At 44.1% G+C, this 288358-nt stretch overlaps 3 protein-coding genes, 1 non-coding gene and 1 pseudogene across 13 annotated transcripts; all 5 read right to left on the bottom strand.

Moving 5' to 3' along the window:
* Nucleotides 1-71239: 71239 nt before the first annotated feature.
* LOC111763357 (U6 spliceosomal RNA) lies at nucleotides 71240-71346 on the bottom strand. Its single transcript, XR_002796239.1, has one exon. It is a non-coding gene; the product is annotated as a U6 spliceosomal RNA (small nuclear RNA).
* Nucleotides 71347-84152: 12806 nt separating this feature from the next.
* FGFBP1 (fibroblast growth factor binding protein 1) lies at nucleotides 84153-87342 on the bottom strand. The gene is made up of 2 exons (XM_004455235.4): nucleotides 87221-87342; nucleotides 84153-85205 (listed from the first exon to the last, which is right to left on the bottom strand). Exon 2 carries the CDS (start codon nucleotides 85184-85186, stop codon nucleotides 84512-84514), a length of 675 nt encoding a protein of 224 aa, XP_004455292.1. The 5' UTR covers nucleotides 85187-85205; nucleotides 87221-87342; the 3' UTR covers nucleotides 84153-84511.
* An 11932-nt stretch (nucleotides 87343-99274) lies between these two features.
* Nucleotides 99275-102490, bottom strand: FGFBP2 (fibroblast growth factor binding protein 2). Its single transcript, XM_058299605.2, has 2 exons — nucleotides 101848-102490; nucleotides 99275-99913 (listed from the first exon to the last, which is right to left on the bottom strand). Exon 1 carries the CDS (start codon nucleotides 102465-102467, stop codon nucleotides 101868-101870), a length of 600 nt encoding a protein of 199 aa, XP_058155588.1. The 5' UTR covers nucleotides 102468-102490; the 3' UTR covers nucleotides 99275-99913; nucleotides 101848-101867.
* Nucleotides 102491-109484: 6994 nt separating this feature from the next.
* Nucleotides 109485-240325, bottom strand: PROM1 (prominin 1). Of its 10 annotated transcripts, none has more exons than XM_058300656.2 (27): nucleotides 240244-240325; nucleotides 232064-232497; nucleotides 176939-176994; nucleotides 167827-168032; nucleotides 159140-159260; nucleotides 156937-157000; nucleotides 155999-156088; nucleotides 146362-146582; nucleotides 144450-144524; nucleotides 142448-142511; nucleotides 139303-139462; nucleotides 136875-137027; nucleotides 133058-133181; nucleotides 131683-131786; nucleotides 128617-128701; nucleotides 126607-126753; nucleotides 126330-126401; nucleotides 125350-125442; nucleotides 123540-123593; nucleotides 121978-122058; nucleotides 121802-121870; nucleotides 119966-120058; nucleotides 117326-117441; nucleotides 116790-116813; nucleotides 116303-116371; nucleotides 111252-111291; nucleotides 109485-110624 (listed from the first exon to the last, which is right to left on the bottom strand). In XM_058300656.2, the coding sequence occupies exons 2-26, from the start codon at nucleotides 232284-232286 to the stop codon at nucleotides 111276-111278; spliced, it is 2580 nt and encodes an 859-aa protein (XP_058156639.1). In that variant the 5' UTR covers nucleotides 232287-232497; nucleotides 240244-240325; the 3' UTR covers nucleotides 109485-110624; nucleotides 111252-111275. The 10 variants fall into 10 exon arrangements, with proteins under 10 accessions (XP_058156639.1, XP_004455293.1, XP_004455294.1 ...); XM_004455236.5 differs by lacking the exon at nucleotides 240244-240325 and adding an exon at nucleotides 239728-240086; XM_004455237.5 differs by lacking the exon at nucleotides 240244-240325 and adding an exon at nucleotides 239406-239517.
* Nucleotides 197077-198097, bottom strand: LOC101431065 (ribose-phosphate pyrophosphokinase 1 pseudogene; annotated as a pseudogene).
* Nucleotides 240326-288358: the final 48033 nt, after the last annotated feature.

Below are 288358 nucleotides of genomic sequence, written 5' to 3'. Positions count from 1 at the left end.
CAATGTTAAATAGAAGGGGAGACAGTGGGCATCCTTGTCTTGTTCCTGACTTTAGAGGGAAGTATTTTAGGATTTCTCCATTGTAAACTATGTTGGCTGTGGGTTTTTCATATATACTCTTTATCATGTTCAAAAAATTTCCTTGTATTCCGAACTTTTGGAATGTTTTTATCAAGAAAGGGTGCTGTTTTTCATCAAATGCTTTTTCTGCATCTATAGATATAATCATGTGATTTTTTTCCCTTCAATCTGTTTATATGGTGTATTACATTGATTGATTTTCTTATGTTGAACCATCCTTGCATACCTGGAATGAATCCCACTTGGTCGTGGTGTATAATTCATTTAATATGTTGTTGAATACGATTAGCAAGTATTTTGTTAAGTATTTTTGTGTCTAGGTTCATTAGAGAAATTGGTCTGTAATTTTCCTTTCTTGTGGTGTTTTTGTTTGGCTTTGGTACTAGGGTAATGTTGGCATCATAGAATGAGTTAGGCAATGTTCCTTCTGTTTTGTTATTTTAGAAGAGTTTCAGGAGGATTGGTGTTAGTTCTTTCTGGAATGTTTTGTAGAATTCACCTGTGAAGCCGTCTGGCCCTGGGCTCTTCTTAGTTGGGAGGTTTTTAATGACTGATTCTATCTCTTTACTTGTGATTGGTTTGTTGAGATCATCAATTTCTTCTTTCATCAATATAGGCTGCTTATGTGTTTCTAGGAATTTGTCCATTTCCTCTGAATTGTAATTTTATTGGAATATAGTTTTTCAAAGTATCCTCTTATGATAGTCTTTATTTCTGTGGGGTCAGTGGTGATATCTCCTTTCTCATTTATTTTGTGTATTTGCATCTTCTCTCTTTTTTTCTTTGTTAGTCTTGCTAAAGGTTTGTCAACTTTATTGATCTCAAAAAACCAGCTCTTGGTCTTGTTTATCTTTTCAAGTGCTTTCTTATTTTCTATTTCATTTAGTTCTGCTCTTATCTTTGTTATTTCCTTTCTTCTTCTTCCTGTGGGATTACTTTGTTGTTTTTTTACTAATTCCTCCAAATGTGCAGTTAGTTCTTCAATTTTTGCTCTTTCTTCTTTTTTGATGTATGAATTTATGGCTATAAATTTCCCTCTCAGTACTGCTTTTGTTGCATTCCATAAATTTTGGTATGTTGTGTTATCATTATCATTTGTTTCAAGGTAGTCATTGATTACTTTTGAGATTTCCTCTTTGACCCACTGTTTTTCTAAGAGTGTCCTGTTTAATTTCCATATCTTAGTGTGAAATCTTGGCCTCTGGCCCTTGCAGATTTCCAGCTTCACTCCACTGTGGTCAGAGATATTATTTTTTATGATTTCGATCTTTCTGAATTCATTAAGCCTTTCTTTGTGGCCTAGCATATGGTTTATCTTGGAGAATGATCCATGTGCACTTGAGAAAAATGTATATCCTGCTGTGTTTGGGTGTAATGATCTGTATATGTCTATTAGATCCAGCTCCTCTAATATACTGTTCAAATATTTTGTTTCTTTAGTGATTCTCTTTTGTGATGTTCTGTCCAGAGTTGATAGTGGTGTATTAAAATCTCCCACTATAATTGTAGATGCATCTATTCTTTCACTTAGTTTTTCCAGCATTTGCCTCATGTGTTTAGAGGCACCCTTGTTAGGAGCAAAAATATTTATAATTGTTCGTTCTTCTTGAGAGAGTGTCCCTTTCACTAATATGTAGTATCCTTCTTGTTTCTCACAATTGTTTCACATTTAAAGTCTATTTTTTCTGATATTAATATAGCTACTCCTGCCTTTTTTTGGTTATTGTTTGCTTGTAAGATAGTTTTCCAACCATTCACGTTCAGCCTCCATGAATCTCTGGGTCTAAGATGTGTCTCTTGTAGACAGCATATAGATGGGTCATATTTCCTTATCCAATGTCTCAGTCTGAATCTTTTGATAGGTGAGTTTAATCCATTGACATTCAGTGTTATTACTGTCAAGGAATTATTTATGTTAGTCATATTTTGATTGGACTTGTGTTTGTCATATTTTGTTTGTTTGTTTTTCTTCTCTTTTTGTCTTTTTTGTTGCTCTTACACTCTCCTCCAACTCTGCCTGTCCTGTTTTTTTCCTTTCTTCCTGCAGAACTCCCTTTAGAATTTCTTGAAGGGGAGGTTTCTTGTTGGCATACTCTTTCAATTTCTGTTTATCTGTGAATATTTTGAAGTCTCCATCATTTTTGAATGCTAGTTTAGCTGGATAGAGTATTCTTGGTTGGAAATTTTTTCTTTTAGTACCTTGACTATATCATACCACTGCCTTCTTGCCTCCATAGTTTCAGTTGAGAATTCAGCACTTAATCTTATGGAGCTTCCCTTGTATGTGTTGGTTTTCTTTTCTCTTGCTGCTTTTAGAATTTTCTCTTTGTCTTGAGCGTTGGATAATTTGACAAGTATATGTCTTGGGGTGGGCCTGCTGGGGTTTATGATGTTTGGGGTGCATTGTGCTTCTTGGATATGTACGTATGTCTCTTTCAGTAGATTTGGGAAGTTTTCAGCCATTATTTCCTGCAACACTCCTTCTGACCCCTTTCCCTTCTCTTCTCCTTCTGAGATGCCTATAATATGTATGTTTGTGTGTTTTGCATTGTCATTCAGGTCCCTAAGTCCTAGCAGGATTTTTTCTATCTTTTTAATCGATCAATTCTACTATCTGTTTGATTTCTGATGTACTGTCTTCCATATCGCTAATTCTCTCCTCTCCCTCTTCTAATCTGCTGCTATTTGCTGCGAGTGTATTTTTGATTTCTTGAACTGTGTTGTTCATTCCCATCATATCTGTTATCTTTTTGCGTATGTCTGCAATTTCCTCTCCAAGTGTTTTCTTCATATTTTTAAACTCTTCTTTTACTTCATTAAGTTTGTCTGTGATATATGTTCTGAGATCTTTAATTACTTGTGCAAAGTTCTGCTCCCCTTCCTGGTTTTCAGTTTGTTCATTGGATTCAGCCATGTTTTCCTGATTACTGGTTTGGTCTGTAGTTTTTTGTTGCTGTCTGGTCATCATTTTATCTTGACGGGTTTAATCAGTTCCTTAGCTTCTTTGTCTAGTCTTAGGGATTAATTAGCTGTTGTTTTGGTGTAAGTGTTATATCTTCTCTTTGTCACTTTGTTCTTCTTATTCTAATTTCTTATTGCTGGCTGAGTTCACTTTGAAGGAAAATATTAGGGCCAGGGAAAGGCAATTATGTAAGAAAGGAAAATGTGTAAAGCAGTATTGGTAATAAATGTTAACAGAGCAACAATATGAGAACTGGGAGGATGGATATTAGATTCATGTAAGTTGTGTAGAGTTATAGTAGTAAGTAGAGTACCTATAATGAGGTAGTAGACTGAATATGGGAGGAATATGGTATGAATTAAAAAGCTAGTGTTTTCGTGAGTGAGGAAAAGAGAAAAGACAATAGTTTCAAGAGTGGAAAAAAGACAGAAAACAAAACAAAGGTATTAGAAATTAAAAGTTAGACAATTTGGGGATCAAAGAAAGGGAGGTGGAGTATAGGAGAGACAGTAGATGATGGAGGATATCAAGATGTGGGGGAAAGGGGATAGTGTAGGTAGCCAAAATCAATTCACACAGAAATGAGGCAATGGAGGATGAGGAAACCCAGCAAATGTGAGGTGTTCCCTGCAGCATCTATTGTATAATTAAGATAAAATAAAATAAGAAGAAAATGAGGGACAAAAGAAAAAAAAGAGAAGAAAGAAAGAAAGAAAAAGGGGGGGTGGGTAAAGAAAAGGGAGGGGAACAAGTAAGGAAAAGAAAAGAAGATAGTGAACAACAATAGCAACAACAAAAAAACCTAAATAAATGGGGAAAAAAAGACCTTGGGGGATACAATGGGAGAAAAGACTAGGAGATAATGCAATATTAGCAACCAGGACAATAAGAAAGAAAAAAGAAAAAAGAAAAAGAAAACGAAAAAGAAAAAAGAGAAAAAGGAAAGGGAAAAAAAAAACACAAACGTTGAGGGCTAGGACAATCCAGGACCTCAGATGGACCTCAGGGCATGGTGGATTCAGGGATGGAAAGTCTGTGATATTGCAGACTCAAGAGGTGTGAGTCTCTGGGGTGTGGGCCACCAGGGTTTAGGGGACACAGACCTGGCAACTTCAAATCCGGTTAACAGGGAGCCTGGGAGCACCGCAGTGCAACACAGCCTTCAGGGATCCCCGCAGCTGGGTGCCAGCCCTATGGGAGAGGTCACATCTGCAAACTCTGACCTATGTGTCAGAAACCCGCAATTCCCCCTCTCACTAGTGTCTCTTCTGTGGCTGTATCACCAATTTGACTTCAGGACACCTCCCTCCCTGCAAGCCCCCAAAACAGCCAGTTGGGGGTGCCTCTATATTGCAGCCAATTTAAGGACGCTGCAGATCAGCAGCCAGGCCTAGGGGGCGAGGCTCTAGCCGGAAGCTCTGATATCAGTGTCAGAAACCGAAAATCCCATGCCTCACAGAAGATTCACCTAATCGGCTTCCAGACACCTCCCACCCTGCGAGCCCCCGAAACAGCCTCCTGGTGATGCCTGTTTATTGCGAGTGATTTAAGGATGCTGCAGATTGGCAGCCAGGCCTAGGGGGCAGGGCTCTAGAGGGAAGCACTATTATTCAGGTCAGAAATCCAAAATTCCCCGCCTAGCAAAAAACTCCATCGTCTCACCAAATCGGTTTCTGAAGGCCTCCTGCCCTGCAAGCCCCTGAATAGCCCACTCAGGGCTTCTGAATTCCCCAGCACCGCAGAGCCTCCAGGAATCGCTGCCGTGGTGCCAGTGCCATGGTGCCACCCGCCCCAGGGGGGAGCGTCCTGCGTGCAGCCCCTAACTCCGTGTAAGAGAGCCTCAAAATACCTTTTACATGAATCTTTGTTACTGGCCCACCAAATCGATGTCCAGACACCTCCTGCTCTGCAAAATCCCAAAACAGCCTGGTCTTGAAGAATTGCTAACGCTGCCCAGCCCCTTCTTTGCAGGAGAGACTATAAGGTGCGCTCACTCAGCCACCATCTTGCCCCGCCTTGGCTCAAAAGTATTGATGGATAGAACTGTCATCCAGATTTTAAAAAAACCTATTCTGAAGGAGTTCCCAATGTGTGCCAGTGATATAAAGCTCTAAAATTGGGAGAGGAAAACTTGAATCCATAAACGGGACTGAGTTGCCAGCTCTAGTTCTCAAATGCAGGATTGGCTGAGAGAAAATCACTTATATTCATTCATTATAGTTATTTTAAGAACACAATGAAATTTTCAAATTCTTTCCTTACTCTAAAAATGAACAGGATGGTAATAACAAAATGCTTTGGTATTATGGGAGAACCGCCTTCACCCCATGTCCCTCCTGCTAGTATGAGCTGTACAGTGTCCTGTCAACTCTACGGTCCCCATGTTTGAAACCACACCTGGATCTAACAGGTGTGTTGTAGTTGTCTGCTGAATAAAATGGCATTTTAATTTGTATGTTGGTGGTATCTGACTGAAGATTTTGTTATTGTCACTTAGCAACTCAGAAATTTTTTACCTCCATGAAGAACTCATTACATTGGCATACGACATATATTTGACTGAGGCCTTTTTAGGGAAAACAGAAAAAAGGGTTTACCTTGTAAAGAATGCAGAATTTGCAGTGCTGATGCACGCAAGGAGTGTGTGCAGGGGAGCCCCATGCGCAAGGAGTGCACCCCGTAAGGAGAGTCGCCCAGCGCAAAAGAAAGTGCAGCCTGCCCAGGAATGGCACCACACACATGGAGAGCTGACACAACAAGATGAGGCAACAAAAAGAAACACAGATTCCTGTGCCGCCGACAACAGAAGCGAACAAAGAAGACGACGCAGCAAATAGACACAGAGAACAGACAACCGGAGTGGGGGGGGGTGGAAGGGGAGAGAAATAAATAAACAAAGAAAATCTTAAAAAAAAAAAAAGAATGCAGCATTTCTCTCCCATATCCTCACTTGAAGTGTACTTCCAGTTTCTCTCTTACTTTTTTTAAGCTTAGACACCAAATTCCCTCTCTTTAAAAGCTGAGCTCTCCTCCCAGCTTTTGTTCCCTGCAAAGTAGAATATGTATCAATGACAGCTGATTTTTTTGTTGTACACATAATGTACAACAAATGTAGACCACTCACTGAAATAGCGTAAAACAATACCAAATTTCATGGTAAGATAAACTTTTCTCCTTAAATATTTTTCCAAACCTTTTGATGTCATTACAGAAAATGATTTCCATTTGCTGCTAATATGTCTCCTGTTTTTTTCCCCTATTCCCATCTTGTTTTCTTTTTCCTTTAAAAATTTTTTAACAAAAAGAAAGTAGGACTCAGACTCAGAGCCTAGGCAAGGCAGCAGTTTCTAGCTAGACTTAAAAACTTGGTATTTTTCATATTATATTTATTTTTATAATTACCTTTTGTACATATAAAATTATACTGGCTTTTATTTTACAGTAGTGAATCTTCCTTTTAGTGGGCAGACTGGGGGAGAGTATGGACTACAATGTGGACCACTGTCCATGTGGTGCAGCAGTGCTCCAGAATGTATTCACCATGTGCAGTGAATGTACTGCGATGATGGAATAGGTTGTTGATGTGGGAGGGGTGGGGTGAGTGGGATGGGGGGTATATGGGGACCTCATATTTTTTGAATGTAACATTTAAAAGAAAATAAAGAAGAAAAAAAAGTAATCAAGAAAAAAATAAATATAAATTTAAAATTGAGTCAATTTAAAGAAAAATATTAAATAAGTAGGTACTGGAATATTGAAAAGTTTAAGGACTATTGCATAACCAATCAACTTTAGAAAAGTAGAACATGATATTTGGAGTTGAGAAAAATCACATAAGATCAGGTTGGGTTTTTGTTATTGTTATTAAAAACAGAAAGTCTGGTGTGTTACCTATACTGTAAAGATGAGGCTCAAAAATGAAGTAATATTCCCCAAGGGCCCCCAAAATATAAGCCATTATATTTACTAAGGGACAGGGTTATGATTCAACCTTGCTCCCAAGTCTGTTCACTATACCATTGGCCATTGCAATTAGACAAGTCGTTATAGGAGAAAAAGATGAACACATTTTCAAATTTCAGAGATGGCTCAAAAAATGGATGGCAGTACAGGTGAAACCCAAGTAAAAAGGATGTGAAGCCCATCGGGTCAAAGAAAGACTCCACTTGGATGTCACTTTCTTTAGGAAGTCTCTGTCATCCACCCATCCCCCACCCCCAGGTATACTCTAAACATACTCTCCCAATGTGCAGGTCAGGGTTAGGCACTTGTTTTATTCTCAGGGTTTGCTTTGAAGGTATCACTGAACAAGCCTGTGGATCAGGCAAACTGGTTTACTGCCAGCCTCCGGTCTTTTTTTTTTTTTGTCTTTATTTATTTTTTTAATATTACATTAAAAAAATATGAGGTCCCCATTTACCCCTCACCCCACTCCTCCCCCCATAGCAACAATCTCCTCCATCATCATGAGACATTCATTGCATTTGGTGATTACATCTCTGAGCACAGCTGCACCTCATGGTCAGTGGTCCACATCATAGCCCACACTCTCCCACAGTCCACCCAGTGGGCCATGGGAGGACATACAATGTCTGGTAACTGTCCCTGCAGCACCACCCAGGACAACTCCAAGTCCCGAAAACGCCTCCACATCTCATCTCTTCCTCCCATTGCCCACACCCAGCAGCCACCATGTCCACTTTCTCCACACCAATGCCACTTTTTCTTTGATTACTAATCACAATAGTTCATGAAGTTCACAATACTTCAGTAAGTCCACTCTAATCCATATTCTTTTCCTCCATCCTGTGGACCTTGGATTGGTTGTATCCACTCCACATCTATATCAAGAGGGCAACCTCCAGTCTTAACAGCGTCTCAGGAAGGCTATGGCAAAGTTGGAGTATTTAGATACTTATGAGCTCGGGGGTCCATTGTAAGGAAGGTCTTTCAGTGAGGAGGCCTGATTTGGATTGGGTGAAGATCATGATGCAATCATGTAAGGATTAGTGGTCTTAGCAGGGTGAGGTTTCCAGGAGAAGGTTTGGAAGAACCTTGGGGATATAAACAGTCATTTGATACTATCAATTAAAATCTGGAAGAGGCTGGTGTTTATTTCCAGTTTCTAAGGAAGTTGCTGACATGAACAATAAAGTCATTTGCATTTTTATCTTCTGGGGCAAGAGTTTCCTGGACTAAAGTTAAATTCATGAATATGGTGAAATAATGAAGTCATGCCAAGGTAGGCATCGAGGAGGTATGAATAGGTTTGGTTCTATTTGTTAAAACTCTTTTCGTTACAAATAGCAGAAAGCACAACTCAAACTGGACTTTCAGAAAAAAAGGGCTTCTATTGGCTCCTGATACTGCAAAGGATCCAAGGCCAGGCATGGCTAGAATGAGGTGCTCCCACTATTACTTCATATATTATGGCTAATGGAGAGAGAGAGGTGTTACTATATGGAGAGGTTACTATATGGAGAGGTTACTATATGGAGAGGTGTTACCTAATGGAGAGAGAGAGGTGTTACTATATATCTCTCTCCATTTCTCCCCTCTGCTGTCCTCTGCATTAGCCACATTCTCAGGCTGACTCTCCCCACTTATGAAGAAGATGGGAAATGATGGAGGGGTGCTATTTTAGGTAGAAGGATCCAGAATGTCTTCTTTGGGAGAGATGAGTTAATTCAGTCATGCATTCTCGGTGCTGGGGAAAGCAGGTGGCAAAGACCCCAAGTCAGAACAAGTTTGGGGTGTATGAAAACTACAAGCAGACTAGTGTGACTGCATAGGGAAACTGAGGCAGATAGGAGTTAGAAATAAGACCAGAGAGAGAAGCAGGGGCAGAGCAGGAGAGGAGTTTGGGCTGTGGAGAGGAGTTTGGATTTTATTCCAAGTGTGACAGGAAACCTTTGGATATTGAGCAGGGCAGGGAAACAGCTTTGTTTTATGTTTTAAAAAGCTCCCTCTGACCACTCTGTGAACTGCCTGTCGGAAGAGGAATGAGGAAGCCCGATTAGGAGACAAGGGGAAAGATGATGGTATTTCCAACAAAGGGAGTAGAAGTGGAGTTGGTGGGCAGAGGCTGGGTTCTCAGGTGTTTCTGTGGTAGAGCCAGCAAGACTTGCTAATAGTCCGGATGTGAGGCACAAAGGAAACAAAGAAGTCAAGGATAGGCCTACGTTTATGGCTGGAGTAAGGGGACCATTGAGTGCTACTTGCAGAGATGTGGCCACGTGGGAGAAAGCAGGGTTGGGGAGGGGCAGGTGGGGGCAGAAGAGTTCTGGACATGCTTAATTTGAAATGCCTCCTGGCATCCACTTGATATGACAAGTAGACAGTTGGCTAGTGAGTCTTAACCTACAGGAGAGGTTGGTCTTGGGGTATTTTGGGAGGCATCAATGCAGATGTAGGAGCAGGTTTCTAAGAGGTTAGAAAGAGGAGATGAAGCTGGCAAAGGAGACTGAGAAGAAGCCACCAACAACAGAGAAGAAAACCAGGTGGGTGAGATGCCCTGCAGCCATGGAAAGGGAGTAGTTCCAGAAAGACTCAGAGACCTACAGGTCTGAGGGTTCTGAGAGTTTGAGCACATGGACAAGCGGAAACTAGTGCATTATAGCTTGGATCTGCAACAAATCAAATCAAACCAGGCATTTATTTTCTGTAAATTGCTCTCCTTTATGCTCTGTGCCCTGAAAGTCTCCAAAGAAATCTTATTCTGGAAGAAAATAAGGCTCACCTGATTGTGGAGAAGAAAAGAATTTATTCTCAACCTTGCAAGAAGGGGCACACAACCAGAAAATGTGGCTGGCACCCCGAACAAAGAAAAATTTATACCCCTAAGCCTAGCATGTAAGCCCTTCCTCTGTTTCTCCATAGATGGGATACTTCAGAGGTTACAGCCTATTCCAGAAGATCTAACTTTCCCATGCAAAAGTTTGTGATTAACTGCTTCCCCCATCACATTCCAACCATTATAGTTTTTTTTACCTGCTCACCTTTGCCAAACAAGGAATGGAATTTAGTGCTGAATTGGTATTGACTTAGCTCTTTCTTGGGCATCTTTTTTATTGCCTATAGGACTGGCTTTAGCTGGTTTCCTTTGTTCCTGTTTAACCCGGGAGTGGGAGACTAAGGCAGTAGGCTGCTAGGTTACATTAATTAATATTTTCTTCCTTTATATGAAAACTAAACTAATCTTTGTTTCTTACAGGCAGAGGTAGGAGAAGGAGGTGGAAGGTTAGTATGGCAATTAAAGGTTGCTTCATCTCTTTGGCTTTTAAACATTCTCTTTAGGACTAACTCTCTCTTACTCTTAGTCAGTTCAAAGACAAAATTGCTCATCAAGGTGATATCCTCCCTCCTCCCAAAGGGGTTTTCCCTCCATGCCTTGTTCTCAAGAAGGCATGTGGGAGCAAGAGGAAGGGTATGGGGTGCTGGCTCTGCACTGGTGCCCCTGAGGTGTGGCTCTTGCTCGCTGGTTCTGTGCTCCTGGTCCTGCCTGACAGCTCTTGGCTCTGGGATTTTCCTCCTAATGGGTATCCCAGGCCTCTTCTGCTCCACGGTTCTCTAGGTTCCCTTGTGGTCCCCTCTCATGGGGTAGGGAGCACAGGAACTCTGGGCTACTGTGGTTGCCGCCATGAAATCCTCTCAGCCTTGGCCATCCTCATGTGGACACTGCTGCCACTGGCCCAAGTTCCATGCCCGGGGAAGCAGCTGTGGCTCAATCAGTTGGGCTCCTGTCTACCATATGGGAGGCCCTGGGTTCATGTCCCGGGGCCTCCTTGTGAAGGCAGGCTCGCCCGCACGTCATGGAGTACCGCCTGGCCTGCAAGAGCCACAGAGTGCCACCCGGCCCGCAAGCACCACGGAGAGCTGAATCAGCAAGTGGATGCAACGAAAAGGGAGACAAGAAAAAAAACACACAAAAGAGCGTGCAGTGAAAGGACATGGAGAGCAGACAACAAGCAAGCCACAAGGGGGTGGGAATAAGTAAAAGTAAGTACAGACACACAGAAGAACACATTGTGAATGGACACAGAGAGCAGATAGCAAGCAAGCTGCAAAGGGGAGGGGCAATAAAAAAAAGTTCCATGCCCAATGAAGGCATTTTTGCAATTTGTCTGAGCGTTGGAGGAAGAAGCAAGAACAAAGCTGCCCTCATATTCCTCCCTAACCTACATAGGTGTTTCTACTCTCCTTCACTCCCCCCACACTCAGGGAATTGGCATCTGGAGGACAGGCTAGGACATGTGCTGCTGACTTCTTTGCCTGATCCTTCTTGTACTTCCTCTCCCCACCTGGAGGGTACGAAACTTACATTTCATCCTGGGTCTTCCTTTTGGCCTGTAGTGAAACTTGCTAAGCCAAGTCAGCCAGTCTTTGTTTTTGATAAGCAAACGGCACTTTTGGAATGTAGAGGAGAACATGGTCTACTGTCACCCTAGGGACTCTAGAAAATCAATTTTGAGACTCAAGGCTAAGAAGTGACTTCTAATGAGCCCTTCTTCCAAAGCAGAGATGAATTGGCCAGTAGGTGTATAGCCATAGGACAATAGGCTCTAAAGGAAATGAAAAAATGCAACAATTTAATCAGGCACACTATTTTAATAATACTCTCCTCTTTTTGTCTCTTTCCTTCACAATGCACCCTTGGGCTACTCTCATGAATTTACTTCTTATGTCCCTCTCAGGCATCCAGGTTTATGTGGGCAGTTGCCTCTCATTCTAAATTTCTCTGGGTGCACCCTGTGATTGCTGTCACCCCAAAAATCCATGTGCTGCCTAGGGAGACCTAACCCCTCAACACCTCTGCTGCTGTTGTCAGATAGGATATTGGCAGGCAGCCCTGAATTCAAATTTTGCTTCACCTATTCCAATATTTGTGACTACTGATAAGTTACTTATCAGGCCTGAGGCTTAGTTATAAAAGGGCATAATAAAACTGATCTTAAACAGTTATTAACAGTGACCCTTGAAAAGAAAGGAATTAGCATATGTAAAGAGCTGGATATGAATTTGGCCCTCCAAAAGTGCAAATTATTACCCTGTGATGGTTAGGTTCGTGTGTCAACCTGGCCAGGTAATGGTGCCCAGTTGTTTGGTCAAGGAAGCACTGGCCTATTTGTACTCTCAGGACATCTCGTGGACTTAAATCGTCAGTGAGTTAATGGCATCCATGGCTGATTACATCTACATTCAACTGAAAAGATTGCCTTCAGCAATGTGTGATGTTTTATCCAATCAGTTGAAGGCCTTAAAAGAAGTGAGTCCAGCATTCAGAGAGAATTCCCATCTCTACTTTGGACAGCCAGTGTCTCCTGGGGAACTCATCAAGGACCTTCACTGGAGTCCCTGGCTGACAGCCTGCCCTATGGAATTTGGACTTGTGCATTCTCACTGTTGTGAGACAATTTTGTAAAATCTCATTCTATTTACATCGCCTTTTGGTTCTGTTTCCCTAGAGTACCCTGCCTAATACATACCTCAAAGAGCAATTACTTAGAATAGTATTCAAAGCTGTTGTCTTTTTTCATGCTCTGGTCCAGGGGTGCTCTCTGCCTTTTCCCCTACCCTCTCCTCTTCCCTCTTCCACTCCAGCCACACTGGCTCCATAGCTCTTCCTTGACCCCACTAAGAACATTCTCCACCAGGGACCTTGCTTGTGCTGTTCTCTCTTCCCCAGATGTCCCCTTACACCACTCCTGTCTCTGCTCAAGGTCACCTTTTCAAGACACCATTCCTTACCATCCTATCCAAAAGAGCACCCAGGCCTCGCCACCACCTAATTTTGATATAAAGCACTTATTACAATCTGACATTATTATATTAAATATTTTTATTTGTCATTTCCCATCTCTATCCTCAAAAAGGCTATAAATCCCACAAAAGCAGGAACTTTGTTTTGCCTACTGTGACCCCACAGCATCTAGATTGACACCTGACCTGGTTGGAGTTCCACAAATATTTCTTGAATGAAAGAATGGATGATGCTTCCTGACTCTGAAACATGGATGGCCTTTGAGTCAAGTGACCTACTGGATGAGTACTGTGATTGAGGCAAAGGGCAACTGTGGCAGTTTGAAATTATTTTTATGAATCCCAAAAGGAAACTAAGCCATTCCTGTGGGTGTGAGACATTTTTGACTGGACTACATCCGTGAGGTGGGACCCAGGCTCAGTCTCCACCCTCTTTCTGGGTCTGATCAAAACACAAACACAGGAAAAGTGAGCCACCATATTTAATCCTGCAATAAGAAGAGAAAGTACTCCAGTTTCTCCCACAGCTGAGCTACAAGGAGAGAAGCCCCTGAGAGGCTCAAAGAGTTGAAGCCCTGATAGAGATGAGCCATATCCCTGAAAACTTGCAGCTGAACTCAGGAAGAAAGTAGAGCAGACAAGACTGATAGAGGAGGCAACCCTCTGCCTGGTTGCCCTCAGCGGAGCTCCAGGATACAGCAGATTCTGGAGGGAAAGGCAGGGACCTTGGCAGGGATTGGCAACCATTTTGCTTTATCACGTGGCAGCTGACTTTGGTGAGAATGCATCTCTGCTGATGCCTTGTTTGGACGTTTCACGGCCTCAGAACTGTAAACTTTTACCCCAAATAAATCCCCATTTAAAAAGGCAACCCATTTTTGGTACTTTGCATTGGCAGCCCTTTGGTAAACTAAGTCAGCAACTTTCCAACCTTGAATTTCAAGGTCATAGGGGTGAAGGTAAGAAGGTCTTTCCATGCCTTTCTTTCCCCTTTTGCCACTCAGTGGTGCCCAAGGGCGGCAGAGGGCAAAAGCTTCTTCTGGCCCCACCTGCTCGTACCTAGCAATGAGCCTTCCCATCTCCTGACTAGTCAACTGTGCAGCTCTGAGGAGGAAAATTCAACCTAAGCACATCCTCCTGGGAGGGGTTCTCTCCCTGGGCTCTCTTGGAACTTAAATCAGGACCTGGCAAAGAGGACACACTTAGTGCATGTTTGATAAGAATGTGAACGAAAGAATAAATAATTGAATCATGACGTGAAGAAGGAATACTGCCAAACCCAATATGCAAGGATGCACTTATCACCATCTACAGTATTTGCCAGAACAGGTGATTCACTCTCCAATCTATCTAAATTTTCCATCAACTCAGACTTCTTCTCACTCAAATTTTTATTATGAACATTTTCAAATATAAGAAAATTGAAAGAATGTAAAAGGAACTCTCATCAACCCTCCACCTGGACTGAGCAGTAGTAAACAGTTTGCCATATTTGTTTTATCTCTTTGAATTTCCTCATGCTCTTTATTTCTAATTTCCTCTCCCCCTTTCTTCTTCCCTCCCTCCCTCCCCCTTCTCTCCATCACTCCCACCCCTTCTTTCTTTTTTCAGAGGTATTTGAAAATAGGTGACAGGTATCAGGATACTTTATAAAAAATAAGTATTCCAACAAGCATTTTCCAAGAATAATAATATTCTCCTTCTAACTACAGTTCCATGAGCACATCTAGGAATATTAACAATAATTCTACAACATAATGTAGAATCCAGTCCATATTCAAATTTCCCCATTTGTCTCAAGAATATTTTTTATAGGTTTTGTTTTTTGTAAATCAGGATCCAGTCAAGTTTCACACAAAGCATCTAAATATTTCTTTGTATAAACATCTACTTTAATCCAAAACAGCCACTCTGGGACTTTTTAATCCTTAGCATTCCTTTTGGAAAAATCTAGACTAGTTGTCTTCAAGAACCAGCCACATTCTGAGTTTGTCTGATTGTTTCCTCCCAGTATCATTTAACTGGGCCCTTTAGCCCCTAGATTTCCTGCAATCTGGAAACAGGTTAAACACTTTTGCTCAGAACACTTGTCTATTAGATTTATATTGCTGCCATAACAAATTATTACAAATTTAGTGACTTTTAACAAAACAAATTGATTATGTTATAGTTTGGGAGGATAGACATCCACCATGGGTCTCAATGGCTAAAACCAAGGTGTGGACAGGGAAGCAGACATGGCTCCACTGATAGAGCATCCTCCTACAATATGGGAGATCCAGGGTTCAAACCCAAGGCCTCCTGGTCCGTGTGGTGAGCTGGCCCACACGTAGCACTCCTGCACTCAAGGAGTGCTATGCCCCCCCTGTATAGGGGTGTCCCCCATGTAGGGGAGCTCCACATGCCAAGAGTGCACCCTGCAAAGAGAGCCGCCCCATGTGAAAAGAGTGCAGCCTGCCCAGGAGCGGCACCACAACACAGAGAGCTGATGAAGCAAGATGATGCAACAAAGAGAGACACAGATTCCTGGTGCCGCTGGGAATGTAAGCAGACACAGAAGAACACACAGCGAATGGACAGAGAGCAGACAACAGAGGTAAGGGGTGGGAGGAAGGGGAGAGAAATAATTAAAATAAATCTTAAAAAAAAAAAAAAAGGTGTAGACAGGGCTTAGTTCCTTTCTGGGGGCCCTACGGAGAATCCAAGGCCTTGTATTAATATTTTTTATCTTTTAGAGGTTGCCTATATTCCTTTACCCCTCCACCTCCTTTACACCTCTCTTGCAGCTCAACTGGCCCATGTGGCAGATCAGCAACTGCAGTGAGGACTTGGAGGGGAGGCAGGGAGCACTGGTGTAGCATGGAACATGCAACTCAAAAATGGACAATTAGACATCACTATTCACCAAGTCCCTGAGATACCCTCCACCAGTGAATTACTCTCTGACCATCTTAATCCTTAGCTCTCCATCCTGCTTGTTGAGGCCTGAAATCTCATGAGATGCTCTTCTTTCTGCCCTTTTCCCCGGTCCCAGGGTCCCTGCCATCTCTCTAGGGGGCAGCCTCTCCAAAACTTGAGGACTGCGAGGATTTATGACTCCCTCAATTGCTTCACACTAGTACTACGATTTAAACATTTAAGGGGCTTGGGGAAGTGGACAGAGGCCCCCACTGGGTCTCATTCTATCTTTCTATCCCAAGATGCTCTATAAAAACTCATTGATGATATCACAGCTATGTAGGGAGAAGTAACATCCCAAACCAAAGTTGTGCATTTTTATGAATGATCTTTCTAGCAATGTTAAGGCAATTATAAATGCTGTTGATATTCTTAAATATGAAAGTAAACAAAACAATAGTGCATGAATGACAAATCATACTAATGAACAATGCCAAATTGCCAAAGTCCTGAAAAGAATATGAAACTGTTTGCTGTTAGGATGCGCTTCACGCTGCCTGGCCCAGATGCAGAACTGCTGGCGGGCTCTGCCTCCCCCACCACCGCCCAGGAGTAGGGCGGAACGTCTTACCCATTGTTCTAGGGCAGCTGTCCTCACCTCAGGCTGGCATCTAAAGCTTCCGCAGGCCCTGGAGAGGGACTCTGACAGCGTCCTTCCCATCAGAGGGGCCGGTCTAGCCAAGGGCCCATCTGCCCCACTTAGCCCCACACGGGTCAGAGTCTGTGCTTCATGTACGGAACCAGCCAGGTTTGGACTCGGGCTCTCAGGTGAGAAGGGGTGGACAGAACAGGACCAGCAGACAGCACAGGTGACAACCCCTCCTCTTAGGGAGTGAACGGAACGAACAAACCAGGACCACGAGCAGATCCTCCAACCTGGGAAAGTGTGGCCCTTTCCTAGGAAAAAAAAAAAAAAGGTAAGGAGGAAGTTTCGAGAAACTCTATTGCCTGCAGAATTTCTTACACAAAGCCTCCTTGTTCCCAGAGTGCTGGCTGATTGCTACCATTCTATGAGAGACCTGGGAGTAAACCTCCACCCTGCTGCTCTGGGCTGCCAATGAAATAAGAAGGTCATGTCTCGGGTCCAGAGAGGACATCAGGAGCCAGTATATCTCCCACTTTCGAGTAGTCACCTGCTCAAGGCCACAGAGCTGGGCTGGGGACTGCAGATCAACTGCGCCATGTCCATCCGGAAAACCAAGACTGCTGCTCTGACCTTGGCAGAGGCTAAGATGGCTTGTGAGCAGTATTGGGTGTTGGCTAGCCTTGTTTGGATGAGCACTAAGAGGAGAGTAAAAAGTTTTAAGACCCAGTCTCTCGATGTCCTGAAACATGCCCAGGGCAGAATAGTGAGTAACTGGTAATTTTGACAGATCCTAAAACAGGGAGAATTAACATCAGTAAGGGTTTCCCAGTGCCCTGGTTTGTCTGTGAAGTTTGTGAAATTCCAAAGCCTTGGGATACTCTGCAGAACATCCTAAGGCCTCCTTAACATGAAGTAATTAGAACACAGGTGGAAGAGCAGAAACACCTCGTCTAGGAAACTTGGAACCTTCTGAAAAAATGTGTTTGAATATAAATAACACATGACCCTGCTTTCTTAGGTAAGGCTAGTCCAAAGGGAGTGGACAATAGTTAATGAACAAGCAACTGCAATAAGAATATTTAAGTTCTGAGTGAAGGGCTAAAGAACATACTTTCCTGTTAGTAGAACACATGAGCATTAGTGTTGTAATAGTATCTTTTTTGATGGTTTAAAGGACATAGGTTTTATCTCTTTTTGGAATTTTGGAATGTGGTAGTAATACCAATTGTATCACTATACTAAAGAGTCAGATGTCTTTACTGATTCTACAAATGAGCTTAGCAATTATGTGAAGCATATTATATGTATCACCTTAATTAATCCTGCAAAGAAACAATTATGCTCCCCATTTACAGATGGGGGAAGCAAGACAGAGAAGGACGGATTTTTTGTCCAAGGATTTATGGCTAGAAAATAGAAAACCTGGGGTTTGAACACAGATCCATCAGGCTCTGAGCCTCATCTCCTAACCTCATCTCACTACTGAACAACTCATGCTGTGAGCTTAGCATCTGCTGGATGATGGGGTGTTCTTGAGTTTTACCTAAAGCAAGGCTCATCAGTAATGCTATTTGAATGCCCTGAAATGTCACTAAATCATATTCAGTAGCCAAGAGTCCAGCCCCAGCTGGTCAATTCTGGGATGTACTTCCTGATACCATCTGATGCACCTTGATACCCATTTAGGTAGACCTACCTCCGTCAGGACAGTCCCTGCAGAAGTGTTTCCAAATCTGGGCTGGATCTTCCCTTTTTAAATTTTGCTTTGAATTTCTTGTTTGTTTTCATTGTCCCAAATAGCGAGTAGGTTTTTCACCACAGTTGCCTAATTATAAGCTTAACTCAGTAAGAGTCAAGTGCCTGTCTCATTGGAATTCTAGTACCTAGAGCCCTGCAAATTCTGCCTCCAACAAAGTGTCTTTGAGTGATTGTTCTTGGACTCTGCGTTACTTCTCTGAATGGAAATTTGGTCATATGTTCTCAGAACTAGCACCATGCCCCACCCCATCCCCAACCTTCCTAATATACTGAACCCTGGTGATGGAGCCAGAAGGCTGGAATCTATTCCCAGCTCTGAACTGACTACTTATGTGAGCATAGTAGGTCATCTGTCTACTCTGCATTTCAGTCAATTCATTAGAAAACATTCTCTCAGGTTTAGAGCACCAGGATCCAAGGTCCATCACACAGAGTAGTCATGGAGAACATGGGTTTTAGTGACAGAAGACCACTTCAAATCCAAGGCCATTACATTGCTACCTGTGACCTGAGCCAATCCCTTCCTTCTCAGTGCCCCATAACCAGATCTTGCCCAATTCATTTTGTAACAACATTTACTAGGATGTTTTTTAAAAATAGATATATTTTTAAAAACCCTTCACTGATTTATGTTGAGATATACTGACAAAATTTTTAAGTAATACATTTAGGTGCTTAGAAAGTTCTGGCAGAGCAAAAAGATACAAAATAAAAATGAAGCTGGTTGACCAAGATGGCAGCATAAGATGCTCCAAGGTGACATTCTTCCACAGAATCTCTGAACAACTAGCAAAAATTAGTGGCGTCATCTTCATTGAAACTCTAAAAAAATAGTTAGAAGGTTGCAGTAACTGGGCAAGGGCCAAATCAAGAAAATGCAGCTTGTGTCAGTGGGTGGAAGCACATACAATGCATGGGAAAATGTTGTACCCCCATCCTGGGGCAGACTGATGTTCTCAAACAGAGAGAGTGTCTCTCAAGAGCATGGGTGGCTCTCAATGGGGGAGGACAGAGTAGAGGGTCAAGCCCACGGCATTGTTGAAAATGTCTATGAATCTTGTCCTTCAAGCAGTGAAGCTTGCTTGTCACTGTGGGCCCTTAGGGGAGAAAGAGAGAGGAAAAGAATAGATGGAAGTGGGGGTCACTGGGGGGCAATGGAAATGTTCTACAAGGTTGTGCAATGATGGATATAAGCCCTGTTAAATTTCACCAAAAATGTATGAAAGTGTACAGTCTAAAATATAAACCATATGGGAAGCGGATTTGGCTCAACTGATAGAGCATCTGCCTACCACATGGGAGGTCCAGGGTTCAAACCCAGGGTCTCCTGACCCATGTGATGAGCTGGCCCATACACAGTGCTGATGCGCGCAAGGAGTGCCGTGCCATGCAGGGTGCCCCCCATGTATGAGAGCCCCACACTCAAGGAGTGTGCCCCATAAGGAGAGCCACCCAGAACAAAAAAAGTGCAGCCTGCCCAGTAGTGGCTCTGCACACAAAGAGAGCTAATGCAGCAAGATGATGCAACAAAAAAAGACACAGATTCCCAGTGCAACTGACAAGAATACAAGCAGGCACAGAACACATAGCAAACGGATGCAGAGAACAGACAACGGGGGGGGAGGAGGAAAGGGAGAGAAATAAATAAAAAATAAATCTTTAAAAAAATAAAATAAATACAATATAAACCATAAGGTAAGCCATAATGGAACCATGGTTGGTAGCTATGTTTCAATATCTGTACATCAGCTTTGGCAAATATAACATCCACATGTAAAAAGATTATTGCTGGAGAAGGAGGAAAAGGGTTTGATATTGGGTATATAGGAATCCCCTATATTGTATGTTACTTTACTGTGATCTAAAACTTTTTAGAAGACAAAATTAAAAATAAAATTTAAGAAAGGATGTAGACACTGAGGAAGGAATGGATGAGATTGCCTTGCCTGTGATGAAAGGCAAAACATCAAAAACAAAGTTTTATGATATTTTTCATTTTTTAATATCCAAATTTGTTTTTTACTTTATTTTAGTTTTTCTGAATTATTATGTACTCTATTTCCAGTCTTTAAACCTGTCAATACTATTTCATTTTCCTACTAATCGAATTTGGCTTCATTTTTGAAGAAGTTTTGGATCACAGAGGGGTTCAACTATGGCAGAGGAGGAGCACTGGTGTGGGATGTCATTGATGGGGGATGCATGGGTGGGAGGGAGTTCTCCAGGGCATGCATATAGGGTTTATAGATATGTTCAGATGTTAATTGGGTATTGTTGTAATGGATATAGTTACACATGACAACTGAGGGAGTGCTGAGTTCCCATCCTGGGGAGCTCTGTCACACTCCCCAGTGGAAGAGCAACAATCCCCCAAGTGCAAAGACAAAGACCAGTGAAGAAGGATGGTCCAATAAGGGGCCCTTGATACTGATGACTAAGCTTATGAACCTGTATGCTTGAAATTTCAACTAGGCCTAGAACTGCACGGTGCTTAAGAGTTACCTCCTGGGAGCCTCCATGTTGCAAAGATGTGGCCACTCTCTAAGCCAAACTCAGCATGTAAATGCATTACCTTCCCCCCAGCATCAGACATGACTCCCGGAGATGAGCCTCCCTGGCACCAAGGGTTTACTACCATCACCAGTTGGTAATACAACTAGAAAAAGACCTTGAATAAAAGGGGGAAATGGTAAAGACAAATAAGTTTATATGGCTAAGGGACTTCAAAATTAGTTGGGAGTTCATCAGAGGGGCCATGCTTATGCATATCTTAGCAGGATCCCAGAGACAGCCAAAGTAGATGTAACCCCAGGTACTGGTGCTCCCGAGGGTTATGGAGACACACAGGTTCTATGGTCATGACAGATGGCTATGGAGTTCATTGCCTTGCCAGTGGGCCCTAATTTGGAATTTGTGCTCCTGATTGTGATGGAGTTGGACTCAGATGTGTCTTCTCTACACATGCCTCTTCTGTCACTTTTACTGAACCTGTGATTGGCGCTGGGGTTTTTGTATGCTCAGGAGACTTGAATCTCTGGACTGTCCATGTGCCAGCTGGGCCCTGAGCCTCAGCAGAGTTGCAACACCTACTCTCTGATTCATTGGACATACCCAGGTCAGCTGATGGGGAGGTGAGAATGGTCAACCACCACATCAGGGAACCTAGTGTATCTACAACTGCAAGCAGGAGAATGCCATCCATCAGTCATGTGGGATCTAAGCCCCCCTCTTAATTTAGAGGTGGAGTGGACATCACCATCCCAGGGTCCACAGGATGGAGGAATATAATATGGATTGGAGTGGACTTGCTGGTATTCTACTATAGAACTGTTGTGACTCCAGCAATGGAAGAAATTGTGTCATTGATATGGAGACAGTGGCTGTGGGAGTTGCTGAGCCCTGGGAGAGGGAGAAAGAGGTGTGATATGAGACATTTTTGGGACTTGGAGTTGTCTTAAATGATATTGCAGGGACAGATGCAGAACATTTTTTATCCTGCCATTACCCACTGGATGGACTGGCAAGAAGTGTGAATTACAATGTAAACTATGATCCATGCTGTGTGGCATTGTGCCAGGGTTTATTCACCAAATGCAATAAATATGCCTCACTGATGAAAGGGGATGTTGACTCTGGACTGTCCATGTGATAGCCAGGCCCTGAGCCTCAACAGACTTGCAACTCCTACCCTCTGTTTTATTGGACTTATCCCAGCCAGCTAACAGGGAGGTGAAGAAGGTCAACCACCACACCAGGGAGCCAAGAGTGCCTACAACTGCAAACAGGAGAATTGCATCCATCGTCCTAAGTGGAGTCGAGGCACCCTCTCAATAGAGGGGTGGAGTGGACATAGCCATCCCAGGGTCCACAGAATGGAGGAATAGAGTATGGATTAGAGTGGACTTACTGATACTCTATTCTGGAACTAATGTGATTAGTAGTGGAAGTAAATGTAATACTGAGATGGAGAAAGTGGACATGGTAGCAGCTGAAGGTGGGAATGGGAAGAAGAGATGTGATGTGGGGCATTTTCAGGACTTGGAGTTGTCCTAGGTGGTGCTGCAGGGACAGTTACTGGACATTGTATGTCCTCCCATGGCCCACTGTGTGGACTGGGGGACAGTGTAAATTGTAATGTGGACCATTGACCATGAGGTGCAGTGGTGCTCAGAGATGTATTCACCAAATGCAATGAACGTCTCATGATGATGGAGGAGATTGTTGTTATGGGGGGAGGAGTGGGGTGAGGGGGGTGGGGGGTATATGGGGACCTCATATTTTTTAAATGTAACATTAAAAATTAATTAATTAAAAAAAAAAGAAAGGGGATGCTGATGTGGGAGAATTGGAGGGGTGGTGGTGGAAAGTGGGGTATATGGGAACCTCTGATGTTTTTTAACGTAACTAAATTTTGTTAAAAATATAAAAAATAGTTAGAGGGTTGCAGTAACTGGACAAGGGCCAAATCAAGAATACGCAGCTTGCAAAATGGCAAGCGATGTTTGTGGTGTCCCTGCTATCCCTTCCCCACCCCCTCCCAGGTGCGGTGTGTAGGCAGCCTGCATCCCTATTGTGGGTCCCTGGCTCTATTCCTGAGGGAGCAGAGTAACTCCTATGTGCATACTGGGGTGCCTGTATGCCAGTGCCAATCTATTCGTGGAAGCCCCAAAGACTGAACCAGGACACTTGTCTCAGGCTTGTCCTTCCAGAACATATCCTGCAGGAAGAAGCAGCTTGCAGGCAACTAAAGCAGTATAAGAAATGATTAATTCAAAGTAGCCTGGGGCAGAAAATTACCTGCATTAAGTCATACAATAGAGCGCCCAGGAGGGGGTGAAAGTCTATTTTATAAGAAGTAGAGGGGAGCTTCTTCTTCATTACAGATTACGAATGCCCAGGTTTTACCTACATGCTAATACAGATGGGAGCGGGGGTGGGGGGAAGAAGAAGGTAAGAAAGGGAGGCAGAAGTCAAGAACAGGGTTTTTGCTTTTGTGCTTGCTTCTTTTTTTTTTTTTTTTTATTTCTCTCCCCTTCCCACCCACCCCCCGCCCCAGTTGTCTGTTCTCTGTCCATTTGCTGTGTGTGTGTGTTTTGTCCACTTCTGTTGTTGTCAGCGGCACGGGAATCTGTGTCTCTTTGTTGTTGCATTATTTTGCTGTGTCAGCTCTCCATATGTGCGGTGTCATTCTGGGGCAGGCTGCACTTTCGCTCTGGATGGCTCTCCTTACTGGGCGCACTCCTTGCACGTGGGGCTCCCCTACGCGGGGGACACCCCTGCGTGGCACGGCACTCCTTGCACGCATCAGCACTGAGCGTGGGCCAGCTCCACACTGGTCAAGGAGGCCCAGGGTTTGAACCGCGGACCTCCCATGTGGTAGGCAGACGCCCTATCCCCTGGGCCAATTCCGCTTCCCTGTGCTTGCTTTTAAAATTATTAATTATTCCACCTCTCTGCTCATCACTGAGGATGAGTCCCAGCTGTTTGCTGTTTTGATTGATTACTCCACCCGTCAATCCCCCCTAGCGGGGGCCAATGCTAAGACCTCTGCAGAATATCGGGGGCTTCTCCTGGCTTTTGGTGGAAATCTCATTCCAAATGGTGTTTCTCACAAGGTTCTTCCAGCGTCATCTTGGGGGTACCAATGTCCACATGGGCTTCTTACCAGGTACCAGATCCCTATTTTACTAACCTGCCTCATCTCCAAATTCCTGTCAGCATGGAAATCCTTAAGGTCACTAGCAAGCACAAGCACAGAACAAAAATCAGGCTCCAAGCAGGCTCCAATAAGACAGAAAGGACTCTGCACTGAGCATTCGACTCAGGCTGATCTTGATAGGAAGTGTTTTAGTTTACCAAAGGGCTGCCAACACAAAGTACCAGAAATGGGTTGGCTTTTATAAAGGGAATTTTTTTTTGGGTAAATGCTTACATTTCCCAGGCTTTAAAATATCCGAATTAAGGCACCATCAGAGGTGCTTTCTCACCAAAGTCAGCTACCACATGTTTGTCTTATGTGACTGAGGGGATGTGCAAGTCCAAGTTCCATAGGGCAGGCTGCAAGCCAGGGACTCAGAAGAAGGTCCTCAGTGAATTCCCCAGGAGATACTGGCTATCTGAAGTAGAGAGGGGAATTCTCTCTTTGAATGCTGAAATCGCTTCTCCTTTTAAGTCTTTTAACTGATTTGATGTGATGTCTCTCATTGCTGATGGCAGTCTCCTCAGTTGATTGTAGATATAACCAGCCATCTATGCAACCAATTCATTGATGGCTGAAGTCCATAAAATGTCCTTGCATTATAATTAGCCCAGTGTTTTCTTGACCAAACAACTGGGCACTCTTACCTGGCCTAGTTGACACATTAACCTAACTATCACAGTCCTCCCCTTGTCAATTTGGCAGTCAAACACATCACCTTAAACCATACTTAATTTCAAAATAAAAACAATAACAGACACACACACATACATATATTTCCACCCAACAATACTCAAATGTATAACCAGAAATGTATAACCAGAAATGTACTAAATCCCTCCAGAGTGCCAATCTTGAGTAATAGTCACTCTTAAACTTGACATCCTTAAATACTAAGACATGAAACTAGGACAACTTATGCCATATGATAAGCAGAAAGGATAGAGAAGAAAACAAAGACATTCATTTTATGTGCAAACATATTCATAACAAAATAAGGAAGAAATATTCAGGACCATTTCAGTCCTCGTTTCTGCAACTGTCACACGGTCAAAGTAGCTGGGGTGGCCATACACTCCCTGAATAATGGGCTGGAAGAGTCATCCTTTCAAATTCCAGGGTAAACTCACCCTTTCCATACACAAGGGTGGCATTCCTCTGTTGGACCTAGGAGATGTCTAGGTCTATCTAGACCTCAGCTTCCATGGTTTTCTTTTTGAAGCTGTTTTTACTTTAATCTCTTCCCTTCTTGCCCTTTTTAGTCCAGGCCAACAGTGTATAGATCTCCCAGAAAGCTTGCTGGTTTAGCATGCAGGAAACAGGGGTCCAAGCCATCAGACAGTAGAACTTTCCACAAGCCCTTCCTGGATAGCTGCATTTCCAATCCTGTTTTACAAGTTCCATGTTTAGTGAGATCCTCACATGGTACACTACCCTCTGGGGGCTTGTTGTTTGGAAGCTTGGGATTTCCCAGATCATCAGTCTCTGGTTTTTTGGGCCCAGCAGTTTAGTTCTCATCTTATCTCTTTCCTCTCACATTTTGCTATAAGCTGCAAGGAGAAGCCAGGCTACATGTCCAACATTTACTTTGGAAATCTCCTCAACTAAATGTCCAAGCTCATCATTTTCAAATTCTGCCTTCCATCTAACATCAGGAGTCAATTTTTCCAAGTTCTCTGTAATTTTAAAACACGGATCACCTTTCCTCCTGTTTCCAATAGTAATTTCATCATTTCCTTCTAAGTTCTCACTGGAAATAACTTTAGGGCCAATATTCCTATCAACAGTCTCTTCAAAGCAATCTAAGCCCTTTCTATCAAGAATCTCATAAATCCTCCAAAAAATACCCCTTACCCATTTATAAAATGGTTCCAGCATTTTTGGTAAGTGCAAGCAGCATTACCTCACTCTCCTGGTACCAAATTCTATTGCAGTTTGCCAAAGGGATGCCAATGCAAAACCCAGAAATGTGTTGGCTTTTATAAAAGGGATTTATTTGAGCCAAAAGCTTACAGTTCTAAGACTATATGCTAATAAGAGAGGGAACTTTCAGCCCCCTGCTTCCCACACCCCAAACTCTTCCTAGGCAATGGACAGTTATGTTATAGCAGCTTTGTAGTTGAATGTGACATATGCCGAATGCCATACATAAACACTTAACTATAAAAACTAACCCCCTATTTTCTCAGTAAGTGCATTATTTCCTGTATGTGCAAATGACAGATGGCCATAATAATGAATGAGCAGTTAGAAACACATGCTTGAGATGGCTTAACGTATTCCTGAATGCCTTCTATTTTCCAAAGGACTGGTCAAACCCTTGCCCAGAGCACTCTATCCTGGCAGAACTGGAACAGGCAAGACTGGGCATTTGCCACTCTATCATGCCAGGATGCACTTTTCTACTAGAGTCCACTTTAAATTGCCTCCATGCAATAAAACCAAGTGCTTATAAAAAGAAAAAAATTGCTTAAGCAATTCTCTAGTCCTCTCTCTCACATGTCAGAATCAAACATGGTGACTTCCTTTTCCTGTATCTGTCTGTCTCTCTCTGTGTCTGAGGATTTACATTAGACCCAGCATTGGGGCAGACACTCAACTTGAGTCATGCCTCAACACAGTCCAATCAAAAGCCCTAAAGCGATCTTATAAAGTCATATAATCAAAGAACCTCCAACTAAATATAATGCAATCAAAAGGTATCATGCCCACAGGAATAAACTAGTTCAGAAACAATCTTTCTCTTTTTGGCATTCATAAAACAATTTCAAACTGCTGCAATACCTAACTGGTGTCAGGAAAGGCTTCATGGAGAAGTCACATTGAAGCTGAGACCTGAAGACATCTGTGAAGGCTCCAAGGCAGAAAGAGCTGGGCTTGCCTGGAGACAGAGAGAAGGTCAGTAGGACCTGAGCATCATGGCAATTGGGGAGACGCATGCTATGGAGACTGGAGAGGGAGAGAGGGGTTCACATGCCTATTAGCTGGATCTGGGGGCAATGCAAAGTCATTGTAAGAGGGTTGGTGATATAATCAGAGATTATCCTGGCTATGGTGAAGAAAACGAGATCAAGGAGGATGGTTTTAGGGAAACTGGTTGGATATTCTTCCAAGGAGAGAAAAAGGGAGTTTGGACTAGGGTGGTGATAGTGACGATGAAGAAAATAGATAACGTATAATCTGCAGGTTGTAGAAATAACCAGCTTCAGTGGATGGGAGGGAAAAGGAAGAGGGAAGTATCAAATAAGCTTTGAAAGTTCTTGGCTTGAGCAATGGGGAGATTTTGGTATCTTTTACTGAAATGCAGAAAACCAGAAAAGGAGCTGGTTTGAAGGAGAAAGATGAGCAACTCAGCTAGACAGAGTGAGTTTGCAAAACCAATGAAACCACTCAAGTGGAAACATCCTCCTCTTCTTAACAATTCTTCAGTCCATTAGGACCACCTTCCAGTCCAGAGGTTCTCTTGTCCTCTCACTGCCTCTCATCCTACTTTTGTCCTCCTTTTCTCTCTATGGATTTTTTTTTCAGTAGGTACTGGGGATTGAACACAGGACCTTGTATGTGGGAAGCAGGTGCTCAACCACTGAGCTACATCCACTCTCCTCTCTATAGATTTAGATTCCATGATCTATTAGTCATATCCCATCCTTGCTCACATTTTCAACTTCCTTGTCTTTCTTTCTCTCCATTGTGTTTACCTGGCAAACCTCAACCTCATGCAGTCCAGCTCTCTACCTTCTTCATTCTTGCATCACAGTAGTGGGGAGGGGCTGGACAAAAGGACCCAATCTCACTGACTGGCCTCTTTTAAATTCCTGACACCCTGGGAATGCTGCCCTATTCCCCCATCCACTGGCTTTTCCAGTGTCCTTCCGGCCCTGCCGCAGTCTCAGTGGATGTCCTTCTTATTTTACTGAGAGGCAAGTGGATGAGAACATTTACATCTCACCATCACTAAATCCACTAACCTCCCAACACTTCAAGCCATCTTCTTCATCTTATGTCTTAGTTTCCTAGAACTGCCATAATAAAGTCTCAGAAACCAAGTGGCTTAAAACAACAGAAATTTATTGTTTAATGCATGTGAAGGCTTAAAAACCAAAATCAAGTCCCTAATTTTTCAAATCAGGCCCTTTGAATAAATGCTACGGTTGTTTCCACTAGCTGTACTGCCAGAAGCACGGCTGCAGTGGACACCACTGCATCGATATCTGGGTAAAACTTTGTAAGTCCACAGGATCAGTTCCCACCAGGTGGGTGGCTGGCTCAGGGGATACTTGTAGGCTGCATTTCAGTGGGTTGTACCAAATCTCCACCTTTGAAAACTGCACTCATTTATGTGCCTAACAGTGATAGATTAGAGCCCATTGCTGATACTAACATCAACTTGTGTATAATCTTCCTCCCAAACCAGCACCCCATCCTCCTAGTGGGTGCTAACTCATCTTAAGGACATAGTTTCAGTCTCTGGGAAAAGGCTGCTGACTCCTGGCTGCTCCAGCTGAACTGAAAATCTCCCTCTGGGGCCTCTGAAAGATCTCCGTCTTTGTTACGGTTGCCATGACAATTCCCAGCACCAATTTATTCAGCTGTGAGTTCCTTCAGAGCAGAAGAGAGGTTTCAGCTCTACAGGTCCAGTGCCTGGCCCTACAGGCACTCATTAAAGTTTCCTGAATTGCTGGTTGACATCTGGGGTCCTTCCTTACCTTAGGACCCTGTGAGTCTAGGTTAGGGGCCGTGTTTATCCACCTTCATTGCCCTAAACCTGCATACAGTGCCTGGCTCAGACCTGGTGCTAAAGAGGGTTCTGGATGGGGCATGTCCCCAGAAAGCCAGGGCGGCTGAGGCGCTAGCTCTGCTCATTTCTGCAGCTGTGCCTCTGACCCTTCTGAGAGAGGGCTGAAGGCGCAGGGAGACAGGGGAGGGGTGAGGATGGGGCCTGAGGGCAGAGGCACTTCCTGCTCAGGAGAAGCTGCCCCCAGAGGGCCAGGACCCCAAATCTGAGGAGCAGAGGTCAGGGTGCTGCAGGGGGAGGCTTCCAGGCAAGTCCCAAGGCATGAGGGAGAGGTCAGAGCCGTGGGTCAGAGGAGGTCATGAGGTGCAGGTGGCCTCACGGGGACCAGCTGGCCAGGGACCTGGGGTATCTGGGCCATCGTGGTGACCAGGTGGGAAGCGGTGTCTCTCTCTGCTGCAGCATCCACCAAAAGGCAAGAGTGGAGGCAGCCTTGCCTCTCTTGGCAAGCCAGCACTTTTGTTCCTTTATTCTAAAATGTCAGAAATTTCTGGACACCTCTATAGAGACCTAAGGATTCCATGTCATCCTATTTCCCATCAAATACACTTTAAGCAGTATTCAGCTCTCACCTGCATGGCTCCCAATCTCTTGCTGATAGGGGAGTTCTTGGAAATTTGGAAGATTCCTGGGATCCAAGTTTTGAGATACCCAAGTCCAAGTCTGTGGGACCCAATAAGTGACCAATCCATAGGGACAGTAAGGGAGGAAACAGACTGCCCTGTTGTTACTTTCCTCAGTCAAAGTTGTCTGTGGGGAAGTTCCATCATTAGTTTCATTTATTTGAGACTTTGAGGGGAAATTTTCAAGTTCTTTTCTAAAACCTTGGAAGAAAGCATGCCAGCATTCTCCAAACAGTTCTTGAGCAAGGGATGAAGGGGTCAACATGTATTTTCCTCTTCCCAGATGTGGTGGTTTGAAACTGTAATGTACCCCAGGAAAAAAATGTGTTCTTCAATTGAATCCATTCCCATGGGTGTGAACCCCTTGTAAGTCAGACCTTTCGATGAGGTTATTTCCATTAAATGTGACCCAGCCCAATCAGGATGGATTTTAATCCTATTACTGGAGTCCTTTATAAGCAGAGAGAGAGAGAAAACCACAGAGGGAGCAGCCAGAAGCTGAGACCAATGTAAGTCGGAGAAGAAGGGAGAGCACAGAAGGCGCCACCATGTGCCTCCACCTGTGACAAACTAAGGGCCAAGGATTGCCAGCAGCCAGCCCGAGAGTGCCACAGTCTTCAGGAGGACAGCACCACCCTGATGAAGTCCTGATTTGGTCTTGTTCCCAGCCTCAAACTGTGAGTGAATCAATTCCCATTGTTTCACGTGACCCATTCCATGGTATTTTCTTGAGCAGCCAAAGTAACTAAAATACTAAGTATAATGTATTTCTGGGTCACACAGACCTTGGTGTAACTTTGCTGTGTGTCACTAGACAGGGGTCCCAGCTCTATAACTTAACTCCCCTTCTTCATTCACACCCCCCCTCCCTGGACTTCTCCCTCACCCTGGAGCACCCATAATTCTGGCAGAGGAACAAGCAGAGAAGACACCAGCAGCACTGGTGCTGGCTCCAAGGTTTGTTACAAACAATTTAGTTGAAAACTGGTTGCCTGACAAGGCCACTAGGCTCAGGTAAAGACACATCAGAAATGAGGACACCAGGTCCTGGATTTTAGAGTAAATACTGGTGATTTGGATGCTCTGTGTAGTTTTGAAATCTTTTAAATCTGCCTTTAAGTGTTTGTGTCTGTATTTTGGAATTTCTCAGGTTTGAAGAAAATGGATTCTAAAGTTATGCTCTTCTTTTCTAATTCAATTTTAGACTATTATGAAAATCTGTTTGGACAATAAGCCCAAAAGTGTAACAATGGAAATGTCTTACAATAGGAATTAGTTAAAACAGTCTAAAAATACCTTAACAGGGTATTAACTGGAAACCATCTAAATGCCCTGTAATTGGTGGCATGTGTAAGTAAATTGCAATAGGTGACAATGCAGAGTTTATTGTATGATGACGTTTTTACCAAAAACCAATAATGTTTACCCATATGCATGGCTGCACAGATGCATAGAAAGTGCTCCGGAAGGATAAACCAGGTTGATCCCGATATTTTCAGGCCCCAGCAAGAGTAGAGGTGAGGTCCCCATACCATATATGGAAATATTTAAACATTATAGAAAAGACCATACTACCAAACTGTTAAATAATATATGCTCTCACCCCCTTGACAAGTACACTTTTCTGATGGCCTGGAAGTTTGGACTGAAATGCAGCATTTTTGGTCTCGTCGGAGCTTGGGGCTGGAGTGGGGCGGTCAGGGAGGGTTGGCCCGGCCTGGCGCTTGGCCTCCAGTGTCCTGCCCTTGGCCGCCAGGCCACAGCTGTCCCCTTCTCTTCTCACCCACAGCCCCAGCTCCCAGCACAAGGGGCCTCGGGTGCAGGTTTGTGAACCTCCCTCTTGGCCACCTGAGCTGTCCCCTCTGAAAGTCACCCCTGGGTGCCTGACCGTTCTGGGGAAGTCTGACAGGACTGGGCTCAGGGCCCTGCTCCTTTCTGGATGGGCAAGGGGAGAACTTGTTTCCCGCCTTTTCAATTCCCAGAGACCGCTTGCATCTCTTTGCTCGAGGACCTCTTCCTCCACCTCCAAAGCTGGCAACGTGGCCTCTGACCATTCTCCTGTAGTCACCTTTCCCTGTGGCCACAGCTGGGACAGATTCTCCCCAGGTTCGTGTGAGTCACGTGGTTTTTAAAGGTTTATGTGATTAGATTGGGCCCTTCTGGATAATTCCAGCTCATGTCCCCATTTCGAGGCCCTTAACCCTCATTGCGCGTGTCAAGGCCCTTTGTCCATGGAAGGTCACCTTGTCAGAGGTTCTGGAGATTAGGTTGAGGACCCTTCTGCGTGGTCACTGTTCTTCAAAGCTGCTGCACCCTATCAAGAGGCCCCTTCAGAAATGATTGCTATATTTGCAAAATGAGTTTCAGGGGGTTACATATGAATGGGGTGGGATGGGGGATTACATTAAAAGTGCCACTGCCGCTGCCGGAGCCTCACCCCAGAGATGCTGATTCACTAGCTGGGGGCTGTGCTGGCCACCTTCGTTCCCTTTTCCCAGGCAAAGTGGGTGAATCACCCGGCCCAGCCTGGGGCACAGCTGCAGAGGAACCAGGAGAGAGCAGGTGGAAGCTGGCTTTCCGCATCCCCCTCTGACGTCTGCCCCCGAGGGACCCCGAGGGGGTGGCCTCGCTTTCCAGTTGGTCAACAGTCACCAGCAAGAATGAACACGGGGTGCCAGTCAGCACTGACGAGCGTCCTCAAGGAAGGGGTGGCCGACAGTTCCTTCCTCAGGGGCGCAGCCACTTTAGCCCATCCAGGTCATTTGCGAAGAAAAAGGGACGTCAGGCCTCCTTGCTTTCTTTTTTTTTCTTTTCTTTATTTTCTTTTAAATGTTATATTAAAAAAATATGAGGTCCCCATATACACGCCACCCCTTCCCCATCAACAAACTCTTCCATCTTTGTGGCACATCCACTGCACCTGGCGAATACATTCTAGAGAACCGCTCCTCCTTGCTTTCTTGACAAGGAATTCAGGTCCTGGTGATTTTACCTTCTAAACTCCTGGTGCCGAGGAGATTTTTGCCAAGTCTCTGTTGCAACTGACATTCAACAGGCCAAGATATGGAATCTCTGGCTCTGAAAATAGATTCTGGAAAGGTTTATAACTAAATTCTTCCATCAAAGCTTGCTCAAGTTAAGCAAGTTCCCTGGACATGCTGGAGCAGTAATCCCATCTGGAAACAGCAGACAGAAAAGTCAGGGTGGGGAGTGAAACGCATTGATGAAATCCTTCAGTTGAGGCACAAGTGGGAGAGGTGTCTGTCAATCACCCAAAGAGGGTGGGGTGCCTCCCATGTGAGCTGGAGGTACAGAGCCCATAAGTCCTGCATAGCCTTGCCCTGGCGAGTTCACTTAGGGAAGAGGGCCTGGAAGCTCAGGATTTGCAGCATTCACTGACTTGACCTTCACTGAGTACCAGGTTGTATTAGTTCCTACAGCTGCCATAACAGAGGAGCACAAACCAGGTGCCTTAAAACAAACGGAAACATCTTGTCTTAGTTCTGAAGTCCAAAATCAATGTGTCGGCAGATCCTCCCCTGCCTCTTCTAGCCTCTGTGCTGGCTGGCAATCCTTGGCTTTCCTTGGCTCACAGGTACATCACTCCGGTCTCTGCCTCTGTCATCACATGGCCGTCTTCCCTCCGGGTGTGTTGTTCCTTCTTCCCTCCTTTAAGGACACAGGTCATGTTGGATTAGAGCCCAGCCCAGGGCAGTTTGTTCTTATCTCAACTAATCTCAGCTTCAGAAACCTGAGAGCCACATAAATCACATTTATGGACCTAAACACATGTCTTTGGGGGGCGTGGTTCAACCCATAACACAAGTATCAGGCATCAGAGGAGGAGACAATGGGATCTATTGGTTTTACCATATCCACATTTAGGCTATTTGCTGTTCAGTTATATTGTTGAAAAAATCATTTGCTCATTCATCTGCACTCAATGGAAATGCCTTGGTTGCTAAAGGTTTGGTCAGGGAGAATGAACAGATTTAGAACAGAAGAGAATGTGCTTACAGAGATGTGTACAAGGCACTACAGCATAGACAAAAACCTCTGTGGCTCATTTATATGGCTCTACCTCCAGGCTTCTTTCTGCCTCTCTCCACTTGCCTTTTTGAAAAGGATGGTGGGTAGCCATTGCTTTTGAGCACACAAAGAGTTTGCCATCCCTTTCTTCCAGGACTGCTCCTCTAGCCACAGTGGAGGGCACATTTCTCAGGAATCAACAGTGATTGGTTGAAGGATGCGGTCATGTGATGTAATCAAGTTCAATTTGGAAATACAGAAATGGGGGAGAGAAGCTCTTTTTTACCTAGGAATGTTAACCCGGAAAACTACAAATCTGGGATGGTCTGCTGGGAAATTTTAGTTAAAAATTGCTTTTAAAGGCCCCTCCCATTAATGGCAGCATTAAGGGATTTGTATTTTATCGCATAAGGTGGTAGGCAGTCTTGGCAGTTGTTGGCATGACAGCTGCATGTCATACATAATGTATGGCTTACATCCTCAAGCTTGCTTCATGGTCACGAGATGGCTGTTGGAGTTCCAGCCATCACATTGTAGTTGCAAGCAAGACAGAGGGGAAGGGTAACAGGTAAAATGGATATAACCCCATTTTTTCTTTCCAATCATTTTTTTATAGCTTTATTGAGATATAATTGATGCATATAAATTGTATATGTTTCAAAGGTACAATTTGATTAGTTTGATCTATGTATACATGTGTAAAACCATCACTGCAATTAATAAAATGGACATGTATATCAGTCCCCAAAACTTTTGCATGCCCCTTTCTTATCCCTTTTCTTCCTGACCCTATTCCCAGACAACAACTGATCTACTTTTGGTCACAGCAAATTCGTTAGCATTTTTTAGAATTTTATATGAATGGACATACAGTACCATTACCTATTTGAATGGTTAAATTTTTTTTTAAAAAGAAAAAGAAAATACCTATGGAAATGATTGAAATAAAAAAACAACAACTTGACAATAACAATTGCTGGCAAGAATGCAGAGTAACTGGATCTTGTATTCACTGCTGGTGAAAATGTAGTATGGTACAAACCTGTGGAAAACAGCTTCCTAGTTTCTTATTTTTATTGAGTTTATGGGGTTTTTATTTTTTGCAGTCTCTAAGTATTTCACTCATATGAATATATTTTACTAATTTTTCATTTAAAAAGGTAATACATGTACAAGAAAACTTTTGAAAAAATACAACTGTGTATAAAGTAAAAAAAAAAAAAAAAAGTAACTTTCCTCCCAAGTTCTGAGAAACAATTGCTACTATCAATTTCTTGGTATTCTTCCAGAAGTATATTATGTATATGCAAACATTTTTTTATGTAGATACATCCACATTTTTTCTCACACAAATGAAGCCATTTTGCACACACACTACCCTGTATCTTGTCTTTTTCTTTTGGGCCTAACTTATTATCTGCATAAGATCTACTGCATTCCTTTTCAGAGCTGCACACCTTGTATAGACTATGATTTATTTAGCCATATCCTTATTCATGTTCATTTAGCTTGTTTCCAGATTTTGCTATTACAATCAGAGCTGTAATAACAAATAATCCATATATGTCATTTTCCCACATGTATGAGTCTATTTTGGGGGAAATATCTGGAAGTGAATTTTCTGGGTTAAAGGGTTTGTTCATTTAAAATTTTTATCAGATATTGCCAAATTGCTTTCCAAAGAGGTTGTGGCAATTATACTATCACCAAAAGAGTGTGAGAGTGCCTGTTTCTAAACAGCCTGTCTTTTTTTTCCTAAAGCAAATCAATTTTATTGGTACATATTAATAAGGCATACAATTGACCCAAAGTGTACAATCAATTGTATTTGGTATAATCACATAATTGTGCTTTCATCTCTTAATCATTATTAGAGCATTTTCATTATTCAATAATAATAACAAACAAAAAAAGACAGAAAAGAAAATTCTTCACCACTCAATCTCTCTCCACTTTCCCTGCTGTACATAGCTGCAATTTCTGGCTATTCTTTGACTATTCTTAGACAATTATTTTACTGAGATATATCACATACTACACGATCTATCCAAAGTGTATAATCAACGACTTTTATTATAATCATGATGCTTGCACCCACTCAAGTCACTAGAGTCTCAAGTTGGAGTGTGTTATAGGAAGTGCCAGTTGTCTAAGGCTCAAGCCTCATGTGCAGGGAGGAAAGCATCAGATTAAAAATCAGAGTACCCTTGTACTAGTCCTAATTCCCTGAAGACCTTGGACAAGTTGCTTCCCCTCTCTGGACCTGAAGTTTCTCATCTGATGGCAAGACCTTTGAGTTAAAGAAGGGCTGACTCAATTCAGTGATTCTGATGGGATGTGGCAATGGGTTATTGCCACAATTTGTAAAATCAGCTCAATAAATAAGCTCAGATTAAGTCCCATCAGGATCCAAGCTGTGTGTTTTAGGTGCCCCATGAAACGCAAAAGAGGAGTGAGCAATGGCCGTTTTAGAGAGAGAGCCAGCAAACCTTAAAGAATTAGTGAACCACAAATGACAGCATAAAATCAAGTGTCATACTGGCTGTATTGACCAGAGGGACTGAAATCGTTCAGGGGAGAGAACGCTTGAGACCTAGTATCATGAAAGAATTCATAGAAAGATGCAATGTGCCTGTGATTTTAAGGATGAGTAGAAATTGCTGGACAGCCACGGTGGGAAGGATGCTGGAAGCAGACCAAACAGCAGAAGCAAGGCCCTGGTGGGGTGAAAGAAAGGAAACAGTGAGGTGGGGTGTGGGAAAGCACTCACATCAAATATGTTGTGCCTTATCACTTGCTTGCACAATTGTTGAACATATTAGTCAGGGTTCTCCAGAGAAACAGAACCAGCCAAGTGTGTGTATGTGTGTTGTGAAATTAGAGAGAAGTTCAATTATTTGAGTATAGAGAGGCCAGGACTCAGGAATGATTTTGAGAAGGAAAAATGGTTTATTGACGGCCGGCTGGACTTGGGAGCTTTTTGTTTGAATTTTGAGCCCTGAACAAGATTTTTAAATGTCTTTTATACTACGAGGAAAGGCTAAATGGTCGCTTTGTTTTAGTTTTTAATAGGCTTTAATTAGTATATCTATTTTTTACATCTTAGGTAAGCGTTTAGCATGGACTATAGACATTTTAGATAAGCTTTTAGCATATTTACTTTTTGCATTTTCTTTAAATATTTAAAGTTTATAGCTCTTGCATTGTTAAACTGTTACTTGGGACTAGAGCCTGTTGCCATTGTCTTTAAGGGCAGGACTGCAGCCTCTTACTGTTTTACACCCATAGCCTTAGGCTTAGGTTATCTCTGAAGAGACAAAGAGCTTTTTACTCATAGCCCACATTATTCTTTTCTTTTTGCCAAAGTTTAACTTGTTAAGCTTTGGCATAATTATTGTTGGAGTTATGAGGTGGATGGCTGTTTGTTGTTTTGATGGATTATTTATCAGTCTTTAGTATAGCATCTAGGACTGTTTTTAGAAGTTTAGAACTTTTTATTTTGGACAGCAGAATCTTGGGCAGGGGCCTCCTACAGTTATTCTGCTGCTACTGGCACTCACGTGGATTTTTAGTCAGGTTTTAGATCTATCTATTATTTTTATTTTACTTTTTAAGAGTTTACACCTTTAATTTAAAAGGGGTGCTGAAGGGAGACGATTTTTTTTCTGTAACTGCTTCTTGCTGGCTATGGGTTGTAGTCATTGTCTAATAAGGTGTAAAACTCTTATTAATTTATTTTAACTGGAGGAAGATGGATCTGGCATTTTGTACGAAGTTGGATGAAGTTTTCATATGGTTAATAAGATGTTCACTCTGAAAGAAACAAACTTAATTAAAAATGTGGAATACCCGTTTTTAAAAGAGGACACATTGGATTACAGAGGTAGACAAGGTTAGGTGCTTATAAAGATGGCACTCTTTTTTAAAAGCTGGTGGGAACAGTATATATATATATTTTTAAGTTATCCATCTTTAGAGAGAAATTGCAACAGACACTTAGCTTTGTCTGAAGACACATTCTAAGCTGTTTAATGATTGACACTCATTTGCTCTGTCAGATGCTCCTGGTGAACTGACACTCTTTGGGTAACTGGCTTTACTCAGGATTAGAACACTAATTTGGAAATACTCTTAGTTTTTATCTGTGGGAGTGATCAGAACTACAGAATAAAGATTTTTACACCTTGGTTTTTATTGTACAATTTCTAGCAATTTTGACTTGTTCAATAGGTGACTCACTGTCAGCAAGCAAGCTTCACTTTTGCTACACAGCAGAGTAGAGCAGAATATAGAAGTTGACTGAGACTGGCTGAGACTGCTACTTTATTTTATAGACATGTTATTAATTGTTTAGAAAATGATTTTACCAGTAATTTAACATGTCTAATATACTTCTGCACTTGATTTAAAATAGAAAAGATAACATTACAATTATTAGGCATATATTTAGTACAGGATAAAAGTACAGCACTTAATATTAACTAATGTATTACCTAATGCATAAGGATTTAAAGTTGTAATTATTAGTTTTGAGTTTTAGGTCTGTAATACTTTACATGTTATCTCTCTATGAGAGCAGGCCATAATGCTAATTGTGTTTAAGTTTTACTTACAGTATTCTGGTATCATGGCTCTACTTAGCATGTTTTTTAATGCAGTGAGCAAGTTGCAGCATTTTTTATTTTAGAGAGATTTTTTTAGTATTCCACTAGCCTGGTGCATAGTGCTCTCTGGCACTATGGAACAGTGCTAGTCTGGAGGTGATATTTATTGTACACTTGGCTGTACCGAGTTATTATTGGCTGCTGTAGGAGCTTGAAACTGCAATATAGTTTCTATCGACTTCAGGAGCAGAACTAGAGACTGATATAGCACATATTTTAATTGAGGGGTCCAGTGACTAGCCTAGCTAATAACTCACATGGAGGGGCCACTTGTAATGTATTCAAGGCCTGGTTTGAATGCACAAGAGTTTGACAATGTTAAAGTTTATTCTTTGTTTTTATATATATTTTAAACAACTTAACGCAACACATATATTAAATGACTGTTTATTTACACAATTTTACTATGAAGATAACAGTAGGTACTTTACTTTAGTAATAGAGGAAAAAATATTTTTCATTGTTAAAATGAAAACAGAAGGCTTCCAATATAATCAAGATAACTTTTTATTACTATTTACTTAAATATGTACTTTGCGGTGGCTTTCAGACAGGTTTTATTATCATTAAGTTATTTCTGCTACTAATACTAATTTAAGTTTTAGTTAACAATGACTTCTCTAGAACTAGAACTATTTAAACATTTTCAGTTTGGCAGATGTTTTACAAACTCTTTATAATTGACTATAACCACGTTGACTAGAAACTTTATGTTTAAATAAACTTATTAAATTACAATTACTAAAGAAATTTACTCTTTATTTAAGAGAGCATATCTATAATCTCTTTTATTTTTAACTTAATTTCACTAATGTGAACTTACAATTTTTATTACTCTAAAGATTTCGTACATAATGTTAATTTAGTTTATAAATTAACTATGGGAGATTACACTCAAGTTAAATAAAATTGAAACTATAATAGTTTATGCAAGGAATGTTCTCTTTTTCTCTTACAGGAAGTTAAAGACCTTTTTTTTTAAGTTATGAAAATTATTAATTTAAAAGTATACTGACTACTAGGTTTTAAAACACATGCATACTGACTACCAGGTTTTAAAACACATTACACAATTACTTAATTTTTTAAAAAATCATAACTCAGGAAAGATCTCTCCATAGTTTTTATGGACTTTCCTTTACTTACTGAAATTTGTTAATAGAGCTACTAATTACCTTTATTTTGTTGGAAAGAAATTTTCTGGAAGAAAATAAGGCTCACCAGATTGTGGAGAAGAAAATAATTTATTCTCAATCTTGCAAGAAGGGGCGCAGAGCCAGATATGGCTGGTGCCACGAACAAAGGAAAATGACACAATTTATACCTCTAAGCCTAGCATGCAAGCTCTTCCTTTGTTTTTTTATAGATTGGATGCTTCAGAAGTTACAGCTTATCTGAGATTTAACTTTCCCACACAAAAGTTTGATTTAACTGCTTCTTCTATCACATTCTAACTATTTTAGTTTTTACCTGCTCCCCCCTTTGTTAAATAAGGAATAGAATTTAGTGCTGAAATGGCACTGACTTAGCTCTTTCTTGGGCATCTTTTTACTGTCCATAGGACTGGCTTAAACTGGTCTCCTCTACTGCTGTTCAACCCGGGAGTGGGAGACTGAGGCAGCAGGCTGCCAGGTTACGTCAACATTTTCTTATGTGAAAATTAACTTAATCTTTGTTTTTTTGCATTTTATGGCTGACAAAAGGTTTAAACTGGGAAATTACCAGGCAAACTGATTCTTAATTCCCTAGGTTAGTAGATAGATTTGATCTGCTACACTTAGTTTTGCCTTTAAAGCTCTTGCAAAGAGGAGGCCCTTTCCCAATTGTTTCTATAATCAGATTTTTATGACTTTTTCATCTTGCTTAGTTTAATTTGGGCTTTAAGAATATTTATTTATATATATAACTGCATATTCAGTTAACAATTTGAATAGAGCTCTTTTAAGAATTTTCATTTGTTAATTTGATATTATTATCCTGATGTATGAAGACATACACTGAGCAAATGGGCAGACACAAAGAGTTAAGACACAGAAACAAAACTTATTGATATTATTTATAATTTGCATTGTTTTATATACTGTTTAGCTTAATTTGGGGTCCCGAAATATATATTACTTATAACTGCATATTTAACCTCAACAATTTGAGCAAATAGGCAGACATGAATAGTTTGACACAACAACATGACTTTAGTTACTTTAAACTTCTAATTTTTACAAAACAAGTGTGACTGCAAAACATTTCAAAGACTTTTGAAACTCTTTTTAATTTGCACTATGACTATGCAGTTTACCACAAGAATTTTCTTTCTTACTTAATGGATTGTAATAACTAAAATGTTCTCAATGCTTTAGCACCATTTTGTTTTAGAACTTTATATTTTACTTTGAAATTAGCAGAATTTTGGATAAGCAACAAGATTAATTTTATATATATATACTGAGGCTTTTTGAAGCCTCAGGGAGACAGACTGCTTTCTCTCATGAATTGCCACTCTTAGGAACATTGACTGTCAAGGCAGGAGACTTTTCCCTTTCTACTCCTTTTTTTGATTTTGGAGATAATAAAACTCTAGTGGTCATTTAACCTTATTCCATTAGGCAGCCATTTATTTAGTTTACACTTGAATTCATGAGAGAAAGGGTTACTAATACTAGGAGAGGAGACAGTGATGTCCCAGCTCTTTTCAATTATGAAATAACCATAGGCAAAGGCAAAGGGTGAGGTTAGGCTTGAAGTAACCATAAACAAAGGAAAGGTTAGTTTAGAATTTACACTTAAATAATAGTTTCAGGCTAAATTTACCCAGCTATAATTTCAGTTATTGTCTTTTTACTGTTTTATAATATAAATGCATTTATAAATGATTTTAACTCTTAGTTACAGTTTTTATTAATTTTTTTTAAAAAACTTATTAATTTTATAACACCTTTAAATACTTTTCATTCGACTTATAACATATTAAATGAACTTAACTATTACTTTAATTTTTCTTTTAAAGTAAAAGAATAAATCTCTTGCAGTTAGTTTGAAATAAAAGGCTACTTTTCAGGATTTGATTTTTAGAACATAAAATGTTCTTTTAAAAGAGGTAAGACTCTTCTTCAAACACTGAGGAAATGATGAGGTTAAAGCACAAGAAGCTATTGATAAAAGATTTTCTTTGTATATTGATCTTACTCAATTTTAATCATAAAAATTTTCTTTCTATAAACTTTCTACACTTTCAGTATTCATTTAGGTTCTGTCCCACACTCTACTCTTTCTAATAATCAATCATTTTATCTTAGGACAAAATCATCTTCTGTTTTTTTAACAATAAAAACACACTCCATATATCCCACATACTAAGTTACTAGGCAAACTTCTTACAACATATAATTGCCATTAATACTAAACAAGTTTGTTAAAATAATGAACTTTTCTTCACTTTAAATACTTAGTAGCATGTAATACCAGAAACAGTTTTTTTGGAAGCAAGTTGGCAGGGGAGACTGGCTGCCGAATAAGTTTGTTATAAAATTGCTTTTTATTATTATTATTATTAATTCAGTTTTTGTTAAATAATGACCTTCTGCAATTAGCTATTTAAATACCTTAATTTAAACAATGCTTTGTAAAACTTTTATAATTATTTATACTCTTAAGACAAATTTTACTTTCACAGAACACATTCTCTTACTTAAAGTTACTACAATACTTTCTAAGAACCTGGGCAGAATGCAAAGGTATTTTGGCTTTGACACCCTAAGGAGGGAACTTTACTGCATTTATTCTGATTCTGCTTTTTACCCCCTTCACTTCTCCCCCCCTTCCAGGCAGTCAGGTGCACAACAAACAGGAATGCGGCTTATGAATAGAAGGGTGGACTCACTGGAAAGGGGCAAGTCCTCCCCCCTTTCCAGCTTTCAGCCAAAATGGGTAGACAGAACCTACTCAAATTTGGCAACTCTCTCAGGGACCCAGCCGCCCTGACTGGGACATCCTAACAAACTTGGGTGCGTGGCGCAGACACAGATGGCCTCCAAGCCCCGGCAAAGGGCCAGACCAGAGACAAGACAGCAGAGCATGCACAAACATCTAGACTCCGCAAACATCCAGACTCCTCAGCTTTTGCTCCAGAATCATTTCACTCCCTTGCCAATGGCAAGGGAGGGCTCCAGCTCAGCTGTAATTCTACTTCACATAAGGACACAACTCCAACACTAGCATTGAGCTGACACAGACAGAAGCACAAAGGTCACTAATCTGACTCATAAGTTTATATATTTATTTTCACCATGGCTGCCCCCACAGCCATCACAAACCTCAGAACACTTAACATTTGGTATAAAGTGAATTCATTCACAAATTAGCACCATAACAAAAGATTTCAGCTAGACTTTTCTACTGTTTAAACTTTACACCCAGACCAAGCTCCACCAGAAAAGCCGATCCATTTTCTTGTAACCAAGTTTTGTTTTCCTTAATCTAGACTAATTTCCAGGACATTAGGACTTGAACCTATAAATAGCCTTTCCTATTAAAATTGAGACTCCACTCCTTTAGTGGATATAAGACCAGTACCAGATTTTAACATGCAGTTAGACAAACCCAAAACACCAGGGCTTTTCTCCGGTTTTTCTCCTTTTCCCAAGCCTAGAGAGAACGGCTTCCCCCCAGCCTTCTGGGGCTACTAGGGTTCTCTCGGGAGGTGATCAGCCTCCCCTTCCTAACAATTAAAGCTAGGGCCTTCCAGACTGTGCTCACCCGGGGAGTCTTACCTTCTTCCATGTTCGGAGTTCTTTTTTGTTCCCGGAATCTTTCTCTTCAGACCTTCCATTGCCCTCGATTTTTGTCGGGAAGATTCTGGTGGAGCCCACATCTTTTCTGGATTAAATTTAATCCAGGGGCGCCCAGGTTTGGGGTTCACCTGAGTCCTCCTGGCTTCCTCGGGGATTTGGAAGGGGCAGCAAAATGCTACCGTCTCTGGCCTTCATTTGTTGTCCCACCAGAGTCGCCAAAAATGTTGTGGAATTAGAGAGAAGTTCAATTATTTGAGTATAGAGAGGCCAGGACTCAGGAATGATTTTGAGAAGGAAAAATGGTTTATTGACGGCCGGCTGGACTTGGGAGCTTTTTGTTTGAATTTTGAGCCCTGAACAAGATTTTTAAATGTCTTTTATACTACGAGGAAAGGCTAAATGGTCGCTTTGTTTTAGTTTTTAATAGGCTTTAATTAGTATATCTATTTTTTACATCTTAGGTAAGCTTTTAGCATGGACTCCAGACATTTTAGATAAGCTTTTAGCATATTTACTTTTTGCATTTTCTTTAAATACTTAAAGTTTATAGCCCTTGCATTGTTAAACTGTTACCTGGGACTGGAGCCTGTAGTCATTGTCCCTAAGGGCAGAACTGCAGCCTCTTACTGTTTTACACCCATAGCCTTCAGTTTAGGTTATCTCTGAAGAGACAAAGAGCTTTTTACTCATAGCCCACATCATGTGCATACACATCCCTTAGGAACTGAAAGATTTATTATAAGGAATTGGCTCATGTGACCACAGGGCTTGGCAATTCCAAACTTGGTAGGGCAGGCCATAGATTGGAAACTCCAGTAATGGTAAAGTTGAAGTCCTTTGTCCACATTCCCCAGGGGAAGATGGCTGGATCAAAATTCTGGCAAGAGCCCGTGTTGAGGGAGATATTTTTCTTCTGACTCTGAAACCCTCAATCCTGGATTTTAATACCTCCAACTGATGGGAGGAGGCGATTACCCACATTGCTGAAGGCGGTCTCCTTTGTTGATTACAGATGCAATTAACTGATTGTACATGCAATGAGCCAATTATAGGCACAAAGCCCATCTAAGAAATATCTTCCCAGTAATATGTAAGTCAGAGTTTGTCCAAACAACTGGACCCCATCACCCAGCCAAGCTGACACATGAAATGAACTATCCCACTGAGAAACAAAAATGACCTCATAATTCCCCACCACCAACATTCCTTCCATAACCTTTCCTATCTCAGGTGATGGCAACTCCATTCTTTCAGAGGTTCATGCCTTCAGATCATCCTTGGCCCCTCTTGTTCATACCTATGGTCCAGTCCATCGCCATATCCTATTGACTCCATCTTCAAACTATATCCAAAACCCAGGTCCCCTTTACTACCTTCCCTGTTCTCACCTTGGTCCATGTCCCCAACATCTCTCAACTGAATTGGTTTAAATACCTCTTACCTGGCCTTACTGTTTTCACTTATGTGGTAGAACGATCCTTTACAGTGAAAGTTCCACCACGTGGCTCCTCCAATGGTGTCCTATGGCACCCAGAGTGAAAGTCAGTCTTTACAATGACCTTTAAGATCTTCCAGGATGCACTTGCCACCCCCCCACACACACCACACCCACTCTGACTTCAATAACCTATCATTCTTTCCCTTTGCTCATTCTCTCCCTACAACCCTCTAAGTTGCTCCAGGTACACTCCAGCTCAGAACCCTTGCACTGGCCATTTTCTCTGCCTGGAAAACACTCTCCTAAAACAGCAGCAAGCCCATTCCCTCACTGTTTTTCCCAATGAATCCTACACTGAAAACCCTATTTAGAATTATGGCTGCCTCACCTCCCCTACATTTGCACTTCTCCTTATCATGCTTTACTTTTCTCATAGCACTTATTTTACTACAAAGTTATAAGTTTATAAATTTCCTTCCATTGATTGTTTATTGCTTATCTTCCCCACCCCCATGACAACTCATGTGGGTAGCATTTTTGTCTGATTCTTGCACTCCTGTAGAACAGTGTCTGATTCAGTACATATTTGTCAAATGAATGGATAAAGCATGCAATTTTCTGATGGGTTACTATGGAGACAAACTAGGTTTTACAACACTGCCAGTTGGACTGTCAGCAGGAAAATGAGTATTTTTCCTTGCCCTGTTTTTAAAGAATAAACTTATTTTGAAATAATTTCAAACTTAGTTGTAAAAGTAATACAAAACCCATACTGAGAACTCCAACCAAATACGCAAATTCACCAGCTTTCAACATTTTGCCACATTTGCCATGTCATTCTGCCTGTCGTTTATCCATTTTCTAAACATCTGAGAGTAGGTTGTATATATCATGCTCCTTGAACACTTAATACTTCCATTATATTTCCTAAGAACAAAGATATTCACCTACATACAACCACAAGTACAGTTATCAGGTTCAAGAGAGTTCACCATAAAAAGCTTACCGTCGATATTCTAATTTTTTTTCTTAGGTCCTAATGATGTGCTTTGGGCCATTTCTTCTCTATCATTAGATCCAGTCCAGAATCATGTATTGCATTTCATTGTCATTGTCTCTTTAGTGGCTCTTTAACTTGTTTAAATTATAGGCTTCACCTATTCCCTTAAGCCCTCTGCTCAGGAAACCAGTGTGCCCCAGTCTGCTCTCAGCGGGAGGTCAATAGGTCTGACTTGGTTTAAGAGAGGCGGGAAAGTAGAATGATTACACCAAAGGGCTTCTCCCTGGCTCTTTCACTCACCAGTGTGTAAACCTCCCTCCCTGTGCGTCAATCTCCTCAATCGTGAAACAGTGGCCCAGGAAACAAACCTCCCAGGGGAGAAGATTAAATAAGATAACATTGTAAAAGCACTTTAGCAGGGTGCCTGCCCTTCCGTAAGCTCTCAGTAGACCTTAACTAATCTCCAACAGCAGCAGGAAGTCTTTTTCCAGAACGTGTGCGGGAAGGACTCAGTCAGTTCAAGCTCTAAGGAAACTCTTGGTGGACCGGCGGCTGGGAGTGGTCTGGCAATCCCCCTCCTGTGCCCCAGTACCCCCTGTTTTACGGCTTCCACAAGAACCAGCCCCCCTTTCCCAAGCCTGCATTTCAATTCAGCGAAGTCGCCTCCCTGTGACAACCTTTGTCAGCGGAGTGAAAGAGCCAGTTTGGGCCTTAGGGAGAAAAACAGTAATAAAAAGCCTGCTCAAAGGCCAAGCCATTTTCTTTTCTGTTGTTGTCTTCCCACAGGTGGCTCCCTTCTCCCTTCCCCAAACCCCTTAGGAATGAGGGTACCAGCCTTTTAAGGGGAGGGAGCCCCCGAAAGGATGGTCAGTGGAGGCCACGAGGGGCCGAGAGGCTTGGCGAGGCCGCCGGGCGGGGCAGGTGGGGCGAGGAGCGCTCCCGGGCCCGCCCCGCCCCGCCCCGCAGGTGCAGCCAGGTACCAGGCGAGCGCGGCGGCCCGGCTGATTGGCCCGGCGCGCGTGGGGCGACATCAGGCGGGGGGGCGGGGCCGGGGCGGCGGGCGGGGCCGGGGCCAGGGCGGCGGGCGGGGCGGCAGGCGGGGCCGGGGCGGCGGGCGGGGCCGGGGCGGGGCCACCGGGCTCGGCCGGGCGGCCAGTCCCTGCCCGCGTTGCCGCCTTCCTAAGGTGCGATTAGGCTAAGTGTGAGCGCTCAACCCCGAGCCGAGCCGCTGCTAAGGGTGACTAAGACAGCCCCCGGGCGGGAGAAAGAAAGCGAATTTGGAAAGAATGATAAAGGTTGGCTGCCTCAAAAGGGGAATCCCCACCACCACATATACACACACCCCAAACGTATTTGTCACTAAGTGCTAGGCTCTGAGTTTAGAACTTGCTCCTGCTCATTGGATTCTCACATCAACTCCAAGAAGTGAAGATTCTATTACTTTTTTTTTTTAATTAAAGAAGTCGGTAGGTTTACAGGAAAAAACCATGCAGGAACTACAAAGTTTCCATATAACCTCCCGCACACACCCAGTTTCCCCTATTATTAACACTTTGCGTAACTGTGGTACCTTTGCTACAATTGATGGAAAGTATTATTATAATTGCACTATTAACTATAGTCCATTGTTTAATTAGGGTTCACTGTGTTGTCCAGTCCCGTGATTTTAAAAAACAATTATTCTGGTTACATACTTACAACCTAAGATTTCCCTCTTTTAGCCACATTCAAATTTAAAATTCAGCGGTGTTTGCTACCTCACCATGTTGTGCTACCAGCAGCACCATTTGTTGGCAACATTTCCCCATCATTCTAAAATCACAGACTCTTTACCATTTAAGCAGTAATTCGGTGGGGACTACTCTTACCCCATTTTATTGAGAAAGAAACCGTTTCTTTAAGAACAGCCCACCCACCGCAGTCAGTAAGTGGCAAAGCCAGGCTTCCCACCGGCATCCCTTTGTCTTGAAAGGGACTGAACTTAAGAAAGAAGAAAGGAAGGAAGGGGGAGAAGAAAGAAAAAAGAGAAAGAGAGAAAGGAAGAGGAATATAACTTTCTGTTAATAAAGCATTTTCTTAATTCACCCAGGTGTTCTTAGGAACTTGAAAGCGTAGATGCAGTGTAGGTGGTGACAAAAAGTGCCCCCTCCCCTCGAGGACAGGCAGGGTCCACTTGCCCACCCTTTTTTGCTTACCATGTCAGAAACTGGAGCAGGGTCCCCTCTGCCCACACACGCTGCAGACTGTTCTCCTGCAGCCAGAGTGGTCATTTGCCTGCCCTTCTTCGGGCTTTCTGGGGTTTTCCTTGGCATAATTTAGAAACCCTTCTGCCTCCTCTGCTCCCCTCTCACGACCTCAAACCCCCTCCCCCAGCCCCTAGCTGGGGTTCTGCCCCGCCAACCCCCTGGGCACTGAACAAGCCAGATGGGGCCAGTCCTCACCGAGCCTGCTCCACGTGCATCCTCTGAGCGCCATGTCCTCCTTGCCATCTAGATGCTGACATTTTGGCCTCAGCACCCCTTTCCACTCTCAAAAAGTATTGAAAACCCCAAACTGTATTGATTTGTGTGTTACATCTATGAACAATGACTGTATCAAAAATTCAAACTGTGAACGTTTAAAAACATTATTTTAAACAATGAAGAATCCGTTACACATTAGCATAAAATACAATTTTTTATGAAAAAGAAAAACCCTCAGTTTTCCAGAATAAAGAATAATTCAAGAGAGCGCAGAACATTGTTTACGTCTTTGCTAATCTCTTTAACAGGCAAATAACACCTTAGTGTATTAGGGCAATTGTTTGTTCTTTGTGAACCCCAGAAAGGATCTTGAGGACCCTCCCCCACACACTCACCCAGCTCCCAGATGACAGAGAAAACTGCTGGCTTTAAAAAAATAATAATTTTGCCCTTCTTTTGCTTTGTTTTTACTGGCATCATTTGCTTTTGGTTTCTAATTGATCCTCTGCCGACTTGATCTGCTGTTTGCAGATGTTACAGATGAAGGTGGCAAGTCACCGAGATGTCCAGCAATTCCTCAAACCAAGCAAAACTGAGCCATTTGCATTTCCCCCCCTTTTCAAGTCAGTAAACCCTACCAACTACAATTAAATCAGAAAACAGTGAATATACCTAATCCCATATGGCCCAGACACTTGTTAACACCTGTGTGTGTTCCACACTGGCTTGAGGCCACACCACGGCAGGTGCCGTCCATATCTGCGGGAGCAGGACGATGCTCCCCCACCAAAGAAGAGCTGGCTCTCATCCCCAGAAACGATGATCGCAGGGCCGCTCAGGGCAGCAGGCACTTGGCAGACGGGATTGAGATTAAGGGCCTTGGAAAGGGGGATCATTCTGGGTTATCTGCATGGATCCAGTGGAATCACAGGAATCCTTCAAAGGGGAGACCCTTTCCCCTCTATGGTCAGAAGGGAATGCGAAGGTGGAAGAATGGTTGAAGACGCAACATTGTGGACTTTAAAGATGGAATAGGAGGCCACATCCAGGAATCGGGTGGCCTCTGGAGATGGACAAGGCAAAGGAGCAGATTCCCCCAGAGAGCCTCCAGAAGGGGGCACAGTGCAGTGCCCCCATTCTAGTGCAGTGCCCCCGTGTCACAGCCCTGACCCCCAGAGCTGGGGCATGAGGAATCTGAGGTATTTTAAGCCCCAACGTTTGTGATCATCTGTTCCAGCAGCAAGAGGAAACTAATGCACTGCCCGAAGCCCCCTGAGGCCAGGCTCCCTCTCTGGGTGAGGATTCAGAGAGCCCACCCCACTTCTACTTCCCTCAGGCCACCTCATTGCTGATGGCCAAGCTCTTTTCTCAGCCACACGTGCCCACGAGGGTCCTCGTGCTGTGGGATGGGGCTCTGGGTGGGAAGAGAAGGGCACAGCTGTGGCCTGGGGGCCAAAGTTTCAGCACCAGGGACAGAGATGCAGGGCCAGCCCTCCCACCTACCACACTCCAAGCATTCAGGAGACCAAGAATTTTACATTCAATCCAACCTTGCAGACCATTAGAAAATCGTACTAGTCAAGGGAAGGGTACAGCTTATTTTCTTTAATGGTTGGTGTGGTCTATGTAATTTAAAAATATTTCTGTAGATAGTATGATGGAGCCCACTTGTAATTTTGCCTGGGCCTGAAAATATTGGTATCAAACTGGTGTTTCCTTCCAGATAATATTCCATGCATCCCCACACCAGGTGAACGGGTAAACTTCACCACACAGTGAACTCTGCCTTGTCACCGACCGTAATTCCCTAACACATGCCTCCATCTGTGGGCCATTTAGATGGTTTCAAGTTAATTCTCTGTTAAGGTACTCTCAGGTTGTTTTTTAACTGATCCTTATTGTTAGACATTTTGATTTTTCTAGTTTTTGCTTTTATTTGGTTTGAACAAACATATCATAATAAGAATTAGAAATAAAGAGTAAAACACTAGAATTCCTTTACTTCATACCTCGGAAAGTTTGAAATATCAACAAAAATGCTTCCAGGCAGATTGGAAAGATTACAAAACTACACAGGGCATCCAAAATACCGGTATTTGCTCTAAATCCAGGACCTGGAGTCCTCATTTCCAACCTCTCTTTACCTGGGCCAGGTGGCCTTGTCAGCTGACTGGTTTTCAACTGAATTGTTTGTGACCAAACCCTGGACCCGGCGCCAGTGCCCTGCTCCTGTCTTCTCTGCTCTCTCCTCTGCCAGAATTAGGGGTGTTCCAGGGTGAGGGAGAAGTATGGGGGCAAGAGGGGGCACAAATAGAAAAGAGGAGTTAAATTACAGAGCTGGGACCACTGTCTAAGGACCTCAAGTAAAGTTATGCCAAGGTCTGTTAGTTCCCAGAAGATAAACTATAACCAGTAAAAGGACAATACACTTTGACACCCTCAGAAGCTCTTGCTCAAAAACTGATTGGAAAATGCTGGCTTGCTTTCTTCCAAGGTCTTAGTGAATCTAACAACAGTGTCTCTTCGAAGTCTCAGATAAAATGAGAGTAATGGTGGTATTTGCCTGGGGTAGCCACGGGCAAGCCCGCTTCCCCCTCTTACCGTCACCACATGAAATGTTCACTGATTTGGTGACCTCAGGTATCTGATAGCACTTCCAAATTTCCAAGAATTCCCCTTTCAGCAGAAGGCTGGAAGCCATGCAGGTGAGGGCTGAATATTGCTTAGCAATGAACTTGATCAGAAATAAAGACGACATGGAATCCTTCGGTCTCTACGGAGGCATCCAGAAATTTCTGACGTTTTAGAATAAAGGAACAAAAGTGCTGGTTTGCCAAGAGAGGCAAGGCTGCCTCCACTCTTGCCTTTTGGTGGATGCTGCAGCAGAGAGAGACACCGCTTCCCACCTGGTCACCACGATGGCCCAGATACCCCAGGTCCCTGGCCAGCTGGTCCCCGTGAGGCCACCTGCACCTCATGACCTCCTCTGACCCACGGCTCTGACCTCTCCCTCGTGCCCTGGGACTTGCCTGGAAGCCTCCCCCTGCAGCACCCTGACCTCTGCTCCTCAGATTTGGGGTCTGGCCCCCTGGGGGCAGCTTCTCCTGAACAGGAAGTGCCTCTGCCCTCAGGTCCCGTCCTCACCCCTCCCCTGTCTCCCTGCTCCTTCAGCCCTCTCTCAGAAGGGCCAGAGGCACAGCTGCAGAAATGAGCAGAGCTAGCGCCTCAGCTGCCCTGACTTTCTGGGGACATGCCCCATCCAGAACCCTCTTCAGCACCGGGTCTGGGCTAGACACTGTATGCAGATTTAGGGCAACCAAATTGGATAAACACGGCCCCTAACCTAGGCTCACAGGGTCCTAAGATGAAGAAGGACCCCAGATGTCAACCAGCAATTCAGGAAATTTTAATGAGTGCCTGTAGGGCCAGGCACTGCACTTGTAGAGCTGAAACCTCTCTTCTGCTCTGAAGAAACTCACAGCTGAATAAATAAGTGCTGGGAATTGTCATGGTGTGGGGGTCCAGTGAGTCGCCAGCCTGGGCTCCCCCTACCTGAGGGCACCTCAGCCTGCAGTACAGCGCCACCTGCATGCCCCAGCATACAAGTTAAAACGTAACAGACCTCCTCACAGGGAAACAATGTACAGATGCTATCATAGACTGTAATTTTCTCCAGGTTGTACAATTCCTTCCTATTAGGTTGGTACAAAAGTAGCTGCAGTTTTATATTGTTGAAATTTGCCATTTGATATTGGTATACATTATAAAATAAATTATGTTATACATCATTTTAATGTGCATTTCTTGCTTTATGTTTTTTGCTAAGGAGTTATTACTTGCTGTTTCTTTTTTATTTATTTTAGGCATACTATGGAAATGATGTTAGACAAAAAGCAAATTCAAGCAATTTTCTTATATAAGTTCAAAATGGGTCATAAAACAGCAGAGACAACTCACAACATCAACAATGCATTTGGCCCAGGAACTGCTAATGAATGTATAGTGCAGTGGTGGTTCAAGAAGTTTTGCAAAGAGGAGAGAGCCTTGAAGATGAGGAGCATAATGGCCGGCCATTGGAAGCTGACAAGGACCAATTGAGAGCAATTATGGAAGCTGATCCTCTTAAGCTACACAAGAAGTTGACAAAGAACTCAACGTTAAATAATCTTCAGTATTTGGCATTTGAAGCAGATTGGAAAGCGGAAAATGCTCGATAAGTAGGGCCCTCATGAGGTGACCGAAAATCAATAAAATCATTGTTTTAAACTGTTGTCTTCTCTTATTCTATGCAACAACAATGAACCATTTCTCTATCAGATTGTGACATGCGATGATGAGTGGATTTTATATGACAACTGGCCATGACCAGCTCAGTGGTTGGACCAAGATGAAGCTCCAAAGCACTTTGCAAAACAAACTTGCACCAAACAATAGGTCATGGTCACTGTTTATTTGCTGCCAGTCTGATCCCCTACAGCTTTCTGAATCCTGTTGAAACCATTACATCTGAGAGGTACGCTTAGCAAATCGATGAGATGCACCAAAAACCGCAACGCCTGAAGCTGGTATTGGTCAACAGAAAGGGCCCAATTCTTCTCCATGACAATGTCCAACTACATGTCACACAACCAATGCTTTAAAAGTTGAACAAATTGGGCTACAGAGTTTTGCCTCATTTGCCATATTCACCTGACCTCTTGCCAACCAACTAGCACTTCTTCAAGTATCTTGACAACTTTTTGTGGGGAAAAACACTCCCACAACCAGCAGGATGCAGAAAAAGCTTTCCAAGAGTCCATCGAATCCCGAAGCATGGATTTTTACGCTACAACAAACTTATCTCTTGTTGGCAAAAATGTGTTGATTGTAATGGTTCCTATTTTGATTAATAAAAATGTGTTGGAGAGTAGTTATAATGATTTAAAATTCACAGCCCAAAACCACAATTCCTTTTGCACTAACCTAATACAATAACCTCTCCAGACCCTGTTTATGTGCTTCATGTGACCCTAGCAGAAACTCTATTATAAAGCGTCTTTGTTCTGAGACCTTATCTATTGCCCCTCATTTCCCCCCCTCTTTGCAGAGTTCTGTGTTCATTCTCTGGGCTGTTGCCACCAGAGAGACTCTTTCCTGTCCGCAAGTCTCTTGTGTCTGATTATGCGCCAAGTGTGCCCTTTAGTCTTGCCACCACCTCCACCCGGACCCTTCTGGAGCTGGGTTGTAACACATGACAACCATATCCAAGACAGAAGACCATTCAGAGGCCCAGAAGGGGAATTTCCATTCAGCTGGAGCAGCCAGGCAGCAGACTTCTCCCAGAGACTGAAACATTGTCTTTAAGATGAATTAACATGAGTGTAGGTTGGGGGCAGATTATACACAGGTTGATGTCAGTCTCAGAAATGGGCTCTAATCTATAGCTGCTGGTGCATAAATGGGGGAGATTTTCAAAAGTGGAGAATTTGGTACAACCCACCAAAACAAAGGCTGCAAGTATTCCTGACCCAGCAACCCACCTAGTGGGGATTGATCCTATGGGCTTAGGATATTTTGCCCAGGTATCTGTGCAATGGTGATCGTGATAGTAAAAATAGTGGAAACAACTAAAGTGTTTATTCACAGGACTTGATTGAAAAAATTAGGCAAGTCTGCTATGGATTGCTCAGCAGCCTCTAAAGAGGGGAGCAGATTTGTATGAGTTACTATGGAGAGATGTCCAATATCTACTAAGTGGAAAAGGCAAGATGTAAAACCGTTTAAAAAATAAAACCTATTACACAGAGAGCTTTTAATTGGGGAGCAGGATATGCTGGTCTATGCATCTAGATTAGGTGGGTGGTGGTAAAATCCCAAGACACTTGTCAATTAATAGTGCTTTCCTATGGGGAATATGATGGGAAAGAGAAAAAAATGCTTTCTGTTTTCACTTTGTACCTTTCTGTTCTGCTTTTTTTTTTTTTTTAACTTTCTAGCTACCTCAATGTATTACTTCTAAATATGTAATATGAAGTCAGTGGCATCTTTTCTTTTTAATTAAAAAAAAACAGGTCTCTATTTTTCAAAAAATCCCAGTAAATCTTTTCTTACAAAGTGAATTGGGCCTGATACGATGGAGACTGGAAGGAGGGAAGAAAGAGGAAGAAACAGAGGGAGCAGCAAAAGCCCAGGAGTCGGGGTCGTCTCCAGGGCCGGGAGCACCTAGGGGTGCGAGTGAGGGGGAGGGGGTGTCTTAATGAGATCTGGGCCAGCAGAAGATGCCAAGGGAAGACTTCAGAGCCTTGGGCTACATTAGGGGTGTCCATCGGAGAAATAACAAACTCAGCTGCAAGGCACCAAAGGTGTTTATTTGGGGTTTTAGAATTATTTGGGGTCTTAGAATTGCAATTTGGGGAGCACAGACTCGGGCAGCAACCCAAATCATGACCCATCTTGGCCCTCCCAGGCAAAGATTTGTTTTTTTTTTAAAGATGTATTTCTTTATTCGCCCCCACCGTTGTCAGCTCTCTGTGTCCATTCTCTGTGTGTTCTGTGTTCGCTTGTGTTCTCATCAGGTGGCACTGGGGATCTGCATCTCTTTTGATTGCATCATCTTTCTGCGTCAGCTCTCCGTGTGTGTGGCACCACTCCTGGGCAGGCTGTGGTTTCAGGTGGGGTGACTCTTCTTGCACAGGGGCCACTCCTTGTGTGGGGTTCACCCTTATACAGGGGCATCCCTGCGGGGGTTGGCACTTCCTGCACGCAGCAGCACTGCGCGTGGGCCAGCTCACCACACAAGCCAGGAAGCCCTGGGTATGGAACCCTTGGACCTCCCATGTGCTAGGCGGATGCTCTATCTGTTGAACCACATCCGCTTCCCCCAGGCAAAGGTTTTTAAAGAAAAGAAGTTGACAGAAGTTGTGTGTGGCTGGTGGATATTTGGGTTACTTTGAATGCCCTTCAGCTTAGACAGTTTCCGCAGCTCCTCGTCTTTGGTTTCTTGATGGCGTCCAGCTGTCCTGAGAGCTTTGAGGAATATTGTTGTTTGAGTCCTGCAGGCTTTGGCACTTTGTGATCACCAACTGAGATTGTGTAAGAGTAACCTCCAGAATGTCCTCCCCACTCCATTTTTTAAAAATTTGTTGAAGTACCTCACTCATACATAAGCAATAAGTGTATAGTAACAGCTGTGAACTTACAAAACAGAGACATATAACATTATACAGGGTTCTCATACCTCATCCTTCCACAAACATCTTGTGTTGTTGTTGAACACTTTAATTTTTAAAATTTTATTAATTTTTAATTTTTTTTTAATGAATGAGGCATTTTATTAACCCAGCATTATTTCTTCTAATGTTTCTTGTTGGCAGCTGGCCCTGTCTGGAGTTCTTTCCAGATCTGTCCCTGAGGTGTCAGTCTGCAGGCCCCATCTTGGTCCTTTTCAACCATTTTTGGCCCCTCTAGGTCTTGGATGACGTGGTGGCCACTCTTGGAGCCTCAGCTGAAGCCACTGGGCATGACGCCATTTCTGACGTCTCCTGTAGATCTTGGTCATGGAGTGGGCCCCAGCACCACCCCAGAGGTGCAGGAGCTGCACTGCTGTGTAGAACCAGTTCTCGTCGTAGGACCAGCTGGACAGTGCCTACCCACTGGGGAACTTTCAGCTTCCTGGACTTTTTGTGGAAGGCTGCCAGAGAGTCTTTTTATACAGTTACTCCAGGCACCACAGGGCTCCGTGCTGCCCGCCAGGGGAATGAGCACTGCCCCCCCTCATAGCGTGGTGATCTAGCCTGTTCTTAATCCTGGAAAGCAGGATTGGTGCCTCACGCTGGATTCCTCAGTCTGATGCTGTGGTTCAAGTTTCCCATACCCACAATTAAAACTGTTGATTTCATCTGACCAGCAGCTGGCAAATATTTTGCTGTTATAAATTCTGTTCAGTGTCTAATATATTCTGTTCAGTGTCTATTTCAACAGTCTCTCAGATTCAGTTAGCCTTCATCTCTGAAGGGATGCAACTGCTTTACCAGGCTACCCATGGGGTGCTCGAGCAGCCTGGCCATCACAATCTTTACAGTTGCAGGCAAGATTCAACTGCGTCCACCCTCCTCCAGGAACACGGGGATGGTATTATATTGATAATACCCTCCCCTGGGGAGAGTCATTTGTCACACTCATTAGGGACATGCAAATATTCACCGTTCACACTCAGAGTTTACAAAGAGGGAATGGGCCATCGCTCCACACAGAATGCAAATGATTTTTGGTTAAATTCCAAATATTTATTTGATAAACCAAGGGTCATTCCATCCCTGACCCTGTCCAGAGATAGCTTGTGACCCTCTCAAAAGCCACAACATCCTTTCTGGGTTCTGGACACAACATATTCTTCCAGTAAAGATAATTACTTGAATAAAAATAAATGCCAGGACCAATTTATATTTGATTTGTAACTCCACATTTTACTTCCTACAGGATTTGGATGCCATCTTGCCCCACCTCCTCGGACGCCATCTTGCCCCCGGTCCAAACATTTTTAATGATTAAAGAGCATTGTCAAAATATTACTACTAATGATGTGGTGAGGGTGGGGAGTGGCTTATATGGGAACCTCTCATGTTTTTTGTTTTTTTATGTTTTTTAGTGTAACATTCCTTGTGATCTATTAACTTTAATTAAAAATAAACAAAACAAAACAAAAATATTACTACTAATGAAAGTATTTTCCCCCAACCTACCCTATTATTATATTATCTTTATATCATTTATATATGAACTTCATATATATATGAAGTCCCACTCCACTTTAAATCTCTGAGCCATGGTAAGTCTAGTTTACTCTATTTCTTCTCACAGGGGTTTCCACTGGATCTGAAGCAGGGAGGGGCACTGTTGGAAGGCTATTATGTAGAAAGACTCTGAAAGGGGCAAGATTGTTGGCAGAGACGAGCCTGAATCCAATGCTGAGCTTCTGGAAGGGTGACTGAGAGCCTGAACTTGGGCAGGGGTTCTGAAGCCTGGGTGACCTTTGGAAGTTACTAAACATCTCTGTGCCTGAGTCTTCTCCATGTAGGGTGGGATAACGGGAGTTTCTACCTCCTAGACTGTTGTAGGAATAACTGGGCAATGTCTGTCAGTGATTTGTAACTGTGCCTGTCCATGATAAACACTGCCCTGGGCTGGGGTGGCCCTGCGAGTTGTTCCCTGTCCCCTGAGCTGGACGCAAGTATTTGCTTTGTCCATTCTTGGGGCATGTTGCTAGCTTGGGAGGTTTTGTAGCCAGGAGGGCCATTCAAAGAGAATGGGGAAGGCGGAGGAAGAGCAGTTTTCAGGGTTTGGATTACTCAAATCCTGCCAGTGCAGAACTTGCTCCTGTCCCGGCTCCAATCCCTGGGGCACTGGTTCTCAGTTCAGATGCTTTACCACAAAGGCCCACTGTACACCAGCTCTTGTTTCCAGGGCTGTGCACAATTTCTTATGTGAGAGGTGACAGATTGAAGGAGCAGAACTTTGAGGTTCTCGAGAGCGGGTGTCGCTCAGTGGTTGAGTGCCTGCTTCACAGGTACGAGGTCCTGGGTTTGATCCCTGGTACCTCCAAAAAACAACAACGAAAGAAACCACTGAGGTTCTCTCTGCATTTCTCTTGGAGGCTGTTGAGGTTTGTGTACGTTTCACGGGGAAAGACAACAATGGCTCATGGACACCTCGACAATCTCTCATGAAACTAAACCACCTCTTGGCCTGGAAGAAGCATCCTAATGAGTGGACACTCCGACCCTTTTAAAGGATCCTGAGGTATCTGTGAGAACAAGAAGCCGGCGGCCAGTTAAGGAGCCCATTGCAGGGGGTGCCGGAGTTGGGGAGGTGGCCCCATCTGCCCAGGGATGGCGGAACCCCCAAATCATGGATCATCCCAGTTTGCCCAGCACTTTCCTGGCGTAAGCCCTGCAAGGCATGTGTCTTGGGAACCCCTCATTCTCAAACTGGGACTACTGGTTCCTCTACCAGAAATGCTGTTTTGTAAACTCTGCCCTGTGAGTAAATTGCCGAGAGCCTCAAGGAGGAAGCGGGAGAAGGAAACTGGAACTTTCTGAGCACCTGCTTACACAGCTCCCACCCTGAAGCCTCTCAGCAGTGCTGAGATCTGCACCTGTTTTATCCCCATTTCATCCACAGTGGCACTGACAAGGATGTGACTGGCCCAGGTCACCCAGGTGACAAGGTGATGGGCCCGGGTTTGACTCCAGGCTCTTGGCTCCAAAACGTGGCTCTTAACAACAACACCATGCCATGTACCCTGGGGCTGGCGCTTAGAAGGCCACAGGGGATGTTTGCTAAGTGAGTGGCCTGAGATGAAGGGGCAGTGTGGGTCAATGACCTACCTGTGCTCACACAGGCACTCAGTTCAGAGGGCTCAGCATATAGAAAGGGTAGGGTGGGGCGTGGACCTGCTCCTTGCTCTGTGAACACATAACCAAATTTGCCACACGGGGAACGCCAAGCGCTCAAAGACACTGTTGAAAGCCAAAGAGCTGAGGCAGGGCTCAGGTCGCTAAACTTCGAGATTGAGTCCAGGGCAGGCACTTGATGCTGACGGAGACAAGTTCCTAATTAGGCAACGCTGGTGAAAAGCTCATTTATGATCTCCGGGAAAACGAAAGAAACGATCACAAAACAGAAGGAAACACCAAATACCAGCAGGAGAAGGGCCAGTCCAGAGTGGGGGAAGCTTCCGTGGGGACTGTCCTGATGGGGGTGGCGCTCCCTAAATGGGTGGTAAGGTGCACTGGACGGCATCAGGAAATGCCCCCCAGCACCCACCTGCCAGGGCTGCACTCTTGGCTACTTGGATATGGTTCAGTGTCATTTTGGGGCCTTGCTTTAGTTAAAACGTGGGACCACCCCGTCATCAGGAGTCACTAAGCTGGTTATGTGAGTTGTTCAGTAGTGAGACAAGGTCAGGAGATCGGGCTCAATGCCTGATGGTCCTGGGTTCAAGTCCCAGCTCCTCTGTTTTCTGGTTATAAATTTCTGGGAAAATTATTTACTTTCTCTGTCTTCCTTACCGCATCGGTAAACGGGGAGAGTAACATTTACTTCATGGGATTAATTAAGGTGGTACATAGTTTGTGCTTAGAGTTCATTTTAAGAATCAATAAACTGACTCTTAATTCTACTAATAAAAATTAGTGTTACTGCCACTTTACAAAAAGCCAAAAAGAAATAAAACAAATGTCCCTCAAGCCATCAGAACAGATATTATTAGGCACTAAAGCTCCTGTGTTCTCCTGACAGGTGAGTGTGTGCTTTGGACCTCCATTCAACAGTCATCCCCTCCCTTTAAATTAAATTTACCTAAGAAATCAGGAAGATATGTAATCTATTTTCAGACAAAAAAAAAAAAAAAGGTTTTCTTTCTTTTTTGTTTTAGTATTAATATTTTTTATTTTTTATGCTTTATTTTCTTTTAAATGTTACATTCAAAAAATATGAGGTCCCCATATAACCTCCCACCCCACCCACCCCACCCCCTCCCACATCAACAACCTCTTCCATCATTGTGGCACATTGAGTGCACCTGGAGAATACATTCTGGAGCACTGCTGCACCATATGGACAGTGGTCCACATTGTAGTCCACATTGTCCCCCAGTCCACCCTGTGGGCCACGACAGGACACACAATGTCCAGCATCTGTCCCTGTAGCACCACCTAGGACAATTCCAAATCCTGAAGATGCCCTCACACCTTATCTCTTCTTCCATCTCCCTACCATCAGCAGCCACCATGGCCACCCTCTCCACATTACTACTACAATTTCTTCCCTTACTAATCACAATAGTTCTCCAGCAGAACACTAATAAGTCCACTCTATTCCTCCATCCTGTGGACCCTGGGATGGTTATGTCCAATCACGCTCTACATCAAGAGGGAGCTTAGATTCCACGTGGATGATGGTTGCAATTCTCCTACTTGCAGCTGTAGGCACTCTTGGCTCCCTGGTGTGGTGGTTGACCCCCCTCACCTCCCTGTCAGCTGGCCAGGATAAGTCCAAGAAACCAGAGGGTAGGAACTGCAAGTCTACTGAGGCCCAGGACCTGGCCCTCACATGGACAGTTCAGAGATTCAGGTCTCCTGAGTATACACAAACCTAAATGCCAACCACAGGTCCAGTAAAAGAAACAGAAGAGGCATGTATAGAAAGGTCATATCTGAGTCCAACTCAATCACATTCAGGAACACAGACTCCAAAGTAGATCTAACTGACATGGCCCTGAACTCCAGAGCCATCTGCCATGACCATAGAACCTGTGAGTCTCTGCAGCCCTCAGGAGAATCAGTACCTGGGTTTCCATCTACCTTGGCTGTCTCTAGTACCCTGCTGAGACTTGCATAAGCATCATCCCTCTGATGACTGCCTGACTCTTTTGTGGAGACTCATAGCCATATAAACTCACTTGTCCTTTCCATTTCACCCTTTTATCCAAAGTCAAAAAGCAGTTTTTAACACCTGATAATACATGTAGGTTGAGATATTCTGCCGGTCTGAGTTGAACTCTTTATTCAAGTTATTTTTCTTGTTACATCATCAGCTGGTGCTTGGTAGTAATCCCTTGGTTCCAGGGAGGTTCATCCCTGGGAGTCATGTCCTATGTTGCGGGGAAGGCAATGCATTTACATGCTGAGTTTGGCTTAGAGAGTGGCCACATTTGAGCAATATGGAGGCTGTCAGGAGGTAACTCTTAGGCACCCTGCAGCTCTAGGCCTAGTTCATATTTCAGGCACACAGGCTCATAATCAGCGCCATCAGTATCAAGGGCTCATTGTTGGACCATCCATCTTTGTTGGCCTTTGCCATTGAACTTAGGGAATTATTGCTGTTCCATTGGGGAATGTAATGGTGCTTCCCTGGTCAGGAACTCAGCACTCTCTCATCTGTCATTTCCAACTGAAGCCACTATGAAAATATCCAAACCTTTCTATGTATCCTGTATACATGCCCTGGAGAACTCCCTCCCAACCATGTGCCCCCACCAATAACACCTGGCACAAGTGCTCCTCTCCTGCCTTAGTTGAACCTCTCTGTAGTCCAAAACTTCTTCAAAAAGGAAGCCCAATATACTGCCAGGTTCCATTAATAGTAAAATGGAATATAGTGATGGGTTTAAAGGTTAGATATAGAATACATACTAATTTAGAAAAATTAAATAAAGGAAAAATAGATTGGGGTATCAGGAAAATGAAAAAATGAAAAAGCTTTGTTTTTGACATTTTGCCTTTCATCACTGCTATAGGTGCTGCCCTGTATGTACAGTGGCAAGGCAATTTCTTCCATTTCTTCCTTGGTGTCTCATCCTTTTTTTTTTTTTTTTTTCTTATCATTAAGTTTGTCTTCACATAACTTTTAGATCACAGTAATTCACATATACAATATATGGTACTCCCACATATCCAACATCAAACCTTTTGTCCCTTCCCCGACAATGATCTTTTTACATGTTCCTATTATATTTGCTGTAGCTAATGTACAGATATTCCTTTCTTCTTTTTGAGGTACCAGGAGGATAGGGGATTGAACCTGGGACCGCGTATGTGGAAGGCCGATGCTCAACCACGGAGCCACAACAGCTCCCTTGAGTTCATTTTTTCATTTGTTGGTTTGTTTGTTGTTGTTGTTGTTGTTTAAGAAGCATTGGGAAACAATGGCAAGTGTTCAACTGCTTGAGTCACATCTATTCCCCAATTTTCAGACATATTTTTTCAGATGTTTCCAAGTTTCCTAGAAGAGGCCTTTCCACTCTCCCACCTGTGTTAGGTATGCTATGGATTCTGACAAACTTCACTGGAACGCCAGGACATGTTGTAAATATTTACTAGTGCTAATTCTCCTTGATCTAAGACCTGTCAAGTTTACCAGTGACTCACAGCTCTGCCCTAGGCCTTGCTTTGATTTTGTTAATCCCAGTGAAACCCAAGTTTCAGAACATAAGAAGACTGAGAATTTTTACTCTCCCCTTAGTGCCCATCCAAGACAAATCTAAACCTAAAGTGAAGCCCATCAGTAATGCTCAGTGCCCATTTTCTGCTGCTCACGTGGCTTCCTACTCTCAGCCAACAGTGGGTCAGTGGCCTTGGTTTTACAAATGGATGCAGGTGGTTGCCTTGTGTTGAGGATTGAATCGTGTCCCCCACAAAAGTTATTTTCAGGTCCCAACCCTGGGTCTTGTGGGTGTGAACACATTTGTAAACAGGACCTTGGAAGATGTTATTAGGTAAACAGGACCTTGGAAGATGTTATTAGGTAAAGCATGCCTAAACCAAAGGAGTCCTTATTAAGGAAAGGAAATTAGATACAGACAGACCCCATGAGGAGGAGGCAGAAGATGGAAGTCAACAGAACCCAGAAAAGAAAGGAAAAGAGATTCCATGTGCCAGAAAAGCCAAGAACCCCAAAGATTGCTGGTCAACCAGGAGATACCAGCCTTGGGAGGCAGCCAGCCTTCTGGTCTCTGAAACCATGAGCCAATAAACTCCCATTGCTAACCCAAACCATTGTGTGGTATTTGTTTTAGCAGCTGGGAAACTAAGACAGACTGCAAGGCACAGCCCAGCTCAGTCCTTGAGCAGGTGACTCCTTGAAAGTGGGAGATGTCTTGCTTCCTTTGATGTCCTCTTTAGACCCAAAGCACGACCTTCTTATTTCATTGGCAGCCCAGAGCAGCAGGGTTGAGGTTTACTCCCAGGTCTCTCATAGAATGGTAGCAATCAGTTAGCATTCTTGGGAACAAGAAGGCTTTGTGTAAGAAATTCTGCAGGTGGTAGAGTTTCTCCTTCCTCCTTACCTTCTTTTTTCTGGGAAAGGGCCACACAGAGGTTGGAGGACCTGCTCGTGGTCCTGGTTTGTTCGTTTTGTTCACTCCTTAAGAGGAGGGATTGTCCTGTGCCATCCGCTGGTCCTGTTCTGTCCACCCCTCCTCACCTGAGAGCCCGAGTCCAAACCTGGCTGGTTCCATACACAAAGCACAGACTCTGACCTGTGTGGGGCTAAGTGGGGCAAATGGGCCCTTGGCTAGACCGGCCTCTCTGAGGGGAAGGGCGCTGTCATAGGCCCTCTCCAAGGTCTGTGGAAGCTTTAGATGCTGCCTGAAGTGAGGACAGCTGCCCTAGAACAATGGATAAGACGTGCCGCCCTCCTCCTGGGCGGTGGTGGAGGAGGCAGAACCTGCCAGCAGTTCTGCATCTGGGCCAGGCAGCGTGAAGCACATCCTAACAGCAAGCAGTTTCATATTTTCAGTACGGTGGCCTTTTTCATTAGTATGATATGCTACTCATTAAGTATTTTTTAAGTTTTGTATTAAAAATACCAATAATACATATATATATTTTTAATGTAATATTATTACAAAGTCAATAAAAAAAATACCAATAATATTTAATAGTTACTTCAACATTACTAGAAAGAACATTTCTAAATACTCCTTTGCTAAGGAACATTAGTTCTACCTGTATGTTGCCAGGAGCTGAGCTTTTCCAGAACCTCTGTGGGGGGAGAGCTGTCAGGAAGAGAGCCAGTGAGGGCCTCTGTCTCCTGCCCCAAGGCCTTTGAGTCTGAGCACTAAGGTGTAGATGAAAGAGAGTGACAAACGCACCCCCCTCAGCTGGCCCAGCTGGCAGAGCAGGCAAACTTGCCCCTCTTCCTGCCTGACAAGGTAGAGCCTCAAGGCAGAGGGGAGATGTCCGGTGAGGCAGGAGGGAATAATCAGCGTTGGCTTCTCAGAGGCCCCTGAGAGAAGCCTAGGTAATAGACATGCTGCAGCTGCGACTGTCACCTCTGTAAATAGAGTATCCCAGAAAGCAACTGATAGAGTTGGATGAAGTGGATACTTATTCTTTCCCAACCTCTCCTTTCCCTTCTGAAGGTAGTGAGTTCTAAGGAGGGTGGGTTGTTTGCCTGATATGCACCAAATGGGCATCGGATGGCAATCCCTGAGTGGTTAAGAGAGTTCTAAATTGCTTCGTAAAAGACCAAGGAGCTCTTTAGAAAGATGGGAGTGGAGGATGAGGCAACCCATGGTCAGGTGGTGGAAACAGAGTGACGTTGATGGGGACGGCGGTAAGTGTTGCCCTGGGTGGGCCACGTAACGCTCCCCTCAGCCTCCCCACCATCTCTTCAGTCAAATGCACACCACTCATTAATGGTATGTTTTGGGTTTACTTCTTAAGGGATACAACAAAATTGGGTCTTGCGCCAATGTGAGCCCAGGGGTGAGCACAGAGGTTGGGAGACCAGACAAATTTAATTTACCTCAGTCTGACAAACCCAAAAAGACTGAAGAGGCTCCACAGTCGGGCTCTTCTTCCCCATTTCTCCATCTCTAGTGCCTAGCCCAAAGTAGGCACTCAATAAGTGCTCATAGAATAAAAGTGTCTTGTAGGATTTGCTGACACCATTTTAAGTCCAGGTTGCCCTGGATTATCCCAGTAGCTTTTCCATGGCTCCCATCTTTCTGCTTCTCCCACCTGCACTCTATCTGCAGAGTTGTTTACCTACAGCTCCCCTTGGGTGACTGCTTTCATCAAAGTATTGAACTTTAGCACTTCGATCCTTCCCTCCTCAAAAATCTCAAAGGGCTAAATTCCTAAAATTATGCCTAAATTCCTCGCCCCAAAGTTTAAAGTCTCATGGGGAACCCTAAAATGGAAAGAACGCAGGTCTGTACTAAGCTCCTGCCAAGGTTCAGGATGATCCTGTTGTAAGCTTTCATGTTTCAAGTTTCCTCTTTTCTAGATGAATGGTAAGAAGGCAAGCTTTGGGCGAAGACGCAGAAATGGGTGTTAAGTCAGGAGTTCTTAACCTTTTTTGTTCCACGGACCCCTCTGCCAGTCAGGTGAAAACCGCGGACCCCTTGCTAAGTCCACACTATACGTGTATTATTTAATAAATCTATCACACCCGCACCAACATGTCCCCACAAGAATGTCGTTTTGAATTTCAATTCAAGCTCATGGACCCCTTGTTAAGAACCCCTGCACTGTGGAAGGTTTAAAAGCCACATCTGACACACTGCACTCCTTCTGACGTGGCACCCCATCAGCCCGGGTCCTGGGGTGAGAAGCAGGCACAGGAACCCGCCCCCTGTCTGGTCTGAGGCAGGCCTATGGTCACCGTTACTTAAAAGGAGCCATCGCTCTCCACACTACAGAGAAGAAGAGGAGGGTGAGAGGCAAAATTATGTGCCCTGGGTCCCCCAGCACTTTGGGTTAGATGCAGCATCCAACACATCCAGATGGGAGCTCTCATCACCAATAAAGCCCCATTTAGCCATGCCAGGAAGCCCCACAGGGCCTTGTGAAAAGCCCAGGAGCTCTGTCTTCAATTAGAACACCTTCGAATATCTGCCTTGCCAGTTACCAAGGAACCTCAGTTTCCCCAACTAGAAAATGACACACACACACACAAAGAATCTGTGTGTCTAGTTATAGGAAGGCTGAAGTGAGGTGGGCTGGAAAGCCTGGCAGGTGTGCAATAGGGACTTGCTGCAGATACGGTCCCTTCCCTTTCCCACAGCTTGGCTCTCCTGGATAGGCCACACTCGTTCTCATCTCTGAGCTCCAGCACAGACTGTTCCCTCTGATTGCAAATCCCTCCGTGCCTCCCCTTCTCAAGCCCCGGCTCTGCCAGCCAGCCTCCTCCAGGCATTTCTGATCACGTTATACTCCCACACGTTGGGACTGTACCAGTCCGTAATCTGACTTAATCTGATTGAACTGTTTCCCCAGCCTACGGTTTATCTCACTAGTTACAGCAGAACTGCCTCCAGGGTACTGGCTGGGGTTTCCTGGGTCCCTTCCTGAGCCTGTCCCAGCTCTTTCTCTCATGGAGTGAGTGACAGTGGGCACGTCCCTTCACATTTCCCTATTTCCTTGCCTTTAAATGTGGAGGATCGCTGGATGAGCCCCGAGGCTTTCTCACTCAGGCTGTCTGAGAATCAGATCCCATGAGTTGAGAAAATTAAACCTGGCCTTAAGTCTACAAATAGGAAACTGCCCAAAGGACCTCACTGGATGTCCTGAGCAGCTGCTCTGGGCCCCATACTCCTCCCAGCACCTCACATTTCCTCCAGTTATCAGAAGGGCTCTGGGACACATGTCCTTCCAGCCAGAGAACACAAACTTGGGAGAGATGACATGACTTCATTAGGTAACAGTCGATTGAGAAGGCTTTATTATTGATGGCCAAGTATCATTGGCTGCCAGGCCCCATGCTGGAGATTTAGAGAGGCAAATAAATAAGGCAGACCTGGCCCCTGGCTTCATGGAACTCAGTGCACCCCAAGACATTCAAAATGTCCCTCTCCACGGGGCACTCTTGGATCATGCTTCATGGCATGTATGAGACGTGCCATCATCATTGTGGTTACCGAGAATGCAGCCCCTTGTGTGGATTCATCACTAGATTGTTCTATACACAGTCTTTAAATCAGCCTAAAGAAGGAGTGTCATTACTGTTCACTGCAAGTGTCTAGAACAGGGTAGAGCACACGGGGAGGACAATTAAAACATAATGGAGTAAATTACCCTTTTACAGATGAGGCTCAGGGGGCAGGGGGTTCCCCAGACTACTGGGGAATGTGGAGCTGGGACCCAGCAGGTGCATTGTGCTGCTTCATGTTACTTATCAAAATAAATACCAGCTCCTTGATTTCCCCCATTTACTTCCATCTTTCCCAAAATAGGTTTCTCAGTCTCCCGCCACGCAGAAGCCTTGACTGGCTGACCCAGCCAGCTGCAGACACAAGATATTCCTATTTCCAATAGGAGCAGTGGGAGCTGGAGACCACCGGGCTCAGAGGCCTGACCAGTGGAACAAGAGGCCCTTCCTCATCTCTCATTGCAACTGGCCAAACCCTCTGTTGCTGTAGGAGAGAAATTCAACTGAAACCCTAAATCAATGTCTTGAGAAAGAAACTGACCCGCCTCGCCAAGATGAAATGCAAGATAGTGCAACCAAGTCAGCTTCTAAAAAGCCATTTTAGGGGAGCAGATGCAGCTCAGTGGTTGAGCCCCTGCTTCTCCTGTACGAGGTCCTGGGTTCAATTTCCAGTAACTTCTTTACAAAAAATAAAGCCATTTTAAATGAGCAATTAAACACCATTCCTCTAAAAATGTCCAATTAATTGAAACATGAAGATGGTTGGTTTCCAAACTCTGATTCTACTCCACTCTCACCACAAAGGTCTCCATCCAGCCTGGTGACGCTGGGTTGTGTGTGTTAAGTAAATCTTGACTATTTCCTTGCTTCGGACCATGATGTTGCTCTAGATGTCTGTTAATAGAGCTCTATCAGATGAGATCATGTTTCAAACCTTGGCAGTCTCCGTACAAGTTGTCAAGCCTTTGCCAAAGATGCTTCTCTTCTGTTCTGATCTTTATATAGTGTTGAATATCCACCCTGCACCCAGCCATCCAGCACTCATGCATCCACACAGCAAACACTGATTAAATAAGACCATGTGGTCCAACAAATTAGGAGCTCCCAGCCTAGGCAAGTGGCAGGAATGGACAGGTGATCAGGCAATTTAAGAGTACAGAGGGTGCTCGGTGTGGACCTCCTCAGTGAGCCTTCCCAGTATCACCTGCCTTTCCTTCTCCCCCTTCTCTCCCTCTCCACCACCTCCTCCTCCTCAAAGTTCCTTTCACACCAAAACCCTGCATTGACCTGGTTGTCCTTCCACCCCCCATCCTCTTCTCTAGCCTCATCCAGACTTCTAAACAGAGTAGTCTACACTCTCAAGCATCATCTTCACTGCATTCCTCAACCCAGGGCAATCCTACCAGCAACCTCAGTCATACCTGCTCTTTCTAAAGTCACCTGTGACCCTCTAAGGTCCAGTCAGCACTCTGACCTTCTCTTATTACTGTATTTAGAGCAGTTGGCTTTAAAATTTCACTCCCTTGGCTCCCAGTCAAATTCCTTCTCCTGGTTCTCCTTGCCATCTTTGGTCTTTACTTCCTTGTCAGTCTTCATTGTGGGTTCCTCCTCCCAGTCTCACTTTTTAGTGTTGGTGTCCTCATACAACTCAGTCCACTTCTCTGGATTCTTCTGCTTGGGAGGTCTCATCTGTCTTTCACTAGAATATGCTGCTGGCTGTTTTACTATCTAAATCTCTGGACAGAGAAACTCGATATTTAGACTCATATCTGAATGCTTGCTATCCATCTACACATTGATGTCCCACAAATGGCTTAAGCTTAACTTGGCTCAAACAAAACTCATCAATCATTTTTCTCTAAATCTGTTTATTCCTCTGTCTGAACTTTTAAAATCTCAGTTGTTGGCACAAAAATTGAGTAGATCACCCAAATAGAAATCCTGGACATTCATCCTCACCAAGATCTGTCAACTTCTCTTTCTCTTTTTTTCCCTCCTTCCCTCCCCTCCCTCTCCCTCTCTCTCTCTCAAATCTACCTGGCTTTCTTTCTTTTCTGTCTATGCCCTTTTCAGCCACCACCATCTCTCACCTGGACTTTCGGTCTCCCTAGTCTTCCCTAGGCTAGTCTTCCTAGCTCAAACCTCACTGCTGCCAGAATGGTCTTTCTTAAAAGTCACAACTGACCATGTTGCCTTCCTGCATAAAACTGTTCAATGGACTCTGTCACTGATGGGATAAAACATCAATGCCTTAACCTGGAAGTACTGGGTATTCACCACCTGCCACCAGATCTACTTGTCCCTTTTCTCTACCTTTCTCTACCTGGGTTCATTTGCCCTCTGACGCAGCTGGGCTCTTTTGGCATCTGCTTCCTGTTGGGATTGGCCTTTGGGAGGCACCAGCAGTACAACAGAGGGCAGGAGGCAAAAGAAGCTTGGGTAATTATTCTCCTGCCTGCCTCCTTCCCTGCCCAGCTACGGATTCTTCTACCGATGCTCTGGAGGAGAGGATGGAGGGTGGCGCCCTAGTGTTAAAGATGCAACCACAGCCACCCTTCTCTCTTGAATTCTGGGAATGGATGCTCCTTCTCTTTCCTCTGCCAAGGTGACGTGCCCAATGAAAAGGTGTGGAAAGAAAGAAGAAAGGATGGAAGGAGGCAGGGAAGGCAGGTGTCACATGGAGGGAAGAACAGAGAGCTACAGAAGTCCAGAAAAGGAGGATTGGAAAAGGATCTTTACAGTCTGCCATGGTACTGGGGAGCAGGGGACAATTCCAGGCAGTAAAGGATCAGAGGCCATGGGCAAACCCAGGTGCTTGAGAGAGCATGGGGCACTCTGGGAAGGGAAGGTGGTTGGGTACTGCAGGACAATAGCGCCCGGTAGGGGAATGAGGGTGGAGGGCTGGGATGAGGGAGGTGGGTCCTAAGCACCTCCTATACTCTGCACCAATGAGTTTGGAATTTATTCTGCAGGCCATGGGGAGCTCCTGAAGGGTTTGGACCAGCAGAATGACTTGGACAGATGAGCTGCCTGTCCCTCCACCTCCCCTTAAGCAGCCTGTGCCCTGTCAAACAACACCTGTCCAGCACCAGTCTTTCCCAGATGGCATCATCCATCCCCAGCCATCTATGGTAAACATTGCCACACCCAGGGTGCCCATTAGGAGAGTGGGCTTAGGGGTAAAACAGTTCTGGATTCTGTGTGACCTTAGCCAGGTTATTTGACCTGAAGCCCCATTTCCCACCTGAAAGTGGGCACAAGGTATAGCACTTTCCTGATGGGGATGTTAGCAGAGTTTGGGTCAGGTATTTAGTGCTCCACCAACGTTCTCTGCAGTTACTGGTGTAATTATAGTCTCCACCTGTGGTTTGCTGGCCTGGCTGCAGCACCCATAGGCATACGAGATGTTCCTTAAATGAGATGCTCTTCGCACAAGATACTCCTCAGTCCTTGGGCATCTGAACACATCCTCAAGAGCCCTTGAAGTGCCTGACAAGCACTGGAACTTGCAAGACCTTGGGGATATTTTCATCAGAAGCTGTCAAGATTGCTTAAGTTTCTGTTTATCTCTCAAGCTGAGGAAAAATTGTTATTAAGTCCTGTGAAGAGATAACTACATAATATCCCTAAAGAGGGGCAGAGGTATAATTTTCTTCTTAGTTTGGGTTTGTTTTAGCACCTCTGGCGTCATTCAGCACTGACAGCAAAGGATACACAGCTACAAATTTCTTCCAATGTTCCCTCATTAAACAGTTCTGCAAGTTGATATTGTCTTTAGAATCAAGAAGACATCCTTAGTAAGAAGCTGAAATCAGCAAAACCCAGAAGAGAACAGAGAGGCCAGGAAAGGCCTCCATGTGCCTTGCCATGTGACAAGCTCAAGACCAAGTATCTCCAACAGCCAGCCTGAGAACACCACATCTTTGGGGAGAAAACATTGCATTAATTTGGACTTTCCTTTAGCCTCTGTTGGAGAAAAACAGCACTCACTGGGACATGGAAACTGATATGACTGCAGGCAGGAAATTAATTGAGAAGCTCTCCCAATGGAGGGAGTCTGAAGAATAGACTTCAGCCCAATCCTGGAAGGGGGGATTTGAATTTATACAATATTTTCCTAGGTGGGGAAATAAGAGTCAGTGGAAGGGGGTTGAGGGTCTGAGTGAGGTGCAGGGGCCAATAGAAAGGTATGGCTAGAAGGTAGTGGGTTAGGGAGTCATGTTTTCTTGGAATGCTGGAGGAACAGGTGTTGCTTTGATCTGCAGGAAATGAAGGTATTTATCTCACTTTACTTTCATTTCCACGTGGTTTCTTTGCTCAACCTTTGGGGAGGTGCTGTGCTTTCAGACACACAGGTTATGAGGGGGGCTTGTCTTTCCTCAGTGCATGTCAGGGGGAACTGAGTCACAGCTTGTTAATTACAGCAAATCTAATGAGAGGGAACCTCTAACAGCCTCAAAACTGTAAGTAAATAAATTCCAATTGTTCAAGCCAAAAAAAAAAAAAAGGGAAGGGAATGGAAGAAAAAAGAAAAGAAAAGAAAAGAAAAGAAAAGAAAGGCATCCTTGTATGGGTAACACCGGTGAACTCATGGGATTTCATCCTGGTTTTTCTATTTTTTTTTTTTAATATAATTTTTTTTTATTGACTTTGTAATAATATTACATTAAAAATATATATGTGAGGTCCCATTCAACCCCACACCCCCACCCCCCCTCTCCCCCCCCAACAACACTCGTTCCCATCATCATGACACATCCATTGGATTTGGTAAGTACATCTTTGGGCACCTCTGCACCTCATAGACAATGGTTCACATCATGGCCCATACTCTCTTCCATTCCATCCAGTGGGCCCTGTGAGGATTTACAATGTCCGGTGATTACCTCTGAAGCACCATCCAGGGCAGCTCCATGTCCCAAAGACGCCTCCACCTCTCATCTCTTCCTGCCTTTCCCCATACCCATCGTCCACATGTCCACTTTTCCCAATCCAATGCCACCTCTTCTATGTGGACATTGGATTGGTTGTGTCCATTGCACCTCTATGTCAAGAGGAGGCTCAGATTCCACATGGATGCTGGATGCAATCCTCCCATTTTCAGCTGTAATCACTCTAGGCTCCATGGTGTGGTGGTTGTCCTTCTTCAACTCCATCTTAGCTGAGTGTGGTAAGTCCAATAGATCAGATTGTAGGTGCTGGAGTCTGTTGAGGCTCAGGACCTGGCTAAAAATATGGAACGCTTCACGAATTTGCGTGTCATCCTTGCGCAGGGGCCATGCTAATCTTCTCTGTATCGTTCCAATTTTAGTATATGTGCTGCCGAAGCGAGCACCTGGCTTTTCTATTTTAATTCCAAGGGAACATGGACTCATCCTGCCACTCTGTGGGATGACAGATCATAGGTCTCTTTCTTGTCTTACTGAAAATGTCAGCTCCAAGTACACATTTCAATTTAATAGTTACATTCCTACTGTCCTTCTAAAAATTTAACTACTGTTTTAATTGATAAATTAAATATTATTAGTTTTAAAACTATGAAATTGCTGTTTTGGCAGGCCAAAAATGATAGAATATTGGTGGTTTCATATGATTTAGCTTACTACCCTGTATAGTGAATAATTTTTAAAAGTACAAAGGATACAATGTTACTTAGGTCTCTCTCCCCTTCCAACCTGCTGATCCTCTCCCCAAAGGCACTCACTATTGTTTGTGGTGTTCATTGAAAAAAGCTTGCACACATATCAATTTATAAACACATGGAAGTATGATGTGCACACTGTTTTGGTTTTTTACCTTTATTTATTCATTCTCTTAGAAATCATTCCATCCCACTTCATTCTTGTTCTTTTTTAATCGGCTTCTATGGATATGTCAGTTGTTTCTAGTCTTTTGCTATTATAAACAATGCTAAATTGAACACCCTGGCCCAGGCATCTTTGTTACATGGCACTATATGTAGGATAAATCTCTACAAGGGAAATTATTAGGCCAGAGGACCTGGGATTTTACATTTTAATAGTGACAAATTATCCTCAAAATGGGTTGTACTAATTTATATTCTCCCCAGCAGTCTCATCTCTGTGGTCTATGCTTTGTGGTCAATCAAAGCTTTGTGCTTCCCTCAGGACCTCAAGATACTCTTGGTCACTAACTTCTGTTGATTTGCAATGCTAAACTAAAGCAGAGAGGCCCAGGCTGTGTTACCTAGCTTGTTGGCTCTCAGGTTCCTTCTCCACTCTTTCCTTCACTGCTTCTTTGGGGTCCGGGGTCAGGCATTTCTTAGGCTCCCTTAGCCCACTTGTTTTGGGTTAGGTTTGCTGAGTGGGATGGACGGAGAGGAGAAGCCAGAACTTTTTTCTCCCTTTCCTCTCTCGACTTCCGGTGGCACTTCACTTCCGGCGGTCGCAGTGATTCCAGCACCCCTCAGCTGGCTCCTCCATACAAGGTCCCTGGACCAGCCCCATCCCCTGACCCCCGATCCCCCTCCTCTGGGGACTCCACGTTGGTCTCTGTAGCACTAGAGCTGGTAGTGCCAGGCTCCAGCTGTCGGACTGCCTCCTGATGTCATGTTTGCCCTTTCAGCTTTTCTAATATCTGTGAAATTCATTTGCCATTTTTAGTCCTCTCCTTTTAATTACTTGCCTTGTCTTTGTTTTCTGGTTTGTTTGCTTGTTTTTTCCCCTTAACTGGACATTGAATTGATACACTCCAATTGCTTGATAAGGGTGAGGAGAAAGTTTGCTGGTAGACTGTCTTACCATAATTTACAATACATCCATATACTGAACACTATTCAAACTTAAAAGATGTGCAGAAACAAACGTATTGACAAAAATGTTCGTGATATTTTAAGTGAACCAACAAGCTATAAAAGTACGTGATAGCATGATTCAATTAAATATCTAACTGTGTCTAATCTATATCTAATGTTTAAAAGGGGTTTTGAGAGGTAGCCACCCAAGTGTGACCAGCGTGGTCACTAAGTGGACAGGGTTGATTCTTTCTTCCTTGTACTGTTTGTACATTCTGGTTGGTTGTTGTTGTCATGTGCATGAATTACTTGTGCGTTATAAGAGATGACTAGCACATTCTTTCTTCCTTCCTCCCCTCTTTGAATGCCCCTTTTGAAGTGGACATTACCCTTGGGTGAAGGTGTACATGTGTAAGGGTAGGGAAGTGAGGCAGATCACACCTCAGCTTCCTTTCAGCAAATACCAGTTATCTGTCACCTTCTACCAGTCAGGGCTTAGGAGGTTGAGGAAGAAGGATAAAAGGGAAGAGGGAAGGGAAAGGGAGATGAGGGTAGCCACAGAACCTTCCCACTTAGCAGATGCTGGGCTTGTCCATCATCAGGAGAGCAGGGGGTGTGGGAGGCATTGGCAGAAGGAGGCAGTGCCTGGGGTGGGGCAGCAGCAGCTATTACTGGGGGACCAGAAGCTGGGAAGGGGTTTCCTACACTTGTCCCAGCTGGCCTGTCCCTCATCATCTCTTTGATGTTCTGTCTCTTAGACCTGGTCCTCCTTCCTGGAACCTGCCTCCATTTTGCCTTTGCATTTGACTGGTGCCTCCTCTCCTTCAGCTAACATTTCTGTCATTTCAGGTGATGCTCCTGACTCTACATCTGCCTTCCAGCTGCTGACCCATTTTTGGTTCCATGGTCTAATAAGGATGAGTCACCACACACTTGACTATGTGCTAGAAACATTCTAAAGCACTTTGTAAGTATCATCTCATCAAATCTTCCCGACACTCTGTAAAGGTGGTGAATACCACTCCTCCATTTTACGGATGAAAAGATGCAGAGAATCAAAAGTAAAATGACTTTCCCAAGGTCCAGAAGTGGGTTTCAAACCCACATCCCTGTTTTTTCTACTATCCTGTCCCATCTTTCTAGAAGTTTCCTTCACATCTGTATCTATGCTTGAGAACATGGGCTTTGGAGGCAGGTGGCTCTGCCTCCTCCTCACCCCGTGACCCCCTGGCAAGTGACAAACCTCACAGTGCCCCATGGTCCTCATTTGTAGAAGAGCCCCATCAAAAGGCTCGTTATGAGGATGAAATGGAATAATGCAGGGAAAGCACTTTGAATATTTCTGAGCAGAAAGGACCTTGGTCACACATTGTCATCAGCTGGGGAGCTTTAAAGCTCAGTGAGCTTGCCACCACTACAAGGCTGGGGCAATTGGGCTGGGCATTAGGGCCTTCTAAAGCTTCCCAGGTGATGGTAACCTGCACCAGGGTTGGGAACGACTGCCCTCAGCACAAAGGAAGCACCTAATAAGTGCGGGCTGTGATCGTTTCATCCTCTGACTTAGGTAGGGCTTCCTGACCTCACACCTGCTTCTGCTCTGGACCTGTGATCCCCTGACCCAGATCAAGTCCCCAGAGTCTGAGGGCTTCAACCTCAAGCACTCAGACCACAGTGCTGTTCTGGAAGGGCCTGCCTGGGCCATTAGATCCCTGCTCTTGGCAAATCCAACCATAGCCTGGGGCTGCTCGTTCTTGGCATTTAGCAACCCAAATGCCCAGTTCCAGGAAAGACAATTCTAGAGCACCTATTTTAGTGGGAGTGGGGGTAGAAGGAGGCAGTGCCTTTGGGCCTGAGGGGCCTAAATGCTCCTGGAACCCTCCTCGGGTTTGAGCAGCCTGGGCTGATTCCAGTGGGCCTCTGCCATTTGCCTTGGACAGCCAGTTCTGATGCTTATGGTCTCTCCACCAAGCCACACCATACCTGGGGGCTAGCTTCTAAAGTTAGTCCTACAGTTGTGAAACTGATTTTGGTAGAAATTACTTTTAATGGCCGCTCTTTGGCTGCATACCAGATGAAGTCATTGGCTTGTGTTTTAGTTTGCCAAAGGACTGCTGATGCAAAGTACCAGAAATGACTTGGCTTTTATAAAGGGTATCTAATTGGGGTAAAAGCTTACAGTTCTGAAGCTGTGAAAAGTCCAACTCAAGGCACCATAAGAGGTGCTTTCTCACCCAAGTCAGCTGCCAGATGTTGAAGCAAGAGGGTAGACAATCTCTGCCTGGTCTCTGCCATCCCTTTGGGCTGGCCTGTCTCCCTGAGCTCAGTTGAGGGCAACCAGTCACAGGACTTGTCTCTTATAGGGCCTCCTCTCTCAGTCTCGGGTGCTCCACGTCCCCCCCTGGGTTCATCAGACAAATGGCCCGTCTCTCCTAGGACCCTTGGCTGTTTGAGTCTCTCCTTTCTGTCACATTGCAAGATCAAAAATGGCAGAGCTCTCTTTTCTGGTGTGTATCCATTTATTCTTGGACCAAACAAGAGGGTGGAGACTCAACCTTGGCAGATTGCCCTTTGCAAGTGTTTTCCTTCAGGGTTTATCCATAAAATGAGTGTTTTATTATTTTTTAGACTTTTATTTGTTTTTAACTTTATTGACATATGTCATTCATAGATGAACATACATAAATGAGTGTATAATAAAAGTTGTGAACTTACAAAACAACATGCTTAACATCATACAGGAGTCATATACATCAACCCGCCACCAACACCTTGCATTGTTGTGAGACATATGTTATAAATTGTGGAAGAATATTGTCAAAATTTTACTACTAAATACAGTCCATATCTTAAATTTGGTATATTTCCCCCCCAACACACTCTATTATTTATATATATATACAAAGATACTTAGATTACACAAAATGTTACACAAAAACTATAAGGGATTCCCATATGCTCCACTCCCCACACTTCCCATCCTTCCCCACATTAACAATTTCTTTCATTAATGTGGTGTATTCATTGCAACTGATGAACACATATGGAGCATTGCCACTAGGCACTGGAGATACCCAGGTCCTATGGCCATGGCAGATATCTCTGGCATTTGGTACCATACTTTGGAGTTTGTGCTCCTGAGTGTGACAGAGTTGGACTCAGATGTGACTTATCTACATGAGCCTCTTCTGTCCCTTCTATTTGAACTTATAGTTGGTGCTGGACTTGGTAGGTGTATGTCCAAGAGACTTGAAACTTTGGACTGTTCATGTGCCAGCTGGCCCTGAGCCTCAGTGGAGTTGCAACACCTACTCTCCAGTTCATGGGACTCACCCAGGACAACTAATAACGAGGTGAGGATGGACAACCACCATATCAAGGAACTGAGAGAATCTACAACGACAAATAAGAGAGTCCCATCCTCAGCCATATGGGATCAAAGCCCCCTCTCAATTAGAGGTGGAGTGGGCATCACCTTCCCAAAATCCTCAGGATTGAGGAATAAAATATGGTGACTAGAGTGGACTTACTGGAATTCTACTATAGACTTATTGTGATTCTAGCAATGGCAGACGTTATATCATTGATGTGGAGACAGTGGCCACTGGAGGTGCTGAAGTCAGGGAGAGGGAAAAAGAGGTGTAATATGGGGGCATTTTTGGGACTTGGAATTGTCCTGGATGACATTGCAATGACAAATATAGGCAATTATATATCCTGCCATAACCTACAGAATTGAGTGAAAGAGTGTAAACTCCAATGTAAACTATAATCCATAAAATGAGTTTTGAGAATAGCTCCAGACCGAAGCATGGGGGCTTGTGTCTTTTCTTGAGAATGGTTACAAATATCCCCTCTTCTCTAGGAAACAGTGTCCTCAGGGCCGCAGCCACGGCACAACACTGTATGTCCTCAGCGAGCAATCCCCTGTCCCAGGTTGCATGACTTGAGGCTTACCCACGTACTCTGTGGGAGAGCCCCATGAACTGCCTTCTCTGCAGGGCAAGTACTGGGGCAGCGGGTCCCTCAGGCCATGGCCAGCACACGACGTGACTCTGCTCCCTCCACAACTGGGGCCAGGGATCTGAAGCAGGGGTGCCGGCCGCCTCCACGCCAAGCCAGGGAAGGTCAGCCAGGGTGCCAGGACATCAGACTGCTCTTGAGTACCCTTTATCTTGATTTGGCTGGTGCTCGTCCTGTAACTGTGCTCCTTTCATTGTTTTCTGGAGCTCTGAGAAAGATGTTTCTGCCAATTCTTGATGGTGGTTCTAAACTTCGGTGGGAACAAGGAGGCCTGAAGTATCTTACTTTGCTGTCTTGACTGGCCCTTTTGTTTTTCCCATTGAGAAATTTCCCTCCACAAAAACCTGAAGATGTTTATCATTACCACGACTCAATCTTATCTGAAAATCCTTCTTGCCTAAGATCCTTGGCCCGCTCCTTCTGCTCAGGGATAAAACCCTTAGCCAATCCGCAGGCCTGCGCAGCCCAGCTGCGGCCCCGAGCCCAACCCCGTGGCATCCATTCGCTCCACATCCCCAGGGTCCCTCTCTGGCCCTGCTGACCTTCACTCACTCACTCCTGACCACGCCGAGGGCTTTGCAAAGGCAGTCCCCCTGCCTCTGCTGTTCTCCCCGCACTGTTGTCTGGCCCAGGTAACTCCACACCTACCTCAGGCCTTAGCTCAACTATGGCCTGGGCAACCAGTGCCCGGACACCTGCTGCCCTCTTCTCCCATTACCTTTGCCACGCTGGTCTGATTACAACACATACCTCTTGTGTGTGGCACCTCTTGAAGCCCAACCGCACACTTGATATTGGAGTTTCTGGCTTCCTGAGAGTTCCATGATGGTCAAGAGTGTGGCATTGGAGCCAGAATGTCTCAACTTGGCTCCTCTGTCTCTTACTAACTTTCTTAACTTCCCACGTCTCTATTTCTTCACGGGGTTAATGATAGTTGCCTCATGGGATTGAAGTGGAAATTAAATGTGCTAACATGAAGGTGTACAACCGTGCCTGACCCGCCGTGAGTGGTCATTGCATAACCCCCAGTGCCAGGCCCTCTTAGGGGCTCAAGAGTATTTGTGAATGAATGAAAGAAACTGGGCCTCAGAAATGTCAAGGACATGCCCAGGGTGATGCAGCTCTAAGCCTGAGAGCCAGGCTCTGGGCCAGAGCTCTGCTGCCAGGGCCCGTGCTCTTACCTTCGTGCCGCCCTGCCTGCTCTCTTGTAGCTACTCTGTACCCTCTGGCTTCTGTGACTTACCTGGAGGAGATGCTGTATAGCAGGAGCTCTGAGCCTGCCAGGCAGAGCCAGCCCACCCCCTAAGAAGCTAGGCTGGAGTCCTTGGTTTCCTGCCTTCCAGAGAGAGCAGCCAGGCCTGCCCTGGGCCCTTCAGCTTCAAGGCCCAGCATGCAGTTCTTTGTCCAGATTTTCTGAGAATTCACATTCACGTTTTTCTTTGGTTCTTATCTTTTGAAAACATCTTCCTAAAACCAAAACCTCCTTTCTCATAAGGTCAAAGAGAGGGCTCATCAGTGATCCATGGATGTTCTGGGGTTAGGGGGAGGGAAAAAGAGGTGTAATAAGGGGGCGTTTTCTGGACTTGGGAATCATCCCGAATGACATTACAATGAATCATTCTGAATGACATTACAACGATAGAGCTGGCCATAAACTACAGAGTTGAATGGGAGAGAATGTAAACTATAATCCATGCTTAGTGGCAATGCTCTAAAATGTGCTTATCAGTTGCAATGAATGTACCACTCTGATGAAAGATGTTGCTAATGTGGGAAAATATGGGAGGTGTGGGGAGCAGGGCATATGGAAATCCCCTATATATTCTCTGTAACATTTATGTAATCGAGGTATTTTTTAAAAAATAAAAAAAGGGGGGGAAATGCAATATATATCAAAATTTAAATGCCCATAATTCTAATTCTAGAAATCTGTATTAGGAGCAGATGTAGTTCCAGGGATTGAGTGTCTGCTTCCCATTTATGAGGTCTTGGGTTTGATTCCTGGTAAGTCTTAAGAAACAAACAAATGAGAAAACAAAAAACAACAAAAAACTCCAACTGTCACTGGGGAGCCGATGCAGCTCAGTGGTTGAGCACCTGCTTCCCATGTACGAGGTCTTGGAGTCTGTCCCCGGTACCTCAGCAGGAGGCTGCTGGGTGAGTTCTAGAACAGCAAGGAGGCTGGTACAGCTGGAGCAGAGTAGGCCAGGTAGTATGTCATAGGTCAGAAAGTAGTTGGGGGACCTAGGACATGTAGGACTCTGCAAGTCTTGTAAGACTTTTTGGGGTTTCCTCTGTTCTAGAGGGTGAGCTGTTGAAGGGTGTCTTAGCTGAGAAATGAGGCAACCTGACCTGTGTCTTGGAATGGACCTCTCTGACTGCTGTGCTAGCTTACACTGCAGCGGGCAAGGTCAGAGGCAGGGACACTGTTTCAGACACTGTTGTGGCAATAAGCCAGATAAGAGACATTGTGACAATTGGGTAGTGGAAGTGGTGTTTTGGAATATATTTTGAAGGTGGATGTTTTCGTTTGCCAAAGGGCTGCCAATGCAAAGTACCAGAAGTGGGTTGGCTTTTATAGAAGGGGTTTATTCCAGTTCCAAGGCTGTGAGAAGTCCAAATCAGGGCATCCTTAGAGGTGCTTTCTCACCAAGTCAGCTACCACATGGCAAAGCAAGAGGGATGCTGATTACAGCTGTAGGCAAACCTGTACAGCTTGTTTCTTACCAGGCCTCCTCTCTCTCTCTGTCTCAGCTCTTGGAAATTCTTTGGGGCTTCCCTCTTTGCAGCTCTGCTGTTGGTGAAACCTCTTCCATCAGCAGTATCAGATATGGTGGCTTCCTTTTCTGTTTCTGTTTATATGAGACCTAGCAAGGGGCAGAGACTAAACCTGAGTCCCATCTCACTGATGTTGTCCAATCAAAAGCCCTAAAGTGACCTTCTCGAGTAATCTAATCAAAGGACCCTCAACCAAATTTAATGCAAAGGATATCATGCCCACAGGAATAGATTAGTTCAAAAGCATAATCTCTTTCTTTAGGATTCATAAAACAATCTGAAATTGCCACAGTGGAGATGGCAGGACTTGAAGATGCATGGGATTTAAGGTGTGAGAGGAGTCAAATATGAACCTCAGCGGTTGGCAGAATGGCACTGCTGAACTGAATCAGGGAAGAATGTGGGGGGGGGGGAGCAGGATATTTGGGGAAGGGTCAGGAGTGTGGTTTTGAATGCATGATACTTCACATACCTTTATGAAAGCCAAGTGGCAATGCTGAGTGGGCAGCTGGAGGTCAGGAGAGACCTGGCTGGACATGAAATGTGGGAGCCACTGGCCTGTAAAACAATGACACTGATGGAGATGACCTAGCCAGCAGGTGTAGGCAAAGCAGGAGACCTTGGACTGGGTTCCAGGCACTCAAGTGGTCGAGTTGATGAGGAGGACCAGCTAAAGAAGCTGGGAGGGAGGAGCCAGTGGGAGGAAGACCAGAAGTCCAGGTAAGAAAGTGACAAAGAGCCATCATTGCCTCCATCTTCCTCTCATCTCCTGGAAGGCACTTTTGTTTGAGGCATAAATGTGGGGTTCCTGAGGACCATTAGTAGAGGGTGATCTTCAGGGGTTACTAGGGGCAGCCAGGCTCCATTTGCCAAGCAGGCCCTTGGCACTGCTCATCTTGAGTCTTGGGTTCCCTTCTAGAAAATTGCCTTCTTATCGCCTCTATCAGCACATTGGTTCATTTTTCCCTCACTAAGCAAAAATCAAAATGAGAATTCAAAGGTGTAAGGACCATGCTTTGGACTTTGTTAAATTATATATAATTCTTATTGAGTAGGTATTCTCATACCCATTTTATAGATGGGGAACCTGAGGCTTAAAGAGATGAAATGACTTGTCCAAGGTCACAACTAGAAACTCAAATCTAATTTTCTTTTGCTCTGAAGTCCACTGTCCTTCTGCCACCATTCTTCCTCTCCTTCTCTTCTGCCTACTCATTAGTATGCATTGAGGGTTTAGAATGTGCCAGGCTGCACTAAGAGGTGAGAATGTGGAAACGGACAAGATGAAGGCCATCTCTGCTGTGTTATTGCCCACGTTTCCAACTACTTGATGAAAATGCCCCCTGGGATAACCCACTGCAAACCTACCAGGCGCCAAACAATCTGTCCTCTAGAGTCTCCTTTCCCTTCCCCATTCTAATCCATATCTTAGCAGGGAACCTAATCAATCATGAAACAGCTTCAAGGAAGACGTGTCAGGTGAGCATTGCATATGGTGCATTGTGAAAACCACACATCAGCGCATGGTGGGGGCCTGGCATTTGCCTGGGACTTGTCAGCCCCAAACATTTCCTTTTCTTGTTCTGCCAAAAAAACACCTGAGGAGGGAGGCTGGGAAAAGAGGTAGGAAGGTTGGTGGCCAGGGTGAGATGTGCTGGATTCCAGCGAGTCAAGTCAGCACTGGTGTGAGTATTCAGTTATCACCCCGAGCCAGGGCTGCCGGAGGGAAGAGGCCCTCCCTCTACTGAGATGGGGTTTTCCAAGGACAGACATTCCACTGCTGAGCAGCTGTGGAGGTGCCGACGTGCCATCCTTCAGCACCTCTTGCCTACCTCTCTCACCTTCAAGAGAATAACTTCTTAAGGATCACACGTGCCCCCTCACATACCCCTCCTCCACAGAGGAAAGTGGGTTCATCCCTTCATATCCCAGGAGGACCACATAGAGGAAAGATGCGGAACCAAGTCCATGGTGTCTTTATTTATTTTTTACTGTGTTTTTAAAATGTCCCCTCAGGATGTGCCTATGATGGGAGGTTGAGCACGAATGGAAGTGCTGGCTTCTGGAACTTTCTCTTTATTAGTACATGGAGGGGATGTGGATGTGGAAAGAACTGGTGGATCCTGTTCATGCTGAGGCTTTTTAAATCTAAAGACCATAAATGCCACTCTTCTCTCAAGTGAAGAAAATCCTGAGCTTCAGGGGCTGGAAGGGTTTGGAGACCTCTAGACATGACTTTCTCACTTATAGGCTCTGTGACGCAGGCAAGGCCTGAACTTCTCTGAGCCTCAGTTCCCTCACCTAGAAAAAAAGGACTGGATGATTAAGTGGGATAAGTAAATAAGAGAATGGGGATAAAGCCACTGGCACATAATAGGTGATGAGTAACGGTGGTTCCAATTGAGTTGAGAGTGTTTTCATAAGGAAAATTTTGACCTCTTTCCACAATCCTATCTTGTACTGTGGACTTTAAAAATCACTTTTGATGAACACCTACTATGTAAGTAATGGGGCACTAGGTGCCTTAGATACTTTGACCAAGGTCAGTCTGACAATATTGTCAGTCTGACAATAACCCTTAAAGCTTGGTTTCATTATCTCCATTTGCGAGATGAGCTACTTGGGGCTCAGAAAGGTTGAATAACTGGTCCAGAGACATTGGTTAGTAAGCAGCAGAGGTGAATCTCTAGCCCATGTCCACTTGCTTCCACAAGGTTGGAAAGCAACCCATACCCACCCCCCAACCCCAGTTCTGCCAGTAACCAAAGACCATGAACACAATAGAAAAACCAGCATCCTCCTGAGTTGGAAGGAATCTTCAGAAGGCTATGGATGAGTTCTCCAAAGGTTGTGCCAACCTAGACCAGGGGCTGTTGGGGTTATTATGAAATGAGCCCTGGATGACTTAATACTGTTTTTCTCTCTCAGGGCTCTGCTGAGTGGTGATGTGTGAGTGGGGGAGTGGGTATCTTGGTGGATTCTCAGGGCTGAGAATCTGTGTCAACCTTAAGAGAAAATGCCCTTCCCCTGTGGTTGGAAGGTGCTTGGGGACAGTCTGGGGTGTTGGTTCTGCTGTCCTGGAGATGGGGGTAAGATCCACAGACAGGCCTGTGACCCGATCCTCCTCTGATACCGGGGCCTTTGACATTTCTCAAACATGCCAAGTGTATCCTAGTTACTGGAGCATAAACACCGTGGGCGCAGGGCGTTTATTTGTCTTTTTTGTTTGCTACGATTTCCTATCCCTTGACCAGTGCCTGGCACATAATAGGAGCTTATGGTAGGGAATAAATACATAATTTAATTTTAGGGCATTTGCTCTGATGGTTTCACTGTTTGTTCTTATCCCACACAGTCAACCTGGTTCAATGCCTTTCTTCGTTGAGGTCTAGGCTCGAAAGTCACTTCCACAGAGGTCTCTTCTGACCACCAGACTCCATTACCTTTATTCCCTTCCCCTGATTTTATCTTCTCTATCTCCTGTTTATTTGTGGACTTATCGTCGCTTTCCCCACTGGTAAGCTCCATGAGGTAGAGCAGCCATCTCTTGTGCTGTGCTGTATGCCCAGCACCTAGAACAGGCAAGAATCAGTGCTCAATAAGTTATCTTTTGAATGAATGAATGACTGAATGAAAACATAAAGAGCTTGGCAAAGCACCTGGCACATAACAAGCATAGATAAATGCTAATTCTGATGATGATGATATCAAAATGTCACTCTGAAGCTGCGATTTTTGCCCCTGAGAACACCCAGTGCACATCCCATTAGGCTAGTGAGTGTAAGAGATGTCTTTCCACACCATCTGCCAGTCCTCCTTGCCACCTAGATAGATGCTAAGGAATAATGCTTTTGCAACTCCTGCTCTCCACGTTTCCCTCTTTTTGGAATTGTGACAAGGCATTGGAGACAGTTGATCCTCTCTCTCCAACTCTTTGATTCAAATGCTCTCGGATACTTCTCACTAAGGTGTCAATGACTAACAGCAGTCTCATCCCTGCATCCCACCCCCTTGTCCTCTCCCAGCATCCAGAACTCTGACATTTCTTTGCCCTCATACGTGTGGTCTTCTCGGCCTGAAGTGCCCTCATTCTATCCCATTTCTGACCTCAAGGACTCTGCACTCCTTTGAATCCCAGATCTTCTAAGTGTCTCTGCTCTGGCTTTCCACACTGCTTGCTGTCTTCCATTAGGGCCCTCATCACAGCCTGCGTTACTTCTCCAGACCTCCCCTTGTCCGAGGCCAGCAGTGAGCTCCTCAGGGACAGAAGCCCGCAGGTATAGGGTAGGAAACAGGCAACTCTGACTTGAGCCAGTAGGGGGCGACTGTCAAGCCTCTGTACTCTGCTGCCAGACCCCCAGGGTTCAAATCCCGGCTGAGCCTCTTAAGAGTTGTGAGACCTTGACAAGTGTCTTAATCACCCCCTGCTCCAAATTTCCCACCTTCGGAGTTGGCCTGGGAGGGTTGGGGAGGGGGGACAGGAAGAATGACACCTTCTCAGAGCATTTAAGTCATTCCTTAACCAGTTTTCCTCCTATCATGAGCCACAAGTTCATTGGGAACCAGACACAGAGAAATCAAACAATAGCTGAAAGTATGTCTGGAAAACGCCCAGAGCTTTATTATCTTTGTTAATTCAGCGGAAATGTGAACCACACTGAAAATGTCACTAGGGTAGTTCACTCAACGACCAGCCCTCACGGCTCGTCTACACAGAGCTGCAGGGATACAGAAACAGACGCCGAAGTAAACAGCCTCACATCCAAGGAAGTGGATCCAAAGCCACTTCCGAGACCTAGAACACAAACTACAAAACCTGCTTAAATATTCTGCCGCACTCTCACAGCACAGAAGTTCGTAGCCCTTGGGGGACAGGGAGCGCTCTGCAGCCCGCAGGGGTTTTTGCGGAATCCCATCTCCTAACAGGCCCCGCGGTCCTCGGACCGCATTAGCACGAGTTGTCCTGCAACATGGTGAAGATGAATTTGCAGAAGGCCAGCCAGGGCTCCCCGCAGTACTCCAGGGCTGCCCTCCTCTGAATCTCAATCTCGGGGTCTTTGACGCACTTGGGGCCTTGGGGGCTCACGGTCTGGGGGGTCCCTGGGCTGCTGGGCGTGCTCTCTTGGACCTCCTTTGTCTTCATGTCCCCCTGGCTGGGTTTCCTTTCTTTGATCAGAGTGGAGTTCAGCAGCTTGAGACCGGCTTCTGGAAACTTCTTTCTGCACACCCTGGCCGTCACGACACCCCTGGAGTCCTCACAGATGTTCTTCTGTCCCTTCAGGTGCCGGCCGATCTGTCTCCATACGGTGTTTGCTTTCTTCACTGACTGCAGGCACGAGTCCAGATGGCCGCTGAAGTGGCAGGAAAACTCCTTGTCCTTCTGGGTGCACTGGACGTGCAGGGTGGCGCTGCCCCCCTGGAGCTCAGTCACGGCCCACCTGCACTCGGCCAGGTCTGGGGTGGTAAACCTGCCCTGGGGCGGGCGCCGGTGTGCCCGGCCTCTCTGCCTCTTCTCGGGCTTGCCCGGAGCGTCCTTCTCCTTCCCGGCCTTCTCGCCCTCCACCAGGAGCACCTGAGCGGCCAGAAGGACGAGGGAGAGCAGGGCGAGGCGCTGGATCCTCATGGCTGCGCGTGGCGGGAACCTGTTTGACAAAACCAGGTGAGTCAGCACCTGGCCGCGGTCAGCTGCCCCCCCCACCCCCACCCCCCCATGGGGCTGCCAGCTTCATGCTGAGAGGAAGACGCTGCCTGGTGAGTGGTGTGCTCGGGAGGGGCGGAGGTGGGAAATTCACACTGCACGTATCTTTCCACAATTAAAAACTTAAACAAGGGTAACTAAAGAGACCATTACAATTAGGTGCAGTGTGATTCTGGACTGGGTCTAATAATGGAGGAGACAGGGCTCAAACCTGAAAAATTGGGATAGACATTGTAAGCTTTTATATCAATGTTAAATTTCTTGAACTTGAATAACTGTACTTAAGGAGGTTACAGAAGTGAGTGTCCTTGTTCTCAGGAAATGTGCATGGAAGTACTATATGTTCAAGGAGCATAATATATGTAATGTTTATATTACATTATATTATCAAATGTTTATAGAAAATCGATAGGGAAGTTGATAGATGGATAGATAAATGGAAGGGAGGGAGGAAGGAAGGAGGGAGGGAGGGAAGGAAGGAAGGAGGGAGGAAGGGAAGGAAGGAGGGAAGGGCAAATGTGGCAAAATATTAAAATTGGTGGATCTGAGTATCTGGACGGAGGTGAGGTGTTCTCTGTATGGGTATTGTATTATTTTTGCAACTGTCCTAGAAGTTTGAAGTTATTTAAAACTGAAAATTTAAAAGAATAAAAACAAAGAATGTCTCTGGCTCCTGGACTTAACTAGCCGAGCAGCCTATCTACTCCCATTTCTGCTTGACATAAGTTTGGAGTATCACAAAATTACTACGGGTCATTCACTCCTTCACTTACTCTCGCAGCTTCACTCACTCTTGCTCACTTGCTCACTCCTGCATTTGTTCATTCATTCACTCATTCATTTGCACATTCAACAAGCAGTTCCAGAGTACTTATTCTCTGCCAGGCACCCAAGGAGGTGCTGAACATACCAAGGTAAATTAGAAAGTCACGAGTCTTAAGGAGCTTAGAGGCAGCTATGGGGGAATTAAATAGCATTGGGCCAAGGAGCTTCTCCCTACTCAGTCCCCAACTGGTCTCGGTCTAGTCTCTCCCCCCCTTCGCATATCAGTTCCTTTATCTGGAAATTAAGGTGTTGGATGAAATAATTGCTGGACTTTCTCCCGGTTCCAATACTCTGGATTTCTGTCCCACAGTTCTACACAGACACACTATGAGAAAGATGTGGCGAGCGTCGTGGGAAAGCTTTCCAAGTGGCCCGGTGTGGGGAGCGTTGATTTTGACCAGAGAGCTTGGACTGCAAGTTCAAGAGCAAGGGCAATGTCTAATTGATTGCTGCAGCCCAGTGCATGGTCTGGCATCTAGAAAGCCTTCATCAAGACTAAGTCATTGAATAAATAGGATGAACTTAAATGCCAGACGAACCTGCACGTATTTTATCCGGTGTGCAATAAAAATCCCATTTCCGTTGGATACTCTGAGGTGCTAAGCATGGCCAGCACTTGAGTCCCACCCTGTTCAAGCCACACACAAGCCCCGGCAGGTGGCTTTTAACATCATCACCCCCAGCTTACGGACGTGACAATTAATGCTCCAGCAGGTGAATAAACCGCTCAAGCGCCCAGAGTGGGCAAGCGGCAAAGCTGGGACGGGAGCCAGGCGGCACCTCTCTGACTCCTTAACCATTTCTTGCCTTTCCTTTTTACTCCACCCTCTGGAAAACCTTGGCAGTGAGTAAGAAAAGCCACACCGGGTTGGGTTTGGCACCGTTTACAGTGATAAGAGAGTTCATACGACCGGTGCTCCATTTAAAAAGAAAATCCAAAATTTTGGCTGAAAGACCCACCTCGCGGGTCTGGCCCCCCTTAGCCATGAGGGAGAGGAAGACAGAGGCGAGGGGCTGAGTCCTGAGGCAGGTGCTCCCGTCAGACAGGTTCAGGGTCCAGGTGCAAGGCGCTGGCCGCCGGGGGGCATGGGCAGGGAGAGCGGGAAGCGAAGCTGCAAGACAGCGAGCTCCTACCTTGTCCAGAGCTCACAGGTGCAAGGTAGCCCCAGGTTCCAACAGCGTGCAGGCTGCTGCAGTCGGATCTGCGGCGAGGTGGGGCAGGCTACGTATTTAGGAGCTTGGGCAGGCCAGGCGGTTACGACACGCACGGCGCTGCCACACCCCTCCGGAGGGTGCCAGTGCCTCTAGGAAGTGTGTGGGTGCAACCCTGTGGCATGCGGCTCCATGCGGCATGGGGCCCTTCCCTGTTCTCCCACGTGTGGGACCAGGGCTCAGGTCAGCCCTGGAAAAGGCTGTGCTTGAAGGGGAGAGGACCCCAGCACCAGATCTGTGTGAGTGTGGGGGGGTGTGATCCGAAGAGTCATCCCCGCCAGAGCTGCCAAACACTGTGCTGCTCCCGGGACCCTACAGCTCTCCCTGGCTCCTCCTCCCAGCCACCTCATTGCACAGTGCTGTCCCTTTCCTCCTGTGGATGGCTGGGGAAGGGGGAGTTGGGAAATAGTGGACTGCTTAGGCAAGGCCACAGAGCCAGGGAGCGGGGGAGCTCAGAACCCAAGGCCAGGCTGTGCCCAGGGTCCGAGCTCATCCCCCCACCGCCACTCCCAATAAATAATTGGGAGGGAACGACCAATATCCGGGGCCGGCTCCGTCTGGGTAACCCGTTGACTGTGAGCCATCGGAGGTCACCCGCATGGGTGGAGGCGTTCATTCCCGAGAGGCTGATCCAGAGCCTGCAGGTGACTGTTCTCAGCCCAAGTCCCCAGGTGGGGACGCTGACGGCACCACCCCACAGGATTCCAAGGGTTCTGGTGGGAATTCCACAGGAGGTGGCCACGTCCCCAAATTCCAAGCCTCTTGCTATAGCGTCTGACGGCCTTGTCCTTTCCACCACCCCACTCAGGACCTGACGGCACAGAAGGTGAGATACAGCTGCCTTGTCCCACAAGGAAGCTACAGAGGCAGGTGGTCTGCTGCAAAACGAGAAATTCCACCGGCGCCTCGGGAGGCGGCCAGATTCCTTCTGGGGGAAGATTCTAGGTCAGAACACAAAGCCTGTTTATGAGGAAGCACGCGAAGAGCAGGATATTTTCTGAGAAGTGTCTCTGAGCTTTGGCAGACAGAGTGGGCACCCTTCTCCCATTGGCTTCTCAGGGACCTCGAGCCACCCACAGCTTCTGCCTGGATCTTTCTGTTCTGAAACAGGGAGGCAGAATGTTACACTGGGCTGTGCAGCCCTTTACCTGCTTGGCTCAGCTTGTTATTCCAATCTCTACACACATACACGGTCCCATCTGGCATACTAGACGGTGTGTGTGTATAGAGATTGGGATAACAATTTACCCACCATCTCCTGAATACTCTGCACATACCCACTTTTCTCCTGTTATATTCCCTTTTCCTCAAATGCCCTTCCAGCCCTGACTCATTCTCCCAGGCCCAGGCCCAGTGTCATCACCCCTCTACCTGTGCCCTTGGTCCCCCAGCCTGCCCTTTTGTCTGTGTCCGTGGAGCCCCAATGCTGTTCCACACCTTGGCACATTTAGGACATGGTGTACTTGTCTGGGGCACCAGGGCACACTGAAGAGGATGTGGAGCCCAGCCAAGGCTTTTCACAGCAGGTTCTGGCTGCCGCAGGCCCCGCTACCCTTCCCCCCAAATCCCCAGGGCTCAGCCGGTGCAGGTGCCTCGGGGGGGAGCCTGGACTCACAGCCGGGTCTCTCTGGTGATTCGCCTCCCCACGGGCACTTGAGTCTTTGCCAGATGGTTCTCAGATGTGCGTCGGCCTCTCCCCTAGACTGGGAGAAGACACAGCCCTCTGCACCCCATCCCACCCAGCTTTATTTCTAGGTTCCCATGACCCCCACCAGCGCCTGGCATTTAGGGGGTATTGTAGCTATGGTGACTTCAAGAATGAGTTGAGAAATCAACTCCAACTAGCTAAAAAAATAAATACATAAATAAAGGAAACAAACAACAAGACAAGACAAGAACACCATTTATTGGCTCATATAACTGACGAGTCCACAGAATGGGGCTGGTTCGGATCTACACGGATCCAAAGGTTCCCACACAGTTTCTCGCTCTGACTCACTCCTTCTCTCTGCCCTACACTGTCCACTGTCTTATTTCACTCTCAGACAGGCTCGTTTGACTTTCCACAGGAAAGCACGTGGCCCCTTACCCCCCCTAGCCCTCAAAAGGACTGGGACAGGAACACTGCCCATCCTGGAACACTCTGTCCACTGCTGGGAGCCCCGGTCCCACGGCTGGTGGCCCCCCCAGAAACACGTGGAGTGGAGGAGGCAAGTGCTCAACAGAGGGGGCTCTGTCTCCACGGCAGGAAAGCAGCACACCTAGACGTCAAGAGGTCCTCAGCAAGTGGGAGCTGGTTCAGCTGAGCTAGAGGAGAAGCTCGCAGCTCTTGGCTAGCTGGCGAACCTGCTGAGGCTGGGTTCAATTTAGATAATTAGGGAAGCCATTTCAAACTCATCGCCGCAGGATGATTCCTGAAAGATTTGTGAGGCTCAGTAAGAAAATCCGTTGCCCGGGAAAGAAGGTTTGTGACGGGACAAAGTGGAAAGTGAGAGGGGACACGCAGCAAGAGGCCTTGGATGCCAAGCTGAAGACTTCAGGCTTTGACCCACAGGTGAGGGATGACAAATAGGCGATGCACGCACGCTGTCACTTTGCACGCCCCACCCACGGCGGACGTTGCTAATCGACCATGCCGGACACCCCGGCTGAGCCTGGATTCAGCTCCAGAAGCCTTTCAAGCCAGTTCTCCAGAATGCCGCCAACTGTCGCTCAGGGTGCGGGGAAGGGACAACGTGTGTTTGCCGTTCCTTCTAGAGATGAGTGAAGAGGCTTTGGATATTTTTAAACAGGACAGTGAGCAAATGCACGTCTTGAAGCAGCCACAAGCTTTAAGCGAGAACCTGAAGATGTATCGGGAGTGGGGTTTACATTCGAGATTTTCTTCTTCACATTTTGTTTCAGATTTAAGTAACCCGGAGGACACTAATGGCAAGCAGCGCTTGTGGCGACAGCACTGTCTGCCTGGCAGTGGCCTGAGAAAGGCACTGTCTCTGGGCACCTAACCTCATGGGAGAGACAGGAAACCAGGAAGGCTGCAGTGACAGAGCTAACCTACCGGAGGTGCAAGGATTCTGAAATCTGAACACTGCCTACATGTCACCGAGGCTTTCTCTTTGTTGGGGACTTGAAGCAGACAAATACTAACAAAACTCATGTAGCCCTTCCAGCTAACTGGTGAGACTGGTTGTCCCCACTTTACAGCCGAAGAGCCTGAGATTTAAGAGATGGACTTTTCCCAGGACGATATTTTTCCCAGATGACGGTGATATTGATAATAATTCTCACGTACATAGGGCTTCTGCAGTCCAACACCATTCTAAGCACTTGTTTTATCTCACATCAGCTTCACAACAGCTCCGTTATCATCTTCTTTCTACAAATGCAGAAACAAAAGCACAGAAAGGTTAAGAAGCTTCCCAAGGAAACTCAGCCAGTAAGGGGCGAAGCAGGATTCAAACCCAGGATGCCAATCCTATAATACTGACTCTCCTCAGGAGAGCTGAGGCACGGCCTCAAAGTCCTGCCAATCCAGAGGGGGTGATGGGGGTCAACATGGCCTCTGGAAAACTTGGGGGAAGAGGCTGCTCAGGTCAACAAAGCAGATAATTGAAGCAATGACTTAGGACAGTGCTTTGCAAATGCTGACAGGAAGATTCCGATCCTTGAGTCAGGGATGGGACTGAGGGTCTGTTTCTAACAAACTCCCAGGAGAAGCCGGTGCTGCTGATCCACAGCCCATACTCTGAGTAGCAAAATCTTAGATGATCCGCGTTATAGAATAGGGGTGAGGTTTGGGCACCCAGTTTATCTCAATGGCTGCCACTATGGACGCTTTGCCTTCCAGGGGTCTTTACTGATGGACTGTGATCCGTGCAACCTCAAAACTCTATGCCCCAATGCCAAGTAACTGGCAGTGGGGCTGGCAAAGACTGCAAATGCTAAGGGGCCCCCGAGATCCCCGGACTGACGGTCTTGTTTTAAAGATGATGATACCGAAGGCTCGGAGATACAAAGAGATGCACCTAAGCTCACACAGAGCAGAGGCAGAGCAGGGACCAAAACTCAGGTCCTCTGAGCCATCCGCGGTCTTTGGTAGGACCTGAAGTAGGGACATGTCACCACCACTGCGTGCAGTTTCCCAAGAAGTACGTTCACCTCGTTATCCTGGCAGGACTGGCAGGAATCAAATCGGGGAGCAGTTGGGTTCTCGGTTATCAAGTGCCACCTGGTTTCAGCCCGGGCAGGAAGGGAAACACCTGCCTGTGGACCTACCTGAGCACAGTGGGCAGAAGCTGAGGGCAGCAGGAGGGGCCGGAGAGGCTCCATGCACAGTTAGTGCCGTGGAAAAAGGCGTGGGCTCTGGAGTAGAAAATTCTAGAGTTTCCGCTTCTTACCAGCTGTGTGAGTCTAGGAGAGGTACTTAAACCCCTGGAAACTCAGTTTCCTTATCTGTCAGTGAGGGAGAATTATACCTACCTCACCAGGTTGTACACAGCATGCTTAACAGAGTGCCTGGCTCACAAAGAGAGAGAAAGGAATGTTGGCGACTTCTGTTATTTTTATTAGAAATGAAGTGATTGTACCATACATTGATCAGTTCATGACAAAACTCTCCCTCTCTTTATCTTTTGCATTCCTCCCTCATCTTCTCATTCTTTTTTTTTCTCAATTTTAGAGTTGTTTTATGTTTAGCAAAGTTGCAAAGCTAATTTCCTGTATACTGTGCACCTCAGTCAGTTTCTCCTACTATTAACTCTTACCTGGCCATGGTACATTTGTCACAACTCATGAAGCAATATTGAAAGGCCATTTATCCATACTTAATTCCGACTTCCCGGGTATGGTTCAGGTCCCGCGTGACACTGAGTCACCCTGTCTCCTTAGTCTCCTCTAGGCTGGGAGAGTTTCCTCAGATTTCCCGTTTTTAATGACCTTGGCAGTTTTGGTGAGTACCGGTCAGGTATTTTGTAGAATGTCCTCCTATTAGAAGTCTGATGATTTCTTATGAGAAGCCTGGGTATTGTTCTTCTTTTTTTTTTTTTTTAGCAATTTTTTTTTTAAAAACAGATACATAGATTGTACAAAATGTTACATTAAAAAATATAAGAAGTTCCCATATACCCCACTCCCCACCCCCACCCCCCACTCCTCCCACATCAACAAGCTCTTTCATCATTGTGGCACATTCATTGCATTTGGTGAATACATTTTGGAGCACTGCTGCACCACATGGATTACAGTTTACATTGTAGTTTACACTCTCCCCCAGCCCTTTCAGTGGGTGATGGCAGGATATATAATGTCCAGCATCTGTCCCTGCAATATCATTTAGGACAACTCCAAGTCCCAAAAATGCCCCCACATCACACCTCTTCTTGCCTCTCCCTACCCTCAGCATCTCCCATGGCCACTATCACCACATCAGTGATACAGTTTCTTCCATTACAAGAATCACAATAGTTCTATAAGAGGATTAGGGTGTTGTTCTTTTGATCACATAATTTAAATAAAGGCAAGCAGGAAGCCTGCACACAATTGGTAACCATGGGTTACAGGCGGGTAATTGAATGCATATTTCACCCAGTCTGGTCTCTGGCTGATTTCAAGTTCAAAAGCTGATTCTACTCCAATTTTAAAGGGCTACTACCATCTAGTTCCTTGACTGGGAGGGCTGGTCCTCGGTGCAATCACCAGAGATAAGATCAGTGGGTGCAATTTGGTTCGGAGGTAAGCCTGGACTGTGCAAGGTTACCAGGTCCAATTTGGTAAAAAATTAATCCCTCCTTCAAGAGTCACCTCATGAAGAGACAGAAAATGCTGAGCTGTTGCATCAAAAGGATATTAACTTGGGAAGCGGATGTGGCTCAAGGGATAGAGCTTCCCCCTACCATATAGGAGGACCTGGGGCCTCCTTGTGAAAAAGAAGAAGAGAGAGCATGCCCACACGGCAAGCCTGTGCCTGCGCAAGTGCCCATGTGTCGAACCAGTGCCTGCGTGAGTGCCCATGTGGTGAGCCAGTGCCCGCATGAGTGCCCGCGAGAGTACACGTGTGGTGAGCCAGTGCCCCGTGCAAGTGAGTCACACGGCAAAATGATGACGCATCGAAAAAAAGAGACAAGGGGAAGTCAAGGTGAAGCGCAGCAGAAACCAGGAATTGAGGTGGCGCAATTGACAGGGAACCCCTCTTCCTATCAGAGGCCTCCAGGATTGAATCCCAGAGAATCCTGGAGGAAAGAAAACAAGAAGACAAAACAGGCAGCAAAAACAGCAGGGTGGGAGGAGGGGAAGGGGGGATTAAATAAATAAAGAAATCTTTTAAAAAAAACGATATTAATTTGCTGAGTCAAATAAAATGCATTAAAACATATTCTTTGATAGAAAATGGGGAAATATGACTAAATAAACATTGGCTAAAATCTAATTAGTCTGGCTCAAAGCATTCATTTTAGGCCTGCTCGATATTTGCATTCCAAATTAAGTGTTCATTAATCATAAGATTTCAGAATTCCTGTTCAGATGACACATTGTGCTACATTTTAACTTCATTAAGAAAAATAAGAGCCAGCAAAGAGTTGCTGGTACAGCTTTAGAGGTGAATGGAAATTAAAAACCTATTAATGTTTATTTACTATATTATATTAATTTACAAATATATTTAATATTTCTTATTAGGATAAGAAAGTGTTTCACACTGCATGGTATGGCACCCCATTTTGGTAGAAGCATAGTGCAATAACTGGCTCTGATTAGGAATTCATCTAAAAGATAATCCACAGTTTATGAGTTAGATTAAACCCAGTGAAATTGCAGTTTTTTAGTAGGTCCAAAGTGCGGAATATCAGTAATCTCTAACGGTTCAACCTAATAAAAAACAGGGTTTTTTTTTTCCCTCTTAAGTAATAGGGAGATTTAAATCCTTGTGTTTTCATTTAAAGAACACAAAAGGGTTTCTAGGTCTTTTATAATATGCTCTCCCACAAAGCAAGTTCATAGATCATCTCTAGGTTTTTTTTTAATATCTTTGTTTCCAAGGAATCAATCTTAAAATCTTTTTTTTTTTAAAGATTTATTTTTATTTATTTCTCTCCCCAAGTGACCGTTAAGCACGGCTCTTTCCCGTGGCAGGGCCAGCCCGGCCCAGCGCCCTAAAGGAGCAGGTGGTTGTGCGAGCACAAGCGAGGAATGGGGAATGAACTTCCCCAAATCTTTTCAAAATGAGAATGGGAGCTGTGGTTTTGGTAGGCAAAAAAGCAAAGGGGGAAGGTGAGAAGAAAAACAAGTGCTGCTCCCAGGGGTCTTGTGAGGAGGGTACGAGAGGTTTCTCAGTCCTGCCGTGTCTGGAACACGCCACGCTTGTTCTTGGTTTCAGCGGCTAATGCGTGCGCCTAGTGCAAGGCCTTCCTGGTCCTTCCTCAGCGACCGCTCAAGGAGATCAAGCCTTTTGTTTTCCTCTGAGAAAATCCTACAGGTTTCCTGGGTCCTAAGGAGCTCCTGACACCCTTCTGCCTGGTTTTGCTTTGAGACGTTATTATATTCCCATAAGCAAAACTGAGAAGGTCTGCTTAGTAGCCTTCACGGAACTAAGTAAACTTCTGAAATTAGGTGAATAGAAAAGCAGCTCAACTGGTTTTGGGGAAGGGTATTAGAAGATCCAGACCTGCCTAAATGAAGACATCTTAACAAGCAGGTTTTCTAGCTGTCACCCACAAAATGAGGCCCGCAGTGCTGATTCTGACCCACAAAGCCATTCTCTTCCTAACCCCAGCTAACTCCCTGCCCGCGTCCAGCCACCCTCCTTGCACATACGGGCCTTTGGCTCTAACTACATCTGACTGTCCACCCTTCTCTCCCAATGCCAGCCTGTTTCGGGACACTTTGCCTCTATCAAACTACTATCCTTGTCTAGAATTCCCTTCATCTCTTATCTACTTGGCAAATTCCCATCCCCACTCCCCCCGTTTCCCTGTTCCCACAGCTGAATTCAGCGCCCCTTCATCGGGGTTCCTCTAGCTTTTGAGGGACTCTGTTATTATTACAGGCACTCTGTCATCTCGTTGTGCTTTATTAACGTGCCTGCCACCTCATGATCTTGGGAAGGTACTTCACTAGGCTAGAGCTCAAGCATGAAGCCGAGCACCTAAGCAAGTAGTTACTGAATTGAAATGGATTTTGTGTTTCTCAAGGTTTGTCTGGTCATCATAAAGAAACAGAGCTCAAGTCAACATAAACAAAATTGGGAATTTATCGGAAGGCAAGAGTTGGGCTAGACCACACAGACACACAGAACTGGGGACTTGAACATCACCAGGATGCTCTCTTCTCGTATCACATCTGTCTTCCTCTGCATGTCTGCTTTGATTTTTCAGTCTGATTTCCTCCCGTGTGGTTGAAGCCGTGGATGTAGCCTTTCTGAGCTAAGGGACTTCCCTTTTCTGTAAGTTGCAGTGTGAAAAAGTCCAGGGAGAGACCCTTTGATTGGTAGAGATTGTCCTGTTCCTATCACTGGATGCATCAACTAACCAAACAGAAGGATTCTGCGGGGAACAGCCTGCCCCCCCTGAACCACCCCCTCACCCCCCCCCCCCGACCCCGGATCTGGGGAAAGGAACAGCTGTGCTCAGAGAGCTGTGCAGGGAGCTGTTCCCAGAAGGGAGAGGCTCTGCTGGTTTTGTGCGTGGACTGGAAAAAAGTTGTGAATGAGGCAGATGAAGAGGCTTGGGGCGGGCAGTTAAGAATTCACTGTAGGCTTCAGTCAGACCAGTGGCTCCCAACTTTCCCAAAGATTAAGATCCTTTTAAAACATTAAAATACCGTGCAAACCTCCCCATCCTAGGGCGCGTCCTTCCAAAAAACCCCGATTGAGAAACAACACGATGATGAAAGCGTTCACAGCTACTGCTGGAGCTGTTACCAGGTCCAGTTTGTGTGGATAAGCTCATTTAATCCTGCGCCGTGCTTGTGAGATTGATGCTATTATTATCCCCTTTGCAGAGATGAGGAAATGAAAGTTCACTCAAGACCAGGTGCCTAGGGAGCTCTGCGGCTGGGGTTCAAAAACAAATAGCTCGGGCTCCAAAAAACCCACGCCCTTCCTTTAGACGGCCGTCATAAAGTGGCAAAGAGCAAGTGGGAATTTGGCAGTGCTTTTATACAGCTTGCATTCTCTTCCCCACAGTACTTTCTACTGCCAGGTGAAAACTGTTTACCTATTTACATTATTGAGTTAATGGTCTGGTGAATCCCTGCAACAAATCCCCTTCCATCCCTACATCTGCTCTCCTAACCGCCTCCTGGCTCCTGTCCAGGGTCCTTTAAGGCCCCCAGTTAGGAAATCCCTTCCAAAGGGAGGTGCCAAAATTCCACTCTGGGGCTGGCAGGGGGCAAAGGTCGAAGCAATCCAGCCCCATCCAGTTTATAGCCTCGGACTTTACACACCTTTTTTAAATATGGGAGAGTGAAGACCTGGAGAGTGACCTCGGGTCAGCCAGTGTGACAGCGGGAGGGAAAGAGAATCCCACCCTGGCTGGTTCACTAACATGCGCCCGCCCCCCACCCCGACTTCCTTTCAACCTCAAATGAGCTAAAAGCAGATCTTTTTAGATCAGCCAACTTCTTTCAGTTTTTTCTTCAAGCCACCACCTGAATGAATTCAGTGACTTTTTAAAAATTAAAAAAAAAATGCTCAGACTGAAACTTGTACTAAACAAGTTTTACAACAAATGGGGGCTGTCTGGTTTACAATTATGCTTTTCCCAGAATAATTGGGAGACTTGTGTTTCCCGTGTTCAGAAGCATTTGTGACTCCAGAGCACCATCCCGTGGCAGCCTTGTTCTGGAAGACTAGACTGGGCTATAGAGAGGATGTTTTTCCTTCCCCTTTGAATATTTCAAACTGTTCTTCCTTATTGGTAATCCTCCTTCACAGCTATATAGCCCAATATCACAATAGCTATTTATTATTACATTAGACCTTTACAGCACCTAAGAGAGCGGCAATTATTTTCCCTGGATTAAAGATGAGGAAGGTGAGTTAAGTGTCTTCCCTAAAGCCACACAACTTGTTTGTGGCAGATCCAGGAACTGCAATCTTCTACTCCAAGTCCAGGGTTCTTTCTTGCTTGAAGATAGGAAAATAGGAAAAGTGACATCCCAAACCTAAGCCTGAGAGCAGCTGAGCGCTGGGTTCTGGGATGAATCCCACAGAGAAAGCTGCACCGAGAAAATCCCGGATAAGACGTCAGCGCACAGCCTGCCCCGGCTTAGCCTGAAGAAGCCGAGAGGGGCTGAGAAGAGGGGAGATGGAAAGGGACGGGAGCTCAGAAGGTCCCTGGGAGATGGGGGGCAAAAGGGTGAACAAGTGAACAGCTGGCAAGCGTTGGCAAATAGCCTTTCCACAAACCTCGTCTTTTCCAACTCTAATTTTTAAGGTGTCAGTAAACACATAATGACTTTGGATGAACATAAAAAATAGGTTATTAAAGGAACAGCTGCAAGACCTTCCAGCTGCTTCCAGGATGGCATCAGGCTTGAGCCTTGCAGGCAGAAAAAAGTGGGCTTTGTGCTGATTTTTGGCTGCAGTGAAGGCGGGCCTCTCACACCTGGGTATAGTAATGATGAGACACACAGGAAGGGGCTTTTCTTGCTCACATTTTGCTGAGTAATTTTATTATGGCTTGACTCCAGCCGGGATTGAGGCATCTCTCGGAGATTTCTTAAACCCTTCCCACAGACGGAGGGACGGTTGAAAAGAAGGTCAATAATTGGCCCGGTGCCTCCCCAAATGCAATAAACTTTGCGTCTCTAAATGGAAGGTCAGGGATGTGTATCAGAGTCCACGTGGGCCCATGCCGCCAGTTTAAATTCATTAATTCAGTAAATCTGACAGGTATCTACTGAGTGGGTAAGCTGAGCCTGGAGAGGTTGTGCGTCACTTGAAGTAGCGAAGTAGATTAGTCAGGTTCTGCCAGTTGTGGCAACAAATGAATCCCCAAGCCTCAGGGCCTCAACCTACGAGACGTTTACTTCTGCCTCCCGTCAAGTCCAAGGTGATGTGTCTAATCCAGGGTGACTCAGGGATCAGTCCCTTCTACCCTGTAGCTCTGCAGAGCTGCTCTGTGGAGTCTGAAGGATGGGTAGAAAGGGTCTAAGCCCAAACCTAGGCTAGGCCGAGGTTTCTATTGGACCGAAAACCACGAGGTTTTGAATGGGGTGGCCCTGGATTCCTATTTCAGCCTGAACACCCAGGTGTGGCACCTCACTCGCCTCTCTAAGTTTCAGGTCCTTATTTTAAATTCAGGAATCAAACTACTTACTGCCTAGGGGTGCGGGTGGATTAGGTAAGGGAATGACTGAAAGGCACAGGACCTTCATCCTAAGCAGACTTATTAAGTGTGCCGTAGTAGATGCTTGGTGTATATATTTTTTTAAAAACTCACCTGCAGCAAGCCTCCCCTGCCCCCCACCTCCCTATGAGGGTCCTTGTCCTCTAACTTGGCCTCTTAGCTTCCATACACTAAACTCCTGGGAATGCAGACTGAGCCCAGGGCTCAGGGCACAGTAGGTGATAAACAAATATTTGTTAAGTGGATGAAATACATGTAGAAGCTGTGTTGTTAATTCCCATCCCAGGTTACACAGGAGAATTACCTGGGACTTAAAAAAATAACGCTGCTCTCTGAGATATACCCCAGAGATTCTGCTTTAATTAATCTAGGATGGTGTTTCTGAACCCTGGCTGCACATTAGAATCACCTGGAAAATTAAAAAATCCACATGCTCAGGCCACATCCCAGACTCCCTGGGAGTGGGACCCAGGCCTCCATAGGTTTACAAAATTCCCCCAGGTGATTCTGTTAGGTAGCCAGGGCTGGGCACCCCTGAGCTAGAGGGAGAGCCAATTCATACCCCCACCAACAGTGGATTATTAAATTGTTCTTAGATACAGCCAAAAACAAAATTAGGAGTGCATGACAATTGTGCAGATGCCAAAACAATTTTATTTTCTGTCATTTCTGACTTTGTCCATTTAATTTCTGTGTGTACAGGGTTGCTCTCTGTCAAGTCCACTTCCCTTTCTGGCTATTTACTTTTTGTTATTTGGCTAAGTTGCTATTGCCAGTGGGTAATTTCATTGCTAACTATAGAACCTAGCTCTATTTTTCATTAAGAAGGCAAGAGTCATACTTCTAAAATCATTCTTTTCCTGTTCACACAAATATCTGCTCTTTGCTGAACTTTCTCCAAACTACAAGATCAAGTTCCCATGCAATAGAATGTGGCAAAATTCATAGCTTGTTCATAAGCCTAAACTGGAAATTGACGAATGTGTTACACATTTGAATTTTCATAGAAGACTCAGACAAATGAAGGAAAACTTCTTTTGAGATGGGCACGCATCTCAATCTCGGGCCCATCGCACAGGCTCTGTGTAGCATCTGTGAACTCTGTAAGCTCCTGAAGGGAAGGTTCCATTTTCCGATATTCAAAGACGCTGCAGATCAAGAATTTGTGCAGTTGGAGCTGTTCAGAAATCTCCTTGGCCAACCTGAGGATATTGCATTGAAAACATCACAACACTGAAGGGGATCTTTCTCTGTCAGGGAGAAGTCAGCTCTAAAAAAGAAAAGAAAAAGAAAGAATGATGATGGAAAACTCTTAGTCATTTGTAGCTTACCTGCAGGATCCAGATATCTTTTTAAACTTTAATTCTCTGCATGTATCTGTACATAAACTATGTATCTGTTGATATAAATATGCATGGATGGGTGTCTGGGTGGATGCTCTCCAAATGTTAATATTTCTGGATGGTGGGATTTTGGGGGGCAGCTTTCTCCTTCTTTGTACTTTTTGTTGTGCTTGAATTATTCATTGATTGATTTAGGCACCGGGGCCAGGGATTGAAATTGGGACCTCATAAGTGGGAAGCCAGTGCTCAACCAATGAGCCACATCCGCTCCCATATGTTGTTTTTTTCATTTGTTTGCTTGTTGTTTGTTTGTTTTGGTTTGGTTTTTTCAGGAGGAACCGGGAACCAAACCCAGGACCTCCCATGTGGGAGGCAGGCACTCAGCCACTGAGCCACATCTGTGACTCTGAGTTTTTTTTTCTTTTTTTGTTTGTTTGCTTATTGTTTTTGTTTGTTTTTAGGAGGCGCCAGGAACTGAATCCAGGACCTCCCATGTGGGAAGCAGGGGCTCAACCGCTTGAGCCACATCCACTCTCCAGAATTATTTATTTTTAATGATCTTCATGTAGTATTTGCACAAAGACGAAAAAAAGAATCTGCTTTCAAAAGAAGAAAGAAATGGGGGAGTCTCGCCTCCACATTAAGAGCCTTCTGGCTCAAGTGCTCTCCTTCCTCCTCTGGGACAGATCCGGATGATTCCACAGGCAGGAATCCTCCAGTCCAGAGCAGCAAACACTAACCAACTCCAGGACAGCACAGCTTTCCCTGCTGTCCTGGCGCTTTCAGCAAAAGGCAAACCCGTTTTAAGGTTATTAGTTACAAACAAACATTTATCAGGACATCTGCTTTTTCTCTTCATTTTTCTTGCACAGATAATACATGAAACCTCAGAAAGTCTCTTTTTGACTCAATGTGCAGAGACAAGACTAGAATTCCATGTAAATTAGCTCTTTCCTGGTGTCTAAAGCTAATGGAAGGTGCTGCGTTTAAAGATCTAGATAAGGAATACATTTCGTTTTCACAAAAGAAAAAAGGCTGGTCTCTTCAAAGCAATATTCAGCGGGGATTAGAAATCTATTCTTATCAAGTTATTTTTTTCTCTGACACAATGAAGAAATCGATGATGACTTTGAAGACTGAACCGAACATTCCCCAGCCCCGGGGCTCTGCGAGAGGAATCGGAGGCCAAGAGGAGGGAAGGGAGGTCTCTGAGCTGACACACAGGTCAGCAGTCCATCTGGGGGTCCACCCCCCTTCTGCAGCGCCCCAGGGGACCTGCCTCCCTGTGCAGGCTCCAGGAGGCCCCTTCCCTCCACCTTCCACTTCAGGTGAGCTCTAAGAGGGGGGGCCCACGTCCTTCCTAGCCCAACCCCTGAACTGAACACCTGGGCACGGTGAGCAAGGTATGACGCCCACACATGGGACTGTGGCAGAACCCCAGCGCCCCCCGATGACCCCTCCCTGCCTCTCACCCCGGCCCCACAAAGCTGTTGGCTCAAGAGGGAATGTCTCCACCCCGCATCCCAAAGGCCGGGTTTCCAGCTGCCACTGTCATCTTGAGTTCGTCCCATCGGTGGGATCCTCAACCCCAGCTGCACATTGAAATCACTTGGGGGGGTTAAAAAAATTACACATGCCTGGGCCCCCACCCCAGACATGCTGATTGAATGGTCTGGGGTGTGGCCTGGACATCAGTATTTTTCAAAGCTTCCCCGGGGGTTCTGGCTGGCCCCCAGGCCTAGACCCTCTACTCTGCGATGGACACGGCACCCATGGGTGCGGAGAATCCGAGGCTGGAGTGGCAGCTGGAAAAACCGCCCAGCGCCCCTGCGTGCGTCTCAGAGCGGGGCAGAAGAGGTACCTGCCAGGGAGCCCTCAGCGTCACCCCCGGAAGAAGCTGATGATGGAGGCGTAGATGGCCTGGAGGCACTGCCAGAAGAGGGCCCTGGCCGTCGTCTCCGCCTCGTTACTTCCGGGCCCCGCTGCAGCCTGGATGGCCTTGGCGGCGGGGTGGCTGCGGAGCGGGCTCCCTTTCCCGGGCCTCGCCGATGCCGTCGCGGCGGGGAGCTGGCGGGGAGCGGGGCTGCCGCCCTCGAGGCTGGAGGCCACCTGCCTCAGGTGCGCCGCGGGCCCCGCCTCCAGGCACACGGCCGGCCTCAGCGCGGGGACACCCCGGCACGCGTGGCGGAGGCGGCCCAGCGCCTGCAGGGCTTGCTCCCAGTAGGCCCGGGGGTTGGCGGCGAAGGCCGGGCAGGCGCGCGGCTGCCCCCGGTACTCGCACCAGTACGCGCCGTCCTGGCGCCGGCACTGCACGCGGAGCCGCGCCTCCCCGGGGCCGCCGGTGCGCGCGGTGCACGCGTCCTCGCCTCGCGTCCGAAAGCGGAATTCCTGCCCGCCGCCTCCCGGCTGCCGCGTCGGAGCCGGGCCCGAGGTCCCCGGGCCCGACAGCGCCACCAGCAGGAGGCAGGGGACGAGCCACATGGTGACGGCCGGGAGCCCGCCTGCCGCCTGCGGAGCGTGGGAGGGGACGAGGCCTTTAAAGGCTGCCGCACAAAGGACCCTTTCTCTCCCAGGGCCCCGGGGGCGTTCCTGAGCTAAAGACAGACACACACCCTCGGACGGATGTGCGGCGTCGGGCGAGGGCGGCCAGGCCACAGGCCCTGCCTCCGGGCGCCTCGGGAGAGCGGGGGCGTCATAGCTCTGCTTGCCTTGCCCGCACCCCGTGGGGTTTTGGGTTTTGCGTTTTCCCAAAGGTAGGGCACTCCCTGGGTAACTGATGCTTGTGAAGGGACAGTCTTCCTTGTTAAAACAGAACTGGGGATTTGCCAAGTTGCGGCAGGGCAGCTCTGGAGAGGGAGGTTTATGGTTTGCGGCCTTGGGGTACGCCAGGTAACGTTTTGGGAGATGACCTCGCAAATGGAAGAGAGGCCCCGAGGGTTTTATTTTTAAAGCGTGTGACAGCGTGTGCCAGATACACAGGCCCTTGGAAAGAACCAGCCCTCAGAGCTATGAGTCCTCTGGAGCCTCTCAGGGCTGTCTCGCCAGGGCTGTATCCAGAGCCTGGACACACAGTAGGAGCGCAAGTTAAATATGAGGGATTGACTTGTGACATGGCCACGTGGAGGCATGGTGCCGTGCTGTCATATACTTTTGTTTTTTTAATGTTGTCTTGACGCAGCTCTGAGGCCCTGGCTACAGGACTGTCCGTTCCCTTTCTTGAGCAGCCAGTGGTCAAGTCCACACACCCCCACTCCCCTCATTGGGACTGGTGGAGGGCTGAATTGTTCTTTTGAGCTGTTTGGGTGGGTATGGACCCAGTGTTGTTAAGATCTCTTCAAGATGTTACTTCAGCTAAGATGTGGCTCGTCTGAATCAATAACTGAATTTAAACTGGATTACTGGAGTCCTTGATAAACAAAGCAAAAGTCAGACGGAGAAGCCAAACACTGGGAGTCAACTGAACCTGGAAGAGAAAGGAGAATGCCACCATGTACACAGCCATGTGACGGAAGAGCCGAGGGACCCTGGAGAATGCTCACCAGCCAGGAGCTACAGACGCCGGGAGTAAGCCACCCTTCCAGTCCCCGAAACTATGATCCAATAATTCCCATTGTTTCTACCAACCCATCGCAGGGTATTTGACTCAGCAGCCTGAAAATGAATACAGACTTTCACCCTCTAGGACCCCTGTGCACCCACCTGGGGCAGGTACCAAACAGAGGGAAAGCCTTAGCCCCAGAACCAGTGAAATTATTCAAGTTAGCCCACCCGCAGAGAACGTATAAAACCTAGCGAAGTCCACCACTCCTGCCATTCTCAAGTCCCCTCCCTTGGCTCCACCATGCTCTTATCCTGTCCTCAGGTGCCACCCCATGGCACCCTTTCTCTCCTTCAGAGCTGAAACAAAGTGTTCTGCTTTCATTGATCCCAGTGTCTTGGTGTTGTGTCCCACCACCCAAAGAATCTACAGTCATACCTAATATCATGGAACTATAAAAGACTCTCATAGCCTCCCATTCCATGTGAAAGGCCTGAGCCCTGGAAACTATCCATGGAGCTAGAACTAAAACCAGGCTGAACTTAGGTAGCCACCAAGCATTCAGTGCTATGCCCAGACTCCCCAGCCTGTGAGGCAGCAAGAGTGCCCAGCAGATGGTGCCAAACCTATGCTTGGCCAGACAAGTCAGTCATTTAGTTGGGTGAGGAAGGGGTAGAGGTCAGGTTCCCGAGGCAGGTGGCAAGGCCTTCAAGGGGATGAGCTCCTGGGACATGAGTTCTTTGATTTTCGGAACAGGCCAAGCCACGAAGCTTTTGCACTATCCCCAAGTATCGCGGAGCTGGCTCCTTCCTGCCACTTTCACAGAAGCCTCCCCTGACCACCTGGTTGAAAAGAGTTCCTTGATTACTCCACTACTTCCTCCAGTTTTATGTTTCTGGAAAGTATTGATGCTGTTATTCTTGTATTGCTGGTCCATCTTTTAGGAGGACGTGATCATATTTGAATGTTGAGATTTACCTGATTTTTATGTTGAGAAAGGATTGGGGTGGTGGGTGCATGCAAGCCTGTAGGCAGGTAAATTAGTTGGCAAGATGTTGCAGTAACCGAGCTAGCTGTGCTCAGCTGAGCTGCTGTAGCAAAAGATCCAGATTACAGTGCCTTAATGAGACCGAAGTTTCTTTCTCATGAACTGGTCAAGAGGCAAGAGGTCCAGGGCTACAGGCAGTTACTCCATCTTAACGTGTGACCTTCCAAGGTTTGTCTGGTTGCCGCCATTTCCAGCCAGTGGGAAAAATCCAGGGCAAGCAGCTTAGTCTTAGTCGATACTTCATGCATTGGCCCTCACCTGCCAACCACCTAAGCCCAGACACTTGGCCATAGCTAGCTGTGAGGGAGCCTAAGGCGAGAAGCCCCCACCTAGAGAGCCAGGAGCCCAGCCCAGACTCAGGGGCCGGCAGCCTTCGAGATAGAGGGGAGAAGCCGCAGTGACCCCGAGCCAGACGAAACCTGTATGAAGGCAGTGGGGGAGGGGGATGGAGAGGAAAACCTATACAGGTAACTGGTAACCTGCTGAGACCAGCTCATCAACAGATCTGCACAAAGGGAAGGCATCGCAGAACTGAAGAAATAAAAGGACAGAAAGAAAGACGCACGAGAGAAAATAAAGATGGGATCAGGGGACTCAACAGTTTCTGGAACTGAGAGCCTCGACCCTAGTTTCCACATCGTATATATTAGAAATTACAAGGCAGTAGTTACCTATGTTTATTTTCAAGGCTGCTTGTTTCTGTAGCACGGGCAATGCTAGGGAGCAGGCCATAACAAAGTTCAAATGTCTCCACACGAAAAGTTTTCGTGCTGACCAGGCAGCGTTCGTCTCGTCAAGGCTGGTGTTCCTAAGCCCACATTTCTTATCTGCATTATGGAAACGTTTCAACTTCAAGTCAGGTTCCCACATTCAAATTCAAGCTATTTTCCCATAGTAACCAAGTGGGCAGGAAGGGACAGAGAAGCACACCTGGTGGATTCCTCTGGCTCAAGCAAGAGAGCAAAGGTTGAACAATTCAAGGAACCAGAGGATCAGGAGCCAGCACGGTGGTGGTGGTGGTAGAGGAGGTGGTGGGCAGGAAAGGGTGGTGGGTACGTTTAAGGCAGAGCTCAGTAAGGATGGCCAGGGCCAGTCTGGCCCCCTGTTTTTGTAAACGTTTATTGGCAGGTAGCCACATCCCTTTATTTATTTACATATTGTCTACGGATGCTTTTGTGCTATGATGGCAGAGAGGAGTAGCTGGCAGAGTTCAATGGTGGCAACAGAGACCGTGAAATATTTACCAGCTGTTCTTCTACAGGAAAGGTTTGCTGACCTCCAGGTGCAGTTATTTCAGAGTGTCCATGGGACATCCGGGTAGAGTGCACAGTGGGCACAAGTTTCCTAGAGCTCCACTTAAGGTAGCGAGAGATAAAAAGCAATGAGAACAACGAGGGCAGGTGAAGCTGGGAGAGTCAGCTGTCCAAGGAAAAGGGGGAAGGTGGACCAGGAGCCCTTCAAAGGAGCGCGAGGGTGGGAGCCAGACAGTGGGCTGGAGAATGAATGGAGGCGAGAAAGTAGAGACAGAGTTGTGTCGGGAATTCTTTTGAGAAAATTATTTGTGAAGGGGAGGGGATAGAGAAAAGCATGAGGCCTTTAAGACTGTATAGTGCTACCTGTGTGTTTGACACAGGAGATACTGAGAAATAAATAGATCAAAGTTGCGAGTGTTAAGCAATGGTGAAGTAAATTCAGTTGGCTTGAATAATTTGAATTTTAAAATTGTGGGATATAAAAATTGTAAGGGAAGGGATGATTTCCACAAAAAGAATTATACAAAAATATAGTTCACTTTGTCCTAATTGCAAGGCTCCTTTATGTAGTTTGAAAAAACTCAACTTGCATACATATGTTTGGGAGTACGTCAGGTAAAGAATAGTCTGACTGTAATAGATATTCAAGTGTGTTGATTATCCCAGTTACTTGGATTGCTAATATACAGTGACTTCAGATTCTAAAAATTGAGGTATGACAGGAAGCAGATGTGGCTCAAGGGATAGGGCTCCCGTCTACCATATAGGAGCCCAGGGTTCAATTCCCAGGGCCTCCTGGTGAAGGTTAGCTGCCCCGAGCGGAGAGCTGGCACATGAGGAGTGCTGGCCCACATGGAGAGCTGGTGCAAGATGACGCAACAAAAAGACACAGAGGAGAGACAATAAGAGACACAGCAGACCAGGGAGCTGAGGTCGTGCAAGTGAATGAGTGCCTCTCTCCCACTCCGAAAGGTCCCAGGATCAGTTCCTGGTGCTGCCTAAAGAGAAGACAAGCAGACACAGAACACACAGCGAATGGACACAGAGAGTGTAAAACAACAGGGGGTGAGGGGTGGGGAATAAATAAAATCTTTTCAAAAAATTGAGGGCCATCCTTCTCCCGTCTTTGCCCTTGCACTTCGGGGATTGTTGCTGCTCCATTGGGGAGTGCGACAGTTTCCTGGAATGAGAACTCAGCACTCCCTCAGTTGTCCTGTGATACTCTACCCGCTATGCCAATATCCAGCAAACATCTGAACATATCTATATACCCTATATGCATGCCCTGGAGAACTCCCTCCTACCCATGCATCCCCCATCAATGACACCCCACATCAGTGCTCCTCCCCTGCCATAGCTGAACCTCTGTGATCCAAAACTTCTTAAAAAAATAAAGCCTAATATATTGCCAAATTCAATTAATAGGAAAATGCAATAGTAATGATGTTTAAAGATTAGAAATAGAATACACAATAATTTAGAGAAACTAAAATAAAGTAAAAAATACGGTATTACAAAAATGAAAAATATTTTTTTTTGACATTTTGCCTTTCATCACGGTAATAGGTGTTGCCCTGTTTGTACAGTGACAAGGCAATCTCTTCTATTTCCTTAGTGTCTATATTCTTATTATTATGTCTTCAGAAAAGTTTTAGGTCACAGTAAATCACATATAGAATATAGGGGACTCCCATATACCCAACATTGAACCCTGTTCCCCCTTCCCCAGCAATGATCTTTTTACATGTGGATGTTACATTTGCTGCAACTGACTGATGTATAGATATTGAAACATAGCTACTCACCATGTTCCATTATGGTTTACTTTTGGTTTATATTTTAGACTGTATACTTTTATAAATTTTTGGTTACATTATGATTTACATTATGGTTTACATTTTATTTAGACTATACACCTTTATAAATTTTGATGATATTTAACATAGCCGGTATCCATCATTGCAGGATCATGCAGAACACTTCCACTGTCCCCCAGTTACTCCCTCTTCCAACTATTTTATTCCTCTCTTCCCCCCAGTGACAACAAAGCTTCACTGCTTGGAGGACCAGATTCACAGATACTTTCCACAATGCTGAGGGCTTGACACACTAGTCTGTCCTCCCCCATTGGAAACCACGCATGCTCTTGAGAGACACTTTCCCCTCTGTTTGAGAACATCAGGCCTCCCCAGGATGGGGTATAACACTTTCCCACTCATTGTATAGGTCTCCACCCACTGATATAACACACTACAAGATGAGCACTCACACACTCCCTAGAAGCCTGCCCCAGGTGCACCCTGTGCCAGTTGACCCTCGTCAAACACCAGTAACTTTTCCTTATTATATTTTCTAAAGAGTTTCCTCAACATTATAGTTTCAACCACATACCCAACAATCTCCCATGTTCACTTGCTACCCCCAAATCCTTGGCCCAACTGACCCATCCTCCCAACCTAGGCACCCTTCAAGCCTGCAAAGCCCAACCTAATAGTATCCCTACGCCCGTCTTATCCCTTCACAGTAGATACACCCCCAGGTATGGGTGTTCCCGAGGGCTGCGGTGACACCCAGGTCCTACGGTCATGACAGATGGCTCTGGAGTTCAGTGCCTTGCCAGTGGGCCCACTTTGGAATTTGTGCTCCTGAGTGTGATGGAGTTGGACTCAGATGTGACTTCTCTATGCATGACTCCTTTTATCACTTTAAACTGTGGCTGGCTTTGGGGTGGTATATGCTCAGGAGACTTGAATCTCTAGACTGTCCATGTGCCAGCTGGGCCCTGAGTCTCAGCAGAGTTGCAACATCTACTCTCCAGTTCATTGGACTTACCCAGGTCAGCTAACAAGGAGGTGAGGATGGTCAACCACCATACCAGAGAACCAAGAGATTACAGCTGCAAGCAGGAGAATTCCACCCATCAGCCATGTGGGATCGAAGGCCCCTCTTGATATAGAGGTGAGTGGACATCACTCCTCAGGACGGAGGAATAAAATATGGATTAGAGTGGACTTACTGGTATTCTACTAGAGAATTATTGTGACTCTAGCAATGGAAGAAATTGTATCACTGATGTGGAGACAGTGGCCATAGGAGTGCTGAAGGCAAGGAGAGGGAAAAAGAGGTATGATACAGGGACATTTTTGGGACTTTGGCATTGTCCTGAATGATTGCAGGGAACAGAGGCAGGACATTATATATCCTGCCATAATCCACTGAACAGACTGGGAGAGAATGTAAATTACAACATAAACTATAATCCAGGGTGTGTAGCAATGCTCCAAAATTTATTCATCAAATGCAATGAATGTACCACACTAATGAAAGAAGTGGTGGATGTGGGAAGAGTGGGGGTTGTGGGGAGTGGAGTATATGGAAACCTCTTATATTTTTTTGTAACATTTTGTGTGATTTTTGTGTCTTTAAAAAAATTTTTTTAATTGAGGTATGAGGTGTTTTTTTTTTGGACAGGATCAGGTGGGGTCAACAGCCTTCTCTGAGGAAGGAGGACACAGGCACTGATCTTTGTATTACTTCCATATTTTGGACAGTTTAATGATGGTGAGGACATGGATTAAGTGCTTAACATAAGCCTAAATGTCATCATTTAAAATTTAACATTCCCTGGTCTGCTCTGAGAAGCAAAGCACAGACTCTGGTTTACCAATTCTTTTTTATTGAAATGAATCAGGAATAATTAGCTCATGAAAAGAGCTGCTGAAAAACTTACATTTTGAATTTCATTACATAAATGCTAAATTTTGTTTGATAAGTTTTTCATTTGTGATCACTTTTGATAATGACAAATATAAAAGTCTCAAAGTAAATGAGACTTGTTTTCTGCTTTCACATATTTTTAAGGACCAAATTCAAAGGATTTATTTATGTTGGATACCAAATCTCAGACTCATGGCGAGATCCTCTCATATTTCATTTTAGAATCCTCACAGATAATCTGATGACAGCTGTTACCAAATTATCCAGCAGCACTCCAATTAATGCTTAAGTTTATTAATCAGAAAACTCCCATTAAGCATACACTGTACTTGGCATCTGTTAAGATAACTCCACTTTCTGATGAACAGCATTTTTTTTTCCCCAGTTTTCCTTCCCTCCATTTTCAATTTGCTAGATGGAATGAAGGTTTCTCTGTGATCCAAAGCGAACATGACCAATCTTTGAAAAAGTGGGCAGAAAAGCACCAGAGAGAAAGGATATGTATGTTGTAGGTCTCACATTTTTAGTGAAAATGGATTATTTTCAACAGCACAACTAAGCAACACTGACATGATGGTAAGCTCATTTCGGGCGTAAAATCATACAATACTCATTTGTTTAAAACACTCTGACTGGGGTAACAGAAGGTCTATACAAATTTCCTACACACAAAATGCATCTTTCCTGTAAACTAGCATATATTTAGCACATTCTTCATATGACACTAGGTTAAATCCAGCCATCACTTTTGAATAGCTGACACAGAAAAGCATCCAGTGGAAACAAACACACCCTATATTACAGGGTTGAAATAGAAACCTGGTGTAAAAAAATAAACAAACAAAAAAAATAAACAGGGAGAAATTATCCTGGAGTAGTGATGGAGACATGACCTATAAGTGGAATTGTGCTTGTTCCCAGCCAAGCACTACCCAGGTGAGTGGCCTCATCTCCAGAGGTGTCTCCTTGGGGCGCATACAAATCATGAGGTCGGCCACGGGGTTCTTCCTGGACTGGGAAGTGCTTGGAGACCCAGGAGTTATCAACAGTCTGTGATCCTGTCCGCTTTGAGTGTCTTGATGCTGCAACAAAGAAGGCCACACAGCATGTTAGAAACTGGCTTTGAATCACTAAAACAAACTATTAAGGAGAAAACCAGGAATGCAGAATCCTAAAATGGCCCCCACAGGAGACCAGGAGCCAACCACTGCACAACAGGTAAATTTGTTCAAGAGGCGGCTTTCTGCCTGCAGCCTCACTTGTGTCGTCTCATAATTTCAGTTTCTGAAATAGCTTCTTTCATTACAGAAATACTCGCTCATCACAAAAAGAAAATTAAGTATAGAAATGCAAAAAAACTTTCAAGTACATAATACTCAAGATACATAGTTGGTACCTAGATTTTCAGATCTTATTTTTTACTCTTTTTAAGTTAAAAAAAAGTCCTATTTTTTACTATACACATATATAGTCAATGTGTATATATATGTATATATTACACATAGTGGTTGTATATATATTAACACATAGTATTGTATATATATATATATTAAATATATACTGTATGTGTGTGTATATATATAATTATACTGTATAACCTAAAATTTCCACTTACTATGTTGGGTTTAGCTATGTCAATTGTATGGTTTTAGTGTTCTAAAAACAAAAAACTTGTTACTCCTATGGTTATACAGAAGTATTAAACTTACCTCAAACAATTTCATCAGCAGCTATCAATAGCCCATAGTGCTATTAAAAAAAAAAAAAAGAAAAGAGAAAACCACGTGAGCCTCCAAAGCAGAGCGGTGGGTGAGATCACAGACTGTGTGCCAAGCAGCAGCCCCGGGACCAACGGGAACACAGACCACAGACCACAGCTCAGCATGTTTATCAGGAGGAATACTTCAGATAAACAAAAGGCTGGGTTCTTCTAGCTTTCCTTTCTATTGCTTCAGAAAAGGACAGAGAAACCATGGAAAGTAGAACAGTGACTATTTGCAATCTGGGGTTAAAGGGACAAGAGCACGCGGACCAGGTGTAGAAGACACCAAACTAGCACCAACTGGCCAACAGCAGCGCTCTGCCCCTGACGGCTAACCCACCGGCATTTTTAAAGCTCTGCCTCTGGGACCCCAAGACAGAAGCAATGGAAGTTCTGCAGGAACCTTGTTACAACTGGATCCACAGATGCCAGAGGCAAGGGTGTGCATTTCCTCCTGAGTGCCCCGCTGGATCAGCAATCAGGTGGTGGCACTACTGTCACCTGAAATTATTTCCTGCTCAGGGCCTTGACAATGAAAAAGGTCCAGGCAAGGGCGAGGTGAGTGAACTGTCAGGAAGGTCTGCGGTGTGGACGCTGCTGAGAACCACATGAAACTGGGGTGGGGGGGGTGGAGTACTCAGAGAGCACCCTAAGCATCCACTGGGCCAAGGCGCTCCTTCCTAGGCTCCGAAGTGCTTTACGTTAAGAACTGTACACGCCTGACCGTGTGGGTCTCTTCTGTGCTCCTGTCTATGTTCTCAGTAAAGAAGCAAGCTCTTTATTGAAGGGGCTCCAGGGTTCCATGGGAAAGAGAATTCTGGGGTGCTGAGTTGGGCTAGCACTGCCTCCTGTTACCACCCACAGCGCTTGGCTCAGGGGCTGCTGACTTTTGCGGTGGTCATTTTCAAGGCGCCCATGCACTGGGGTGCCTGGTGGCTCCATAACATGTGGCCCACTGACTTGCTTTCTCAGGCAGGGGAATGCCTGGACACTGGGCATGCTCACCGGACCACTGGTGCTTCTCCTCCCACCTAGCTGCGCCTTCCCCACGGATCTCCAGGCAGGAGTCACCACCCCTTCCGGGCAAAGAGGTTGCTCAGGGGTGGGAAGGAGGTAAAATGACCCAATTTGTGCAATTAAAAATAATCCTGGGGAAGCGGACGTGGCTCAAGTAATAGAGCTTCCGCCTACCATATGGGAGGGCCTGGGTTCAATCCCTGGGGCCTCCTGGGGAAAAAGAAGAGAGTGCCTGTGCAGTGAGCCAGTGCCTGCATGAGTGCCTGCGTGGTGAGCTAGTGCCTGCATGAGTGCCCACGTGGTGACCCAGTGCCCGCACAAGTGAGTCACGCAGCAAGATGATGATGCATCAAAAGAGAGACAAGGGGAGAGTCAAGGTGAAGCGCAGCAGAACCCAGGAACTGAGGTGGCGCAACTGACAGGGAACCTCTCTCCATATCAGAGGTCTCTAGGATCAAATCCTGGTGAATCCTATAGGAGAGAAAATGAGAAGAGAAGACAACACAGACAGCAAAAAACAGCAGGGCAGGAGGTGGGGAAGGGGGGAACATAAGTAAATAAATAAATTAAAAAAAAAAAAATCCTGGATGCTACTGGTGTGAAGGTCCAAATTCCTTCAGACCATGAGGATGTGGCGGCCAACACAATAAAGTAACGGAAGCCAATCCGTGCCACGGGGGACAGCCCTCTGCCCAGAGGAGAGGTCACAGGCTCATCATGGCACTCGCAGACTGAGTTTGGATTCAGTCGCCAGATCTCTCCTAATACAGGGCTCTGGGCAGCCAGGACAAGCAGGCAGGAGGCGGCACAGGAAGTGGAAGCTCTCTGCACTGATGCACTACAGGCTGTGCTAAAAAAGAAAGGCCCTGGCTCCTAAGACCTGAAGCTGTCTTAGGAAGGGCTCCGAGGATACCTACAGACCCACGTGGCCAGATCCGAGTCTTCTTTGAGGGTCTCGTGGAATAGAAATGTGTCCTAACATCCCTAGAGCTCCTGAGACTTAGTGTCCTTGGTTTACTGGCTCTAGGAAAATTACTGAGGATATCCAGGAAATCTACCAAGGTTCCCATTGGAGAGTAAGATATTCAGGTAGGAAAATGAATCCTGATTTAACTGGTAGGATGAAAGATGCTGCAGAGGAACTTACATAGGCTCCCAGCCAGTCTTTGGTATTTTTCTCTTACTGAAGCCAAGAGTTCCTCAACGTGCTCTTGCAACTATACTATAGAATAGCAACCCAGAGATGAATGGTTTCAACAAGCAGAAGGAACTCAAATTTACTTTGGCCCATTCATACCCTAGCTCTACCTTCACAGAGGTGTGGAGTGGTATGTTCCTCAAAAGGACACAGGCTTCAAATATGTAAGGTAGAATTACTATGGCTGTACAATACAACTGGGACGTTTCATCTCTTTTTGCATTTCGACGTTAATGAGCCAGAATGAGCTGTTCATTAGCAAGGGTGAAGAGCAGCATTTATTTCTCAACAGACTGCAATTATGAATTTAATTTCCATGTTTGCCATCATTATCATTTCCTCCTCCTGTACAGAAATTACTTAAATCCAAGAGTTGCCAAATTTCATCCTGTCCAAGTTAGGTGAGTGAACTGACCAGTAACAAGAACCACAGCAAGTTTCTTAAGCCTAGAGAACTGAGTATTTTCCTCTAGAAAACAGGGCCTCCCTGAGCCTGTGTGAGTAGTCACTGCCTCTCGTCTATGCTAGCAATGGAAATTTGCTTCTCAGCGAAGGGGCTCTGGGGCTTTGTGGGAAAGGGCACGAGCAGGAGCATGGCAAGGTGGACAATGTCAGGCTTCTGCCGACTTCCACAGCACTCAGCTCCGAGGCTGAGAATTAGGGAAAGTCTAGCAGGCTTTGATGAGCATTTCTAGATAATCAAGGGTCCCTGGCGTCTCAGACACCATCTCTCAAATTGACACGTCCCTTTCACCTGCAGAGGGATTTTGTGGATGGAACACGCACTTCCAGGTCTACCAGTTGTCTCTTTCTCAGTATAGTGCTGTATTTTCTAGATTTCCCTTCTGTGTGGGATTTGTAGCCAGTAGGGAGGAAGGTGGCTAGCAGGTAGCCTCCAGCTATCAGATCCTTCAACATCTGGCTCAACTGCAGAGAGCTGCTCTGCCTGAGGTCTTGTCCTTCTTGGGAAGCCCATATTCAGTGACAGAGGAAGGCGGGGGAATAAAGATCCAGCCAGTTTGGCCCAATGTGTGATGCCCTTGAAAGGCAGGTCTTGCTTCAGAGTTCAACAGGCAGGCCTACATCAATTTCTCTCTCTGCCCAATCCTGCTTTCTTCCCCTTCCCTTCATAAGTGTGGATCCTAATAAACAGCTTGTACCCCGAACTCTACCTCGGTGCTGCTTCCAGAAAACCCAACCTTTGGCACCTGCCCAGGCTTGCCTCTCTCCCTTGAGTTCTCCATGCAGCACTCACCAACACGTCCTGGAAAGGAGTGCTTTTGAGGCTTCACAACAAAGAGGTGAGCAGCATGTACCAATTCTACAAGCACAAAAAATTCTAGAAGATCTGATGTTAGGGGAACATGTATAACTGAGAACAAATCTCATTTGACTTTGAGAATTTCTGTCCATAAATAGAAATACTTTCCAAGCATCTAATACCATAAGAAGATAAGTATGTGAAGCATTCCACAGCATGTTCTCTTCTCCCCAGTGCAAACATCCCTAACTGGTACTTGTCTTGGATGGACCTTCAAATCTTTTACAACAAAGCATTCTACAAACCAAGTCTAGCATATTGGAAGTAGCAAATTGAGTTGATTTGCCATCTCAGAACTAAACTGTCCCTGTTTTTTGTTATCATCATTTCCCTCCTCCTAAATGGCAGATAAGATCAAGAGTTCTTAAGTTTCTATAATATTCAACTTAAAATTGGGTAAACCCATCATCCTTCTCAAAGGGCAATTTTTAAAATCTTTCCAGTTCTGTTCCTCTTGAAACCTGATGAAGGTTAACTGTGTTATTAAGCAACAATGCAGGAGATGAACATGGCCCCTGCCTGGTGAAATGCATCTGGGCGGGGAGGCCCTATATAAACACCTGGTGGGAAGTTGCAGGTTTGGCTCCCCTGAATGCAGTGACTCTTTTACCGGGATGTGTCCCTGTGGGGACCCTGGAAGCTCACCTGTGGAGGCTGCTACCAGAGATACTGGCTCCCACGTGGGGCAGCGGGCTAAAACAAGGTGGAGCTCCCTACCCAACACAGTAGACTCCCTTCTTTGCACATGAGATACCACTTCGGGGAGGGGGTCAAGAACACTGCCTCCAGGACAGCAGTGGGGGCAGCTGCAGACACCAGGCCTGCTGAAGAGGGACGCCGACACGGCCCTGTGGGCAGCCCCTGCTTCCTGGGCCCACCTCTTCTTGGCAGGCAGGTAGACGGGTGGGTCTCAATTTTTAGTTGAGCCTCAGAAGAGGTTCCCAGGCAGGTAATGCTGTGACCTGATAAATATCCAGAACCACAGAAAGCTTCTTAATTCTAGGGAATATGAATTTATAAAGATTTTGGAGGAATGGTTGAGGTTCTTTTTCTGGCTGATTATAGTTAATTTATTAGAAGGAAGGAAGGAAAGAGGGAAAGAAGGAAGGAAGGAGGGAAAAGTTTTATAGACTGTAACTGTTTAGAGTTTATTTGGTGCCAAGAAATGCCAAGTGGGAGGTACGCATAAATTTAATCCTTAGTGATCTAGAGTCATATATAGCATTTTAAGATGACACCAAATTTTAGTTACTGAGCAATTCTGCTATTAAGACCGCCACTGAATACTAAATGTATGACATCATCGAATGCTACAAAGGGCACCACTGAAGACTAAACATGAAGAGAGTGTCATGCAGAGGACAGCGAGTAGCATTAACAGCATGCAGAAAATTCAGGCTGAGCCACGGAAGACCCGACGTCTAACACAGGGAAGGCATGCATGTTCAGACTTTTGCTTTACCTTGTCATAACAGGATTGTGAATACCATATAAATGATCTTTATGATAACCATTATTACCATATTCCATACTGTAACAAAAATAAATAGACCAAAAAGACTGTGTTATCTCTCAGATGAAGCATTTACATCATGGATTACAAAGACAAGGTAATGATCATGAAAAGTTTGGGACAATATATTAACTCTACACAGAAGGTAAATGGGTGTATTTTTACATTCCGCTACCCTTAAAAAGCCAAATACCCAAATAACTACTTTGTATATTAAGTAATTTAAGATATAAAATGTCCATTAATTCAATACCTATTTCCCAAGCACCTTCTATGTGCCAGAACTCTTTTTAAGAGGCTTCCAGATTGACGTTTATCCGGGCATATATATTGTTATATAATTTCAAGATACTATTGATTTAAAATGCCCATGATATAATAATAAAAACCTCCCAAGTCCCCTCTTATGAATATGGTTTAAAAAAAAAAGGCTTACTTTTTCATGGGTACAGTTTCAACACTATAAAATACAAAAAAAGGGAAATACGATTATTTTTTTATTACTATTAAAATGCAACAGCTGCATTCCCCGCCTTCTAATTCTAATATGGATGCACAATGCGGTGCAAATTCAGGAGAGACCCATGCTGAGAAGGAAATGAATGAAATAAAAATAAAGCACACAAGTTCACCAGACACAGAGTGAAGGGAAAACTAGAGAGCCAAAATGAACACTAGTAAAAACAGTTATTATAAAGTAAAACACCAAGTCTCCAATGAGATGGAGGAACTGCAAACAAGAAGCAGAAAGCGTGGTTAAGGAAACAGAATATTAAGCAAGAGGACAAAAATAACCAAACCAAGCATTACCAAGTCCATAGATACAAAATACTTGAGTAGGGATAACTTGCTAATTTTTTTTTTTTTTTAAACTCAGGTATAAATGCATCAGAGCTCATCTTTAGCAGCTCTCTCTTGGAAGGTAGCACCACTGAGCGACCATCTCCCGTTGGCTGGAAATCTCATACTTACTCATCATACACATCCTCTGAATCCATTCGACGAAAGTATTTGGCCAGTTTTACTGCAAAAATGACAGCCGGAAGTAAAAATAGCGTAGAGTTTCCTACGCCAAACCAAAACAAATTCTAGGAAAAAAAAATATTAGGACAATTAATGCTTGAGGATGGGAAATGGAACACAACAGTTACTTTGAGAAGAAAATTTTTATTGAGTTTTCATTTTGTTCTTTGAAGCCATTTCTGAACTTAATGTGGTCCGGCCTCCGTGTGAAGTGCTACCTGTTATGGTAATTCATTTCAGCTTTCTAAAACCTTGTAGGCCCCATTATCGTATTGATTTCACAAATGAGGAACAGAACCGGCGTGTGGTAGAGCCAGGACTGGAACCTAGGGTACTCCAAAGTCAACTTCTAACCGCCTCACTCTATAGCCTCCCTTTGCTGCCCTGCCTATTCACCAGTAAGAGCGTGGATGGCCAGCAGACGCAAGTTCAAATGCCTTTCAGGAGCAGTTTGACATGAAGATGAGTGATTAACCTTTTGGGCCTTGCTTCTGTATCCGAACAGTGATCAGACGGGGGTCGGGAGCCGGGGGCTGGTTGCAGGGAGACCAATTCAGAATCTAACTTAGGATTCCCATCGTGAAGACCCCCATTAAAGCCAGGGGCTGCCAAGCATCAGGACACAATGGGTACAAAGATAGAGAGGGGGGAAGCAGCCCTGAAGGGGCAAGTGGATGGGATCGTTTCCATCAGGGCATGAAAGTCCATCTAGGAGATGGAGGGGCATGTGGACCAGCGAGATGGAAGGATACAGCAATACGGACAGACTGAGAGACAGACAGCTAGGTCATTTCCTTCTTTCACTGAACAGCAATACTCTGTGCCAGGCACCAGACAACAGGGACACAACAGTGAACAGGCAGGCCCTGCATGCAGGAGCTCAGGGTCTAGTGGGGGGAGACAGGTCTTCAAGAAAAATACCATGCACGCCACGCGCTAGGCTTCAAATTGCAGAGTTCCCCAGGAATGCAGAACAGGGAGCCCAGTCTAGTTTGGAGGGTCAAAAAAGGCTGAACTTGTTTCTGAATGGAACAGCCATTCCATTCAGCGAACACTGACTTAGTGTGCCCGGAGTGGGCCCTAAGGAGTGCAATCTCCATCCGAACAACCCCATTAGGTTGATGAGGCTTAGAGAAGCTCAATCATTTGTTCAAAGCCACAGAGTTCAGAAAATGGCAGATGAGGAATTTGAATTCAGAGTTTATGTCCTCAACCATTATGATACAGGACCTAGAGGAGCTAGCAGGGAAGGTGTGGAAGGAGAGGAGAAGAGCGAAAGAGAGAAAAAGAAAAGAACACAAGTGTTCATTACCAATCCAGGCAGCAGGAATGGCACATGCAAAGGCCCTGAGGTAGGGGGATAGAGATGTATTTGAAGACCTGAAAGAAAACAATTGTGGCTGAACCATAGGAGGAAAGGTGGTAGCCAGCCTAACATGAGGTCTGGATGGGCAAGGGCGTGATGCCACGGGGCCCAATACACCGCACTGAGGGTCCAGAACTTTTTTGTAAAAGCACCAGGAATTCACTACAGGGCTTTACGAGGGGAGGGAGAGAATCAGCCTGTGGAGAGAATAAGTGTATATCAAGGAGTAAATAGGGCTGAGGAATAAACTTGATACACTGTAGTTTATCATCCCAACTATCACATCTCAAAGGGCTTTTACATCAGAAATTGAATTGTTTGATGTAGCTTTGAGATTGTATATGTCATTTGACTAAATGTCCTTCTGAATATTGGCAGTCCTCATACTTTCTAATTATTCTGGACACTTTTCTTCATGAGGGTCTCCTAATTTCTATAAATACAATTCCAGTAAGAAAAAGATATGCAAATAGGACCTTGACTCTTCTAGTCTATTGGGTATTGTAGCAGTTTGACAGTTATGAATTCCAAAAATAGATATTGGATTATGTTTGCAATCTGGTCTGTACCTGTGCGTGACTGAGTTATGAGTAGGGCTTTGACTGGGCCACGTCATTAGGGCAGTGAGTCCCTGCCCCTTGGAGGGCGGGGACTCACAGATAAAAGACATGGCAAAGGACAGAGTTGAGGGTTCTTAATGTGGAGTTTTGATGTTGGAGTTTGATGCTGAAGTTGGAGCCCCAGGGAGAGAGACAGAGCTGTTCACCTGATAGTCTACAGATGACCTGTGGAGAGAGGCAAAGCCTAGAGAGCCTCATAGTCTACAGCTGACCTTGTGGAGAAAACAGAGGTGCTGAGCCCAGAGGAACGCAGGAAGCCCGAACCCTCGCGGACATCAGCAGCAATCTTGCTCCAACCCGTGAAAATAGACTTTACTGAGGGAAGTGACTTATGCTTTATGGCCTGGTATCTGTAAGCTCCTACCCCAAATAAATACCCTTTTTAAAAACCAACCAATTTCTGGTATTTTGCTTCAGCACCCCTTTGGCTGACTAATACAGGTATCATAATACATTCACCTAAATTTTAGAGTTTGGGGTATAGATTCTAAAACCATAACAGATCCAAGTAGAAAACTACTGCACATACTGCAATATGGAGGAAAAAAAATCAAAGATGATGGATTTATTGTGTCACTTTATTTCAAAAGATAAAACTCTTACCATAGGTTCGACAAGGCTGTGACATAGAAAGATATCAAAAACAGAATCTAAAGCCATGGACACGGGTTTGCAGGAGGCAATATTCAGTGTGATCTATGGGATAAGAAACACAGGCAAACTTTAACTGAGATCCACCCACAAAAACCCACCAGATGTAGGCATGCATTACCTTTGTCCTGTTTCCCCCCAAAAGGGATTTCTAGGTCTCCTAGAGTGTGGAGCTGGCAGGTGATTTCAATGGCTAAACTCTGAGGCAGGACCCCTGTTCTTCCAAACCTGTTTCCTCATTTGCTGTTTCGAATAAGACTTGTGCTGCAGGACTGCTGGGAGAGGGATAAAGTCTCCGTGCCCGGTACAGCAGCCCAAATTTCATACCTGCCTCCTCTGTCATTTGACAAAGGAAGCAGGAAGAAAATGGAGGGTTCATGACTTTGTAAGTGGACATTTTAGAACATGAGCCAGCTCACTTTTTCTATAAAGGGCTGAAGAACTACTGTTTTAGCACTTTCAGGCCTGACTGAGACACATCTGTCATAACAACTCTGTCGTTGTACTGTGAAAGCAACCCTCAGCGATCTAAAACAAACAACTGTGGCCATGTTCCAATTTAAACCTTTATTTACAGAAAGGTTATACTTGCCAACCCTGTTTTAGAAGACAGTACACAAGGTACTCATTCACGTGGCGAGAATAAACATGTTTAATGAACCAAGAACAGATGTTCCAATCCCACTCATGACCTAAGGAAGTTCTCTTCATCCAAAATTTTTTTGTGTGCATGTACAATAAACTAGGTGCCACCTTTTATTTTTTGCAAGGGGTAATCTTAGTTCTTTTCCTTTTTTGTTGGCTCTACCTTCCTCTTTTTCCTCCATCTACCCCATGTTAAGGACTTCATGTTTCTCCAGTTCAAACAATCATATATCTTATAGGCTTTTTCACTGTGAGTATTCCCAAGAGTGTGTGTGTAGGGTTCATATGTTGTATATTTTTTCCGCATCTTGCTTTTCTCTCAGGTCACCAGGTACCACTCTGATTCACTTTTTTCAAGGGTACCTAATAATTTCTGGTAATTCGCCCATTCCTGACCAGATACACTTTGGTTCCAGGGCATTTGTCTCATATTCCGGAGGTAGCTATGCCCAAACGTGGCCCTCGGTCTAGCGACGAGACGCACAGTGATGATCGTGGAGGGATGCACCTGTTTCCCCCATCACCCTCACCTGTGTGCACCCTCCGCGCTAGCACTGGGAAGATCTGAGGGCCTCAGCTAGGGGGCGTCAGCAGACCTCAGCCAGCTGGGCCTTGCAGGATAACCAGGGGCATGGCCCAGAGGGCGGGGACCTGAGGCCGGGGCGGCGGGGGGAGGACATGATACGCAGAGGGAAACACACAGGGAGCGTTTTGGAGAGTCCGCAGCTTGGTGTGGCTGGACTACGGGTGGGGCACAAAGGATGGAGGAGCTGGCCAGGCAGTTTGGGCTCACATAGGGCCAGGGGTAGGACCAGAGAAGCTCCTGGCTGCTCGGGGGTGGCCTACATCTTCCTGTATCACTGCACTCCTCAAAGACCACTTTGGCCAGCGGGACCAGGTCAAGCAACTCAGCTGCAAGCATCCCCCCAAATGGGATGTTATTTGGAGGGGAGCCAGGCCAGAGTCCAAGCTGGGAAAAGGCATTTTCTGAGACAGCACATTCTGCTCGATACACTGGGCAATGGGTACAATGTTCTGTGTTAAAACTACTGGAAACCTCACTCTGCTCCGAAGTCTTTCTGTTCTGCCACAGTGGATCCTAAGACATGCCCCCCTTATGTTAATAAAAGATAAGCTACTTACAGAGTCTTTGACCCACTGGGTATAATGTTCAAAGTATCCTATGATTGTATTCCCATACATCATACTTTCCTGGAAAGAAATCAACCATTAGTGAAGCCAATGAAGCTACTGTAGCCTACCTGTCCAATCATGTGGTTATGATCACATACCCACTTGTTTTAAAAAAGGGAACTCACCTCGAAAATAACAGAGGAAGCATTCTCTTTGATGAACTCTTGAGCAGCGTCCAAGGAGAAAATGATCTTGGTCACTTTCACCTAGAAAATATGGCACTGTATCACATAAGGGATTAATTAGACCATTTGCATACAGATATGAGTTCTGTTAACCTGGGCCCACGCCTTCACCTTAAGAAGGCAGCAGAACAAGGCCCAGCCCTTGGAAAGGAAGGGAAAGCGATGAGCACACACCAAGCATTTACTTTGTGCCAGGCACTGAGCTAGGTCCTATAATTGACTTGCCTTGTTGAGTCCTCACAACAAGGTGTGGGAGGGTGCTATTGCGTCCCTTCACAGATGAGGTCACTGAGCCCTGCTCAAGGTCACCATGCTGGGAATCCTAAGAGCTGGGACCCGCACCTTGGTCTGCTGCTCTGTGCCAATTAGAAAAAGCAGCTCTTCCTGCCTAGACCCCTGGGCACACAGCTTGGCCAGGGGACCTATGGCTATTTCTGCCCCCATCAACCCTCGGTTGGGGCCCCCCATGAAGGGCGCTGCACAACGGCATGCTGTGGCCCCAAACATCAAGGTATGCAGGGGCGCAGAGGGTCTGTGCGCAGTCACCAGCCTGCTCCAGGTTCCCTTGGCAAGGGGCACACACTTGTGACAATGTCAACTATGATGAGAGGTGCAGGGATGGCCCTGGAGCAGGAAAAGCCTACCTGAGCTGTGAACTTATTCTCACTGAGAAAAGCAAAGCGGGGAACACTTAGTTTGCTATTGGGAGCTTTCTCGTATGGGAGGCAGCCACTCAACTGCTTGTGCTGCATCCGCTCCCCCCTTTTGTTATTTAATAAAGAAATATTTTCTGAGTTGTCTGCAGGCCTTGTGCATACAAGCCGAATACAACACAGCCTTGGAGCTCGGCTTCTGTTGGGGGGGAGTGCCGGCAGCACTGGGGGAGCCCCTGCAGTTGGCTGTATGAGTTATTCATTATTACTGAAACCCAGTAGGTGGAGGAAACTTCCCCATCCCGCTGATGAAGGGCCTAGCATGGTTCTTGCTTTGACCAGTGGAAGGAAGGGAAATGAGCAGTGGCTTCAAGGGACAAGGTGCATTTTCATTCATCCTCTGAACTCCTACCCTCAACCATGAGGACAGGAGGTGACCCAGATGGGAGCTGCTCCTTCAGCCTGGGTTGCCTCATGGGAAGGTATGTGGAGAAGCCTGGGGCCAACCCAGTAGCAAGACTGAACATTAGCGGTTGTAAGGAGCTGAGATTTGGGGGGGCTGTTTGTTGCACAGCATTATCTCAGCAAAAGTTGACTAATGTACTTCTAAGTTTGCACTCCCCACGTGAGAAAATAGATTTTGTCTATGTATCTGAGAACATGCTAAGAGGTTTGCAATATAGAAATAAATGAGAAAGGAGATGATAAGAAAACCCAGTTTGGAATTTAAAATTGGTGGATAAGTAAAGATTTTCTTCACTTAAGTACCTATAAAAACCAACATTTCAAAAATTCTGTTGTGTGGTATTTTATAACAAAATCCATGACCAAAAAAACATAAATCCTTACCACCAATCCATCACTTGTGTGTTGAAGTGCCTTGACGCTTTGGTATAAAGTGCTCTGGGGAATAAACATAGATAATAGGTTCCAAATTATTACAGAGAGTAGCAAGATCACTCACCTTGTGTCCTCCCCTCCACCCAAGTCAGTCATCATATCTGACTTTAAATGAAAAGGCTTCATTCTTGAAAAAACAACAGACCTCCAGTAACAATGTGTGCCTTGCATGCCTCTGGCATGAGAAAACTGAAAGAAATTCAGTATACATGTTCTAAAGCTTCAAAGGGTAATAAATACATCATGTACAAGGAATCCAAGAAATCCCTTTGATTTAGGTTTCATTCAAGTAGAAGGAATTATTTAAGTTTATTAAAGCCCGCCCAGCAACAGCAGTTTACCAGCATGGTTTAGATCAGAGGCTAGCAAACTAACAAACTTTATCTGTAAAGGGCCAAAGAGTAAATATGTCAGGTTTTATGAGCCATACTCCATCCCAACTGCTCAACGCTGTCTTGGCCCAAAGCAGCCATGGCCCATTTGTTTACATCCAAGGAGCCAAATGTAAACAAATGAATGTAGACATGATCCAGTAAAACTTAATTTACAAAAGCTGGCAGCAGGCTGGACTTGGTGCACCTGCTGAAATTTGTGGGGTCATAGTTCCTTGGACTGCAGGTCATAGGTAAAAGCCCACTTGCCTATTTATAGACTGGTTGCCCTATTGCTAAAAAGGCCAAGGAATCCTGTCTACCTGAAGGAGAGCATTTAAGGACAATGTGAAACCAATGTAAAATGTTAACAAATCTGTTAGGCATAAACCAGTGTAGCTTTAGTTCAGATAAGCACAGCACAAAATGACGGAAATTCGATGGCAGGAATTTGTGAATGTTCTAATGAATTAGAAAGTCAGGAGAGTAAAGAGGGAAGTGAAAACTAGTTCCTGAAGGTTCTGAAGTTGGAGTCAAGTAGACTCACATACTTCTCCAAGCCCAAGCAAGCTGATCAGTAACCCAGTTCCATCCAGGCCTGCCCTTGGCAATGGCCACCACCACCCACACATGAATATACTGACAATTCCTCCCACTTACTGAGCCCTTCTGAGAGGCCATGAAACAGGCCACCGCAAGCCAAGCATCATTCCCACCATTTTAGGTGTGGAACCAAGAAGCTACAGTTCTTTAGAAAGGCAGCAGCAGGATTTGAAAGCAGGTGTATCTGATTCCAAAGCCCATGGTCTTTCCCAGCTACAAAGAGCCTTTATTTCATTAAGGAAAGAAGCGAGAAGGCTGCAAAACAAAGAGGAAAGGGCCAGACAGAAGACAGGATGGGAGAAGAGAACGGAAGCAGTGGCCATGGAAACAATGAGCTGAGCCAAACAGAAGCATAAAGAAGAGTACTTACCCTCGCGATCACGTATTTCTTGACAAAGTTTGGAGAAAAAGAATTTGAGAGTAAGAGTGAGTCCAAAAGCAAGACACCAGCACTTTAGCTAAAGACATGCCTTAGGAGAGCTTTTTAACAGCACTGGAAATTCGAGCAAGAAGCATTAGGTAACTACGGATTTATCTGAAAGGCTCACACTCAAATGGAAAAAGAAAAAGAAATAAGTGGAAAAGGACTGGTGGAATTTCTGTTTTGTTGCCTTAATATTTTATAACTTTAAAGTACAGCTGCTGAACTCTCTTTCTAAAACAGCTCAATTTCTCAGGCTGAGGCCAATCTGATTTGATCTGTTTGAGCTGAGAACACATCAACAGGTTCAAAGAAAGCCAATTCCATGAAACAAATGGATTTTGTGCAAAAGGGAAATTGTTACCATTGATTTTTCCAAAGGGATGACTTGCTGCTGGTGGATCGTTCTAACATTCTTTGCCTGTGTTTTCAGGGACTCTTTAAAATTTCCTTCAGGCTACAAAGAGAATCAAAGAAACGGAGATCAACACCAGCTTTCCAGGCTCAGGGCATGATCTGTAACCACAGGAGCTCTGGTAAGCAGTGACACAAGCATAACTCACACTCAGTAGGTTTCAGAGGCTGCAGTCTCTCTCAACCTCACTATAATTTAGCTAGTATTTGTCCCCCCATTTCACAGATGAGAGAACCAAGGCTCCATTGAGACAGGTTTATTTAACCCACACTTAACTGTATGCTTTACAAATACTAAAGTATCCGATAAAGTGGGCACAACTATTGCCCCCATTCTACAGATGAGGAAACTAAGGCACAAAGGGGTGAACATCTTGCCAAGGTGCTAGAGTTTGGAAGAGGCTGAGTCAGGGTTTAAACCCGGGTCTTATTCCAGAGCTCAGGCTCCTTGTCCCCATGCTCTGCTGCTTCGTGCAAGGGGCCAGTTAAGGCAGTTTTTCGTCAACCAGCAGAGGAGGTGACGAAGGGGGAAGCTCATGGGACTTGATGATTTCTCTGCCATCCTTTCTCCACTCACTCCTGAAACTCAAACCACCAAATGAAATCTCTCTTCCATGCCGCCCATTTCCATTCCCTACACTGCAAGAAAAAAGACAAGTGTGCGTACGTGTGGTGGGAGGTGGGGGCGTGGAGAGGTTAACAGGGTGAGAGTAGACCCAGTGCCAAGGCACTTAGGGCCCGGCACTCGGAAACTGCCCTGGAATCACTCCTAGGTCCCCGAGTTTGGGCCCCACTCAGTGGCTGCTGGCCAGGGGCATTTCTCCACAAGGTTTGGGTGCTATAAGGAGCTATCAGTGGCCTCCCCAGGAAGGGTACTGGGTCCTGATAGCGACGATCATTACCGCATGGAACTGGACTCTTTGAACTCACCAAATCGCTTGCTGATGCTTCTAGATTATCAGCAAATGATAACAGATTCCCTTTTGTGGGAGGTTTACTTGCCTATGAAAAAGGTGAAAAATATGTGCAATGAATATCAGTGCTTTTTTAAACCTTAGGAAACATCTAATAGGTGATGGCTTGAGCGTGGGTCTGTAACCACAAGGGAAGAGCTTCGTACATCTGCACTCCCATCCTACAGGGGAAGACATACACCTCAGAGGCTCAGGTTCCTCCAAAAGCTCCAGCGTGAACACACCGGTCGTACCTCAGTCAAGTAAGCTGCGTAATCTATGCTGTCTATTCCCGAAGCACTGAAATCCTTCAGGTTTTTTTTCCCTGCTTCATCTAGCAGAACTACATTGTCAAGACTGACGTTCAGATACTCAAACTCGTGCTGTATTTCTTGGATGTGCTGCATGATAAAAAAAGAAAAGTTACAAGTAACCCCATTATCCTCTAAGACTTTCACATCCTTAAGGCTGTAAAAGAGCAATAAAAATACAGAGGACGCCCAAAAATGAAGCCCGTGCCCTAGAATGGCGTTTCTGGCCTCTTCGCTCCCCTTCCGCTCCTTCTCCCTGTCCTGGCCTCCTTCCTTAGGCCCCATGCTAGGCACCAGGCAAAGCAAAATGCTGTTCCATCTCCATCCTCAAATACCTCAAGGGGGGAAAGGCTGAGCTATAACAGAGGAGCATGGACTGGCAGTGGATGCCAAGGGGGCCAGAGAGGTGGCGGGGGCAAAGGGGTTCTGAGCCAAGCTTTTAGACAATTGAGTGGCTGAAAGGGGCAGAGGAGGCCGGCATTCCAGGGGAAGGGGACAGGAAGTGCTGGACTTGGGAGGCCCAAAGATGTGGCAGGCAGCATCTGGGGAATGGTGGCGCTCCTTGGGCTGAAGATCAGGGCTCGGATGGATGATCCTCACGGCCAGTTGTTTCAGTCAGCTTGGAGGGTGCAGGGCGGGTCTTCCCAACCTCTACTCATCAAGACACAGAGTTACCTGGAGAGCATCTATTTACGGTTTAGTTCAAAGATAGATGTTATTGGTATGCAAATACAAGGAGTATTTGGAGAAGATAATGAACAAAAACTTCGTGTACAGCTTTCAAATAAACCTCCTCACAGTAAGAAACTGGTCAGGACATCTTGGCCTCTCGGGGGCCCTGGAAGCTTTTCTTGACTCCTTGGTGGGCGAACTGTGAGGTTTGGGGAGTAACCTCCTCCCATGGTATCCGGGCACATTCTGGAAGCCCAAGAGGAAGAGAGTTCTTTAGATTCTCTCATGCACTGAGGTCCGAGAAGGTCAAAAGAGGCCTCTGGGCAGGGAGAGTGGGGTACGGTCTAGGCTGGCAGTGCCCCAGGCCTGGGCAACTGAGTATCTGGCTACTGCTCCTTCTGGCCCACGAGCTTGGCAAGGGCCTTTCTGTGGAGTCTTAGGACTAAGACTCGGGTGCAGGCTTGGGCAGAGGAGAAGAGAAGGGCCGTTCCTTCCATCTGCCTCTTGCCGAGGGCCAGCAGAGCTCCTCGGAGCCCACTGGGCTGACGCTGAAGGCATGTGGACAGGAGGACCATAGTTTGCAGTCCCAAGTCCCTCTTCAGGGACCCCTCAGCAACGGGCGGCCGGTCTTGGTGAGTGTTTGGGTGTTCTCTAGCCCCTGGCTCAAACCATATCTCATTTTCCCCCACCACCTGCTACAGGGGAGCCAAAAGGCGAAAGTGGTGGGGTTACCTGGGACTGGAACTGCAGGTGCAAGCAAATGAAGGGAGGCAAGCCCAAGACAGTTTTTCCCGAGGGCAAAATGAACCGGGTGTGCACAGCCGACTGGACTCGCACTGCATTCAGATTGGAGTGCAGGTAAGTAAGCCCCTCTGGGGCATAAGGAAGGCTTGGGACTTAATATCTCTCCCTAAGACAGACCCCACAGCCCCATCTCTTTGGGATACAAGGAGGAGGGGTTGTTCCTCTAAGAACATCTGTACTCAGAGAAATAAAACCTTTTCCTGTGAAATATTAGCTGTGAGGCATCTTGAGAAGAATCTTGCATATCTACTAGAAAAACTCAAGCTGCAAGAAAGAATTGGTTGGAGGTGATGAAAATATTTTGGAACAAGATAGTGGTAATAGGTGCACTACGCTGTACTAAATCCCACTGCCTAGTACATTTTAAAATGATTCATTTTGTTATGAGAGTTTCACCCCCCCAAAAAAAGACCCCCAAACCAAAGACAAATGAATTTAGTAAAAAAATGTCAGTTTGAGACTGTTCTAATTACTCACATCTTTAATGTTGAGATATTTACTGATGTTGAAGCGGTTCTCGAGCTGAAGTGAGGTATACATGCTTTTATTTTCATTGCAATCACTATGGGAAGAAGACAGAGCAATCAGGACCCAAAAGAGCAGTTACGGCTATCTCTGCTCACTGCTGGGGATGAAGAGAGGTTAACTGGGTTCACGATTGATTACCAATGCCTGTCGTGAGCACGGGAAGGCAGATACGTGTGCCACATATTTGCCACCTCTGCTGGAGGCAATGGGGACCCACTGAAACTTAGGCAGGAAGGGTCGAAGGTGGTATGGGGTTGCATCGCATTCCTGGATGTTTGGAAGGTGGAAGGGAGTGGAACGAGGTGGGAGGCACAGAGGCCAGTTGGAAGCTGCTGTGATAATGATGGCAACAATGAACCAGGGGGGTGGCCGCGGGGGCAGAAGAGGAGGAGACGATTTAAGAAATATTTAGAAGGTAAAACCTACACATACCATTTATAATATTGCTTTTGGATAAAAATTCATTCCAAGTCTTGTCTCAGGGCTCCAGAAAGCCAGTTTTCAATGCCACAGGTTGAAGGCTGGAAGCAAGGACTTTTCTACATCCCTTTACTTTGCACCTGGCCCGAAGGCCAGAGCAGGTTTTTTCCAAAGCTCTTGAGAACAGTCTCCTGCTTCCTTACTCCCTGCCCTTGCTGCCGCTGGTTGCTTAGTCCGGTACCTTTCTCCTCCCCTTTGCTGGTCAATCCCTACTCTGCTATTAAGGTCAGCTCAGGTACCGCTTCTTCCAGGAAGCCCTTCCTAAATCCTCCATCTCCAAGCTGCACGGGGTGCCCTCCCCAGGGCTTCTATAACAGTCTCAGCAAATTTTTATTACTTACAAGTGACATCTTATTTGATAAACACTTGTTCATGGATTGTCCTTACTAGATTTTCCATGACAGCAGGTCTAATTCAATTTTCTACACTATCTCAGGTATTAATCAGGTACTTAGTTTCCTCAAATAATAACAAAAGCAGTTATTCATAGAGTACTTATCGTGAGGGTGTTGTGAATGATAAGTGAGTTTGCACAGGTAAAGTGTTTAGTTCAATCCTGCCACATAGGATTAGTAAAAGTGATCATTATTACTATTTAGAATGGCATTTGTTGAATAATATAAACAAACAGCAATGGCATAGCTATATTTTTAAAAACTAATTTCTGTGGGTAAGCTAGAGGAATAAATTGCCATTTATTCATGAGGGCATGTGTATTTGAAAATGTTGTGGAAAATGCAAAAATAAAATGATAATGCCAGAAAGTATATTTCATGATTCCCAGGCTACTGAAGAAGTCAGAGTCAAATGTTGATGAATACTATTAATTACATAATAACATCAGTTCTATGGTTAATATTTACTTAAAACTCAATACAGCAAACTCCAGGAGGCTACTAAGAAAACCAAGAATAGTGGTTCAGTGTAGGGGACAGGAGACAGCCTATCAGGTGGGATTTGTCTCTGTTCACCTCTTGGACTTTCTGCTCTCAATGTGAGCCACTGTCACCTTCTGTATCTTAACATATTGTGCTAGGCACACATCCCCTAGCTGTCCATGGGTAGAAATAAAAGGGTGATCAGTGTTTTAAAAGCTCCTTGTGATTTCGTATCAAGTAACCTTAAAGTGACCTCTTTCCCCATAGCTCAGGGCAGACAACTGTCTGATCTCAAGAGACACCTAGACCATCGACTATCAGACCTGGAGGGCCATCTGACTATCTGGTCAAAGTACATGATGCAAAATAAGCCAAGAGTTACCTCAATTTGGGAGGAAAGAAGTGTTATACATGTTTGGGAGGCTGCTCCAAAAGCTGAACCAAAGGGCAAGGAAAAAACAAACGTTTCAGTGGGAGAAGTATAAACAATGGGGAGACAGTAAGTTTCTTCCCACCACGGAATCAGGGCCAGGTCCAAGCTCATTTCCTGTTTTGGTAAATGACTCAGAGCACGGCAGGCTCAGGAGAAAACTAACTCCCCCGGTTTACAGAGACCACGAAGCTCTTTCATACACAGAATGTGCCTGTCTGGCTGTTGAACCTCAAAACTGACCTACTTCATGGAGATGAAGAGGCTCCATAGTGGGGAGAGAAAGCGGTCTGGGCAATGGGAAGAAAGCCTCATGGGGATTGAGAGGAAAAGACTCAAGCATGTCAGCCTGTAAGGGGACGTGCTGGGAAGGAAGAGGAGAGCATGTGCTCCATGACCTCAGCAAGTTGGGGCATCACTACCAAAGAGAGGGCTTCTCCCCTCTTGGGAAGTGCAAGGAGGCAAAACATAGAAACGGGAAAAAAAGGGTTTTCGTTATATAGGAGAATAATCTGCATATCAGGAATGCAGCAGAAAGGACCTTGACATTTCAGAGAGTTTAATAAGGTTTAGAAAATCCTGCTATTAGCTAACATTTCCGGGATATTAGCGCAGGGGGGAAGTAACCTGCTGCCAATATTCTCACACATTGGAGACAGAAAACACCCATGCAAATGAACAATCGTAAGAAGAGGTATTATGTTTTCAAGTTCTTATTACGAGTCAGGCACTGTTCTCATTTTATTCTCTTACTTCACCTTCCCAACGGCCACCGAGTTAGAGCACAATGATCAACCATTCCTACTGATGAAGAGGAAGCCAAACTGCCCAGGGCCCAGGGTCCCAGCGGGGAGCAGAGCGGGAGCCCAGGCAGCCTGATGCACAGGCCATCCCTCTAACCGCATCCCTCTGGCTCTTCCATTCACTGAATTCCTGTGATCTGGCTCTTACTTGGGGTTGCTGACTCTTGAACTTTCACAGGCCTGCCCCGCTCATCTACCTTAGGGTCAACTTAGCCAGTGAGCACCAGGGATTCCCGGAGAGAGGGCCCTCTAGACGTCACCGTAACAGGGCCTGAAAGGCGCACCTTTCTGGTCAAGACCCGAGAATCTCTTAATTCTGAAACTGGAGAGTCTCATCATTAGGTTAAAAATAGGAAGGCAAAATTCTTATTGTGGGAAAAGAACATTCTCCAGTAGCACAAACACCTCATGCAATTCTTGATACCTGTAGACTTGTTCAAACGTGAGTTTAATACTCGGTTCCTCAAATATCAGGCCAGAGAGATAGTATTGCCACTTCTCATTTAGTAAATAAGGTGTGTCCAAAATCTGGAACAAATACAAAGCGTTTTTAAAAAGGACAGTTTTATACTAACATATGCATATTTTTTATTATTTTTCACATCATGATGTTTTTCACTGCTTCCCAACCTAAAAGTAAAAAACACAACTGTGGTTGGAACAATCAATCAATCTCTGGGCAGCATCAATAGGAATGGCAGATAATACTTTTTTTTTTTTTTTTTTTAAAGAATACAGCTTTTAGTAAAACAAATACAGTAGAAATGGATGGTAGAGGAATAGACAATATGATTCAGAATGGCTGATATAAAGCCATGAAACAGGTGTTCCAGCTCTTTACCAATTCACTCTGGACAAAATGAATGAAAACTCACTCTGCCCTCTGAGTTTGAGACCATATATATCTAAGAAGGTGGAATTACTGCATGACTGTCTCTGTGTCTGAGAAGTGTAAATGGTTTCAAAATATATTCTTCTTTACAAGAATTACTTTTTAAAAATTCAACATAGTACGGAAGATAATGAAGTCTGGCCTTATGTATTACAATTGTATTTTACCAAGAGGCCGAAAGGAGATAATTTGACAAACTGATGCTCTCAATTTAACTTCCCTCCACCAACTGAATAACTAAAATATCACGAGAACAACTGGTTACTTTCACAGTCATTTACCTGATTTCAGAAGACAGTTGGGTTGGGTAGATTACAAAAATACATACAATGAAACAGGAAATTAGAAATATATCGTAAAAATCAGAATCTAGAGAAAAGCATTGGAAAGTAAAGTTAGAAGAGAGACACACAAAAAACTTTCTTCTTAATGTCCACTGATCTTCTACCATGCATGGTGCTTGTTTTTAGAGGGAGAAAGTGCAGCATGAATTGAATGCCCCATCAGAAATCCACCAAGGACAACCCCTACCAGGGGGCATGAACTTTACCAGCTTCAATTTTAGGAACCCAAACCATTTGTGGGCACCTTTGTCATTTGGGAACCTCAGTGTCAGAAGCTTCCTGGGTGTGTGGGAGGACCTGGGAATATATCTTCTGATGTTCTCAACCGCATTTCCCATTGGAAAGAATTTTATCCTCCCCAAACATTACAATTCACATTGGTAAACAGGTACTTACTTCACCTGCAGTCAGAAAATAAGAACACATATCAAGAATCTGAACTTACCAAATTAAAAAGAAACTGCGAATCTGTCTTTGCACTGCTTTGAAGAAACCCACAAGATATGGTGAAATCAAAGTTTCCATTCAAGCCCTTCCACAATGGGCACAAAAATCCTATTTACCTGGAATAATTTCCTGTTTCTGTAAGGCTCACAGACCAATTTTTCAACATTTCCACCAACGACAAAAGTGAGAATCACGATGATCATCAATATCCAGCAAAAGAGGAAACTCACTCCAACGCCGCTGGGAAAAAATATAAAATGAATAGTTCTACCAGGAATGAGTCACTATTCCCTACTAGTATTTAATAATTCTACCTATTCAATGCATGAAACGAAGCTGGAGTCGGTAGCTCTCAGCAAGTCAGACAGGTGAGCTCCACCATGAGTGGGCACGGAGAGCTTGGAGCCCTTCCAGCCTGTGCCCTTCTGCCCTCATCCACCTGCAGCCCCAGGCAGCAGGGCAGAGGAAGAGCCCTAGAGACTTAGCAGAGGGAAGTGATGCTTTCCACAGAGGACAGAGCTGGTGGGAAGGTTCTCGGGCTGGGAATGGACGCTTCAGAGTCTGCAGGAGCATCATGTGGCTCCTCGTCCAGAGACAGGGTGGAGAGGGGCATCGACGGCAGCGCCAGAGGCTCCCGGGACAGGAAGCACTGCGAGTCCCTTCAAGCATAGGAGGAACACTGCCCAGTTTCTCTCTGAGCAGAACCTGTCCCGGCATAGAGTGAAGGAAGAATGGGTTGGAGGGGTGCCAGATGGGTCGGCAGGCCACTCAGGAGGTTGCCATCAGGACTGGGTGAAGAAGGGTGGCCTGGTGAGGCTGGTGGCGAAGGTGGTGGAGAAGGCAGTGGACAGAGAATATACCTCCGAAGGCAGAGCGGCAGGGTTGCATGACATGCGCAGGAGAGGAAGCAGTCCCAGCATGATGCCAGGGCTTGTCAGTAAGGACACTGAAGCTCCGGAAGGGAAAAGAAGATGGGCTCTTGTTCATTTGGGCAGCGAGACATTGCAGTGAAGATGCTCTGTAGGAGTCATATAGGTTTAGAGTTCGGATAGCTGGGCTAAAGACATCCATGAGGGAGTCAACCTCTTATAAACAGTAATTTCAAATATGGGCATAGAGCAAACTGAGGGGACAAAAGTGCTAGGATTGAGCCTGGAGGACTTCAACTTTCAAAGGACAGGAGGTAGAAGAAGGGCCAGCAAAGAGTTAGAGAAGGGGGGGGCGGGGAGTTTCCAGAAGGAGGGAGTGGTCAACCAATGCAAACACTGCGGGGAGGGCCCATTAGAGACCGACTAAAAGAAGCCCCCTATATGTAGAGATGCAGAGGGAATGGTCACCTGAAAGAAGTGGATGGGTGGGGAAGGACAGCAAGTTGGGGTGGACTGCAGAGTAAGCAGGAGAGGAGGAAATGGAGGTGGCAAACACAGATTACACTTTTGAGTTGTTTGATGTGCTGGGGAGGTTAGAGGGAAGATGTGGTATTGTGAGAGGTTTTCTGTTTTCAGTGTTAAACAAGGGAGAGCATGGAACATTTTAAATGTGGGAACAAAGTCCAGGAGAGGTAATGAGAATGAGACATGGGAGAGAGATGATGATTACAGCCTTGAAAATTGTGGGAAGGAATGGGACTGAGAACACAGCTGGTGGGAGGAATCTTTCTCCTTTAGCCTTGCAGAGAAGGGACAAACATGTGCCTAGGCAGGGGCAGTTGGAGGTTTGCTGGTGGGAAGTTGTATAGTGGCTTTTATTTTCTCTGTGAAGAAGGAGGTAAAGCCATCCACAGAGAGAAGAAGAAGTAGAGGAAGATAGGAGGGAAGAAGAGAGAAAGAGAAAGTGAGAGTGAGAGCAAGAGCAAGGAACCTGCCAGACTGTTCCTGATCCCTTCAACTTGGAGATCATGAATTTATACAGATATCAATGTGCCCTGTGATGGAACTTTTCTCTAGCCATGCTCAGCTGCCCAGGTCTCTAAACTCCCAGAAGGCATAGGATCAGAACAGAGCTGGGAATTTCTGCCTTCCCCCTTCCAGATCTTCCCATAGTGGACATTCTCAATTAGGCAGTGTCACCATTTGGAAAGAGCAGGTGGTGTTTCAGTTGCAGCAGAATTAAATCTACTCTATCTGGTTTCTACAAGCAAGTCAACAGTTTTAAAGAAGAAATTACATTCTTCTAATTATTCAGATAAGCCTGACTACACTTATATCATTTCTCCACTTTGTAATTATCCAGTGGTTTTAGCAGATGTCTCAAGATCTGGAGAATCCAGTCATGTACACCAAGGCAGGCCATGGCTGAGCAGTGTTCACCAATAAAGAAGTTATAGCCATTCAAAGTCTCCAAACCATCCGAATTCTGAGATCTTGAGTTACCAGCTTTATCCCTACTGCTGAAATAAATCTTATTGCCTCCAAGACATAGCTTTCCTTGTGATTTGCTGGAGACGTGGGTATTACAAAGAAACTGAAGCAGCTTTAGCCTTCTTAGATTTATTCAGATCTTCCTGTTGTCATTTTTTTATTTGAACCTAGATATAACATTCTTGGTTCATCCCTAAAAAAAATACGAGCAGTACTATATGAATGGTGTACCTACAGTTTCAGAGAAATTTACTCCTTTCAAGCAGTTAAAAAATAAGAATATATAAATTCACCATTAAAATACCCAGCAAAACAACCAAGTATCAAGACTGTTAAATTCTTAACCTTAAACAAATTTTCTACCTGTATCAGTGTACGTTTATACTAAAAGGTCACGCAAATATACGTTTTCTTGCTGGTTTAATTTCTTATATTCCGTTACGTGAGCAAATAAGCTTCGACACATGGGGAGTGCTCTGTCCCTTCCTGGCAGACCTAAGATCTTTAGCTGCAAGGAATTGTTTGAGACCTGTGTGCTCTGCATTAGTGCTAATGGGGCCTGAACTATTCAGGAGCCTAAAGATTTTAGAGAAAGGACTTGGAAGTCCCTGTTCATAAGAAGTCTGATTAATTATTAAAGTAACCCAATGTCTCAAAAAACAAAATGCATGCACGCTACCTGCTTCCAGCTTCTCCCAGCCCAGAACTAGAGACATAAGTAGGTCGGTAAGACAAAGCAGCACATCCTATGGGGCTCACCTTTGGCAACCTTCCTACAGAGGTATTCTCTACCTGCCCCTGCTACCCCGAGGGTAGAGAGCTGGAATAGCCCTAAGCCAAATCTTTACCATCACCCTTGAACCCCATCGCACTCCGTAAAGCTGACTAGCAGATGAGCTTCCTCTCTGCAGGCATTGAGAGCTTTTAAACCTGGGTCCCAGTTTCCATATCTGGCTCCATCTCCAGTCATACCCAGCACATGTCCCCTAGGCTTTGTCACATCCTGCTAAAGTTTGTGTGTGTGTGCTTTTCTTTTAAATATGACTTTGGATTTGAATGCCTCTGAACCAGTGGTGACTGTCCCGGTCTACCATGGACTCACCACTTCCTGGCACCTCACACCTGCTGTTAATTGAGGTCACCTGTCTGAGTGTCAAGGCTGCTGGGTTGGCAACCTCCGTTCTCAATTAAGATTTTCAAGTTTCAAAGTTGAAAAGGCTAATGATACTACTGAGCACAATATGCAGCACAAGGTAGGTCTTCAGCAAGTTCCTGGTAGATAAATGAATGAATTTAGAGAAGAAACCATGGAAATCAAGAAAGCCTGCTTGGAAAAGAATTTCCAAGACAGCTGCTTTCAAGAATAGCTTACAATATGTAGACCTTACATTTACACTTGTTGATCAAAGCGGAATCAATTTAGAATTTCTTTTTACTTTCCACACTTGACAAAAGCACCCAAATTAAGGAAAATGCATTCAGGCCAAGATGCAGACTGACCTCTGTGGAACCCGGAGTGCTGAGCCGTGAGGACACAGGTTCCACAGGACCCCTAGAGTCTGAGAGTACTCACGCCATGAGGAAGATGCCTCCGGTGTTGGAGAGACAGCCTCGGCTGGTTGGAGTGGCTCGCTTGTCAAAGCCACAGACACCACAGGATAACCCCAGGTAATAAAAGATCACAATGAAGCTCAGCAAACAGGAGACAACCAAGCCACCCAGCAACCTGGGGAGGCAAGCAAACCATGGGTGACGTCATCAGAACAGAAAAGCTGAGAATGGTGGAGCCATACCAGCCCATCGAATATCAGATTCCTCTCTTAGCTCCTCAGAGGGTGATCCTTCTGAGCCTGAGTCTCCCAATCCAACCAGTAGAGAAACCTTTATTTCCATGTGAGCTCTGAACCACTTTCTCCCTTGATGCTCATGGGTTTATTACTTCCTTCCCTTGCCCTTACTTCCAAACTATTGAGTGGGGCTCAAGAGCAGTGCCTACTCAACTTCTCCAAGGCTAATGAATGGCCTCTCAAGACTCCTAAGTTCTTTCAAGGTTCCCAAACTGTATGCGATTTTGATAAGAAAGAAATATCAGGCTCTATTTTTATTTTCCCTAAAATATTTTGGGGGTACAGTGTTCTTTATGGAACCAGACTCACTCTATGTGGCAGATGCATTTAACATTTAAAATTTTATGAGCATTCTCAATCAAATGCCCAGTAGAAAGCAAATCTCCATTTTGGAATGGTTCTGTGAGCCTGGCAAGACAAGTTTTTGGATAATGTATCCTCAGTTTGGTCTGACTGGAATTCCCAGAATGTACAAGCTTTCCCAGCAGTTGAGGTGCATTCAAGGAGAGAAATGCTTCCCAATATTTGAAAACATTGAAAAACAAAGAATTTAATTTTGCTCAGTACCTCTTGACAAAAAGTCACCACTAAAGGCTTTTATTCAATTAAAAGCAACCTTTTTACATTATAATAATGGCAACCAGCATCCATTTTGTAAAGATCTGTTCCAAATACTGGGGATACAAAATTAAATAAGACATGGAGCCTGGCCTCAGAAGGCTTTTAGAGTTAATGAAATCTTTATCCGCTCAGTTAAATTAAAAAAAAATAAGGTCATTGTCTGGGGACAGGGGGAGTAGGTGGGCTGTGGCAGACATGTAAATAATTTATCACTCTCTCTTATTTCTGAACCTCTGATCTCTATTGAGGCTGTGAGGTCGTTGAGAAAGGGTCTGTCTTTATCCAAATACCCGCTAGGGTGGTCAAGCTGTAGAAGCAATGTGGCATGACAGGAGTCCCTTGAGGTTTGCTGATTACAGGGCAGTGATTCAGAGCATGGTCAGATGGGGGCTGAAAACTCATTTCTGCCATGTTCTAGCTGAGTTTACGTCAGTCACTCAACTTCTCTAAGCTTTCATTTCCTTGGCTATGAAAGAGGGTTATAAATGGTATTCAACCCAAGGGATTTTTGTTTTGAGTATCAAATGCCATGCCACATGCAAAGCACTTGGTGGGCACTCTTAACCTGTTCCATGAATGTTAGCAAGTCATGTTGCTTTTGTGTAATAAAGTATCCAAACAGGAATGGAAGTCTCCAGATCCTCCATGGGTTTGGTAGTAAGACCATTCCAATAGTAGGCCGTGGGGCTGTGCCCTTCAGAGAGGAGCACACATCTTACTTCTCACATGACCCTCTCAGTTTCTCAAGCCCCGGGGTGCTCCCTTCACCAGCACTCTATCTGAGTCCTCTGCCTTCATCACTGCAGCTACCCCTCCTCCTCCACTCCCCATTGGCATTCCTAAAGGGGCCAAACAACAGCTGGGCACAACTGCCACTGAACTGAGCTCTTAGGGCAGGGCTTCTTAACCAGGGGTCCATGGAGGAATTTCAGGGGATCCGTGAGCTTGAACTGAAAATCCAAAAAACCATTGTTGGGTCATGTTGGTGAGGGTGTGATACATTTATTAAATAATATATGTACAGTGTGGACTTAGTAAGGGTCCATGGTTTTCACCTGAGTGGCAAAGGGGTCCATGGAAAAAAAAGGTTAAGAACCCCTGTCTTAGGGCAATTTAGTGGTTTCAAGGCATAGCTAAGAAGGGGATTTGCTTTGGGTAAGAACCAATCTCCCATGTATTTATTTTATAAATTGAAGAAAAGAATATTTTACAAAACCTCTTCTTAAGTGCTTCTAAGGTTTATTAAAATCATGTTACATGCCTGGTTTGATAATTATAAGGAAGATTCTAGAAGTCACTAATAACATCAAATGCAAATTATTGAATATTTGGCTCAGCAATTGCTAGTCTTTAGCTTGTTAAATGAATATAACTTAGGGTTAAAACATATAAAAAAACAAAAACAAGAAAATAACCAAAAAACCAAACCAAAACACAACAAAAAACCAAAATCTTTATGCAATTTGTTCTCCTAAGGTGATCCTGGTGATAACATCAAGTCTTACCCTGCTCCATCCCCAAGGCTGCACTCACCCGTACGATTCAAACTCTTGAAATATGGGTAAATAGTGGTTGACATAATTTTCAGTCTCATTAATATAACCATTGAAACTCGAGAAAGCATCCTGAATGGAGCCCTGGTCGGTCACATCTGAGATACTTGAACCAATGGAATCCAAGATTCTTTTGACATCTGAAAACAAAGAAACCTCCATTATGGGTTTTCAAACAGAGAAAAAACAAAACCACACTGAAAAGCTGGAACCACTTGTAGCTTTTCCCATGCTATGTATGTGTTCAATATGACAAAGCTCTACAATAAGCATCAATGCAGCCAAGATCATCAAAAGGCAAGTACTTTCTTGGAGTAATGTAAATGCTCTAAAATTGATTGTGGTGATGAATGCACAACTCTGTGATTATGCCAAGAGCCAATGAATGTATACTTTAGATGGACTGTATGGTGTATGAATATATCTCACTAAAATTTCTTTGAAAATAAAAAAGGCAAAGGCAGTTACTGAACAACACAGCAAGATGTAAGCACTGACTTAATGATACCCTGCTAAAGTCAAGCCAGAGTTTTCTTCCTCTACTTCACTGAAAACATGGGCCAGGTCATTAAAATGGATGCTGTGTCTCCCCCACATGTCAGGCCTTTTATGAATGTCAACCATTTATTCTGCTGAGAAAGATATACTTGTTCCCATTTACTAATAGTGACCCAAAAGCTCATAGAGGTTAAATGACTTGCCCATAAATCTTGTTTTTTAAGAAAGCACTGTTAGGTGACTTTGGCAAAATAATTTAATAATAATAATGATGATAACACCACCATCTAAGAATTGGTATTCAGGACAACTAAGGCTTTAGGATCTTTTTTTTTTTTGAAGAAGAAGAAGTGACCCCAGGTGAGATTGTTGTTAAAATGTTACTCAACTCAGGCAAATGGAGACTCACTAGAGAAGTACCACCCTGCCTCAGATGCAAAAAGTCAGTATTCCTGGTGGCCATAAGAGTTTCTATTCATATCTGCCCAATTTCCCAGGGAAGAGACATGTTCAAAGAAACACCAGCTTTGTGGAAAATGCCTGTCCGCTGTGTCAGGTTCTAGCATCACAGCTACCCAGGGCATGGGAGTGTGCCCCAGTACAGCGCTCACATGAGATGTGCAGTTGGCCTAATCCACAGCGATTCCCGGTGCAAGCCCACTGAGGACATACTCATCAGGGGAAAGGTCACTGATGCTGAATGGGAGAGATAAATTCTCAAAATACGAAACCAGGACTCCTGGTGAGCCTCAGGTAAATGGTAGCTCGGTCCAGCCATCATCACATAAAAATGGTGGGGACCTTTATAAGTGCATTTTGCACATAGATATGCAATCTGGACATCAAAGGCAATGGAGAGGAGCAACAGAGCACTGAGTGTTTGGATGTGGCCCAGAAGAACAACATTCCTCTTCCACGGCGGCTCACGGCCTCCTTGAAAGAGCTCGTGTGCCAAAATACCCGAGGATCCTTGACCAAGATGACTCAGTGGGCCTCTTTTTAAACTCCAGGATTTTGAGAGGTATGAGTGGTAGACTGCCCACCTCCTGCACAGTGCCCTAAACCCGTCACGGGGGCCCCATCCCCGTGGGCTGTCTTGCCCTTGCATACCACACAGCTCCTGGGCCGTGCCAGCTCTGGTGACTCTGCACATGGCTGGGCCCTCTCTCAGAAAACCCTGTCTTGAAGCCTCAGCTCAGATGTCACTTGCTCTGGGAAGCCTCCCGGACCCTCTCCCCACTTTGGTTCCCTTGCCAGTACCACGTCACTTTAACAGACCGCGGTAAGCTGTGTTGATGCACGCTGAGCAAAAGGGCAGGCGGGCATCGTGCCTTTGCTCAGCTCGCGTCCCCAGCGTCTACCAGGGCCAGGCATGCAGCAGGCACTCAGTCAATGTGTGCAGCATAGGGCCGATTAAGAAAACGCTGGAGCTGAGGCTTTGGCTTGGGAAGGACATGAAAATAAACAGCTGCTGTGTAGCCTGATGGAGTGGGACTCATCCTGACCTGGGAAAACTCTGGCTTGTTTTTAGGCACTGAGACCGTGCACAGCAGGCCCCGTTCACGCATGCCAGACTTACAAGGAAGGGCTGTGCATATTGGCAGAAGAGGTCCAGAGACGGGGAACAAAAATTAAACAGAGATTAGTAAGCAGGTGGTTATTATCAGACATAGAGCATGCATTAGCCTTCAGGTGTTAGCATAGGAAAGCAGAATCTTCATCTTTAAAACCTTAATGTTTTAAAATACACTCTTACATTGGAAACCCACAAAATATCAAAAGCACTATGTCATAGTGCTTTCATTTTAGGCAAAGTTTTAATGGTTTGAAAGAACACCAATCATCAAATTATCTTTGTAACTCAGTATTTTAAAAATGACTTGGTCAGGAGGTAAAAAGAAGCACTGAGATGATGATTGGGAAAAAAAGAGAAGATAGCTTTACATGGCTTCAGAAATTTCTTCTCCAAGCCAATAAACCATGTGTATTCCCATTCTTACACATAGATAAGAACTTTTTATCCTGCAGAAATTCTCTCTAGGATACCTTCCCTCTAAATACCATAACCTAATACAGCGTCGTTCAATCATTTAAGACCTGGAGAATTCTCTCAACATTGACTCTGCCTGGGTAAAATTGTAAACCACCTAATTAGCTGAAAATACCACTATATCAGCATCAAAGGATAGATGAAAAATTTCCCAAAAAGACAAAATAAAAACTTATACACATTTCTCCCTAAAAATAAACATCAAATTTAAGTTCTTTTAGAAAACACAGTGAGCTATAGGTTTCTCCCCAAGGAAAATAATCTGAAAGTGTCCTTTTCAACGATGGCACCATAAGCTCTGTAGCCACACACACCATGGGCTCAGCATCGGGCATCGCCCTCCACAACATAGCGCCTGGCTGGCAGGATGACAGCAATGGGATTAAAATAATAGAATTTCTTAAAATCTACGTCACTAGCTAAAGGTGAAACAATTGAGACACTCTCATCATTTACTTTCAAGGTTTTAGTGAGAGGATATTTTTAGGAGAAAAAGAACATTTCCAACCATACAATATTTTTGGCCATACAGTTTTTAACAAATAGATCTACAATTACTTCAAATTATGATGCTCACCTGCTATGGTGTCCTTGGTTTGGTTTTGCACTATGTCAGGTATATCGTTAACGGATCTGTAGCCCTAAAAAATATTTTTTTTAAAAAATTGATATATACAGTAAGATGACCAGTTAACTAATGCTCATTTTTCATCTTAGAAAGGAGTAGAGACAAAATAAAAATATAATGTTCATAATAAGGCTGAAATGATTATAGACTCTCGAGAGAAGATTTTTCTTAAATTACCCTAACTACTGATTATGTGTTCTTATAGGGTATCCCAATACTTTTAAGACTTTAACATAGGTACTCATACAGGTGCTAGGAATTATGATATATAGATAGACCTATACCAATGGTTCTCAGCTGGGGGAGATTTTGCCCTCACTGGACATTTAGCAATGACAGGAGACATTTTAGTTATCACAATTGTGGGAAGTAACCCTTGTCAATACTAATAAATATCCTATAACACACAGGACTGCCCCCACAATAAAGAAATACCTGGCCCAAAGTATCGAATGTGCATAATTAAGAAACTCTGATCTGTACAATAAATCATGTGCAGTGATGTTTCTGAAAATAGGATGTTATTTTCCAAAACAAGTACAAAATGAAATTGGAGACTTAGTGTCACAGAAAAAAAATTTGCACCAACACACAGCATACAGAGAAAACAAATAGTGAGGCTAAAACAAAAAGAAAAACAGCCATCCCAAACTATGTCACTTTGGGGCTAAATTCATGAGAAGGAAATACCATTACTTCCAGGTAACTAAACCACACACCCAGCCTTTGCTCCAGAAAGGGATTAGTTTATGTTTCTTAACTGCCTGCTGGTATATTTAAGTCCTCTGCTGGGGACCACTGTAGGGCTTACATCTCGGTAAGATTTTGGGTGCCACCCAGTTTCCCCTTCAGCCTAGCAGCATCAGATGCCACAAAAAGAACAGCTATGACTTCTGTTTCCTCAAAGGTGACTGAAGCTCCCCAGCACAGTGGGGACCCCTCTACGTTTACCTGTATTTGGACGTCTGAGGTCACCTGTCATAGGGAGGTTTATGGCTGGAAGGGGCCTTACAAATCTTCTGGTTCAATTTGTTCATTTAACAGATGAGGCCACACCAGAGCGCAAAGTCCAAAGGTTCCCTATAACTTGTTTAAGAGGCCATTTACTTAGTCAGTGTACACTAGTGAGTGTTTAACAGCTTTGTGACGATGTTCTTATCCCCACACCACAAGACAGAATCAAGAATAAAACTATCCCCTCTCTTTTCTACAGGCCCAACACACTCTCATTTGAATCATAACCGATGAAGAAATATTTAGAACTACTTATCATGACTCAGTATCTATCAGTAGAACCAACAGCAACCATCAGGAGGCCCTGGTGAACTGCGGTATCTTGATTGCCGTGGCCTCTGCCTTTTTGGAGTTCTTGGTACAGTAGGGAAGGAGGCCATTAAAGAACGAAGGGCTGTTAGGAGGGATTGAAAAGGAATATCCACAGAGCTAAAAGAACGTGTTTAAAAGGGGTTTGGGCCAGCTGAGGTGTTTAGGAAAGGTCTCATTCATAAAATGAGGTATGAAGCTTAAGGAACTAAGTTACATTAAGAAGAGGGAAAAAGCAGAGGGAAAAGGAAGAGGCAGAGGGCATGGCCTGTGAAACGCACGGCAGCGGGGAGAAACTATAAGAAAACCTGCACGGCGACACGCGTGTGGGATCCAGCCCCATGCTCACCACCATCCGAGCCCCAGGAAGGAAGAGCTCATGCCGTTCCTTTTATCTTCCATGGTCCTAGCGTGGTGCTTTGCACAGAGTAGGTGTTTAGAAAAATGTCTTGAATTGGAACCATGAACAAAATTACTAGAAGATAAGTGCTACCACCCTTCTTAAAAGCTCCTCTCCAGAATTTTGCCACTTTTTTGCTGTTTCCTATTTTCTTAGGTACATGCCTACTACCTTTTTAAGTGAAGCAAAATAAGCTACTGTGTTTTTTCTTTCCCCCAAAAAACATACCTCTTCAACGAGGCCGGCCAAATCTGTTTTGAGAACTTCATTAACACTTTCAAGTTGATCATTCATAGATGGGAGCTGAAAATTTATTAAACGAAATAGAAAGCAAGGTGGTTACCCTCCAAAATGACTCTTCATAAAGAAAGGAATCATCTTCTATCGAAGTCCCAAAAACTCTATATTATAGCGTACTATCTCGATTTATTTTGAAGGATAGAGTATTGTTTGGCGAAAAACCATTTATCCCCAAAGACTTCCACAAGCACTAGTTTTTAGATGTTTGATGATCTCATGAAGGAATCAGCTAAAAATGAGGCAATTGAATATGTGTGACCTCACAATTTCAAGAACTGGATATAATTGTAAACAACCTCTCTAAAGCTACTTTTAAAAGTAATACAAAATAAAGAAAAAGAAGGGGAAAAAAAGTAATACAAGTCAGATGTTATACTGGGGAGTGGTTTAAAATAAAGTTTTCATTTACAGCATTATACATGGATTTAAAGTATGCTATCTTTTACCAATATGGATAAATATCATGTGCCTCTGACACGAGGTACCAAGACAGACTCAATAACAGGTCTATGATATATCTCTGACAAATATGCATAACCTTAATCTAATAATGAGGGAACATCAGTTAAACCCAGGTTGAAGGTCATTTATAAAATAAAAGGCCTGTGGTATTCAAAAAGTGCAATGTCACAAAAATGACCAAGTAATCATTCTAGATTAAAAGGGACTTAAGAAATAAGACCACTAAGGGCAATGTGAGATCCTAGGTTGGATATTAGAAAAATTGGCTAAATTTGAATCTGAGCTGCCCAAGAGATAGTAATATTGGGTTGGTGCTATATGCCCTCACTTTGATAATTGTATAATATTATCTAAGGTTTTAGGAGGTTCACTGAAATATTTAAGGGTAGAGCATGTTGCTAGTAACTTACTCCCAAGTGGTTGAGAAAAGAACAAAGTGTATATTATTGTATGCATATAGACACAAAATAATATGGATAGATAAAATAATAAAGTAAATGGGACAAAATATTGGCAATTGGTGAATCTCAGTTTTGTTGTACTAATCTTGTAATTTTTGTCATGGTTGAAAGTGCATAATGTTACTCCTAAAAGGACTCTACCCCAAACACTTAAATGCAAGTGTAGAGCCCATGCTTTAAAATATTGTTTGATGACATAGGTGCAGACATAGGTGCTGAATGTGACATGTTTGAGTAAAATTGTTTCATGGAAGGTAAAAGTGAGGAAAAAAGGAAATCTATATTAAAGTATTATTTTACATAAAATGAAATAATATGTACATATAGCTAAATTAATAAATTATATTAATATGTAAGTAGGCGTGATTATTTTCTCTACAACTCTAGAAGTTTATGTATCTAAGTTACCCCAAATTCTTATTTATTTATTTATTTATTTATTTATTTATTTATTTTTTTAGAGATACCAGAGATCGAACCTGGAACTTTGTACATGGGAAGCAGGCACTCAACATGAGCTACATCCACTTCCCAGATTTTTCTTTCTTTTCTCAAAGAAAAGATTTTATTTTAATCTGTTCTTTGAGAAAATGGGGAATTGCCTAATACTTGGGGCATAGTTGGTTAATATACTAGGCACATCATATATTGGCTGTATTAATTTTAAAGGTCTCTATAAATGCTTTCTACTTACTTTTTCTTTCAAAGGCTGAATTCATGCTGACATTATACTTTTCACCTAATTGCAGAGAACTCCCAGGAAGGGGTTTCACCATTGCTCCTTTCTTTCCTGCCACAGCCATTCTCATGCAGATGCCAAATGACCCAGGGAGGCCGACAGGGCCGTGTTGTGACAGGTCCACCCCTACTTCGCCCTGGATCTGCCCCGAGCTGCTGCCCGCTCAGGGGCTCCTCACCTGGTCGAAGTCGGTGTTGTCATCTAGCTGGTCCAGAGATCTCCTGATGTTGTCACAAGACGCGGTCGCTGGCGGTGTGGAGCACATGGGGTCGTTGTTGAGCGAGGTCTCCAGGTCAGTCTTGACCTTACTCAGGCTGGCGCCCAGCTGTGAGGTTCCATTTTTCAGCTCCTTCAAGGAGCTGTTCACGTTCTCCAGGGCCTCTTTGGTCTCTATGATTGCTGTAGGAACACAACACAAGTCAGAACAAGTGCACCCCAGGCTGGCAATGGCAGAAAGCCCTTCTCCTCTGCGAAAGCAGCCTGCAGGAACTTGAGGTGAACCTGTGAAGGACCCTGGAAGGCAACCGGAGGGTCGCTGCCATGGCACACAGGGACGTCCCGGGCTCCTCTGCAGAAGCCCACCAACTCAGCACTCCCTCTTGGGGTCTCTTTCAAATAAGGGGGGGTTGAGTACTGACAGTAGTAGGGCAGTGATGGGGCCACCTGAGCTAGCATCGGAGCAGAAGCGGCCGGAGAAGGGGTCACTACATGGCACTGCCCCACCATGACGAGGGCAGTCTGGACAAGCTGAGGTCTTCAAGTCCAAGCAGTTTTCATCAGCATAAAAATTCATCACGCGCAGATATATTTTAGCTAAGAATATCCGAAGAGGCGGAATTAACTGTAGGGGCATGGTTAGTGCATGGTGCTGGTCCCAGTTCGGTGACTTACTGTGGAACCAGAAGCAGACTCCTGGACCTCTCTGCACCGATTTCCTCATCTTAAAATGACGACACAAAATGTGGGATGGAACTGACCAGACTGAAACTCAACGGTAGTGAGTCTGTGTGTTTTATTAGCACATAGCTTTCCCCCCACCCCACCTTTTATTTAGAAAAAAAAAGAAATGCTGTGGTAACATATACAACATGAAATTTCCCATATTAACCACTTTCAAGTATATAGTTCAGCCGTGTGAATTACCTTCATGATGTTGTACCATCCTTGACCAGAAATCTCCCATCACCTCAAACTGAAAAGCTCTAGCAAATAAGAGTTAACTCCCCATTCCCCAGGGCCCCAACCTCAGTCTCAGGTCATTCTAAATTCTAACTCCATGAAGCTGCATATTCTAATGAGTTTATATAAGCTAGCACACATTCTTGTCCTTAGAAATACCCACTTGTTTGCTCTCTGGACTTCTCCAGGAGACAAAGATCTATATTCTTCACTAGAAAGGTAGTGTACTACAACTCTTTTTTTCCCCTCTATCATCTTATCTGTAAAAAAGTCACAGCAGTAAGAGGTGTGAAATTGAAATTAGAAGGCATCTACTCCTCTTCCAAGCAAATACCTCTTCCTATCCTGACCTTTGTCCTGTGGTTCATAAAACAGCAGAGTGTCAAGCCACAACTGGGTTTGGCCAGGAAAAGGGTGAATGCTCTTAAAAACTGGTTTCTCCACCCCTCAATGGCAACCACATAAAACTTGGGCTAAAACTATATATGTATGTATACAAATACATATACATGTAGATCATATGTGCATGTATGTTTGTGTGTGTGCCTGCATTTTTGTAATGCTGCCCTGTCATGGAATCTTGACAAAAGTAGCTTGAGGGCTCATCCCATCTCCACTGTTACCTTGTTATAGCACCTTTGGTAAACTCCTTCACCCTTTGGGACCTCAGTTTCCTCATCCGTAAATTAGGAAACGTGTTGGGTCATCTCATTTCTCTGAGAGTCTAGGCTGTAGCCTAACAAGTTGGCAGGTGCCGAGGTCTTAACCCGGTCTGATGAGGTAACATACTGACTAGTTATGTTAACCAGACCAGATTAGTAAACAACAATCCATGCCATCCAAGATAATGCCAGAACCAAGCTCTAAGTGATTTACGCAGAGACCTGGGAAGGCCTTCAAGACTGGACTGGAGGACGCTTGGCCCAAAGCTCTATCACCTTATCTGAACAGAAAATCTTAAAATTTGTTTCAAACGCACTTTTACCTTGACTTTTGGTCCAGTCATATCTTAGCAATATTTAGGTGTCTCCCCTACATGCCTACCAGGATTGTGAGCCAAGCATGAGGCCTGGGGCCTGGCTCATGTCAGAGGTTCAGTAAACGTCCATGATGGCCGGTAGTGACAGCAGCACAACATGGTGACCATAATGAAAACTGCTGAGTGGTACACACTCAGGGGTTAAAACAGGAAATTGAGTTATATATATGTTACCACAATAAATTTTTTAAAAACTGAAAAATAGTATAAATACCATAGCAAAGCAAGAAACAAAGAACACGGCTGCAATTATAAACACACAACTGAATGTAAGAGGTGTGTCAGAATGGCCCTCACAGCCCACCCTGCACACCTCTCCTAACGTTGTGTGATTTAACTGTGACAGTCCTCTCTGCTTTGAACTCGAGGTAAGTTATTTTAAGGTCACACCAACAAACTAACAGCAGTAGCAGCAAAGAATGATGAATACTAAAATAAATTAGCAACCCAGGAAATGTGTGTGCATTGAGGCAGGGTCCACAGATATTTCTGGATTATGGGTAGTATCCTCTATTATGTCCCAGGACGGACTCAGAAGTGATAAATATATATCTTCTGTAGGCTTCAAAGCACTTCATGCCTATAAAATATTTACTAGGTTGCAGCTCTGGGAGTCATCCCAAGCCTACCAAGATCACATATATTATGTTTCTGAAGTAAGTGGGAAGCTATTTCTGTTTCTCAATTTTAGTTAATTAACATTTTGCCAGTCTGTGGCATATTTCCTTTATAGGTCCTGACCTGCAGCTCAATTATGATTTGAACAAAGGAATTTGTGCGTTTCTACTTTCTCCAAAGGCCATGTAAGGTGGTAAAGAATTCTTAGCAAAAAATTTGCTGAAGCAGTTTTGCAAGCAAGTTCTAAAAAGCTCTGGCAACACAAAGGGTAAGTGTTAACTTACTTAGACTGACTTAAAAAAAAAAAAAAGAACTGAAGAGAAAAATAAAATATGCTGTCTTTTATCCAAAAAGATTTATAATTCAAACATTAGAAATTGTCAGAGCTTTAGACAAAAAATAAAGGTACATGCCACCCACGTTTCATCATCCATATATTTGTGCACCTCTAGAGAACAGATACAGAATGGTGGAGCTGGAAGAGATCTCAGAAGACAATATTCCAAATACACAGACTCATGCGGGAACCACAGCACAAGGATCCCTGGGATTCCTCCATGTTCACCCAGTATTTGAACCTGTTTTCCTAATTCTGCCTCCAAAGTCACACCGTGCTTCTTTCCCAAAGACGATCCAGCAGCACCCTACATCTTAATATCCCCACGTGTACCCAAATACCATCTAGTAAGGTCCAGGTAACTCAGGCTTTACGATCAGAGCAGGGTCTGAACCCCAGCTCCACCACTTAGCAGCTACCCAGTCTTGTACAACTTACATTACCCCTGAGCCTTACTGTCTTAAAGTAGTAAATAGAGGTGACCAGGTCCACCCCACTGGGTTGTCATGAAGATGAACTAATATGAAGCTGGAAACGTACCCAGTACCTAGCACTGGCATGCAGCACATCAGCACCCAGGGGCTTTCTACAAATTACTCCGTGGACTTTGCTGGTTGACAGGTCATTTTGCCCCTCTCCCATGACTTGTGCTTGGATAACAGGATCCCTTGCCAGCTTCAGGGGTGGGCCCTGATTGTACTCAGCCAACCCATTTGCCCCCTGCCTTTGCACTGGTTCAGAGACGGGTGTGGGACCTCAGACGGTCCAATCCGAGGGAAATCCAAGGCGTGTCCTGCTGACTGAGGAGGGAGGAGACTGGCACCGACCTCTGTGACCACCATGAGAATGCTGCTGACATCAGAGAGCCTAGATGGAAGGGTCCTGCCACCAGCTCAGGCCTCACCGGAAGCTAGCCTTCAGGTACATGAGCCAATCATCAATTTAATCGTGAACACCACTTCGCAACAGGTTTTCTGTATGTAGCAGGGATGTGGCAAAAGATTTTGTTGTAAAAGTCACAAAGCCAGCCCAATCACTGTTAATCCATCGGTGAAGCAATGCAGAGATGGAGGAAGAATGAAGGCTCAGCGTATTTCCACGGCTTTCCGACACGAGTGACGCGCTCTTGAGGTGAAGGCACGAGCAGCCATCACGCCCCCTCACCCCTTTGCACAGTTCTGTTCACGCCAGCTGAGTAAACTTTCCTGCTAAGACATATGAGGGGTGGCAGGCTGGGGGAGCGGGAAGGGGGGACAGCAATGAAAGGAAGTTTCTCTGGGGGCAAAAGTCCTGGCTTCATTTTCATTACCACAGGAAAGGAATCCAAGGAGAAATGTTCCAAGAGTGAGGAACAAAATAATCACCCGAGACTATTCGACTCTAATGACAATCCAGAACTCCTCTAATTTTGGTGTCACTGGGCACCTTGAGAAACCTGACCTACTTGAGATTAAATCGGTTGATCCGCATCTGGAATCTGTGGCTAGAATTCGAGGGGATCTGTGAATGTGGAAAGGAAAATAAACAAAACCATCTATTTATTTCCATAATGTCTACTTAAAATGTAACCTTTCCTGGAGCGGATATAGTTCAAGTGGTTGAGGGCCTGCTTCCTATGTATGAGGTCCTGGGTTCAAAACCCAGTACCTCCTAAAAACAAGACAAATGAAAAAAACAACTCTTACTGGGGAGTGGATGTAGCTCAGAGGTTGAGCGCCTGCTTCCCTTCCCATGTACAAGGTCCTAGGTTCAAAGCCTAGTACCATATTAAAAAAAAAGGAAATGTAACCTTTTTCCTTCTATTGTGAAAGTAGACATTGAACCACAGCAGTCTTAGAAGTATCTCAGTCACCAAAGAAGACACAAATATGTCCTTATCATATTCAGTAGTTACCAATACCTGGAAATATCGTTTATGCTCATCACAGCTTTGAAATTTGGGTTTTATCAGGCTATCCATTAGATGCTATTAGTTAATGGGCTTAATAAAGAAACACGTTACTATATCACAATTTTTAAAAATATTTGCTTAACTATATTCCAATACAATTAGTCTCCTTTGTGACCCTATGGCTTTTATGCACTTAAAAGCATTCTGAGGAAAGGTCCCCAGAGTTCGCAAGTCTACTGTACAGAAAGGCTGAAGGCCTCTGATTTAAGTCTCCATTGGGGATTAGTCCTACGGGCAGTTTTCCTTAAGGAGTACGGAAAACATCCTTCTGCTTCTTGGCACAGATGTGGACCTCATTTGGGCCACCACACTGAGAGACATTAAAAAGCTCCGCTCTCTCCTCTCCTTGGCACAATCAGTTTCCTCCATCTCAAATGCCTGATCCCTGCTCCTCTATCTGGAAAAACTCACTTGACTTCGAGACTCACTCAAACACCATGCCCCATACGACCAGCCCTTGGGGTGGGGGGCTTGGGCCCTCATCCTGCTGGGCCACTTCCAAAGTGCATGGCCTTGGGCTGGTCTCTTTTCCTCACAGAACCCCAGTTTTCTTATCTGTGGGGATGTAGACTGTACCTACCTGAAGGGGTCGACATGAAGATTAAATGAGTTAGTACCTAGAACTCGCTTAATTAGAGTAGCTCCTTGGCCAAAAGTGAGTTCCTCAAAACCTGAGCGAACGTCCTTTCCACACCCTCCTGTCGTGGCCTGAATCAGCCGCCCCTAAAGACGCACTGCCGTACTGAGCCCCGGTCCTGTGGCTGGGATCTGATTTGAACTAGGGCCTCTGCAGATGTCATCGGCTTAAGATGGGGCCACACTTCACGACTGGGCTGGCCTCATCGCTGGTGTCCTCCTGAGGAGAGGGGGATTAGGAGAGAGACAGGACGAAGACGACCTGTGAAAGGGGAGGCAGAGGTGGAACCCCATGGCACCAGAAGCTGCAAGGGCCAAGGAAGCCTTCCCTGGAGCCTGCAGGGGTAGCGTGGCCCTGCTGGCAATTTCAGAGAGAGAACTAGCCTCTAGCACTGTGAGAGAAGGAAGTTCTGTGGCTTTAAGCCACCTGTCTGTGGTCACACGCCCGAGGAAGCTGAGACACCTCCCCAAGGACACTCAAGGTCAGCCGTTCATTCCTGTCACCTTGCCTTCTCAGCAGGGGCTCTAACTGGTCACAGTCCACGTGTCTCTGGGGCAAGGTTGGGAGCCTCAGGTGTGGACGGCTGAGACCCCAGTGGCTGGTCCGGGCCCCAGTGCTGGGCTTCAGCGTTCAAGAGAGAGTCCTTCCCCATGTGCAGCTGGCCCATGCGCAGTGCTGATGCACGCAAGGAGTGCTGTGCCACGCAGGAGTGTCCCCCGTGTAGGGGAGCCCCACGTGCAAGGAGTGCGCCCCGTAAGGAGAGCCACCCAGTGTGAAGGAAAGTGCAGCCTGTCCAAGAATGGTGCCACACACACAGAGAGCTTACACAACAAGATGATGCAACAAAAAGAAACACAGATTCACTGATAAAGATAGAAGCGGTCACAGAAGAACAGACAGTGAATGGACACAGAGAGCAGACAACTTGGCGGGGAGGGGAAGGGAGAGGAATGAATAAATAATAAATCTTTAAAAGAGAGAGAGTCCTGGGTCTGGAGTTTGCTCCACCTGAGCACCCTGACATGCCGCCCGGCTCCTGCTGCCTACACCACCGCAAGTCCTCCTTGCCCCCAGCAGATGTCCCATGAACCACTGCGGATGTCAGGAAGGAGCAGGTGGCAATTTGAGGGCATTTAACTAGGGGACTTGACCCAGTCTGGGGGCTTCTAAAGACCCACATGAGGGGAGGGCATAGGACATAAGCTTGGGTCCTTCCCAGATCATTCCAGCCAGAATACTGAGGGAGGTTACTTTTTCAAAGCTCCCCAGGTGACTCTGAAAGGCAGACAGGATTGTGAACCACTGATCTAAGGCAATGGTTCTCAGGGGTGGGCCCCGGGCCAGCAGCATCAGTACCACCTGGGAGCGTGTTAGACACATACCCTCAGGTCCACTCAGACCTCCTGAATCAGAAACTCGGGGGGTAGGGTCGGCAGTCTGTGTTGACAAGCCCTCCAGGAGTCTGAGGCATGCTCTGTGGTGGACCCCGGTCTCCCGCAGCCATCATGCAATTCCATTCCTCAACCAGAGGCTGCTTTAGTGTAGGCTGACAGGACCTCGCGAGGTCAAGTCTGCTGCCACTTCTGGGCACTGCCATACACTTGGACATAAAGAGACAATGCCCTTCCTTCAAGTGACAGGCACGCAGGTCCACACACCTGGAGCTACCACAGCCATCTGGACCACGCTGGTGTGCCAGGGACGGCAGCGGGAAGGCGAAAGCACGGGGCTCCGTGCCCATGCTGTTGAGTCCCTGCATTAGCTAAGCGTGGAAATGCCTTACCCCCAGCCACATCGTCACGTGTGAGAATACACTTTCGAGCGCTTAAGCCACTTCAAGAGTCTTGGCATTGTGATCACAGCAATGGAATCTTCAAATGGCCTCTAGTTATCTTAGGAAAATTGTCTCCAAAATTCCCAAAACAAAGGAAAACAATTTTACTCTAATTTAAATAGCTAGGTAGGTAGATGTAGATAGAAATAATCAGAGAGGACACTGAGGGCAACTAAAACAAATCATTCAGGCACATAAATTACTAAAGACATTAGAAATAAAAGATCAGGGAAGTGGATGTGGCTCAGGCAACTGGCTCCTGCCTACCACAAAGGAGGTCACTAGTTCAGATTCCACTGCCTCCTAAAGAAGACAGAGAGCTGGCGCGACAGGCAGGCATGGCAAGCTGACACAACAAGAGACACAAGAAGAAAAAACATAACAAGAGATGCAACAAAGCAGGGAATGGAAGTGGCTCAAGCGATTTGGCACCTCCTCCTAACATCAGAGGTCCTGGGTTTGGCTCCCGGTGTCTCCTAAAGAAACAAGGAAGACGAACAGAGTCAGCGAGTGCCAAACAACAAGGGGGTGGGGAGAAATAAAATAAAATAAATCTCTAAAAAAAAAAAAAAGGCAAAAGGTCAGGGAGCTTGTAGATTTGAAAGGAGTTGCCTAAAAACCAAGGACAGAATAAATATGAAAGAATACGGTCTATTTTCTCCCTTAGAGCCAGTGAAGTCATAGGGCTCTAAACGTAGAAAATGGCTCTAACTGACATAGGCAGTTTGGATGTCCACTCACTTGTTCCAGGCTGGCACGGTGCCAGGTAGAAGGAATGAAGAGTGACCAAAATCAATAGCTCCTGCCCTTCAAGAGCTGAGTAAGGGAGCCCATGCTGTAAATGCTAGACACAAGAAGTACACAGAGCAGGAATTAGGAGGTTTTCACACTTCATTTCTAGAAGGGAGGAAAACCAACGCCAACTCACCAGGTAAGAAAAGGTGGGGAAGGGTCTTCGGTATCTCAGGCAGAGGACGCACATGCAGGGGGCAGGAAAGAGAATGATGCCTTCAGGGCCTGCCATAGAAGGAAGACTCAGAGGGCCCTGGATGGAAGGTGGGGAGCTGGTGGCGGGAGGTTTGAAACAGGAAATGAGGCTGGAATGGGATGCAGGGCCAGGTCTAGAAGGCAGGGAAGGAGGGAGGAAAATGGTGTCTAGGACAGAAGTCAGGAGACATGGGGCTCTGCAGTGCCATCCCTTCTCCAGGCCTCACACGCCTCGCCTGGAAAGGAAATTGGTGATGGGAACAGATGTCCGGAGACATCTAAGCCTCAACAGTGGGGGGCACACATTTAGGCTGTAGCAGGATCCTCTGAAAGTCAAAGAGAAGGGAGGGGAAGGACCTTTCAACAGGCTAATCTTAACACCCTCACTTGTTCTGCCCATCACCCTGTTTTCGGTACATTTATCCCTGGAAGGAGGGAAAAATGATGCCAAAAGGAACAGACATGATTTTCTGACTTCCACACAATTCCCTCTCTTTGGGTCTGTTTTCTCAGGAATACTAGCTGATCAAGAAAAAGTCAAATTGGTGAAATGACAAATGCTTGATGTCCTCTCCACCAAGTACTTAGCACACACATTTTCTCAACATTTGGTAGGGTCTGGGAGATCTTTTTCATTATAGCTGAATCTGTATTTCATTAAAATCAAAATACCTGTTCATTTAGAACACTGTCTGTGATTGGCTTAAGATCTACATGGATATTCCTAGTTTCTAAAAAAGGGAAGGGGGCGGGGAAGACCTCAATAGACCTCTTTATGCTACTCATCTGCTATAGCTGGGGCCAATAAAATTTTTCTATAAAGGGCCAGATCATAAATATTTTAAGCCTTTCTGGGCCATCCAGTCTCCATTAGAACTACCCAACTTTACCATTACAGTAAGAAAGCAGCCACAGAAGATATTAAACTAATGAGTATGGCTATATCCCCATAACACTTTATTCATGAAAACAGGCTGCAGGCCCCGATGCAATTCTACTAGTATTACTCTAAGTCACTTTTTAGATGATCAGTACAATGGTGTGACAGCAGCTTTACAAAACAACAAAACTACTGTAACAGTATCTCTACCTGGCCTGTCTGCACAGCCACAGGCTACGGCTCTCGCCCCAGCAAACTCTTGGGGGAAAACAAGGAGAGGGCAGGTGAAATCACAAAGCCTGGGGACTTCCAGGCGGGAACACACTCTCAGTCATTTCTGTCACTGGGCTTACCTGCTGCCATGGCCTTGATGTCGTCCAGCACAGGAATTGCTTTAGGTTCTATTTGTTTAAGAATCCCACCTCCTAGCAATGGTTTAATATCTAAATTCAAAGACACAAAAGACACAGAGAGGGCAGGTTCCATTTATTTCTCCACCTCTTACCACACATTCATCTCACACTATACGATTTCACTGCCTGAAAATCCATTTTTAGTCTCTCCTGCCACGAAATCCCATTTATCAGTGGAGACCCAGTTTAAGTGTTGGCTCCTGTGTGGAGATATCTCCACATTCTTCCAAGTCCTCACGCCAGCCGGCTGTCTCCCAGTGAACAATTAATCACCACAGACTCGGTACTTATTTGTACTGGGAACACAGTTGTTCACCATCTTGAGCCGTAACTGCTGGGTCCCTAATCTCTTCAGTGCCACAGAGTTTCTCAGTCGTGGAACTACTGGTATTCTGGCAGGACAGTTCTTTGTTGGGGGCAGGGGCAGTTGTTATAGGATGTTTAGAGCATCCCTTCCCTCCACCCACTATATGTCAGTAACACTCTCGGTTGTGGCAACCAAAACACATCTCCAGACTTTGCCCCTTGTCCCAACACTCACTGGTTTCTCTGAGGCGTGCCATTTCTGTCTTCGACAGCGGGAGACACACATTTCCCCTCACATGGGGAATAAAGAACAAGTGCTTGGGACTCACCAGGAAGCAAAAGCATTCTTACAAAGAATGCTGGATTTTAATCCCTGAGCAACAATTGCAAATTGTCAACGATTCCATGGAATTATTTTAATCTGCTTTCTCCCCCTCGGTTTCATAAGTAAACTGTAGGAAAAGCATACTTCCTTTCTCAGTCCGTGTTTTATGGAAGATGGCTACAGCATCATTTAAGCAAAACAAGCAAATTAAGAATCACACCCAAGGAGGTAACTTTATTTTACTCACTGTTCAGGTCTGAGAATGCCTTTTCCTTAGTGGTGTTATACTGCCCCAATACATATTTGATTTGCTAAAAAATAAAAGTAAAAAGAAATGATCCAAAGTCACAATAAAAACAGATTTAACATCCCATAAGTCAGTGGACTGGCTGGACCCCTGTCTCTCTACGTGACCTCTCATCTTCCGAGCACTTGGCCAGGGTGCATTCTCATGTTGGCGCCAGGGTTCCAGGCAGCAAGAGAGGGGAGAGGAGGCATGGATGTCGCACGGCCTCCGAGGAAGTCTGAGCTCAAACTAGCACGAGGTCACCTCTGCTGCTTCTATGGGTCAAAACAAGCCACGGGGACAGCTCAGACCCAAGAGGTTAAGAACCACACCTCCCCTGGGTGGGAGGCACCACAAAGTCTCCGTGGCCATTTGCACTCTCCCACGCGGGCCCCGGTTTAGTCAGTGGCTGTTAACCGGCCTCCAAAGGGGCTGCTTACCCTCCTGGCTACTCTGAATGGCTGGCCTGTTTCCCACACTCTCTCCAACACAGGATGTTATTTTTAAATAACCACTACCACTCTTCTCAGTGAGCTGGGCATCTCTTTTTGCATTTTCATTTATCCAATCACTAGAGAAAGGTTTAACATATTTTTATGTTTTGTGGCCAGTAGTATTTCTTCTGTAAATCATATACTCACATCTCACTTTTTTAAAATTTTGCTAGAGTTCTTCGTGTATTTTGAATCAGAGAAGTTTTCCTCAAATTCAGAGCAATTTACTACCCTTCTAAGAGTACAAAATTCCAAATATCCACCAGCTGTGATTGTTATCTATTTAATTTTTGCCAATTTTTTAAAGGGAAAAATGTCTTTGGTGTCTTCAAAATGGCAGATAAACATATAAATATTTATTCACAGATTGGGAAAATGAAACATTTCTCTCAGTGAACAGGCTATAAAACTATGGTAAAATTAACTTCTTCTGTCTCAATATTAAAAGCGAGAATGCAACTATGAACTAAAGTAGACATCTTATTATTCTTGTAACAAAAGAGCCTGTAACACTGATATAAAGATAGTGATCACCAGAGGTTCTGAGGGGAGGGAGAGGGAAGAATAGATGCAACAAGGGGGCATCTTGGGAATATTGGAATTTTCCTGCATGACATCGTCATGACAGAGACAGGCCATTATATATTTTGCCAAAACCTATAAAATTGTGCAGGGCAAACCATAATGTAAACTATAGACCATGGTTAATATCAATATTCTAATATGTAACAACTGTAGCACATTTATGAAAAATGTTGTTAATGGGGAAAAGTGTGGGAGTGGAAGGTGTGGGGTATATATGGGAATCCCCTGTATTTTCAATGTAATATTTATGTAGTCTCAAGTTTCTTTAAAAACAAAATTTAAAAATTATGTATTTAAAAAAAAAAAGCCTGCATTTTTTTTCTCATTTATTCCAACCACTTTATAAAAATCTATTAGTGTAATCTTTAGTGTTTTACTATTTCTTAGAGTATAACCAACTTGGAAGGACAAAGCCCTATGGGAGGAGCCTAAGGATTCTGGCAGACTCCATGTTTGTACCATGAAATCTGCACCATGTATGTGGGATCGTCCCTGCCCAGACATTTTTTCTTTTAACGTTCTGAATAGGTGATAAGTTGACTCAGTTCCAGGATACATTAAAAGGGTGTCCTCCCATCACTGCCTTCCAGCCACCCAGTTCCCTTCCCCCAAGATAATCTCTGTATGTGTGTGTATGCATCCTTCTCAAGGAATTTTATACACATATAAACGTATTAGAATGGGTATTTATAAAGCAGAAAGGTTGTCAGAATTTTCATTACAAGAGTAACCTCATGCAAACAATGGGGAGTTAACTAGATTGTTAAAAAGAAAGGATAATGGCACAGCACCCAAAGATTTTCCTTTCAAAGAAATCATGAGACAAATCCTTAATATTAAGTAGTTTTTACAATATTTACTATTTTATTGGGTTATATCTTTAGTAAAATAAAAACACCATTTCTGATGTTCTGACGTTTGAACTCTTTTGAAAATCACATGCTGGGCCTTTATTGCTTCATCTATAAAATTAAAAGATAATACTAGTCTAGGGTGACCCACTGGGGTTCCAGAAGGTCCAAACGAGGAACTCGGAGAAGGCAGCAATGCAGAGCATCAAGGGGCACTGGGACTGTAGCTCTTACCACTGGAGTTTCACTCAGCAGAGTCCGCAGGTCTTTCAGATTGCTGTCTGCCAGTGTCGGAACCATCTTGGCCTGGGTCTTCAGGTGGTACACTGCCAGAAAACTAAAGAGGATGCCAATGCTGCAGAAGAGGAAAAGAAGAGCGTTTACTCTGCCATGCCCGCTCCTCAGTCACCCGGTGGACCTTCCTGAGCAGAGACTGCAGAGGGACCTGATCCTCTTCTCCCCACCTGCTGTCTTCTGCACCTTCCCCTAAGACCTCACCAGTGACCACAACCAAAGTGTGGGTCGTGAACCCTCTCGGAGAAGACAAATATCCACGTAGGATGAGTTGTCATATCAAATGTGAATCATACGAATGAAGTGCTCACAACAGATTGTGGATGAAACAGAAATTACCAAGGTCTTAAGGCTGTGTCCCATTCCTGTACAACTGTAAATACATGTACACAACCTTATGTGCACACACAATGACATCAAACATGCTCCCTCACCGAAGATGACTGTAAAGAAACACACCATAATGAGTGTTTGGGCTTTCCAATGTTTTAGGTTTCTCTAATTATCTTTGTTTCTATGTTGTCCAGGCTGAGAACAAACATGAGTAACTTTAGCATGAAAATGCTGAGAAGCCACACACAAAAAAGCATATATAATCTATTATTCTATTTATATAAAATACAAAACCAAGGAAAACAATGGTGTTAAAAGCCAGTGGATATACTTGGGGGAGGGGTGGCAATGGCAGAGTGTTCTGTTGCTCGATCAGTGCCTTGACATTGTAGACATTCATACATACGTGCTTATGACATGGACACTTTTCTCTAAGTACAGGATACTTCAATAAAAAAGTTTCAAAAGTGTGATCTGAAAGACACTATGCATGACAGGCTGCTTGACATAATAAAAAACAATGTTTTGAGCCATCTCAAATGTCTGTACCTAACCATTCTTCATGTTTACTATCGATTAATATCCCTTGATTTTAATTAACTTGACCAATCATCTTGGCCTTTGCATCAAAGCCTTCACAAATTAAAATGTTTAACTTAAAATTGTTACTTGCCAAGGTCCTAGTGGATTTAACCACTAGATGGCAGCAAGGAATTACGTTAAATGCCTATAACAACCCGCTGCCTATTTAACTACAGGAATTAACCAGCATCCCGGTTTAGCATTCAAAATCCCATTGTGCCCTCACTAAATCCTTCAAGTCAGGGGAAACAGGACAGACAAGTCACCCTACTTATAGAGGTGCTGTATTCCAAGAAGCATCATTGCTGATTTCACTTACAACGCATGTTCCCACAGCCATATTACATATGTGCATTAGATTTCCCCTAACAAATTCAAAAAAGCCTAGAACTACTGAGCAATAAATAGTTCTTATGGTTAACAAGTTGTGATGGAAGGAGTACTAGACTAGGAACACAAGATTTGGGCTGCAGTCCCACTACTGCCACCAACTCACACTGGGTATACTTGAGAAAGTCAATTTGTTTCTCTGTGGTTCAGTATCTGAAAACTGAAATTCAGATTAGAGTAGGGTTGCTCAAGTTGCAAAACAGAGGCATACAGGATGTTCACAAATGCTCCAAGTTTTTTTTTTCCCTCAAATTCTGGCAATGATCTTAAAAGAATGAGTATTAACTCTAGGAATGATCTCTTTATAATCCAGTATTGGCGCGCAGCATCAGCCCTAGGTCTGTGTTGGACATTAATGAGTCAGGCATTACACTACATCAATAATACTTTTTTTACCTGATGCACACATTCCTAGTATAGGCCAAACGACCCCTAAAGTATGACTTTGAAGTAGTGTGAACAGGAAAACAAAACAGGAAGTTCTAGCAATACACCAAGAACTTTACTTACCATGTCAAATTAAAAATATTCTATACCGTGAGTTGGGATCACCATTGGACTATACTTCTACAGTATGCTTAAATTATTTTAGTCATTCATCATGCACCAGATTCATTTTGTCATATAAGAAGTCAAAATGAATGTGGAAAATAAACTGTAAGTCCATGTCAATTGCTCACTCCCTTGGCCTTTGTTGACTTCCCCCTACCCGTCACCCCCCCATTCCCCAGCCCCAGATAGGAAGAAGCACCTCGATTTGAATACCCAGAGGGCCCTCCCAGAAATTCTAGTAGAGTATTTCTTGTTTCATAATCTATTTTGTCTCTAATATAGCTCTATGCTTGATTTCCCCTCCAAGACTCTAATTCTTGAGGCCACTCAAACTGCTTCCTTTTCCATTTTGTATAATGCAAGGTCTCTTGACCACAGTGCATGGACAATGAACGTGGGTTCAAGGACTGGCCTTGGATTTCACTTGGTCCACGTACAAGACTAGCCTTAGATTTGGGTTGTCCAAGTTGGAAACTATCTTTGCTTCTTTATACAATAAATGCCTTTACTTCATGCTACATTAAGATCAATCAGCAAAGTGATTTTCAAAACAACATTTCAGTACAACAATGAATTTTAATGCAATACATATATAAAAATGACATTCTGCTATTCAATAATGCATCTAATTAAAATTAAAGTGTTGATAATAGTTTGTTAAAGTGTACAAACTATTTTGGAGTAGAATTTGGTAACTTTCAAAGTGGGCTTTCAGACCCATAGTATTTTGTGAATTTTATATTTAAATTAATGATGGCTAAGTTCAAGGGGCTTCACAGGCTGTCAGAAAGCATGGGCGGACAACATGTGTGGCAGAGGGGTTATAGAACTGGAAGATCAAAGGGGTAACTGGAGGCTTCTGGGTTTCTGTCAAGTGACATCATGATGGAATGCAGCCAGTATTGCCAACTCTTCCAATTATTAATAAAAACCCAGAAATGTGGATTCTTATGTAATATCCCTAATTTTTAAATATTAACAACTTATTTTTAAAAAACTTCAAATACTATGCAGACCAATTTATGGTTTCCATTTGCAATCTTCAGTTTAAACCTTCTATTTAAAGGCATCAGAGAATAAATTAGTTTCAGTGATACTTTTGGGAAATAAAACTGTTGTGCTTGTTGATTTAGAGAGATTCTTTACTGTTTAATGTATTTTTTTTTAAGGAGAAAAAAAAATTAATGTTTTGGCTTTGTTTTTTAACAAATACCAGCCAACTGTTAGGTAAATTTCCATTAGTATCCTCATATCATAATACCAAAAGAGAATAAAATTCTACCATCAGTTTTCTGGCATTTGACATAAATGCCTTTAAGCTATCAAGCGCATGCGCTTTTATGCAGTACAACTAAATATCTTGCAATTTTTAACAGAAGATAGGGATTTTTAAAAATTTTATGGCCTACTATAGCTTTATATCATCTTTATTTTATTACGGATAAGCCCATCTCCCACATATATATTTAAAAGCAAATATATTTAAAAAGTAAAGCTAAATCCTTTAAAATTTGTAACATTCTTCCTCCTACCAAGTCTGACAATGAAATTTGCAAATGAAAGTCAAATAAAGGCTTTCAGTTCGTAAATGACCTCTTCTATTTTAAAAGATTGTTTTAAAATTTTAATTTTAAATAACTAGCCCTCTCAGTCATATAAAGTTTCATGATTTTCAGGCATGCTATAGTTCCATAGCAATAGGAACTGACCATCATATCCTAATAAAAAATGAACTTTGAAAATATCCCATCTTCTAGAAAATGACTGGGATCCATTTTGACCATGATAATCTTTAGTCAAGCTGACTTATCGTACTCAGGGACTCAGAAATACACTGGAGAACTTAAGACAGTGACTTCTTTTTGTCTATAACTTTTCTTGAAATTCTGAAATATGCAGTGATGATAAGAGTAAAGGAAAGAAAGGAGAGGAAACTTGGCTTTTTCTGGAGCAAGACACATCTGCTGAAACGGTCTACAGGGAGAGGTGGAAATTCAATCTTCTGCTGATAGTAAAACAAACTGCATAAACATATGTCAACATCTATGGAATTTTAACATTCCACAGCTGCCTTTGGAAAAGCTCAAACAGAGAAAGAACGTGATCACGCATATTCCCAAAAAGGGAGGCTGGGTGGGGGAACTTTTTCCCTAACACCTATACATTTCTCAATTTTTAAAAAATTACTTTTTAATAAAAAAGGATAGATGAAAAGTTAAGAGTACTCAAGACTAATTTAAAAACCTGCTTTAATAGTAACACTTAGGATCGGAGCTGCAAAAAAGAATAAATATCTAGTCATTGAGCCCAACAAAAGGCAAACAAACTGCTCAAGGTTTCTGAAATGGTTACTTTTTTTTTTTTTATCACCAAGATGATTTATCAATAGCATCCAGCCCATGCGAAGGTAGAGGTAAGTCAGAACAGAACTCCACTATCACCTCCTTTTTTTTTCTCTTTACTGCTTTCTGATTTTATAGAGATCCTTTCCTCTCTCTCCTGTTTATCTAACTTCTGATTTTGTTGAAATACTTCCTTTTCCCTGCTGTCGAATTTTAATAAGAGAAATCTTCCACTCTCTCCTGGTCTTTCATCTTCTTAGCTAACTTTGAATACTTGTAACCACGTATAGTTATTATTCATCTTAAGATTTCTGAGCTTCTTGCAAACCAACAGGGGTTTCAAAAGGAAAACAACAAATTTCAAGGTAAGGAAGTTTAAACTTCTAGTCTGAATTTAAAGTAATAAACAAAATAAAACTTCATATACTACTCTCATTTAGACAGATTTATAACCCATATATAAAGTCAAGGTATTTTTAAAAATCAAACTAGATTTAAATTCGTTACAGCCTCAAAACAATTGATAGACTTTGGTTTAATTTAACTGAAATCTAAAACTGTGAATTCAAATTCATAAGTTTTACTTGGGTAGGAAAAGAAAAATATCTAAGAGACCATAGAATCACAGCATGTATTTTTTTTTTTTTAAATATTCTAAATTAAAATATACTTAGAAGGAAAAACTTATCTAAATTTGTTTGATGGCTCTGAGTTTTCAAGGATAAAAAATAATTAACCCTGGCATTCTTTTTTTATAAATGGAAGTCAAGTTTATTTTTGACTTTCTAACTTTATTTATATATTTTAATATTTTAAACATAATGTAAATAATCCAATCAGTTCCGAGTGACCTATAATACATGTAACACAATTAACTACCTACATGTGGCACAAATAAAAGACCAATTTCAAAAGAGAAGCCCAATATAGAATATATGGTTCATTCAAAAAAGCAAAAGCAAAAGCCTTATACACATATGTATGAAACATTCAGGTGAGTGAATAACTACATGCTATAAAGAATTTTCCTGAAATTACATCATAAGTATTTATACCAAATGAAAACTATTTACTTATTAGGAGCCCTAAGGGCAAGTATTTACGGATACCACTTTCTCATCCGAGCCTCATCTTTGATGTCTGGTATGTATGGACAGCAAGAAGCACAGATGTCCAAGTGCTTGGATGAATAAAGTATGTAAGTCCCAGGCTTACAGGAAATGCACAGGGTTCCCTGCTGGGGCTGAAAGGTATTTGGGCTGAAACTGATATTTTTCTGGTAGCTGGGGAGGAGGTAACTACCCCACAGCGAGAGGGTCTGTACATTTCTGCGTACTTCAAACAAAGCAGAGAGAGAGGCAGGGACATCTGGAATTGCCATAGACCAGATTCTAAACTGCCTTTCAGAAGCCACTGTAAAGAAATGGTCAGATTCAAATTATTGACTAAAAGGGAGAAAGGGAGAGGGGGAGAGAAGGAGAAAGAGAGCTGCCCACAGCCTGAGCTCACAGAGAGAACCCAGAGAGACGCTCCCTGGCCCACTTGCATTGGGATCCCATTTTCACATACATTGTTAAAGTTGGTTATTCCACTTTTTTCAGTAAAAGTATGTCTTTCTTCAAACAGCCAATGATGCGGAGTAAGTGGCCATGCATTTGGCTTTTGTGCGGATTTTTTTTCAAGTTAAATTTTTATTTGATTAATTCATTAGGTAATCCATTAGCCTGGGACATAATTCAAAAGAGACAAAAAGTCTCTATCAGGAAGATGTTGAGTTCCCGGCCCTCTCACACCCCTCAACTTCCTTCTAGAGGTTACCACTGTTGCCAGTTTCTTGCCAATTCTTCCACATATGCTCTATGCAAATATAAGCATGTTTATTTCCCTCCTTTTTTGTTTTTATGGTAGTTATCGTGGTCTGCACATGGTCTGCCACCTGCCTTTTTCACTTCCTAAATCTTGAGGGCGGCTTCATAGGAGCATGCCTGAAAGCTGCCCAGCTCTTTCCAATGGGTGTATCACATTGTATGGTCACTCCAAACCACACACCTTATCAGGCCCCTACTGGTGGACATTTGAGTTTTTTCAATCTTTTGCTATGGGGCTGTACTGGAAATCCTACAAGGGGGAAGGCATTTTAGAACGCAATGGACAGTAAGGACTGATTACAACAAATTGAAGTGATGCCACCAGAAATCAAGGCACAAACTTGTTTTTGACAGTGACTGTCAAACTTCTGTTTTTTCAAATCAGTAGAACTTCTTTTTTTCAAGTATTAACATAACACAGAACCTCAATATTAAAAAAACACAGCTTCTCTGGTTTGGGAAGAGGAGTAGGCAACAGGCATTGGAGATCCAGCTTTCTCTCCCTAACCTAAGCCTTCTAAAAAGTAATTAGAAATAAGTAAGTAAATGAATAAACAAAACCCGGATCCATTGCTTTTTTAAAATTTTATCCCTCCCCCCGCCTTGCGACATTTTGCTTGCTGTCTGGTCTCTGTGTCCATTTGCTGTGTATTCCTCTGTGTCTGTATTTATTTTTATTTATTGCCCCCGTACTCCCCCGCCCCCGCTTGAGGCTTGCTTGCTCTCTGCTTTCTGTGTCCATTTGCTGCACGCTCTTCTGTGTTTTTTGCATGTGTCCCTTGCTGTTGCATCACTTTGCTGAGTCAGCCCTCCGCGGTGCTTGCGGGTTGGCGGCACTCCATGGCGCCCGGGCCCACGGCTCTCCACAATGTGCAGGTGAGCCTGCCTTCACAAGGAGGCCCCAGGACACGAACATAGGGCCTTCCATATGGTAGACGTGAGCCCGACTGATTGAGCCACAGCTCTTTCCCCCATTGCTTTTTAATTATTCTTTGCCCATGTTATAATATTTGCATCCCATACAGAGCTGTAACATATTAGAAATTGAACATGCTCTGGGGGAGGCAAGATGGTAGAAATGATGTCTTTCAAACGCCAGCACCTTTTTCACCGAGTATGTACTATGATTTACTTGTTTAGTTTTCTTTCACTCTCAGACATTATATTAAATTTACCTTAAAGAAAAGTGCATTACCACTACATAAATGGAAAAGCACTATCATTTTCCATAGGTAAAAGCTACACAGTAAAACTCGGTAACTACTAGAATTAAAACATGTTCACTGGATACCACTGAAAATCATACAAGAGTCCTTCCAGAGCTCAGTATACCATACGTTGGAAAACATGGTTTTCTGGAAGTTAAAAGCAAAAACAAAAACGTCCAACAAAACAACCAGAAATAAAAACAAACAAAAAATAAAACATGAGATTCTTGGGTTCTAGATCTCACTGGCTGGCTCTTACACAAATTCCAGACTTCTGGGTCTCTTTCTTCTGCTTTCAAATATAAGAATGGGCTTCTGGGACCTTCCATCTCTCTGAAAATGTTCACATCATTGTGCTTTATCACAGATGAGGAGATGTTAATACCCTAAGCAAATAATTAGCTGTTTAAAGACAGGTGCAGAGTTGGCCACTTCTGGACACCAAGGAAGCTCTTGTTGAGCTGAACTGAAATGGATACACTTAAAGGGCTTTCTTCTCAGGTTTGCAGCAGGATCTTCAACTGATAATCCTTACTTGTGCTTAAATTCCCAAGTATCATGTACTTAGCAAAGGGTGAAAAATCTTATTCTCACTGCTACCAAGCAAGCAAATGCGGTGCTTGGATGAAATATATGGAGGATGCTGTCAGTACCCTTGTCTGTATTTCCTTCAGGGTCAGCATGATGCACATAGTAGGTGCTTTATGCCTGTTGCTAAATAAAATGCTGGTTGAGTGAATGAGGAAATGGGCAGCAAGGACCAGGTGTTACACCAAGGGGACCAACACCACGGTACACATTCCTCAGCCAAGGAATCCGATTTGGACTCAACAAAACATCATTGTCCTAAAAGCAGTGTCTTTCTGATCTGCTGGTCAACTGGAAGAGCTGTAAGACCTGCAACAGAAACAGCTTAAACCAGGCTTCGAGAGAGGGGAGTGTCATAACAGCAAATTCAAGAAATCCAGTTTTATTATTAGAAAGTTAATTCCATTCTACATTTTTCTCAAGTTTCCAAATTCAGGGACTACACCATTCTTGAATATTCCTTTGGACCCACAAATCAAACAGCAAATACTGCTCTGCGTTCCTGCATGTCTCCCTCCTCCAAGCAGCTACGCAAGAGGATAGCTTATCAGTTAAGTTGGCGCAACTTAATTACAATGCTAACTTCTGGCTGTAGTGAAATCTGGTGAACCATCTTAGACAAGTGGTTTTGTTCTTTTGTTTTCACTTTTCTTTTGTTTTTTACTATTTGGTTTTGTGTTAAACTCATGGGCATAACAGTTAAAATGTGAGGCATTCCTCATTGACCTGAAACACAACCAGGTCTTGTCCAAGATTCTACTTGCCTTATTAATACACAAATCACCAAGAGGGAAACTGTAAAACATTTCTTCAGGAAGAGTCCATTTTTCTTCTGTCGCTGGTGCATTTCTCCGCCACAGTTGTTACAGCAACGACACAGACAAAAGCAACATCCCACCAGAGGCATCAGAATAACAAAGAGCAATCCCAGGACAGCACAAATAAGAAGCCCTAATTCATAGTAGACAACCTGCAAAGCAAACAGAGGAGACAGCAGATATTATAACAGAAAATGACAGGCAGAATGTTCCACAGTGCACATTTCCTTTTTTTACCTGCTTACCGTCATGAGTTGTATCTTAATGTGTGTGTGTGTTTGTGTGTGTATAGTTTTTATTTGCCATTTTGCAATTCCTTCTTGAAGCAGAAGGAAGCAGCAAATTGAGATATCAGAATATGGGACTAAGAGGTTACTCCCTTTCTTCAACCTAAAGAAAATGACCAAGTTACAAACGATTTCATTTCAATACAGGTACGTGCCTGTATTTTACTTGTTTTTATGTGTTTAATACCTTTTGGTACAGGTGTTTACATAATGAATAATTCACCTATAGGGTGCTTTTCACCGGAAAGAGACCAGTAGGGATTATTTTGGATTCAAAGCAGTTTAGAGCGAATCAATTAGTATGACAAAGCCATAATTACAAAAGAATCTGCAATATGCCTAAATGTAGAAAAAGGTTCAGACACAGAGTTAGACATTTAAGCACAGGTCACTCATTCAGCTCCCATCCATGAACTGGAAAAGATAACATGTACCTCATAAAGTCACTGTGAGGATTAGAGATAATGTACGACCAGTCGCATCCAAAGAAAGTACCAGGCACATAGGAGACACTTAATAAACAGCACATCTCACACCATGCCTGTGAGGTCTTATTCCCAGGAAAGTGCTGGGCTCAGCAGCCCAGGGCTGAGCCAACTCCTACATTCTTAGGAGCCAGCACAACTTCTGGATACCATCATGTGACTAAACCATCTTTTCCTATTCCCTGCTGGCTTTATTCAAGGGATAAATGCAAGTTAATGCAACTGGATGATGAAACTTGATCTCATTTCAATTCCTGCATTTCTTTAAAGTAAGGAATTTATTTTTAAAATGGCTGAAAAGTAGAGGTTGGCAGTTTGCAACTAATGGACAAGCCAGATGAGCGCTGGATTCTGAAGCCAAGCTGAGCAAAATCAGACAAAGCACACGTTTTGGTCTTAGAGGCAGGTCTGATGTCTTGGAAGAGGTAACTGAAATTGGAGTCAGAAGACCTGCTTTCAAAGCCTGCAGGGAGCTTCTTGTTCCCTAAACTGGAAAATGTTATATTAGTATTAGCCTCATAAGAATATCGTGAGGAATAGTTAATTAAATGATTTATGTGAAGAAACTAGCTAAGTAAAAGCTAGCACACAGTAAATATTCACTAAATAATAGCTAAATCTATGAGCAAATGCTTAACAGTATATTAAGTCAGGTACATGTGGTACTCAAATATTACTTTTGATATTAAGATTAAAGTGCTTAAAAAATAAAATTAAAAAACTGGCTGAGCTGCCATTCATCCAGTTCAGGTTCCTGCTTAAACTGCTTAAACTAACCCACCTCCCAAATGTCCATGAAGAATCATTTCTGGCTGGCCATTTTTAACCCTCCCTGAGGACAAACATCATTCCAGATACTCTGAACTCTTACTTAGATATTATCACTTCTCAGAAAATAATCTAAATTATTCAATATTTTAAAGAGAATTTAAATCCTTGCTGAACCCCAGGTGGCCCTGAGCCCAAAACTAGGAAAGTATACTTAAATGGTTTAACATTTAACCATTTAATATCACTTTAGCTCCTAGACAAAGATTAAAATGTACACACACTCTTTCCAATGTTAGTGACTAAATACCAGGTAAGACAGTAACAGGAAGAAGAGACATCATTTCCAGAATTCTTCTGGGCTGACATCTAGCCAAAGTCTAGCTGTCCCTAAATTATTTTCCTGGTACACAAAGAACTCTGTATTGCTTTGGAGATTATGGTGAAGATAAGATCAAAATTTAAATTTACAGAAAAGTGTGACTATTCATAGGTGAGAATTTAAAACAAAAAAGGAAGATTAAAGATGATGGCAGACAAAAATGCAATGAATAATATAAAAAACCATCACAGGGAAGACGACAGTGAAGAACAGAAAGTTCTAGCAAAACTATTGCTATTCACTAGTTTAAGACAAAGAGCAATGTGAAACAGTAAGAGACAAAGGAATTTACCTTCAGGGTCAAGACTACACTTTCTGGCTGTGGGAGGCAAGGCAGTTGAGGAGTTTGGGTAGCGCAGAGGCAGCATGCATCAAGAAAAGAGAAAAAGGCCTGTGAGTAACTACAACTGAAAATGTTCATATCCCACAAGAAGAAAGTCAAGTGATAGTAACAAGAGGAGAGATACAAGGAAGGAACAGAAAACCTGAATGTTTAATTAGAGAGAAACAGTGGTTTGGGTATGGTCTAGTTTTAGAATTTACATTTGAATTTATATTCGGATTTCTTTTCATTCTTAATCAGTACACAAACCAGTTATGGATATGGGAATTAGAAGGAACGTTACAAATACTCAACATTAACCATGTCATCCATAAAATGGAGAATCAGGCACTACCTAGAATCCCAGAGCCCAAAACAAAATCTTCCCAAGTGTCCTTTCTAACACAAAACTCTATTGGAGTCATTCTCTTCCTTAATAGTTAGTGTTCAGTGGATTCCCACCATTTTAATCCATACATCTTGATGTGGTCCTATATCATGTCCTCCAAGCTTCATTCCTCCACTCTTGTAGACCATTCTGAATGTTTTTGTGTGCCCAGAGTGCTTTATGTTCTCTCCCCACTCCCCAAAGCTGCCTCTTTGCCTAGAACATTATTCCCATCACTCTTCACCTGACTAAACTCAAGTCTAAGTTTGGACAGCACTTCTCCAGGAAGCTCGTCTTAATTTAAAAAAAAAAAAAAAAAGTGGTGTACACCCATCTCTAGGGAGCTCCAAAGAACGGAAACCCATACTTGCCCCTGCTAGCACTCAGCCCCCTTAGAGTAACTGCCTCCCCTGGGAACATTTCCTGAAACACTGTAAGTGCCAGGCAGACAAGAAACCAGGGCTGTCACCATTCACCCCCAAGAAACCAGTACGGGGCTTGGCATGCCACAGGTGCCCAGTCAGAGTCAGATAACCTAATGACCTGAACGAGTGGGAACACCTCTCTTGGACCAATGGTTCCTAAACTGTGGTCCAGAGATGGGGGCTGGTTAGTGATAAGGACAGACCAACCAGCAGTGAAGGGAGGAAAAAAAAGACGCAATGAAATTTCCCATTGAGCTAGATTTGCTCACATTAGAACATGGTCCTTTTTGGCAGGGGAGGGGAGTTAGGTCATGGGTACAAAGGGGAACAAAGCCATTTTGATGGTTGATTTTAAAGGTCCTTATATGGCAAAATAAAATTAGTGGATTCTGTATTATTCCCCAGAGTACTTTTCTGAAAATTTTCTGGTCCAGGAAATCCAAAAGTCCAGAAACTACTGCCTGAGATGGCAGACACTCTATGATGGCAAAGAACGATGTTTGCGACACTAATGACTTTTAAACTGCTGGTGAGGCAATTCTCATACACAAACTTGAATGGCCCCTGGGCTTCCTTCTTGGGCAGGGGCCCGCAGGCCTGTGGTCACCAAGGGCCCAGGTTTCCGAGCTCGCCCACCATAAGCATCTCTCAGGGTGTGTTAAAAACGCTGATTTCCAGGCCCAGGCCCTAGAGCCTGAGAGTCAGGAGATCTGGACTGTCTTTAAAGGAGGCCCGTGTGACAGGTGCGATCAGGGAAGTTTGGGCAACATGCCCTTGGTTACCCGGGCTGGTCATTCCAGCCTGTGGCCACATAGAACCTCCTGTAACTACACCGATCAGCTGATCCTTCTGTGCTTCATTCTTCCCACTCAAGCGTCAGCGGGGCTGCTACGCCTGCTGGGGCAACAACACACGCTCCAACAGCACTCGGGACATTTTTTCCTTTCCTGGCTGGTTGCCACCCAGGTACTAGAAGTTCATTATCCGTGCAGTGCGGCAGTTTGAATCCTGGCTCTGTCACCTAATGCCTGTGATTCTCCACACTTGACTGCCCCCTACGATCCCCCCACGGAGTTTTTAGAACACACCCACACCCAGCTCCACCTGAATCTCTGGGCACAGGCCACGGCCTGGAGGCCGAGGCTAGTCTGTGCCTCCTTCACCTTCCCGATGCGGCTCTCAAGGATGCCTTGTTGTGACACCAAACACGGCATATGCAGTATTCTTTTCTAAGGGCTTTGCTTGTATCATTTAATGTGTACGATGGGAGTTAATACCAATGAAGCACTGAGACTGGTGCCTGCAGAGTGATGCCCTAGGCACGTCAGTATTAACTACTCTTAGCCCTGAGCTCCCGTGAGCCAAGGCCAGGGACTCTCAGGCATGCACTCTATCACGCTGGCATTCACCTAAATGCTTTCTGCTACCCTCAGAATGTACTCTGCACGCGGCGAAAGGTGCAAACGGGCAGCGTGTTGTCTCCCTCTGCGAGAGGAGGAAATGAGCAACTAGTTCACTTACCTTGCGCAGACAGGGAGGGCGAGATCCGGCCATCGCAAAGCCCCTTGTAATGAAGAGCTGGCATTCACGGGGCAAATCGAGTTAGCATTTGTCAGGGCATTACAGGCAGCAGGGAGGGGCCCTGCAAGCCTGCACCTGCCCCCAGGGGTAGTTTCCAGGATGGGAAGGGAAGCAACTGAAAAATGAAATGAGGACCGTGGCAACCAGCTCAACTCAGAGGAGAGACAACCAGGAGGTAAGAGTGAAGCTAAACCATTAATTCAGGAAGTTATCACAAGGAAATTCCAATTCCTCCTAGCAGTGATTTGCAGAGTGAAACGAAGGCAAGGGTTGCTGGAACTCTCCCCTGGGAAGGGTTCTAGAGGTGTGGGTGACATCCACGGGTCATCTGTGGGAAGACATCCTAAGTTATCTGCCTAATTGCCCCTAACTATTCATCCTGTGGAGATAAGAAGTATGTCCTTTCATTTAACTGGGCAGCCACTACTTGACCAGCACTAAGCTGAGAGCATTTCCCTATAGAATCCCCAGATGAGCACCTGAGGTGGGTCGTGCAATGTCGTGCAAGGGTGGAGAATCTGGGAGTGGCTGGCCCAATGACTCTGGACCTTTTGCACAGGGCTTGTCCCACAGTAGCATGCAGTCAATGGTTGCTGAATGTCTCCTGTGAAGACTAAACAAGTTAATATTGGTACGATGTGGGTACATGTCATATGCTATAGAAGCACTAGAGCTCTCATTCCTCTACTAGGAAACTATGTTTACTAGAATAGTTTCCTGGATCTCTGTAAGCTTCATCTGTCAGTCCTCATGTTTTCTCATAGGTCTGTAACTCCACGTCTTAATTCTTTCCTGATGGCCCCAACCCTCACCTAAGTGCATCACTGTCCCTGTTCTAGAATCTGTCAAGTGTTCTCTGAAATCAATGGTGAAAGAGTCATGCTCAGATAGACCTATTCGCAGACCACTGCATTCAGTCCAAGTAATCTTCCTTAGCAAACTGGCAATTCGGTCACAAGGGAGAAGAGTGCAACTGGGGATGCGACCATTTCCACCCAGAGGTAATTCCCCACTGGAATATTCTGTGGCTTAATTCATGAAACGTGCAACACGGAGGCTGTCCCACTCTTTGCACACAGCTTAAGATACCTGTTTCTTCCAAATGAGCCTCCTTAGGACCACCTAGAAGGAGCCTAACTGGTTAGTGGTGCATTTGTTGGTTCAGTGCTAGACAGTCTGGGTACAAATCTCAGCTTTGTCATTTAGCCACTGGAGGACTCTAGGTTTCCCACACCTAAAATGGCAGAAATACTTCCTCCTCGGGTGGTGTCATTGTGAGGATCAGAAATAATATAAAGCTTCCAATCCACTGCCTGGCATAGGGTGGATGCTCAAGAAACAGCGGATCTTATTATTACTGAGGGCAAGGTGATACCTTAAGAACATGCTCTAAGAAGCCATGGAGAAGCTTTGTGTTTTGAGCTAAGGGTCTTCAAATGGAAGTAAGGTTTTATTTCACATTTACTCTACTGGCCCTTAAATTCTCAGCTTAAATGCCAGCCCCACCATGGCATCTTTCTTGATTTCCCCAAGTGCAAGTGTGCCTTCCTCCATGGCCCTTTTCAGATCGTACAGGACATGCATCCCCGCTCCACAGGGAGTTTCATGATCCATACTCATCTTGTCCCGTGCCCTTCCCTGCACCAACTGGGAGTTCCTGGAGAAAGAGGGTGTGTTTTGGAATGCTTGTATTTCCCATTGTGCATTGCTCCTAGCAGGGACTCAGTAGATGCGGATTAAATGAATATATTACACAAAAGAGAGAAAGTTTGTTGCTTTTTTTCTTTAATGGCAGAGAATAGAAAGGGTCCGAGGACCTTAAAGTACTACTACTTTTTACCTTTCAGCTCAGTACAAACAGAAGTTCTGTGAAAAGGTATCATATTTCCCTTCCAAAGTTGAGGCCACCCCTTGGAACAAAAGGTCTCCATGACTAAACTCCCTATGAAGAAAGACTTCAGTGAAACAGCCTCCAACCATGGCCATCAGAGAGTTCACCAGAAGATGAGTTCGCATAATAAGAGCTGGGAAGACTCCAATCCAGGGTGATTTCACCTTGTGTAACTGTTGATGCTGTTGACACCCATACCTCTCAGGCCTCACTCATTGCCTAACAACTGATATTTTATGCTCCGGTGCTCGAGGGCTTTTTTCCAGAACCATGGCAGATCAGCAGTATCTAGAGAATTAACAGTCTCCCACCCCCCAAGCAACCTTTAACAACTGCCTTTTGGATCTTGGTATACCAGCTCTCTCATCCTACCCTGGGTTAACTGAGTTAATTCTGAGCCTTGCTCAGTTTTCCAAGGCTCCTTTACCGGATAAGCTCCACTGCCCTGTGGCACACATTCCCAGGCTGTGCTCCTTATCTCTGTCAATTCTCACCCAGGCCTGGTATTCTCCTCCGCTTCTCCCAAATAAATGGCTTGCCTTTATCAAGGACTCAGGGTCTGCTTCAGGGGAAATCCAAACTAAGACACCAGCACTTATCAGACTAAAGCAGATCAGAAAACTCCACCTAAGATGGCCTGGTCTCTTTGGTGTCTTTGCTTACCTACTGTCCCTCTTCCTTAAGTCCTGCATCCAAGGTAAGATTTGTGTTCACTCAGGTGAGCTCAGCTCCATATCCTCTCTTGGGTTCACTGCCACATCAATGGTTTTTATCCATTTGGAAAGGCACTCCAAGGCAAAGAGAAAATCAGGAACCAGGGAGCCCCAAGTGTTGAGGGGCTAACTAATGCTAGCCTAACTATGAAGGACTTTTCCAACTGAAAATTCTGCCATAGATGGCAGTGGCTCAGCTCCAGCTCATACCTCCCAGGCTTTTCAGAATCACCTCATGTTCTCAAAACGTCATCCTCCGAGCCTCAGACTCAACTGAAGCATTACCCACTACCCTGCCCATTCCTTAGTGGAACTAGCCAGCATTCGGGCCAGATGGCAAATGACATGTTAATTTTAATCATTTTATTCTGCCCAAGGATGCAGGCAGATATGGGCAATTATATTTGGGAGATATAAATGAAGCCAGTAGTGTTTAAGAATGAAACTGTTTCCACAGTAAAGGAAGACCTGAAGCACTGGGGAGCAGCTAGTCCATTATCTTTGTATAGTCTTCCCTGTTGCCCAATGTCAGAGGCTTTTAGAGAAGGCTTTCCTTCTTGGCTTCTGTGTTCCTTTTCTCTAGAATATCATTTTATTGCAGATTAGGGATATGATGATGCCGTTCGTAAGCATGGCGTCAGAGGTAAATAGTTCCTGGGAGTTACCCGCTCTCCCAGCACACTGTCCTCACACCCACCAGAACACTCAAAGTCCAATGAAAGAATGACCCCCTAAAGCTGGGTTGTAACATTACCTTGATAACCATCATCACACCAGGAAAAGGAGGAACCAACCGGCCTTACCCTGCAGTACCAGGAAGCTGGCAGAGACCAAACTGGTTTTATTATCCTCCATTCAATGCCTCAAACATCTGTCTCACTGGCAACATACACTCATAATAAACCAGACTCCAAGGAACACATTCTGCTAGTTAGACAGACAGATACAGAAGCAAACTGAGTGAATCAGCAGCACTTGGGTTAATCAGCAGAGACATGCAAACTGTCTTGGTACTTTCAGAAAATACCATCCACTCACTTTAGCAAGGCGTTCAAGGCCCTCCCGTGTTCTGGCCCTAACCTCCCTTTCCTTCCTCTCCCTCATCCGCTCTCTTGGCCATGGGCTTGCTCTCTTCTTTGGGCACATGGTTCCCACAGCCTGGATGGCCCAGAAGGGCCCCTTCCCCACCTGTTCCAACCCTGCTTATCCTTTGTGACAAGCCCCAAAGTCATGTCCTCTCTGAAGAGCTTGTGGTCACAGCTACGTATTTTTCTCTACACTACTGTGCACATTACTTATAGATCTATTTCTGTTCTCCTTCTTTAAATAATTAGGCACTGTCTCTACCAGATGGCTCTTAGCTATCCAAAACCAAGGATTATCTTAATCATCTGCCTGGCCCTTCTGTATCTAGCAGGCACTCAAAAAACAGTGCTCACCTGTGAAGCTACTCTTTAATCCCTTTAAAACAAAAATATATTCTTGCCAGGGATTTCTTAAAAATTCTGATTAGTTAGGGGATTCTCCTCCCTTAAGTAAGGAAAAAAAAAAGTAGAATATTTCTTTTAGAAGATTTAGTTTTTATATAATGTATAGCCTGAAAGGTTAATGTTTCTCTAACCTCTACTTCTGAAATTTCTGTTGTAGTTCAAATGAGATTGACAGGGTGTGTCAATATTTCAAAAAAGTTCTTAGTCAAAAAAGATTATTAAAATCACAAATAAAATAAGCACTTGTTTTAAGGATTTACTTTCAAGTCAGTCAAAATTTTTCTCATACTATTATTTAAAATAATATTTATAATAATAAACATTACCTCCTTATAATCAGTTGAGGGGTCAAACTTCTTTTGTATAATTTTTCTCAAAATATCTGGAAACAAAAAAGACACAAAATAATTTTTTGGTAGAAATATAAAATGCATTATTTTTACCTCTATTTAGAGTTATTTTTTTCCTGATTTTTTAATGTAGGTAGGCAATTAAGTTAATGAGGCTCTCACCAGAAGCAAAGAATAAAGGACAAATATTTTTGATGTGAGATTTTGCCAGCAGAATTAGAGGGTTACCGTTTTTTAAGAGTTCTCCATTTATTAAAACAAACCTTAATATTTACCAGCAAGCCACATACACTTCATTAAAACATACTGATAGGGAAGCAGACTTGGCCCAATGGATGGGGTGTCCATCTACCACATGGGAGGTCCGCGGTTCAAACCCCGGGCCTCCTTGACCCGTATGGAGCTGACCCATGCTCAGTGCTGATGTGTGCAAGGAATGCCCTGCCATGCAGGGGTGTCCCCTGCGTAGGGGAGCCCCATGCGCAAGGAGTGCACCCGTAAGGAGAGCTGCCCAGTGCAAAAGAAAGTGCAGCCTGCCCAAGAATGGTGCCGCACACATGGAGAGCTGACACAGCAAGATGATGCAACGAAAAGAAACACAGATTCCTGGTGCTGCTGATAAGGATAGAAGTGGTCACAGAAGAACACACAGCGAATGGACACAGAGAGCAGACAACTGGGGGGGGGGGGGGCAGGGGAAGGGAAGAGAAATAAATAAAAAATAAAACGTTAAAAAAAACATACTGATAAAGTATTATTTTCAAATAGCTAACTCTGAATTACTTGAAACCACAAATGCAATTCATTTTTGCGTGTGTAGGAAACTTTGCATTTATTAGTTATATGTATAACATATTCTTTAAGAAATTTGAGAATGTAGATATTTTCTAATCTTTGTCTATTACATTCTTCAAAGTGTATGGTTTTACAATTTGTTAGAATTTTTAATCAGTAATTCATTTTCTAATAACTCCACCTTTACATAGCATTTTACATAATATTTTACAAAATTAGCCTAATCCAAGAGTTCTTCAATGGCAAATCCTCCCTCCCACCCTCAAGCTGTACATGAAGACCCTGACCTGCCAGCATGACTGGACTTTTCCATACATGTACACGTAGGCCATTTTCAAATTCTCGCAGAGGTTTGTGACCCAAAAAAAGTTGAAGAGGCATCTCTTATTCTGATACACCAATGCAGGAACCATATGAGGCAACTGAGGCGCAGCAGGGAAAGCAGCTTGCCCAAAATCACACAGGGATTTGAGAGGCGGCCAGACGGAGGCCCAGACCAAAGTCTCCCTCTCCTGCCTGGCTGCACACACTTTGCCTCTCATCCTAGCACAGCCATCCTGAGAGGCCACAGCTGTCGCCTGCACATCTGGAGGGTACCCCCTATGGGGTGACTCCCCTTTTAAAGCAAAGAAGTTCAGATAGATGGGCCAGGAAGCAAAGGAAGCCACTTCCTTAAAGGACTTTCTGGCAAACAACTCCCAAAGTGTACAGCGCAGATACTTGGAGCAGACCATTAAATCCTGCGCTGCAAGAGCAGGGATCTGCCAACTGGAAGGTAATCTGGGAACCCACAGGTCCTCCCAGGGACCTTGGGTGCTACCTAGGGCCTAAGCCTGCCCAACCCCACAGGTCTCCTCCCTTCTGCGGCTTCGCTTTGGCCTCCTTTAACTTCATTTAAAATAGCAGTGAGAGGATCCACTGCTGCATTGAAAAGAAAGAAACCTTGAGAGGCATCCACTTAGTAAGATATCTTTAATTACACAGGTGATGTTCATATTATGATGTACCTAGGATCTGGAGCTACTCGGGAGTTAGACTGAAGTCCAAGCTCCACCACTTACAGGGTGTGTAATCATACACGAGCAATTTACCCACAAGCATCCTTGTCTGCAAAGTGGGAGTGACAGGAGTCCCTGCTCTCAGAGGGCTGCTGTGCAGGTAGAATGAGATAGTACATGACAATCAACTAGGACAGGCCTGGCACACCGCAGGCCCTCAGTGTTTGCCTTTATCACCACAGGAAGGGATTTAGATATGTTCTAAGTGATAAGTGGAGAGGAGACACATTGTTCTTTTTGGCCACTATTTCAGGAGTATAATGTGTACAACCTGCTCTCAAATGTTCAAAAGATAGATAACAGAAAGACAGAAAAGAAAGAGAAAGAGAAAAAGAGAAAAAGAGAAAAAGAAAGAGGGAGAAGGACAGGGAGAGAGAAAGAAAGAGAAAGAAAAGAAAGGGCAAAGGTGGCAAAATGTTAAAATTAGTAGATCTGAGCGTCTGAATAGAGGGTATGTTGGAGTTCTCTGTACAGGGTTTGCATTTTTTTGCAACTGTCCTGTAAGACTGAAATTATCTCAAATTTTTCAAAATTAAAAAGAGTACATATTTTAATTTTCCTGTGTAACAAAATGGAAAGTATGCATAAAATACTTCTTCACTAAGCTTAAGTTTGACAGCTATTTTGAGAAAAAGCACCTGTACAGCTGTTTTGAGTTATGAGCTAAACTAGCTATAGTTTTTCACAGAACACCATTTTCACTTGAAAGAACAACTGAGCAACAAACCACGGTTATTCAGACTTGGTATCTAGTAGGTACTGTGTCTAAAATGAAGGAAGTGGAGCCTATAACTTCACAAGAGGAAATGACAAGATGTATTATTGCCAATGATAAAATTTAGAGCATTTAAGCAAAAATGAGAATTTTTGTCACCATGAGGTTGATAGCATCCTAATACTTGGGCTTTTCTAATGAGATCAGTGAGGATATTGAGGATTTTTTTAATGCTAGAAAATTAAATGTATCAACGCTTGGACAATCTATAAAACTCAGTGAACCAATATCTTCCAAATGATTAATTCATGATGTCACAAAATTATGCATGAGAAAAGATCCATTCAAAATGCAGGTCATTCAATGTATGAAAAGTTCATTGATGTGATTCCAGAATCCACATTGCAACTGACCGTAAAAAAACTATCACTTGACAAATTTTAGGATAGTAGCGAGGAAAAATATCCACAATTATCTGAAGAGGTAGCTAAAGTACTCCTCTCTTTAACAATTACATATCTCTGTGAAACTAGATTTTCACGTTACACTTCAACCAAAACAATATATTCCAACAGACTGAAATCAGAAATAGATATGAGAATCCAGCTGACTTTTACTAAGCCAGACTTCAAAAAGATTTACAAAAATATAAAAATCACTGCCACTCTTCTTATAATTTTATTTTTTAGAAAATATGGTTATTTTAAGTAAATTGTGTTATTTAGGTAAAGGGTGTACTCATTTCCTAGGGCTGTTAAACCAATTATCACAAGCTAGGGGCTAAACAATAGAAATTTATTCGCATAGTTCCGGGGGCTAGAAGTTCAAAATCAAGGTGTCAGCAGGCCATGCTTCCTCGTAAGGGGAGAGGTCTATTCTCTGAAGAATCAAACCGAAGATCCTTTTTTTGTCCCTTCTTAGCTTCTGGTGGCTGCCAGCAGTCCTTGGTGTTCCCTGGCTTTTAGATGTGTCACTCTAAGCTCTGCCTCGCTGTCACATGGCATTCTCCCAGTGTGTCTGTGTTCAAATCTCCCTCTTCTTCTAAGGAACAGCCATTGGACCTGGGTCCCACCCCAATGCAGTTCAACTTCATTTTAACTTGATTACTTCTGCAAAGACCTTATTTCCAAATAAAGTCACATTCACAGGTACCAGGGTTTAGGGCTTGCACCTATTTCTTTAAGAGGGACAGGATTCAACCAATCACATAAAGGGCATATTGTTATTTTTAAAACATTTAACAAGTAAGTGTTAACAATTCTTTGTTTTCATTTCAAATAAGGTAAATATTGATAGATATAACAAAAACAAAAGCTCCCAGAGGTCCTAATATTTAGAGTGAAAGGGGACCTGGGACCCACAAAGTATGGGAACTTCTGGCCTTAACCAAGTAGCACATCCCCTTCCCTGACGCGGGGCTGGTTTAGGGGTCAGCAGGCAATCCCAAATCAGCCAATCAGGGGCGGGTCCAAGCTCTCCCTCCTTCTCATTCTCTTTTCCTCGGATTTGTGGTGGAAAGGATGTCAGTCTAGAGCCACAGCCCCAATCCTCTAAGTACACGGTAAGAGAATGAAAGAAACCAACGCAGAAACAGATTCAAAATGGCCCTGGCAACACCTTTGAGGGGCTATTTTTCTACACTGAGCATGCTGAGGAAGTGCTGAGGAAGTGGCGGATGAAACTCTGAAGGCACAGAAAGCAAGGGTGGCTGTTCCTGGGGTACACGGGCCGCCCTTCTGAAGGAGCATAGCAGCCCTGCACCTCTCAACCAACCGCTCCTAAAGTCCTCCGTGCTGTCACCCCCAGGGTCTCTCTACAGTTCGTCTAAGTGTGTGCACTGGCAGGAGGCAGCTGGACACCAGGGCTAAAGAGAGACCTCCGTGCACATAAAGGTAGGAACCAGCTCCGTGAAAACCATTTCCAGAACTCAGACTCTCGCTCTCTCGTGCACACATACACACAGGCTCAAACATACACACACACACTCCCCAGCTGGAAGACTGTAGTTGCAGAAAGTCTCCCCTTTAGTTGAGTGGGATTTTACCATATTCTTCTCACTACTATGCTTTCACAAGGGTACATCAATAATGAATGTAACAGGTGTTTCTCTTAAGCAGCTCTGAGTGGAGGCGACAAGGGTCAGAGAACACGGATCATGTACTGATTGATGGAGACCTCAGTGAAATTGATGATCTCCTTTCTGTGGTTTAAAGCAGCGCTGTCTAGAGGAATTATAATGTGAGCCACATAAGTAATTTAAAATTTCCCAGTAGCTCAATTTTTTAAAAATGAAATGAAATAGGTGAAATTAATTTTGATAATATATTTTATTTAAGTTGATGTATCCAAAATATTATCATTTCAACATGGAATCAATACAAAGAATTATTAATGAAATAGTTTATAGCCTTATTTTCAGGCTAAGTCTTTGAAATCCAGTATATTTCACATGTTGGAACAACTCCAGGCTGAGGATGAGCCACACACTTCAAGTCCTCGGTGCTGAGGATGAGCCACAGTAACAGTCCTCGATGGCCACTCTCGGCCTCTGATCTAGAAAGCACAAGCTTCGGGGCTGCAACTCAGCCTGCCCACACCCAGCCCGGAGCGAGTCCACTTCCGCCAAGCGGGGAGGACTCCGCTATTCCCACCTCACTCCTGGACACCCTGTCACAGGAAGAACACATGACGACTGTCCTCCATGCTCAGGGCTATAAAATCCCCTTTTGTTTTTACTTCTCTGTGCATTTCCGATTAAGTGGGTCTTCATCATGATAAATGAACATCAGAAAATGCCTGTCATATAGAGTCCAAGCACCTTTAATTTTTGAAGTGTGACATTAAAGTTTGATTCCGCACCTCATTTGGGAACTCATGTGAACCCAACTAGGAAACTGCTTCTCAGTTCTAATATGTCTGTTGCAGGTGAAGGCTCAAAAATGGTTTCTGGTCCATCGCAGAAAGCATATGGAGGAGCTTGGGCTCCACCTCTGGGCATCTGGCAGCTGGGGACCCATGAGAGTAACTCTCATCCTGCTGCACGCTGATCCTTTGTAGGTATCTTTCCCACCAGCCCATAAAGACTCCAGGTGGAAACCTCTGCACTGCCTGGTTCCCCAGCAAGTGTCAGGGTTCCGGAATTGTCTGTGGTACCGATGCTACGTAAGAGCTTGGCTTCTGTGCCACAGATCAGATGGGTCCCTCAATTCTGAGATGAATCCCTTGTGGCACTTGGTGAGCAAGGTAACCACTTAGTATGCAGGGCATGCAGAGCACCAGCCAGCAGACACAGAGGCTAGAAACCCAGCTTCACCGGCCCGCTCACCAACCACGACCACGGCAGGACGAACGCCAGCTCTATGTTTCAAGGTGGCCAGATCTACACTCACATATCTGAACTCGCCTATTTTTTTCAAGCACTGATGAGCACGGGATGCGTAATTGGGTAAGCCATGATAGGACCTGGCCATCTGCAGGGAGGGTGCTGTTTTCTTAGTCCTGACCAGCCTATAGGGTGCTTCAGCAGCATTCAGCCATTGTCACGTGTCCACTGTGTGTCAGCAACCACAATACGGACAGACATCATTCTCAAGAAACCACAGTCTTATCTTGCCCTCCCCGAGGCTTCTAATGTGACCATAATGATGACCACTTTATCCTGAGCCTTCAGGGGGACCCCCTGAGAAAGGGCCCCTGAAGCCCTCGGCACTGGGCCAGACGACTCAAGCACTCAGAATTTTATTTAAAAGCAGAAGACAAAAAACATCACAACTATGAACAGAGGCCCTCTCGGGGTTCCACAACGGTACTGAGCATGCACACGACGGGTTCCCCCATACAATTCCTAAGACATGACTTCTGGGTTTTTTAACGTCTGAAGCCATAAGATAAAATAAGTGTCTTGTGCAGCAGACATCTTCATTTTCTTAATAAAAACTCATCTTTGACTAAAATAATTTTGTACCAAGTGACCTCTTTTAATACATGTGCAGCTTCCTACCTCAGCTGGGCAAAGTGACACACTACCCTTAGAAGGTTCTCTGGTAAAACGGATGGAGTGATTCAAAATCTTTGTTGTCTGCAGTTGACTTGTCAAACCTGCAAGGAGCGTAAGTGCTCTTGGAGAGCATTGCTGATAATGTCTGCCCTCTCAGGCATTTCAAGTGTTTACTTGGAAATGTGATTAATTAAGAGGGTAAATAGTGTTTAGTGTCTCCCTGAGGAGAGACCCACAAGGTCCCTCTTTAGCCATCAGTGGCACTGTCTTGAACACTCGCAGTGCAGGGGTTTTGTACATGGCTCCAAACAGAAATTGATTTAATCTGTAACTTCGGAGCTAAACTCTGAGGAAAGTACAAATCATTATTCACATTTTTATTGAAACTATTAGTTTTAGGAGAATAAAATGCTATTCAAATTCAATCTAGCTTAGAAAAATTAGTTTTGTAAAGTTATAACTTTATTAAAGTAAATATTAATTCAAACACAGCTCTAGTCATTCTTTCTAGGTACAAAAGACTTTGCTCAAAAATTTAAAGATAAAATGACAACTTGCCCTTGTCCAGACCAAATTCCTGAGGGGACAAGGGGCAGCAAGGCAAAGCAGGTGGAAGGCCTGACAGATCCAGTACGACACAGCTCTAGATGGTTTTAAAAGGGTTAACTTGCTGTATGTGTTGCATTTTATAAGTTAAGATCCAGAGGCACTGTGCCCTAAAAAATATGTTCAGCACAGTGCCCAGTATATAATATACTAATATTAAAAAGGTAGCATCTTTCACCTCTACTGGGGGAAAGGAAACCCCTCAGATTTCCCATCCTTCCAGTGCTCTGCCCTTTGCCCAGTCCTTCAGTCTTTGGCACTGACTGTGGGTGCTCAGCAGTTCCCAGGTGTCACCTCTTCCTCCTTGGCCACCGATTGACTGCACTCCTCACCCACCTTGGGTGAGGTGGGGCCAGATGACCTGAGTTCTGACCAATGGAATCTGAGTAAATGTGAATGCTCATCACTCCCAGACCTGGTTTCTAAAGTCTCTAACAACCTTTATGTCTGCTCTCCTCTCCCATTTCCAAGTCAAATATGGAGAATCCGATGGAGAATCTGGAAGCCCAAGAGTATGGTAGAACCATTAGGTAGAGTGGACAAGAGTACCCAGATCTCCCCATCCCTTCACCTCCACATGGGGCTGAGTCATGAGACACTTTATGAGATTTGGGCTTGTTTGTTACAGGCAAGAGTATTACATGCCCTAACTGAAAACAAGCCTTGGCCAGTTAAGACTCCCAACATATTCTTGCTACGTATCTCCTCCACCTATAACCCATCCTTCCAGCTTTGACCAAAAGTTAACTCACTTTTCTCAAGGTATAATTAAACATACATATCACATGCAGACATGCAGATAGAGGTTATTTGGAGCCAAGACACTGACATTGATATAAAATGAGATTTTAAAAGACAATTTCATTCAAAGTTCTGAAGTTCTGTATTCATAAAAGAGAATGCACAAAAAGGCATTTAAACCCATAAAATCACTATGAAATATGGTGCAGTGTAGCTCAAATAAAGCACTCTGTTTGCTTCCCACCATTGTCTTCAAAGCTTTGCCATCCATGGTCTTGACTTAAATGATCATAAGACTTTCAAAAGCTTCACTACTGACTATATTTTCCCATCTGTGATGGTTAGGCCAATATGTCAACTCGGCCAGGTAATCGTGCCCAGTTGTTTGGTCAAGTAAACACTGGGTTAATTGTAATACAAGGACATTCCATGGATTTTAATCATCAGTGAGTTGATTGCATAGGGCTGATTATATCTACAATCAACCAAGATGATGGCCATCAGAAATGAGTGACCTCTGATCCAATCAGTTGAAGGCTATAAAAGGGGAAATGATTTCAGCATTCAGAGAGAGAATTCCAGCTCCCTTCTGACAGTCAACATCTCCTGGGAACTCAAGGACCTTCATCAGAGACCCTGATTTGCCGCCTGCCCTGCGGAATTTGGACTTGTACATCCCCATAATTGCATGAGAGAATTTTTATAAAATGTTATATTATTTATAGATATCTACTGTCAGTTCTGTTTCCCTAGAGAACCCTAACACATCACCGTATTAAAAAAAACAAACAAATCTCATTTATAACCAGCTTACAGCACTGGTTTTACTGCATGTATCTAATGCCAGAATATTTAAGGAAAATGCTCTCAGGTAACAGTGCTGTTCCAGAAAATGTACATCAGCTAGAGTTTAAGGTTAAGTTGGTTTTAGATGTTGGAACCATCTTTGAGTGTTATGTGCACAAAGTAGTTGGTAAGACAGATTGTGAGCACCAGCTGCCAGGTCCAAGTCATACGGCCTGGAGGAGAATACACATTTAAATCAGAGGCAGCACATCCTGTGGAAATATAAACACGCACATGGTTTGAGTGTGGTCAACATCCTTTTCTCCAGAGCTCCCAAAAAGGAGGCTCTTAATTTACTTACAGAGCTAACTCACTGCAGTTGAGCCTCACCTAGGCTTCCTGGTTTTTGTCTTTTTAAATTAGAACTTCCCTAACAGGGAAGAGATGATGGACAAATAACACACCAAGCAACCGAGAGAGTCTACAACTGTAAGAGTCCCATCTATCAGATGTATGGGATTGAAGTCCTCAATTAATGATGGAGTGGACATCACCATCCCAGAATCCTCAGGATTGGGAAATGAACTATGGACTAAAATTAACTTACTAGTGTTCTACTACAAAAAAATAAAATAAAATAAATACATAAATTAAAACTTTCTGATTCAGGTTTCTAAAACACAAATTTGTTTCCTTTCTTGAGAGGAAAATATTTCATTAATTCATACAAATTCAGAAATTTATGGTTATTCGACTGGACTCAGTTTACCTTTATCAAGAAAGACCATGTTTAAGGAGTCAATTCATTGCATGAAAATGTTTAAATATACACTGAATCAACATAGTATATGATCAGTTCTAGTAGGTGGCAGGGTAATTGAAAAAGCAAAGTAGGGAATCAGTCCTTAGACATTTTATTTTAATTTAATAAACACACATCTATTTGGCCATCACTTGATGAGAGCCAAGGTCCTTTTCTGAGTATGGGTCCTCCACCTAGAACAGAGATGAGTTAAGAGTGCCTGTGGTAAAACAATGGGCCTCACTTATTCAAGGGTCGACTTGTGTCCAACCATCTCATTTCCAAACCAACAAGTGTAGGGTGAATGAAAATGGCCTCATCAGCTCACAAAGTTACAGCATCTACACACAGAGTGGGTTCTTCAGAGAAAACTCTGGTGATCAAAGATTCTTCCACAAGACATGGATAGGGAATGGAGAAGGGGGGAAACCTTGCTTGCTTATTTGATTTTCCAGTGACTGAATGGAGAGAGGGCTAGCTTTTCTCCAGCTACACTTCTCCCCATTCTTACCCCAAGCACTGTGAACCAATGCCCAAGGCAGCTGCTGCACCAATGGAATGGTTGTGGCCCGCAGGTGTGTTGGATCAGAACACGCTTGAGCAGCTCTGTCACAGAGGAGCTAGACTAGCCATCCACAATGACAACTGCTGTCAGCCTGACCTCCCCTTTCAAGCAAAGGGCAACCACTGGGAGCCAACTGGAGCAAAGAACAACAGCTGGTCTCAACTGACAATCCTTAACCATCCCAAAAAGTTGATTTATGTTTGGTGTGCACTGAATCAAAGGCAGGCAAGTGGCTTGTGAAAAGGTTCCCATTGAAAATGAGAGAACTAAAGTAGTCTTGAAACGATAAGTGGCACTTCTCTGAAGAACGTTCTCAGCAGCCCCATCCTCCAGCAGCCCTGTTGGGTTCGTGTGATGAGGTTGAGCAGTCTTCCCAATTTGGGGTTCACATTTTCCTGTGGCTGATATGGGTGAGGCTGAGTCCAAACAAGTGATTTCAGGGACCCAAACAACATAATTGCGTCAGGTCCTGGAGTTCAAGAAACATCTTGACTGAGCATATTTCCTCTTGGTGTGGCTGAAATGGGTCTATTGGATTTACTGAAAAGCTTTAGTGATCGCCATTTAAAAACCACTTTGTGTGGCAACTGTCCTGGACTTTCACTAGACCATTCAAGTCTACTGTCAATGTGTCTAAACTCTTGGTTTTGTTTTTAATAAAAGGACTCAGGCTACAGATATTTAGAAGCCAAGCCATATTTCTTGTAACTCATCAAATGTATTCCCCCTCCTCCAAGTATAAAATCAAGTAAGTATTCCAAGGGAAAACCACCTTTGCTTTATTTAAAGTACAAAATTCCAAAATGCATTTAAAATTCCAAGCTGCATTTCAGATAAGGGCTCAGGGCCAAGTCTCAGGGACAGGAGAGGGTTAAAATGGTACCGCTGGGCCTGGGGCAAGCCCGGGCAGCTGTCACCAGGAGCAGGAGGGCCTTAGACCAGGGGGCAGAGAACACTTGGCTGGATTCCACTGGTGTTTGCACTGTTTTCTCCCCTCAGACATTCCTGGAAAGCATTATTTCCATTCACAGCCTTTGCCAGGCAAAGTGTGAAAGGAATGTGGTTTGAATCAGTTGTTGTTTTTTTCTGGTCTGCCCTGAGAGCAATTTGATCTCACATACACTGCTGTGAGAAAGTGAATCAACCAAACCCTGTTTTGTTCCACTACCTGACAAAAGGCTCAGGTCCTGACAATGGCTTACCCCAGGGACAGAAAGTGGAATTAGGCACAGAGTGAAGAGGACTGTTTTTTCCCTGTATATACTTTGAGCTCACTTGAATTTTTCCAATGAACCAATGCTATTGACATATTCTTCTATTCCCCTCCCCACCAAGAAAACAAAATAACAGAAGCTAGATGGAGTTCTTAGCAGAAAAACAAGGGTAGGGGCCCACAAAGGAAGCACAGGCTGGTGGCTCCAAACTGCCCTGGAGAGGGGATGTAGGGGGGCCAGAACGAGAACCAGGGCTTCTTCCAAAGCTGCGCTTTCTCAGCTGGGCCCCTGCCCAGCCAATGCAGCCCTTCCACGTTCTCCACAGCTCTGAGGGAGCGAGCCGTCTTCAAGTCTCCTCGGCCTGTGTCTGAGGCGGGCCTGAACCATGGCCACCCGCAGGGCCAGACCCCAGTGATCTGAAGTTAGCTACTCAAAATCAGTGATGGGCCCACGCCCTCCCCCCAGAACTTGGGTAAGTGGATTTTTATGTCCCTCTCTGGTACCATCAAGCTACGCCAGGGGCTAGACCCCACTGCTGTCTGCCAAGAAAGTAGGGGATGTGTGACGGTAACCATGGCACAGAGAGAGGAATTTACTGGTAATTAACATAATTTACCAGCCTCTTCCTCCCTCTCTTCCTTGGATGCTGCACAGTATTCTACTGGACTCTTGAGTTTCGAAAGAATCAGATCAAAACTGTTCCTGGGGAAACGGACTTGGCCCAGTGGTTAGGGCGTCCGTCTACCACATGGGAGGTCCACAGTTCAAACCCCGGGCCTCCCTGACCCGTGTGGAGCTGGCCCATGCGCAGTGCTGATGCGCGCAAGGAGTGCCGTGCCACACAGGGGTGACCCCGCATAGGGGAGCCCCACGCGCAAGGAGTGCGCCCCATAAGGAGAGCCACCCAGGGTGAAAGAGGGTGCAGCCTGCCCAGGAATGGTGCTGCCCACACTTCCTGTGCCGCTGACGACAGCAGAAGCAGACAAAGAAACAAGACGCAGCAAATGGACACAGAGAACAGACAACCAGGGGAGGGGGGGGGGATTAAATAAATAAATAAATCTTTATTTTAAAAAAAAACTGTTCCTGACTGATAGTAGTTCTAGTGGAGGGACTGATTTCCTGGGGTTTCTGACTCCTCCAGCTTCCCAACTCCCAATTCAATGCAGTTTTATACCACAAATTCTTGATACTTGATTGATGCCCAAATGGGAAATCATTAAAGCTGCCTTGCCAGGAAGATTGCTCTTAGGAGACTCACACTCACCCTAAATTAAAGTGTTCAGGGCAGGAGTGAGGGAGGGTAATGGCTTAGGATGTGGAAGCTTGCAAAACCACATCCCTCAGACCCTAGCAAGGGGAACTAGCCCAATAAGTTATATCATAGCTTTCCTTGAGGCCACCAGGAAGTTGAAGTTGCAAGAAAACCAAGAATTCCAAAAAGTACCAAGTCCCTCCAAGAGGGAAAAGTGACAAACTTTGTCACCTTTGCAGTGAGATAGAAGAAATCACCTAAAATTTTTACTACCAGGTTTGGGGGAGGTACACTCTCAATGCCTTGCATTTGCTTGCAAGTCTGCATTGGGTGTTCCTGAGAAAGACTGAGGCAAGGCAAACCAGGAAATAGCTGCTGGAACTTTCTCTCAGACAACGCAAAAGCTTAAAGCTGCTGGGGGCGGAGGTGGGGGGGTGGGGAGCAAACCCTCTCAGCCCCATGGCCCAGACAAAACTCGATCATTTCTAGGGTGGGATAAAAGTAAAACCTGTCTGCCTATGGAGGAGAGTAAAACCCGGCAGAAAATTTTCTCCTTCCTGATGCCAAAATGGCAGATATATCTCTGTCACGGGTAAGCTTATAGGAACACAGAGAAAGGCCTAGAGGCACAGGGTCTGCCTAAGCCAGAGGCTGGATCAGTATAACGGAGAGCCCCCACTGCCTCTCACCAAGGGCCTAGCACCCAGGAACAAGCACCTCCACCACTAGAGCAGGAGCAAGAGCAAGGAGGGAGGACCCTCTGTGGCACTGGTGAGTAGGGACTGCTAAGAGCCGAGGGTGGAACAAGAACACTGAGTAAAATTCTCAGGTATCTCACACTAAAACACAAAGTAGCAGCAGTCTACTCCTGGAGGAAGGTGAAGCCTGCAATACACTGAAGATAAGGAAAGCAACCTAGCTTGGCTGCAAACTAGAAGGACTCAACCTCCCACACTAACAGCCCGAGAGAAGAAGGGGCATATCCATATCCAGGTGGAAATACATTCACTCTAGTCTCTACAGTCCTTCTGCACTGATGTCTGACATTTAATAAAAAATTACGAGACACAACAAAGAGCAAGGCGGGAAAAGAAACATCCATAGTCAAGTGGTAACATACTGAACAGAACAAGATCCCAGAGATGATCCAGATGTTGGAGAAGGGAGGAAGGGAGGAAGGGAGGGAGGGAGGGAGGGAGGAAGGGAGGAAGGGAAGAAGGAGAAAGAAAGGAAGAAAGGAAGAAAAAAGAAAAAGAAAAAATAAAGAAAGAAAGGAGAAAGAGGAAAGAAAAAAGAAAAGAAAGAGAAAAATGAAAGATTGTGGAAGGGATTAACACTTATACTTTAGGACCAAAAAAAAAAAAAGAGTGTGTGTGTGTGTGTATATATATATATATATATATATAAAGAATTCCCCTTATTTACCACCTTTAACCAACTATGATCATGTTGAACAAGAGAACTCTACTCTCCTTAAAATTGTATTTATTTATTTTTTACCATAAATCAGTCCAGGGCAATTCCTTAAGAAATATAATAATTTGTCCTGCTGTGACCAAGTCTCCAATTTATGGATTTATTTCCCCCTTTCCATTCTACCTTCCTCTGAGTGCTTTAGAGGAAAGGAAAGGAGAAGAGAATATTTATTATGCACTATAAATCTCTCCCTGAGCTAAGAGCTTTGGGCAGGGTGGCAGAGCAGGAAGAGCATGTAATTTAGAGTCAAAACTGGCTTCAAGTTCTGGCTTCAAAATATACTAGCTCTGTGACTAGGGTTTGAATATGGATCAAATGACTCTCAGGGCCTTCATTTCTTCATCTATAAAATAGAGCAACTTTTAATTCTAAGTCTATCAAAAAGAGTATAAGTGACATAGGCATATGAAGGTCATCTCGGGGAATCCTCCCAGCAAACCTGTAGGGGAAGCATTATTTTCCCATTCCCAAATAAGGAAGCTGAGGCTCCAGAAGCTCAAGTAAGCTGCACAAGATCACTCAGTTAATAAATGTGGGTGTGGTGGTTTGAACTGGACACGTGCACAATTGTCACATGTGGACAATTTGGACCCGTTTTTAGTCTGTGTTCTGATGGGCAAGGACCCACAGTAAAAAAGGTCTCTTCAAGGTGTTACTTCAGGTAAGGTATGTGTCCACTGAGCCAATTTGGGCTCTAATGGGGATTACTGGAGTCTTTTGTAAGTAGAGTGAAAGACACAGAGAGAGAGAAGCCATGCAGAACAGCCAGAAGCTGAAAGTCAGTGGAGCCCGGAAGAGAAAAGAGAAGATGCAATCATGTGCCTTGCCAAGCAATGGCAAAGCAAAGCAGCCCAGAGATCCCCAGCCAGGATAACCCCAGGAGGAAGTCAGCCTTCTGTGGCCTCTGAAACTGTGAGCCAACGAGTTCCTGTTGTTAAGCCAACCCATTACACGGTACAAGTTTTAGCAGGTAGGAAACGAAGACAGTAGGTCAGGGATTCCAACGTAGATTGCTTTAATGTTTATGCCAATGCTCTTTCCACTACTATCACCTGTGTGGATTCAGATGCCAGCTTTACCCTTATCCCCTGTAGCACATAATGACTTCAGTCATTTACTTAAATTCTTCAAATTCTTCATCTGTAAAATGGGGCCATAATACCAACCTTGCCAGATTATTCTAAGTAATGTAAATAATATATATAAAACACTTAAAACAGTACCTAACACAAAATAAATGACCTCAAATGGTGGTGTGGTAGCAGCTTTAGTTGCAGTTTATGAATAGATAGTTCTCTGGGCTTTTCAACCCAAGATAATGAGAAAAAAATACTGTTAGTGTCAGGTAGAAGGATAAGAATGAGAAATGAGAGATTTGGGGCTTCAGTCCTGGGTGTCCATTTACTGGCTCCACTGCCTTGGTTAAGTCACTTCTCTCTGGATCTAAATTTTCTCATATTTACAAAGATGAGGTTAGACACCACCATCCCATTTACAAAAATATTTATTGGCACAAATATGTCCAGGACACTGTGCTGGGTGCTGAGCATACATACAGCATTGAAAAGACAAAATCCCTATGTTAATGGACTCACAGAGTACTGGGAAAATAGATAAGTCAGTAAAATAAAGGAGGTGAGAACCAACGCAGGCATACAAGGTTCAAAGCCAGTGAACGAGGCGAGAGGATTTGTGGGGAAGAAAGGAAGACTAACCAGAGCAGGTGAGAGTCAAGCTGTGTCAAGAGGAATAGAAACGTATTCAACTATGAAGTAAAGGGAAGGAACACCAGGGGGAGGGCACAGCATGTTCAAAGTTATAGAAGAACTACAGGTAACTGGCACTGCTTAAATGAAAAGTCCAATTAGGAAGATGAGGAAAAACAGGCATTTCGCACAGTAGGTAGGAGGAGAGAATTCCAGCCCTGCCGTTTAATGGCTGTGTGGCCTTGGGCAGGTTCTTAACCACTCTGTGCCTTGGTGTGTACATCTGTAAATGCTAGCGATTCTCACTCTAAGTCTCTTTCCAGAACTGGGGACCATGGACTAATGATTAGCTCTAGATATCCATTATTCTACCAAGTAAAGGATGCCTCTACTGTGTACCCTGTTCTCGATGAACCTGATTTTATGTTGTGAACTGCCAAGTGTCAGGCTTCGGCCATCGGTCAAGTGGGATGTGTAAGGCCTCGTGGGGTGTGCTTTGTGACCAATGGCAGACTTGTGCTGGCTGCCTGGGCAGGAAGCCACTGTTCTCGCAGCCTTCAGGCGGGGACCAGACATCTGACCCTGGTTTAGAGAGCCCAGCCTTTCAACAAGCCTTCCAATCATTTCCCGTGGCAAGGCCGAGAAAAGAGAAACTCAGGAGAGCCTGGCGGGCCCCCCAAGACAACTTCCCAGAACCCAATACAGACTCGACCTCTGCTATTTGCTTTGAACCCCTCCTACATAGTTTCTTCATGTCAGGAAACCAACAAACGAAAGGGAAGGGAGCAAAATGCCCAAAGGCCACCTTTTTTTCATTTAAACACAAAATAAACCCACTTCTGCTGGATCTCTATTTATGCCTGTTCATTAGCGGGGGCACAGGACGCCCTGCAGCCAGTGTGGAGATGAAAAGGAATGTTTTATAATAGCTGAGCCTGCAGCCGGGTGCCCCACTGAGCAGACATGAGCTAAACAAAGCCGCCTCCACGGCTGAGGAAGCACGCGGCCTTCCTGCCCCATTGTTTGTACAGCTTTAGGTCTCCAGCCTCCTTCACTGCACCCCTGCGCATCACCAAGTCCTTGGTAAATAAAGGAACATATAAGTTTTCCCCATTCCTGTAACATGGTATCAGAAAGCTCCCCAAATGGCAGAAAGTCCACTGACAAGCGGAGAAGAAATAGAATATAAACTTTTTTTAAAACACTGTTTCAGTAAGTTTTTATTATTATTAGGTCATAATTCAGGATCCCAGGCTAAGGGATTACCATGTACTCAGGTCACCATCATGGAAGAAGGAAAGAGGACAGGGGAGAAGTGGGCTAGGCCAGTTCAGAACTTCCCTGGAAACTTGCCAGCTGCCCTGCAGTCATCCCAGGCAGAAACCCACGATATGGGGCAAAGGGCCTCATATGTAAGCCGGTATCGTCTGCGCGCGGAGTTGCAGCCTTCTCGCAGCAGTGGAATTCCAGGTACTTCTGCCAGCAGATCCTGGTATGGTTCTGGGTGGGGAAGTGGCTGTCAAAGAGGCAGTTCCAGTAGTTCTTGCTTTTAGCCTTGATATTTCTGCCATGGTGCTGACTCCTAAAGTTGCCCCCGAAGCCTGCTGTAGGTCTACCAGCATAACCATTTAAAAACCACTATTGTGATAGTGGTAGGTTGATAACAACATTGTGGATAGTAAGAAAATGTCCATATTCCTTAGATATGTACACTAAAGTGAAATAGGGTGTCTGGGTTTGCTTTAAATGCCTCAGCAAAGAAAAATGGAAAGAAGAAACAAGAGAGGATAGATGAAGCAACTCGTCAAAACCAGATTTTTTTTCATCTAGGAAACTGATATATAGAGATACACTGCATTATTCTTTATGCTTTCGTGTAAGTTCAAAGATTTTCATTACAAACAATAGGAAATCCTACTTTCCTCACATTCCCATTACCCAATTCAGATCTTCATCATATCCAGACTACTTTAAATGAAGCCACCTTCTAATTATTTCTTTGGCTTCTCATCTCCCTTCTACTGCATTCTATTCTTTACAGTGCTGTCAGATTCAACAGGCCATAACCCCTTCAATGTGGTCTCCATTAATTTGTCTTTAAAGCTATCTCTAATAGGATCCCGCCCTTCCCATTCAAATTAAAGTATAGGCTTTGGCATCGCATATATCTTCATTTGTCCTGACAAACCTGTTTTACACTGTTGTCCTGGCACAATCATTACCAGTGTCACCTTTACTCTTAAAACATCATCGTATAGGGAAGCGGACTTGGCCCAGTGGTTAGGGCGTCCGCCTAGCACATGGGAGGTCTGCGGTTCAAACCCCGGGCCTCCTTGACCCACGTGGAGCTGGCCCATGCGCAGTGCTGATGCGCGCAAGGAGTGCCCTGCCACGCAGGGGTGTCCCCTGCATAGGGGAGCCCCACACGCAAGGAGTGTGCCCCATAAGGAGAGCCGCCCAGCGCAAAAGAAAGTGCAGCCTGACTAGGAATGGCGCCGCACACACGGAGAGCTGACACAAGATGACACAACAAAAAGAGACACAGATTACCATGCCGCTGACAACAACAGAAGAGGACAAATAAGAACACGCAGCAAATGGACACAGAGAGCAGACAACGGGGTGGGGGGGGGGGGGGGGAGGGGAGAGAAATAAATAAATAAATCTTTAAAAAACAAACAAACGACCCTGGCAAATTATTTAACTTCCCTGGGTTTCAATTTGCTTACTTGTAAGACAGAGATAATAATCATTAAAAACAATGTATGACAAGCCCTTTGCAAGATGCCCAGCATTATTAAACAATCAACAGATAATTGACGAAAGTGAAAATGTGAGGACCCTAGTTGACTTTTCTCATCACTAAACATCTATAATTCATCACTCTCCTGTGACACTTAATGAGCCACTGGATTACATGTTCCCTTGACTATTTATTGTATTTTTTGTAAAAACGTTTTGTCTCTTCAAATGGAAAGACTGTTTCTTCCTGAAAGTAGGAAACTCCTCTCTCCCATATAATCCCTTAACACCCACCTCCTGCTCTGCACCTGTGGCAAGTGCTCAGGAAAATTTGCAAGCCCTAATCAGGATACCTAAATGGGATCTAAGTCCATTCTTCTAGGCAAGAATATTTTACTTGGGGGTGGGGGTGGGGGTGGAGGGAAGGGATCCAGAATTACAATCAGAGTACCACCCTAAAGAAGTTTTGTTTCCTTCTGATTTTTAAAGACGTTTCTGCATGTCTTTCATCCCAGTTTCTTCATTAAGCACCAAAGGAGATTGGACTGGGAAATCGGTGGCTTCCTGTACACTAAAGTACAATCCCAAATCGCCACTATCGTTGAACTTTAAAACCTCAACCATCCCAATGGTACATTAAACATCAGATAAAACGTGACTTCCCTACAGCTCTAACTCCTTACTTCAGTCCGGTTTTAAAACATGCAAGCCATTTTTTCCTTTAGACCCACAAACACACACATAAACATGCTTTATTAGTTTCCTTTACGAGACAATAAAATCAAGCTTTCTAACAGAAATCTCAGGTCATCTGAGAGGCTAAACAGATCAAAGGAAGTAAGATGAAATTAAATATATTAAATTAATCAAAAGGCACTAATTACACCACCACCTAAGGTTTACTACCATAGTGGTACAAGGCTAAGAAAGGTTAAGCTACAGCAAAATCATCTAGTGTAAATGTTAGATTATACAACTTCCCATAGGACTATGGTACACTGATCTTTTGGCCCCAAGTGGATATTTGGGGTCAAGATGGTTGAAGGTAAAGCCAAATCAAAAGAACAGGTACAAAGGAGAATTCAAGACACATAGTCCTTGAGGTGATGGAGATCAGTCTTCTTCCTCCCAAGAAGTATCTTCTCTGGCGCCTCCCCTCAGGACGCCACCCAATGGCTGCTCAAGCCGACAGCTGCTGCCCCTACCTCAGAGGACGCTCAGGAATCAGAATGAGGTTTGGGTTCCCTAGGGTCCAAGCAGTAATTTAGCAGACCTGGAGAATTTGTGACACTTTGGTGAGAGGGTGAACTGGGCTGGCAAGGTTGCTAATTGTTCTGAACAAATAAAACCCTGAATCATTTCCATGCGAAGTCATCTAAGCTTCCCTTGGCACATTCAAACACCCCTAAAGGAGGATACCCTCAAAAGTATGAAATCTTGCTGCAGCTGAGCTATAGTAAAAGCTACAAGGCTCACGAAAGGAAAGAAGCCAGAATGAGCCAACGTGGGTAGGAAATTCTAGCAATTAAGCTCAGGCTGTATTTCCTCAATTTAGGAGAAGCTCTAACCTGAAACGGGATGTAGAATGCCTCACTGGAGCAAGCTGGATCTTCTGCTGAACTTTTTAATCAAATACTGAGAGAAAACAAGGGGTGGGGTTGGTTTTATTTTTTAAAAGCCTCAGAAATTGTTCTATTATAAAGGGACATGGCTGAACAGAAGGAAACAGATTCCCCATTGTGAGTTCACCTGACAGCTTCTGCAAGGATGATGGAGAGGTTGATCACCTGGATTTTGAGCAATGCTTCACCTTATCCTCCTGAAGTATATGGTATTAGTGACTGTTACTGCTTCAAAACACACATTATTGACTCAACAAATGGCTGGTCCAGAAAAGATTCCATGCATCAAGATAGCATAAATTCTGGTGGATCCAGCTGACAGAAGTTTGTCAGCTGCAAAACAGATTGTGCCACAAGTGTCAGCCATGTCACCTACAAGGATCGCCACTCAGTCTTTCACATCTCCCACCAGCACCATGCGGTCCACTTCGTTGGCCTTCCGTCCTTTGTGAATTAAGGCAAAGTCCACATTCAGCCGGTTTGCAATGGCGGCCCCTCTCTTAGCTCCACCAACATCTGGTGAGACAATGGTGCAGTTCCTCCACTCAGAGATATTCTCCCTTATCCACTTCAGGACAGCTGGCTCTGCATACAAGTTGTCTACCAGGGTATCAAAAAGTCCTGAATTTGAGAAACATGTAGGTCCACGGTGATGAGATGATCTGCGCCTGCTACAGATAGCATATTTGCGACAACTAGGTGGAGATGGCGCCTGGCTCTTCTCCTTGTTATCCTGCCGGGCATAAGGGAAGCATGGGATGACTGCAGTTAGCCGGCTGGCTGAAGCCATCTTGCAGGCATTAATCATAATCAAAAGCTCCATGAGAGTGTCACTGATTTCACCCAACCGCCCTGAACAACGCAGGCATCCTCTCCACGTACGCTCTCTCCAATTTCCACACAGGTCTCCTGGTCGCTGAATTTCTCACTCACCACCTCGCCGAGCTCCAGGCCCAGGCAGGTGGCAATTTTCTGGGATAAGTCCTGGTGGGAGCTGCAGCTGAAGACTTTGATATTTGGCATCTTGGTCAGCTACCCTGGAACTCTTCACTCAGCCATCACTGCTGCTGCTGCCCAGGCAGGAACCAAAGTCGGACCAGAGGACTCAGTACTAACTGCTTCACCTTGCTATTCCCCCATTGTACATTCCCACCGGTGCTTCCGCCCCCTTACATTGCCTGCCAGGCACCCAGTTCTAAATTGCTCAGCACCAAGGGCGCTGGGATAAGATGGAAGTCTGCACCCTGCGACAACCTATTCTTTTAATCAGCACTCATCATAATAAAAAATCATTTGACCCTCAAGCACAATCAGTTCTAAATAATCTGCATTTTTAGAGGACCAGTGGGTGAATCTAAAAATCTTCCTATTTTTCTTCTAGGTCATGCCTTTATGCTTGCACTCTACATGGGAACATGATGTGGTTTTAGCTATGCATATGAACACCATAGTTTTTTCCTTTGCTAAGAAAAAAACAACAAAAAATAAACAAAAGTGTAAAGAAGTTATCTTTTTTTTTTTTAATAACATGTTCTTAAACTTTTTTTTGTTTTTTTTAGATTTATTTATTTATTTAATTCCCTCCCCCTCCCCCAGTTGTCTGGTCTGTTCTCTGTGTCTGTTTGCCGCGTCTTGTTTCTTTGTCCTCCTCTGCCATCGTCAGCGGCATGGGAAGTGTGGGTGGCGCCATTCCTGGGCAGGCTGCACTTTCCCCCACGCTGGGTGGCTCTCCCCACGGGGCGCACTCCCTGCACGTGGGGCTCCCCCACGCGGTGGACACCCCTGCGTGGCAGGGCACCCCCTGCGCGCATCAGCACTGCGCATGAGCCAGCCGCACACGGGTCAAGGAGGCCCGGGGCCTGAACCGCGGACCTCCCATGTGGTAGACGGACGCCCTAACCACTGGGCCAAGTCCGTTTCCCGAGAAGTTATCTTTGGATGGAAATGAATTGGGCACTTTCTGTTTGTATTTTGTATGAACATATTCTATGGCTAAAATGAAAATAAAGGTATGTCTTTCCTGTTCACAATAAACAATACTACAAAAAGTAAATCAACAATTCGGTTAGTCAACAAAAGTATATTTATTCAGTAAAAGTTCCTGCTTTGCCCAAGCACCAGGAATCCAATTCTGAATGGCACCTGAGGTCCCACCTCCCTATGCCTAAGAAACCTCCCAGGCAATCTCCCAGCTCCCTCTGTCCTCTCCCCTACCTGGTGCTCTGCCCAGCTCCCACTGGGCTGCATAAGCCCACAGCAGGAAGTGCTTCTTATCTCTGGGCCTTAGTATGTACAGAATAGGATGATTATTTGAGATTGGATGATTCCTCTGACAAATTCTCTAAAACCAAATGGCCCAAAGTCAATTTGCAATAAATAGGTGAGGAAAAAAGCTTCTGCAAAAAAGCTGTTGTCAAGGAATCAGTAATAAAAAGACTGAGACTCTTAGCCTTGCCTCCATAAATAAGCAAAAGGCATTTCACAGACAAATCCCTTAAGCTTGGAAAACAATCAACTTCATGAGCAGTCAAAAATACATCCCTTACAATTAATTAAGTTTAAAAAGTGCCCAAGCCATTTCTGGTAGTAGTATAACCACAGTGGACCTTCTGGTAAATAGGTAATTATTTTAAATATTTTTTAACTGAACATACCGTTTAACGCCACTTGAAAAGAATCAAGTACAAAAAAAACGTTTTATGCACAAATAAACCTACTGAGAAGCTAGAAATAAAAATAGGGAGGGATGAATTCATTTTCACGTGATTTCATCCACTTTCTCTATGAAGTGTGACACCCCTGGCTCACAGGAGAGGGCTCAAAAGAGAGAATGCAAAGAACCCAATAGGAACTAGAGAAGGGGATTTCTTGAAAGATGGGTCAGGACTAACAGGATTGTACAAGTGTCTTTGGAGACCTGTAGCCATGCAGCAAAAGCAAGTCAGTTGGAACATTTGTAATTTTCCCAGGAGCAGTCACCATCTTGACTATAGACACTGAGAAAATGGGTAACCATATTTGGGATTTTGCCGGAAGAGAATCCCAGTGGGAGAGGAGAGAGAGCAAGGGGATGTTTATGAGGCAGGGCTGCAGGCACTCAGCAAAGTGAAGGTGAAGAAGGAGCACCAGCGTGAAATTCAGGGGCACTGAGCTAGAAAAGGAGGACGGTGGTCTTGGTTGCATGAATGATTCACTTATTCATGCAACCAAGACCTACTGAGCACCTGCTGCATTCTAGCTACTGTTCCAGGCTCTGGGACACCTGTCCTGAAGAAGAGAACAAAATGAAACAGAACCCTACCTTCAAGATGTTTAGATTCTAATAAGGGAGAGACATGTTTACTATAATACTAGGACACTTACTATAAAGAAGAATGGAGTAAGGCAAGGGAGTGGGGTCCTCCCTTAGATAATATGGCCGGAGACAAGCTCTCTGAGTGGAAGCCCTCTGAACAAAGACCTGAGTGAAAAGAGACAGCATGCCATGTAGAACAGCGGTCCAGGGAAAGGAAACAGATAAAAAGGGCCAGAGGCAGTCCAGGGTTTGGCTTGTGGACAGCTGGTGTGTCCTTCTGGTCATTAGGAGGGCATTTTCATAATACTTTCCCCATTCTCTATATAAGTTAGGAAGTCACTACGGTGGTTCGGGTGATTGGCAGCCTCAGCTAATGGAGAGAAGTGGACAGATGTCCAACGCACACTCTTCGTAGAAATCCAGATTTACAGGAGTGCATATTGGTCTTTAGGAAGACTGGCCTACTCCCTACTATTGCAAAGTGACACCTGGGAAGCTCTCATTTCTGAAGTCATTAAGCTATTAACTTGAATTGCAGGTGCAGAGATTCATTTCTACTAAGTTTTATTTCTATGGACCAGTTATGTTTAGAGTGGCTTTTTAGAGAGATGCAATTCCTTGCAAGACAGGCATCCCTGGGTATTCTGTCACTTTATAACACAATCTACTTAGCTGCATTAAACATGGCATGTCACAATCAATGACCCTCCTGGAAGCCTGATGTCCAAAGCTCATTACACTGAGCCTCTAGGTCAGCCAATTTTCAAGAGGATATTAAAACATATACAACCTCCTCTTCCCCAGGATGCAAGGCTATTTACTAAAAATCAGGTTTGAAGACAGCTTTGATCTCAATTAATAAACATGTCATATTTAATCAGTGGCAGCATCCAATTAAAACATTTTAAGATTTTAAGTCACAAATTTCTAGAATCCTACATGAGGTAATCAATGTAAATGAAATGCCAAATACAAATAAACAGTCAAATCATCACATTTTGGCTCCTGGAGTTGACTAAAGGAGCTTCTTCCCCAACTGGATCACTAAACAGAAGCATTGTCTCTCAAGCTGCTCTCCGAAAACTAATCCCCACTTTCCTTCTGAGGCGGAAGAAATTTCTTTCATTTGGGCTGCTGCATGGCGTTTTTATTTCACCACCCCCCTTCAGTTTTAAATTATCTCTCTCTCTTTTTTTAATCCCATTCAAGATAGATTTTGCCTTTAGGATTTTTAATTTACTCATATACCACCAAAGCTTACAGACATATATATATATATAATGGAAATAACATAAATAAGAAGAAAGAATAAGGAATAGCAAGCTCAGGCACATAAGATGAAACCTAAGCATGAGCTCCACGTAGACAGACACTCTGCATTGCTCATGGCACACACTGAACATGTATTTGTTGGAAAAGGTGCAAGGGAACAAAGGACACATCACAGAGTTTAGAGCTATGGGCAAAAATGAGTCACGGTTTAAAAATTTCCCAGCAGTCACCTGGAAAAAAAATCAAAACAGGCCAAGGGTTTAAGGAAAGGTTAAGCCTAGAAAGAAAAATTTCCCTCAAGTGCTCTCACAAAGAAGATCCTCTCAGGCGTAATCAACAACTGCCTCAACAATATCCCAACCACAGACCAAGAAACAGGTTTCACTCTGCAGTTCCAGAAAACAATGAGAAGGGTGAGAGGGGGGCACATTGTGAATGGATCTAGTGTACAGCTCACAGCTCTGGCCAGGACCCAGGCGGATTTTAGAATATGCAGCAGAAGACTTCAAAATTTTTAAATAAACTAATAACTCATACTTCATAATTCCTTTTCAAAAAGGTAAACTTGATTCAATTGACAATTGTCAAACTAGGTAAAGGGGAAATCAAAATTGAAATTACAAATTATTAGGAAAAAAAATGAGAATACCGCATTTCAAAACATATAGGATGGCCTCACTAAAAAAAAAAAAAAAAAAAAAAAAAAATTCTGGATGAAGCCAAAACAGTTCTAAGGAGAAATTTTATAGACTTAAATGCATTTATTAGAAAACAAAAGTAAAAATGAAAAAACTAAACATGTAACTCAGAAAGTTAAGAAAGTGAAATAAGCTTCCAAAACTAGAAGGAAAGAATTACTAAAAATAGAATAAAATGAAGGTAATTTTTCATTTAAAAGGCATGTTAGGAGCCTGTAAATCTCAGCTCGTAATTCTGGCCACTACTCCTTTTGCATCAGGGTAGATGTACTTGGAAAATAATCACTACACAATGTCCAAAAAGGTACATTGGCTAACATCCCCTGAGTAATAGACTGGACAGACTTCCGCAGGAAAAGTGTAACATCATTCTACTTGTCTTTCCTTTCCTGACTTCTAGGAAGTACAACTTAGAAAGTACTCTTCCTGAGACGCACTGTTAATTGCCACTAACAGATACTGTGCAATGCCCACTTGAAGTGCATAACGAAAAGAACAAGATTCTGAAACCAGACAGATATGGGTTCAAATCCCTGCTCTGCCCACTCACAAGCATGTGACTCTGGCTGAGTGAGTTACCCTCTCAGCACCTTTATTTCCACATACATAAAACAAACAGTCTATCTTCCTCACAAGACCATGGACAAAAGTCAAGAAGATTTTTCTGCAATAATTGTGGAGTACAATTAGATGACACCTATCAAAACTTCAATCAAGCTCACAAAAGTACAAGTTGACCTAACAACTCTATTTCTAGAAATTTATGCTACATATTTACTTGCACATTTGTAAAGTTATTTATAGCAATCTTTGTAACAGTAAAATGATCATGATGACTTAATAATTTCCTGCAGCAGTAAAATTAAGAAAGAGATGGGAGCTCTGTATTACGTTATGAGTGTTTGTTTTTTTTAAGTTCATAACTTTTACTATACACTTATTGTTTATATATGTTCATGTATGAATGATATACTTCAATAAATTGCTTTTAAAATGAAAAAAAGGGAAACGGACTTGGCCCAGTGGTTAGGGCGTCCGTCTACCACATGGGAGGTTCGCGGTTCAAACCCCGGGCCTCCTTGACCTGTGTGGAGCTGGCCCATGTGCGGTGCTGATGCGCGCAAGGAGTGCTGCACCCCGCAGGGGTGTCCCCCGCGTAGGGGAGCCCCACTCGCAAGGAGTGTGCCTGTAAGGAAAGCCACCCAGCGCGAAAGAAAGTGCAGCCTGCCCAGGAATGGCGCTGCCCACACTTCCCGAGCTGCTGACGACAACAGAAGTGGACAAAGAAACAAGACGCAGCAAATAGACATAGAGAACAGACAACCGGGGGAGGGGGGGAATTAAATAAATAAATAAATAAATCTTTAAAAAAATAAAATAAAATAAAATAAAATGAAAAAAAGAATGAGGCATGTGATGGTTAATTTAATGTGTTAACCTGGTTAGGTTGTGGTGTCCAGTTGTTTGGTCCCACACTGGCCTAGCTGTTGCCGTGGAGGGATTCTGCAGAAGGGATTAGCACCTACAACTAGATGTCCTTAACTAATGGGGACTGTTCTTTACCGTGTGGGTGGGCCTTATCCAATCAGGCTGAGGTCTTCAAAGCAAGAACAGAGAGTTCCAGAGATCAGAAGAATTCTGCCTCAAAACGTCAGCACTACTCTTGATGGAATTTCCAGTCTGTCAGCTTTCTCTGGGGAATTCAGACTCCACCTTTACTGGCATCTCCAGCCTGTATCCTGCCTTACAGAGCTTTGGATTTGCTAGCCCAAGTGGTCAAATGAACCAATTCTTTTATTGGCTCTGTTTCTCTGGAGAACCCTGATATAAGGAAGGTCTTTACATATGATATTAAAGAATGGCCAAGCTATAGAAGTTTAAAAAGAAAACAAAGTGCCAAATAATATGTACAAATAATGTTAGCTTTTGTGGAAAAAAGATCATATGCAGATATTTGCTTATCTATGTATAAAATATATCTGAAGGGATGTAGCTCAAGTGATAGAATGCCTGCTTCCCATGTCTGAGGTCTTGGGTTCAATCTCCAGTACGTCCTTAAAAATCTATTGATCTACTGATCTACTGAACTATCTATCTAATATCTGAAAGACACAGAAGAAGCTAGCTGGGTGGCTAAGAACTAAGAATGGAAGAGAAACGTCACACTGCACATCCTTTCATACCTTAAAGTTATGAGCCATGTAATGTAAATACTTCACCTAGTCAATAAATTATTATTTTTTTAATTCAGTAAGATACTGGAACAATCAGAGGAGAATACCAATAACTCAACTGACAAATAAGCAAACACAAGAACAAGAAGTTCTTTGAAAAAAATTCAAATGGACAAAAGGATATGACTCACTTGTGAATAAAGATACACCATCAAAACATGATTTTTTTTCTATAGTATGTCAGATTTGGCAAAGATAAAAGTCTTAAAAACCAGGGTTGGAAAAAGTGTGGAAAACAAGCACTTTTGTGCACTAATCCTGGGAGTACCAACTGGTATACAAATTCTAGAACAATTTGGCAAATTAATCAAAACTATAAGGGCATATGCCATTTGCCACAGGAATTCCTCCTCTAAGAATCACTCCTCTGGGTTCTATTTTCCCAAGAAGACTTAAAAATAGTCTTTGCAGCAGTGTTTGAAATGGCAAAAAAATTGTAGGAACACAAATATCAATAAGAGTGAACAGAATTGTGGTGTTTCTAGACAATGGAACGCTAGGCAGCAGTTAAAAGGTCTAGGTAAACGACCCTAAACACCATCCTAAGGAAGGCATAAACCCAATGTGGCCCAGGCCAATGTGGACAGCAGAGAGCAGCTAAATGAATGGATCGGGCTGATGAACAACATGGTAGAGACCAAAAGCCTTATTTTTAGACCAGCAAGTTAAGTGTGAATATTTTACCATAGTTTTGTTCATCTATGGTTTGAGGATCATGCTGAAGTGAGAAAAATGTCCCCAAACTGAAACAGGATAATAAGATAGGGAATTAATAGATGGATCTGGAACCTGACAAAAAGTCCACGTGAACATCAGAAACCCCCAAAATGGCTGCTGGAGGAACCCCACCCCCAGGATTCTGCTACCCAGAACAAAGACTCCTTCCTAAAAACAAGGAAAAACCCAGATGTTCCCTAGAAACCTTATCATTGGGTCCTCGCTAAGGAATTGATGGGTGGGGTAATCAATTCAAACAACAAACAACTGGAACCCCCCCCTTCCATTAGCAAAGGGGTGGGATAATTAACAGTTTAAAAGCCAGGCACACACTGGAGCACGGGCTTTTCGCCCTGCTCTCCTGCCTCTGGACCTGTTCCCTGCCCTCTTTGCACAACTTTCACCATTTTTCCTCTGCCATGTGGTCACACAAGTAACCCTGGGGATTTATAATCTATAATGGGGAATTGTAGCTTGTAAATCAGCCCTCTTCATCCCTATTCACCCCCCTTTCTCTCTACCTGGGACCCCTACTCTGGTATTTTCTGTTATTATCTCCCATTTCTCTTCTCGCCTTACCTGAATAAATTACTGGCCTAACTCACCCGGTGTGCTTTTGAAATTCACTTCTGCAGCATAGCCAAGAACCTAGATAGAATCCAGTAACATATTTGGCTAGGCAGCAATGAGTTTACTGTTGAGTGAAACTACCACCTATAGCCTGCTTAATGCCTTCCTTTGGTTCTCTATTTTAAAGGAGTTTACATATGAGCCTCCGCAGGATGTAATCCCGGGAGGGAAGGGATTGAGGTTTGGAAACTTTTTTGCGTCCACACCCCGCCTTGTTAGATCTAACCCCAGTTGGGAGGGCTGCAGCACAGGACTGAAGTTCACTGCCCCTCTGGTCTTCCAAGCTGTTTTACAAGCCAGAGGCTCTTCCCTTGGGGCTGGCAACTGCCACCTTCTCCTGCCCTCTCTAGACGGAACGCAGCAGTAATGGAGAGCTGAGAGCTTACCCTTCCCATTGGGTCCAGGCCTCTGCAAGCAGCTTCCCTATCTGACCAAATGCAGTTACCTGGGGGATGAGTAGGAAAGCGCGGGCGGAGCAAAGATGGATACTATGGGAGTTTTCCCTAGGATGGCCACGTGACCAAAAACACCCTTGCAATTTCTAATCTTTACTAATGTTTTACATTTTTGCTGAATCTTTTTTTGCAGGTTTGTGTTAGGATACTTTGGTCTGTTTTAAAAACTGTGAAAATAAAGTTCTTGTGAAAAGTACCTTTGTTTAGCAAGGAAAGTACTGCCTCAGTACCCCAGAGTCTGTTGACTTTGTACAATTAACCTCTAATCACTTAATGGCCTTTAATAACTGGTTTAACTAGAGAACTATCAGACAGTAAAGTAGAACTAAGGCTGTACTTAATAATTCTGGCAGGATAGAAGGAAGAAGCTGTGGGAGGAAGGGCGCCCGGCTTGCCACAGTAGCAAACGGTGCGGCAAGAAGTGATACCGCTTCTGCCCACTGGGCCTAGATAAGGTGACCACGCCTGACTAGGCCTTTGCTGCTAACGGCTGGCCGGTGCTGCCCTCCCCCTTTTTATCTCCCGCCTAGCCCAACATCCGGCCAGCTCTCACTCCCCCTTTCCCCTCCCCTATTCCAAACCTCTCAGCCAGCCCTCTGCCTAGCAACCGCTTACAATCACCTATCAGGAAGCAGTACCCGCCCACACCTATCAAATCCCTCCACGCAGTCCCTAACCCTATAAAGCTATGTCCCCTTCCGCAATAAACCGGACTTGCGTACCAGACCTGGTCTCCGCGGCATTCTTTCTCCCCTCGCCGCGCGTCCTCCACGCCTGAGAGCCCCTCTGAGGCTGTCTGCCGCAGCCTCAGACGCCTTTGCAGCCAGCTGACCCCTCCAAACCCCCCCGTCAGCGTCGGGGTGCAAGCCGCCCCAGCCGCAAGAAGCAAAATTCAGCTTGGCAGTTTCAGGTTGGAAATCAATTCAGACTGTCTCCCAAGTCCAGGCTGCCCCGGGTATACCCAGCGGCAGGGGCTCTCTAATTTCCTGGGATGGAGGGAATCAGAGAGCAGCCAAATGTTTCCTGAGATTTAACCCAGGAAATTCTGTTTCGGTCGGTCTTGAACTCTGAAAAGTAGGGGTGCCAAGAACCAGAGCAGGAAACTAAATGGTCCCCATTCCTTGGGCCCATCCATTCAGAGAGCAGCCAAATATCTCCTGGGACAAACGACTCAGGTGCTTTGATTTGGGGCCATCCAGTCACCTGGGACTCATTTATCTGATATCAGGAATCAGATACCCCCAAGACCTACCCACAAGGACACTTGTAGGCCAGTTATGCCCTGAAAAAAAATATTCTCAGGACGCTGAGACAGGGTTTCAGCTCCAAATTATATGGAGCTGTGCATTTAGTCAGACTAGGATCCTGGGACGCCAGAATGATCAACTAAAAAGTGCTTTTTCATTCTTCCTAGAATAACGGGTACAGTCTCTAGCTTACCAGCAAACTCCCTGTAGGAGTCTCTTAGGAATCAGGAAATTCTACCTACTGCTGGTCCACATGGTCATAGTACAGCTAAGAGCAGCCTCTACATAGAACCCTGAATTCCAGTTAAACCAGTGTAAAAAAAGAAAACAGATAAATCTGAAACCCAGAAACCTCATATCATGTAACCTTAAAGAAATGAGGAAATAAACCTCAAACTTCTCAGTTTAAACTCAGTTGTGGGAAGCGGACTTGGCCCAATGGATAGGGCGTCCGCCTACCACATGGGAGGGCCGTGGTTCAAACCCTGGGCCTCCTTGACCTGTGTGGAGCTGGTCCATGTGCAGTGCTGATGCGCACAAGGAGTGCCGTGCCACGCAGAGGTGGCCCCCACGTAGGGTTGCCCCACATGCAATGAGTGTGCCCCATAAGGAGAGCCGCCCAGCGTGAAAGAAAGTGCAGCCTGCCCAAGAACGGCACTGCACACATCAAGCACTGACACAGTAAGATGATGCAACAAAAAGAAACACAGATTCCTGGTGCCCCTGATAAAGACAGAAGTGGTCACAGAAGAACACACAGTGAATGGACACAGAGAGCAGACAACTGGCGGCGGACTTGGCCCAGTGGTTAGGGTGTCCATCTACCACATGGAAGGTCCGTGGTTCAAACCCCAGGCCTCCTTGACCCATGTGGAGCTGGCCCATGCACAGTGCTGATGCGTGCAAGGAATACCGTGCCACGCAGGGGTGTCCCCCACGTAGGGGAGCCCCACGCGCAAGGAGTGCGCCCCTTAAGGAGAGCCACCCAGCGCAAAAGAAAATGCAGCCTGCCCAGGAATGGTGCCGCACACACGGAGAACTGACACAACAAGATGACGCAACAAAAAGAAACAGATTCCTGGTGCCGCTAGTAATGATAGAAGTGGTCATAGAAGAACACACAGCGAATGGGATGGGGAAGGGGAGAGAAATAAAAAATAAATTTAATAAACTCAGTTGTACCTATAAAAGGTGTGAACAGTGATCAAAATAAAAGAAACTTCATGTGCCATCAATTAAAGTCAGAGAGTTCCTTGAAATGCTAAAGGTATAAAATTCTCTGTTTTAATTTGTGCATAACCTTGTGTTCAACTTTACTCATGCCTAGGCATGCCTAGGCAGTTTACTCATGCCTAGGAAATCAGATTTGGGATTCACCTGTTACAAATCGAATAATGGTAAAAGGTAACCTTAAAATGAGTCTTTGAGGGTCAATACTGTCTTGTGGGTGGGTTTAATGCATAAATCACAAGTGGAATTTATTCAATTGCTAGAACGGCAGAAATTTTACGAAGTTATTACTAATAAAGTTCTGTGGCTTAGTTAATAAAGGTACTCAATTCACTTTATAATAACTGAAATTATGACTGAGTGATTTAGCCTGAACCTATTATTCTAAGTGTAAATTCTAAACTGACCTTACCTTCGTTTATGGTCACTTCAAGCCTAGCCTCACCCCTTACCTTTGCTTATAGTTATTTCATAACAGCTTCTACCCTTACAGCTCAGGGAAAGGCAAACGTGAGACATCCCTATCTCCTGTCCTACTGGTACTAGTGACCCTGCTTTCTCTCATGGCTCCAAGTGTGGACGGAATTGCTGTCTGGTGAATTCTTGACCCTCGGGGTTGAATGTCCACTTTCTCAGTCCAGCAGCCGCTGGAGTCCTTTTATCTCCAAGGACTGGGAAGTGAAGGAGGCCTCCTGCTTGACTGTCAGGGTTCCTAAAAGTGGCAATTCATGAGAGAAACCAGTTTCCCTGAGGCTTCAATAGCCTCAATGAATACACATAGAATTAGTCTTGCCCATCCAAAGTCTGCTAAAGTCAAAGTCCTTCCAGGAAATCTTTCAAATGTTTTGCAGTTAAACTTGTTTTGTAAAAAAATGAAAGTTTTAAGTAACTAAGTTGTGTTTCTGTGTCAGCCTATTCATGTCTGCCTATTTGCTCAGTGTGTAACTTCATACATCAAAATAATAATATCAAATTAACAAATGATAAAAATTCTAAGTTCATATCTAATGATATTAAGTTAAAGAAATATAGGGGTACCCTCTCTTAAATGCATAAAGTAAATTCCATTGGTTGTTAATTGTAATCTAAGGTAAATTAGCCAGTCTGTGGTTGTGGTTAATTATATAAAGAGTTTGTAAAAGCATCTTCCACCTAGAAATCTAGATTAATATTAATGGCAAAAAGTAACTTCATAGTAATGAAGTCTGTCTGAAAGTCACCTCAATGTACATATTCAAGTGGTGGTAATGAAAAGTTACCTGGATTCTACTGGGAATCTTCAGTTTCCATTTAAAAAATGGAAAAAGTTTTTCCTCTATTACTAAAGTAAAATACCTGCTATTGTCTTCATGGTAAAATTGTAAAAGTAAGCAAAGTCATTTAATATGTAACACATTGCATGGGAAATGTTTAAAATGTATATAAAAATCAAGAGATGTATTTCAGCATTGTCAAACTCTCTTGTGCATTCAAACCAGGCCTTGAATAGTTTACAGGTTACCTCTTCATATGGGTTATTGCCTAGGCTGGTCACTGACCCCTCAAACAATAAAATTATCTACTATGTCACGTCTCTGTTTGTGCTCCTGAAGTCGACGGAAACTATGTTGCAGTTTCAAACTCCTGCAGCAGCCAAGGATGGCTCTGAACAGCCAAATGTACAATGGATATCACCTCCAGACTGGCACTGTTCCATAGTGCCAGACATAACTATGCACCAGGACAGGAGAATACTGGAAACTACCTTCTTAGCTTCTCTCTAGAATCAACGATGCTGCAGCTTGCTCACTGTGTGAAGAGCATACCAAGTGGAGCCATAATCACCAGAGTACTGTAAGTAGAACTTAAATACAAATTGGCATTATGGCCTGCTTCCATGGAGAGATAATACGTAAGGTATTACAAACCTAAAACTTGAATCTAATTACAGCTCAAGGAAAAACGTATGCATTGAGTAGTACATTAATTAGTATTAAGTACTGTGCCTTTATCCCATTCTAAATATATGCCTGATGATTACAGTGTTTTCTATTAAATCATGTACAAAAAAACATTGAACGTGTTAAAAGTCCTGGTAAACTTCGTTTTCTGCACAGTTAATGAACGTATCTGTAAAATAAAAGACGGGCCACCTTGCCTAAGAGCAGTGGGGGCAACAGCCCTTATAATTGAGAAAGCCACCAAACTAACTTGGGGGCAACCTCTCACGTCTTCACCCCACACCAGGTAAAGGATGCGCCTGAAACTAGGGGCCACCAGTGGCTCAGTGGTAGCTGGTTAATTAAATACCAGGCTCAATTGCTAAAAACCTCTGAAAGGTGTGTCAGACTCTTAACCCAGCCACCCTTCTACTGGAAGAGGGCCCAAGTCAGATTCTGAGGGAGCCCTTCTCCACTCTTGCCTGGAAACTCTTAACCAGAACTACTCAAGCAGGCCAGATTTAAAAGATGAGCCTCTTGTGAACCCAGAAATTGAATGGTTCACAGATGGAAGCAGTTTTAGTAAGGAAGCAATTAAAAAGGCAGGCTATGCAGTGGTTTCTCAGTTTGAAACCACAGAAGAAGCCAAAACTCTTCCCCCTCAAACTTCACTCCAGAAAGCAGAACTAATTGCCCTTACCTGAAGTTTAAAACTAGCAGTTGAAAAACGGGCTAATATTTACACAGACTCTAAGTATGCTCTCCTTGTCCTTCATGCTCACTCTGCTGTGTGGTGAAAACGAGGCTTGCTTACTAACAGGGGTCACCTATTAAGCACGGACAAGAAATCCTAGATTTACTAGAAGCCATACTGTTACCTCAAGAAATAGCAATTATGCATTGTCCAGGACATCAGAAAGCAAACACTGCTATAGCGAAGGGAAATACTAAAGTTGATGCAGCTGCTAAAGCAGCAGCACAAGCCCAGGGCTCCCGCCTACCCCTTATTCCAACACCTGTCAGTTAATAACTCAAACAACGGGAGGCTTAACTATCCTCCCCCTTTAAAGCCCCCTGTCCAGAATGCTGGAATCGCACCCTGGGGAGGACTGGCAAACCCACATGCCATCCTAAGTGTTTTCCTACCAAAAGGGAAACAGCAAACAAGGTGGCTAAAACCCACTTCAGCCTAGCCGCTTTGAGATGGTCCATGGGCAATCTTTCCTTACTCAGAACCTGAAAATCAGGTTCTAATCACAATTGGCAAAAAAAAAACCAAAACCAAGCATCACCAGTATGTAAAAAACTTTACTCTGTAGTTCTAATTACTCCTACAGCTATTCAAGAAATTTCCACCTTGATGCACTAATCCTGAATGAAACCAGATTCCCAAGAAAGTGCCAGCTCACCAAAAGCACCTAACAGAATATACAAATACCAGTGATTGGACAGCCTAAAATACCTTTTCAAAAAATGAAGCTAAGTATTGTCTGTGTCAAAGCCAGCTGTTCCCTCTAACTCTAGCCCAAATGCCTATTGCTAGAGGAAGAACCAAACATCCCTTAAAAAAAAAAAAACCCTTGTCTATTTTCTTTTGAAAAGGGCAATGTCCCTTCTCATCCTCCTCTTAGCTGCTTTAGGTATAACCACCACCATCAAAAACTGGGGTTGGCAAGCTAAACCAAACCCCATTATCTATTTCAGTCGCTCCCTAGAAATAACTAACAGCATAAATGAAACCAGTCGTGCCTTAGAAGCTCTAGAACCCTCAGCAAACTCTCTTGTTGCTGTGGTAATGAGATATCGCAGGGCACTTAACATGCTAACTGCAGCACAGGGAAGGGTATGCCCTTTCCTTAAGGAAAAATGTCATCTCTACATAAATTACTCTAAAACAGTCCTAAACAGCATTCAAAACCTGCAAAATAAAACCCACCAATGTCAAGAAAATGCAGCCTTTATAAACACCTGGCCTTTTCCACTCCTGTGGTCCAGTGTCCCGTTAGTGGGATCATATATTCTCGAAATTCTAATTAAGTTTATTTCTTCCAGGATCAACATCTTGTTAGTAATATGGAAACTTCATCCAACTTCACAGGATGCCAGATCCATCTTCTTCCAGTTGAGATAGAGCAGCAAGGGAATTCTACATCTTGTCAGGCAGGGTCTGCAAGCCCCTAACCAGCAGAAAGTAGCTACAGAGGAAAGATCATCTTCCTTCAGCACCCCTTTGGTGTAGAACTCTCTGAGGGGGGAATGAAGCAGGCTAATAAGATAGGGAGTTAACAGATGGATCTGGAATCTGACTGAGAGTCCATGTGAACATCAGAAACCCCCAAAATGGCTGCTGGAGGAACCCCACCCCCAGGATTCTGCTACCCAGAACAAAGACTCCTTCCTAAAAACAAGGAAAAACCCGGATGTTCCCTAGAAACTTTATCATTGGGTCCTCACTAAGGAATTGATGGGTGGGGTAATCAATCCAAACAACAAACAACTGGAAAACCCCCCCTTCCATTAGCAAAGGGGTGGGATAATTAACAGTTTAAAAGCCAGGCACAAACTGGAGTGCGGGCTTTTCGCCCTGCTCTCCTGCCTCTGGACCTGTTCTGTCCTCCTTGCACCGCTTTCACCATTTTTCCTCTGCCATGTGGCCACGCAAGTACCCCTGGGGATTTATAATCTATAATGGGGAACTGTAGCTAGTAAATCAGCCCTCTTCATCCCTATTCACCCCCCTTCCTCTCTACCTGGGATCCCTGCTCTGGTATTTTCTGTTATTTCCCCCCATTTCTCTTCCCTCCCTACCTGAATAAATTACTGGCATAGCTCACCTGGCATGCTTTTGAAATTCACTTCTGCAGCATAGCAAAGAACCTAGATAGAATCCAGTAACAAAACTATAGTTTAAGTAACTGGGAAAAAGAAAAGCTCAAAACAGTAATCCCAGCTATAATCTTTTAGATCATCCTTGTAATGTGTTAATGAGTCCATTTTTCCTGGAATAGCTTAAACTGTAAACTGAAGCAGTTTCCCCTATTTTGGAGATTTTGTAATTTTATTTTGGCTATTGTTTGGAAATGATGGGCTATCACTGTAGATATGAAGTACAGTTTTTCCACAAAACAGATGTTTATTTTGCACTAAAAATACAGCTGTACTTGTTTCACACCATTTGTATACATGTGGTGATATTAATGCTGAATGGCAAAATTCAAGATTTAAAATGTGACCCTGTAATTCCAAGAAAAACAACCTGGACCAGAAGAGCATGTGAAAAAAATTCCTTAAAAAAAAAAAAAAAGGTGTGTTTGTATGTAACTCATTTGTGGGTGTTTTTTCCCCTGAGCCTGCCACTTGCTAGGTGCTCACTGGGTGCCCACTAAATTAATGAACAGATAACAACATCAGGCAGGCTAGAACAGGGACCTGGAAGCACTAGGGCGATGAGGACCAAACAGTCAGTTCTGTGCAAAACTGCTTGTGGCCACCCACACCTTGACCTGCACCTGACAGTGAAAGTCCCGCCAGCAAGGAAGGAATCAACCACCGCCCAAGGCTGGATACCTGAAGACAAGACATAACAGAAGCCCATTCTTATGTCCTCCCCTGACCCCCAGGGGGCCAGCAGACACTCAGAACCATTAAGAACGTAGCAATTCACAAGCCTTCATTTACATGGAGGGAGGCCAGCCTTAAGTAAGGCAGCAGCCCAGGCCCAGCCCTGGCTCCTGGAGCACTTCGCACTCAGCCCAGCCCTGGCTCCTTGAGCATGTTGCACTCAAGTCACAAGGGTGTGCTCTCGCTTTCTTTCATTTCTCATTAAACCCTTTACTTGCTTGCTTAACCTATGGCATGACTTTGAAATCCTTCTCACAATATAGCCAAGAACCTGGAAACCTACCACTGGCAAGAGGTTGGGGTATATGGGAATCCCTTATACTTTGAGGTAACTTTTATAAAATTTAATGCCTCTTCAAGCTCTAGAAAGAATCACAGTCCTGAGGGAGTGGGTGAATGACTCAGAGATGTTAGTATTTAATTGCACACATAGCCATTATCTCTGTTGACTGAACAGAAAAAGATATTTGGTGGGAAAAAAGAGGTTGAGCTCTTTAAAAGTTTGAAATAGGTTATATGTAAGATAGTCCTTCACAAATCAACAAAATGAGCAACTATGAAGGTTTTCCCAGGTTCCAGAACTATCGTCAGTGAGTTTATAATCTAAGATCAGAGACCAACATACACACTATTAAGATGCAGTGCCAAACATGCAGAAGTAAAATGTGTAAATGACACAGAAATAGCACAGACCAGGCAATAAGATTGAGGATGAGACGGACCAGATTCCAGGACAGGTACCAATAAGAGGAAAGTTTCAAAGAAACGAAAGTAGTTTCCCAGGAGGCAAGAGAGGAAAGGAGGCAACTCACAAGGGTATCTGACCTGAAGTAGGCTTAGGGTTCGTAAGTGAGTATGGGAATGAGAAGGAGGAAGAGAGAAAATCCATGCAAATCCCTTAAATCCCTTCTCTTAGGCAATATTCCTTTTAAGTGTTGAGGAGGTCGCTGCTTCTTCAGTTGAATACTCCGTATTTGTGGAATGGTGGGAAGGATCATTTGTACTGTTTATTTCTTTTCTTTCGTCATAGCACTCAGGGTTAAATCTGTGTAAGTTAAACGTCTGGATGTTATGTGTGCAGCATATACAGGAATGCACAGTAGAGAATATGGGAGCCAAGCTCCACTTTCCCAGCTAACCAGACAATCCATCAATCCCTTCCCTCAGAAAACACGTCTGAGGCCCACCACACATTGCCCCTCAATGCAAGCCCACCTCCTCTGTCCCATGACTTTGGCCCTTCTGCAAAGAGTTCACTTGCTTGCACACTGGGTTTGCTCTGAAGCTTTTTTATGCCTGTATATCTACATATAAATTATAAATTAAATTAATTAAAAATTACACAAACCAAGGAAATATGTTAGCAAAAGGTAGGGGTATTTAAAGTACGCCAAATGTTCTATAAAGACTTAACAAAGGTCATTTAGATGAAATTACATGTGGGTAAATGTAAAAGTCTAGGGAGAAAAAACAAAAACTGAACTTAAAAGTCTAGAACTCTGAACTCCAAATGTTTTAGTTTTGCTCCACTTTAAAGCAACCTAAACTGGAAATTTTAAAGATGCATATTGAGTACAGTTTACATCAGAAACACTAATTGTGAAACTACAAACAGTTGACTTACTATATACTATATATGTATGACATATACATATATGTATGTATGCATGTATTTTTTTAAAATTAAGGCTTAGCCCTACATCAATAGATTGATAAATAGTTTAAGTTTCAAAAAATGATATTTAAGGTTTGTATCATTTATCGCAATTCCTCCATCTAAAAGGCTATTTAATTTAGGCCATACCCCAACAGGAACAGATAAGGAAAGATGCCCAGGATATTACGGTAAGTGAAAAATTCAATTTACAGAATATGCAAAGTATCGCTTTTTTTTTTTTTTTTAAGTTTCAATATATTTGAGAGCAATTTGAAAATTAGTTTCAAAGGACTGGGCCCATTATAAATTAATGAATCTAGACAGTTATCATATCACAAAAAAGAAATATGACCAGACATTATCCATTTTCTGGTGTCAATATATAACACCATCTATAAACTGTTTCTACCCCAAAGGTAAGCCTGAATCTGATCTAACTATTAATTTACAGGAAAAACGGGACAGATGAACATGTTGAAGGACACCATTAAGATACAGTCAGCAAAACTCAGTCTAAGAAATACTACAGGGTGCTCAGAGATGTAGTCATCAAATGCAATGAATGTCTCATGATGATGGAGGAGACTGTTGTTATGGGGGGAGGAATGAGGGGAGGGGGGTGGAGGGTATATGAGGACCTCATATTTTTTTAATGTACTTTTAAAAAAATAAAGACAAAAGTTAAAAAAAAAAGAAATACTACAGGAAAAGCAACCTGGATTCTCTAACAAATAAATTACAAGAAGGAAAAAGACATGGTGGGGCACCCTACAGTTTAAAAGGATGTAAAGATCCCACATGGTTGATGGATGCGATTCTCCTGCTCACAGCTGATGTGGGATCTAAGCTCCTTCTCGATACAGAGGTGGAGTGGACATCACCATCCCAGGGTCCACAGGATGGAGGAATAAAATATGGACTAGAGTAGACTTACTGGTATTCTACTATAGAACTATCTTGACTAGTAATGGAAGAAACTGTATCATTGATGTGGAGGCAGTGGCCACGGGAGTTGCTGAGGGTAGGAAGAGGGAAGAAGAGATGTGATGTAGGGGCATTTTCGGGACTTGGAGTTGTCAACTTTCCATGTGGCGGTGCCATTTTTGGGCAGGCTGCACTTTCTTTTGTGCTGGGCGGCTCTCATGGGGCACACTCCTTGGGCGTGGGGTTCCCCTACGCGGGGGGACACCCCTGCATGGCACGGCACTCCTTGTGCACATCAGCACTGCACATGGGCCAGCTCCACACAAGTCAAGGAGGCACAGGGTTTGAACCGCAGACTTCCCATGTGGTAGGCAGACGCCCTATCCATTGGGCCAAGTCCGCTTCCCTCTTATATTTTTTGTGATCTATGTATCTTTCAAAAAATACCAAAAAAAAAAGTTAAAAAAATAAAAATAAAACGTGGTACCAACTTTCCTTTTTAAGAAAAGGATGTAAAGAGACAGAACAACCAATTGCAATGTTTGGGTACTACTATTTGATACTGATTCAAACTAAGTGGGGGAAAAAAACAATATTCATGAGAACATCAAGAAAATGAACATTTCCTGAATATTTGATCATACCGAAGAATTGTTACCTTTTTACAGTGTGATAATGGTATTGCATCTTTATCTTCTAGAGACACATACCGAGATAGTTACAGATGAAATGACAGAACACTTGGAATGAGTTTCCTAATGAGGCATGAGCAGGAGGACAAGATTGGTCAAGGGCTGAAAGTTCTTGAAGGCTCATTAGAGTCTCACTCTTATACATGTCTGAAAATTTTCATCATAAAAAAGTATTTAGGGACATATAAAAACTTGATATTGGAAGACAGTGGACTAGAAAGATATGGAATTCTCTTTCTCACAGGAAAAACAGCTAGAGGACAGGCAGAAATGGCCTGAAAAAATTTTTTCTAGGGTTTAGGATGCCAGGGGAAGGTTGGACACCACCCAGAAGTGAGAAGGGCAGTAAAACTGTGAATTGAAAGCCACAGCTAATGGCTCCATCCCTACCCTAAGACACTTTTAAATTCTCAGGCCTCAGGCTGGTAGATACAGAAAAAAGGGGTTCCAGGGACACAATTCCCCAGGAAAGGGAAGAGAGAGGAACACAGCCTAAAGCTGATGCAGTTTTTGTTTTATTGTGGGTTTTGTTTTGCTTTTTTGAGGTATTGCGGCTGGGGTAGAACCTGAGACCTCATCAGAGGAAAGATGGCACACAACTACCGAGCCCCACTGGATCCTTGGTGTTGTTTTTTGTTTGTTTGCTTATTGTTTGTCTTTGTTTTTAGGAGGCACCAGGACCAAACCCGGGACTTCCCATGTGGGAAACAGGTGCTAAACTGCTTGAGCCACATCAGCTCCCCTGGCTCAGCTTTTGACCCACAAATTCGGTCTGCTGCATCCCATGACCCCTTCCAGGCCAGTGGGGCCATACCACTGTTGCCTTGGGAGCCAGCAAAGGACTAAAGAGATCTGACCCTCTCAATCTCTCTCTCTACTGACCAGGACTGGCTACTGAAGATGCAGAGGGGAGTGGGATTATTTTCTACCTGGAATAGGGAGGAGACTGCCAGCAAAGGTTGGAGAACTGCCTCTGAGAAAGTTTGATTTGCAAGGCTCTTAGCCTCCAGGCAGGAGCCTCTATCACAATGATTCCCGCCCTCTAACAGCAAACACACCTCCAACAGGCATTGAAATAAGAGGGCTTCCAAACAGCACCATCTGCTGGTGGACCAAGAAAGTGCACAGGAGGAAACTGAAAATAAGCAAGAGAGGCCTCTTCCAGTCCTTACAGTCTTGCACCCCAATGCCATAGAAAGCAGGTCTGCAACCCATTACTGGGTCCAGGGTCCATATTTGAGCAACTAGCAGGGACAAATCAAAAGACCCAGAACAGGCTGAAGCAAGAATCAAAGAAGAGCAGAAACCCACAGCTTCCTGCCACTAAAACCTGAGAGAGACAAATCAAGCATCTGAGTAAACTCATCACACTAATTAGATGCCTAGACAACAGCAAAAAAAATTACAAGCCAAATTAAGACAATGGAAGAAATGTCCCAAGCAAAGGAATATATCAAAGCCCCAGATGAGACACAGGATTTGAGAGAACTATTCAACAAAATTCAGACAAATTTCCAAAATTACATTATTAAGTTGAAAAGAAAAATAACAGAGCTGGAGCTCATGGGAATGAGATATGACAGTTGAAATAAAAAATACATTAGAGGGAAATGGATGTGGCTTAATAAATTGGGCTCCCGTCTACCATAGAGGAGGTCCACGGTTAAATGCCAAGGGACTCTTGGTGAGGGCAAGCTGGCCCACAGAGTGTGCCAGCCCACACTGGAATGCTGCCCCATGCAAGAGTGCCACGCTGCATGGGATTGCTGCCCAGCGTGGGAAAGCTGCCCTGCACAGGAGTGCCGGCCAATGCTGAGAGTGGGAGCAGCAAGATGATGCAACAAAAGACACAGAGGAAAGAAAATAAGACATAGCGGAACAGGGAGTTGAGGAGGCACAAGAGAGTAATTGTCTCTTTCCCACACTGGAAGGTCCCAGGATCAGTTCCCAGAGCCGCCTAATGAGAATACAAGCAGACACAGAAGAACACACAGCAAATGGACACAGAGAGCAGACAACGGGGGAAACGGGGCAGCAGGGGGTGAAATAAACAAAAATAAATAAATAAATCTTTTTAAAAAATACATTAGAGGTAAACAACAGCAATCTCAAAATGACACATGAAAGAATAAGCAACACAGAAGACAGAAGACTTAAAATTGAAGAGAGAAAATAATGCAAAAAATTGAACAAGGGCTCAGGGAGCTGAATGATAAAACAAAATGCAACAACACATGTGTCCTGGGAGTTCTAGAAGGAGAAAAAAAGGGAAAAGGGGCAGAAAGAGTATTTGAGGAAATAATAGCTGAAAATTTCCCAACTCTTACAAAAGAAATGAACTTACATGTCCAGGAAGCACAAAATACCCCAAACAGAATAAATCAAAATATACATATTCCAGGAAGCACAACATACCCTGAAAAGAATAAATCAAAATACAGGACATATACTACTCAGAATGTCACACGTCAAAGGTAGAAAACACTGAGCAGCAAGACAGAAGCAAACCATAATATACATGGAACAGCCAGTAAGACTTAGTGTGGATTTATAATCAGAAACCACAGTGGTGAAAAGACAGTAGTATGATATAATTAGGACACTGAAAGAGAAAAACTGCCAGCCTAAAATTCCTTATCTAGCAAAACTGTCCTTTAAATATGAAGGTGGGTTTAAAATATTTTTTTAAAAAGCAGAAACTAAAAGAGTTCGTAAGAAAGAATCCACCTTTTCAGGAATATTAAAGGAAGCCTTAGAGCCTGAAAGAGACAGGAGAGACTTGGAGGAGAGTATAGAAGAAAGAATAGCACAAAGGATAACTAAAAGAGTAAAAAGACTTATGAAAATATGATACATCACATGAAAACCAAAGAATAAAGTAGTGGAAGTAAATAATGCATTTACAGTAATATTGAATGTGAATGGATTAAACTCCCAATCAAAAGATATAGGCTGACAAAATGGATAAAAAACATGAGCTAGTCATATGTTGCCTAGAGGAAACTCAACTTAGACCCATGAATACATTGGCTGAAAGTAAAAGGTTGAAAAAGATACAACACACAAACAGTAACCAAAAAAAGAACAGGGGTAGCTATACTAATATCGGACAAAACAATTTAAATGCAAAAAATTTATAAGAGATACAGAAGGTCATTATATATTAATAAAAGGGACAATTAACCAGGAAGAAATAACAGTCCTAAATCTATGCACCTAAGAAGGGTACCCCAAAATATATGTGGCAAACTCTTGCAAAAGTAAAGGAAGAAACAGATATCTCTACAATAGCCATTGGAGACTTCACCACACCATTCACGTCATTAGAAAGAACTAGACAGAAGATCAACAAGGAAACGGACAACTTGAACGATATGATAAGTGAGCTAGACCTAACAGACATATACAGAGCATGGCACCCAAACTCAATAGGTTATACATTATTCTCAAGTTCTCAAGGATCTTTCTCTACGATAGACCACATGTTAAGTCACAAAGACAAGAAGATGCGCATAAAATCAGAAATGAAAAGGGCAAAGTCACAACTGATCCCACAGAAATAAAAAGGATCATAAGAGGATATTATGAGAAACTGTATGCCAACAAACTAGACAACCTTGATGAAATGGACAAATTCCCAGAAATGCACAACCATTCTAAACTGATGCTGCAAGAACTACAAGAACTTAACAAACCAATCACAGTTAAGGAAATTGAATCTGTCATCAAAAACCTTCCAGCAAAGAAAAGTCCAGGACCAGATGATTTCACAGGTGAATTCTACCAAGCTTTTAAACAGAATTGACACCAATCCTGTTAAAACTCTTCCAAAAAATTGAAGAGGAAGGAAAATTACCCAACACATTTTATGAAGCCAACATTACCCTAATACCAAAACCAGATAAAGACACTACAAGGAAAGAAAATTACAGATCAATATCTTGAACACAGATACAAAAATCCTCAAGAAAATTCTTGCAAATAGAAAACAACAGCATATAAAAAGAATTATACACCCCGACCAGTGGGATTTATTGCTGGTATGCAAGGGTGGTTCAACATAGGAAAAATCAATCAACATAACACGCCACATTAACAAATTGAAGGGAAAAAATATATATGATGATCTCAATCAATGCAAAAAGGCATTTGCCAAAAACTAGCATCCTTTCTTGATAAAAAACACTTCAAAAGATAGGAATAGAAGGAAAATTCCTCAATATGATAAATGGCACATATATGAAAAGTCTACAGCCAACATCATACTCAATGGGGAAAAGTTGAAAGCTTTCCCTCTAAGATCAGAAAAAAGACAAGGATGCCCACTATCACCATTGTTATTCAACATTGCACTAGAAGTTCTAGCTAGAGAAATTAGATGAGAAAAAAATAATAAAAGGCACCAAATAGGAAAAGAGAAAGCAATATTCTGGCTAGTTGCAGATGACATGATCCTAAATTTAGAAAACCCTAAAATATCTATGACAAAGCTACTTGAGCTAAAAAAGACTTCAGCAAAGTGGCAGAAGAAAAGATCAGCATGCAAAAATAAAAAATCAGAAATGTTTCTGTATACTAGTATTGAACAATCTGAGGAGGAAATCAGGAGGAAAATTCCATTTACAATAGCAACAAAAAGATGCAAATACCTAGAAATCAATTTAACCAAAGAAGAATACAGAAAACTACAAAAGAAAACAATAGATAAATGGGACCTCCTCAAAATTAAACATATCCAATAAGGGTTTAATATCCATGATATATAAACAGATGCTATAACTCAACAATACAAAGACAAATGATCTGATTAAAAACTGGGCAAAGACTTGAATAGACATTTATTCAGAGAAGAAATATAAATAGTGAAAAAACGTTCAACATCACTCGCAATTAGAGAAATGCAAATCAAAGCTACAATGAGATATCATTTCATACCTATTAGAATGGGCCCTAATAAAAAGACAGAAAACTACAAATGTTGGAGAGAATGTGGAGAGAGAGGAACACTTATGCACTGTTGGTGGGGATGCAGAATGGTACATCCACTGTGGAGGACTGTTTAGCAGTTCCTAAAGAAGGTGAATGTAGATTTGCCATGTGACCTGGCAATACTACTGGGTATATACTCAGAAGAACTGAGAGCAGTGCCACAAACAGACATCTGCACACCAATGTTCACAGAGCCAAAAATTGGAAACAACCCAGGTATCCATCAACAGATGAATGGATAAACAAACTGTGGTATATTCACATGAAGGAATTATTATGCAGTTGTAAGAAGAAATGAAGTTGTAAAGCATATGACAACATGGATGAACCTGTAGGACATTATGTTGAATGAAGCAAGCCAGACACAACAAGACAAATAATGTATGATTGCTCTACTATGAACTAAATATAGTGTGTAATCTCATGGAGTTAATAACTTGAGTATGTGTCATCAGAAAATGGAAAGACATTGGAGAATGGAAAGCTGAGGGTTAATATGTAAAGAATTGGTAAAAAGAATATGTGTTAATCTTTCTAAATGAAAAGAAAAGGTGAAAGCCCAACATGTTTGTAACTAACAATACTATTATACGGTATGAAAGTGGTTTAAAAGGAAAGTCTAAAGTCATGTATATTACTAAATGGAAAGCTAAAAATATAAGGAGGCTGTAGTTTCCTTAAAACTGCATGTGAAATATGAATATGAGTAAAATCGCATATTTGACTGTTTTTCTTTGAAACTGAACAAATGTATGTTAACACAAGACATTAATATCAGACCAAAAAAAAAAAAAAACACCACACACATTATGCTAAATGAAAGAAACCAGACACAAAGTACTATATATTGTATGGCTCCATATATATAAAATATAAGTATTAATCAATTTATAAAGATGAAACTAGATTAGTGGTGATGTAGGGCTGGCGAAGCAACTGCTAAGGGGTGCGGAGTCTTTCTTTTTGGAGTAATGAAATTGTTCTAAAATTTTTTGTGGTGATAAATGTACAACATTGTGATTACACTAAAAGCCACTGACTATATACTTTGGATAGAATGTATGGTATAAGAATATATCTCAATATATTCTTATAAATAATTTTGTAAGAATAGCCAGAAATAGCAGCTATGTGCAGCAGGAGAAGCATAGAGAGATTGAGAAATGAATAATTTTCTTGTCTGTCCGTTTTTTGTTTATTATTGAAATAATGAAAATGCTCTAAAAATGAAAATGCTTTGATAATGATTGAAGGATAAAGGCACAACTATGTGATTATATCAGAATCACGGATTGTACACTTTGGATGAATTATATGCTTTTTTAATATGTATCAATAAAATTGATTTGCTTAAGAAAGAAAAATGATCTGCTTGGTACATTCACTTTGGAAAACTGTTTGGTAGTAATACTAAAAGTGAAAAAAATTCACACCCCGTGGCCTAACAATTCACTCCCAGGTAAATACCCAACATTTAAGCGTGTACACAGAGTAACCAAAAGGAACACACCAAAGCCTTCATCACAGCACTATGCCAAATGGCCCCAAACTGGAAACCCCTCAAATGCCAACCCAATGGAATGGATAAACAAATTACGCTCTATTCACCTACTAGAAGAGAATAAATATTTAAGCTATGTGCAATAATATGGACAAGTCTCACAAATAAAGTTGGGAGAGTGGCTGGGGCAGTGACCAAGGGCAAGAGAAAGTTCTCTGAGAGCTGGTTTTTTTCCTTGATTTTATGCTAATTACACACAGATGTGTGTAGTTAGTGAAAAGTCAACAAGTTGTCAACTTATGTGTACATTTCTGTATGCACATTATACCATGACACTTATGCCTTTTAAAACTTGAAGAAAAAAAATTAGGAGATTCTGGTTCAGCGGACAGTGGGTCTTGGGTTAGGCCCAAGAATGTGCATTTCTAACACATTCCCAGGTGATGCTGATGCTGTAGATCCAAAGGCCACTAGAGTCTAAACCTGCACAAGCATTTCCAGGGAACAGGCTCAGCAGCCTGCCTACACTCCCCAGCTTGGTTCTGGTTACAGATTTCCTAAGTGACGCCCACTCTGCGCTGTGTACAAAACCCAGGCAGATGTGCTCGCATGATAGGACAGTTTGAATTTTACGGACCCTACCTTCAGGCCACTTTCTGATGAGCCTCTGTCTCTGCTAACCTCACCCAGGCCTCTGCTTGTCAGTTCCCTCCTGGGGACATGCTCTCCTCCACTTCTTTCCACACCCTCAAGGCTCGGTTTCAATGCTACTTCCTCCAGGAAGTCTCCCCGGATTGCTCCACACTGTGCCACAGTTCAGAGCTCACAGTGACCATGGATCATCGTGCCCTGTGTCATCGTTGCCTGGGGGGGGGGGGGGGGGTGGAATTCCCCTCAGCTGCACTGTCAAGACTCTTGGGAGCAGGAGAGCCAAGTCAGCATCCTCTCTGTAGCATCTGCCCAACAGCACTGGTCTTGGCACCCAGTGAAAGCGCACTACATATTTTCAGAATCGAGATGCAAGCACTTGGAATCGGACAGCCAGGTTTAAGTCGAGTTCCATTGTTTTCTAGAAACATGACCCTGGGCATGTCACCTAGTCTCTCTGAGCCACATGGGGTTACTGGGAGAACTAAAGGAGCATAAAGTAAAGGCCAAGCCCGTACTTGTTCTTTCGGCCATGGGTCACCACACATGAGATGAATGTAATGGCTTTTAATAAATAGGGATTTTATACATTCGTATGTTAAAGAATTACAGGGCATTTACTACAGCAGGCACTAGCCTAAGTGCTTTATAAATATTATTCATGTAAATATTGTGATGACCCAAAAAAGTAGGTACTATTATTATTTCCATCCTACAGAGGGAAAAACTGAGGAAGAGAGGTTAAGTAACTTGCCCATGGCCACAGAGCTGGTAAGCAGCAGAGCCACGATCCACCACAGCAGTGGCTCCAGAAAGCAGGCTCTTCACTAGTGCTCATTTCTGAACCCAGATCCCAGACAAGCCAGGGGTCCCAACAGGCCTGCCTAAAGCCCTCTCCTGGTAACCCCCATCCCACCCCACAGTTCTGATCTAGCAGTGCCCGGGACGCACCAAGCTGTACAGCTGCCTCTCCAAGCACAAATCCTAAGACTTCTGTTTGACTCAACCCCAATGGACAAGAGCATGTTCATACCGTGTTGGTTCATCCAGCAGATGCGGGGTGCCCTCTCTTCAAGCTCATACTTAATCTCTTGTTTCCTGCATGTATCTGGGGGCTCCTAAAAGGGCTCCATTACTGGAGAGCAGGAGAGCAGGAAGCTTTTCTTTGGGTGTCTTCCGTGGGCTTGGCACACATTTCCCAGAAGTGTACAGCCTGCCTCTCATTTATTTATGGAAAGGTAGGACCACATTTCAGCAGGATTTTATAGGCAAGGTGAAGGATCATTGTCAGACAGGATGAGTTTAGTTTGCTACAAAAGCTGTACTATGAAGCTAAAGACACGGTAGGAGGATTAAGTGCCATGGACATGTCGCCTTCCCACCCAAAGGCACCTCCCACTCACAAGTCATTGGAGACTGTAAAACGCAATTTGTGCAACAGATTTCCTTCTCCATGGAGGCAACAAGGTGCAGTTTGGGTCAAACCCTGGCTCAGCCACTAAGCCTCCATCTGCGTGACCTGGGAACAGCCCCTGAACCCAAGTGGCTCTCCTTAGCAACAGAACAAAGTGGAGGGGCTAAGCCTAGATTCTAGAGCCAGCCTGCCTGGATGGACCTGCCTCTGCTGCAAACTAACAGTGGGACCTTGGGCAAGTTTTTTCACTTCTCTGGGCCTTGGCTTCTGCCTCCATAAAGTAAGAGTAATAAGAGCACCCAGCTGATAGAGCTGTTGAGTTCCATCAGGCACATGTAAGAGTGGCTCTGACAATTGTTTGGATGAACAGAGAGGCCAGCTGTAGACGGCCCCACATAGTGACTGTACAGGGGAGGCAGATCAAGATATCAGTCCTTTTGCCTTCCGACCTGAATTAGAGCCAGCCCTTGCCAATGAGTCAGATGAGCCAAGGGAGACAACGCCAGCTTTGTGTGAATTACCTAAAAGCATGCAGGCGCTAGAGTGCGGTTCTACGTGGACGTTAGAACAGACAGGCCTGTGCCGCCACCCCTTTCCTGGACTGCCTCTCTGCCTCTGATGCCATGGTGAGGGAGGTGGCTTGCAGCGGCCAGGTCTACACAGTGGGACTCTGGCCACAGATGACCAATGGGTCCGTGGCTGGCAAGTGGCCAGGGTGGGCCAGAGGCCCTCCCTGAGAATTTGGAATTGAAACTGTAAGAGAAAGGGCTGTCAGCCACTCGCCAAGAAATGGCCTGACCTACAAAGCTGGCAACCGGTTTCCCACCCTGAGGTGCGGGGCGCCAGACAGAGGAAGGAAGTGGGGAAATGCAGAGAAGAGGCGAGATGAGAGAGAGTCCAGGAAGGTCTGATTCCTGGTAGCTGCCTGCCTCGCTGACATCTATGAGATAACCTGGACTCTTAATGATAAACTCCCTTTTTTTGGTTCCCTTAGCTAATAGGTTTCTGCTACCTGCAACAGATGGAGCGCACACCTAAAATAACACCCTAATGGCACCTCCATTTCACAGAGAATCCAAGCTTACCTCCTCTTTCCTCCCCCTCCTGCCACTAACTACAAATCCACTCCCTCACCCACCAAATCCCAGGAGTAAATCAGATTAGCCTAAAACGTTTAAAAAAAAAAAAATAGGTCGACCATCCTGGAATCTAATTTAAAAACATATACCAACACAGGGTGGGAAAGAATTTAAGAGACTCTCTATAAAAATAAGAGCAGAGGAGTTTTGTGGTTTTGTTTTTTGGTTTGTTTGTTTTTGGTTTCTTTTGCCTGCTCCTTTAGAATGCCCATGGGTCATAATTTACACCAAATTCATCGTAGCCACACAAAATTGAAAAAGGCACCACTCACCATCCATGCCAGACATCTTCGGTGATGTGTGCATTTAATGTACAAAAATCACTATTTCCCGTAGCATCCCACAGTCGTTTTAAAGGCACAGTGGGAAAACAAAAGGTGAAAAAAAAAATCATACTGGAGAAATACCTAGTCCTGGAAGCCAGGGTTTCTCTCTCTGCCACTTGCAAATTGTGTACCTTAAACACATAACCTCTTTCTGACTTAGTCTCCCAATCTGTAAAGGGGATATAAAAAAAAAATAGCACCACCATCTGCCCCTCCCCCAAAGCTGTTTTGAAGAGCAAGCAAGTTAACACAGGGCAAGCCATAGTATCTGCCTTAAAGCAGATGCTGATAACAGCAGGAAAGACAGTTGTGGAGGAAAACAAGAGCCTGTTAGATGTAGATACTTTTGGAGGAGTTAAGACCACTCAGTAAACCAGCAAGGCACTGACATCCTGGCCTCCAAGGCTGGTTCGCCTATAAGGGGACACAGCCCTCTGAAGCGCACCAGTAATGGAACTGCTTCTTAGGTGGGTAGCTCCATCTAGAATGTTCCCAAGGGAGCAGCAGCAAGGACATTTTACTGATCCCTCCTGGAGACACCTTATTCCTGCATTCACTCCCTACCCCAATCTTGGCATCAAGTTTGGTCAATTCTGCCTCTCAAGTAGCAACTTTAATAGCAGGTACATTTATGGAGGATCTCAGTGCCTCTCAAGCATGATTCTTAAACATACGCTTTACATGCATCATCTCACTTAAGTCTCACAGATAAACGCAATGCAGTGGGTGATGATTATCTTCATGGTACATCTAAGAGAACGGAGGCCAAGGACTTGCCCAAGATCACTCTGTAGGGAACAGGCCAGAGGTCGGATCTGAACCAAGCTCTTTGGACCCCAAATGGATATTGGCTCCATGTCCCCCATTCCCTTTGCCTCCCTCTGGACTACTGCAGGAACCGCCAGACAGGTCTCCCAGCTAGCACTCCTCCTCCCTGTGCTCTATCCAAACAAGCTGATATCATCTTCCTAAGTCCATTCTACTTACACTCTGACTCACAGACACAGCCCGGTGCCCCATAGAAAGCTGGAGCTGCCAATAAACGCTTGCAAATGAATGAATGAATGAATGAATGAATGAATCCTCCACCCAAACATTGTCCGTGCTTCCTTCCCTCTCCAAAACTGCCCAGCCAGGCTCTGGGTCCACCTAATCTGGGCAGATATATTCTAGAACACCCTCCCTCACCCCATATTTGAGCCACAGTCTCCTCCATTCCCCGAACAGGCTGCTCCCCTTGCCTGGAACACCCTTTGCTCGACTCCCCTGGTCATCCTGCCACCAACCCCCTTTCCGAGGTTGAATAAATGAACAAATGACTCCTCCCAAATGTAAGGAACCCCTCTCTTAGCCGGCCTAAGCACAGTGCATTCTGTTGTTCGAGCGGCTTCAAGACAAGACAGGTCCTTAAGAAATACCAGAAGCCGGGTTCTAGAGCACATTTTGCCGGATTGTACAACTAGTTACCTGTGCCCTGGTCTAATCTAAACTAATCTCCACTTCAGCCCAGGAAGTAGGCCTTTGTCTTGAGTCCCAGCTGAATAAAACCTATCCATTGTGTATTTACAAGACTACAACAAGGACATGCCTTAGGAGAATTAATGCAAAATCTGGTATACCATTTTGGGTGGACACAGGATGGAAAAGTAATTCCCCAATCAAATGGCATAAAAGAGGGAGCCCGAGCTCCAGAGCCCCTTCTTCCTCTTTCACCAGCACTGGGACTTTGCGTCCAGAGCTCCTTGACTTTTCCTGGAATAAAGAGCTTATCTATAAAATGCTATTTTCTATGACTTCACAGAGAACTTGTCCTCAGGTTGTCTGTTTTAAATAAGGTACTAGCTATTAAGAAGTAATCAATCCCCCAGCCTGCTACCTCCCCCCGTTTCTTTCCTCGTCTTCAATTGTGAAGGTATCTACCTATGATTTGGTGCTTAAGGAATAAACTGGCCCAAACCTTTTCCAAGCCTTGATTTCTTGTATTTGTCCTTGATGTTGCAAGACATCCAGTGGGCCCTTTGAGACTATTCTGAAACCTAGTAACTAGGCAAAAGAATGCAAGTTGTCAAATGGTAAAAGAAAATCAACACTCCAAGAAATTACCTGTTAAATTTAATACTACATGCTTTTAACAACTTAAAAGACTTTTTTTCGTTGAAGGGTTGGCTTTAAGCCTAGTTATCATCCGGTCTACTGCTAAAAATTTTGGGAATTTTTTTTCCCTAAGTAATAAGTATTGATGAAGGTCAAGAAACAAATGAGGTGATCCTCAGATTACATTAGGATTTAAATTCTTTTCATGCCTCTTCCTATACAAATAATGATGCTGGAGTTTGTAACCCTAGAATGCATCAGAAGTTTTATGCAAAGCTAAAGGACGTCTTCTAACCTGACCAACTGAGTGAAAGACATAAAATGATGCTTTTGCTTATAAAATAATTATGAAGTATCTTTCCTCTGAAATCAAGAGGGAGAAAAACAGAAAGAGATTTGGAAAGAGATTACAGGATTACCTAATCACATGATATGTCTTAAAATGGTCCCTGTGATGTTTCCGGATCTTTTTGAAGTAATTATAAACTCATTAAATAACTGAATTTTAGGTCTTTTAAACAAAAACACAAAGAAACCAAAACTAAAGACATTAGTAGACATTTGCTTTTTCAATAACTTTTACACTGAATCTTCAAATAAACAATGAATTTCTATTCAACATAAATAAATAAAATCAATTTATTTTCTACGTCCGCCCTTTGGGCTACCAAATTTAAGCTTTTAAGCAGTAGCATAAGAAATACAATTAGGGAAGCAGACTTGGCCCAATGGATAGGGCGTCTGTCTACCACATGGGATGTCCATGGTTCAAACCCCCAGCCTCCTTGACCCGTGTGGAGCTGGCCCATGCGCAGTGCTGATGTGCGCAAGGAGTGCCATGCCATGCAGGGGTGTCCCCCGCGTAGGGGAGCCCCATGCACAAGGAGTGTGCCCTGTAAGGACAGCCGTCCAGTGCGAAAGAAAGTGCAGCCTGCCTAGGAATGGCACCACATACATGGAGAGCTGACACAACAAGATGACGCAAAAAAAAGAAGCAAAGATTCCTGTGCCACTGACAACAACAGAAGTGGACAAAGAAGAACACGCAGCAAATGGACACAGAGAACAGACAACTGGGGCGGGGTGGGGGAAGGGGAGAGAAATAAATAAAATAAACCTTGGAAAAAGAAAAGAAATACAATTAGTTCAAGACTCCTCAATGAAAGAGCTCGGAGTGATTTTATTTCACAAAATCAAACTTTAAACTAATTTTAAAAACTGTAATCTATGCTTGAAACTGGTTTCTTAATCTGCGTAAATGTTTAAAAATTCAAATTTTACAAAGGTATTTTAATGAAAATCTATAAACTGCCCATAATATAAGTGATGACGAACATATCCTCTCACACACAGAGTAGCAGCTGATCAGCTATGAAAAATGATAAAGATTACTACAAATTTTATAATTATTAGTAATCAACAAAAGTATTCAAATCTTTACAGTTTATAGAACAAGCCTGGGGTAGAACTAACATTAAGCTCATCAAAACTTTGCGCTGCCAAAGCCTAGTAACAGACGCTTCCCACAGACAGTTTTCAGCCCATTATCTATTCAGATAAACACCTATCTTGGAGACTTTCAAATACTGGAGAGTAGGTCAACAAAGATAAGAAGCCCCAAGAACAAAGAGCAACGTCCAACAAGAGTGCTGAGCCTCAGGACTTCCTTAGAGGTGCCCCTCCCTCTCTCACACCCAAACTCTCACAACCGAAACAAACAGTTAACCAGGTAAACAGGTTTTGGACAGGCCTGTCCTTGCCTTAAGCAATGTCGAAACTGAATTTTGTGGTGGACAGAGCTAAATAAATTTCTAACTGTTAGCAGGGCCAGAGATGTTAAGTAATTATTAACTTTTCTGTTGACGATGGAGAATTTGCATTTTTACTCTCAGATTATTTTTGATATGCATTTTAGAATAACACATTGCTCTAAAAACAAGAAGGGTAGGGAGCAGGAAGGAGGAGGGGAGAATAATTAAAAAACCAACACTACAATACAGCATGATTCCATTTCTTAAAATCACATATTTAAGCTAAGTCTTTACCTCCTGCTCCTGTGCAGTGCAATCACTTTGAGATTCATACTTTAAAATGTTAGACAAATCATGTACTGATTGTATTGCCATTTAAAAGGCAATCATATATAGACTGTACCTTCATTAAAAGGCATGTATGGGGAAGCAGATATAGTTCAGCGGCTGAGCACCTGTTACACATATAGGAGGATCAATCTCCGGTACACCTCATTTAAAAAAAAAAAAAAAGGCCTGTGCGTGTGTCTGAAGATAAATCCTATCTTTGCCCACAGTTGGCACTTACCTTCCGGGAACTCATGGGGCTGCACCACGTGAAGAAAGCCCTGCACCATTCGAAAGAGACCTCCGATGGGGCCAGCTTTTGAAACGCCTTTGGTCTCGTAGTTCACTGAAGGCAACTCAAAACTTGAAACCTCAGGCATCTCCGTGGGCAAAGGCGGCGCTTTTGAAATGGTATTCCCACACAGGTATCCCAGCAGCAGTAGGAAGCTGAGTACGAGGGCCATAGCTAGCAAGAGCCCTGAAACATGAGGTAGAATTGGGTGCCTCCGGCCTCAGAGGTTCCAGAAATCTTCAATCAGTTTAGGAAGAGCCTTCCTGGTCAGGAAAGGCACCGTGGATCTGCAGAATTGTCAGATTTGTGGCTGGACCAGCAGGCAGCAAAGGATGCTTCTAGAAGAGCGTTTTCCTAGGGTTCAGTGTCTCAAGGCACCATCCCTGGCAGAGAGAGAAAGGGCAGCGAGTCACTAACTCATGCAATGTGCCTCCACCTGGAGCTTCCAGGGAGGAGGCGGCAAAGCTTTAGAGCAGGTGCTTGGGGCTAATCCCAGTGGGCCTGCTCCACAGCCACAGGGGAGGGGCTAGGAGAGCCAGGATTCAGACAAGGACCTTCCTCAAGGGGCAGGCTTTGACCACAGACCCTTTATGGTTTGAGAAACACCAGGTAATGTAGAGAAGGCATAGAAGTAAACACGAATTGAGCACTTACTCTATTCCAGACACTGCTCTACATGTTTAAGGCATTATCCCATTTTGCAGATGAGGAATGAGGCAGAAAGGATTTCAGGGACTCGATCTCTTTAGAGATACATCTTACTCTGCCTGATAGTCTATATATTTGCTCACTGACCTTATATCAAACGTGCCCCTCTCCACCTCGCCGCCAGCCCAAACTCGAAGGGCACGACCTCAAGGCCAGAGGGACTCAGCTCTTCCATGTGATGCTAAAGTCTGTTGGAATTGGTTCTAACAAGTTCACCAGGTAATACTGATGTCATGAACCTGATGTCATGAACCTGAATCAGATGGATGAACCTTTCGGATATTGCGTTGAGTGAATTAAGTCAGACACAAAAGGACAAATATTATATGGTCTCACTAATATGAACTAAATACGATGAGTAAACTCATGGAGGTGAACTCTAGAGTATAGATGACTAGGAAACAGAACATGCATTGAGAATGGAAGCTGATGCTCAATTTATGTAGAATTTTTAATCAGTTTTATTGTAAATGTGTGGACATGATTAGAGTTGATAACACATTATAGTGAGTTATAACTAAATCTGCTGATTTACAAATGTGATTATGGCTAAAAGAGTTAGTCTGGGCATGTAATATTTCAATTGAAAGGAAGCTAGAGAATAATCTAGGGACCATATAACATCCAATGGTAGATGAGGATTGTGGTTTATAGTTAAAGAATGTTCTTTTACAAATGTTAAAAATATGGTGATACATGGGAAATTTACAACTAATGTAACTTACAGATGATAGTTAATAGTAATATTGTAATATTTTTGCAGCAGTGGCAAAGAATTAGATAAATCAATTCTAAGGGAAACCACGGGGTAGGGGATAAGGGGTATGGATTTTTCCTTCTGGAGCAATGAAAACGTTCTAAACTTGACTGAGGTAATGACAGCACAACTCTGTTAACAACACACTGTGTGATGAATATAAGCGCCACTGAGTATACACTTTGAATAGATTCCACAAAGTGTGGGACCACATAACACAAAGAATCCTGTGGTAGAAGATGGACTCTCAGAACAAATATTAGAATATTCTCTCATGAACTATATAACAAGTATTTAATAGTAATACAGGGTGTTCATAACCACGAGGACTGGGGGAAAAATACACCAAATGTAAGACATTGGCTATAGAGGTAATGTTTTGATGATGCTCTTTCACAGTCTGCAACACTGTTTCACAACTATGCAAGGTGCTGGTGGTGAGATGATGTATGGGAGGCATGTATGGTGATATGCATGTTTATTTTATAAGCTCACAACTTTTACAATACACTTTATTGTTTATGCATGTTCATGTATGAATGTTAAACTTCTAAAAATAAAGCTACTGCCTTGACAATTCAGGGTCCAGGAGAGGAAGCACGGGGTGGGGGGGGGGGGAAGGGTCCTGGCCACCCCCTGGGAAGAAAGCAGCAGGAATCCTACAAGGAGTGCCCAATAGTGTCCAGTGAGGGGAATGGAAGCTGGCACCGTTCCCCTCCACGGTGGGCCCTGCTGACTCGCGTTTCTATCCCTGGAGCCTAATGCAGGTGTAGCACACAGTTGGTGATTAATAAGTGCTTGCTGAATATAAAAATACACAAACTAAACTGATTTCCTCATGTCATCTCGTGAGGTTAGGTGAGTCCAAGCAGAACCTCGAAGTAGGAACCGGCATGCACTGCTCTGCCTCTCGTCTGGCCTTCAGAAACATCCCAAGCTTATCTGCTAAGTTAGGATAACTGAGTCCTGCGTGCTTCTGAAGCGCACATTGTGAGATGGGGGAGAGGGAGCAAGCAAGAAAGTGATACGAGAAAAAAGAAAGGACAGAAACAAAGTGACACTGCACTCATTTCACAAGGGGCCCAAGGCACTCCCTACCTTTATTCCACTGAGGCAAAGCAAGCTCCAGGCAGCTATTTGAAGATCTGAAATCTAAGGGATTAGTGCCCCCCTCCCTAGAGCCCCATCTTCTCCATTCCTTTCCCTTCCAGTTGGTTCTGCACTGCGCTACCAATAGGTGGGGAGACCTTCAGCTCTCCCTTTACCAAAGCCCAGCCGCTCAGGTCGCCACGGGGCTCCCAGGAGGAGCCTCCTGACCGCAGGCAGGGTCTGGGCCCTCCACTCCTCAGCACACCCACAGGCCATGTGGCTGTTTCCAAAGGACTCCGTCTCCCTGCTGGGCCGCCGCCACCACAGACAACCTGACACTGAGCTCTGACAGGCTCTACGCTCTCACTGCTTCCACTGGGAAATCACTGTTTTGCACATTTAAACACAAGTGTGTTCTGCTTCATCTTCAAATTGTTTCCAGAGAGAATAAATGATAAAAAAGGAAACAAAGGAAGTTAGCTTTGCAAGCCCCCTCCGGAAACCCTCAGGGCTGCAAAAGCTGGGAAGATTTTAAAGGAAAGGGTGTATTTGGTTACTCTAGTGGGATGGGAGTGCCCTCCCCAAAGCAGGCAGGCAGGCGCCACACACGTCACACATACCCGCATGTAGCCACCACACACGTACATACACCACACTACCACACACATGTACACATCAGAAAGGTACACACACCACATACACAGTCTCGGCTCACACACTCCCATACACCACATTCACACACGACTCTCACCATACACTCCTCACATCACACATGCATACACCACACACAGTGTCACCTTGCATCACACACACATACCACACACATACATATCTTCATACCCACACACTCACACACCACCCTCAACTCACAATACACCCCACACACGCCACCTATGAACATATACCCCACACCCCACACTCACAACACACACATACTCACACACCCCACACTCGCCCCTTATCTGGTTTTCTTTGCTGAAGGAGGACATGAAGAGAGCGAAGCCCCGGGCACAGCAGCTGGAAGGATTAAAGGCTCTGCTGCTGAGAAAGGCCGCGTCACGGTCATGCCACCAAGTCTCAGCCAGGGTGGGGAGAGACAGCAGGAGGCCCGTGGGAGTGCTATGAATAAACAGGCCCTCAAACTCCCTCGGTGCCAAAGCAGGGAAGGGAAATCCCAAGGGAAACGAGACGCCACTGCTCACTGCTGCGACAGAGCTAGACGCAGACGGAGCTGCATGTCCAGATTTCCTGGCATCTTGCTTTAAGGTGTAGGTCCCTCTGAAATGTCAGAGATTGTAAGCAAATACTAAAATCTATGGTCAAAGCTCCAGGCCACTGAAAGGGTCAAAATCAAAAAGGAGGAAGTTTTCACTGGCTGTGCCAAAAGGTAAGGCCGAGACACACACCTCCAGACCCCGCTAGGTGCCCAGGGAACTGCCAGGTAAAATCCAGGGGAGCTCCGGGTGGGCAAACGTCAGCATCAGCCTAAAATGGGGTGTTTCTGAGGATGAGGCCCACTAATCTGGACTTTTAACAAACTCTCCTGGAGACGGAGCCCTAGGACAAGTAAAGTTTGAGAAACAGCTCCTGGAGTATCTGCCTGGCAATTCACCCCACTGTCCAGGACACCTCAAGGTTCCCCAACACAACTGCGGGACATCAGACGGAAGTCGAAAGCTCCTCAAATGCCCTTCTCGAACTGTGCCAAGCTGGTCTGGCCCAGGCGTTCTGCAGAGCCCCTGATGTTGGCATCCCTGCACCCCCAGCATCCAGCTCAGGGCTGACACACAGTAGGCACTCCAAAAGACTCGCTGAAATAAAATGGAGGAGAGGGAGAGAAAGGACAACACAAAGGGTTGTTTTTACCTATTTCAAAATTGTACCAAGCATTTGTTGCTCACTGGCACTCTCAGAACCTCTGGAAGGAAGGTGGATGCTGGAATGCTCTACAGCTATTTTCTCCACCATAGGAAGCAGGTCTCTCCTCCAGAATTCACCCAAAGCAGAAGAGATTGTCTACAAGTAGGGATGGGGGGTGGGACACCATCTGCTGGGACCCTCAGCTTTGCAGGACTTTGAAAACTGCTTCCCAAAGGAACATTCCTTTAAAAAGGCACTAGGTTAAGCAATAAGGCAGTTTCTCCATTTGTCCGGTCTTTGGGGCAGAGTTTCCTGGTTTCCATTCGAAATGCACTGAATCCAAACTGGGAAAGGAGCCCAAGAACATGACATTAAAATTAAAAAAGAAAAACATCTCACATGATTCCAGGCCTTGAATCCAGAGAACAGGGCTTCAACAGACCCTAGTCTAAAAGCAAACATGGTGACCAAGGGGCTTCATTTCTTCTTTTCCCTTTTGATAGGATGTCTCAAAATCTTTATTTTAAAAGGATATCTGTATGTGACGTCAGGCACCTGGGTTGGTTGGGTTTTTTTTTCGGGGGGGGGGGGGGCCTAGGGGTAGGTAGGGCTCCCCAGGCTCTACACCCACCTCTGTGAGTCCTGTGGGAAGCTGCTGAGGTGCCCAAACCATGCAGCCCCAGTGGCCGGTAATCCAAGCTCGGGCACTGAGAGGCTTCCTCCGGGCCTGGACATGGGAGTGGCAGGGGGACAGCATCTAATTCATTCTAGTGATGGTGGTGGCAGTCCACACCACCAACCAGGTGTCCTGTCGCCTCCTGGGTCCAAGGTCTGGGTTCCCAAGCCTGGCTAGCCAGCCTTGCTGCCACTTGCTGCCACTAGGACACCCAGTACCCAGTCTTCCAAGAAGTCCCCTCTGGCTAAAAGTAGCCAAAATTGGTTTCTATCATTTGTAACAAAGTGTCTTGACCCTGACACATTTCACAAAGAAGCCCTTGGTTGGCAAAACCTATTTCCTTCCTTCCTATTTTGCACAGTACTCACAAAACAACACCTGGCTTTAAGTTTCATTATTTTCAACCTGTTCTTTAAGGCACTTGTTCATTTCACTACAATAAAACAGAAATTGTCCAGCATGGAAATCAATAAGGAAGTTCATAAAAAAAAAAAAAAATAGGAGGTACACAAAATAAAACAAAGGGCACTGCTACAGAGACCACCACCACGCAGGCGCAGGAATCTGGGCCACTTACTACCTTCACCAGGGTGGGCAGGTGCTACGTTTTCCAAGCTTTCAGGTGTGAGCTAACAGGAACAGCACCTGGCACCCAGCTGGCATCATTACAGAGTCGATACTGCTACTGCTAGCATCAGTACTCAGCTAAACTCGACCATGACCCCTGGGCTCATCCTGACACTGTAGGGGGACACTGCAAAAAAAAAAAAAAAAAACTCACACAAGCCAGTGAGAAAAGACCACTGGTAACTCCACTCAAGTTGATTCACATGAAGCTGCCGATATTCATCTGTCTTTGATCCACAAAGACCGGCAATTTCATCTGGTACAAGTTAACATATTGCCACAGTGATTCAATCCCGAGTGTGTCCAAAAAGGGCCTGAGGAGTTGGGGGTGGATTTCAAGGACCCCAATCATTCACCTGCTTATCTCAACAAAGGTCCACTGCCATCCACCAGGAACAGAGAAAGGGGTTTTTAGCGCCTTCCTGAGCCTGGTCTCAGGAAAGGTCAGCAGCGCCCGCGAGCTCCACCAGCAACCTGTTGCCGCAGAGCTTGGGGACGCCGGCTTTCCCGAGCCTCTCTCCCATGTATGGTCAAACCGGGTCCTCTCCTTCCCGGGCTCCCCCTCCTCAGGAGCCATTCCCGATATGCAGGACCTAAATAAACGGCGGCGAGGCGGGCGCGGGAAGGGAAGAGACCCAGGACGCCGCCGCCACCTGGGGAAGGGGGTGGCCCGGGGAACGTGGCTGCCCGGAGCGCGTCCGCGCCAGTTCCCGGCGGCGGCCCCCACTGGGCACCGGTGAGAACTTTCCAGTAGAAAAGGGTCCCGAGCTACGTCCCCCGGACCGGATTCCCGGGCCCCTGTGCGCACGGGCTCTCACGGAAACCGATCCCGGACCCCCGACTCCAGGGCAGCGGCGAAGCTCTTCCTCTCTCCACGTTCCCTTTGTTTCGGCCCGCCCGGACTAGCGGGATACACCCTGAGCACCCCAGGTCTCGAGCCGGTGCTCGCCGGAGGTCTCCGCGCCGTGTACCCCGAGGAGTGGAGGGGGCTTGCAAGGCAGGGGTGCGCGCTTTCCCATGGACGAGGGGAGGGGGCCTGCCTTTGGACCGCCATGGCGAAACGCCCCGACTCCCACTTCGGCTCGGTCTTGCCCCGCTCCTGCCCCGGCCCGTGGCACCGCGTCCTCCAGCTGGCAGACCCGAAGCAGCTTGGCCCCCTTCCGCACGCACACGGGGAGGCTGGGTGCCCCGCGCCCCCCACCCCGCACCCCAACCCCGGCGCCTCGCCCACCGCAGAACAGTTCCCAAGCCCCCCGGGCAACCTCCCCTCGGTCCTCGGTCTCCCCGACAGCGACCCCGGGAAGTCCGCCTGCCCGGGCCCTGGAACCCGGTGGGACACCAAAGAGACCCGAGTGGCGCGGCGCGGACCACCACGCGGCCGGGAAAGTTGGCGCGCACCCGCGCCCTGCCCGGGTCTCGGGCCCGCAGGCCGCCGGCACCGCCTCGCAGCCCCACCACCTGCGGCGGGGCCCGGAGGAGTGGCGGGGGGTCGAAGGAGAGGGGCGCCGAGTGCACCCCGCCCCTCTCAGCCCCGCAGCCGCCTCCCGGCTCCCGGCGAGGACGCGCCCACCTACCTTGCGTCCCGGCGGTCGCCGCAGCTCCCCTCCCGCGCCGGGCCCATCCGGCCCCCGCCCGGGAATGATTTCTGCGCGGGCTTCGGGGACCGCCGGGCCCGCTTCCTGAAAGCCCGCCCCGCTGCGGGGCGCGCTGGCCGGCGCGGGCGGCGAGGTGGCCGGACCCCGGCACGCGGCGGGTCCGGGGAGGACGCCTGCCCAGAAGGCGGGCGAGCGAGCGGGGCCCGGGGTGCCCCCGGGGACCTGCGGCCGCCTCCCCCGCTCCCGCGCCGGCACCTGGGGCCGGGCCGCCGGGATGGGAAGGTCCCCTTAGCACACTCACCCGCGGCGGGAGAGCTGAGCGCGCAGCCAGGTGCCGGGGGCTGTAAAGATCGCCGGGTTCCGGCCGCCGAGCCGGGGGCCCTGGACGCAGTCCCGGTCCGACCCGCTGGACAGCTTCGCCACCGCGCGCCGGGACACCCAACTGGGATGTGCGCTACACACGTTCCCTGCGGCGGGAGCCCGGCCCACCCCGCACGCCCTTCTGGCAACACCCACGCCTCCTCCACGCAGCCTGGGCCCTCTGCTTGGAATGCCGCTTCCCTCCCCAAAACGCCTCTCTCTGTTCCAACTAAACCACGACTCCTTTGGCTCCTCCCGGCCTCTCGAGAGCCTTCTCCTGCCATCTCCTCGTGCACGTTTGTTCTGGATTAGTTTACGAAAACAAAACGAAGCAAAATAAAAACCAAGTAAACTGTTTCCACAGAATATACCGGTTCACAACGCGAGTGGCTAGAGGTATAAAAACGGCACGAAGCGGTCGTTCCCCCCAAATAGTGGTATCAACTACAGCACGAACCTCTGTCTTCATTACTCAGTTCATATTGGGCTGTGAGCGGCTGGGAGGCTTGCGGCACGTCCTCCCCGCTGCTCAGCTGAGCGGTGGCAAACTTCTGCCAGAGGACTCACTCCCTTTCTAGACGCCCTCTCCAATTTCCACCTCGTGGAAATTGCTACTTTCGACCTTAAGTTAAAAATATTGTCAGGTAGGAGAAATAAGACGGAGGGAGGAAAGGAGCCTGCAGAAGGGTGTCTGTGGTGCTTTAAAAAAGTTCGTAATATGAATGGATGGACGGACGGACGGACGGACGGGCTGAGGGATGAATGATGGGCAGGAAACTTAGCCCAGTAGCTTTCACTTACCCCAGAATCTAGTATAAAGCAGGTGCTGGGGGAATGGGGTCTTTTGCTTGTTTTTAAAAGTTTAAGTTGATCTTTAATTTGCATTTTTCCAGGACAAGAAATTGTTGTTCAGGAAACTTCTGAAAATCACTCTACAGGCACTACAAGGTTAGGCAGTGCGCAGAGGCTTTGAAGCCCACCTGCTGGTTCAGGAAGCCCCTGTTTCAACACCTCTGGGGGTCCCCCACACTGCTCAGAGGCAGCCCTCTCAGGGTGGGGCCACAGAGGGAGATCTGCCTCTCTGACCTTCCCCAAATCTTGGTCCTGCCCCTTTTTATCACCATGACCTTGGCTGCTTAACCTCACTCAGCCCCAGTTCCCTATTTGCAAAATGAAGATAATTATAACTCACAGTTTTATCCATAGTAATAATATCATACCAGTAGTCTTTGTAGTGTTGAGCATTTACTATGAATGAGGCACTGCGACATTAAACATTATTTTATGTTGCCTTCTCAACAACAGCAGTTTGAGTACTATACTACACTACACTACACTACACTACACTATACTCCATCTTCAAGGTAAGGCTAATACAGGGTAACTTGCCCAAGATCATACAGCTACTAAGAGAGAGCACTAGAATTTGAATCCAGATCTGACCTCCAGGTCCCTGATTGTCCTTGGGCACTAATGCATCAAAAGAATATGTGAAACTCTCCCAGACCTGTGCACCCTCCACCCCCCCACACACATACACACAACCTAGTGCAGCACCCCCACATTGGATTTAAATGGCTGCCCCTCTGTCTCCTCATGGGCACTGAGTGCTTCAGCCATTTTTATCCATTGTCATAACCACTAGCACCTACTCTACCTGGACCATTGTAGGTGCTCATAAGTGAATGAATAAATAATAAACATAGAACACAATATTAAGACATGTTTCGGGCAACCTTAGACTGTACCAAGATCTAATGATTTGCTCTGGCCATTTGGTGTGGAGCCCTCGCCCCGCAGTCCACTATTTATTTAGCTCAAGTGAATTTCTCTGTCATCTGTCATAAGCAAGGCCAGAGCATGTGATATTATTTTCATTCATACACTTAGCTGAAATATTTAGGTCTTCCTTTTTTATATTATTCCTCATTTTTCCTGCCAGGATGAAACCTAAATGTGAGCCGACATTGCAGCCTAGAAAGGGCCATTGGATAGAGAGCCAGAAGGTTCGCCCAGCTTCTTTTCATCACTGGCAACGTGGCACCCAGGAATTCACTCAACCTCCATGCTGTACACATCTCCTCTGTGCAATGGCAGTGCTCAGTTACCACGTGGCCACACGCTACAGTTTTGGATACTGCAGATACAGAACATTTTCATCATCACAGAAAGTTCTGTTGGATAGTGGTATGGATTGAATTGTGTTCCCCAAAAAGACAGGCTCACATCCTAACCCCAAGCCCCATGAAAGTGACCCTCTTTGGGAATAGGATCATTGAAGATTAGTTAAGAAGAGGACAATCTGGATTAGGGTAGGTCCTAATCCAATGTGACTTGTGTCCTTATAGGAAGGGAGAATTGGATGCAGAAAAAGAGAAGATGGCCGTGTGACATGAGGCAGAGACTGAGTTATACCACAAGCCCAAAATGCCGAGGATGGCCAGAAGGCCTCTGCCAGACCCCAACAGACTCCAGAGGAAGCCCGGCCCTTCTGATACCTTGAATTTGGACTTTTAGCCTCCAAAATTGTGAGATAATAAATTGCTGTCATTTTGAGCCACTCGGTCTGTGGTGCTTTGTTATGGCTGCCCTGAAAACTCAGAAAGCTCAGGGTTAAATCATGGTGAAATAGTGAGCCATACTAAAAGAAAAATTATAGCAGAACTGGGATACAAAACTTAACTTTTAACCAAGATTATAAGGGATATTTAGCATTAAAAATGACATATTGAGATTAATTATTGTCAGAGCACACAAAACTTGGTCATTCAACAATCCTCTCTCTGACAAGGTATTTTTCATGATGAATTTTGGATATTTTCCTCTGAGACAGTAAAACTAAAACAACAGAGGTTTGTGAATACATTATTCTAGTAAACCTTACAGGAATAATTTTCTCCCAAAAAATGAGTTTGACCAACAAACATGGCAGCATATGATCCTTTCGACAAACAGGGTTATATTATCTAGCATAACTACTCTGTCCTCTTAACATTGAAATTTACAGCCAGTGAGAGAGGGAAAAAGAGAGTGGATGCCAAGATTGTTCTATCTAAGAAATGCAGCCAGTTTTGAATGAAACGGTTTCATGCAAGCCAAGGTTCTTGTGTAAATGTTTTACGTCGTGATTTTCTTTTTATCTTGCTTTTTTCCCTTTGTCTCTGGTTTGGATGCCAAAAATAGCATCACTGGTCTTTAATAACCAAAAAGCCAGAAGAACATTCTTGTACCTCAACCACCTTCAGGTAAGATTTGTAACTCATCCATCAAGGCCATCACATACTAATTCAAAGGTGGAGGAAGAAAACTTCAATCCAGGTGTTAGTATCCTCAAGAATAATGGGGAAGAAGGAAGGGAAAGAGAGCCGGCCAAGGACACGACCTCAGAGCTTGGGTTCTGAATGTGAATCCTGGAGAGGAGTTGGAAAACTCAGTCACTTTTTGTTGGGAGTGGGATCATTTCATGTTTTTTGCACTGAATCTGTGTTGTAGTAAACATCTCACATAAATGCCTCTTCTCTATGTCTACCTTTCCCTGCCTTTCCCATTTTAAATATGCACTATCTCAAATGGGGCTTTCTAATTTGCCTCCCCATAAATGTTTGAAAGCAGCAGAAGGGGAGAGAATGAGAAAACATTATGGTACTTGAGGCAGTTTGAATCTTTTATGGACCCCAGAAAATCCTGTTCTTAAGGCCAGTCCATTCCTGTGCCTGTAAACCTAGTATAGATGGGACCTTTTGATTAGATTCCGTTGACAGAACTTCCTTTTGATTAGCTTACTTCATAGGGAAAGACCCAGGGTGGGTCTTAAGCCATTTACTGGAGTCCCTTATAAATGGAGGAATAAATGCAGAAGAAAGCAGCAGAGACGGAAAGAAGCCTCCAGAAGTTGAAATCAACAAACTGAGGAGAGAGAAAAGCCACAGATGGCACAGATCAAAGCTGAAAGCAACAAGGTCCAGAAAAGAAGGGAGACACAAGTGGATGCCACCTTGTGCCTGACTGCCCACAGCTGGACCTTGGGAAGAAAGTATCTCTAGTGCTGTCTTGATTTCGACACTTTCATGGCTTCCGAACTGTAAGCTTTTAACCTAATAAGTTCCCATTGTAAAAGCCAACCCATTTCTGATATATTGCTCCCAGCAACTTTTAGCAAACAAAAACAGGACTTGATCTTACTTTGGGAAGGAAGGTGACATTCCATCCATCTAAATGCTACTGAGAGATTTTGAAGGTTAACAGGAATATTCCACAATTTTTTATTCTACAGATGTCAGTATTTATCATAACCCATAGGAAATTATAATTTATACAAAAGCAAAACTTATAACCATGTGAAGCAGTGTTTTATCCCTCTAGGAATAATTCTTATTATCTTCCTCCAAAGAACTAGTAATATGTCCTCATCCTCTTCTCTAAGTACTTACTAAATATGTAAGTACTCCTACTATATGTCAGGAGCTAAAGGCTCTACTTACTGATGTATCCTTTGACCCAGAATATACTTATAAAAAAACACTTTTACTAAATACATTTTGTACCAACTTGATATTTATTTATGAACTCCAAAAAGAAATACAGATTATGTTTATAAATTGGTCAGTTCGTCTGGCATGATTACCCTTGAATTGTATTAGATTCAGCTGAGATGTCTCGTTAAATTATGTTAAGATGAGGGATCTGATCCAACCACATCTGTAGAGTACAGCTCAGTGTTGAGTCCCATCCCCCTTGGGTATAAACTAGATGCTCACGTGGAAGTAAACAGAAGAAGAGAGACAGCTCATTAGACACATAAACACTGCAGAGGCCCTGAGAAGAGAGATGAGCCTGATAGTCTACAGCTGACCTAGTTAAGAGACCTGAGCAGCTGTTCCCAGAAAGAAATGAGCCCAGGGACAGAGATGAGCCTTATCCCAGCCTACAACTGAGATTGAAAGAAGCTGGGACCATGGAGTGTTAAGAAGAAGAGGAAGGCGGATCCCTCACAGACATCACTGACACCTTGCTCCAACATGTGGCAAATGACTTTGGGTGAAAAAAGTACCTCTTGTGGGTATCTTAAATTGGACTCCTTAGGGCCTTGCGACTATAAGCTTCTACCCCAAATAAATACCCTTTATAAAAATCCATGAATTTCTGCTATTTTGCATCAGCACCCCTTTGACTGACTAACACACTGTATTTCTTCATATTTACCCTTGCATATTGTTCCAAAAGTGAGGGGTTCTGTTTTAAAGCATTCTCTGCAAAATTTTCCCTTGCTTCAAACTTTATCTGGTTCCTAAATTAGAAGATATTTATTTTAAACCTGAGAAAGTTTTTGTAATTTAAACACTCTTCGTTTTTTCCAGAGCAATTAAAGAGGAATATTAAAGTCCCATCCGGCAGCTTATACCAGAGACTGAAGAAAGAATAGCTATTTTCTATGGTAAGGTGAGAAGAGCAAGGGACATGTGGGCCAAGAATGAGCCCTAGTTAGCCTGCTCCATTCACACACCCATTCATTCATTCATTCAATCTCTCATTCACAAATTTTTCATGCATTTTACAAATGTTTATTGAGCACTTTCTGTGGGCGAGACACAGAGCAAGGAGATCTGACAGAGACCCTTGCTATCTCTGAACTATACTACCTTGTAGAGGAGTCCAACATTTAACAAACCACCAAATTGATAAGCAAATTTGCTGTGTAACCTCAAGTACGTTATTTTATCTTTCTGAACTTTAATTTTCTCATGCATTAGTTTGCAAGAGCTACAATCATATATACCACAAACTGGTTTTGGCTTACAACAGGAATTTACCCGCTCACAGTTTTGAGGCTAAAAGAAGTCTAAAATCAACATGTTGCCAAGGCTTGCTTTCTCCCAGAGTCTGTAGTGTTCTGGTGCTGGCTTTTGTCAATCCTTGGGGCTCCTTGGCTTGTATCTGCTTTTGTATATCCTCTCCTTTCATGGCTCTTCTGGTTTCTGCGTGGACTTCCAGCTTTTCCAGTGTGGCCTTCTCCAACTCCTGACTTCCATTTCTTATCTTTATAAAGCCTCTAGTAAGTAGGAATAAGACCCACCCTCATTCAGTTGGGCCACACCTTAACTGAAAATAGCATCTTCAAGAGGTCCTATGTACAAGGGGTTCACACCCATAGGAATGTGGATTAAGATTAAGAGCATGTCTAGGCCGTGGACTTGGCCCAGTGATTAGGGCGTCCGTCTACCACATGGGAGGTCCACGGTTCAAACCCCGGGTCTCCTTGACCCGTGTGGAGCTGGCCCATGTGCAGTGCTGATGCGCACAAGGAGTGCCGTGCCACGCAGGGGTGTCCCCCGCATAGGGGAGCCCCACGCGCAAGGAGTGCGCCCCGTAAGGAGAGCCTCCCAGTGCAAAAAAAGTGCAGCCTTCCCAGGAATGGCGCCGCACGCACAGAGAGCTGACGCAACAGAAAGAAACACAGATTCCCATGCCACTGACAACAACAGAAGTGGACAAAGAAGACGCAGCAAACAGACACAGAGAGCAAACAACCAGGGTGGGGGGTGGGGGAAGGGGAGAGAAACAAATAAATAAATAAATCTTAAAAAAAAAAAAGACAGACACAGCTGATCTGTATTAAAAAAAACAAATCTTAAAAAAAAAAAAGACAGACACAGCTGATCTGTATTAAAAAAAAAACAAAACATGTCTAAATTGGGGTACATAATTCAATCTACCACACCTCGCCTACAAAATAGAGGTTTTATGAAGATTCAGTGAGAAGATGTATGCCACCTGCCTGCTCCTTCTCTTTGTCAAACCCTCTTTCACCCTCCCTTTTTTATTATTCCCAATTTTCATAAATTAGGAGTACAGGCTTACTAGCTCCACAGATTAAATGTTTATTCCACAATATTTACATATTTCATCCTGAGGATTTGCAAGGCTCCAAGCCCAAAATGTAGACAGAGTTGAAGGAGTTCTGACTTCTGCTCTGTTGGAAGAAATTGTCCAAGACTTGGAAATAGGTAAGGGAGATTACTAGGTACCCTTTCAGTGGGGTGCAGGGTGTGATCTAGCAGACCTTCTGAGAATTATTGGATTCACCAGAGGTACACTCCTTCAATTGTATTTCTATTGACCAGGGAGCAAGTAAAATGGTAGAAATCTGATAGCCATGCAAATGAATGTTCTCCAGCAGAAATACAATTTATTCCTGCTCTAGAGAAAAGACAACCCCAACCATAATATGTTATTAACCTAAAGAATATTGACAAGTTTTGCAACTATTAGCAAATTTTCATTGCCTGTATAAATGTCTGTTCTTCCAAATATCCTTTGCATCAGGCATAACATCTTACAGGTTCCCCCATTAACGAATGAGTTGAATAAAATCTTCGACATGTGTTCATTGTATATTTGCATGGGAGTCATGCTTTTAATTCCTTGAAAATTATAATTTAGGGAAGCAGACTTGGCCCAGTGGTTAGGGCATCTGTCTACCACATGGGAGGTCCGCAGTTCAAACCCCGGGCCTCCTTGACCCATATGGAGCTGGCCCATGTGCAGTGCTGACACACGCAAGGAGTGCCCTGCCACACAGGGGTGTCCTCCGCATAGGGAAGCCACACGCGCAAGGAGTGCGCCCCATAAGGAGAACCGCCCAGTGCGAAAGAAAGTGCAGTCTGCCCAAGAATGGCACCACACACACGGAGAGCTTACACAACAAGATGATGCAACAAAAAGAAACACAGATTCCCGTGCCGCTAACAACAGAAGCGGACAAAAGAAGACGCAGCAAACAGACACAGGGAACAGACAACCGGGGCGGGTAGGTGGGGAAGGGGGGTTGGGGAGAGAGAGAGGGAGAGAGAGAGAGAGAAAATTATAATTTAGCCTCCCTAATGGAGCTTATCATCTTTAGAGAAGCAAATGGCAAATTTTAAAAATTATGTAATTATTTAAATTAAAATTTGAATAAGCACCGGAAAGGTGAAATGCACAATTACCTTTAAACCATTGAAGAGACTTTAATATTGACCGAGGATTATACTAACAGGCACTTCACCAGAACAGAAATGCTGCAAGCCTCACACCAAAGGTTACTGTCCACCTGTCTTCTAATCCCTTCCCAACAACCATCCTACTTAAAGCAATCTTTGACTCAAGGTTTCAAGGAGCTGCTAGAGTAAGAAGAAATATTTAAAAGAACTAGATTATAATCAACTCCTTTTGACTGCTGAGAACACAGAAGGAATGCTTTTAATTAACAGGCTTGAAGGTCTTAGAGCATAAGAAAAGTAGCTGGGAAGCAAGTTCAAATGTTTACAAAATAAGGTTCTCTTCTCCATCCTCAGAATTTAAATAGAATTTCCTCATCCTTAAAAGATCAGAGAGCAGCCAGATAGGACTTGCTGCAGAATTTGTGCAGGAACTGTTTGGAGGTGGGATGAAAGAGCAAGACTGCCCAATCTCAATAATCTGGGTAAACTTTAAGGGAAAGGTCAGTTTTCATGATGGAAGGAGAAAACTTGCAATAAGAAAATTGTTCTAGATCCTGACATTTTGGGCTAGATCACCTTTGCCATGGGGGGCTGGGCTGTGTGTTGTGGGATGTTTAACAGCTTTCCTGGCCTCTACACCACTAACTGTAAGTAGCACCACCTCCAGCCCCCACTGTGATAGCTTGAAGTTCTTTTATGAATCCCCAAAAGGAAATGATTTTGTTTCTCAGCTAATCCATTTCTGTGGATGTGAGACCCGTTTGATTGGACTACATCAGCGAGGTGTGACTCAGGTTGAGTCTCCGCCTTCTGGCTGAGTCTGATATAAATTGAGATACAGAAAGGCAGACACACAGGAGAAAGGGAGGCACCATTTTTTTATCCTGCCATGTGAGAGAGGACTCAAGGATCACTTAAGCACGAAGCCACCAGGAGGATGGGCCCATGGAGCAGCTCAAGGCTGAAGAGAGCCCTGCCATATGCCTGAGCACCACGTGGCGGGAAGCCAGAGTCACCAGCAACTGACTTTGGTGAGAAAGCATCTCTGATGGTGCCTTGATTTGGACATTTCACAGCCTCAGAACTGTAAGCTTTTACCCTAATAAATTTCCCATCATAAAAGCCAACACATTTCTGGTACTTTGCATCTGCAGCCCTTTGGCAAAGTAAGACAACCAAAAATGTCATTTTGGTGACAAACAAAAATGTCCCTGGGGGAGAGGAGGGCAAAATCGCCCCCAGTTGAGAATCACTGTTCTAGACCCAGGGTTTGGTTTAAAAAAAAAAAAAAAATTCACAGGTGAAATTACTGAATTTGGGCACAGTGTGATCAGATACATGGAAGCAGGATTCCCTGGTGGCAGTTTTGGCCAACACTAAGGATTGTGGTCTTGAACCGAAGGTCGTTTACCTGTGTGCCCAGGGCATTTGACCCATTTATGTTGCCTACCTGGCTCTGGGAGCAGGTGACTTTTCTTCTCCTATTGATAAACTTATTTTCTCCTATAATCCTCAAAACAAGCCTACCAGGGCAGTATCACCAGTCCCTTGGGACAGATGGAAGAGCTGAGGGGCAGAGAATAAATGATTGGGCCAAGGTCCCAGGAGGGGCAGACCAAGACTCAAAGCTTTCAGACTCCTTGTCAGAGCTCTTCCCAGGACAACACCAAGAGAAGGTTTGTACTGCTCAGGCGTGAAGTAAGGTCTGGGCTACTGGGGAGGCTACATTTAATTGGAATGGGAAAGTCAGCCTCCATTCAGGGAGGGTCTTTCAGTCAAAACAGCCCAGAGAGCAAAGGTAAGAAGACAATAAGGACTATGCTGAGGAGTTAGCCCTGACTTTTTGTTTTTGAGGTCCCGGAGCCAGGGATTGAACCTGGCACCTCATATGTACTAAAGTACATCGGCTCCCCACTTACATTTTTTTTTTCTTATTAGAGAAGTTGTAGGCTTACAGAAAAATCATGCAGAAAATACAGAGCTCCCATATACCGCCCCTTTTATTAACACTTTGTATTAGTGTGGTACATTTGTTACAGTTGATGAAAATATATTATTATAGTTGTACTATAGTTACTAGTAGCAGTCCATGGTTTACCAGCCTTTATATTTATATGAAGTCACCCCTGGGGACAGCCTGCTGGGGAAGAATTACAAATTCAGTTATTTCGGGGAAGGTAGCCCCCTTCCATGGATGCCTCCCTCAGACATTCACACATGTGCAGTGCAGCACACAGCTCTGGGTGCCCCTTTGGAATTTAGCCCAGCACTGTCAGAATGCCAGGTTTTACCTACAAGTTTGACTAAACCTAGAATCATTTAGAAAAAAGACTAGAAGTTCTATTGGTGAAATTTCCCATGGACTCAATTAGAAAGGGCCTAAAACAAAATAGGTTTCAATCCATCTCAGAAGAATCCAAATAGCAATAAAATGAAACTATAAACTCTTAAAACAATAAATGGAGAAACAGCAAAAGAGTTCTTTCTAAAAGACAGAGGAGGTATATTCACAGGAAGTTTCCTGTATTTATAGCTGCTGTTTATTGACGACCTACTATTTGCCAGGCACTGACAAACAGCACTGAATGTCAGTGATTTTCATACAGTCTCTTCTTTAATTAAATCCTTATATGGGGCATCGTTATCCTCATTTTTCCAGATAAGGAAACTGCGGCTCACAGACCCAAGTTCTACTTTCTTGGTCACGTTATAAGAATAACAGTTACCATTTAATGAAGTAACCATTACTCTAAGCACCTTACATACATTATTTCCTTTCATATTTAAGATTAGCCCATGATGTAGGTATCACTCAAGTCAGTTCAACAGAAACATACTGATCATCTGTTACATGCCGGGCAGAGGGTCAGGTGGTGGGAATACAACAGTGAACAGTCCCTAACCTCATGGAACTTCTCCTCTAGGAGGAAAACCAGGCATTAACCAAATACTTGGAGGTGTGACGAGTGTGGTAAAAGAAGACATGGCATGAGCTATGGAACCATAGCTTTTTCAGATGGGGTAACTGACTCTCAGAGAACTTGCCTTGCCTAAGATGAGCCGGCTAGGAAGAGAGACAAGTTTTGAGAAGCATTTCAGGAATTCTTGCTCAGCAATGACCTCTATAAGACACAAAATCATTCACTTGTTACTTCATTCGATATATATTTATTGAGCACCTACTGTGTACCAACCTCTGTGCTAGCATTTGGGTCCCATCTGTGAACAAAACAAAGATCCTTGCCTTTCCAGAGCTTCTGTTCTAGAGTAAGAAAACAAATGATAAACATAAAAATATTGACACATAGTGCGTGTGGTACTTTGCAGCTATATGTACCCCCAGAAAAACAGGTTCTTAAACTTAATCCATTCCTGTGGACATGAACTCATTGCAAGTAAGATTTTTTGATGAGGTTCCTTCAGTTAATGCATGACCCACCTCAGTCCTTTATAAGCAGAATGAAAGAGAGAGAGAGAGAAATCCACAGGGAGTAAGAGGCTGAAATTCATAGAAACCCAGAAGAGAACAGAGAGGCCAAGAGAGGCTGCCATGTGCATTGCCATGTGACAGAGGCACCAAGGACCAAGGATCACCAGCAGCCAGCCCCAGATGCCATAGCCTTCGGGGAGAAAGTATCGCCTTGATGATGCCTTGATTTGGACATTTCTCAGCCTCAAAACTGTGAGCCATTAAATCCCCATTGTTTACCCATACCTTTGCAGGATTTTTGCCTGAGCAGCCTAGGAAAATAAAACAGTATGTTAAAAGTTGAAACGTGGCTCAACTGATAGCGCATCCATCTACCAGAGTTCGAACCTAGGGCCTCCTGGCCCATGTGGTGAGCTGACCCTTGCACTGCACTGCTGTGCGCAAGGAGTGCCGTGCCACACAGAGGTGTCTCCCACATAGGGGAGCCCCACGTGCAAGGAGTGTGCCCCGCATTGAGTCGCCCTGTGCAGAAGAGCACAGCCTGCCCAGGATTGGCGCCACACACATAGAGAGCTGACACAGCAAGATGACGCAATAAAAAGTGCCTACAGCTGCAAGCAGAATTGCATCCATCATCCATGTGGAATCTAAACCCCCTCTTTTTTTTTTTTTTTTTTTTTTTTTTTTTGCATTTTTAAATTTTTTTTTTTTAATTTTTTTATTTTTTATTGACTTTGTAATAATATTACATTAAAAATATATATGTGAGGTCCCATTCAACCCCACCCCCCCACCCCCCCTCTCCCCCCCCCCAACAACACTCGTTCCCATCATCATGACACATCCATTGGATTTGGTAAGTACATCTTTGGGCACCTCTGCACCTCATATACATTGGTTCACATCATGGCCCATACTCTCCTCTATTCCATCATGTAGGCCCTGTGAGGATTTACAATGTCCGGTGATTACCTCTGAAGCACCATCCAGGGCAGCTCCATGTCCCGAAGATGCCTCCACCTCTCATCTCTTCCTGCCTTTCCCCATACCCTTTGTCCATTATGTCCACTTTTCCCAATCCAATGCCACCTCTTCTATGTGGACACTGGATTGGTTGTGTCCATTGCACCTTTATGTCAAGAGGAGGCTCAGATTCCACCTGGATGCTGGATGCAATCCTCCCATTTTCAGTTGTAATCACTCTAGGCTCCATGGTGTGGTGGTTGTCCTTCTTCACCTCCATCTTAGCTGAGTGTGGTAAGTCCAATAAATCAGATTGTAGGTGCTGGAGTCTGTTGAGGCTCAGGATCTGGCTATCACATTGTCAGTCCAGAGATTCAAATCCCCTAAATATATCTTAAACCCCAACATTAACTGCACCTCCAGCACATTCGCATGAAAGTCTTATGAAGGGAGATCCCATCTGAGTCCAGATTCATCACACATAAACACCATTTCCAAAGAGGGGCCATCTGCCCTGGTAGTTAACCCCATCGGCCATGACCATAACTCCCATGGGTCTCTTTAGCCCTCAAAGGAACCAATATCTGGGGGTTGTATCTGCTTTATCTGTCTCTCTGACTCTGCTCAGTTGTGCATGAGGGCAAACCTTCTGCCAGCCTCCAGACTCTTTTTTAGAAACTCGTAGCCATATAAACTCATTTCTCCTTTCCATTTCCCCCTTACTTTAGGTCAAACAGCATTTTAAAGTCATGGTATTTTATGTAGACATGGATATTCTGCTGATCCGCATTGAACCTTCCGTATAAGGTCATTTTCCAGTTGCATCATCAGTTTCTAAACCCCCTCTTGATGTAGAGGGGGACTGGACATAGCCATCCCAGGTCCACAAGACAGAGGAATAGAGTATGGATTAGAGTGGAATTACTTGTGTTCTGCTGGGGATCTGTTGTGATTAGTAAGGGAAGAAATTGTAGTAGTAATGTGGAGAGGGTGGCCACGGTGGCTGCTGATGGTCAGGAGAGGGAAGAAGATATATGGTGTGGGGCATTTTCAGGATTTGGAGTTGTCCTAGGTGGTGCTGCAGGGATGGATGCTGGATGTTGTGTGTCCTGTCATGGCCTACTGGGTGGACTGGGGGAGAGTGTGGACTACAATGTGGACCACTGTCCATGGGCTGAAGCGGTTCTCCTGAATGTATTCACCGGGTGCAGTGGATGTGCCACAATGATGGAAGAGTTTGTTGATGTGGGAGGGGTGGCATGAGTGGGGTGGGGGTATGTGGGGACCTCATATTCTTTTAATGTAACATTTAAAAGAAAATAAAGAAGAAGAAGAAAAAAAAGACACAGATTCCCGGTGCCACTGACAAAAATACAGATGGACACAGAAGAACACACAGTGAATGAACACAGAGAGCAGACAAGGGGAGGGGGGAGAAGGGGAGAGAAATAAAAAAATGTCTTTAAAAAAAAAAGTTGATGAGTGCTCTAAAAATAGAGCCAGGAAGGAGACAGAAGGGTCCTTTCAGAGTGGTGATCGCCATAAGCCTCACTGAGAAACTGAGATCTGTACGAGGTGAGGAGTGAGCCACGTGGTTGTGGGGGATATGAGGACAACCAAGCAAAGGCCCTGAGTCAGGAGCAGGCCTGGCCTGCTCAAAGAACTAAGAGGCCACATGAAGAAACAGACAACTGGAGAGCTGGCAGAAAAGATCCAAGGTCAAAGCCAATTTATTAATGGCTGATGAGTTTCAAAATCCTACCTCTATCCTTCCCAGTTGTAAGCCCACTGGAAAACAGATGGCGGTATTCAGACCTAGAGCAGGAAGTATGATGATTTCTCTGCGAGCTTTTAATAAGCATCTAGTCTGTGCAAGGCAGGTCCTATTGCTTGGCACTTAGGGACACAGAGGTCACCTTAACCCCATTGCAAAGAAAAACTCTTTGGTTTGACCTGATTGCTCAATCAAGCTCTATTAAATGGCAAATAATTATAGTGGTAAAAAAAATAATAATAACTGAAAAGAAAATGCAGCAAGGAGCAAATGAAAAACTCTGGATCTGTCTGAATGCAACAAAGATCATAGACCTTGGGAACCAAGGCCTTGGTAAAACTGAGCTGAATTAGAAGGTTCTAGAGATTAACTAAAGACAAACAGAGTTACAGATTTGCAGGAGAAAACATTTGCATGGATGTCATTCTCCAAAATATTTCAGGAGTCACTCAGTACTGTCTAAAAGTGGTAAAATGCATACACTGAATAAGAGGATTTATTATTTCTAGAGATACCTAATTCAAAGGAAGGCGGGGAGACAAGGAAAGTAAAATTAAGACTGAATTGTAACAGAAAAAAATCCGGTTAAGTAGAATTAGAGATGCAAGGAATGTTAATAAACTTTGTGAGACTACCTTGAAGTCAAAGTTGAGTCAGTAAAATGATTGAAACTGCATAATGGGTATCACTAGTTCTGTTTTGCACAAGTTTGAAATTTTCATTATAAAAAGGTAAAAAGATCTTTTTTAAAAGTCAGTGACTGGTGGTAGAAGATGGACTGTGCTTACCAGTACAAATATGAGAGTGTTCTCCCATGAACTATAACAAATGTACAATATTGATACATGGTGGTAATAATACGGAGTATTTGGAAAAAATATACTAAATGTTAGCTATGGACCTCAGTTAGTGGTAATAGTCTGATAATCTTCTTTCATAATCAGTCGCAAATATTCCACAACAATGCAAGGTGTTGTTGGAGGAGTGATGTATAGGAAGTCTGTACGTTATGTGGGATTGTTTTGTAAGCTCACAACTTCTCTAATATATATATATATTCTCTAATATATATATATATATAATTGAGGAACTAAGCCACACCAGCATGGCACTAAAAAACTAATAGCGTGACACATCTAGACATGAGAGAGATCATGTATTGTGATGGCCTTTATTTATATATACACTATAATTACTGATATGCATATCTATACTTTTTTTACTTTCTATTGTAGTAATATATATGCAAATCAAAACTTCCCATTTTAACCACTTTCAAGTTACAATTCAGTGGTATTAATTCAAAGTATCAGGCTACTATCACCAGCAGCCATTATGTCAACTGTTTTATCACCGCAAAAAGAAACTCTGGACCCATTAAGCAATAACTTCCTCTGGTTGCGCCACGCCCAGGCCTGGTAACCTGTAATCTACTATTTGTCTCTATGAATCTGTTTGTTCTAGGTCTTTCATATAAGCAAGATTATACAATGTTTGTGTTTTTGAGTCTGGCTTATTTCGCTCAGCATGATGTCTTTAGGCTCGTCCATGTTGTAGGGTGTGTTAGAACTTCATTCCTTTTTATGGCTGTTTCATTGTTTCATTGTCTGTATATATCACATTGTCTGTATATATCACATTTTGTTTATTCATTCATCTCTTGATGGACATTTGAGTTGCTTCCACCTTTTGGTGGTCATGAATAATCCCTCTATGAACATTGCCAAGTCTCTGCTTTCAACATTCTTTTATGTATATACCTACTGGTGGGATCGCTAGAGCGTGTGGTAATTCTATGTTTGACTTTGTGAGGAGCTGCCAAACTGTTTTCTACAGTGGCTGCGCCATTATACATTCCCACTAACAATGCATGAAGGTTCCTTTTCTCTGCATCCTTGTCAACACTTGTTATTCTCCTCTTTTTTTAAAAATTTATTTTATTTATTTATTTCCCCTTCCCCCGTGTTGTCTGATATCTGTGTCCATTCGCTGTGTGTTCTTCTGCGTCCACTTGCATTGTCAAGCAGCACCAGGAAACTGTATCTCTTTTTTGTTGCGTCATCTTGCGGCGTCAGCTCTCCATGTGTGCGATGCCACTCCTGGGCGGGCTGCATTTTTTTCACGCCGGGCGGCTCTCCTTGCGGGGTACACTCCTTGCACATGGGGCTCCCCTACCTGGGGGCACCCCTGCATGGCAGGGCACTCCTTGCACACGGCAGCGCTGCACATGGGCCAGCTTACCACACAGGTCAGGAGACCCTGGGTATCGAACCCTGGACCCTCCATATGGTAGGTGGATGCTCTATCAGTTGAGCCACGTCTGGTTCCCTATTCTCCATTTAAAAAAAAAAAAAAGTTCTAATGGGTGTGAGGTGATACCTCATTGTGGTTTTGATTGGCATTTCTCTAGTGGCCGGTGACTTTGAGCATCTTCTCGTGTGTTTATCAGCCATTTGTATACATTTTCTTTGGAGATGTTTCTGTTCAAGTCTTTTTCCTATTTTGTAAAAAATTGGGTTGTTTGTTTTTTTGTTGGTAAGTTGCAGGCATTCCTTATTTTTCTAGATATTAGACCATTGTCAGGTGTGTGGTTTCAAATATTTTCTTCCATTCTGTGAGTCGTCTTTTTACTTTCCTGATAAAGATTTTTGATGCACAAATTTTTTAATTTCGAAAAAGCCCCATTTATCTATTTTCTAAAAAGCCAACGGCTAGAATATTGGGAAGTGGGAGGTGGCACCAAGCTTCTCGGCAAGCTGTGATGGGGTTGCTGGGAAGGCTGCTGGGTCCTGGGTTGAATGTGGGCAGCCAGCAAGGAGCTGTGTCATCAAGCTGCTCTCATGCATTTCCTTCCATAATAGTTCTTACAGAAGGAAAAAGCCAGATGCTTCAAAGGTTTGATAAAGAAGGGACTGCAATGGATGTAAAGTTGTTCCCTCGCAGTTTGGGGCCAGACAGCAGCATGGACCAAGGAGTAGACCAACCCATGTCCAAATCCTGACTCTGGCCCTCCTAACGACAGGTGTCACCTTGGACATGTTCTTTAACCCCTCTGTACCTCAGTTTTTCCATCTATCAAATGGAACTCCTCAAGCGGTAAATGAAATCAGGTCTTGCACATCAGGAAGCTGGTTCTCTCTTCCTGCCCACTCCACCTTGGATTGTATTTAGGGTATCAGAGCCACAGGGTATAACCTACTTCTACTTCCTTTCCACAACTTGCCGCACCCCAAGAGAGGCAGTCCCTGCAGAAAAGGGTGCTGGGAGGCATAGAGGGTCTGAGTGAGCTCTCCTCTGCTCCACTCATCACCACCTGGAATACAGTGCAAATGTAGCCTCCTGGCCTCCACAGGTGCAAGTGGAACCAGCACACCTTCTTGAAAGGGAAACCTACCTAGCGTTTTGTTTCTACCATTTTCTAAAAACAAAACAAAACAAAACAAACAAAAACAAAGTGTTCCTTCTCCAGAGTTGTCAATCTTATTTAACGTCTTAAGCAGTCTCCCAAGAGAAAAACTCAACATTATCTGGATGAAATATTTGTCATTTTTGGTAGTTGCCCAACATACAAAGGTAGGTGTCCTTTTCTAGTTGGGAGAACCTCCTTTTTATGGGGAGTTGTGGTGGGACGCAGGCCAGCACCTCCCAGCACAAAAGCCAAGATTATCCTCCTGTTCACTTGACAACCACCCAAGGCATGACCCACGACCCAGGCCAGAAAAGTCAGTAAACACATTGGGAGCTGATGTAGCTCAGTGGTTCAGCACCCGCTTCCCATATATGAGGTCCTGGGTTCAAACTCTGGTGTCTCCTAAAAAAAAAAAATAGTCTAATCTAATAAGGAAATGACCGGCAGTAGGGGTGGGGGTTGGTGAGGATGAGTTTCCTCAGGCCATGTCCAGATCTGAAATCAAAGGAAATCTCTTCTATGCTGGACCTGTGGACAGGTGCTAAGGGCTAACTAGGAGTTGGGAGCTGGAGGTTCTAGTCCTGACTTTGACCCTGGCCAGACAGAATCTTAGGGAGTGAACTGATAACCCTGGGTCTCCATTCCATAATCCAGGAGCAGAATTTCTGAGATTATTCTCATAGTCTGATGGTCTGTAATTCTTTCTTTGTTCCCAGTCAGTGTGCTAGCTGAGCGAGCTGTGATTCTTAGGGAGCATAATATTTTAATTTGGGACACAACCATTAAACTACTTGCTAATAGACACATGACTGAGCTGCTCTGCTGCTTCTTTAGTCAATCTACCTTGAGTCTTAAATTAAAGCCAGGAAACCCCCTGGTGTCACTCAGTATTAATGTGTAGGTATCACTGAGGGGTTATCAGAGAGTAAATTAAGCTTCCCAGGTACCCCCTCCTGGAGTCACCTTCTGCTCGATTCCTGGCTTCTGGCTGCCACTCAGAGCCACCCACACTGGAGATGACTTTGATCATGGTGTTCAAAGACATTTTAAGTCATTGTGCACTCTCGGAGGCTTGGCCCCATAACAGCAGGTTCTAGAAGCCTTTTTGATATGCAGGGTCAGCTCTAGGCCAAAGTGTGAAGGTGGTATGGGAGAAAGGACATAGACTTTACAGCCAAACATCTCATTCAAATCCTGTGTCTATAGCATACTGTGTCATCTTGGACATGCTGTCTAAGCTCTCAGCGTTTCTGTTTTACCATCGACAAAATGGGAACTCCACCAGTTACGTGACAGTTTGTGAAAGGGTCTGGTTTCCTTCCAGCCTCCCCTCAGAAGCTGAGCCTACATGTTGCTCTTGTTTGTTTTCTTCACTCTCCACCCCATGTTCTTCCTCATTCTGCTTTTCTAGAATGTGGCAATACCCCAAACTTGCTCTGGTTTCAGAAGGTGCCATTCCCGAGCTCACTGTGTCCTCAGGCATCCCTGCTGTGCCTCCCTGCTTACCTCGTAAGGTCCTGCCTCCTCTTGGCACTGAGGCAGATCTGGGGTCTCCAGGGAGTGCGAGTGCAGCCAGCGCTGCGGGCATCCGCCATTTGTTCCCCTTTTTGCTAGGGGCCCTCTCCGTGTGGCCTGCTGGGAGCCGCTTGTCTTGCCGGCCGCCCTGGGGCTTCCCAGGTCTGAGGCTGATCCACTGCAGCCTTTGAGATATTCTGAATTGGAGAACACTTCTCTCTCCCTCCTTGGTGTTCCCCTCTGCTAGAGGGATAACAAACTAGGTCTGCCTGTCACCCTGCGGTGGACCATTTATTCAAATGTTCCTTTACTTTTCACCTGCCACCAGCTCTCTCTGAGATTGCAGGTGGAGCCCACAGGAACAGGACCACGGCAGAGGACCATGCAGGCAAGTGAAGTGACCACACTCCACATGGGGTTGCCCCACCAGCGGGGCCCCGGGCTTTGTTCTTGGGCCCAGCTTGTCCCCTGTCATTCTGTGTCCCTGGCCTGAGTTACCACCCAGGAGGCCAGTAGACTTCTAGGGGACATGCCCATTAGCTCCTGAGCCAGGCTTGTGCTGGTTCAACTCCCAGCACCGGAAAGGCCCCAGCACCGGAAAGGCCCCCGCCCCTACCAGCCCCCCACAGATGAGGAAGCCGAGACTCCCAGGGGCTTTTTCACAGCCAGGTCAAAGCCTGTGTCGGAGGCAGTCGGGCTATTTACTATTTATGGCCCCTCAGGTGTGTTATTGCCCCTCCTTGTGCTTCCACAAGGCCACAGCAAGCCCACAGCAGTCCGGCCGGAAGCCATGAGCACAACGTTACCAAAAGGTCGCTGGCCACACAGGCCGCCCTGCTGTGGACCCATTCGTGCTGATACAGAGAACTCAAGGAGTATTTTAGACCTGAGTATGCCCTGACCCACCTCATAGGGTACCTTCTCAGCTCCTGGGCACCCAGCTGCTTGGGATGGAATAAAGTAAGGCCACAAGAATCCTCACGGAGTGTTTGGCCCAGTGGTTCTCAAACTCCAAGCTACCTGTCACTCTAGTGCTGGGCCAAGAGATTCTCCCGCTAAAATCCAGTATAACCTAAACAGAGCTGGATCCCCTCCCCACTGACCGCCTGCCCTAAATCGCTGCGGCATTCAAAGCACAAATCCTACTCACACCTGCCCCCAGAAGGCCCTGCGTGGTAGTGATGGCCCCTGGCTTGCGCCCCTGACGAGGACGGCGCCTAGCGCAGGCAACCAGAGCTTCCTTACGCAGTTCTCGCAGCTCCTCACATGGCAGCTCTGCAAATCTTTATCCTGATCATTTCTGTCCACAAGCTCCCCATTTACTCGGGCCTTGAGGTTGAAGGTAGAAGCAGCAGGATGCGAGGCGGCAGACCATAGGTTGAGGATTACTAGAAGACTGGCACGGAGGTTTCCAGGATCCTTACTTCAAGGATCTTTCCCTCAATCCCACAATAAAGGGAAGAGAGAATTTGGGAAAAGTCCCCGACCTGGGCCCTTTCATCATGGCCTGAGAGGCAACGTGGAGACAGAAAGGTGTCGGTCTGTGGGGGTTACCCACAGAAGTCTTGAAGTTAGCAGAGCACATGGTCTTCTCAAGTAAAGAGGACATTTTCCAGCCTTCCTTGTACCTAGTTGTGCCAATGTGACTTAATTTTGGCCAAGTAGAAGTCAGCAGGAGTGGTGAGTACTATCTCCAGAAAATGTTCTTAGAGGGAGAGGGTGCTTCTTTCTTCATCTCTTCCTCCTTGCTGCTGGAAGAAATTGGATTGAGGGCTGGGATTCCAGCAGCCATTTGGACCATGAGTTAACCTTGGAAATAGAAGCCAAGCCTGCTAGAGCAGCAAGACGGAAGGTGCCTAGTTGCCTAATATAGTGGAGCTGCACTGGCTTCCTTCCACTTCTGTGAACCCGAGTAACAAGTAGCTCTCTATCAGGTTTGAGCCACTGTCATCTGGGGCTTTTCATTGCTCATAGCCAGACTTCATCATAAGTAATAAAATGACAACATATCACATTTGATGGAAAATGGGTGGTTCTATGGGGGCTTCTTTCTTTATCTTTCATTTCGGTCTTTATCAGTATAAGATGTTTGGACTCACACTGTCCCCTCAGTGTTGGACTCTTCATTCAGGAAGGATTCAGGTAGAGTTGCTCCACACTTGACAGAGAAACCAAGAAGCTAGGAGAAGGGGGAGAAATTCCAAAACCAGGGCAGAGAAAACCACTTCCTCCTCCTCATTCATTCATCAGTCTTCCTTTCATTTAACCACCACACACTGCCTGGGCCAGATATCTATCACAAAGTATCTCACATAATCCTCACAAACAACTTAGTGATGGAGGAAGCACTGTCCCCATTTTCTGGAAGAGGAAACAAGCTCCGAGAGGTCAGGAAATGGCAGAGTGAGAATCAATCTACTTTCCTGGATCCTGCATTAATTTTTTTTAAAAAAATCAATTTTATTGATACATATTAGTAAAGTATACAATTTATCCAAACTGTACAATCAATGGTATTTTGTATTCTCACATAGTTGTCCATTCATCACTTCAATTATTATTAAAGCATTTTTATTATTTCAATAATAATAATAAACAAAAAAGCAGACAAACAAGAAAATTCCTCACCTCTCAATCTTTTTCCCCTGCTGTATATAGCTGTTATTTCTGGCTATTCTTTCACAGTTATTTATTTGTTTATTAAGAAGCTTTATTGAGATATATTCACATATGATATGATCTATCCAAAGTGTATAATCAATGTCTTTTTTTAGCTGTTAAAAAGGCCTTTAATGTAAAATTGTAAAATAAATAGAAAAATAGATTGAAAGAAATTACCAATTTTTAAAATGTACATGGCCAGACTAGATTTAATATAATCAATTATAAAAAATAGATAGCATAGCAACAGACCTTTATAAATGTAAATAATAATTCAAGTATTATAGAAATTATAACATAAGTCTAATTTTTACTTTACAGCTCTATTGGACATAATAATCTCTAAGAATAAAATAAATTATTGGTTTAGTTATTTAATTTCCATTTAGGCTATAATTCTTTCTAGATAATTAAATTCCTATTGGGAATTCTTCACACCTATTGGAATGAATTACAGTGGATAACAACTCATTATTTTATGGGCAGAAAAACTCAAAATCTTATTCAACAGTAGCCATGCTAAATCATTATTGACACAGATAGAATATTTTAATTAAGGAGTGGGAATAAGAAAGGGTCAAAAAAAAAAAAATCAAGTATCCAAAAATATATCTCTTCTTCAGCCTGCCTCAATTAAAAGCAAGTGTTTATTTTGTATGAAAAAAATTACAGAATACAGATTGTAGCAACAATTTGCCAGTTGCACTGAGTGATTATTGTTCACATACTATAATGTTATTTTACATTTATCTGGTCTACTCCAGCTGTTTTTTTGGTTTTACTGTTGGCATGGAACACCTTTTTCCAACCTTTCACTTTTTTTAAAGATTTATTTATTTATTTCCAACCCCCCCCCCCCCCCCCCCCCCCGCTTCTTCTCTTCCTACTCTGCTGTTTTTGCTGTCTGTGTTGTCTTCTCTTCTCATTTTCTCTCCTATAGGATTCATCGGGATTCGATCCTGGCGACCTCTAACGTGGAGAGAGGTTCCCTGTCAATTGTGCCACCTCAATTGCTGGTTTCTGCTGTGCTTCACCTTAACTCTCCCCTTGTCTCTCTTTTGGCACGTCATCATTTTGCTGTGTGACTCACTTACACAGGCACTGTCTCACCACACAGGCATTTGTGCAGGCACTGGCTCACCACATGGGCACTTGTGTGGGCACTGACTTGCCACATGGGCACTGGCTCGCTGTGTGGGCATGCTTTCTCTTCCTCTTTTTCACCAGGAGACCCAGGGATCGAAGCCAGATCTTCTGTAAGGTAGGTGGAAGCTCTATCACTTGAGCCATATCCACTTCCCATCCAACCTTTCACTTTTAACTTGGGTGGGTCTCTTGTACACAACATGCAGTTGGCTCATATTTTTTTATCCATTCTATCAGTCTATGTATTTTGATTGGAGAGTTCAATCCATTAGCATTCAGTGTTATTACTGTGAAGGCATTACTTACTTCATCCATTTTGTCCTTTGACTCTCTGTTGTCATATTGTTCTACTGTCTGACTTCTTATCCTTTAGTTTACTCTCCCTAATAATCTTCATTTCTAAACTCTTCATATCTCTTGCCCTTGTTTTTTCCTCTCAGGTTGCAGCACCCTCTTTAATATCTCTTGTAGTTCTGGTCTTTTGGTAACATATTCTATCAGTTTTTGTTTGTCTGTGAAGACTCTGAGCTCACCCTCATTTTGAAGGTATCACTTTGCCAGATACAGAATTCCTGGGTGGCAGTTTTTCTCTTTCAGTACCTTAAATACATCATAACACTTTCTTCTCTACTCCATGGTGTCTGATGAGAGATTGGCATTTAAACTTATTTATTTTCTCTTGTATGTGATGCTTTGCTTTTCTCTTACTGTTTTCAGAATCCCTTTTATCCCTGATATTTGTCATTCTCAATAGTAGGTGTCTTGGGGTAGGTCTATTTGGATTTATTCTGTTTGGGGTGCTTTGTCCTTCTTAGATATTGATATTTATGTTCTACATAAAGCTTGGGAAGTTTTGGGTCATTATTTTCTCAAATATTCTTTCTGCCCCTTTTCCATTCTCTCCTCTTTCTGGGACACCAATAATGCAAACGTTTGTGCATTTTGCATTGTCATTCAAATCCCTGAGACTGTTCCATTTTTTCCACTCTCTTCTCTTTCTGTTCTCCTGTCTTTCCCAGTTCAGATATTCTATCTTCAAAATCATTAATTCTGTCTTCAATCAGTTCAAATCTGTTCTTGTATGCCTCTAATGTAGTTTTAATCTCATCTATCATGTCTTTTATTCCCATAAGATCTGTTACGTTTCTTTGCAGACTTTCAAATTGTTCTTTATGCTCTCCCAGTGTCTTAATAAACTTTATTTCTTTAGCCATATTTTCTTTAAATTCTTTCAAGTGATTTAGGAGAGTTGTGTGATTATCACAAATTAATTGTATTAAATCCTGTATCTCTTCAGGATATGTGGTTTTTTTCTTCTGGCTGGGCCATCTCTTCCTGTTTCCTGGTATGGCCTGTAATTTTTGCTGACGTCTAGGCATCTGAATAGATGGCAAATTGGTGAATTTACTCTGATGGCCAATTTCTCTCTTTTGCTTATTTTTTTTGTATTTGGTTCCACTCATGCTCATTCGAAATTGTCCAGCTTAAGTTTTCAAAATAGGCCCAGGGACTCACTAGTGGGGTGCAGATTTTCTCCCAGGGGATGGATACAGAGAGCATGAAGTTTTTCTCCATGCAATTTCCAGACCAGTCAGCAGATGGTGCTAGTTAACACACCTTTCCATGGAGGTGTTTCAGTCCCAGCTTTCCTGTGCTCCTGTATTGAAACTCCAGAGTGGAGATTCAAAACAGGCTCTGCTGGCCAAATTCACTGAACAAAAGCACCCCGACCTCCCCTCCCTTTTCCTTTGAAACAGCTGACAAGGAAGAAGATGTTTGTTCCTCTCTGTCAGCTGCAGTAAGCCAGGAGTTTACCCCAGCTTAATATTTTGAGGGTGGGGGAGAGGAGTGCTTCCCAGCTGCCAGGGGGCTTGGTAACTCAGTTTGTCATTTTGGCTTCTTCATCTCTCTGACCTTCACCCTCCTGAGAGTTGGGTAGCACTATCCTGGTCTGCTGACCCCTGAAGCAGGTCCCTTGGGCAGCTTTTGGCTCCTTCTTTGTTATTTTTATGAGACTATCAGCTCTGCCTGTTAGTCCATCACCATCTTCCCACAATCCTCCCTGCATTCATTATTTTTTAAATCATGAAACATATTTCCATTTAACTAGTTTGAAAATTGTCTTATGTTTTCTGTAAATTTACTCCAACAATGCAGAGAATGAAATAATTTGAAAAGTGCTGTGTTCCTGGGGACAGGAGAGGATGGTGGTGGTGATGGTGGTAAGAGGGTGAGGTTAGTCAGTCAGTGAACACACACCTATTGAGTGCCTACTATGTGCCATGTACTGGGCTTGAGAAGGGACCACCACTGATGTGGTGTTGTTTAAGGGAGCACCTTTTTCTCCAAAATGTGGGCACCACAGTTTTCTGTGCAGAATCAACATTGTTTGGCACACTCTGGTGCTTCAGAAGGAAAAATACCAAGCTAGGGCCCAGAGAGCTAGCTGGGTGTGGTACCAACTCTACCACCTATGAGCTGTGTGCCTTTGGACAAATTACTTAACCTCTCTGGGCTTCTGCTTCTCCTCTTAGGGCCTTGGAGAGTCTCCTGCCTTTGCTTACACTCCTTTTGAGTGTTTCTTAATTCAGACTTGGTTAAAGCTCATCAGGACAGTGCTATTTAAAGTTGTCCAAGAAATTGCACCCTCAGTGGTGCTGCCACCCACCTCCCCCCCAAAAAATTCACATAAATAAATATCCAGCTTCCAAAGCAGGGTTACTTTTTATAAAAGAGAAGAGACATTTGAGAAGGAACTGGTATTAGGGTTGAAACAGTCATTGCAATCCTATTTTTACCTCCTTGAACTTTCCCTTTTGGGAGCCTCGACTGGAAAGGAGTTCCATGAAAATGTATTTTCAGAAGTCGTTTGGTGATAATAATAACCTGGGCCTCTTGGTTAAGCAAACAAAACCAAGATCCTGAGTCCATTTATTGTAGTTGTGATTCTGCAGTTTGGGGTTAGGTGCTTTAAGGTCTGGGAGAGTCTCATGACTAGGAGCTCCCGCAGGACGTGCTAGCACTTGGAAAGGCACCTAGTATCTAGCACTCCCATTTTATAACTGGGAAAACCAATGCCCAGGAAAACAAAATTACTCACTCAAGAACCATAGCCAGCTGGGGCCCCAAACCAGCCTTGAATTCAAGTCCTGGGGCTGCAAGGAAGTTGGAATGAGAAGTGTGAGCCTTGATTTTCCTGCTGATTAGCTGTGTGACCTTGGGCAAGTGTTTTCTATTCAACTCATGAGGTACTGGCAATCAAGTGTCCATATTATGTGCCATGTTATTTGCCAATTTAAGTGTTAGCAGGTGAGCAAGAGAGAAGCAAACTTGCCCTCGGGCACTTCAGAGTCCAGAGCAGGAGGCCAACAAAGAGCAGGACTTCCAGGTGTGAGCAATGTGAGCAAGGCATGACTGAGGACCCTACAAAGGTACCTGGCCTGGTTTTGCTGAGAAAAGACAATTAAGACAGAGGTGGAGTCCCTGAGAAAAAGCCAATTAAGAATGTGAAGGAGGAACAGGACTGAGCAAGTGACAAAGTGGGAGAAGAGCATCACAGCATCGGAAAAACATGCAAAGGCCAAGCAAGGGGCTGAATGTATGCCCCTTGAGGGTCCCAGAGAGGAGTCTGGAAAGGCGACAGGGCCCCCAGGGGACTTGGGTAGGGGTTGGAGCAAGCTGTGCCGGACCTCTTGGCTCGTGCCTGCTCTACCCTAAAGTCGATGCGACGGCAGTGGTGCCATCAGATTTTTGAGGCATGTTTATGAGCCTCAGAATCTTCGTCTGCCATAACTCACTGACCCCCCCCCCCCACATACCTACTTTCCAACTTGGCCACTTGTGGTCTAATTCTCCAGCCAGCAGAGAGATGCTTTTAAAATGGAAGCCAGTTATTCTTTCTGGCTCTTTGCTCAAGAGTCCCGAATGGTTTCCATTTCATTCCTCCCTCAGGATAATGTCCAAAGTGCCCAGGGTGGCATGGAGTCCTCTGCCCCCACCCCCACTCCCACTGCCCTCCCCTGCCTCCAGCCATCTGGCCTCCCTGCTGGACCTCAGATGACGGCGCAGAGGCCCTTTGCACCGGCTCTGCCCGGGGCCCTGGCCACCGCCCGGCTTGCTCCCTCAGCCCCAAGGCCTTCCCTGGCCACCCCAGTTACTCGCTACCCCTTTAGGCAGCGTCATGTTTCTCTAGAGCTGACTTCCACCTGTCATCTTATGTATTTAGTTGTGTAAGATTTGGTTGTCTGCGCCCCCGTTAGAAGGTAACTTCCGCCTGAGCAAGGGCTTTGTGTTTGTTTGCTGTTGAACTGGAGTCCAGCACAGAGTCAGCTAATGACCTTTGTTAAGTAAATAGCTAAATAATACCTGTCTCACCTATTCACGGATGAGCTGGAATAATAGAATTACTATATACACAGCACTGGGTGCAGTAAGTCCTCAGTAAGTGGGTGCGTCCTTGTTTCTTTCTACCCCATCTCCGCCTTCTGGATTTCCAATTAGAAGCTCTTCACACAGCGCAATTCAGCCCCATCTCCCCCAGGCCCTGCCAGCCCCTGCCCAGCCCCTGCTTTCCCTGCATGGGCTCTGCTGTGACCCTCCAAGGGCAGGTGGAGCACGCAGCAGTCACCAGCAGTGCGGCCGAGGCGGGTTGGGAGTTGGAAACCCTTGCATCTGGTCCCTGTTCGGTTTACTCTGCACACTTTTTGGTTAGACCTGGCTGCTGGCCCGTCAGACCCAGGCGGCAACAAACGCATGTCAGGGCTCCCGATGAAGCGGGGCAGAAAAAAATAAACCCTTTCTTGAGCCTTGACTGCTGGGTCCCTCCCTCCTGGCCCCGACACACACAGAGCAAAACAGGCCGCGTTCATCCAGGAGGCCCCGAGAGCGTGGCCTGGGAGCACGTGCAGCAAAAATGCCCTGGCCTCCCTGTTCCCACAGCAGGTTTCCCAGAGGGGGAGCAAGAGGGCGCTTTCCCTCTTTAGCGGAGAGGCCCAGGCTGTATTCCTGGAAGTCTTTCTTCCTCCTTTTCCACTTAACGCACAGCGACTTAAATGGGGACACTTGACTGTCAGAGGGTCTCTGACAATCCCCCGGCTCAAGGGTGCTGAACCCCGGGCTCCCGGGCTGCTAAGGGGTTTGGACATGGTCCTGATCGTGCGTGTACAGTGGACGTGCCTTCTTCTGGAGAGAGGGCTTCTGGACTGTCAGAAGGCCAGGACTCAGTCGGACCCGGGGCCCAGGAACGAGAGGTGACTCACCCGCAATCACTGCCCACAGCATCTCCGCCTGCGCCTCCACATCCTGCTGCTGCCCGCGACTGCCATCGAGAAGTCCCTGGCACTGTTTTCAAATGAAACAAGGAGTCGATAATTAACAGCAAAGCCCAAACTGATAATAGCCAAGCTTAGGGGGAAAACTGAAGGGAAATACACCAACGTGTCAACAGCGATGGTTTTCAGGAAGTGGGCAAAAGTCCTTTGGTTTCCTGTTCTTTTGTGTTTTCCAGATTTATTATAAAAAGCATTGGCTACTTTATCATTAAAAGAAAAGACTTTATGGAAAAGAAAAAAATGTCACTCTGACTACATAAAAGTATCTGCATCAAACCCTTTCCTTTATATTTTTTAGTTTTCAAAAGGTTTTCTATCATTCGGGTTTATAGGCGATACATTTTGATCACCAAATTTACTGAAAAATACACTAGTTTCTACTCTGGAAGTATTCTGTATGTGGTGTTAATGGAAGTGCTTTAAAGGACAATTTTCATGCTCATATGTTCCATTAAATGGTAGACTGCATCATTTGCAAAGACGCTTTTTGATGGGTAGTTTTGATGTGGCAATTTCAGTTCATTTGAACTGCTATAAAGTTTTATTTCTCCAGAGACAGAGCTAAATTCAGTGGGCTAAATTTGACTTTAGATTCCACTCCAGAGCAGCCCTCTTATTTTCCTACTCTTAGCTCCAATGGAGGTTTTAAAAATATGGATTTTAAACTGTTGCTTCAGGTGATGAGCCCAATGCAATAGCTATTTAACTCTATTATTTATAAGATTTATAAGAAGCAATTTAATTGCCATATAAATACTTGCAATCAACTGCTATTGTTGCTATAGATATCTTTCTTGCTTTTTCCAACCCTGAAAGAGCTACACTAGGAGTTCAGGACTCAAGGAAAAAAAATTAGGCATCATGAATTTAAGGGACCTCAGTGTAACCGATTGTTCTGATGCATCTGGGACAAATGTCTGCATAGTTTAGAATTTTCACACAAAAAGGAAGGCAATATAAAATTATTCTCATCACCATGAAAAAGGACCCAATGTCTTTATCCTTTGGCAGGTTTTAAAATCCATGCCTCTATCTTCCTAGCTATGCCATCTTCTAGAATTCCATTCTGAATTTATAGGGATAAAAAAGAATGCAAATGAATACAGGCCATTTTGTCTTTAAGTGTGTAAGCTTGACTTTAAATTTTGGCTCTGCCTCCTACCAGCTGTGTGACCCTGGACAACTCATAACAATATCTCTGACCTCATCTATGAAAAGGGGATGAATAATATACATCCTGAAAGAGGGCAGTGAGGATTTGGGGAATAGAACACGTTGTGGCATTAATAGCATGGTGTATGCAGCATGTATTTCAGTTTGTTTTATTTTTGCCACTAATTCTCAGAGAATAATGTTAATTAAATATTAATTGAGGGGAAGCAGACTTGGCCCAGTGGTTAGGGCGTCCTTCTACCACATGGGAGGTCCGTGGTTCAAACCTCGGGCCTCCTTGACCCATGTGGAGCTGGCCCACATGCAGCACTGATGCGCACAAGGAGTGCCCTGCCACGCAGGGGTGTCCCTGTGTAGGGGAGCCCCAAGCGCAAGGAGTGCGCCCCCTAAGGAGAGCCACCCAGAGCAAAAGAAGTGCAGACTGCCCAGGAATGGCGCTGCACACACGAAGAGATGACACAACAAGATGACGCAACAAAAAGAAACACAGATTCCTGTGCCGCTGACAACAGAAATGGACAAAGAACACACAGCAAATGGACACAGAGAGCAGACAACAGGGGGGTTGTGGGGGGGAGGGGAGAGAAATTAAAGAAAAAAAAGAATTAAAAAAAATATATTGAGTCCTTACCATGTGTTAAGTCCTAGAGATAACAATATTCCATTCATGCCCTTAGAATCTCAGCATCCCAGATAGGACAGAGCCTGGGTATGTCCCAATTACCTCAGATAGCAAAAGCTGCTTTAACTGAAATATAAAGAAAGTGCCCTGGAGCCCAAGGGGGAGGAATATTGATTTCACCTGACATGATTTCACAAAAAGCTTACCAACAGGCCCTGGCCTTTGAAGACCAGCTCTGTTTTGGAAGCAGAAGATGGGATGAGGAGAGAACATCGAAAGAGGCACGAGCAGAAGCAAAGACATCATATGTGCGCTCTATGGTCAGAGGAAACGATGGGGGGTGGATCTCCTCAAGGAAATGGCCAAGAGCAGAGCGAGATGGGGAGGCAGAAACCAGGAGGAACTGTTTAGCCAAAGGAGCACGGAAGGAACCTAAAAAGAATAACTGACAACTGCCCGCTGGACATGGCTGCTCTCAGAACCCTCGAGGCTGCTCACAGGCTGGGCTCTGCCAGCCTTGGCCCCCATCTGGGCAGTGGCCGCTTCCCTGTACCTGGGATCCTTCCCTCCCTCCCAGCACACCTGGACTCCTGGGGTCACGTCCAGGAGGAAGTGGCGCACAGAGAAGAAGGAGGCAACTTCTTACCAGTCTGAGTCCCGCCTTCCAAGCCACTTCCTGTCCCAGCAGCCTCCTCTTCCCACGTGATTGACATTGGGCGCAGCCTCTCCTCAGGGAAATTCAAATAGAAGGTAAAGGGAGCAGAGCCTGGATGTGCTGCCTGGAGGGACATGACGTGTAGCTTAGGTATAGATACTGACTCTGAACATTTGTGAACTTGATAAAACTAATCGAACAGACTACTATATACAGGACATAAAGGCTGTGATTAATTTTCCTGGTTTGAGGACAATGAGATTTGATAAAGTGCTATTGCCGAGGTAAGGAATTGGGATGCAGATCCGCCTGACTTCGGGCCTGGGATTTTGGGTCCCACACCACGCTGCTTGTTGAAAGGAGAGGCCCAAAATATGGGGAAGAGAAAATCACTGTTGGACGAATTCACTGAGCCAGGGTTCTGGGATACTATGACTTTTTAAAAATTTTTTTTAATTTTAGAATATTCCAATACTCCAAAAAGAAAAACCCCACACCACTTAGCAGTCACCTCTCAATCCCTCTATCCTTCCCCAGCCCTATGTAACTTCTAATGGAGTTCCATCTTTATAAATTGATTTATATTTACATTTATATAAATGGAATCATACAATATGTAGTACTGTGTGTCTGGTTTCTTTCACTTGGCATAATGTTGCAGGTTTTTGTTTTTCTTTGCCTGATAGTAACATCTTATAACATTAATATACATCTGTTCAATTTCAAAGAAAAATAGTCTTATATATGTAATATTACCTACATTCATATTTCACATGACTTTTTACTATGCTGTACAGTCCCATGTTATATTTTTTAGCTTTTCTTTTAGTAATATACAGGACCTTAGACTTTTCATTCCAACCACTGTCATATCCACTTAATAGCACCACAAGTTACAAATATTATGTTGTGCTTTCACCTTTTCTATTCATTTCCGAAGATTAACACACAACCTTTTAACCAATTTTTCAAGGTTAACCCATAGTTTTCTATTCTCTAACCTCTTTCTATTTTCTGGTGACACATATTCTGGTTATTAACTCCATGAGTTTATACAATATGTTTAGTTCATAGTAGCACAATCATACAGTATTTGTCCTTCTGTGTCTGGCTTGCTTCATACAACATAATGTCCTCCAAGTTCATCCATGTTGTCATATAATTCACTTCATTTCTTCTTACAGCTGCACAATATTCCATCTTGTGTATATACCACAGTTTGTTTTTCCATTCATCAGTTGATGAATACTTGGGTTGTTTCCATCTTTTTTTTTAATTTTGAGGAGGTCCCATTTATCTATTTTTCCTTTTGGCTCTTGTTTTGTATGTAAGGTCCAAGAAACCATCACCTACCACAAGGTCTTGAAGATGTTTCCCTATATTTTCTTCTAGCAGTTTTATGATCATATCTTTTATATTTAGGTCTTTGATCCATTTTGAGTTGATTCTTATAAAGGGAATGAGATAGGGGTACTCTTTCATTCTTTTGGTTATAGATATCCAGTTCTCCTACACTATTTGTTGAAGAAACTGTTTTGTTCCATTTGCATGACTTTGGTAAGTTTGTCAAAAAACAGTTAGCCAAAAAGGTGAAGGTTTATTTCTGAACTCTCAATTCTATTCTATTGATCAATGTGTCTATCATTATGCCAATACCAGTTTGACCACTGTAGCTTTGTATTATGTTCAGGGTCAGGCAGTGAAGGTCTACCCACATTGCTCTTTTTCAGAATGCTTTTCACTATCCAGGTGCACTTTCCTTTCCAAATGAATTTGGTAATTGCCTTTTCTATTTCTGTAAAGTAGGCTGTTGGAATTTTGATTGGCATTGCATTGAATCCTTACATCAGTTTGGGTAGGAGTGACATCTTCATGATATTTAGTCTTCTAGTCTCTGAACATAGAATATCTTCCCATTTGTTTAGGTCTTCTTTGATTTCTTTTAGCATGCCTTTGTAGTTTTCTAAATACAGGGCCTTTACACCTTTGGTTAAATCAATTCCTAGGTATTTGAGTCTTTTTGTTGCTATTATAAGTGGATTTTCCCCCCTGATTTCCCCTGAGATTGTTGAATACTAGTGTACAGAAACATTACTGATTTTTGTGTGTTGATCCTGTATCCTGCCACTTTGCTGAATTCACTTATTAGCTCAAGTAGCTTTGTAGTAGACATTTCAGAATTTTCTAAATATAGGAGCATGTCATCTGCAAATAGTGAGAGTTTTACTTCCTCTCTTCCTGTTTGCTTTAATTTTTTTTCTAGTTTAATTGCTCTAGCTCAAACTTCCAGTACAATGTTGAATTACAATGGTGACAGTTGGCGTACTTGTCTTGTTTCTGATCTTAGAGTGGAAGCTTTCAACCTTTCCCCATTGAGTACAATGTTGGCTGTGGGCTTTTTATATATGCCTTTTATCATATTGAGGAATTTTCCTTCTATTCTGATCTTTGAAGTGTTTTTATCAGGAAAGGATGCTGGATTTTGTCAAATGCCTTTTCTGCATCAATTGAGATAATCGTGCAGTTTTTATCCTTCAATTTGTTGTATTGTTCAATGTGGTGTATTATATTGATTTCCTTATGTTGAACCAGCCTTGCATACCAGAAATAAATCCCACTTGGTCATGACGTATTAGTCTTTAGATAGGCTGTTGGATTCTATTTTCAAATATTTTGTTGAGAATTTTTGCATCTATGTTCATTAGAAACATTGGTGTGTAATTTTCTTTTCTTGTAGTGTCTTTATCTGGCTTTGGTATTAGGGTGATGTTGGCTTCATAAAATATGTTGGGTAATTTTCCCTCCTCTTCAATTTTTTGCAAGAGTTTAAATAGGATTGGTGTCATTCTTTTTGAAGTGCTTGCTAGAATTCATCTGTGAAGCCTCTGGTCCTGACTTTTCTTTGCTCAGAGATTTTTGATGATGGATTCAGTCTCTTTAAATGTGATTTGTTTGTTAGGTTCTTGTATTTCTTGTAATGTCAGTGGAGGTTGTCCAATTCACCTATGTTGTTTAGTTTGTTGGCACACAGTTTCTCATAATGTCCTCTTATGATCCTTTTTATTTCTGTGGAGTCAGTCATAATGTCCCCTTTCACATTTCTGATTTTGTTTATTTGTATCTTCTCTCTTTTTTCTTTTCTTTTTTTTAATAGCTAGGAGTTTATCAATTTTATTGATTTTCTCAAAGAACCAACTTTTGTTGTTTTCTCTATTTTTCGTTCCTAATTTCATTTATTTCTACTCTAATCTTTATTATTTCTCTCTTTCTGCTTGCTTTCGGATGGTTTCTTTTCTTTTTCTAGTTTCTCCAGATGTTCAGTTAGATCTTTGATTTTAGCTCTTTCTTCTTTTTTAATATAGGCATTTAGGGCTATAAATTTCCGTCTCAGGACTACAGTCACAGTATCCCATAAGTTTTGGTAAGTTGTATTCTTGTTTTCATTTGTCTCAATGTATTTACTAACTTCATTTGCAATTTCTTCTTTGACCCACTGATTATTTAGGAGTATGTTGTTTAGTTTACACACATTTGTGAATTTACCTCTTTCCTGTCTATTACTGATTTCGTTTCATTCCCTTATAATCTGAGAAGATGATTTGTATAATTTCAATTTTTAAATATATTTATTGAGAGCTGTGTTGTGATATAACATGTGGTCTATCCTAGAGAAAGATCCATGGGCACTTGAGAAGAATGTATAACCCACTGAGTTTGGGTGCAACATTCTGTATGTTTGTTAGGTCTAACTCATTTATCATACTGTTCAGTTTCTCTGTTTCCTTGTTGATCTTCTGTCTAGTTGTTCTACCTAATGATGTGAGTGGTGTGTTGAAGCCTCTAATGATTATTGTAGAGATGTCTATTTCTCCCCTCAGTTTAGCTTGAGTTTGCCTCATGTAATTTGGGGCACCCTGGTTAGAGACATAGATATTTATGGCTGTTATATCTTCCTGGTGGATTGTCCCTTTTGTTAATATATAATGGCCTCTTATAACTTTTTTGCATTTAAAGTTTGTTTTGTACAATATTAGATTAGCTACTCCTGCTCTGTGGTGATTACTGTTTGTGTGGAATATCTTTTTTAAACCTTTCACTTTCAGCCAGTTTGTATCCCTGGTGAGTCTCTTGTAGGCAGCCAATTGGTGGCTCATGTTTTTTCAATTCATTCTGTCAACCCCTACCTTTTGATTGGGGCATTTAATCCATCCACATTCAATGATATTAATGGAAATGCATTATTTACTTCCACTATTTTATACTTTGGTCTTCATATGCCATATCTTGTTTTTTCTGTCTTTTTACTCTTTTGGTTATCCTTTCTGCCATTCTTATCTTCTATACTCTCCTACAAGCCTCTGTCTCCCATCTTTTCCTTTTGGGCTGTAAGGCTCCCCTTAATATTTCCTCCAAAGCTGGATTTTTTTAAATGAACTCTCTTAGTTTCTGTTTGTGAACATTTTAAACTCACCTTCACATTTGAAGGACAATATTTCTGGATAAAGAATTCTCAGCTTGCAGTCTTTCTCTTTCAGTATCCTACTTGTATCATACCACTATCTTCTTGCCTCCATGATTTCTGAAGAGAAATCTGCACTAAGTCTTTTTGGGTGTCTGTTGTATGTGATGATTTGCTCCTCCCTTGCTGCTTTCAGAATTTTCTCAAATGTCTTGGAGTAGGTCTATTCAGATTTATTATGATTGGGGTATGCTCTGCTTCTTAGACATGTAAGAAATTGAGATTTGTGAAGTTTTCAGCCATTATTTCCTCAAATACTCTTTCTGTCCCCTTTCCTTTCTCTTCTCCTTCTGGAACTCATATAATACATATGGTGTTGTGTTTCATGTTATCTTTCAACTCCCTGAATGCTTGCTCAAATTTTTCTATTCTTTTCTCTCTCTGTTCTTCTTCCACTTCAATTTCAGCCCTTCTGTCTTCTGTATCACTTAATCTTTACTCTATCATTTTGAGTCTGTTGTTTTAAGACTCTAATGTGTTTCTATAACAAAATTCTTTTTCATCATGATATACTACAAGCACAAGGATGCATCTTTTTTAAACTTTATTTTGTACATTTAATAATTGAAAATATAAACAATTAAAACTAAAAAGAAAACACAGTTGAATAAAAACTTATGTTTATCGGTTTCAAGACAACATTGAACCCACGGAGTAGACATCATGAGCAAAGCTCACCCGCCCAAGTTGAAAAAATTTATGGACAAGAGGTTATCATTGAAATTAAATGGTGGCAGACATGTCCAAGGAATATTGAGAGGATTTGATCCCTTTATGAATCTTGTGATAGATGAGTGCGTGGAGATGGCAACTAGCGAGCAACAGAACAATATTGGAATGGTTGTAATATGAGGAAATAGTGTCATCATGTTAGAAGCCTTGAAACAAGTATAATGACTGTGTACAGCAGAGAAATCAATTTCTTCCACATGTCCTCTCCCCAAAGGCCTGTTAAATTTTTTGTTAAATAAACTTTTGTAATAGTAAAAGAAAAAACAACACAAAAAACTTATGTTTATCAATTAAATGCACTGGATACTATAATTTTTTTTAAATCATACAATGTGTTACACAATATATTAGGTTCATAGTAATGCAATCATACAGAATTTGTCCTTTGTGTCTGGCTTGCTTTGCTCAACATAATGTCCTCCAGGTTCATCCATGTTGTCATACGCTTTATGACTTCATTTCTTCTTAACAGCTGCATAATATTTCATCGTGTGAATAGACCACAGTTTGTTTATCCATTCATCTGTTAATGAACACCTGGGTTGTTTCCAACTTTTGGCAAATGTGAATTATATCACTATGAACATCAGTGTGCAGAGTCTGTTCGTGTCACTGCTCTCAGTTCTTCTGGGTGTATACCAGTAGTGGTACTGCAGGGTCATGTGGCAACTCTATATTCAACTTCTTTAGGAACTGCCAAACAGTCCTTCACAGTGGTTATAAAATTCTGCATTACCACCAACAGTGGATAAGTGTTCCTATCTCTCCACATCCTCTCCAACACTTGCAGTTCTCTGTATTTTTAATAGTGGCCATTCTGATAGGTATGAAATTATATCTCATTGTGGTTTTGATTTGCATGTCCCTAATCATTAGTGATGTTAAGCATTTCTTCATGTGTTTTCTTTGCCATTTGTATTTCTTCTTTGGACAAATGTCTATTCAAATCATTTGCCCATTTTTAAATTGGATTGTTTGTCTTTTTATTATTGAGTTGTAACATCTCTTTATATATCCTTGATATTAAACCCTTATCAGATATGTGATTTCCAAATATTTTCTCCCATTGAGTTGACTGCCTTTTCACCCTTTTGACAAAGTCCTGTGTGGTGCAAAAGTGTTTAATTTTGAGAAGGTCCCATTTATCTATTTTTTCCTTTTGTTGCATGTGCTTTGGGTATAAGTTCCATGAAACAACAACAAAGTCTTGAAGATGTTTCCCTACATTTTCTTCTAGTAGTTTTATGGTCCTGGCTTTTATATTTAGGTCTTTGATCCATTTTGAGTAGATTCTTGTATAGGAAATAGGATAGAGGTCCTCTATCATTCTTTTGGTTATAGATATCCTGTTGTCCCACCACCATTTGTTGAAGAGTCTGTTTTCTCCCAATAACATTAACTTGGTAGGTTTGTCAAAAACTAGTTGACTGTACAGATGAGGGTTTATTTCTGGGTTCTCAACTCTATTCTACTGTCGACGTCTATCTTTATCCCAGTACCATGCTGTTTTGACCACTGTAGCTTTGTAATATGTTTCAAGGTCAGGCAGTGAAATTCCTCCCACATTGCTCATCATTTTTAGAATGGTTTTGGCTATTTGAGTGCACGTTCTCTTCCAAATGAATTTGGTAATTGACTTTTCTAATTCTATAAAGTAAGCTGTTGGGATTTTGATTGGTATTGCATTGAATCTATAAATCAGTTTGGTTAAGATTGACATCTTCGCGACATTTATTCTCCAACCCATGAACACGGAATGTCTTTCCATTTGTTTAGGTCTTTTTAAAATTTCTTTTAGCATTGTTTTGGAGTTTTCTGCATATAGGTCCTGTACTTCTTTGGTTAAATTAATACCCAGGTATTTGAGTCTTTTTGTTGCTATTGAAAATGGAATTTCCACCCTGATTTCCTCCTCAGATTGTTCAGTACTAGTGTACAAAAACATTACTGATTTTTGCGTGTTGATCTTGTATCCTGCCACTTTTCTGAACTCATTTATTAGCTCAAGTAGCTTTGTTGTGGATACTTCAGGATTTTCTAAGTATAGGATCATGTCATCTGCAAACAGTGAGGGTTTTACTTCCTCTTTTCCTATTTGGATGCCTTTGATTTCTTTTTATTCTTGTCTAATTGCCATAGCTAGAAGTTCTAGTACAATACTGAATAACAATGGTGACAGTGGGCAGCCTTGTCTTGTTCCTGATCTTGGAGGAAAAGCTTTCTAATGTGTTTTTTTAAAATCTCATCTGTCATGTCTTTCATTCCATGCATTTTGTTATTTTTCTATTAAGGTTTTCAAGTTTTTCTTTGTCCCCACTCAGTGTCTTCCAAGATGTTGTTTATCTCTTTAGGCATATTATCTTTTAACTCATTAATTTGATTTTGGAAATTTGTATGAATCTCAGTGATTATTTGTCTCAAATCCTGTGTCTCATACGGGGCTTTGATAGATTACTTTGCTTAAGCCATTTTCTTAGTATAGCTTGTAAATTTTTGGTGATGTCTAGGTATCTGATTATGATGGTGAGTGTATTAGTCAGCCAAAGGGGTGCTGACACAAAGTCGAAAAATTTGTTGTCATAAAGGGTATTTATTTGGGATACAATCTTATAGTTATGAGCCCTAGAGAATTCAATTCAAGGTTGATTTCTCACCTAAGACAGTTGCCACATGTTGAAGCAAGATGGTTGCCAGTCTCTCTGAGGGTTCAGCCTTCCTCTTGCTCAGCTACAGGCTGACAAAGGGCTTGTTTCTTTCTGGGCTTCCTCAGCTCAGGTGCTCTGTTTTCTTCAGCTGCAAACTATCAGGCAAATGGCTCATCTCTTTTCCTGGGGCCACAGGTTTAAAATTCTCTCCTCTGCCATGTCTATAGAGCTCTCTTTCTTCCAATGTCTTCTACAGTGTGTCTCCTTGAGTGAGTGTCTGTTTATATAGCCTACCAAGGGGGTGGGACTTAAACTGAGTTACATCCTACTAATGTGGTTGAATCAAAGCCCTACCTTAGCAGAATTTAATCAAAGACATCCCTAATACAATCAAAGGGTATCATGCCTAGAGGAACAGCCAGTTTAAAAACATAATCTCTCTTTTTGGAATTAATAAATAATCTCAAACATTTATAAGTGCTTCCTCATCCCTCATTGCCTTCCTCCCTTGCAGCCACCCTGTGAGGGAGGGGCCATAAAAAATGACCACAGAGTGGTTGACATAAACCAACAGAAATTTATTGTCACTTAGTCCTGGAGGCCAGAGGTCTGAAATGAAAGTATCAGCAGGGCCATGTTTCCTCTGAAACCTGTAGGGGAGAATCCTTTCTTGCCTGGCTTCTGGTGTTTGCTAGCAGTCCTTGGTTTTCCTCAGCTTCTAGATGCATCACATTCTAATCTCTGCCTTTGGTTGTCACGTGCCATGTTCACTCTGTCTGTGCTTGTATCCAAATTTCCTTTTCTTATAGGGACACTAGGCATATTAGATTAGGGTCCACCCTATTCCAAATAGAGATCTTCAAAGTCTCTGTTTCCAAAGAAGGTCACGTTCGCGGAACTGGACTTGGGTCTTCTCCAGATAGCTTTTGGGGGAATACAATTCATCCCATAATGATGTTATTATCTCTATTTTACAAATCAGGAAACTGAGGATCAGAAAGTTTGGGTGTCCCCCTCAAGAGCTCTCGCAACCAGTAATAGGCTCTGAAGCCTTTTCCCACTGCCCTGAACTACTTCTCTTGATGTAGTAGGTATGTTCGGGAGTCCTAGTTTTGTAAACAAAGAAGGCTCTGGAATTATTATTATTTGCTGCCCTTGTGAGGTTAGGTAGCAACACTGCCAATTATCTCGCTCTGTGCCCACGTGGGATGCTACACCTGCTTCTCTGAAAGGGTGAGATCTAATTCCTGGCAATGAGGAGGAAGAAAGGCCCAGCAGCTCATTTCCTTATTTGCATTGCAAAACCAACAAAAGCCTTGTTGTGAGGCCCTAGCTCTTTAAACCCAGGGAGTTTAACCTCAAGGAAGTAAAGATGATTGCTCCAGGAAAATTTTTGAAAGTAAACATGTAGGGCTCTTGCTGGCTGCCCCTTTCCCATGCTGGTGTAATCATGCTGTAGCTCCATTAAGTGAACCCCTCCTAGGGGACTGCTGGTCTACCTCCATTCACCCCCTTTCAGTCTCTCCACGCCTCAGGGAGACTGGAGCTGTTCTTCCATTCCCCACCCCACCACCCATGCAAGTGTGTTTGAGCTTACAGGCTGCTTTGGGTCCTCATGCCTTGGACTAATTTCTTAACCTTTTTGGGTCTCATTTCTTCCCCTGTACATGGAGATGGTAATGGCATCTTCCTCAGGGTCAGTGCAAAGCATATCAGCTATTATTACTCCCCCCCACACACAACACAACTCAGTGATATGCAGATGAAGTGACTGAGGTTCAGGGAGGTCAAGAAACTTGCCAAAAGGCGAAGGAAGTGAACTTTTTTTTAAAAGGAGGTACCGGGGATTGGACCCAGGACTTCATACATGGGAAGCAGGCACTCAACCACTTAAGCTACATATGCTCCCCTATCATTCTTTTTTTTCCCCCTATCATTCATTTTTCAGCACCTGTATTTGCAAGGTCATTATCATCACCCCATTTCATAGAGAAGGACACTGAGGCTCTGAGTGGCATGGTATGTCCCAGGATTCACGTTAGGCCTGGGTGCCCCTGCATCCTGCCCCAGTAGTTCCTCCCATGGAGGTCCCTTTATCTGGGATTAGAATCACATGCCACAGCCCCTCACCTCCATGTATTTCAAGCATCTGATTGTACCTTCTTGGTTTTCCTGTTTCCCTCCTCCCTGTCTTCTTGCTCTGGTCATCCCCTGGCTATAACTGGAGATATGCGTGCAGTGCTTCCAAAAAGCGGGGGCAGGAGCAAACAAACTATGGAAACAGGCTTGGCAGCCCCTGGGTTTCTGCCCACGGAGCCGCTGAGGCACCACTGTGAGACTGCACAGGGCCCTCGGGCAATGCTGTGCCAGGCTACACAACGGTCGGCTGCCAGCTCTGTGTTAGACACCAGGCCTGCCGTTACACTTAAGCCTCCCACCCCTGCTGTGGGAGAGGGTTTGGGCCCTCCAAAATGAGGGAGAGATCCCTCCTGCAGGAGGCTGCCTGACACCTGGCTTCTCTTCGAGGGGTGACCCCAGCTCCGTGGTGGTCCGTATTTGATCCTGTTACCAAAACAATCAGATGGGCCTACAGAGCTTTCCCTGAGATTCCACAGGAGGGCTGAGAGGCGGCAGCCTTTTCCCAGGATGCTAATTAAAAACAAACCCAGACCAATACAACATCATAAATAATTCAACTTGGAGAGCACCAGGGAGCCAGGGTTCACGCTGCTGCTCAAATCCCTCCAGACCTTGTTCTTGTAGTTCTCAGTCTGCTGGAGATTTCCCAGAGTTGACAGTGCTTCCTGGGAGGCAGCTGCACCCAGACCCTGGAAACCTGGGGCTAGAGGCCCAAACGACTGCCTTGGTGCCAGCAGACCTTCGGATGTGGGTCTCCCACACCCGAGCCCATCTGGGGAGACCTGTTGTTGAGGTTGCCGGGCTTGTCAAGTGGGAGCCAAACCTGGAAGCAGCATGTCCCTCTTCTCAATGAAACTTCCAAGTGTTGTTCAGTTGAGGCATTGGCTTCTGGGTCCTGAGTTCCCAGAGCACCCACAGGTGAAGCTTTATGAGTCAAGCTGCCCTTTGTCACTATGTCCCCCCAGCAAAGTCCTGGAAACCCAGCTGGCATTGCTGGTGGGCTGCAGGCCCCACTGCCTCCCTCAGCTGAGCCTGGAAGCCTGCCATCACATCTCCTGGGATCATGGGTCATGGGAAGGGGTGGAGGATGGTACCAGAAAATGACTTCAGAACTGTTTGCAATTCTCTACCTTCATCGTCTTGACCATCATCTACAGTAAACTTTACTGAACACTCCTCTGCACCGTTTACACATTTTGAAAACAGCACATCATTTAATCATCCTCCAAACTCATGAGCTTTCTACTCTCATGATCCCCAGCTTAGAAACCACTGGGGGGTTCACGGAGGTCATATGTGCTGTCCAAGGTCACATGGGGTTAGTCAGTGGTGTTTGCAGAAGTCAAGTCCTGGTAAGCTCACTCCAGAGTTCAAGGAATGCTACTAATCTATTGGTCATGGGATGGCTTATAGGATTAATACTTCATGATTGGAAGAAGAGGAAATAAGAGGACTGCGAGGAGGAGATGAGAATGTTTAGTTACAAAGCCATGTGAATTGAAATGTGGGTGAAAGAGGAACACAAATGGTAGAAATTGTTAGAAGATTGACCCCATGGCTCAGCTTCCAGCCGTGAACTTCTAAACTCCACTCTGATTAGGTAGAGGGGTGGCCTTGATACAAATGCTCAATGCCCTCTCCCAGGCCCTCTCTCCTGCCTCCTCCCTACCTCACACCGGATATGTAGATACATAGTAGATCCTTGGCATTCAATGATTTAACAACCCTGTATTAACTTACCAGTTTTCTGAAATAAGAACTTAGATTGTGCACAGTGATGAGGGAAATCAACCTCTCAATAAAATAATTTCATGTTGCATCATCTAAAATTTAGCACTAAACAATACTGGGACCCCTTTCCTTTGCAGTTGCAAATCTGAATCTTCTTTCTTTCTCTCATTTATGATATCTCCCCTTGTTTTCAAGATGTATATTTGAAGCTCTTTATAGATGTTTTACCTTACCTTGCTTACTCTTATTCAAAATGGATACTTGCAGTGCTTGTCAAATGTGTAGTATAAGTTGATTTACTTAAAAGTTTCAGGCTCTTACACCCAGGTGGATCCCAAAACTAAATGAAAAAAACCTTTCTGGAAAGGTTAATGTGGGGTGTGTGGGTGGGTAGGGAGAGTTTCAATTTCTACTCAAGTATAAACCAAGGGGAAGTAGTCATTTGGCATCTGGCTCATACATAAAACTTCACTTCTTCCCGAATGCAGAATTTTTAGTAGACACCAGAAACCTTATTTCGAAAAGTTCTGAGTCTTTAATCTTATTTCCACAGCAACTCCATGAAACTTTCGTGCAGGGAGATGCACTGACCAATGAGTAAGCCAGGCTGCCCACCCAACACCCAAATCTCAAATTAGGCCCTTACTCATCATCATAAATGTTGCTGATGTGAAATACACTAGGAATTTACATGCCACAATGGTACTAATAAATTTAGAAATTATGAATGCCTTGGAACCTCTTCCTTGAGAATGCCAAGCACCTATGAGGCAATGAGGTAGCTGAGCATGTGCAGAACTATTGTGCTGCACGTGACTGGCAAGAGAACACTATTGATATTGGGGATGTGGCCTTGTCCCTAGGAAGGCTTGGCACATGCACATGGAAAGGGTCTTGGGGCATGTGATACCTTTTGTGGCCTTTGAGAAGACTGGGCGCCTCTCCATGTAACTCAAAACTCAACTGACGCACCATGAGAAATCCCTGTCATCATGACCTACAGAGGCCACCAAGACAAGGAGAAGGATTCCCAGTACTTTGACCTAACTGTGACTGAGGGATCAGAGTGACAAACCAACACAATTGGCACTTCATGCTCCAACCACTGCTGGTTGCTACCCATAGCCACCCTCAGCTCTGTATACTCATCCTTCCATTGCTCAGGGCAGCTGCCATTGCAGCCACAGGCCGGGAATGTTGCTTATCTAAGCCAGTTAGGGTCGCTTCATTCCCCATGCTCTTGATTAGTTAGCCAGGGACATGGGATGCAATGCTAGCTCGTGAGGTGAAAGGAGAGATTCTTTTTTTAAAGATTTATTTTATTTATTTCTCTCCCCCATTGTCTACTCTCTGTGTCCATTTGCTGTGTGTTCTTCTGTGTCTGCTTGTATTCTCATTAAGTGGCTCTGGGAACCGATCCTGGGATCTTCCGGAGTAGGAGAGAGGTGAGTACTCTTTTTTTTTCTTAAAGATTTATTTTTCATTTGTTTCTCTTCCCTCCCCTCGTCTGCTCTCTGTGTCTGTTCACTGTGTGTTCTTCTGTGTCTGCTTGTATTCTTGTCAGTGGCACTGGGAATCTGTGTCTCTTTGTGTTGCGTCATCTTGCTGCATCAGCTTTCCATGTGCGCAGCACCACTCCTGGGCAGGCTACGCTTTTTTCACACTGGGTGGCTCTCCTTGCTGGACGCACTCCTTGCACATGAGGCACCCCTACGTGAGGGACACCCCTGTTTGGCACAGCACTCCTTGTGTGCATCAGCACTGCACATGGGCCAGCTCACCATATGGGTCAGGAGGCCCTGGGTTTGAACCCTGGACCTCCCATGTGGTAGGCAGATGCTCTATCCATTGTGCCAAGTCCACTTCCCCGAGTACTCTCTTGCGCTACCTCAGCTCCCCGTTCTGCTACATCTTCTTATTTTCTCTCCTTTGTGTCTCTTGCTGTGTCATCATGCTGCACCAGCTGTCCATGTCGGCTGGTACTCCTGCATGGGGTGGCATTCCCACGTGGGTCGGCACTCCATGTGGGCCAGCTTGCCACGTGGGCCAACTTGCCTTTGCCCGGAGACCCTGGGCATTGAACCCTGGACTTCCTATATGGTAGATAGGAGCCCAATTGGTTGAGCCACAACCATTTCCGAAAGGAGAGGTTCTTGATAAAAAAGACGTGTCATGAGAAACTGCCCTTCCTTGTCTTGGACATGAGTCTATGAAGATATGCTATTTGGGGCTGAGGCAGCCATCTTGCAACCATGAAACGAACAAGAGGCCAAAAGCTAGTACACCAAGAAGCAATATAGAAAGCTCCCACGTCCTTGGTAGCATCACACTGCTGAGTTAATCAACCTGCCACCACCTATCTTTGGCCAAATTGTTATCTAAGATAATACATCCTCGGTTGTTTAAACTACTGTTTTTCAAATTTTAGGGTACGTAAGAATCACTTAGGGAACTTATAAGACAGAGTTTCACTTTAGTGGGGCTAAAGTGGGTTCCGTGAATTTGCATTTCTAACAAGCTCCAAGATGACAATGATGCTAATGTTTGTCCGGAGACCACCTGTGAGTATCAGTGGTGGTTTAAACCAATTTTAGTTTCATGTTCTGTTGCCTACAAACAAAAGCATCCTAACTAGTAAGTGCTTTCGGAGGTTGCGTGACAATGAACAATTTCACATCACACTTGCATATCTCTATTGCAAACATCATCTCATTTGATCCTCACTACAGGCCAAGGAAGGAAGCTTTGTCATCCTTACTTTGCAGAAGAGGCAACTGAGAAGTAGAGAATTGCATTTGTCAGAATCCTTTAGTTTGCAAGTTACAGGAACCTAACTTAAATAAATTTAAGCACAAAAGGAAGTTGTTGACTTAGTTATCTAGAGAAAATAGGGGCAAACCTCAGGTACCACAGAATCTAGTGACTCATATTCTGTTGCCAGATCTTTGTTAGTCTTATTCTTCCTTGCTGCTAATCAGCTTCCTTCAGGGAGCAGAGACCCTGACTCCTAGCAATCCAAGGCTCCCACTCCATCACCCTGGATTAGTACCCCAGAGGATCGTGTTTCCTTTTACCCTGTGTCCATACATAAAACCCAGAGTGGAGGAGTGGAAACAGGAAGGTGGAGGAGGTAAGCAATGGCTGTACCAACCACACATGAGCCCATGAGGCTTACATCAGGGTGGGAGAAGCAGAGGTGGAGACTCCAGAATATGTTTAGATTTGGAGACCTTTGTGAGATTTTAATTTAGGTACATGGAAAAATCAGAAAAGAATTTTTTATAATTTTATTTCAACCTCAAAAAGTAAAATAACAGACAAAAAGTAGCTTAACAATTTATAGAAGCATGACTTTAAAAAATCCTGCCCAGGAACATTAATCTTATTTAGTCCTAAAAACAAACTCTATTGTTTCTCCATTGTTCCAAAAGATGAATAAATAAGCACAGGTTAGTTAAATGACATGACCAAGGTTTCTTGGTTAATGAAGAAAATGAAAAAAAAAGAAAAAAGCTTGATCACATTCACATCTTATAAAACTAAATCCTGGGAAGCAGACTTGACCCAGTGGATAGGACGTCCATCTACCACCTGGGAGGGCCGCGGTTCAAGTCCCGGGCCTCCTTGACCCATGTGGAGCTGGCCCATGTGCAGCGCTGATGCGCTCAAGGAGTGCCGTGCCACGCAGGGGTGTCCCTCACATAGGGGAGCCCCACGTGCAAGGAGTGAGCCCCGTAAGGAGAGGCACCCAGTGTGAAAGAAAGTACAGCCTGCTCAGGAATGGTGCCGCACACATCGAGAGTTGACGCAGCAAGATGACGCAATAAAAAGAAACACAGATTCCCGTGCCACTAACAACAACAGAAGTGGACAAAAACAAGAACATGCTGCAAATGGACGCAGAGAACAGATTACTGGGCGGGGGGGGGGGGGGAGTGGGGAATGAGAAATTAAAAAAAAAAAAACTAAATCCATATTCTTTTTTAACTGTTAGCATTGATATAGTACCTTCTTTGCCTTTAATACAAAAATATTACAATTTTACTGTTACTTATAGGCTGTAAGTTACATTAGTTGTATTTTTCCCCATATACCACCATATTATTAAAACCTTATAGTAAAGGAATGTTCTTGTATTTGTATTATTAACCACAATCCTCATCTACCACCAAAATCACTGTTATACAATCCCTAGGTTATTCTCTAGTTGTCTTTCAATGAACATTAACCTCCCTAGATTACCCCTGTCAGCCACAATCACATTTATAAATGAACAGTGTTAGTTATCAGACTAGATACCTTGGCGTATAAATGTTAATTCTTACCTCCACTACTAGATAATAGGGCCTATAACGACAGGAAATATTTCGTTCATTCATTTTTTCGCCCTGCGTTGTGCCTGGCTTGGGGAATTTCACTGGTAAAGCTGAGCCTGATTCAGTTAGGAGATCGAATATGGAAAAGTTGATCTCCCTGTTAGTCAGGCAGCCCAGGAGAAAAAGCCTTATGGGCAGATGGAACCCCTTCACCACACTCTCCTAAAAGAATTAAGCCTGAGGTGGATTGCAATAAACAGAACGCAGTAGTTACTAGAGGGCTTGGACAGATGTGCACTTATGTCTCAGGTAACAAGGAAGGGCGTAAGGGAGAGAGGATGCTGAGATAGCAACTAGCAGTGTCTACCATGATAATATTTGTAATAAGATGCTCTGAGTTTGGACCTAATACTTTTGAAACCTTTGATTCTAAGATGTTGGGACATATTACTATTCATATTTTTAAAAACAGACAGAACTTTTCTTTTGCTCTAAGGGTGAAGACAGACTTTAATCTTTGGACAAAGACAGCACTTTCACTGACAGTGAAGACTCTGTAAAATGACTCCTCACTTGAAGAAATTCTGACTGAGGTGGTGCTGCTCAAATGACATAGGCGGATGTGTTCACTGAGGCAGAGTTGCATTTCTTTGGAGAGCCCTCTCCTTGGGCCAAATAATGAAGAATCTGGCAGTAGACATAGCAAAGGGCTGTCCTGCTTTGGAGACCAAGCTGCTAAGAGGTGCTGGGAGGGGACTAAGGAGAATCCACAAGAGGGACCCCTCAAGGTGGTAGTTGGCCTCTGGATCTGGGGAGCCAGAGTATCTTTTACTGTCTGTTTTGTTTTTTTGTGTTGCTCTTGCCCTCTGAGAATGCTTTATTATCTGTTCCAGCCTGGTCTCAGCTGTGGTCTGCAACCTGTGGTCTGGAAACTGAGGAAGGAGCTCAGGCCCGTGACTGGGAGAAGAGCAGTTATGAAGTGGTAGGAGCACATCTGCAGGGGATGAGCAGGATCTGGAGAGAGGTTGTTGTTACGGTGACAAGTGATAAGTCAGGACAGATTTTGTAACATGCTTGTACTCCTCTGGAACCCCAGGAGAAACCTGGTAAAACCCTGTATTTACTGCTGACCTAGTGGGTTTGGGGCTTAGAAATACCATAGCTATTTATGGGAAGGATTTATCATAGGCTTGAGAACTTTGAATACCTGGATAAATACTAGAAATTCACAGAAGTCAGATTTTGGTCTGAGTCTTTGTCCACATTTCTGTTTAGCTTTGGCCTTGATCTTTAGGAACCTAAAGAGCCAATTGCCTACCTCAGTTATCTGGCATCTCTGAGATGAGGTAAAGAATCCTTCTATCCTTCTGCTCCAAGGGAAACTGAAATTGGTTCCATAAAAACTAAGATGCACCTAGAAATTGTGATGTGATTTTATTGCACTGAAAGCCAATTACACTGTTAACATTCCCACATTTCTAGATGCAAAATTTAAGGACAAACATTTCTCAAAGAAAATATAAATCAGCAAGGACATGCAAAAATACAAGAAATAAAAATGGTGGTTTGAAGCGGTATATACACCAGAAAAATGTGCTTAAAATGTAATCCGTTCCTGTGGGTGTGAACCCATAGTAAGTAGGGTCTTTTGATGAGGCTACTTCACTTAAGGTGTGGCTCACCTTGATCAGCAGGGGTCTTAGTCCTGTGAGTGGAGTCCTTTATTAGCAGAATGAAATTCAGAGGGAGAAAGAGAAAGCCACCGGAAGCAAGAAGCTGAATATCAAAAGAACCCAAAAGAAGAAGGAAACCCGGAAAGGCCACACCCTGTGC

Source organism: Dasypus novemcinctus, chromosome 1 (assembly GCF_030445035.2).
Source record: "Dasypus novemcinctus isolate mDasNov1 chromosome 1, mDasNov1.1.hap2, whole genome shotgun sequence".
NCBI lineage: Eukaryota > Metazoa > Chordata > Mammalia > Cingulata > Dasypodidae > Dasypus > Dasypus novemcinctus.
The sequence above is the reverse complement of the archived record's forward strand: the minus strand, read 5'-3'. Positions and strand labels throughout refer to the sequence as shown.

Excerpts from the sequence above, each read along its gene's own strand:
- FGFBP1 (XM_004455235.4), bottom strand. The coding sequence starts at position 85,186 with ATGAGGATCCAGCGCCTCGCCCTGCTCTCCCTCGTCCTTCTGGCCGCT.
- FGFBP2 (XM_058299605.2), bottom strand. The coding sequence starts at position 102,467 with ATGTGGCTCGTCCCCTGCCTCCTGCTGGTGGCGCTGTCGGGCCCGGGG.
- PROM1 (XM_058300656.2), bottom strand. The coding sequence starts at position 232,286 with ATGGCCCTCGTACTCAGCTTCCTACTGCTGCTGGGATACCTGTGTGGG. Across the intron at positions 122,059-123,539 it reads ACACAAGTGATGGATTGGTG|GTGAAAGTGACCAAGATCAT; the intron begins GTAAGGATTTAT and ends CATATTTTCTAG. Across the intron at positions 120,059-121,801 it reads CCCAGTGGGTCAAAGACTCT|ATCACACTGAATATTGCCTC; the intron begins GTAAGTAGCTTA and ends CTTATCCCATAG.